A 245,952-nucleotide genomic window follows, 5' to 3' on the forward strand; every position below is an offset into this window, starting at 1 on the left:
AACATTCACCTACAAAAACCTAAGGTTTTTGTCTTAATGTAAGTCTTTATTTCTCTGGGATAAATGCTTGGGATTGCAATTTCTGGATTGTATGGTAGCTGTGTGGTTCATTTTTTCTTTCTTTTTTTTTTTTTGTTTGAGATGGAGTTTTGCTTTTGTCGCCCAATCTGGAGTGTAATGGCACCATCTCGGCTCACTGCAACCTCTGCCACCTGGGTTCAAGCGATTCTCCTGCCTCAGCCTCCTGAGTAGCTGGGATTACAGACTCTCACCAATGCTCCCAGCTAATTTTTGTATTTTCAGTAGAAACAGGGTTTCACCATGTTGGCCAGGCTTGTCTCAAACTTCTGACCTCAAGTAATATACCTGCCTCCACCTCCCAAAGTGCTGGGATTACAGGCATGAGCTACCGTACATAGCCTATGTGGTTCATTTTTTAAGAAACTGACAGGCTGAGTGTGGTGGCTCATGCCTGTAATCCCAGCACTTTGGGAGGCGGAGGCAGGTGTATTGCCTAAGGTCAGGACTTCCAGACCAGACTGGCCAATATGATGAAACCCCGTTTTTACTGAAAATACAAAAATTAGCCAGGCATGGTGATGCATGCCTATAATCCCAGCTACTTGGGAGGCTGAGGCAGGAGAATTACTTGAACCTGGGAAGCAGAGGTTGCAGTGAGCCAAGACTGTGCCACTGCACTCCAGGATGGACAGTAGAGTGAGACCCTGTCTTAAAAAAAACAAAAAAAGGACCAGGTATGGTGGCTCACACTTGTAATCCCAGCACTTTGGGAGGCTGAGGCGGGCAGATCATGAGGTCAGGAGTTTGAGAGCAACCTGGCCAACGCGGTGAAAGCCCGTCTCTACTAAAATACAAAATATTAGCCGAGTATGGTGGCGCACGCCTGTAGTCCCAGCTACTCAGGAGGCTGAGGCAGGAGAATCGCTTGAACCCAGGAGGCAGAGGTTGCAGTGAGCTGAGATTGCACCACTCCACTCTGGCCTGGGTGACAGAGTGAGACTCTGTCTCAAAAAAAAAGAGAGAGAGAGAGAAAGAAAAAAAGAAACTGACAAACTTTTTCAGAGTGCAGGGCCCAGGATTTTAATCACACTATTCTACTGCTTATAAATGAACCTATAAAATTTTTTATTTTTAAAAGGAAATAAAGAAATTTTCTTCCTGTTATGGCTGTGATAAACTTTAGTAAGCATATATTTAAAAGAACAGCAATGTAAGTTTATTTTAAAAACTCTTCACAAGACACTTACACACTGAAATACATACAGCCAAGGACTGCTGAGCTATTGGCCTTTGGGGAAGCTTAAGCAGTTTGTCTTTTCTCCGGCATGTGGTCTTTGTGGGTATGCCAGGATCACTGCACACATGCTCCCTGCTCTCTGAGCTCTTAGGAGGTCCCTATGCTATCCTAGTCTAGGCAGAATTTGCCCTTTCTGAATCAGGTAAGTAACAGAAACCTGCTCAACTTTAAGCTCTTTATAAGATACAGGAAGCGCAGCTGAGCCATGCAAAGGACAGAGGTAGGAAATGGAAAGCTCTGCAGATCCAATCAGCCAGCCCAGGGGGCCAGTCCCATGGTGCAAGTGTAGTTGCAGGCAAACAAAACAGTTAAGATCTCGGGCTCAGGAGTCCAATGACGACATCCTGGTTCTACCACTTACAAGCTGTGTGACGCTAGGTAAGTTACTTAACCCCTCAGACCCCAGTTTCCTTATCTTAAAATAGGGTAATAAGCCTGGGCAATATAGTGAGACTTTGTCACTCAAAAACAATAAAAAAAAAAAATTAGCCAGGTGTGGTGGCACACGCCTATGGTCTCAGCTACTTGGGGGGCTGAGGTGGGAAGATCACTTGAGCCAGGGCGGTTGAGGCTGCAGTGAGCCATGATTGTGCCACTGCGCCCCACCAGGGTAACAGAGCAAGGCCCTGTCTAAAATTTAAAAAAAAAAAAAAAATAGAAAGGGGTAATAATTTTATCTACATTATTAGGTTCATATGGAGAATGAAGATTTATAGAGTAGATGCATATAAAAAATGCTTTAAAATAGGCAGAGTGGCTCATGCCTGTAATTCCAGGTATTTGGAAGGCTGAGGCAGGAGGATCCCTTGAGCCCAGGAATTCAAGCATCAAGTGAGCTATGATTGTGCCACTGCATTCCAGCCTGGATAACAGAGCAAGACCCTTTCTCCTGTCATGTAGCAAGTGCTAGTGTTAGGTATACAGTATTATTATTATTCCAGGATTAAATGAGAAGGCACATACATTGCAGCACCGTACTAGCAAGTGTTCAGTATACATTAGCTACATGTTAGCTTTCAGTATTTTTGAACAGCTTTATTGAGATATAGTTCACATACTTTACAAATGCACATTTCATTGGTTCTTAGAATACTGAGTTGTGCAACTGTCGCCACAATCAATTTTAGAACATTTTGATTACCGCCAAAGTAACCCCCAGACCACTTAGCCATCACTGCCGCAGCCCTTACATTCCTCCAGCCATAGGTAATCACTGATATACTTTCTGTTGCTATAGACCTGCCTATTCTGAACATTTCATATGCCTCATTTCTTTTTATTGTTGAATAATATTCCATGTGTGGATATACCACAAGTATTAATTTTTATAATCAACAATCCATGCTGTGATCATGCCACTGCACACCAGCTGGGGCAACAAAGTGAGACTCTATCTCTAAAAGTACAATAACAGGCCAGGCACGGTGGCTTATGCCTGTAATCCCAGCACTTTGGGAGGTTGAGGCAGGCAGATCAATTGAGGCCAGGAGTTCAAGACCAGACTGGGAAACATGGCAAAATCCCATCTCTACTACAAATACAAAAATTAGTTGGACATGGTGGCACATGCCTGTAATCCCAGCTACTCCAGAGGCTGAGGCACGAGAATTGTTTGAACCCAGGAGGTGGAGGTTGCAGTGAGCCGCAGTTGTGCCACTGCACTGCACTTCAGCCTGGGCAACAAAAGCGGAACTCTGTCTCAAAAAAAAAAAGTAATAATAATAGTAACAATTCAACCACATCCCTTGAATTAGTTTCTTATAGCTATTGCAATAAATTACCACAAATTTAGTGACTTAAAACAGCAGAAATATACTCTATTGCTGTTCTGGAGGCTAGAGTCTGTAATGAGTCTAAAGGGGCTGAAATCAATTCTCAGGGCTGGTTGCTTCTAAACGCTCCAGGGAAGAACTCATGTCTCTTCCAGCGACTGGTGGCTGTTGGATTCCTCAACTTGAGGTTGCATCACTCCAGTCTCTGCTTTCATCATCTCACTGCCTTCTATTCTATAGTCAAATCTTTACCTACTTCCCTCTTTTTTTTTTTCTTTTTTTGAGATGGAGTCTCACTCTGTCACCAGGCTGGAGTGCAGTGGCACAATCTTGGCTCACTGCAATCTCTGTCTCCCAGGTTCAAGCAATTCCCCTGTCTCAGCCTCCTGAGTAGCTGGAACTACAGGCATGCACCACCATACCCGGCTAATTTTTTCTATTTTAGTAGAGATGGGGTTTCACCATGTTGGCCAAAATGTAACCCCCGCCTCGGCCTCCAAAAGTGCTGTGATTACAGGCATGAGCCATCCAGTTCAGCCTCTACTTTCCTCTTATAAGGATATATATGATTACATTTAGGGCCCATCTGGATAATCCAGGATAATCTCCCTATCTCAAGATTCTGAACTGAATCCCTTCTGCAAAGGGATTATGTTATATATAAGGTAAAACTGACAGGTTCCAGGGATTAGGGCTGAACATCTTTGTGAGACATTATTCAGGCTACCACTCTCCTTGATTTAAAATGTCTTTTCTCAGCTGGGCACCATGGCTCATGCCTGTGATCCCAGCACTTTGGGAGGACGAGGTGTTCAGATTACCTGAGGTCCGGAGTTCAAGACCAGCCTGACAACATGGAGAAACACCGTCTCTATTAAAAATACCAAATTAGCCAGCATGGTGACACATATCTGTAATCCCAGCTACAGGAGGCTGAGGCAGGAAAATTGCTTGAACCGGGCAGGCAGAGTTTGCAGTGAGCTGAGATCATACCATTGCACTCCAGCCTGGGCAACAAGAGCAAAACTTTGTCTCAAAAAAAAAAATTGCCTTTTCTAACACTAGAAAATTAATCAAATGATCAACAGGATAACAGTGATAAAACAGGCCTGGTGCTTTTGTCTATGATAGTTGTGCTGGCTGCTTTTTAAGTTAGTAAATTTTTATTCAAGGAATTTCGTGTTGTGATTTTTTTTCCACTGTCCATCAAGATCACTTTAGATCCTCTAAAGAGCTGGAGTCAAAAAAAAATTTTTATTTTGAGACAGTCTTGCTCTGTCACCAAGGGTAGAGTGCAGTGATGCGATCTCAGCTCACTGTAGCCTCCACCTCCCGGGTTCAGGCGATTCTCCCGCTTTAGCTTCCTGAGTAGCTGGGATTACAGGTGTGCACTACCACACCCATCTAATTTCTGTATTTTTAGTAGAGACGGGGTTTCGCTATGTTGGTCAGGCTGGTCTGAGCCACCTCGCCGGCCAGAGTCAAAACTTACCTTCAAGTTAGCCCTTTTTAATGGAACTGATGCTTATTTTAACCCAGTTGTCCTGTCAGCCCATAATTTTTTTATTTTGGCTTCTATCATCTCCTTTTAATATGGATACACTAGCTGGGTGCAGTGGCTCAGGCCTGTAATCCCAACACTTTGGGAGGCCAAGGCAGGTGGATCACCTGAGGTCAGGAGTTCAAGACCAACCTGGCCAACATGGCAAAACCCCGTATCTACTAAAAATATAAAATTAGCTTGGCGTGGTGGCACATGCCTATATTCTCAGCTACTCAGGAGGCAAGGCTAGAGAATTACCTGAATCTGAGAGGCGGAGGTTGCAGTGAACTGAGATTGCACCATTGTACTCCAGCCTGGGTGACAAGAGTAAAACTTCATCTCAAATAAATAAATAAATAAAATGGATATACTGAAGAAGACTTCAAAATTCACCAAGAATCTTTGGGATCTAATTTTTTTTTTTTTTTTTTTAGATGGAGTCTTACTCCACCACCCAGGCTGGAGTGCAGTGGCATGATCTCGGCTCACTGCAACCTCCACCTCCCAGGTTCAAGTGATTCCTCCTGCCTCAGCCTCCCAAGTAGCTGGGATTACAGGCACCTGCCACCGTGCCTGGCTAATTTTTGTATTTTTAGTAGAGATGGGGTTTCACCATGCTGGCCAGGCTGGCCTTGAACTCCTGACATCAGGTGATCCACCTGCCTCAGCCTCCCAAAGTGCTGGGATTACAGGCATGAGCCACCATGCCTGGCCTGGGATCTAATGTCTTTAACCAATTTACTTTAGGGTCATTTTGAGTGTAGGTGGATCTGCCTGGTTCTCAATTTGACACCCTCTCTAAACATGAATTAGTTCAAATCATATTCATTTCTAAGTGATCACACTCAAAAAAAATAAGTACAGACAGCCAGGCGTGGTGGCTCACACCTGTAATTCCAGCACTTTGGGAGGCTGAGGCGGACAGATCATGAGGTCAGGAGTTTGAGACCAGCCTGGCCAACATAGTGAAACCCCGTCTCTACTGAAAATACAAAAATTAGCTGGGTGTGGTGGCACGCACCTATAGTCCCAGCTACTCAGGAGACTGAGTCAGGAGAATGGCTTGAACCCCGGAGGTGGAGGTTGCAGTGAGCCGCTCCAGCCTGGGCAATAGAGTGAGACTCCATCTCAAAAAAAAAAAAAAAAGTAAAAAGAAAGTACAGATGTGTGAAATACGCCAATACCTTTAACTCCAGACATTGTGTTCTCAAGATAAAAGCCTTTAAAACAAAAAGCCATCTTACGTATCAAGTCAACATGAAACTGGAATACAAAATTAATACAGCTGAGGATTTCCCTCATATCCCATGCTTTTTAACTATCTATTCTGCAATCCTATAATCAACCTTTTTTAATTAAGAGACAGGGTCTGTCTTTATTGCCCAGGCTGGAGTACAGTGGGGCCATCAAAGCTCAGCACAGCCTCCAACTCCTGGGCTGAATCCTCCTGCCTCTGCCTCCCTTTCCTGAGCAGCTGCAGCTGCAGCTACAGGCACATGCCCCGATACCCAGCCAATTTTTAAACTTTTGTGGAGATGTGTTACTTTCTTGCCCAGGCTGGTCTTGAACTCCTGGCTTCAAGTGATTCTCCCACCTCAGTCTCCTAAAGTGTGAGGATTGTAGGCATGGGCCACTGTGTCTGGCCTGGAACCAACCTTTATGGTTATCAGTACCTTCATCAGTTAACTGTCTCAGGTATCATAATATCCCTTCTTGTATGTAGCAAAACTCTTACTGGGCTGGGCACAGTGGCTCACATCTGTAATTCCTGCATTTTGAGAGACCAAGGCAGGTGGATCATCTGAGGTCAGTAGTTCGAGGCCAGCCTAGCCAACATGGCAAAACCCCATCTCTACTAAAAATACAAAAATTAGCTGGGTGTGGTCGGGGACACCTGTAATCCGAGTTACTCAGGGGGCTGAGGCAGGAGAATCTCTTGAACCTGGGAGGCAGAGGTTGCAGTGAGCCAAGACTGCACCTCCAGCCTGGGTGACAGAGTGAGACTCCATCTCAAAAAAAAACCAAAAAAACAAAAAAACAAAACCCTCATACAGAAATACATCTGGGTTGCAAAAAAGAATTATTGTTTTTGCACCTATCCATAAAAACATATGTAAGTGCAGTGCTGGTTGCTTTTTGTTGTTGTTGTTAGACCTCAAGACCATTGGGAATGGTTGCTTTTTAACTACTTCTGGGTGAATGAGAAAGTACACTACAATAGCAGGAGGGGCAATTTCCATTTGGAGTGGAGGAAGAGGCAGATCTGGGCTCAGGATTCTAATAACAGTTTGTGAAGAGTTTCTATGTTTCAGGAATTTTACATCTTTTATCTCCAAAAGACAATTTTATCTGGACACAGTGGCTCACACCTGTAATCCCAGCACTTTAGAAGGTGGAGGTAGGAGGATCACTTGAGTCCAAAAGTTTGAGACCAGCTTGGGCAACATAGGGAGATCCCATCTCAATTTTTTTAAAAATTAAAAAATTAGCCAGACATAGTGGCACATGCCTTTGGTCCCAGCTACTCAGGCTGAGGTAGGATGATCGCTTGTGCCTGGGAGGTTGAGGTTGCAGTGACCCAAGATAGTGCCACTGCACTCCAGCCTGAGCAATAAAGCAAGAGCCTTTCTCAAAAAATAAATAAAAATAAAAAGACAATTTTGCAAGGTAGGCATTTTATAGAATAAGGAAGTTCAAACCTGAAAGAGTTAAGCCACTTGCCCAAAGTCTTATAGACAGTGAGCAGCCAGATCCAGGATGTGAACTCAGGTCTGCAGGATGTGGATGCCAAAAGCCCAGGCCCTGGACACCGTGCCAAGCTGCCTCTTGAGAAATAGGGGCTCCCCAGCCTCTAAAACACTTCCCTCTTCCTGACATTGACCCTGGAAGATTGTTAGACCAGAACAACAATGAGGAGATGTTGTATGCAACTTAGGCACCCCAGTTCAGTCATCTGTGATGCCTCAAGGACCAGAGTTCACAGTCTGTGCTTGGCACCCCCGTCAGAGCTTTGACAAGCAATGTGTTTGTTAGACACGATGTCCTTTCGAGGTTCAACCAAACAACTGCAGCCTGCCTGCACTGACCAGAAGAGCAGGCCTCCAGGCTGAGTCACCACCCAGAGTTGTTTCACAACCAACCTGTTTGTGCATTGAGGCAGCAGAGGCAGGAAAGGTCACTGGGTGGCCCGTGTCATCTTGAGCTCCTGGACAGAAAGGTAGTTCCCAGTGATAAGTGCAAGGAGAGCCTGGCTCACCTGTACCCATCCAGTTCTCACCCGAGGTTTCTTTCTCTTCTTGTAGGCTCTCTCTTTAACCTAAGGTACCATCCTGAGTCAAGGGAAGTTTCAATAAACTCCAGTTCCTCATCTGTAAAATGGGAAATACATACATATTTAAATTATTGTGCACCGGCTGGACATGGTGGTTCATGCCTGTAATCCCAGCACTTTGGGAGGCTCATGCTGGCAGATCACGAGGTCAGGAGATCAAGACCATCCTGGCCAACATGGTGAAACCCCATCTCTACTAAAAATACAAAAATTAGCTGGGTATGGTGGTACATGCCTGTAGTCCCAGCTACTTGGGAGGCTGAGGCCAGAGAATCACCTGAAGCAGAGAGTTGGAGGTTGCAGCGAGCCGAGATCGTGCCATTGCACTCCAGCCTGGTGACACAGTGAGACTCTGTCTCAAAAAAATAAAAATTATTGTGCAACCTACTTGCCCTGTATAATTTAATCTTTACAGCAAACCAATCATGTAGATGCTATAATTTCATTTTACAAATGCAAGTACTGAAGATCAGAGATGTTATGTCACTCACCAAAGTCACACAGCTGGTTAGTGCAGGGTCAGGAATCAACCCTAAGTCTGTATGACTAAAGAGTGTGGGTTCAAAAGGAAATGTTCAAGAGAAAAGTCTCGCTATGTTTCAGGGCTTGCTATTCCATGCTGAGTCATTTAGGCAAGTCCCTTCCATTCTGTGGGCCTTGGTTTCCCCATCCGTTCTGTGGGGTCGGGGATAGAAAGCCGGACTAATGAGGCTGAAGGCCTCTTCCACCTTTAAGTCTATGGTTCTAGGATTTTAGGCAGAAGGTCTTTCCCTCAGTCACATCTTGAGCATAGTCTTTGTTTCCTGTACAGCCCACTCTTGAACTTCCTCTGGGGGAAGAGCAGACAGCAGTGATAAGGAGTTCTTCCACCTCAGAGATTTCCTAGCAAGCTGCAGCTCTTGCACATTATAACTTTGTTGTGACTTCCATTGAGCCATGTCCACATCTGTGAACTTGGGATGACCACAGTACCAGCAACCCAGTCAGTACACACCATTGTGCTAGATGCGTCATCTACATTTCCTCTTTACCTTGTGATGACATGGGAGAGGACGTCACTGCTTGAGGTTACCCAGTTTATAGGAAGCGGAGCTGCCATCTCAGCCTAGGCGTGTCTGCCTCTTTGCCCTTCGCCATGCTGCTTCTCTCTCAGCCTTGATGGTGGGAGAATGCGCTGAAATGATGAATGAAAAGCACCTGTGATCTGTAGAGTGCCGTGCACATGTGAGCTATTACAGAATTGTTACTGGCTCTCTTTTTCCTATTATAATGGGAGCTGGAACGTGAGTCTTCAACTGTTTTTGCATCCACAAATAATGCCAATGTGGGCCTTTCTACGGGTTCTTCATACATAATTGCTGACTAATATAATTCTGGCTGGGCTCGGTGGCTCACTCCTGTAATCCTGACACTTTGGGAGGCCCAGGTGGGCGGACTGCCTGAGCTCAGGAGTTCAAAACCAGCCTGGGCAATATGGTGAAACCCCGTCTCTACTAAAAAAATACAAAAAATTAGCCGGGCATGGCGGTGTGTGCCTGTAGTCCCAGCTACTCAGGAAGCTGAGCCAAGAGAATTGCTTGAACCCAGGAGGCAGAGGTTGCAGTGAGCCAAGATCACACCAGAGCGAGACTCCATCTCAAAAAAAAAAAAAAAAAAAGTTGTAATTCTGTTCACTAAGGACAAGCAGGTGGAATTAGTCAACAATACTCTGGCCAAGCAGAAGGACAACAATGTTGAGAATTAGCTCTGTGGTTGGCTTGGTCATTGTCAATCAACTATGCCCACTTTCCCCTCTTTTCTTCCCCCTCCAGAGGTGCTGGGATTACAGGCACCCACCACCACACCCAGCTAATTTTTTGTATTTTTAGTCGAGACCGGGTTTCACCATGTTCGCCCAGCTAGTCTTGAACTCCTGATCTCAATTGATCTGCCCGGCTTGGCCTCCCAAAGTGCTGGGATTACAGGCGTGAGCCACCGCACCTGGCCTTCCCCCTTTATTTATTCTTAGCTTTTCTCTTTCTATTATTTTACTTTATTTTATTATTATTATTTTTTGAGATGGAGTCTTGCTGTTGCTATCTGGGCTGGAGTGCAGTGACACAATCTCGGCTCACTGCAATCTCTGCCTCTTGGGTTCCAGCAATTCTCCTGCCTCAGCCTCCCGAATAGCTGAGATTACAGGCACCCACCACCATGCCTGGCTAATTTTTTGTATTTTTAGTAGAGACCCAGTTTCACCATGTTGGCCAGGCTGGTCTTGAACTGCTGACCTCAGGTGATCCACCTGCCTCGGCCTCCCAAAGTGCTGGGATTACAAGCATGAGCCACTGTGCCTGGCCTATTTTATTTTTTGAGACAGAGTCTTGCTCTGCTGTTCGGGATGGAGTGCAGTGGCACCATTATGGCTCACTGTAGGTTTGACTTCTCAGGTTCAAGCGATCCTCCTGTCTCAACCTCCTGAATAGCTGGGACCACAGGTATATTCCATCATGTCCAGCTAATTTTTGTATTTTTTGTAGAGACAAAGTCTTGCCATGTTGCCCAGGCTGGTCTTGAACTCCTGAACTCAAGCAATCCACCTGTCTCATCCTTCCAAAGTGCTGGGATTATAGGGATGAGGCACCACGCCCAACCATATTCTTAGCTTTCCTCTGCTGTTATGAATTTTGTCATTTTTGTGCTGACACATTCTCACTCCCTTTTGTTTGAGACAGGGTCTTGCTTTGTTGCCCAGCCTTGAGTACAGTGGAGTGATCAAGCTCACTGCAGCCTCTATCTCTCGAGCTCAAGTGATCCTCCCGCCTTAGCCTCCTAAGTAGCTAGGACTATAGGCATATGCCGTCACACCTTGCTAATGTTTATTAATTTTTGGTAGAAATGAGTTATTGTTATGTTGCCCAGGCTGGTCTCAAACTCCTGAGCTCAGCCAGGTATGGTGGCTCACGTCTGTAATCCCAGCACTTTGGGAGGTCAAGGTGGGTGGATCACCTGAGGTCAGAAGGTCAAGACCAACCTGGTCAACATGGCAAAACCCCATCTCTACTAAAAATACAAAAATTAGCTGCTCATGGTGGCATGTGCCTGTAGTCCCAGCTACTGGGGAGGCTGAGGCAGGAGAATCACTTGAACCTGAGAGGCAGAGGTTGCACTGAGCTGAGATCATGCCACTGCACTCCAGCCTGGGTGACAGACTCAAAAAAAAAAGCCTCCTGGCCAGGCGTGGTGGTTCACGCCTGTAATCCCAGCACTTTGGGAGGCCAAGTGAGGTCGGGAGCTTGAGACCTGCCTGACCAACATGGGGAAACCCTGTCTCTACTAAAAATACAAAATTAGCCGGGTGTGGTGCCGCATGCCTATAATCCCACCTACTCAGGAGGCTGAGGCAGGAGAATCGCTTGAACTCAGGAGGCAGAGGTTGCAGTGAGCCAAGATGGCGCCATTGCACTCCAGCCTGGGCAACAAGAGTGAAACTCCATTTCAAAAAAAAAAGGCTCCTGAGCTCAAGCAATCCTTCTGCCTCGGCATCCTGAAGTGCATGAGCCACCATGCTGGCCTCACATTCTCACTCTTTCCCCCAAGGAAATGAGAGAAGAGAACCCTAAGAGTTTTTAGAAAAGCCAAACACTAATTTGTTATCAGTTCACCTGTTTAACCTCTATTCTCATTTCTCACCCATCTGTCAAAGTCACACACCTGTCTGCCACAGCTGACTCTTATCTTCTAGCAGGACTTCAAGATTGCTGTAAAAACCTGGGATTTCTGGGCACTGCAGTCTATTCATTCTTCTCTACTTCCTAAGGGATTAATTATCTCTCTTACTCTGTTATTTTATTTACTAATATTTATTGTATACCAAACCCTGTGCTTAGAATTGTAGTGACTTTCTAATTTCTCAAAATGGAGGAAGTAATTTTTGTGTACATTTTAGAGTTTTCTTCTAAAATATTAGAATTTCTAGTCCTGGCACAGTGGTTTATGCCTGTAATCCCAACACTTTAGGAGGCCAAGGCAGGAAGATCACTTGAGCTTGGGAGTTCGAGACCAGCCTGGGCAACACGGTGAAACTCCATCTCTACCAAAAACACGAAAAGCCAGACATGGTGGCTGGCACCTGCATTCCCAGCTACTTGGTGTTTTGTTTTTGCTTTTGTTTTTGTTTTTTTAGATGGAGTCTCACGGTGTCACCCAGGCTGGAGTGCAGTGGCGCCATCTCGGCTCACTGGAAACTCCGCCTCCCAGTTTCAAGAGATTCTCCTGCCTCAACCTCCCGAGTAGCTGGGATTACAGGCACGTACCACCATGCCCAGCTAATTTTTATACTTTTAGTAGAGACAGGGTTTCACTGTGTTGGCCAGGCTGATGTCAAACGCCTGACCTCAGGTAATCTACCAGCCTCAGCTTCCCAAAATGCTGGGATTACAGGTGTGAGGCACCTCGCTCAACCATTTCCAGCTACTTGGGAGGCTTCAGTGGCAGGATCACTTGAGCCCAGGAGGTGGAGGTTGCAGTGCCCACTGCACTCCAGCCTGGGTGACAGAGTGAGATCCCATCTCAAAATAAATAATTAATAAAATAAAATATTATAATTTCTTACGATGAGCACATAATGCTCTTGTAACCAGAAAAAAACAAGTGTTTTTCATTATTTTAATTAATTTTACTGAGTTACATTTACTTACAATTAAAATATATCTGGTTAGGCTGGGCGTGGTGGTTCCCATCTGTAATCCTAGCACTTTGGAAGGCCAAGGTAGGTGAATCACCTTAGTTCAGGAGTTCAAGACCAGCCTGGGCAAATGGCAAAACCCTGTCTCTACTAAATGCATGTAATCCCAGCTACTTGAGAGACTGAGGCAGGAGAATCACTTGAACCCAGGAAGCGGAGGTTGCAGTGAGCCAAGACTGCACCATTGTACTCCAGCCTGGGCGACAAGAGCGAAACTCCATCTCAAAATAAATAAAATAAAATGTATCTGTTTAAATGTACAGCTTGATGAGTGTTGACAAATATATACACTTGAGCACCTGCCATCACACTCAAAATATAGACTATTTCCATTTTTCCAGAAAGTTCTCTTATGTCCCTTTGCAATCAGTCCTCCCTATTTCCCACTAGGCAAGCACGGATTTTATTTATTTTACTGTAGATTAGTTTTGTCTCTTCTAGAACATCACATAGATGAAAACATGAATTACATATTCTGCTGTGTCTGACTTCTTTCACTTAGAGTATTGTAATTATTTTAGAGGAAGGGTCTTGCTCCATCACCCAGGCTGGAGTGCAGTGTCACAATCATAGCACACTGCAGCCTCAAACCCCTGGGCTCAAGGGATTCTCCTGCCTCAGGCTCCAGAATATCTGGGTCTATGGTTGCATGCCACCACGCCCAGTTTAAATTCATCTATCTTATTATGTACATCAGTAGTTTTTTTTTTTTATTGCTGAGTAGTATTTCATTGTAGAAATAAATCAAATGATTCACAATTTGTTTATCCACTTGTGTGTGGACATTTTTTTTTCATGTTTCTTTTTCTTTTTGAGATGAAGTTTCGCTCTTGTCCAAACTGGAATGCAATGGCGTGATCGTGGCTCACCGCAACCTCCGCCTCCTGGGTTCAAGCAACTGTCCCGCCTCAGCCTCCCACGTAGCTGGGATTACAGGCATGCACCACCATGCCCTGCTAATTTTGTATTTTTAGTAGAGAAGGGGTTTCTTCATGTTGGTCAGGCTTGTCTGGAACTCCCGACCTCAGGTGATCTGCCTGCCTCGGCCTCCCAAAGTGCAGGGATTACAGGCGTGAGCCACTGAGCCCGGATGTTATTTTTCTTTTAAAAGAAAAAAGAGTTATTTTCTTTTACTGTTTTTTTTGTTTGTTTGTTTGTTTGAGACAGATTCTCACCCTGTTGCCTAGGCTGGTGTACAATGGTGCCATCTCGGCTCACTGCAACCTCTGCCTCCTGGGTTCAAGTGATTCTCCTGCCTCAGCCTCCTGAGTAGCTGGGATTACAGGCATGAACCACTATGCCCAGCTAATTTTTTTCACCATGTTGGCCAGGATGGTCTCGAACCCCTGACCTCATGATCTGCCCACCTCGGTCTCCCAAAGTGTTGGGATTACAGGCGTGAGCCACCTTTTTTGTTTTTTCTTTCTTTCTTTTTTTCTGGCAGATAGACTTTCCTCATGTGAGCCACCTTTTTAAGTAACCACATTCATCAAAAATTTGGAAAATAGGCTGGGTGTTGTGGCTCACTCCCAGTTACTTGGAAGGCTGAAGTGGAAGGATCACTGGAGCCTGAGAGGTTGATGCTGCAGTGAGCTATGATCTTGCCACTGCACTCCAGCCTGGGTGACAGAGGAAAAAAACTGAGGCAGGAGAATTGCTTAAACCCAGGAGTCGAAGGTTGCAGTGAGCTGAGATTGCACCACTGCAGTCCAGCCTGGGCAACAGAGTGAGACTCTGTCTCAGAAAAAGAAAAAAAAAGGAAAACAGAGACAAGTGGAGATAAAATGATCTTTGGTTCCATTAAACAAAGGCAATTATTTTTAGTATTTGGGTTTTATGTTTTCTTCCTCTGTATACAGATGTTTTAAGGACTATATAATTCAAATCACACTGTACATTTGTAACTGGCTTGATTGGTTAATATTATATCATAAATATTTTCCACCTTATTTTGTAACAATTTTCAATATTATTTAATATTTTATCACTAGAATGTGGACTCTGTCAGGACAGGGGTTTAGGTTGTTTCATTTATTCTTTATATTCCCAAAGCCCGGGATGGTGCCTCGCCTACAGCAGGCAAATAGTAAGTGCTGACTGAACTGTGTGCCACAATGTGCCTTGTTATGCCCATACGGAGAATGTGCCAACTCTCCTTACAATGTTCTTTTCACTAATTCTTTTTCTTTTTTCTTTTCTTTTTTTTTTTTTGACAGTCTGGTTCTGTCATCCAGGCTAGAGTGCAGCGGCAGCATCTCAGCTCACTATAGCCTTGAACTCCTGGGCTCAAGCGACACTCCCACTTCACCCTCCCAAGTAGCAGGAATTGCAGGCACCGGCTACCATGTCTGGCTAATTTTAAAATTTTTGTAGAGACAGGGTCTCCCTATGTTGCCTGGGCTGGTTTCTAACTACTGTGCTCAAGTGATCCGTCCACCTTGGTCTCCCAAAGTGCTGGAATTACAGGTACGATCCACCGTGTCCAGGACCCATCTTAAGTCCTAAGCAGTAGTGTGTTAACCTCTGCCCTTTTGCTTCTCCATGAAGTCTTTCTGAGCTTTCTTATCTCCTCTGGGTTGTACAAAGAGTCTCCTCCAGAAAACATCTGAGTTGATGGTATAAATAATGGCATAAAACCATTTGACCCAAGGAAGGGGGTAATTGTGAAGAGAGCTTAGGGGACCAGAAACAAACCCTTTTACTTCCAAATATATTATATAGCAGACTTGCAATTCTGGCAGCTATGAGATGGAAAGAATACCACCTGCTTCTGAGAGCTAGTATGAGGAGGAAATGAATTATACAGATTCAGCTGAGCATGGTGGCTCACACCTGTAGTCTCAGCACTTTGGGAGATCGAGGTGGATAGATCACCTAAGGTCAGGAGTTCAAGACCAGACTGGCCAACATGGTGAAACCCCGTCTCTACTAAAAATACAAAAGTTAGCCGAGCACGGTGGTGCACGCTTGTCATCCCAGCTACTTGGGAGGCTGAGGCAGAAGAATTGCTTGAACCTGGTAGGTGGAGGTTGCAATGAGCCGAGATCACGCCACTGCACTTCCACCTGGACAATAGCATGAGACTTTGTCTCAAAAAAAAAATTATACACATTCACAGAAAGTGCTTATCCTAGAGCCTGGTACCCAGTAATCACTCACTAAAGGGGAGCTGTCCAGAAAATTTGAGACCCAGTGAGTTAATTATCTTCAGACTGAAACCAACACTGATTTCCCCAGACAGCCTGGGAGGGGAGAAACCCAAACAGACAGTTACAGTTCAGCTAAAACAGAGCTAATCTTTAATCTTTTATGGATACATGTAATACATTAACTATTATAGCCTATCCCCCTCAGGCACCTCAACACCTGGTCAACCAGAGGCTAGAGCTGGGTTGGCTGGGCTAAGAGGAAGGCAGCAAGTAAACAGGCCAATTACCCTTCTGCAGCAGAATTTCCTAGGGACCCGCCTTGAGAGTAAGAGAATTAAATGGCTAATGCTGCCTGTCATTCAGCCGGTGGGGTGGGGAGGTGAACTTCTTGAGTCAGCACCCAGTGAAGAACACTAGGCACAAAATTACATGAGATGTTTTACCTGTCTCTCAGCAAACTAAACACCTTAAGAATAAGAATGGTGTCATTTCTTATTTGTCATTGGGTGTTTGCTGATGGTAATTATTATTAATGATGCTGTAGTTGTCATAATAGAAAAAAAATCCAAAGGGGTAGAATTACTAAGGCTAAGTATCTATGAAATCATAAAGTTTCCATTACTGCATTTCCTTTTCTTTTTTTTTTTTTTTCTTTTCTTCTTCTTTTTTTTTGAAATGGAGTTTCTCTCTTGCTGCCCAGGCTGGAGGGCAATGGCTCACCCCAACCTCTGCCTCCGGGATTCAAGCAATTCTCCTGCCTCAGCCTCCCAAGTAGCTGGGATTACAGGCATGTGCCAACACACCTGGCTAATTTTGTATTTTTAGTAGAGATGGGGTTTCTTCATGTTGGTCAGGCTGGTCTGGAACTCCCGACTTCAGGTGATCCACCTGCCTCGGCCTCCCAAAGTGCTGGGATTACAGGTATGAGCCACCGTGCCCAGCTGACTACTGCATTTTCTCAACTGTAAGATGCATTTTGTGTCTGTGTTTATCAGGCTTCGATTTATAACGTGTATAGAGTTTATCAATTACCTGAAACTGTTATTAAATAAATACCATGACTTAGAGTGGATAGTGTCTAGGAATCAAGGAAATATGATAGTTCAATCTCCCAGTCTGAGTAAGAATTATTTCTTTTCTTTTTCTTTTTTTTGAGACAGAGTCTCACTCTGTCACCCAGACTGGAGTGCAGTGGCACCATCTCAGCTCACTGCAACCTCTGCCTCCCAGGTTCAAGCGATTCCCCTGCCTCAGCCTATGGAGTAACTGGGATTACAGGCATGTACCACCACGCCCAGCTAATTTTTGTGCTTTTAGTAGAGATGAGGTTTCACCATGTTGGCCAGGCTGGTCTTGAGGTCCTGACCTCAGATGATCTGCCCACCTGGGTTTCCCAAAGTGCTGAGATTGCAGGCGTGAGTTACTGTGCCCGGCCAAGAATTCTTTCTACCACAGTCTCTCCTTGAGTATTTTCACTGGAAGGGAGTCTACTTCGTGTCCAGGCACCCCTTCCATTACTGGACACCACCACTGCAACCAGTTGTTTGTTCCTCATATTATGCTGAAATCTATATCCCTATAATTTTCACCCAACGATTCTAGTCCTGTCCTCTAAAACTAATCAAAAGCAGTCAGGTTTTCTTCGTAGGTTATTATAGATTGAATGTTTGTGTGTCTCCAAAATTCATATGCTGATTCCTGGGAGGAGCAGAAATTTTACCCAGTACTACATAGGCACTGTGAACACCTGGAGGGTCTTTAAAAAAAAAAGAATCCTAACCTCCAATGTGATAGTGAGCCTTTGGGAGACAATTAGGTCATGAGGGTGAAGTCTTCATGAATGAGATTAGTGCCCCTGTAGGAAAAAACAAGAAGTGATTTTTTTCTCAGCCATGTGATGATATGAGAACACAGCTAAGACAATCACAGACACCACATCTATCAGCACCTGGATCTCAGACTTCCCAGCCTCCAGAAATGTGTGAAATCATTTGTGGTCTTGGCCACCCAGTCTATGGTAATTTGTTATAGCAATCCAAACTAACACAGAGCAAAGTCTCAGTACAATAAATCTCTGGAGGCAGACAGATTTGGCTTTTAATCCTGACTCTGACATTTATTAGCAATGTACTTAACTTCTCAGAGCCTATTTCCTCATCTGTTAAGTCGGCTGATGTCCCCATGGTTGTGAGAGTTAAATGAGATAAATGTACACTAACCCTAACCTTACCACCTCCTCTTCATTGTTCCTCAATCCCCACTGGCTTTGTCATATATTCTTATACTGGAAGACAAATGTCATATTCCACTCTTCATAAGTCTTTTCTAATTAAACATTCCCCAGTTCCTAAACCATTCTCCAAACAGTAAATCTGATTCATTGCATACCTACAATATACAGTATATGCCAGGCACTGTCAAAGGCCTAAGAAGTTAAATAAATTGCCTAGACCCACAGAAGCAGTGGCCAGAATTATAGATCTGTCTGGCTGCAAAGCCACACCTTCAAATCTAGATCCTATAGCAGTACTGTCCAACAGAAATATGTAAGTCACATATGTAGTTTTAAATATTCTAGCCCAGGCACGGTGGCTCACACCAACAATCTGGGAGGCCTAGGCGGAAGGGATCACTTGAGGACAAGAGTTCAAGACCAGCCTGGCCAACATGGTGAAATCTCATCAACAGAAAAAAAAAATTGGCCGGGTGCAGTGGCTCATGCCTGTAATCCCAGCATTTTGGGAGGCTGAGGCAGGTAGATCACAAGGTCAGGAGTTTAAGACCAGCCTGGTCAAGATGGTGAAACCTCGTCTCTACTAGAAATACAAAAATTAGTCGGGCGTGGTGGCAGGTGCCTATAATCCCAGCTACTGGAGACACTGAGGCAGAGAACTGCTTGAACCTGGGAGGCGGAGGTTGCAGTGAGCCGAGATCATGCCTGTACTCCAGCCTGTGTGACAGAACAAGACTCCATCTCAAAAAGAAAAAAAAAAATTAGGCGGACATGGTGGCATACACCTGTAGTCCCAGCTACTCAGGAGGCTGAGACACAAGAATTGCTTGAGTCTAGGAAGCAGAGGTTGCAGTGAGCCAAGATCGTGCCATTGCACTCCAGCCTGGGCGACAGAGCAAGACTGTCTCCAAATAAATAAACAAGTAAGTAAATAAATAAATATTCTAGTAACACCTTTTAAGAAGTAAAAATAAGCCAGGCTCGGTGGCTCATGCCTGTAATCCCAGCACTTTGGGAGGCTGAGGTGGGTGGATCACCCGAGGTCAGGAGACCAGCCTGGCCAACATGGTGAAACACTGTCTCTACTAAATAATACAGAAACTGGTGTGGTGGCAGGCACCTGTAGTCCCAGCAACTGGGGAGCCTGAGGAAGGAGAATTGCTTGAACCCGGGAGGGGAATGTTGCAGTGAGTTGAGCTCATGCCACTGCACTCCAGCCTGGGAGACAGAACAAGAGTTCATCTCAAAAACAAAACAAAACAACAATAAAAAAATAAGTAAAAATAAATAAACAAGTTAAATTAAATGTAATTATACGTATATAATTTTTTTTTTGAGACAGAGTTTTGCTCTTGTTGCCCAAGCTGGAGTGCAATAGCACAGTCTCAGCTCACCACAACCTCTGCCTCCTGGGTTCAAGCAATTATCCTGCCTCAGCCTTCCAAGTAGTTGGGATTACAGGCATGCACCACCACACCTGGCTAATTTTGTATTTTTCTCCATGTTGGTCAGGCTGGTCTCAAACTCTCAACCTCAGATGATTCGCCTGCCTCAGCCTCCCAAAGTGCTGGGATTGCAGGCGTGAGCCACTTTACCCAGCCTAAAATATTTTTATTTAACTCCAAATATCCAAAATACTATTATTTCAGCATGTACTCAATATAAAAAATTGACTGGGTGTGGTGGCTCACACCTATAAACCCAGCACTTTGGGAGGACTAGGCAACAGGATTTCTTGAGCCCAGGAGTTGGAAACCAGCCTGGTCAATATAGTGAGACCCTGTCACTACCAAAAAAGTAAAGAGAAAAAAAGAAGCTGAGGCCAGGTGAGGTGGCTTAGGCCTGTAATCCCAGCCCTTTGGGAGGCCGAGGCAGATGGATCACCTGAGGTCAGGGGATCAAGACCAGCTTGGCCAACATGGCGAAACCCATATCTACTAAAAATACAAAAATTAGCCAGGTGTGGTGGCTCACACCTGTAATCTCAGTTACTTGGGAGGCTGAGGCACAAGAGACACTTGAACCTGGGAGGCAAAGGTGGCAGTGAGCTAAGATGGCGCCATTGCACTCCAGCGTGGATGAGAGAGTGAGATTGTATATCAAAAATAAATATATAAAACACACACACACACACATGATTCCTCACTTCAAGATGTTTATAATCTATCCAGGGAGATGAGCTGTGCACACAAGACATTCAAGCATCCAGTGAGTCTCCCGAAAAATGAAAAAAATAATTTTTTTCTGTTTTTTTTTTTTTTGAGACAGAGTCTTGCTCTGTCACCCAGGCTGGAGTGCAGTGGCAAGATCTCTACTCACTGCAACCTCCACCTCCCGGGTTCAAGCAATTCTCTTGCCTCAGCCTCCCAAGTAGCTAATTTTTTTCTTTTTCTTTTTTTTTTTTCTTTTTTTTTTTTGTATTTTTAGTAGAGACAAGGTTTCACCATGTTGCCCAGGGTGATCTGGAACTCCTGAGTTCAGGCAATCCGCCTGCCTTGGCCTCACAGAGTGCTAGGATTACAGTTGTGAGCCACTGCACCCGGCTGAAAAAAAATAATTTTTAAAAAATGAATAAATAGGCCAGACGCGGTGGCTCACGCCTATAATCCCAGCACTTTGGGAGGCCGAGGCGGGTGGATCACGAGGTCAAGAGATCGAGACCATCCTGGTCAACAAGGTGAAACCCCGTCTCTACTAAAAATACAAAAATTAGCTGGGCATGGTGGTGCACGCCTGTAGTCCCAGCTACTCGAGAGGCTGAGGCAGGAGAATTGCTTGAACCCAGGAGGCGGGGGTTGCGGTGAGCCAAGATCGCGCCATTGCACTCCAGCCTGGGTAACAAGAGCGAAACTCCGTCTCAAATAAATAAATAAATAAGAGAGCAAAAACAAAAAAATAAATACACTCATAGAATGTAGCTAGGGTGGGGCATGGTGGCTCACACCTCTAACTCCAGCACTTTGGAAGGCCAAAGTGGGAGAACTGCTTAAACCCAGGAGTTCAAGACCATGTTGGACAACATAGGAAGACCCCCATCTCTACCAAAAAAAAAAGAAAAGAAAAAAGCAGGCACGGTGGCTCATGCCTGTAATCCTAGCACTTTGGAAGGCTGAGGTGAGTGGATTATGAGGTCATCACAAGGTCAGGAGTTTGAGACCAGGCTGGCCAATATGGTGAAACCCTATCTATACTAAAAATACAAAAATTAGCTGGACATGGTGGCCAGTGCCTGTAATCCCAGCTACTCAGAAGGCTGAGGCAGGAGAATTGCTTGAACTTGGGAGGCAAAGGCTGCAGTGAGCCGAGATCATGCCACTGCATCCTAGCCTGGGTGACAGAGCAAGACTCCATCTCAAAATAAATAAATAAAATAAAATTAGCTGGTTATGGTAGTGTGCACCTGTGTCCCAGCTATTTGGGAAGCTGAGATGAGAGGATCACTCGAGCCCAGGAGGTTGAGGCTGCAGAGAGCCGAAATCACACCACTACCAGCCTGGGCGACAGTGAGACCCCATCTCTTAAAAACAAACAAAATGCAGATGAGCACTTTGGGTTAAAATAAATAAATTTTAAGAAGATAGCATATAGCATATGACTCATGTGACTGTTCTAATGAGAGCTATAAAAGAAAATAATAGCTAATAGCTACTACTTAGTAAGTGCCTACAGGCCGGGCACAGTGGCCTGTAATCCCAGCACTTTGGGAGACCGAGATGGGAAGATGGCTTGAGGTCAGGAGTTTGAGACCAGCGTGGGCAACACAGTGAGACCTTTCTCTAAAAAAATAAATAAAATTAAATAAAAATAAAATAAATAAGAAAACAATAAAAATACTAAGTGCTTACAATAAGCCAAGCACTATGTTAAATGCTTATAACCATCTCATTTTATTTTTGTGAACTCCTTCTTTGAAAGTACTATTATTATCTCTATTTTACAAAAAAAGGAAGCTGAGGCTCAGAGAGGGGAAGTGAGTTGCACAGCTGGGTAGTGGCAAAGTACAGGGGTGAGCCTCATCCTAAGCTCTAGGCATCATATCCTTATCAGAGAAACCTTTCCCTATAATCCCTAGGCCTCCTTTAGGTATTATCATATTGTTTACCCATTTTCTATCTCCTCTACCTCTTTAAAAAAATATTTACCCTTCTTCAAAAATACCAGCTAAAATTTGGGTAAATCCTATGGTGCCTCAAATGACCTGTAATTCACTAGACTTTCTATGCTGCAATTAGTGTCTATATAGGAAGAGAGGCCAAAAAAGTTCACGGCCTCGTCTAATCATTACAGCACTGACAGCGGCTCGCTTTGCCCAATCTTGTGAATCACCAGGTTGATCAAGAGGCACATCCTAAACCCTAGGGCATATGCAACTCTAATAACTGCCAGAGTGCTGTGCAAGGCCCAGTCCTTGTCAATGTTCTTTTCTTATTTAGTACACTCTTTCAGGATGATCTCATTCATTGTCACGCCTTTTAGCTACCATATGAGGCTATGGTTTTGAAATCTCTCTCTTCCCTGAACTTTGCCATTTGGGTGTCCCATAGACACCTGATGCTCAATGAACTCATCTGTCCTGTCTCACCCACACTGCTCTGTGTTTTCTAGCTTAGAGAAAAAAAGTGCTGGCTGGGTGCTGTGGCTCATGCCTGTAAATCCCAGCATTTTGGGAGGCCGAGGCAGGTGGATCACAAGGTCAGGAGTTCAAGACCAGTCTGACCAACATGATGAAGCTCCATCTCTACTAAAAATACAAAAATTAGCCAGGTGTGGTAGTGCGTGCTGTAATCCCAATTACTCAGGAGGCTGAGGCAGGAGAATGGCTTGAACCCGGGAGGTGGAGGTTGCAGTGAGCTGAGATGGCGCCAATGCACTCCAGTCTGGGCGACTGAGCGAGACTCCATCTCAAAAAAAAAAAAAAAGTACGGCAATGGCCACTCAAGGTAGAAATCTGGACATTTGTGACTCCATCTCTCTGTCTTTACGTCTGGTTAGTCATTAAATAATTCTTTTACATACATATATATATATATATATTTTTTTTTTTTTTTTTTTTTTTTTTTTTTGAGACAGAGTCTTGCTCTGTTGCCCAGGCTGGGGTGCAGTGGCATGATTTCGGCTCACTGCAAACTTCGCCTCCTGGGTTCAAGTGATTCTTGTGCCTCAGCTACCTGAGTAGCTGGGACTACAGGCGTGTGCCACCACACCCAGCTAATTTCCTCTTTTACATTTTTAAAATCTTTTTCTCACAGTTGTTTCTCAGCCAGAGTTGTACCAAAGCACCTCATTGGTCTTTTTTTCTTTCTTTAATTTTTTTCCAGATAGGGTCTCCCTCTGTTGCACAGGCTGGAGTGCAGTGGCCTATCTCGGCTCACTGCAACCTCTGCCTCCCAGGCTCAAGCAATCCTCCAACCTCAGCCTTCCAAGTAGCTGGGACTACAGGTGCGACCCACTACACTCAGCTAATTTTTGTATATTTTGTAGAGACAGGTTTCCACTATGTTGCTTGGGGTGGTCTTGAATTCCTGAGCTCAAGCCATCTGCCCACCTTACCTCCCAAAGTGCTGGGATTACAGGCCTGAGGCACCTGAGCCTGGCCTGATCTTTTTTCTCCAGGCTCTCCTTTCCCAACCTTTTCTTCACATTGCAACCAGAGTTCCTTTAAAGCTCACATCTATTCTTTTTTTTTTTTTAATTGAGACAGAGTCTCGCTGTGTCACCCAGGCTGGAGTACAGTGGCGCGATCTCAGCTCACTGCAACCTCCGCCTCCTGGGTTCAAATGATTCTCCTGCTTCAGCCTCCTGAGTAGCTGGGATTATAGGCATGCACCACCACACCCGGCAATTTTTTTTTTTTTTGAGACGGAGTTTTGCTCTTGTTACCCAGGCTGGAGTGCAATGGCGCGATCTCGGCTCACTGCAACCTCCACCTCCTGGGTTCAGGCAATTCTCCTGCTTCAGCCTCCTGAGTAGCTGGGATTACAGGCACGCGCCACCATGCCCAGCTAATTTTTTGTATTTTTAGTAGAGACGGGGTTTCACCATGTTGACCAGGGTGGTCTCGATCTCTTGACCTCGTGATCCACCCGCCTCAGCCTCCCAAAGTCCTGGGATTACAGGCGTGAGCCACCGCGCCCAGCCCAATTTTTGTATTTTTAGTAGAGACGGGGTTTCACCATGTTGGTCAGGCTGGTCTTGAACTCCTGACCTTGTGATCCGCCCGCTTCAGCCTCCCAAAGTGCTGAGATTACAGGCGTGAGCCACCGCGCCTGGCCACATCTATTCTTTCTTTAGTTTGGCATGCTGAGTACTCCTGGATCTGGGCCTACACCTTTTCCACTCGCCTGTTCTGCCTATGGGGGTAGCCATTCTTTATTCCTTTACTTTCTTTTTTTCTTTTTCTTTCTTTTTTTTTTGATACAGAGTCTCTCTCTGTCGTCCAGGCTATAGTGCAAGTGGGGCAATGTCGGTTCGCTGCAACCTCCGCTTCCCAGGTTAAAGTGATTCTCCCACCTCAGCCTCCCTAGTTGCTGAAAGTACAGGCATGCGCCACCATGCCCGGCTAACTTTTGTATTTTTAGTGGAGACGGGGTTTCACCATGTTGGCTAGGCTGGTCTTGAACTCCTGACCTCAAGTGACCCGCCCGCCTTGGCCTCCCAAAGTGCTGGGGTTACAGGCATGAGCCGCTGTGCCCGACCCCTCAGTTTTTGTTTTTTTTTTTAAGTTCATGATAATCTCTGTAAGTCTTAACAGTTCCAAGAGACTTTCTTTTTTTTTTTTTTTTTTTTTTTTTTTTTGAGACACAGTTTCACTCTTGTTACCCAGGCTGGAGTGCAATGGCGCGATCTCGGCTCACCGCAACCTCCGCCTCCTGGGTTCAGGCAATTCTCCTGCCTCAGCCTCCCAAGTAGCTGGGATTACAGGCACGCGCCACCATGCCCAGCTAATTTTTGGTATTTCTAGTAGAGACGGGGTTTCACCATGTTGACCAGGATGGTCTCGATCTCTTGACCTCGTGATCCACCCGCCTCGGCCTCCCAAAGTGCTGGGATTACAGGCGTGAGCCACCGCGCCTGGCCCCAAGAGACTTTCTACACAAATACATCTCCAGGTTGTCAAACCTAAAAATTTCCTAGAGGATGGCCTGTGACGTCAAGGCTTCAGGTAGCGCCCGGATGAATGCTCCAAAGGAGGGCGCCATCTTTCTTACAGCAGCCCGGGATTTCGCGCATGCGCTTCTGGTTGTCTGTCCGCAATGAAGCTCTTTGGCCTTCTCGGCACCCTTACGATCCGGAACGGCAGTTTCGAGGTTTGTTAAGACTTCGGCTTCCGACCGGAGGTGAAAAGAGGAGGAAGTTGGCTGGTTGCATCCGTCTGAGGGCTTCCCGGGCTCGGTTAACCGGAGGGCTGGAATCTAATCGTCGCTCAAAGGCTCCTAGGTGCGCGGGTGGTTATAATTCCCGGCTTCTTGAGAAGCTAGAGCCTCACGGAGGTGTGTTTCTAGTGTTTAAATGGACACGTGTTCTGGATGCCGGCTTAGAGGGACCTATATACCATCATCTTAAAATAACTTCCTCTTGGCTGTCTTTAAAAGGCATTTTCAGGCCAGCCGCAGTGGCTCTCCCGCCTGTAGTCTAGCTACTTGGGAGGCAGATCGGGAGGCTGAGGATCGCTTGAGCCCAGGAGTTCAAGGTTATAGTGAACTGGGAACTCCCCATTGTACTCCAGCCTGTGCTGCAGATCGAGATCCTGTCTCCAAAAAAGAAAAGGGGAGAGGGGAAGGCATTTTTAGAGAGATAGAACGCCTAGATTCTAGTTTGGTCCAAACTCTGCCACAACTTGCTGTGTGTATCCTTCTGCACCTCTCCGAGTCTCAGTATCCTCATCTATAAAATTAAGGTCCCTTAAGTCACTTTTCAGTTCTTCTGAATTTTGTTTCCTCTTTATTATGTCATTTGAGCCACATAGCCTCCGGAATTAAAAATCACTGGCCTCGGCTGGGCGCGGTGGCTCATGCCTGTAATCCCAGCTCTTTGGGAGGCCGGATCACCTGAGACTCACCTGAGGCCAAGGAGCTCAAGACCAACCTGGCCAACATGGCAAAACCCCATCTCTACTAAAAATACAGAAAAAGCCGGGCGTGGTGGCGGGTGCCTGTAATCCCAGCTACTCGGGATGCTGAGGCAGGAGAATCGCTTGAATCCTGGAGGCGGAGGGTGCAGTGAACAGAGATCACCCCATTGCACTCCAGCCTGGATGACAAGAGTGAAACTCCATCTCAAAAAAAAAGAAAATTGGCCTTATTTTATAAGGAATACATTGAGTCCCAGCGTGAGGGGTTGTAGGACTTTCTCAAGATTGCACAGGTAACTTGGAAGTTTCAGAACTTGAGACTAGAAGGTTATGGTATAACTGCATGACTAGATCTCCCTTTTATATTTCTGTATTATCAGTTCCTGGAACTGGCCATATAAGGAGATACTCAGACGTTTTGAATGAATGAATCTTTTGATTTGAAGGCCAGTGCCACAACAGATCTGGTCTCTCTCCACCACTCTGATGTATAAACAAGTGAACTCTTTTTCAGGTATATCTCATGCCTTACCTGACTGGGCGTTCTGAGTTGTGTTGTCTTCAACTTAGACACCATGGAGGCACCTCCAGTCACCATGATGCCTGTCACTGGGGGCACCATTAACATGATGGAGTACCTGCTGCAGGGTAAGTGAACCAGGGAACTTGGATTACCTGTTTTCCTCTTCTCTGTTCAGCTTCCCTGAAGATGAGAGACTTAACACAAAAGCAGCCTGCACAGTTTCTGGCAATCAGCTATGTTTTTAATTGTTACTTCCTATTATAGTTTTATATGCATTAAACATATTAAATTTGTCATCATAACATATTTAAGTGTACAGTTCAGTAGTGTGAAGTATATTAACATTGTTAAGCAACAGATCTTTAGAACTCGTGTTTATTCTGAGTAGTTGAAAAAAATACTTAATAGAACTTTTTTTTCTTTCAGAGTCTCGATCTGTCACCTAGGCTGGAATGCAGTGGCACGATATCGGCTCACTGCAACCTCCACTTCCTGGGTTCTAGAGATTCTTATGTCTCAGGCCCCCGAATAGTTGGGATTACAAGTGTGCATCACCATGCCCAGCTAATTTTTGTATTTTTAGTAGAGAGTTGAGGTTTTGTCATGTTGGCCAGGCTGGTCTTGAACTCTTGGACTCAAGTGATCAACTTGCCTTGGCCTCCCAAAGTGCTAGGATTACAGGCATGAGCCACTGTGCCCAGCCTAAAATACTTCAACTCTATACCCATTAAACACTGATTCCTACTCCCCTGTATGCCAAACCCTTAGCAACTATCTTTCTAGGTCCTGTTTCTCTGATTTTTTTTTTTTTTTGAGACGGATTCTTCACTCTTTTGCCCAGGCTGGAGCACAGTGGTGCAATCTCAGCTGACTGCAACCTCCACTTCCCAGGTTCAAGCAATTCTCCTGCCTCGGCCTCCCAAGTAGCTGGGACTACAGGTGTGCACCACCATGCCTGGCTAATTTTTGTATTTTTAGTAGAGATGAGGTTTCACTGTGTTGGCTAGAATGGTCTCTATCTCTTGACCTTGTGACCCGCATTCCTCGGCCTCCCAAAGTGCTGAGATTACAGGCATGAGCCACCACGCCCAGCTAACCATTTCATTTTCATCGCAGGGTCTTAGCTCAGCTGTCATCCCCTTAGAGAGTCCTCTGACCACTCCAACACCTCAGAGTAGTTTCCTCCTCTTTGTCCCCTCCAGTTGCTCTCCATCTCATTCTCTTTTATTTCCTTGTGTTTTCATTTATTTGTTTGTTTATATGGAGACAGAGTCTTGCTCTCTCACCCAGGCTGAAATATAGTGGTGCGATCACAGCACACTGCAGCCTCAACCTCCTAGACTCAAGCAATCCCCCTGCGCCAGCTTCCTGAGTAGCTGGGATTACAGGCCCATGGTACCACGCCCAGCTAATTATTATTTTTTATTTTTAGTAGAGATGAAGTCTCACTATGTTGCCCAGGCTAGTCTCGAACTCCTGAACTCACATGATTCTCCCACCTCAGCATCCCCAGTGTGCTAGAATTGCAGGCATGAGTCACTGCACCCAGCCTTACTTATTTATTTCTTGTTTCCACTACTAAACTGTAATCTCCACAAGGGCAGAGCCTAGCACAGTGCCCCCAGGACAGCATTTAGTAAGCATACATTGAATGAACCAACACTTATAAAGCACCTAAGATGTATGAGGAATGAACATTTCTGAGACTGTCCTGAATGTAGGATGCAATGGTGAGCCATTCCCTGCTCCTAACATTTTCTTTTCATTTTTTTTTGAGATAGGGTTTCACTCTGTCACCCAGGCTGGAGTGCAGTGATGCGATCTTGTCTCACTGCAACCTCAGCCTGCTGGGCTCAAGCAGTCCTCCCACCTCAGCCGCCCTAGTAGTTGGGACCACAGGCACACACCACCATGCCTGGCTATTTTTTTATTTTTGTATTTTTTGTAGGGAAGGGATTCTGCAGTGTTGCCCAGGCAGGTCTTGAACTCTTGGACTCCAGTGATCTGCCCGCCTCGGCCTCTACGATCCTAACATTTTCTGTCCTATGATACTAGGACCTTGTCCATTGCTTTTCTTATAACCCTACCTGTTTTCAAATATTCAGTCATTTGAGTCCCTTTACCAATTTTTGGCATTGTTACAATAATATATCCTTATTTGCTTTAACAGATTTAGTCAACAAGTATTTGGCTTTTTGGTTTTTGTTTTTTGTTTTGAGACAGAATCTCGCTCTGTCACCCAGGCTGGATTGAAGTGGTGTGATCTTGGCTCACTGCAACCACCGCCTCCTGGATTCAAGGGATTCTCATGTCTCAGCCTCCCGAGTAGTTTGGATTACAGGTGCGTGCCACTTTGCCGGGCTAATTTTTTTGTATTTTTAGTAGAGACGAGGTTTTGCCATGTTGGCCAGGCTGGTCTCAAACTCCTGACCTCAGGTGATCCACCCGCCTCGACCTCCCAAAGTGCTGGGATTACAAGCACAAGCCACCTTGCCCAGCCAGATTTTATCAACAAGTATTTGAATATGTTCCTAACATTTGAGTCATAGCCCATGGAGGAAGAAAGATGACTAAAAAAAATCTATGTGTAATTTCAGGCATTTGGGAGGCTAAGGCTGGAGTATTGCTTGAGTTTGGGAATTCAAGATTAGTCTGGTCAACATAGCAAGACTGTCTCTACTAAAAAATTTTTAAAAATTGGCCAGGCATGGTGGCTCACACCTATAATCCCAGCACTTTGGGAGGCCGAGGCAGGCAGATCATGAGGTCAGGAGTTTGAGACCAGCCTGGCCAACACGGCAAAACCCCATCTCTCTTAAAAATGCAAAAAGTTAGCTGGCCGTAGAGGCAGGTGCCAGTAATTCCAGCTACTTGGGAGGCTGAGGCAGGAGAATCACTTGAACCCAGGAGGCGGAGGTTGCAGTGAGCCAAGATCGGGCCATTGCACTCCAGCCTGGGCGACAAGAACAACATTCCATCTTAAAAAAAAAAAAAAAAATTAGCTGGGCATGGTGGTTTGCACCTGTAGTCCAAACTACTTGGGAGGCTGAGGCTGAGGTGGGTGGATCACTTGAGCCCGGGAGATAGAGGCTCTAGAGAGTTATGATCACGCCACTGCCCTATAGCCTGGAGACAGAGTGAAACCTTATCTCAAAAAAAAAAAAAAACTATGTCATCAAAATAAAGCAGGAAAGTGGCTAGAGTTTGGTGGGACACTTACTGTTTTATTAGGGTGATCAGAAAAGGCCTTGATGATAAAGTCACCTTTGAACAGAGACCTGACAAAAGTTATAGGGTACAACATGCAGATGGGAAGAACATCCTCAGCATAGAGAATAGGGGAATGAGCTCTGGCAGGAAGGCCACTCCTGGAGACAATGATCAAGGGGAAGAGTAGAAGGAGATGACGTTGGACAGGTAGCAGAGACCGTAATATCTAGGGGCCTTGTCAACAGTGGTAAAGATGTTGCCTTTTATTCTAAATGACACAGGAAACTACTAGAAAGTTCTGAGTAGAGGAGTGTTATTATCTGCCCAATTATTTATTTATTTATTTTTTTGAGACGGAGTCTCGCTCTGTCACCCAGGATGGAGTGCAGTGGTGCCATCTCCGTTCACTACCACCTCTGCCTCCTGGTTCAAGCGATTCTCCTGCCTCAGCCTCCCAGGTAGCTGGGATTACAGGTGCGTGCCACCATACCCGGCTAATTTTTTTTGTTGTTGTTGTATTTTTTTAGTAGAGATGGGGTTTCACCAAGTTAGCCAGGATGGTCTTGATATCCTGACCTCGTGATCCGCCCACCTTGGCCTCCCAAAATGCTGGGATTATAGGTGTGACCCACTGTGCCCCGCCTTTTTTTTTTTTAGATTGAGTTTTGCTCTTGTTGCCCAGGCTAGAGTGCAATGACATGATCTCAGCTCACTGCAACCTCTGCCTCCCAGGTTGAAGCAATTCTCCTGCCTTAGCCTCCCGAGTAGCTGTGATTATAGGCATGGTCTACCATGCCCAGCTAATTTTGTATGTTTAGTAGGGACAGGGTTTCTCCCTGTTGGTCAGGCTGGCCTCGAACTCCCAACCTCAGATGATCCACCCGCCTAGGCCTCCCAAAGTGCTGGGATTACAGGCAAGAGCCACCGCACCCCGCTTATCTGCCCAATATTTTAAAAGACCATTGGGCTTTCATATGGAGAAGAGAAGAAGACAAAGGCAGAAACAGCTATTACAAAGACCAGGCAACAAATGAAGCTGACTTCATTTGAAGGGACAAGGTTGAAGTGACTAAGGGAGTGAGAAGTGGTTGCATTCTGCATTTATTTCAAAAATACGGATTAAATGTAGGATGTGGGAGAAAGAAAGAAGTCAAAGATGATTTTGGCCTAGGTAACCAACCAGAAGCAGAGAGTTGCCATTTACTGTGATGGCGATGACTGCAGGATGAATAAAATTTTGGAAGAAAAAATCAACAATTTGATATTCAACGTGTTAAGATAAAGATGTCTGTTCAGCATCCAAGTGGAGAAATTGAGTAGTCAGTTAGATGTTTTTTTCTGTAGTTCAGAGATAAAAATGTGGGAGTCTTCAGGCCATAAGTGATATTTAAAACCACGGGACCAAATGTCACTTAGGGACATAATTGCCGGGCGTGGTGGCTCACACCTGTAATCCCAGCACTTTGGGAGGCTGAGGTGGGTGGATCACCTGAGGTTAGGAGTTTGAGACCAGCCTGACCAATATGGTGAAACCCCGTCTTGAAAAAAAAAAGAAGAAGAAAAATATAATTAACTTACTTGCAGTGAGCTGAGATTGTGCCACTGCACTCCAGCCTGGGCGACAGAGCGAGACTCTGTCTCAAAAGAAAAAAGATGACACAAATGTCACATAGGGAGGAAAAGAGTATTGATACAAGAGAGGACCAAGACTGAGTCCTCGTCCTCCAGTGTTTAGGGAAGATGGGAAACACCAAGCAAAGAAGACTTAAAAGGAATGGTCAGCGAGTTAAGTGAAGAAACAAGAGAGTTGTGTCTCAGAGGCCAAGGGAAGAATAGATTTCACAGTGGGTATGATCTACTATAACAACTGTGTCAGATGTTGCCAAGGGGATGAAGATTCTATGAAGCAATTCATTCTCTTCTACTTACATATAGAAGAGGAAAACTTTTCCTGATAAAAAGGAAACTTTAGCTAGGCGCAGTGGCTCACGCCTGTAATCCCAGAATTTTGGGAGGCCGAGGTGGGCAGATCACAAGGTTAAGAGATGGAGACCATCCTGGCCAACATGGTGAAGTCTCATCTCTACTAAAAATACAAAAATTAGCTGGGCATGGTGGTACATGCCTATAATTCCGGCTACTCAGGAGGTTGAGGCGGGAGAATTGTTTGAACCCAAGAGGTGGAGTTGCAGTGAGCTGAGATCATGCCACTGCACTCTAGCCTATGACAGAGTGAGACACCATCTCAGGAAAAAAAAAAGGAAACTTTATATTTCTTCTATAAATGAAGGACTTTTATTTGTTGGAAATTGAAGGCAATTGTTAAAGTATATGACAACAAAATAGTGTTATTGGCTGGGCATGTTGGCTTATGCCTGTAATCCCAACACTTTGGGAGACCAAGGCCAGGAGTTCAAGACCAACCTGGACAACAAGGTAGTGAGACCCCATTTCTACAAAAACAAATAAATAAATACATTGCTAAAACAGTATTGTTACTTTTTTTTTTTTTGAGACGAAGTCTCACTCTATTACCCAGGCTGGAGTGCAGTGGTGCGATCTCTGCTCACCAAAACCTTCACCTCCCGGATTCAAGTGATTCTCCTGCCTCAGCCTCCTGAGTAGCTGGGATTACAGGCACGCGCCACCACACCCAGATAATTTTTGTGTTTTTAGTAGAGATGGGGTTTCACCATTTTGGCCAGGGTAGTCTCGATCTCCTGACCTTAGGATCTGCCCACCTCGGCCTCCCAAAGTGCTGGGATTACAGGCGTGAGCCACCATGCCCAGCCAGTATTATTACATTCTAGATAGACACTGTGGCTGATTAAAGGCTCTAAGTCCAAGGCATGTTGGAAATTAGCACTAGAGAAGGCCTAAAGACTTTGTAGTGCTAAATAAGAAAATTCCAAAAAATTGAAAAGGAAAATAATAACTGTCTCACAATGTTATACAATATCTTGCTAGCGTAACTCCTCTAAAATCTCATGTGTTGGCCTTACGTGTTATGAGATGCTTCACTAAACTGTTTGGATTTTTCATTTTAAGTTTTTTCAATTGTATGCTAATTCCATGACCTAAAAGGAAAGATAGGACTCAGAGGTACTTCTTCCCTTTTCAGGAAGTGTTTTAGATCACAGTTTGGAAAGCCTCATCCACCGCCTTCGTGGTTTATGTGACAACATGGAACCTGAGACTTTTCTTGACCATGAGATGGTATTCCTCCTTAAGGGCCAGCAAGCCAGCCCATTTGTTCTAAGGGCCCGACGCTCTATGGACAGGGCAGGGGCACCCTGGCATCTGCGCTACCTGGGACAACCAGAAATGGGAGACAAGAACCGCCACGCCCTGGTGCGAAACTGCGTGGACATTGCCACGTCTGAGAACCTCACCGACTTCTTGATGGAAATGGGCTTCCGCATGGACCATGAGTTTGTTGCTAAGGGACACTTGTTCCGAAAGGGCATCATGAAGATAATGGTGTACAAGATTTTCCGCATCCTGGTGCCAGGGAACACAGACAGCACTGAGGCCTTGTCACTTTCCTATCTCGTGGAATTAAGTGTAGTTGCACCCGCTGGACAGGACATGGTTTCTGATGACATGAGGAACTTTGCAGAGCAGCTAAAACCTCTGGTTCATCTAGAGAAAATAGACCCCAAGAGGCTCATGTGACTAAGAGAATCTGTCCACATTTGGGGCCTGTCCTTACTTGTTTGAAAAAATATGTTTTAAATGCCCCATTTCACCATTGCCAGGCATTCTTCCTTCAGGGAGGAGGATGCCTCGTGATGATTTCACTTTCATGACAGCCTTTCTACATTAAAGGCTCAGGACATCGCGGAGAATCTATCTAATCCTGCTGTATAAAGAGCAGAAACTGTAGTAAATTAGCTTTTGGAAATAAAAATTTCTTGTTTGGCCATTTGTGTGTAAGGTTTGTAACATTAGAGGCTGTGAGCTTGTGCTATATGGTAATAAAGGCAGTGGCCTAGAATTTTGTTTAGGAAGTCTTTATTTACCCCTAGGTAACACAGAATTTCCTTCTCAGCTTTATAGTTTTAACTTTCACATTTAGATCTTTAATTCATCTAGAGTCCATTTTCTAGGTGGTTTCAAGTAAAAACCCAGGTTTCTTCTCCCGGCAGTGAATTAGTTTTTCTACCACCATCCAAAAAACAATTTTCAGTGCTTTGTGCTGCTACCATTGTCACATATTAGGTTTCCATGTATATATTTTATTTTTAAGTTCTCCATTTTATTTCTTTTTTTTTCTTTGTTTCGGTGCCAGCAACACAATGTTTTTATTATTAAGGCTTTATAGTAGAGCCAGTTCTACCAGAAAGGCAGGTACCCTTACCTTTTTGTCCTCTAAAATAGACTTATAGTGTAGTGTAGTAATATTTCAAAAAATAATAATAAAAGAAAATAGACTTAGTATCCAGGTATGGTGGCTCATGCTTATAAGCCCAGTACTTTGGGAGGCCAGGACAAGATTGCTTGAGGCCAGGAATTCAAGACCAGCCTGGGCAATATAGCAAGACCTTATCTCCACAAAATAAATTTTTTTTTTTATTAGCCAGGTGTGATGGCATGCACCTGTGGTTCCAGCTATTTGGGAGGCTGAAGTAGGAGGATCTCTTGAGCCTGGGAGGTTGAGGCTGCAGTGACTTGTGATCCTACCAATATACTCCATCCTGGGTAACACTGAGACCCTGTCTCAACAACAACAAAAATACAGACTGGGTTTTCATAGGTCTTTATTCTTTCATATTCATTTTAGAGTAAGTTGTAGATTCTCAACATTACTACTGGAATTTGTATTGGAATTTCATTGAATATGTATAGATTAATTTGGGAAAGAGCCAACATATTTTCATGGAACACTCCCTGCCCAGAATTCAGTGTGGCTGGCTTTCTTCACCTTTCAGGTCTCTGCTAAAATGTCAGAGAAGCTTCCTTGACCATCCAGAATTAAGTGGCACACTCATTCTCTGTCATTCTCTACTCTCTATCCCTTTACCTTTTTTTTTTTTTTTTTTTTTTTTGAGATGGAGTCTCATTCTGTTGCTCAGGCTGAGTGCAGTGGCACCACTGCAACTTCCACCTCCTGGGCTCAAGGGATTCTCCTACCTCAGCTTCCCAAGTAGCTGAGATTACAGGCATGCAATACCACACCCAGCTAATTTTTATATTTTAAGTAGAGTTGGGGTTTCACCGTTTTGGCCAGGCTGGTCTCATATTCCTGACCTCAACCAATCCACCTGCCTCAGCCTCCCAAAGTGTTGGGATTAAAGGCGTGAGCCACCATGCCTGATATCTCTTTATTTTTTTCCGTAGTGCTTACAAGCAATCTGCCCTCCTCAGCCTCCCAAAGTGCTGGAATTACAGGTATCAGCCACCCTGCCCTGCCCAATTTTAGTAGTATTAACAAGACTGTATGCTTCCTAAGAAGAGGAACTGTGTTTTGTAGTATAGCCTAATGATTAAGAGCACAAACTTCGGAATCTTTGGTTCAAATCTAAACTGCACTGCATGTTTGTTGTTGAAGCTGGGTAAACCTCTGTAAGTCTTAGTTTGCTTTTTTCCCCCCTTCCACCTTTTTTTTTCGAGACCAAGTCTCACTCTGTCACCCAGGCTGGAGTGCAGTGGCACAATCTCGGCTCACTGCAACCTCCGCCCCCCAGGTTCAAGCGATTCTCCTGCCTCAGCCTCCAGAGTAGTTGGGATTACAAGCATCTGCCACTGCACCTTGCTACTTTTTTTTTTTTTTGAGACGGAGTTTCGCTCTTGTTACCCAGGCTGGAGTGCAATGGCGCGATCTCGGCTCACCGCAACCTCCGCCTCCTGGGTTCAGGCAATTCTCCTGCCTCAGCCTCCTGAGTAGCTGGGATTACAGGCACGCGCCACCATGCCCAGCTAATTTTTTTTTTTGTATTTTAGTAGAGACGGGGTTTCACCATGTTGACCAGTATGGTCTCGATCTCTTGACCCCTTGTGATCCACCCGCCTCGACCTCCCAAAGTGCTGGGATTACAGGCGTGAGCCACCGCGCCCGGCTTTTTTTTTTTTTTTTTTTTTTTTTTTTGTATTTTTAGTAGAGACGGGGTTTCACCATCTTGGCCAGACTGGTCTTGAATGTCCTGACTTCGTTATCCACCCGCATCAGCCTCCCAAAGTGCTGGGATTACAGATGTGAGCCACTGTACCTGGCCAAGCCTTAGTTTTCTTGTCTGCAAAATGTGTTTGATCATAGACTGTTCCTAGAGATTGTTGTAGGGATTAAATGAGATAATCCACTCATTTAGCACAGTGCCTGGCACATAATAACTGATCAATAAATCAATATTTATGCCAGGTACTGTGATAAATGTTTTATTTAGCACTGTTCTAAATACTTTTTATTTATATGAACCCCATAACCCCTACCTAGCTTAGTACTACTCGTATAATGACCTTTCAAATATTTGTTGAGTGAATAAGTGAGGAAATGAGTGTTGAGTGAACTTGTGAATGCTGACTTGGAGACCAGAAGAATCTTGCCCATGTAAGCTGGTTTGTCCCAGGTTAACATTCCTCTTTAATGAGTTGGTATGTACGCCATGAGGCCCAGCATCTGTAGTAAGCTGGAGGAAATTGTGGAAAGGGTAGCTTTTTGACTATGGCTTTCTCTTTTTTTTTTGAGACAGAGTCTCACTCTGTCACCCAGCCTGGAGAGCGTTGGTGCAATCTCGGCTCACTGCAACCTCTGCCTCCCAAGCAATTCTTGTGCCTCAAGTGATTCTCATGCCTCAGCTTCCCAAGTACCTGGGATTATAGGAATGTACCACCATGCTCAGGTAAAATTTTTTATATGTTTAATAGAGACAGGCTGGTCTTGAACGCCTGAGCTCAAGTGATCTGCCCGCTTCAGCCACAGGCATGAACGACCATGCCTGGCCAACTGTGGCTTTTTCACTCTGAAGAAGCCATTCACATTTTAATGCTCTGATTTATTTCTGAGAACTGAAAACATGAATTTTAAAAAGTGGCTCTAGGTAGAAATGTTAAAATTTACAATACTTAAGGTCATGGAGAACATGGAGAAAGGAGTACATTTTTGGAGGAAACGAAAATCAGTAAAAACTCTTCTTAAGCTCCTTTAGCTAAGAAAATAATTAAGAATTTTCACAAAGGTGCCGGGCGCGGTGGCTCACGCCTGTAATCCCAGCACTTTGGGAGGCCGAGGCAGGCGGATCACCTGAGGTCCGGAGTTCGAGACCAGCCTGACCAACATGGAGAAACCCCGTCTCTACTAAAAATACAAAATTAGCTGGGCATGGTGGCAGGTGCCTGTAGTCCCAGCTACTCAGGAGGCTGAGGCAGGAGAATTGTTTGAACCCGGGAGGTGGAGGTTTCAGTGAGCCAAGATTGTACCATTGCACTCCAGCCTAGGCAACAAGAGTGGAACTCCATCTCAAAGAAAAAAAAGAGTTAAAAAAAGAATTTCACAAAGGTTTAGTATAAGCCTGCTTATCTTAGTGATGTGTGTAATTTAGCAAAAAATGGAAATACAGCCAGGCGCGGTGGCTCACACCTGTAATCCCAGCACTTTGGGAGGCCAAGGCAGGTGGATCACAAGGTCAAGAGATTGAGGCCATCCTGGCCAACATGGTGAAACCCCATCTCTACTAAAAATACAAAAAATTGGCTGGGCATGGTGTCGCATGCCTGTAGTTCCAGCTACTCAGGAGGCTGAGGCAGAAGAATCGCTTGAACCCGGGAGGCAGACACTGCAGTGAGCCGAGATCACGCCACTGCACTCCAGCCTGGTGACAGAGCGAGATTCCATCTGAAAAAAAAAAACTTGAAATAATCTTATATTTATTTATTATTTCAAGACAGGGTCTTGCTCTGTCACCCAGGCTAGAATGCAGTGGCTCCAATAAGGCTTACTACAGCCTTGACCTCCTGTGCTTAAGCAACCCTCCCTCCTCAGACTCCCAAAGTGCTGGGGTTATAGGCATGCCCCACCATGCTTTTTGTTTGTTTGTGTGTTTGTTTTTCTTTTTAGACTGAATCTCACTCTGTTGCCCAGGCTAGAGTGCAGTGGCGAGATCTCAGCTCACTGCAACCTACACCTCTCGGGTTCAAGCGATTCTCCTGCCTCAGCCTCCCAAGTAGCTGGGACTACAGGCACCCGCCACCATGCTCCGTTAACTTTTGTATTTTTAGTAGAGACGTGGTTTCACCATGTGGCCAGGATGGTCTTGATGTCTTGACCTCGAGATCCGCCCTCCTCAGCCTCCCAAAGTGTGGAGATTACAGGCATGAGCCACTGAGCCCAGCTGTGCACCACTATGCTTAGTGGAAATAATCTTGATGTCTAATAAATGGAGTGGAATAATTAAATGATACTGCACATCCACACAATAAAATACCTTATAGCTATAGAAAAAGAATTTGGAGAAATGAATTTAATGGAAAAATTTTCTAGATAGTTAACTTATTAACTCTGTGATCTAAGGCAAATTAACTCCTTTGCCTTAGTCTCCTTATCATTAAATGGGATACTAATATTGCCTTCTCTATAGTGTTATCATGAGATTTAAATGAGTTGTTACAGGTAAAAACATTTGGGATAGTACCTGGCCTAGAGTAAACATTAGAAAAATATGAGTTGTAATTATTATAAGAAAAGCTTTAAAATAATATGCTATTTAAAAAACAAAAAACCAAAATAAATAAATAAGAAAAAATAATAATATGCTATTTAAAACATAATATGCTATTTTTTCTAATACACGTACATAGATATAATGGTATGAAAGTAAATACTTCAAAACATTAATAAGTAGCTCACACTTGTAATCCCAGCACTTTGGGAGGCCAAGGAGGGTGGATCACTTGAGGTCAGGAGTTTGAGACCAGCCTGGACAACATGGCAAAACCCTGTCTCCACCAAAATATACAAATATTAGCTGGGCATGGTGGTACACATCTGTAGGCCCAGCCACTCGGGAGGCTGAAGTGGAAGAATCACCTGGGCCCAGTGGGTTGAGGTTGCAGTGAGCCAAGATGTCGTCACTGCACTCCAACCTGGGTAACCGAGTGAGATTCCATCTCAAACAACAACAAACACACACACAAACATAAAGCAAAAACAAAACAGAAAAAGAGTATTTCTTTAGTAGGGGAGTAAGGATGTCTGGGATTTTCTACCCTGCCTGTGCCATGCTTTTTAGCCCCTGTGGCCAGTATATGAGTGTGAAGGAGGAGTCAGTTTTCTCCATGTACTTTGAAAGGTGATCTCCTCTCTTATCAAATGGGAAAGGATCCCCAGGATGCTCATAGGCAATGAATGACAGTCTTTTTTTTTTTTTTTCCTTTTTTGAGAGGGAGTCTCCCTCTGTTACCCGGGCTGGAGTGCAATGGTGTGATCTCGGCTCACTGCAACTTCCACCTCCCAGATTCAAGTGATTCTCCTGCCTCAGCCTCCCTGGTAGCTGGAATTACAGGCACCTGTGCCATTTTTTTGTATTTTTAATAGAGACAGAATTTCACTATGTTGGCCAGGCTGGTCTCAGGCTCCTGACCTTGTGATCCCCTGACCTCAGCCTCCCAAAGTGCTGGGATTACAGGCGTGAGCCACTGCGCCCAGCCGACACTTTCCTAACAGATCAGATGTGGGGCCTAACAATATAGAACCAACATTGAACTCTAGAGGCAGACAGGATGTGAGTCATCACACTGGCCTTTTGTCAAGTTGAGTATAATTGTTTCTGTGTTTTTCTTTGGCAGTATGAATGTGAACTGACCAGACTAATTTAGAAAAACAAACAAATATATCAGAAGATAAACATTTAAATAAGTAGTTTCCTTCAAAGTATTTATTTTGAGAAGTGAAACACTTTACTATTGTTCAAATAATCATTGGATTTTTGAGGTGGGCGGGGGAGAAGTCAAACAAATTGATTTCAAAATCAGTTTACATGAAATATTTTACTAGCTCCTAATTTATTAAATTGTAATACCCAGTACTATTTTCAGTATGGTAAAATGGGTATACTTTTTTTTTCAAGATGGGATCTTGCTAGGTTGGTCAGGCTGATCTTGAACCCCTGGCCTCAACTGATCCTCCCACCTCAGCCTTCAAAAATGCTGGGATTATAGGCATGAGCCACCACACCTGGCCCTAAAATGGATATTTTTTCCTTTTCTTTTTTTTTTTTTTTGAGACGGAGTTTCGCTCTTGTTACCCAGGCTGGAATACAATGGCGCGATCTCGGCTCACCGCAACCTCCGCCTCCTGGGTTCAGGCAATTCTCCTGCCTCAGCCTCCTGAGTAGCTGGGATTACAGGCACACGCCACCATGCCCACCTAATTTTTTTTTGTATTTTAGTAGAGACGGGGTTTCACTATGTTGACCAGGATGGTCTCGATCTCTTGACCTCGTGATCCACCCGCTTCGGCCTCCCAAAGTGCTGGGATTACAGGCGTGAGCCACCGCGTCCGGCTCCTTTTCTTTTTTGAGACGGAGTTTTGCTCTTGTTGCCCCAGGCTGGAGTGCAATGGGGTGATCTCCGCTCACTGCAACCACCGCCTCCTGGGTTCAAGCGATTCTCCTGCCTCAGCCTCCTGAGTAGTTGGGACTATTAGGCACCCACCACCACATCCAGCTAATTTTTGTATTTTTAGTAGAGATGGGGTTTTGCCATGTTGGTCAGACTGGTCTTGAACTCTGGACCTCAGGTGATCTGCCTGCCTCAGCCTCCCAAAATGTCAGGATTACAGGCGTGAGCCACTGTGCCCCGCCACTTATATTTCTTAATAATAAAAATCTTGAAACAACCTAAATGTTCAAAAATGAGAAGCAGTTAAATAAAATTTGGCAAACTCATTTGATGGAATATTATGCAGCCATTAAAATTATTGTTATTGCAACTGAGTATCTCAGCCTTATAATGCATTTTGGTTTTTTTTTCCTCTCCTTTCCTACTTAATCTTTTTTTTCAGACTGAGTTTCACTCTTGTTGCCCAGGTTGGAATGCAGTGGAATGATCTCAGCTCACTGCAACCTCCACCTCCTGGGTTCAAGTGATTCTCCTGCCTCAGCCTCCTGAGTAGCTAGGATTACAGGCACCTGCTACCACGCCTGGCTAATTTTTATATTTTTACTAGAGATGGAGTTTCACCATGTTGGCCAGGCTGGTCTCAAACTCCTGACCTCAGGTGACCCACCCACAGCAGCCTCCGAAGTGCTGGGATTACAGGTGTGAGCCACTGCACCTGGCGTTCCTTCTTAATCTTAAAATGTAGTCTTGACACCTATTTTAGAATTCTCTTTTCTCCTTTTCCCTCTTGACACTCCACTGCATCATGCACACCTATCTAAGTATATGTTCATTTAGAAATTCCAGGGGCTGTCAGGGCGCAGTGGCTCATGCCTGTAATCCCAGCACTTTGAGAGGCTGAGGTGGTCAGGAGTTCAAGACCAGCCTGACCAACATGGTGAAACCCCATTTCTACTAAAAATACAAAAATTAGCCAGCTATAGTGGCATGCACATGTAATCCTAGTTACTCAGGAGGCTAGGGCAGAAGAATCACTTGAACCCAGGAGGCAGAGGTTGCAGTAAGCCAAGATCGCACCATTGCACTCCAGCCTGGGCTACAGAGCAAGACCCCATCTCAAAAAAAAAAGAAAAGAAAAAAAGAAATTCCAGGGCTGATCTTGAAACTAACCAGGCATGGAGACCCAGTGCAAAGTTCTTCCCCACCTAGAGATTACCTCAGCATGGTTAATCAACAGTCCTGCTGCAGCTGAAATGGGGCCAGCCAGCTGGCAGGTCAGGTAGAAAATAACTCAACGTAGTCATTGGAAAGAGACATACAGGCCTGTACCCTGCATCACTCCCGCATGCTCCCCATACCAGTTTCCCTTTTTAAACAACTCTACTTAACCCAAAAATTGGAGATGCTTTCTTTGTGACTTGAGCCCAGCCATCTCTTCAACTTCTAGAATTTAAATTAAAGCTGTTGGCTGGGTGATGTGGCTCATGCCTATAATCCTAGCACTTTGGGAGGCCGAGGCAGGCGGATCACTTCAGGTCAGGAGTTCAAGACCAGCCTGGTCAACACAGTAAAACCCTGTCTCTACCAAAAAATACAAAAATTAGTCTGAAATCGCTTGAACCTGGGAGGTGGAGGTTGCAGTGAGCCAAGATCGTGCCACTGCACTCCAACCTGGGCAACAGAGTGAGACGCCATCTCAAAAATAAATAAAAAAGAAAATTAATTAATTAAAGCTGCAGGCCAGGAGCGGTGGCTCACACCTGTAATCCCAGCACTTTGGTAGGCCAAAGCAGGAGGATAGCTTCAGCGCAGGAATTCAAGGCCAACCTGGACAACATAGCAAGGCTCTATCTGTAAAAAAAAAAAAAAAAAAAAAAAAAAAAAAAGGCCAAATGCAGTGGCTCGTGTCTGTGATCCCACAATTTGAAAGGCTGAGGTGAGTGGATTGCTTGAGCCCAGGAGTTTGAGACCAGCCTGGGCAATATAGCAAAACCCTATCTCTACCCTAAAATTACAAAAATTAGCCAGGCATGAGGGTATGTGCCTGTAGTCCCAGCTACTTGGGAGGCTGAGGTAGGAGGATCACTTGAGCCTGGGAAAAGGTTGCAGTGAGCTGAGATCATGCCACTGCACTTCAGCCTGGATAACAGTGAGACCCTGTCTCAAAAATAAAAAACAAAATAAAATAAAATTAGAAGGAATCAATATATTGATTCAAGTGGGTTCAACTGCCTCCTGGGTTCAAGTGATTCTCCTGCCTCAGCCTCTTCTTTGGCACTTTGGGAGGCCGAGGCAGGCAGATCATGAGGTCAGGAGTTTGAGACCAGCCTGGCCAATATGGTGAAATCCTGTCTCTACTAAAAATACAAAAAAACTAGCCAGGCGTGGTGGTGTGTGCCTGTAATCCCAGCTACTTGGGACGCTGAGGCAGGAGAATTGCTTGAACCCAGGAGGCGGAGGTTGCCATGAGCTGAGATTGCGCCACTGCACTCCAGCCTGGGCAATAGAGGGAGACTCCATCTCAAAAAAAACCCGAAAAAGCAAAAAACCTTGTTTTTTGAGATGGAGCTTCACTTTTGTTGGATCGCACATCTGGTCTAAAAATGTGTTTTTATGGTTTGTTTGAGTCAGGATCCAACAAGAACAACCTCTGCCTCCCAGGTTCAAGCATGTTAATCGGGTTCAAGCAATTCTCTTGCCTCAGCCTCCCAAGTAGCTGGGACTACAGGCATGTGCCACCACACCCGGCTAATTTTTGTGTTTTTAGTAGAGAGAAGGTTTCACCATGTTAGCCAGGCCAGTCTCAAACTCCTGACCTCAGGAGATCCACCTGCCTCGGCCTCCCAAATTGCGAGTATTACAGGCATGAGCCACTGCACCTGGCCTACTACCCATTTTCACCTTGCACTATTGCCCAGTTCTGGGAAAGCCAGAATTTCATCACCACCTGGTCCAGAGAAGCTGAATGCAGGTAAGAATCAGGGTCAGGAGACTGGTACTTTGGGAGGCCAAGGCAAGTGGATCACCTGAGGTCAGGAGTTCAAGACCAGCCTGGCCAACATGGTAAAACCCCTTCTCTACTAAAAGTACAAAAATTAGCCAGGCGTTGTGGCAGGTGACTGTAACCCCAGCTTCTCGGGAGGCTGAGGCAGGAGAATAGCTTGAACCCAGGAAGTGGAGGTTGCAGTGAGCCAAGATCTCACCATTGTACTTCAGCCTGGGGCAACAAGAGTGAAACCCCATCTCAAAAAAAAAAAATCAGAGTCAGGTTTACCAGGGGGCTCTATGTTCTTAGCTTTTTTTTTGCTTTGTCGCCCAGGATGGAGTGCAATGGTGCCATATTGGCTCACTGCAGCCTTGACCTCCCAGGCTCAAATGATCCTCCCACCTCAGCCTTGGGAGTAGCTGAGACTACTGAAGTGTGCCACCATATCTGGCTAATTTTATTTTATTTTATTTTTTGTAAAGATGGGGTCTTACCATGTAGCCCAGGCTGGTCTTAAACTCCTGGGCTCAAGTGATTCTCCTGCCTTGGCCTCCCACAGTGCTGGGATTACAGAAGTGAGCTGAGATTGGGCCATTGCACTCCAGCCTGGGCAACAAGAGCAAAACTGCGTCTCCAAAAAAAAAAAAAAAAGAAGCACGTCGGCCGGGCACAGTGGCTCACACCTGTAATCCCAGCACTTTGGGAGGCCAAGGGGGGCAGATCACAAGGTCAAGAGATCGAGACCAGCCTGGCCAAGATGGTGAAACCCCATCTCTACTAAAAATACAAAAATTAGCTGGGTGTGGTGGCACATACCTGTAATCCCAGCTGTTTGGGAGACTGAGGCAGAATTGCTTTAGCCTGGATGGTGGAGGTTGCAGTGAGCCGAGATTGCGTGAGACAGAGCAAGACTCAGTCTCAAAAAGAAAAAAAAAAGCACATTCACGGTGTTGTTCAGAGTATTAAGAAAAAAAGAAAAAGAATATTTTTGTTTGTTTAATTTTTAAAAGTATTATTATTATTATTTTGAGATGGGATTTCTCCGTGTTTGTCAGGCTGGTCTGGATCTCCTGACCTCAGGTGATCCTCCCATCTCGGCCTCCCAAAGTGATGGGATTACAGGCGTGAGCCACCCCACCCGGCCTAAAATTATTTCTTAAAAATGTTTAGGGCCTGGCGCGGTGGCTCACGCCTGTAATCCCAGCACTTTGGAAGGCCAAGGTGGGCAGATAATGAGGTCAAGAGACCGAGACTATCCTGGCCATGGTGAAACCCTGTCTCTACTGAAAATACAAAAATTAGCTGGGCATGGTGGCACGTGCCTGTGGTCCCAGCTACTCGGGAGACCGAGGCGGAAGAATCACTTGAACCCAGGAGGCGGAGGTTGCAGTGAGCCGAGATTGCACCACTGCACTCCAGCCTGGCAACAGAGCAAGACTCTGTCTAAAAAAAAAAAAAAAAAAAGTTTAGATGGGGTCTCACTCTGTCACCCAGGTTGGAGTACAATGTGGAAATCTCATTCACTGCAACTCCACCTCCCACCTTCCTCAGTCTCCGAGTAGCTGGGACCACAGGCAAGCACCACCATGGCCGGCTAATTTTTTGTATTTTTGGTAGAGACAGGGTTTCACTATGTTGCCCAGGGTGGTCTCAAACTCCTGAGCTCAGGCAATCCGTCTGCTTTGGCCTCCCAAAGTGCTAGGATTACAGGCATAAGCTACTGCAAAGGGCTAAGAATATTAAAAAAAATATATACATACAGTAGTAACAGAGTTCTTTTTCTTTTATTTTACCAATAATAATGTGCTTGAAGGTAGTAGCAGAGTTCTTGATGAAAATGTCCTTCGGTATTTGTCTGTCTCAAGTCTGTCCTCCCCTGTCTGAATAGGTAGCTTCTGGGCCCAGTTTTCTTCCTAAAATTCTCCTTCACTCTCCTTTTTTTTGAGACAGTTTCCCTCTTGTTGCCCAGGCTGGAGTGCCATGGCACGATTTCAGCTCACAGCAACCTTCACCTCACAGCCTTAAGTGATTCTCCTGCCTCAGCCTCCCGATTAGCTGGGATTACAGGCATGCGCCACCATGCCAGGCTAATTTTGTATTCTTAGTAGAGACCAGGTTTCCCCCTGTTGGTCAGGCTGGTCTTGAACTCCTGACCTCAGATGATCCACCCGCCTCGGACTACCAAAGTGCTGGGATTACAGGTGTGAGCCACCGCACCTGGCCATTCTCCTCTTGAGGATTTCCTTTACTTTTCTTCTGTATTGACTTTCTTGTTTCCTGAATTCCAGAACTTTATCTTTGTTGCCCTCTGGTTTTGGTAGACCATATCTGCCAGTGGCTTCTTGTGAAATGATGCATCAGAGGTAAAAAATGTTTAGATCTTGTATATCTGCTTATGTCTTTACCACTTGTTTGAATGACCGTGTTGATGTTTTAACGCAGTACAGAATCCTAGGTTGGAAATCATCACTCTCAGAATTTTTGTTTGTTTGTTTTTTGAGATGGAGTCTCTCTCTGTCGCCAGGCTGGAGTGCAGTGGCGTAATCTCGGCTCACTGCAAACCCTGCCTTCCGGGTGCAAGTGATACTCCTGCCTCAGCCTCCCGAGCAGCTGGGACTACAGGCATGCACCATTATGCCCAGCTAATTTTTTTGTATTTTTAGTAGAGATAGGGTTTCACCATGTTGGTCAGGTTGGTCTCGGTCTCTTGACCTCATGATCTGCCCACCTCGGCCTCCGAAAGTGCTGGGATTACAGGTGTGAGCCACCGCGCCCGGCCCCTTTCAGAATTTTGAAGGCATTCTTCCTTTCTTTTTTACTTCTAGTGTTGCCATTGAGAGGTCTAAAGCCATTCTGATCTCTGACCTGCTATGTGGAACTTATATCTTTTCTGTTTGAAAACTTATAGAATCTCGTCCTTTTTTTTTTTTTTTTTTTTTTTTTTGTGACAGAGTTTCACTCTTGTTGCCCAGGCTGGAGTGCAGTGGCATGATCTCAGCTCACCAAAACCTTCGCCTCAGCCTCCCGAGTTGCTGGGATTACAGGCATGTACCACCACGCCTGGCTAATTTTGTATTTTTAGTAGAGACAGGGTTTCTCCATGTTGGTCAGGCTGGTCTCGAATCTTGTCTTTGTCTGCAGGTCCTGACATGTCACAGTGGTGAGTCATGGTGTAGGTTTATTCTCATTCATTGTGCTAGGTATACAGTGGACCCTTTCAATCTGGAAATTTATGAAAATGTTTTAAATTATTTTATGATATTTCCTCAACTCTTTTTTTTTTTATGGAGTCTTGCTTTATTGCCAGGCTGGAGTGCAGTGGCGCAATCTTGGCTCACTGCAACCTCCACCTTCTGGGTTCAAGCGGTTCTTGTGCCTCAGCCTCCCAAGTAGTTCAGATTACAGGCATGCACCACCACACCCAGTTAATTTTTGTATTTTTTAGTAGAGATGGGGTTTCACCATGTTGACCAGGATGGTCTTGATCCCCTGATCTCGTGATCTGCTCGCCTTGGCCTTCCAAAGTGCTGGGATTACAGGTGTGAGCCATTGTGCCCAGCCTCCTTAACTTTTTTTTTTTTAGATGGAGTCTTGCCCTGACACGCAGTCTGGAGTGCAATGGCGCTATCTTGGCTCACTGCAACCTCTGCCTCCCAGGTTCAAGTGATTCTCCTGCCTCAGCCTCCTGAGTAGCTGGGATTACAGGCACCTACCACTATGCCCAGATAATTTTTGTGTTTTTTTAGTAGAGACGAGGTTTCACCTTGTTGGGCAGGCTGGTCTTGAACTCCTGACCTCAAATGATTATCCTGCCTCAGCCTTCCAAAGTACTAGGATTACAGGCGTAAGCCATTGTACCTGGCTTTTATTTTTTTAGGCAGGGTCTTGCTCTGTCTCAGAGGCTGGAGTGCAGTGGCATAACAGTCATGGCTCACTGCAGCCTGGACCTCCTGGGCTTAAGCAATCCTCCCATCTCAGCCTCCTGAGTAGGCAGGACTGCAGGGACATGCCACCACATTCAGCTCTTTTTTAAATTTTTTGTAGAGACAAAGTCTCACTCTGTTGCTCAGGCTGGTCTCAACTCCTGGACTCAGGGCCTCAGCCTCTCTAAGCGTTGGGATTACAAGCGTGAGCCACCACTTCTGAACACTTTCCCTCTTTTTTTCTTTTTCTGCTTTAGAGACGGTCTCCTTCTGTGGCCCAGGCTGGAGTGTAGTTGCAGGATGATGACTCACTGAGTTCTTTAACTTCTGGGTTCAAGTGATCCTCCTGCCTCAGCCTCCCACTCCCATGTAGTGGGACTACAGGTACATACTACCATGCCTGGCTGATTTTTTTTTTTTTCTTAAGACGGAGTGTCACTCTGTTGCCCAGGCTGGAGTGCAGTGGTGCTATCTGGGCTCACCACAACCTCCACCTCCCAGGCTCAAGTGATCCTCCTGCCTCGGCCTCTGGGGTGGCTGGGACTTCAGATGGGTGCCATCATGCCCAGCTAATTTTCATACTTTTTGTAGAGAAAGGGTTTTGCCATGTCACCGAGACTGGTAATTTTTTAAATTTTTTTGTAGAAACAGAGTCTTGCTATGTTGCCCAGGCTGGTCTTGAACTTCTGAGCTCAAGAGATCCTCCCACCACCTTGGCCTCTCAAAGTTCTGGGATTACAGGCATGAGCCATCATGCCTGACTGTTTCCTCTTTATGGAACTTTTATTCAGCTGTTGCACTAACTCAATTACTTTTCTAATTTTCTTATTTTTTCTCCTATTTTCCATATCTTTGTCTTTTTGTTCTATTTTCTATGACATTTCCTCAACCATATCTTCTAATATTTCTACTGCACTATGACTTCACATTTCTCTTTTTCATATTTAAGAACTTTTTTCTTCTGAATAATCTTTACTATTGTTTCTTGCTGTTGTTCTATATATTCAAGTATCAGTTCTCTTTTTTTTCTTTGAGTATATGCAGTGGTTTTTTTGTTTGTTTTCTGGGTTTTTTTTTTTTTTTTTTTGAGATGGAGTTTTGCTCTTGTTGCCCAGGCTGGAGTGCAATGGCATGATTTCGGCTCACCGCAACCTCCGCCTCCCAGGTTCAAGTGATTCTCCTGCTTCAGCCTCCTGAGTAGCTGGGATTACAGGCATGCACCACCATGCCCAGCTAATTTTGTATTTCTAGTAGAGATGAGATTTCTTCCTATTGGTCAGGCTGGTCTCGAACTCCTGACCTCAGGTGATCCACCCGCCTTGGCCTCCCAAAGTGCTGGGATTACAGGCATGAGCCACTGCGCCCAGCCTAGTATACGCGGTTTTTAAAGTTTTCTTCTTTCAGCTGTGCGTGGTGTCTCCTGTCTGTAATCCTAGCACTTTGAGAGGCTAAGGCAGAAAGATTGCTTGAGCCCAGGCATTTGAGACCAGCGTGGGCAACATAGTGAAAACCCATCTATATTATATTAAATAAATAAATAAATATATACATCTCTTTTTAAAAATCAAATAAATTAAGAAAAAGTTTTTTTCTCTCTGCATTGTCACAATTTCCTACAAGTTTCTTTCTTTTTTTGTTTTGCTAATTGTTTTATAACCACAACAAACTAGTGCAGAGAATGCCTGTACAAAACACAATAAAGTTTCAAAGATCGAGGTGTTCCCTTAGCAAGGCTGAAAATTTCCGTTTCTGGTATTTGGAATTCAGGCTGCAGTTCTTGGTTTTGGATGGATACTCGGTGTGTGGTACAATCCATGCTTTTAACCAGATTTGAACAGAAGAATGGCCACTTGGCCCAGGTAGGAGTAGATGAAGCGTTTGGTTTCATGTGTCACGTAACTACAGAAGTTCCTCCCCACGATGCAGTGCCAGATGGGATTGTACTTCTTGTCAAATTCCTTCTTGATATGAACCGCAGTGTCCTTCTCTATGTTATATTTGTCCAGCGCCTGAGTAGCGCACTCCACCGAGTCCTGTTGCTCCTCTTCCCACATGTCTGCATTTTTTATCACAGCCTTTCGGTCGTACATGGTTACCGTGTGAAGGGGCCTGGCTGACTGCAACGGTCTCCCGGGGGACGTGCTAGCATCGCTGAGCCCGGCTGAAGCCGCAGTCGCTACCGGAGCCCTGGCGCATCTCACAGGTTTCTTTCTTTTGTTTGTTTTGGTCGCTATCTTTTCTCTTAGAGGAAAGCCTTGTGTCTGGTAACCCTTGGCATCCTGCCCATGAATAAACGTAGGGGACTAAAAGCTGATTGGAAGTTCTGTGCGTGAAGATGGGAGCCACTGGCCATGAGGTCATTTGTCTATAAGCCAGTGACCCTTAGGTCATAGATCATGAAGAGCCATTCTGGGAGAGATCCCAGCGCCATTATCTTTAACTCTTTCATATTTGGCTTCATTTTCCCCAAAGAAGAAGACTCATTTGCCCAACATTCTGGGAACAGAGTGTGGGAAAAGCCAAGCAAATCCTAATTCCCCTTTTTTGAAAAAGGGCCATTAACTGTGCCTGCTGACCCTTATTCCAGAGATTGACTGTTTTACTCTCCCAAGAGAATGAATCTCTGTACTTTTGAGCGGCTCCGGTGGGGGAAGGAAACTAGGTCCTGCACCAGTCCTTGTGATTTCAGCTTCACTTCACCCCTACTTCCAGGGTTACCAAAGGTGCTTCTTTACTTTCTCATTTCTGGCCCAGATGCAGCATTCTTGGGCCTGCCAGACTTATTCCCACTCATCTTTTTTTTCTACTTTTTTTCTATTGCATTTACTGCCCCCATCATTGCAAGTACGACTCACTCCAGCCTTGACCTCCTGGGCTCAAGTGATCCTCCCACCTCAGCTTCTCATGTAGCTGGGACCACAGGCACACGCCACCAAACCCAGCAGATGGGGTCTCACTTTGTTACCTAGGCTGGTCCCAAACTCTTGGGCTCAAGCAATCCTCCCACCTCAGGCTCCCAAAGTGTTGGGATTATAGGCATGAACCACTGCGCTGGCCAAAATACTGTTTTTGTTTGTTTTTTGAGACAGAGTTTTGCTTTTGTTGCCTAGGCTGGAGTGCCGTGGTGCAATCTCAGCTCACTGAAATCTTTGCCTCCCGGGTTCAAGTGATTCTCCTGCCTCAGCCTCCCAAGTAGCTGGGATTACAGGCATGTACCACCACGCCTGGCTAATTTTGTATTTTTTAGTAGAGATACAGTTTCTTCATGTTGGTCAGGCTGGTCTCGAACTCCTGACCTCCGGTGATCCGCCCACCTTGGCCTCCCAAAGTGCTGGGATTACAGATGTGAGCCACCACACCAGCTGTTGTTATTTGTTGTTTTTTTTTTTGAGATGGAGTCTCCCTCTGTCGCCCAGACTGGAGTGCGGTGGCACAGTCTCGGTTCACTGCAACCTCTGCCTCCCGGGTTCAAGCTATTCTCCTGCCTCAGCCTCCTGAGTAGCTGGGATTACAGGCGCACACCACCACGCCTGGCTAATTTTTGTATCTTTAGTAGAGATGGGGTTTCACCATGTTGGTCAGGCTGGTCTCAAACTCCTGACCTTGTGATCCACCCACCTCAGCCTCCCAAAGTGCTGGAATTACAGGCGTGAGCCACAACACCTGACTATACTATTATTAACTATAGTTACCATGTTGTACAATAAATCTCTTAAACTTATTCCTCATGTCTAACTGAAATTTTCTGTCCTTTGAGCAATATCTTCCCAATTTCCCCACCCGCAAAATGCAATTTTTGATTTTAAGAGACACACTTTTCCCACTTTTGTCTATGAAATCAAAATGCTTAGCAGAGGTCCAAATATATTATAAGCATTCAATAAACACTACCTTAGGGCCGGGCAAGGTGGCTCTCGCCTATAATCCCAGTACTTTGGGAGGCCAAGACAGGCAGATCACCTGAGGTCAGGAGATCAGCCTGGCCAACATGGCAAAACCCCTTCTCTACCTAAAATATACAAATTAGCTGGACGTGGTGGCACATGTCTGTAATCCCAGTTACTCGGGAGGCTGAAACAGGAGAACCGCTTGAACCTGGGAGGCAGAGTTTGCAGTGAGCTGAGATTGCGCCACTGCACTCCAGCCTGAGTGACAGAGCGAGACTCTTGTCTCAAAAAAAACCACTATGTTTGATTTAGTGAAATATGGTAATACTTGTAACACACTTCGAAGAGTGGCTGGAAGATGTGCAATAAACATTGAAGACATGATTACTATTACGCACACTAAACCATAGTTAACATTCTGAAACCTGCTTATCTAGCCATCCTTCTACATCAGTGTAAGTAGATCTACCTGATTCTCTGTAAAGTTATATGCTTTTTTACAGAATAGATGTACCATTAATCATTCCTCCATTAATGGATTTTTTTATAGTTTTTATTTTCATTTCTTCTTTTTTTTCTTGAGACGGAGTCTCGCACTATCACCTTTGGCTGGAGTGCAGTGGCGCCATCCCGGTTCACTGCAACCTCCACCTCCCGGGTTCAAGCGATTCTCCTGCCTCAGCATCCCGAGTAGCTGGGACCACAGGCACGTGCCACCATGCCCGGCTAATTTTTGTATTTTTATTAGAGACGGGGTTTCACCATGTTGGCCAGAATGGTCTCAATCTCCTGACCTCGTGGTCCACCCGCCTCGGCCTCCCAAAGTGCTGGGATTACAGGTGTGAGCCACCATGCCCGGCCTTTTTTTAAAAAAAATTTTAACAAAGAGAGATGCGGATCTCACTTTGTTGCCCAGGCTAGTCTCAAACTTCTGGGGTCAAGCAATTCTCTGGCCTTGGCCTCCGCCTCCCAAAGTGCTAGTACTACAGGTGTGAGCCACTGCACCTGGCCTTTTTCTCTTTTTAATTAAAAAAAAATACTTTTTCTGAAATATCAATTGTAGACACACTGGTAAAAATATATTATGCTAATATTTCTGCAATATAAAGACCTGGAGGTAGAATCACTCTATTATACTTATATGGAAAATGTCTAATAGAAATTTCCATTATCAAACAGGCATGTGAGTCATTAATCAGGACCCTGATTTGAGCAGGCAATATGAAACTATGGGATCGCTTGACTCCAGGAGTTCAAGACCAGTCTAGGAAACATGGCAAAACCTTGTCTCTACTAAAAATACAAAAGTAACCAAGCATGGTGGCACACACCTGTAATCCCAGCTACTCAGGAGGCTGAGGCATGAGAATTGCTTGAACCCAGGAGACAGAGATTGCAGTGAGCCAAGATCATGCCACTACAGTCCAGTCTGGGCAACAGAGTGAGAATCTGTTTCAACAAATAAAAAGAAGAAGAAGAAGGAAGCCATAAATCCCAGTTATGGCTCTGCCACTTATCTTGGGGGTTATTGTTTGTTTTTCACTCATTTATTCAAACATGTTTATAGAATTATCTATACTCTGTGCCAAGCACAGTGTTAGGGCCTAGAAATATAGAATTAAAGAATACACAGTCCTTGCCCTTAAGAAATTTACAGTCATTGTTGGGGGGACAGACACAAACAGATGCCACTTGCTAACCATGTGACCTTGGAAAGTTGCTTAACATCATATGTATCTGTTTCTTTTTTCTGTAAAATGGGTAATTGTCCTGATATTACGGGGTTGTCATGAGGATTAAGTGAAATAATGGGAAATGTCCTGCACAGTGCCTGGCACATAATATGCACTCAATTAATGGACGCTATCATTCTTGTTTTAGTAATAGTATTTTTGTTATAATAAGTAATATGTTATGGTTGCTGTGATAGAAGTTCTACCTGTCTGAACTCCAGTTTCTACAATATTAAATGAATTGTTGACATAATAATATAACATACTAAGTGGTACTCAATAAGTATTAGTTTCTTTTCCTGCATTTTTATGTTGACACAAAGGACCGATATGCAGATGGAAACACAAACATCCATATGTTTGGACACGACATTGATCTTCCTGGTTCATGTGTCACAGAGCCAATTCTGTGCGCTTCCTTAGCCACACAGATTTCACATGTGGCCATATCTGAACATATGGAACAAGACTGTATACCTCCCTTCTGATAGCCACAAGTAATCACAGAGACAGGATGTCCATATCGCCCAGGGCTGATGGTTGCCTCCTGTGGAATTACTTTTTCCCTCCTTGTTTACAAAGCACAGCAGTGTGGTACAGCTTGTACCACATTCTTAATGGGGTCACTTGTTTGCCTAACACTGATTTTTGCAAAATAGTTTCTTAGCTTTCCTACATGCAAATAAAACAAGAATTAGAGGAAGTATATCTTGATACTAAGGTTTCTAAGCTTTAGTTATTAATTAAATTTAAAGATAATTCTAGAGGCAAATTTTGACAGAATTAAATAAGAGAATGAAGTTCATTACTTTCCTGGAGAGTTTTAAAAGCACCAATATTTATTTTTTTCTTTCTGGATGTGTGCTTAGCTACATAGAATTCCACATTCCCTTGGTTTTTGACTAGCTGACTCTCCTTACAGAGATAGTGTGGTGTAATTGTCTAGAGCTCCGTTTGGAGTCAGGAATATCTGGGTTTGAGCTCTAGTTCTTCTATTTTATTGTCTTTGGGATCTCAGGCAAAAATCTCCAAAGCACAGTTTTCTTACCTGTAAAATAAGATATAATAATATAATTAAACATGAGAGTTAAATGAGATAATAATAAACTGCTTAACACAGAGCTCACAGTAAACACTTTTAATTTTTAGTTACGACCATGAATTTTTTTTTTTTTTTGAGATGGAGTCTCACTCTGTTGCCCAGGCTGGAGTGTAGTGGCATGATCTCAGTTCACTGCAACCTCCGCCTCCTGGGCTCAAGTAATTCTCCTGCCTCAGCCTCCTGAGTAGCTGGAACTACAGGCACGTGCCACCACGCCTGGCTAATTTTTTATTGGTTTCTTTTTGTATTTTTAGTGGAGACAGGGTTTTACCATGTTGGCCAGGCTGGTCTCAAACTCTTGATCTCAGGTAATCTGCCCACCTCAGCCACCCAAAGTGCTGGGATGCCAGGCTTGAGCCACCTCGCCCGGCTGATCATGACCATTTAAATTTTCATTAAGGTACCTCATGCAGTGCTTGGCACATGGTTGATGCTCAAACCTGTAGCTATTACAATAAGTTACATACAGTTTCTAACTGCCAGGGTTATGGCTTTGTTATTTATTTTAAAAAATTTGTTAGTGATTAACACGATCTTTAGCCTAGTACTTAGAACTTGTCCCATCATCTTGGTAACTGACAGTGCCTGTCACCATGCCTGGCATCATGCCTGGCACGTAGTAGGCACTCAATACATAGCTGTTGAATCATATTAAATTGAAATGAACATTCATTCAGACATTAGCACAAGAGCTGTGTCACTAAATAGCTGTCATTGCAAAATTGACAGCCAACAATGACACAGACATGCTTGCATAGTTTGTAAGTCACAATTTCAACTTCCTGCATTGCAGACATCTCAACTAATAATCCCATTCCATTCACATGATCCTTAGAAAGAAAGGGCAAACTAATAGAAACATCTGGTTTAGCAGCTAAAAGAATGAGCTCTAGTCTAGGTAGATACAGGCTTACATCCTGGCTCCAACACCGCCTAGTGGGTCAGTTACTTAATCTTAGTTTGAGTTTCCTTATCTGTGAGAAGGGAATAATAATAGCACCTATTTAATGAAGTTATTATGAGAATAGTGCCTTCCATTTGCTGTTCTTTTTGCATGAAACACTCTTGTTTCATGAAGGGTGAAACCTCATATTAGGATGTGTGTGTGTGCGTGTGTGCGTGCATGCGTGTGTGTGTGTGAGACAGGGTCTCGCTCTGTTGCCCAGGCTGGAGTGAAGTGGCGCAATCTCAGCTCAATGCAATCACTGCTTCCCAAGGGATTCTCCTGCCTCAGCCTCCCAAGTAGCTAGGATTACAGGCATGTGCCACCATGCCCAGGTAATTTTTGAATTCTTATTTATTTTTTGAAATTATCTTTTTTTTTTTTTTTTTTTTTTTAATTTGAGACAGGGTCTCACTCTGTTGCCCAGACTGGAGTGCAATGGCACAATCTTGGCTCATGGCAACCTCCACCTCCTAGGCTCAAGCAGATTCTCCTGTCTTAGCCTCCCAAGTAGCTGGGATTACAGTCGCATGACACTACCACCTGGCTAATTTTTGTATTTCTAGTAGAGACAGGGTTTCACCATGTTGGCCAGTCTGGTCTCAAACTCCTGACCTCAATTGATCCACCTGCCTCAGCTTCCCAAAGTGCTAGAATTATAGGCTTGAGCCACCGTGCCTGGCCTCCATGTTTCACCTTGTTAATTCCCCCTGACTTTTCAGCTTGACTGTCACTTCTTCCAGAATGCCTTCCCTGCCGCCCATGATAGGTTGGTTCACGGTTATACTCTCCCTGTAGCACCTGCCAATTACTTCTTTTTTTTTTTTGAGACAGTCTCGCTCTGTCTCCCAAGCTGGAGTTCAATGGCAAGATTCCAGCTCACTGCAACCTCTGCCTCCTGGGTTCAAGCAATTCTCCTGCCTTAGCCTCCCAAGTAGCTGGGATTACAGACGCCCACCATCACACCCGGCTAACTTTTTTTTGTATTTTTAATAGAAACGAGTTTTCACCATGTTGGCCAGGCTGATCTTGAACTCCTGCCCTCAGGTGATCCACCTGCCTCAGTCTCCCAAAGTGCTGGGATGACAGACATGAGCCACCAGACCCAGTGTATAATTACTTCTTAAACTACTCACTTCCTTTCTGAACTGTGAATTCCCAAAGGATAGGGATAAGTCTGTCTCATTTATTTCTGTCTCCAATATCTAATAGTCTCTTGGTTCACAATATTTTTGGTGGACTGTACTCATTAACTCAGTGAAAAAAATAAGATAATAATGCACATAAATACAGAGTCCAACATTTAGCAAACTATTAATAAGTGAGATTTATTGGTAGTATTAACAACAAAATATTGTACTGAATGTACTTGCCTTGAGAAAACTAATGGGAGGAACAACAAATTAAGATAGGTATTGTGAATCTAGCTCTGTATCTCATTTGCGATACGCCTTTGATGAAATGTCTATTTTTCTAATTTTTCCACTGTTTAAATGAACATAAGATATTCATCCTGGAGTCCCACTTAACTTGGTTCCCGTAAAGTCTGCCCTTTGCCAGACTGCACCTGAGAGGCTGTCCTGCATGCCCACAGTTTCTAGATCCTATACTATCCTTGTGCTTCTCTGCCTTCTCAGCTGATAATTGTTGACCCCTGACCTTTATCGGTTCTGATTTTGTCTAGCTCCTCAGTTTGTTACACCAGTTGGCTACCTCCCAGCATTTAGCCTTGAAATACATTTGTCCTCTTATAAAGACCAAAATCTTTAAGATGTCAACCGAAGCCTCATCTTCTTCCTATTGTCTTGCTCACTGTGCTCCAGCCACCTGGCTACCCTGAAGTTGCGCGGAGGCATGCATCTCCCTGACCAAGGCCTTTGGGTCCAACAGTCCCTACGCTTGGAGCAGTGTCCCCCACCTCTTTATCAGGTTCACCCCCAATCAACTTATGTCTCAGCTTTAGCATCACTTCTTCAGGGAGCATTACTTGGCTTCTTTGGAAGAAATTAGGTTTCTCTGTTATATGCCGCTTTCCGTAGAGATCAGTGTGATACATTGTCAGGACTTCACATTTAATTTTATTTATTTCTTAATTTAAAAAAAATTTTTTTTAGTCTGGACACAGTGGTTTATGCCTGTAATCTCAGTACTTTGGGAGGCCTAGGCAGGTGGATCACTTGAGGTCAGGAGTTTGAGACCAGCCTGACCAACATGGTGAAACCCCATCTCTACAAACAAACAAACAAACAAACAAAAATTAGCCAGGTATGGTGGCGTATACTTGTAATCCCAGCTGGCAGGAGGCGAAGGCAGGAGAGAGTCACTTGAACCCGGGAGGTGGAGGTTGCAGTGAGCAGAGATCCACCATTGCACTCCAGCCTGGGCAACAGAGTCAGACTCCATCTAAAAAAAAAAAAATTTTTTTTTGAGACAGGGCCTCACTCTGGTTGCATAGGCTGGAATGCAGTGATGTGATCTTAGTTCACTGCAGCTTTGACCTCTCAGGTTTCAGATGATTCTCCCACCTCAGCATCCCAAGTAGCTGGGACCACAAACATGTGCCACCACACCCGGTTAATTTTTTGTATTTTAAGTAGAGACAAGGTTTCGCCATGTTAATCCAGGCTGGTCTCAAACTCCTGGACTCAAGCAATCCACCTGTCTCGGCCTCCCAAAATGCTGAGCCACTGCGTCCAGCCCAAGTCTTCATATTTTAAAAGAGAAATTAAGAATTTGGACTTGAATGTAAAATTTCTGGATTTTTCTTTCTTCTTTTTGCTTTATTCAAACACCAACTCAAACCAAAAAAAAATTCTGTTTGTAATGCTGACAAATAATTTTTTAAATGTAAATCACTGTGGGCCAAAACAAAATATCTGTAGGTTAGTGACAGCCTGTGGCCTGCCTATTTGCAACCTGTGCTGTTCAATCTTTAGCTATACTTGGTAACTATTCCTGTGTTAATCATCACTCCATCATCATTCCACTTATTAACTGTCCATTCCATACCAAGCACTGTCTTGGTGCTTTACACAGATGATCTCATGTAATCTCCAAAACCATCTGTGAGGTCAAGTAAGGTTCAGAGAGGTTAAGACACTTGCCCAAAGTCAGTAAGTGGTGGAACCAGATGCTACGTGTCTTTCCCATAGACTTTTGTGTGTCCAAGTACAATTTGTCAGTTTAGAATGGGAGAGCCCTGAATCTTCAATTCAGCTGGAAAAAGAAAGAAAGAAAAGAATGAGAGAGGCTCTGAAGCTCTGCCTGACAATAAAAAATATTAATATTTGTTGCATGCTATGTGCCAGGCATTGTGCTAAGTAATTTATGTGATCTGATTTAATCCTCACTACACCTAGGAGCTACTGTTATCATCCCCATTTTATGATAAGGAAACTGTGGTATAAAATAGGTATCTGATTGCTGGGTGTGGTGGCTCACACCTGTATTTCCAGCACTTTGGAAGGCTGAGGCAGGTGGATCACCTGAGGCCAGGAGTTCAAGACCAGCCTGGCCAACATGGCAAAACCCTGTCTCTAGTAAAAATACCAAAAATTAGCTGGGTATGGGGGTGGGCGCCTGTACTCCCAGCTACTTGGGAGGCTCAGGCAGAATAATTGCTTGAACGCAGGAGGTGGAGGCTTCAGTGAGACAAGATCACACCATTGCACCCCAGCCTGGGCAACAAGAGTGAAACTCCATTTCAAAAAAAAAAAAAAAAGAATAGGTATCTGATTTACCCAAGGTATAGAACAGGTATCTGATTTACTCAAGGTAAAGACAGGATTCAAACTGATACAATTGAATGCCACAGCTACCTGCTTTTAGCAATTTGGGTTTGTGTCAGAGTATGGGATGACGACAGCAAAAAGGGAGAAATTTGTAAATCACTCTTTCTCCAATCCAGAGCCTAACTGAAAGAATCATCCCACCAGGTACTTCCATGAACCTGATATTGAGAGGCATGGCCTGCAGGTGGCAGCAACATTCACAGTTTCTTCTCTCAATTCTGCCGTGTTCAAAGCTATAGTGAGGAAACTATACATTCACACTCATCATTTGCATATTATCTTCTGATTGGCCCAATCCATTCTTTGCCAGTAAATTTGACTTTCAGTTTCTTAGCTCAGTGAGAACTGCCAGGCTTGAGAGAGCCCACAGGATTTGAAGCTGCCATGAAATCAACCAATCCAACAAACATCATGATGATTTTATTTATTTCATTATTATTATTGATTCCTTTTAGATACAGGGTCTCACTCAGTTGCCGAGGCTGAAGTGCAGTGGTATGATCATAGCGCACTGTAACCTCAAATTCCTGGGCTCAAGTGATTCTCCTGCCTCAGCCTCCTGAGTAGCTGAGACTACAGGCGTCCAGTACAATGGCTCATTTTTATTATTTTAATTTTGTAGAGATGGGATTCTTGCTGTGTTGCCCAGGCCAGTCTTGAACTCCTATGCTCAAGAGTGAGCCTTCTGCCTTGGCTTCCCAAAGTGCTGCACCAGGCCCATCATGGTGATTTTTAAACTGTTCAGTGGAACTCAACCCTTTTTGAGTTTGCTTTTTAAAAAAATATTTTGTTGTTTCTAAGGTATAGTGATATATACATTTAAGAAGAAAGGTGGCCGGGTGCGGTAGCTCACATCTGTGATCCCAGCACTTTGGGAGGCCAAGGCAGGCAGATGACCTGAGGTCAAAAGTTCAAGACCAGCCTGGCCAACATGGTGAAACCCTAGTGTGGGGGGCGGGCGCCTGTAATCCCAGCTATTTAGGAAGCTGAGGCAGAAGAATTGCTTGAATCCGGGAGGCAGAGGTTGTAGTAAGCCCAGATCATGAGACTGCACTCCAGCCTGGACGATAAGAGTGAAACTCCTCTCAAAAATAAATAAATAAAATTCAATAGCACAAAAGAGTATACAGTGAAAATTCAATTTTTCTAGCATGCTTACCCTAAGTCCCACTATCTTCCTACCCCAGAAAAAAGCTTGTGTATTCTTCCAGGTTTAGACTGAATAGAAAAGTATATGTATGGGCAGGCACGGGAGATCACGCCTGTAATCACAGCACTTTGGGAGGCTGAGGTGGGCAAATCACTTGACCTCAGGAGTTCAAGACCAGCCTGGGCAACATGGCAAAACACTGTTTCTACAAAAAGTACAAAAAATTAGCTGTGTGCGGTGGTATGTGCCTGTAGTCCCAGCTACTTGGGAGGCTGAGGTGGGAGGATCACCGGAGCCTGGGAGGTCAAGGCTGCAGTGAGCCGTGATTGGCTGCTATACTCAAGCCTTGGTGAGAGAGTGAGACTCTATCTCAAACAAAGAAAAGTATACTCATATATCCTTAAAAAAAATTGATCTAAAAACAAAAAACAGAAAAAACAAAAACAAAAACAAAGTCGATCTAAAAATATACACAGCCAGATACAGTGGCTCACGCCTGTAAGCCCAGTACTTTGGGAGGCAGAGGTGGGTGGATCATCTGAGGTCAGAAGCTTGAGACCAGTCTGACCAACACGGTGAAACCTCATCTCTACCAAAAATACAAAAAAATTAGCTGGGCGTGGTGGTGGCAGCTCATGTCTGTAATCCCAGCTACTTGGGAGGCTGAGGCAGGAGAATCACTTGAACCCAGGAGGCAGAGGTTGCAGTAAGCCAAGATCATGCCATTGCACTCCAGCCTGGGCAACAAGAGCGAAACTCCATCTCAAAAAAATAAAAATAAAACTATACATGTCTAGAATAAAATTTAAGGGGACATGTTTGCGATCTTGGATTAGACGAAAATTTCTTAGATATGACACCATCCATAAGATTAAAAAAATGGAGATATCGAACTTACTCAAAACTTTTAAATTCTGGTCTGTGAAAAATTCTGTAAAGAGAATGAAAAGACAAGCCACAGATTGGGAGTACATATGTGTAAATCACGTATCTGATAAAAATCACCCACAAAATCTCCTCTCATCCTCCTTCTAGACACTGCTCTCTCACCCAAAAGGGTAGCTGCTATCCTGGACTTGAACAGAGTATTTTTGCCTGTTTTGTATTTTATCCATGTGAAATCAAACGTAGTACTATGGTCTGGCTTCTTTCACTTAACAATATTTGTGAGAATCATCTATATGGTTGAGTGTAGTGTGTTATGGGGCACAAAAGGCATACAGGACAACAAACATTTTGCAAAGAATTTTGAGCACCACTGAGTTTTCTGTCAAGATGATAGCTAGCCATTATCTTGAAAACTAGGTGATGGACTGGATCTAATGGAGCGCATGGACAAATCTGAGCACTACAAAGGATGGTCTGGGACGTCTTGTACCTTACCTTTTGTCCTCTCAGCCTTCCCTCAGATTCTAGGCAAAGCTTTTGAAAACAATTCAGTAAGGGCTTCAATTCTCCTTGTATCTTTCTCTCTGTTTTGGAGATTTTCCTAAACCATAAGGTAGGACACTGGTGAGTGCCTACCCAGAAGTGCAAGGGAAGTTGATGCCTCCTGGGGAAATCCAAACCAATGAAGAATATAAACCAAGGGTTAAATGCTTCCCCATTGGTATTCAAGAAGGGAATTACAATAAAAAAAAAAAAAAAAAAGAATAAATTGTTCTCCGGCAGTCTTTCGGAAGACCATGATGAGAGGCATTATAGAAAATACTCAGATGGGGAGTCTCTGAGCCCACTCTGGTTCAAGAGGCTGCCTAATTTAAAAAAAGAAAGAAATAAATAAATTTCTCAGATGGGCTTGGTAGGATCAAGCCCCAGGTGCTTATAGCAGTGAACACCTTGTTAACACATTCTGTATTGGCTTTTTTCCTCTTCCTATTTTATTCTGGACTTTCACTTTAAATCCCTAGGATTACCTTCTAAGTAAATTACCTGCAACTAACACCTGTCTTAGGTTCTACTTTCTGGATGGAATCTTTTTTTTTTTTTTTTTGAGAAGGACTTTTGCTCTTGTTGCCCAGGTTGGAGTGCAGTGGTGTGATCTTGGCTCACTATAACCTCTGCCTCCTGGGTTCAAGCGATTCTCCTGCCTCAACCCCACGAGTAGCTGGGATTACAGGCATGCGCCACCACACCTGGCCAATTACGTATTTTTAGTAGAGACAAGGTTTCTCCATGTTGGTCAGGCTGGTCTTGAACTCCTGACCTGAGGTGATCCGCCCACTTTGGCCTTCCAAAGTGCTGGGATCACAGGCCTGAGCCATTGTGTCCAGCCCTTTTTTTTTTTTTTTTCTGAGACGGTGTTTCCTTCTTGTTGCCCAGGCTGTAGTGCAACGGTGCGATCTTGGCTCACTGCAACCTCTGCCTTCTGGGTTCAAGCAATTACCTCAGCCTCCAAAGTAGCTGGGATTACTGGCGCCTGCCACCATGCCCAGCTAATTTTTTTGTATTTTTTTTTTTAAGTAGAGATGGGGTTTCACCCCATTGACCAGACTGGTCTCGAATTCCTTACCTCAGGTGACCCACACGCCTCAGCCTCCCAAAGTGCTGGTGAGCAACCGAGCCCAGCCTCTGGATGAATCTTTTTGGTTTTTTTTTTGAGATGGAGTCACTCTGTCACCCAGGCTGGAGCTCAGTGGCACGATCTCAGCTCACTGCAACCTCTCTCTCCTGGGTTCAAGCAATTCTCTGCCTCAGCCTCCTGAGTAGATGCCATTACAGGTGTCTACCACCACGCCTGGATAATTTTTTTTGTATTTTTAGTAGAGAAGGGGGTTTCACCATCTTGACCAGGCTGGTCTTGAACTCCTAGCCTCATGATCCACCTGCCTTGGCCTCCCAAAGTGCTCGGACTAGTTCCAGCACTGGAGGCGTGAGCCACCGTGCCTGACCTCTGGATGGAATCTTAATTAAGTTGTATGTAAAATATCTGAAATATTGTAGGTATTCAAGAGAAAATATCAGTTTTATTATTTTATTTTTATGCTACTATTACTGCTACTACTGTTCCCACTGTTATTATTACCTAGGATTTCAAGTTACCATCAATGAGTCCTCTTCCCTGAAACCATTAATGATATTAAAGCTCTACAATAGAGTTTCAGTTTTTTTGTTTGTTTTTTTGTTTTTGAGAAATAAGTGGTGTGAGATCTCAGTTCACGGCAACCTCTGGCTCCCAGGTTCAAGCAATTCTCCTGCCTCAGCCTCCTGAGTAACTGTAATTACAGGCACCTGCCACCACACCAAGCTAATTTTTGTATCTTTAGTAGAGATGAGGTTTCACCATGTTGGTCAGGCTGGTTTTGAACTCCTGACCTCAGGTGATTCACCTGCCTCAGCCTCCCAAAGTGCTGGGATTACAGGCATGAACCACGGTGCCTGGCCTACAATAGAGTTTCTGTGGCAAAATAATTTTGTTTGTTTTTCCTGAGGGTACTGGAAAGCCATTGAAGAATTTTCTTTCTTTTAAACATTTTTTCTACTGTATTATTTTTCAGATTTAGTGAAGTATAATCGATAAGCAATAAACCGCACTTTTTTTTGAGACACAGTCTTGGTCTGTTTCCCAAGCTGGTATGTAGTGGCATGATCTCAACTCATTGCAACCTCCACCTCCCAGGCTCAAGTCATCTTCCCAACTAAGTCTCCTAAGTAGCTGGGACTACAGGCGCCGATCACCATACCTGACTAATTTTTGTATTTTTTTGTAGAGACAGGATTTGCCATATTGTCAGGTTGGTCTTGAACTAGTGAGCTCAAGCAATCCACCTGCCTGGGCCTCCCTAAGTGCTGGGATTACAGGCATGAGCCACTGTGCCCCGCCTTGATGAGGTCTGATATATTTATACACACTTGAAACCATAACCATACACCCTAGAAACCATAACCACAATCAGGATACAAAAAAAAAAAAAGAAGAAGAAAAGAAAAAACCTGTCAAACCAGTTTCCAAAGTGGTTTTATCATTTTAAAATGCTACCATCAGTGTATGAGAATTCTCATTGCTCTACATTCGTTCTAATACTTGGTATTGCCAGTCCTTTTAGCCATTCCAGTGGCGTGTAGTATGATCTCATTGTGTTTACTTTTTATTCCCCCTAACATCTTTCATGTTATTTGCTATCTGTTTAGTTTCTCTTCTTTGGTAAATTATGTGCACTAATCTTTTTTTAAATTGGGTTGTCTTCTTGTTGAGTTGAAATAACTCTTTGTATATTTCCAGATATTGGTTATATGCTTTGCAAAAATTTTACTCTAGTCTGTGGCTTGTCTTCATTTTCTTTTTCTTTCTTTTTTTATTTTGATTTTTTTTGAGACGGAGTTTTGCTGTTGTTGCCCGGGCTGGAGTGCAATGGCGCGATCTCGGCTCAGTGCAACCTTCACTTCCCAGGTTCAAGTGATTCTCCTGCCTCAGGCTCCCAAGTAGCTGGCATTACAGGCATGCACCACCACACCCAGCTAATTTTTTTTGTATTTTTAGTAGAGACGGGGTTTCACCATGTTGGTCAGGCTGGCTCGAACTCCTGCGAACTCCTGACCTCAGCTAATCCACCTACCTTGGCCTCTGAAAATGCTGGGATTACAGGCATGAGTCATTTGCTCCTGGCCACCGGCTTGTCTTCATTTTCATTTTCTTTCTTTTTTTTTGAGATGAAGTCTTGCTCTTGTTGCCCAGGTTGGAGTGCAATGGCACAATCTTGGCTCACTGCAACCTCCAACTCCCAGGTTCAAGCAATTCTCCTGCCTCAGCCTCCTGAGTGGCTGGGATTACAGGCATGCGCCACCACGCCCGGCCAATTTTTGTATTTTTAGTAGAGATGAGGGTTTCTCCATGTTGGTCAGGTTGGTCCTGAACTCTCGACCTCAGGTGATCCACCCACCTTGGCCTCCCAAAGTGTTAGGATTACAGGCGTGAGCCACTGCGCCCAGCCAGTTCTCATTTTTTTTAACAGACAAGTAAAGTTTCAAATTTTGATGATATACCATTTATTAAATTTTTTTCTTTTTCTTTTTTCTTTCCTTTTTTTTTTTTTTGAGATGGAGTCTCACTCTGTCATTTCACCCAGGCTGGAGTGCAATGGTGCAGGCTCGGCTCACTGCAACCTCTGCCTCCCATGTTCAAGCGATTCTCCTGTGTCAGCCTCCCGAGTACCTGGGACTACAGGTGTGTGCGACCACATCCAGCAAATTTTTGTATTTTTTGTAGAAACGGGGGTTTCACTGTGTTGGCCAGGCTGGTCTCGAACTCCTGACCTTGTAATTCACCCACCTCAGCCTCCCAAAGTGCTGGATTAGGCATGAGCCACCAAGCCCAGCAAATTTTTTTCTTTTAAAATTTTTTTTGTTTATTTATATTTCAGAGATGGAGTCTCACTATTTTGCCCAGGCTGGTCTTGAACTCATGGTCTCAACCAGTCCTCCACCCTTTGTTTTCCAGAGTGCTGGAATTACAGGCATGAGTTATCATGTCTAGTCTATTAATTTAAAAAATATTTTTTTAATTTTAATTTTATTTTATTTTATTTTCGAGACTGAGTTTCCCTCTTGTCACCAAGGCTGGAGTGCAATGGCGTGATCTCAGCTCACTGCAACCTCTGCCTCTTGGGTTCAAGCGATTCTCCTGCCTCAGCCTCCTGAGTAGCTGGGATTACAGGCATGGGCCACTACACCCAACAAATTTTTGTATTTTTAATAGAGGTAGGGTTTCACCATGTTGGTCAGGCTGGTGTGAACTCCTGACCTCAGGTGATCCACCTGCCTCATCCTCCCAAAGCGCTGGGATTACATGTGTGAGCCACCGCGCCTGGCAAAAAAAATTTTTATATTAAAAAAAAATTCTTGAGACAAGGTCTCCCTCTGTTGCCCAGGCTGGAGTGCAGTGGTACCATCCTAGCTCACTGCAGTCTGGACCTCCTTGGCTCAAATAATCCTCCCATCTCAGCCTCCTGTGTGGCTGGGACTACAGGCACGTTCCACCATGCCCAGCTCATTTTTAAAATTGTTTTTGTAGAGATGGGATCTCACTCGGTTGCCCAGGCTGGCAGGCTGGTCTCAAACTCCTGGGCTCAAGGGATCCTCCCGCCTTGGCCTCCCAAAGTGCTGGGATGACAGGCATGAGCCACTGCACCTGGCCAATTTTTTTTTCTTCATTTTTCTTTTTCTATTGAGACAGGGTTTTGCTCTGTTGCCCAGGCTGGAGTGCACTGGTGCAATCTCAGCTCACTGCAATCTCGACATCCCAGGCTCAAATGATCCTCTTACCTCAGCCTCCCAAGTAGCTGGGACTACAGGTGTACACCACTAAGCCCTGGCTAATTTTTGTATGTATATTATATACATGTGTGTAAATAAATAAATATATATATATGTATTTTTTTTTTGAGACGGAGTCTTCCTCTTGCTCAGGCTGGAGTGCAATGGCATGATGTCAGCTCACTGCAACCTCAGCCTACCAGGTTCAAGTGATTCTCCTGCCTCAGCCTCCGGAGTAGCAGGGATTACAGGCATGTGCCACCACACCCAGCTAAAGGTTTTCGGAGGGTGATAGCCTAGCGGCCTGAAACTACTGAGACTTGGAGAGAAATGATGGTGGCTTTCACTAGGTGATGGTAGTGAAAGATATAGAAAGGAATTAAAATATTGGGGATGTAGAATGGACTTAAATCACTTGAGGGACGTGTCCAGAATGATTCTTGGGCTTCTTACGCACAACACTGAGGGTAGATAACTTGCTTGTAAATTTTTTTGCACTTCAAATTGGTCAATAAATAGTTTTTCTTTTGGGGTGATTATGATTGAAATTTGGCCAGTCAGGGACACAGTTTTCTCAAACAACACTCTTCTATCAGTTCCTTTTTTGGGTACTGCCTGGAGCCCAATATTGAATCCTATCCTCCCAAGCCCAAAGACCTTTGCCTCCCGCACTACCAGGAAGGGTGCCCAAGTTCTTGAACACACAAGGTGCGGGCAGAGGTCAGCGCATGCCCAGAGAAGCCGTAAGGAGGACGACGGACCGGAGAGAAAGGCCGCAAACTTCCAGCCATTTTGTTCAGCTCGCCGCGCCACCGGCCCGTGCTGGGGACTACAAGTCCCGTGAGCCTCCGCGGCGCACGTCCTACCCCCACACTGTCCAGCCCGCTCCCTTTTTCCCCCTCCCCGGGGGCCGAAGGCTCCGGCTGCTGCCTGGCGGCCAACCGGCCAGGTAGGATTTCCGGGAGAGGCTGCTGTGGAGGCTGAGGCGGCGGCGGCGGCGACCTCGGTGAGTTCAGCGAGCAAGGGAAAGTGAGCAGGACGTACGCAGGGTCGGGCTGCGGGCGCCCCTCAGGCTGCGGCCCCGCTTTTGGCTCTGAGAGGGGGTCCTGATCCGGGCAGAAAGTAACGGCCCGGGTCGCCAACGCTCCGGGCCGGGACGGGGCGGGGCCGCCGCCTCCCTCCTCGGCCCTCCCACAACGGTCCAGCCCGGGCTTCTCCGTCTGTGGCAGGGCCCGCGCAGGCTCGCCCTCTCCGCCCCCCGAGACTTGGCTGGGCCCTTTTGTCTGGGCTGCGTTGCGCCCCCTTTGTGTCCGTACTTGGGGTCTCCGCCACTGGGGAGCCTGCTCGGCCCGTCCCCAACGGGGACTGCTCCCTGGAGATCCGGTTACAGTAACCGGATCGGGTCAAAGTACATTTTTCAAAACCGTCCTGCCTCAGACCTCTGCACCCCGGCTGGGCAGAACGGGGGCTTCGGCACCAGGCGGAGTTTCTGTAGAAACTTGGAGGTTATTATTTAACTTTTAAACGTCAGCCCGGGCGGCTTCAGGGCACGAAACTCCAGACGTTTTTCTTGGTGGAGGGATGAGTTTAAGGAAAAGCGACCCCTCTCCCCCACCCTCTCCAGGAAACCGGGGAGGGATCGAATTTGCTGCGGTATCTGTACAGCTCACATCTGTGATCAGTGGACCAAAAAACCAGTGGTGAATGGTGGAATGGCAGTTCATGCACCTTCCGAATCTCGGAGGAGAGTGACTTACAGAGCATCACTGATTGCTTGCAAAAAAAAACAAAAAAACACGTCAGTGCTTCATTCCGCCACTCAGTTCCCCTTGCTCTCCCTCCAACCTCATCCTTTTCTTTTTCTTTTTAAAACAAAAAGTGGAAGGATTTGCTTTATAGAGGAACCAGAAACCCATTGGCTTGCAGAAGGCACTTACTGTTTCGCTAAATTAAAGGAATGAATTTTGGGCGTGGTGGCGCGCGCCTCTAATCCCAACTACTCTGGAGGCTGAGGCAGGAGAATCGCTTGAGACTAGAATTTCGCGACCAGCCTGGGCAACACAGCGAGACTCTGTCTTAAAAAAAAAAAAAAAAAAGTAATGAATCCAGTTTAGGGGATGAGATGTGGTAGATTCTTACTGCAAACCGCGGAATTGCGTGGATTGTGGTTTTGAAAAAATTTGGCTAGATAGTGGTAACTTTGTGTATGTCCTGTTGGAAGACTGCATTGATATAATCAGCTTAAGGTAAAGTTTGTGTGCTTGTTTCATTTAAGAGACGGAGTCTTGCTTGGTCGTTGAAGCTTGAGTCCAGTGGAGAGCTCCTAGCTCACTGCAGGCTCGAACTTCTTGGCTTAAGCCATCTTCCAGCCCTAGGCTCTCAGGTGCCTGGGATTTAGAGCCCTAAACCACTATACCCGACTATCTAATTTAATTAATTAATTCATTCATTTATTTATTTTGAGACAAAGACTCACTCTGTTGCCCAGGCTGGAGTGCCATGGTACAGTATTGGCTCACTGCAACCTCTACCTCCCAGGTTGAAGCAATGCTCCTGCCTGAGTAGATGGGATTACAGATGTGTGCCACCACACCCAGCTTATTTTTGTATCTTTAGAAGAGAAGAGGTTTCACCATGTTGGCCAGGCTGGTCTTGAACTCCTAACCTCAGGTGATCCCAAAATGCTGGGATTACAGGTGTGAGCCACCACACCTGGCCAATTTTTATGTATTTATTTTTGTTTATTTTATTTTTTAAGATGGAGTTTCGCCCTTGTTGCCCATTCTGGAGTGCAGTGGCATGATATCGGCTCACTGGAACCTCCACCTCCTGGTTCAATCCATTTTCCTGCCTCAGTCTCCCAAGTAGCTGGGACCACAGGCGTGTGCCACCACGCTGGCTAATTTTGTATTTTTAGTAGAGACGGGGTTTCACCATGTTGCCCAGGCTGGTCTCGAACTCCCGACCTCAGGTGATCTGCCCGCTTTGGCCTCCCAAAGTACTAGGATTACAGGCATGAACCATGATGCCTGGCCTGTATTTATTTTTTGAAATAGGGTCTCGCTGGGTTCCCCAGGCTGGGAAGCACTGGGGTGAGCACTGCTCACTGCATCCTGGACCACCTCCTGGGCTCAAGCCGCAACCTTCAGAGTAGCTGGGACTACAGACACAGGCCACCAGCCCAGCTAATTAAAAAAAATTTTTTAACTTCGTAGTGATTGGGGTCCTACTGTGTTGCCCAGGCTGGTCTTGCACTCCTAGGCTCAAGTGATACTCTTGTCTTGGCCTACTAAAGTGCTGGTATTAAACCTTAAAATAGAGAATTATTTTGTTTTTTACGTTTTAGAAGAAATAAAGTTTCAGAAAAGCAAAAAAAAGTAAAAAGTAAAAAGAATTCTATTTTTGTTTTTTGAGATGGAGTCTTGCTCTGTTGCTTAGGCTGGACTGCAGTGGTGTGATCTTGGCTCACTGCAACCTCTGCCTCTTGGTTTCAAGCGATTCTCCTGCCTCAGCCTCCTGAGTAGCTGTGGTTACAGGCATGCACTACCATGCCTGGCTAAATTTTTTTTTTTTTTTTTTTTTTTGTAGAGACGATGTTTCACTGTGTAGGCCAGGCTGGTCTCAAACTCCTGACCTCAAGTGATCCGCCTGCCTCCATCTCCCAAAGTGCTGGGATTACAGGTGTGAACCACTGTGCCCGGCCAATAAAGAATTCTAAAGAAGGTCATTGCAAATAACCCTTTTGAAAAATAGATTAATTTGTGTTTCAAGTCTCTGGGATGAGGACAGCCAGGACTCCTTTATGTGAATCAGGGAAGGTTATTGAAATTAGATAGGTTAATTCCTGCCCTAGCCAAGTAGGCAAATAAAGCCCTTCACACTTTATTACTTTGTTTGATATCTCATAATAGAAATGACTTACTCTTGAAAATCCTAGATTGTATTAGTAATATTGTATAGGGATGGTAGATCCTTAATACAGTTGTTCTTCAATTTTTAATCCAGCAGTGAATGAGGGTCTTTTGTGTTTTCCTCACTATAGTTTGAAGAAGCATCCACAGAATGCTCTAGTTTTAATAATAAACTAAGAAATAGCAGTTGCTATTGACTGTTACTTAAGTGTTCAAACATGACAATTTTCTCAATATTATTTATTTTTATGATTATGATTATTACTGTGTTTAAGACAAGGTCTTGTTCTGTCCCCTGGGCTGGAGTACAGTGCTATGATCATGGCTCACTGTAGCCTCAATCTCCCAGACTCAAGTGATCCTCCCATTTCAGCTTTCTGAGTAGCTGGGACTACAGGTGCACACTACCACAGCTGGCTAATTTTTTTTTTTTCTAGACAGAGTCTTGCTCTGTCACCCAGGCTGGAGTACAGTGGCGCAATCTCTGCTCTCTGCATCCTCTGCCTCCCGGGCTCAAGTGATTCTCCTGCCTCAGCCTCCCCAGTAGCTGGGATTATTACAGGTGTGAGCCACCACGCCTGGCTGCACCTGGCTAATTTTTAAATTATTTTGTGGACACAAGGTCTCCATATGTTGCCCAGGCAGGTCTTGAAATCCTGGACTCAAGCAGTCCTCCTGCCTCAGCCTCCCAGAGTGCTGGGATTATAGTCATGAGTCACTATGTCTGGCATATATATATTATTGGTTTGTTTCTTTTAAACGTAATTTTTTTTTTGAGACAGAGTTTCGCTTTTTGTCCAGGCTGGAGTGCCATGGCACGATCTTGACTCACTATAACCTTTCCCTCCCAGGTTTAAGTGATTCTCCTGCCTCAGCCTCCCAAGTAGCTGGGATTACAGATGCACGCCACCACACCTGGCTAATTTTGTATTTTTAGTAGACACGGGTTTCACCATGTTGGCCAGGCTGGTCTTGAACTCCTGACCTCAGATGATCTGCCCACCTTGGCCTCCCAAAGTGCTGGAATCATGAACCACTGCGCCTGGTCCATAGTTTCATTTTATGATTTTTATAGAGAGAGGTCTCAGCATGTTGCCCATGTTGGTCTCAAATTCCTGGGCTCAGGCGATCCTCTCACCTCAGCCTCCTAAAGTGCTGGGATTACAGGCATGAGCCACCATGCCTGGCCTCCCACTATAATTTTTTAAACAAGTTAATACACATTGTGTCATTTAATCCTCACTACAGTTCTGTGAAATGATTGTTACTCTCATTTTATAGCTGATAAAGCCTAGCCTCTAAAATGTTAAGTGACTTCCTAGGGTTATAGTTAACCCAGATAGGAAATAGCGGAGTAAACTATACTTCAAGTCTAGTCCTCTTTACCTCACACTTACTACAGCTACTCATCTTACCACAGCAGCAGCTATAATTTGCTGAAATCTAAATATTGGGGAAAGTGGAAAATATTTTCCAATTAAGGCAGATTGATTTACAAGGAACTGGAATTTGTGGAACCAGAAACAATGAATCTTTCCCATAAATTATATTGAACATTGGTCCCATTACTTTGTCTTCTGATATGGTGTGATTACCTTGTGCCTAGGCAGAATGGCAATTTTATCCAAAGCTCAAAGGGTGGTGAGTTACTCAGTTTTGGTTTCCACTAATCTTTGCTATAAGGTTTATTAACTTTGTTGGAGAACATAAATACAATAGCTGTTGCTGCTGAAACTAACATTGAAGACAACCGAAGTTAAGATACCATACTTTTTAAGTTAGAGCATCAGGACTTGAGAGAACCCTTTCGCTAGTTTCTGCTTTTAATAAAAACTTTTAATCAGTTTCAAACCTACAGTTAAGTCTTGGATTTATGTCAGTACATGCCATGAATGTGACATCAGAAACAGAAACCTACTTCACCTCCCTTACTTATTAGGTAAAATGTGTAACATGCCAATGGAATTGAGTCAATACAATTATGTAGTCTAGTCTTTCTAACTGGTAGAAGCCTGTTTGAAATCTCTCTTTTATTATTCCATTATAATTGGAAAGAACTTTTTTTCCTTGTGCTTTTGCTGTTGGTTTACTTCATTTCCAAATCCATCGGTCCATTCCGTCAACAAATACTGAAAGGCTGTTATATTCTAGGTACTGTTGTAGACACTGAGGACGAAGTAGTGAAAAGCATTTTCCCTCTTGTGGTTTACCTACTGACTAGGGTTGGCTGGGAAGAGAAAGGAGTCTAACAGTAAATAAGCACTAAATAAATAAAATCCCCTCATATTAACTGCAATCTTGAGCAACTCAACCTGTTTGAGCTTTAGTTTCCTCATCTTTCACATGGATATAATTAATTCCTGCTCTTCCTAGCTTGTGGATTGTTTCCAAGAGGGAGTAGGATAAGTGTTTGGATGTACTATATGCTTCAAATTCCTGTAGTAAGTTATGTTTACTACTGTTAGTAGAGGCCTGGCCAGCACTTTGGGAGGCCAAGGTGGGCAGATTATTTGAGGCCAGGAGTTCGAGACATGGTGAAACCCCATCTCTACTAAAAATACAAACAATTAGCTGGGAGTGGTGGCCAGTGCCTGTAGTCCTAGGTACTTGGGAGGCAGATGCATGAGAATTGCTTGGACCCATGAGGCAGAGGTTGCAGTGAGCAGAGATTGTGCCACTATACTCCAACCTGAGTGGCAGAGCAAGACTCCATCTCAAAAAAAAAAGAAAAGAAAAGAAGACAAGGAGCATTGGAAGAAGATTATTTATAAGGAAAGAGGAGAGAGGCTGGGCACAGTGGTTCATGCCTATAATCCCAGTGCTTCAGAAGGCCAAGGCAGGAGGATCACTTTGTGCCAGGAGTTGCAGACCAGCCTGGGCAACATAGCAAGACTTTGTCTCTACAAAAAAAAAAATTGTTTTTTAATCAGCCAGTCATCATGGGGGACACCTGTAGTCCCAGTTACTCAGGAGGCTGAGATAGGAGGATCACTTGAGCCCTGAGGTTTGAGGCTGCACTGAGCTATGATTGTGCTACCACGTTACAGCTTGGGTGACAGAGCTGGAGACCCTGTTTCAAAAAATAAGTAAATAAGTAAAATCAAATAGGAAGGACAGAAGTGAATGGGTGGATTCTTTATTCTGAGGGAGGTCTAATGTCCTGTTGTAAAACTTTCACAGACTTTAGTCATGTCTTCACAGGGGTACCATAACCAAATTATGTAGACCTTTTTCTTTTCTTTTTTTCATGCCTGTGGTCCCAGCTATTTGGAGGCTGAGGCAAGAGAGTCACTTGAACCCAGGAGGTAGAGGTTGCAGTGAGCCAAGATTGTGCCATTGTACTCCAGCCTGGATGACAGAGTGATTCTTTTTTCTTCTTTTGAGATGGAGTTTCACTCTTGTCACCTGGGCCGGAGTGCAATGGCGTGATCTCAGCTCACTGCAGCCTCCACCTCCTGGTTTCAAGCAATTCTCCAGCCTGTCTCCTGAGTAGCTGGGATTACAGGCGTCTGCCACCATGCCCAGCTAATTTTTGTATTTTTAGTAGAGACAGAGTTTTGCCATGTTGGCCAGACTAGTCCTGAACACCTGACCTCAGGTGATCTGCCCACCTTGGCCTCCCAGAGTGCTAGGATTATAGGCGTGAGCCACCATGCCCAACCTTTTTTTTTTTCTTTTTTTGAGATAGAGTCTCACTCTATTGCCCAGACTGTAGTGCAATGTCGGAATCTTGGCTTACTGCAACCTCCACCTCCCAGGTTCAAGTGATTCTCCTGCCTCAGCCTGCTGAGTAGCTGAGATTGCAGGTATGCACCACCACACCTGGATAATTTTTGTATTTTAGTAGAGGTGGGGTTTCGCTGTGTTGGCCGGGCTGGTCTCGAACTCCTCACCTCATCATGCGCCCACCTTTGCCTTCCAAAGTGCTGGGATTACAGGTGTGAGCCACCACGCCCAGTGCCTTTTTTTTTTTTTGAGATAGAGTCTTGTTCTGTCACCCAGGCTGGAGTGCAGTGGCCTGATCTTGGCACACTGCAACCTTCGCCTCCCATGTTCAAGCAATTCTTCTGCCTCAGCCTCCCTAGTAGCTGGGACTACAGACGTGCACCACCATGCCTAACTAACTTTTTTGTATATTTAGTATTTCACTATGTTGACCAGGCCGGTGTCAAACTCCTAACCTCATGATCTGCCTGTCTCGGCCTCCCAAAGTGTTGGGATTACAGGCGTGAGCCACCACACCCAGCTATGTACACCTTTTTCATAGCATTTACCAAATAAGACTCTTATTTGTTTTATGTTGTCACAGTTAGCCATCTTTTTTCCTTTTTTAAGAGACAAGGTCTTGCTATATTGCCCAGGCTAAATGTGAACTCCTGGGTTAAAGCGATCCCACCTCAGCCCTCCAAGTAGCTGGAACTGCAGGGGTACCACAGCGCCCAGCTCACAGTTAGCTGTCTTAATGGCAGGTATATGGTCTTAGTCTATATTCTTGCTGCTTAGTGCATAGCTCCAGGCATTTCATTGGAACTTTATAAATGCTTGCCAAATAAGTGAAGGATTAACAAGTGGGCAGGTGCAGTTTTGGACAATACCAGAACCAAAGTCGTTCTTTTTTCAACAGATATTTTTGTTTTGCATCCGGTTGCATTCTAGCATCTGGTTTATGTTCTAGTGATACAAGGATGTGCAGGTGTATAGCCTCTGCCTCCAAAAGCTTACTATGTTAATCCACAGTGTGGTGAGTGTTTAAATAGAACTATGTTATAAAATACATGGTGACTGAAAGATTTTGTTTTGGTAATCAGTGATGGAAGGCATTACAGAGGATGTGATTTTGGAGTTTGGTGTTGAGTTATGAATAGAAATTCAGGTAGTCCAGTTACTATCAAGGTTACTCTGGGTAGAGGGAATAACCTTACCTGATAGAAAAATATAGGGTGGTGTGTGTCTAGAGAAGAATGAATAGTCTGGTATGGCTAAGAGTATATTGCAGTTGGTCTTTAACATTTTTTTTATTCATACAGCACCTCTAGAAAATTTGAGAAAAACAATGATGTTCATTCCATAAAACTACACATAAACAAATATTTGCATGCCATTTTAGAAAATTAGGGGCTATTTAGGAATTCCTGGACCCTTGGATTGAGTAGGTGAAGAGTACAGTGGTTGGTGAAGGGAAAAGTTGATGATCTGGTTGCTGAGAAGGATTTAAAATGCTTTGCTGAAGCATTTTAGGCTTTATGATTAGGGAATTGTTAAGCCCTAATTGTTAAGCACAAAGCTTTTTATTTTTATTTTTTATTTTTTGAGATGTGGAATCACTGTCACCCAGGCTGGAGCACAGTGGCGAGATCTAGGATCACTGTAACCTCTGCCTCCCAGGTTCAAGTGATTCTCCTGCCTCAGCTTCCTGAGTAGCTGGGATTACAGGCGTGCACCACTACACCCTGCAGAATTTGTAAAAATACACATACAATTTTTTTTGTATTTTTAGTAGAGATGGGGTTTCACTATGTTGGCCAGGCTGATTTTGAACTTCTGACCCCAAGTGATCTGCCCACCTCAGCCTCCCAAAGTGCTAGGATCACTGGCATAAGCCATCACACCCAGCCCATCAAAGCTTTTTAAACAGGTAAGTGACATAATCTCATCTGTAGGCCAGGTGTGATGGCTCACACCTGTAATCCCACTACTGTGGGAGGCTGAGGCAGGAAGATCATTGGAGGCCATGAGGTGGAATTCAATACTAGCCTGACCAACATGGCAAAACCCCATCTCTACAAAAAATACAAAAAAGTTAGCTGGGCATGGTGGCATGCTCCTGTAGTCACAGCTACTGTGGAAACTGAGGTGGGAGGATTGCCTGAACCTGGGAGGTTGAGGCTGCAGTGAGCCATGATTGCCCCACTACACTCCAGTCCAGGTACAAAAAAAATCTGATCTGTTTAGAAAGATAATTGCTTATTATCTTGAAGGTAGATGAGAGGGTTTAGAGGAGATATTTATTTACTAGTTAAAAATGTTTGGCTGGGCACAGTGGCTCATGCCTGTAATCTAGCACTTTGCGGGGCTGAGGCAGTTGGATCACCTGAGGTCAGGAGTTCAAGACCAGCCTGGCCAACATGATGAAATCCCTGTCTCTACTAAAAATAAAAAATAAAATAAAAAATAAAAATAGCCAGGTGTGGTGGCAAGCACCTGTAATCTCAGCTACTCAGGAGGCTGAGGTAGGAGAATTGTTTGAACCCAGGAGGCAGAGGTTGCAATGAGCCGAGATCATGCCATTGCACTCCAGCCTGGGTGACAGAGTGAGACTCCATCTCAAAAAAAAAAAAAAATTTACCTTTTTTTTGTTTTCTTTTCTTTCTTCCCCCTCCCCTATTTTTTTTTTTTAAAAAAACAATCCAAGGGGAAAAATAGAGGAGATATTTAGAGTGTTTTGTTTTTATTTTAAGGATGGGAGAGGTTTGTCATGTTTGAAGGGAAAGGGAAAGCAGCCAGCAGAGAGGCAGATATTGGAGATCTGCACAGACAAAATGTAGATAATGAAGAAGTGTTAGGAGGAAATAGAATGAAAAGCTCATGAAGCAGTCAACTTTGAAGAGAAAACATGAAGAAATAAAGGGTAGGAGAAGGTATATTTATATTTGGAAGTGGTGGACTTGGAAGGTGAAATAAGAGTAGTTGTTACCAGTTGATTATTCTTTTTATTACCGAGGCACTGATCTAGGTTTATTTTTTTAATTTTTATGTATTTATGTATGTATTTATTTATTTAAGACAGTCTCTCACTTTGTTGCCCAGGCTGGAGTACAGTGGTGCAGTCACGGCTCTCTGCAGCCTCAACCTCCTGGGCTCAAGCAATCTTCCCATCTCAGCCTGCTGAGTAGCTGGGACTACAGGCACACTGCCACGCCTGGCTAATTTTTGTATTTTTTGTAGAGATGGGATTTCGCCATGTTGCCTAGACTGGCCTTGAACTCCTAGGCTTAAGCGATCTTCTTGCCTGGGCCTCTCAAAGTGCTTGGATTACAGGCATGAGCCACCATGGCCAGCCTGTAATTTCTTTCTTTCTTTTTTCTTTTTTTGAAATGCAGTCTCACTCTGTCACCCAGGCTGGAGTGCAGTGGTGTGGCTACAGCTCACTGCAGCCTCTACCTCCCCAGGCTCAGGTAGGTGATCCTTACACCTCAGCCTCCTGGGTAGCTGGGACTACAGGCATGGGCCACCACGCTAGGCTAATTTTAAAAAATTTTTTGTAGAGATGGGATTTTGCCATTTCCCTAGGTTGGTCTTGAACTCCTGGTCTCAAGTGATTTATTCACCTTGGCCTCCCAGAGTGTTAGGATTACAGGTGTGAGACCCTGTGCCTGGCTCTGGCCTGTAATTTTCTTATATTCTGGAATTGTAAAATTATTTCTCCATAAGTAGAGTAAATATTATATTCTCAAAATTATCAATTTTTTTTAACTTTTAGAAAAACGAATTTAGATGTGTGGGATAAAAATGTTATTCTGTGTGTTTTTTTTATTTAACTTTTATGTTCAGAGATATATGTGCAACGTTTGTTATGTAGGTAAACTTGTATCATGGAAGTTTGTTGTGCAGATTAATTTGTCACCCAGGTATTAAGCCTAGTGCTCATTAGTTATTTTTCCTCCCATTCTCCACTCTCCAATAGGCAACAGTGTGTGTTGTTCCCTTCTGTGTGTCCATGTGTTCTTATCATGTGATATTTGGAACATGTGATATTTTTCTGTTTCTGCATTAGTTTGCTAAAGATAGTGGCCTCCAGCTCCACCTGTATTCCTGCAAAGGACATGATCTTGTTTTTTTTTTATGGTGGCATGGTATTGCATAGTGTATATGTACCACATTTTCTTTATCCAGTCTACTTTTGATGGACATTTTGGTTGATTCCATGTCTTTGCTGTTGTGAATAGTGCTGCAGTGAACATATGTGTGCATATGTCTTTCTAATAGAATGATTTATATTCCTTTGGGTATATACCCAGTAATGGGATTTCTGGGTTGAATGGTATTTCTGTTTTAAGTCTTTGAGGAATTGCCACACTGTCTTCCACAATAGTTGAACTGATTTACACTCCCACCAACAATGTATAAGCATTTTTTTTCTCCACAACCTTGCCACCATCTATTATTTTTTTAATCCTCCTTCCCCACCGAGATGGAGTCTTGCCCTGTCACCCAGGCTGGAGTGCAGTGGCAGGATCTCAGCTCACTGCAGTCTCCACCTCCCGGGTTCAAGCAATGCTCCTCTCAGCCTTTCAGGTAGCTGGGCTTACAGGCCCACACCACCATGCCCAACTAATTTTTGTATTTTTAGTAAAGATGGGGTTTCACCATGTTGGCCAGTCTGGTCTCGAACTCCTGACCTTGTGATCTGCCTGCCTCGGCCTCCCAAAGTACTGGGTATATGGGCATGAGCCACCGCGCATGGCCTATTTTTGACTTTTTAATACTAGTCATCCTGATAGGTATAAGATGGTATCTCATTGTGGTTTTGATTTGCATTTCTTTAATGGTTGGTGATGTTGAGCTTTTTTTCACGATTGTTGGCTGCATGTATGTCTTCTTTTGAAAAGTGTCTGTTCATGTCCTTTTCCTACTTTTTTTCTTTTTTCTTTTTGAGACAGAGTCTTGCTCTGTCGCCCAGGTTGGAGTGCAGTGGGACAATCTTGGCTCGTGGAAACCTCTGCCTCTTGGGTTCAAATAATTCTTGTGCATCAGGCTCCCAAGTAGCTGGGACCACACCACCACATCTTGCTAATTTTTGTATTTTTAGTAGAGACAGGGTTTCACCATGTTGGCCAGGCTGGTCTTGAACTCCTGGCCTCAAGTGATCCATTTGCCTCGGCCTCCCAAAGTGCTAGGATTACATGCCTGAGCGCCCAGCTCTTTGCCTACTCTTTAATGGGGTTGTTTAGTTTTTTTCTTATAAATTTGTTTTAGTTTCTTATAGATGCTGGATAGTAGACCTTTGTCAGATGCATAGTTTGCAAACATTTTCTCCCATTCTGTAGGTTGTCTGTTTACCCTGTTGATAGTTTCCTTTGCTGTGCAAGAGCTCTTTAATTAGATCCCATATGTCAATTTTTGCTTTTGTAATTGCTTTTGGTGTCTTCATCATGAAATTTTTGCCCCTTCCTATGTCCAGAATGGTATTGCCTAGGTTATCTTCCAGGGTTTTGTAGTTTCAGGTTTTACATTTAAATCTTTAATCCGTCTAAAGTTAATTTTTGTAATATGGGGTAAGGAAAGGATTCACTTTCAACCTTCTGCATATAGCTAGCCAATTATCTCAGCACCCTTTATTTATTTATTTATTTAGACTGAGTCTCGCCCTGTCACAATGGCATGATCTCGGCTCACTGCAGTGGCATGATCTCGGCTCACTGCAACCTCTGCTTTCTGGGTTCAAGTGATTCTCCCTATTCAGCCTATCGAGTAGCTGGGACCACAGGCATCCGCCACCATGTCTGGCTAATTTTTGTATTTTTAGTAGAGATGGGGTTTTACCATGTTGGTCATGCTAGTCTTGAACTCCTGACCTCAAGTGATCCACCCACATCGGCTTCCCAAAGTGTTGGGATTCAGGAGGTGAAGGTTGCAGTGAGCCGAGATCATGCCTCTGCACTCCAGCCTGGGCAAGAGAGCAAGACTTCGTCTCAAAACAAAAAACAAACCAATAACAAAGTGTTGGGATTACAGGTGTGAGCCACCGTGCCTGGCCTCCTGCACCATTTATTGAATGGGGAATTCCTCATTACCTATTTTTGTCTGGTTTGTCAAAGATCAGATAGTTTTAGGTGTGTGGCCTTATTTCTGAGTTCTCTATTCTGTTCCATTGGTCTATGTGTCTTTTTTTGTACCAGTACCATGTGGTTTTGTTTACTGTAGCACTGTAATATAGTTTGATGCTGGATAGCATGATGCCTCCAGCTTTATTCTTTTTGCTTAGGATTTCCTTGGCTATTTGGGCTCTTTTTTGATTCCATATGAATTTAAAAAATTTTTTTTCTAGTTTTGTGAAGATGTCAATAGTAGTTTAATAGGATAGCACGGAATCTCTAAATTTGTTTGGGCAGTATGACCATTTTAACAATACTGATTTTTCCTATCCATAGGCATGGAACGTTTTTCCATTTGTTTGTGTCATCTCTGATTTCTCTGAGCAGTGTTTTACAGTTCTCCTTGTAGAGATCTTTCACCTCGCTGGTTAGCCATATTCCTAGGTATTTGTGTGTGTGTAGCAATTGTGAATGGGTTTGTGTTCCTGATTTGGTGCTCAGCTTGACTGTTATTGACGTATAGGGATGTTAGTGATTTTTCACATTGATTTTGTATCCTGAGATTTTGCTGAAGTTGTTTATCAGCTTAAGGAGCTTTTGTGCTGAGACTATGGGGTTTTCTGGATATCAGATCGTGCTGGCTACAAACAAAGATAGTTTGACTTCCTCTCTTCTTATTTGGATGCCCTTAAATACTTTATTGAATTTTTAACATTAAGTGGTATTGAATTTTATCAAAAGCCTTTTCTGCATCTATTGAGATAATCATATTTTTTTTTGTCTTTAGTTCTGTTTATGTGATGAATTATATTTATTAATTTGCATATGTTAAACCAGTCTTACATCCCAGGGATAACTGCGCCTGGCCGGTTTTTCAGTGTCTCAATCTCCTTCAGTTCAGCTCTGATACTGGTTATTTCTTCTCTTTTCCTAGCTTTGTGATTGGTTTGCTCTTCATTATCTAGTTCTTTTAGTTATGATGTTATGTTGTTAAATTGAGGTCTTTGTAACTTTTTTATATGGGTATTTAGTGCCGTAAATATCCCTTTTAACAATGCCTTAGCTGTGTCCCAGAGATTCTGGTATGATACATCTTTGTTTTCATTAGTCACAAAGAACTTCTTGATTTCTGCCTTAATTTCATTATTTACTCAAACGTCATTCAGGGCCAGGCACAGTGGCTCACACTTAGAATATCAGTACTTTGGTAGGCTGAGGCAGGTGGATCACCTGAGGTTTGAGACCAGCCTGGCCAACATGGTGAAACCCCATCTCTACTAAAATTCAAAAATTAGTCGGTCATGGTGGCGAATGCCTATAGTTCCAGCTTCTTGGGAGGCTGAGACCAGTGAATTGTTTGAACCTGGAAGCAGAGGTTGCAGTGAGCCAAGATGATGCCACTGCACTCCAGCCTGGGCAACAGAGCAAGACCATGTCTCAAAAAAAAAAAAAAGTCATTCAGGAGCATGTTATTCAGTTTCCATGTAATCGTATGGCTTCAAGTGAATTTCTTTCTTTCTTTCTTTCTTTTTGGGAGATGGCTCACTCAGGCTGGAGGGCAGTGGTACGTTTCCAGCTCACTGCAGCTTCCACCTCCCGGATTCAAGCAATTCTCTTGCCTCAGCCTCCCGAGTAGCTGGAACTACAGGCACACACCACCACCCTTGGCTAATTTTTTGTATTTCAGTAGAGAAAGGGTTTAGCCATGTTGCCCAGGCTGGTCTCAAACTCCTGAGCTCAGGCATTCTGTCCACCTTGGCCTCCCAAAGTGCTGGGATTACAGGTGTGAGCCACAGCGCCCAACTGGTTTTAAGTGAATTTCTTAGTCTTGATTTCTAGTTTGACATGGGCTTATAGTCTCAGCTGTTTGGGACCCTAAGGCAGAAAGATCACCTGAGCCGGGAGACTGAGGATCCAGTAAGCTGCAATGGTTCCATTGTACTGCAGCCTGGGCAATAGAGTGAGACTCTGTCTCAAAAAGAAAAGAAAAAAAAAGATGTGGCATAATTTTTTTTTTCTTTTCTTTTCCTTTCTTCTTCTTCTTTTTTTTTTTTTTGAGTTGGAATCTTACTCTGTCACCTAGGCTGAAGTGCAGTGGCGCAATCTCAGCTCACTGCAACCTCTGCCTCCTGGGTTTAAGCAATTCTCCACCTTAACCTGGGATTACAGGCACATGCCACCATGCCTGGCTAATTTTTTGTATTTTTAGTAGAGACGGGGTTTCACCATCTTGGCCAGGTTGGTCTTGAACTCCTGACCTCATGATCCACCCACCCCGGCCTCCCAAAGTGCTGGGATTACAGGCGTGCATCACCATGCCCAGCCAATGTCACATAATCCTAAAATTCATATGGAACCACAAAAAAACCCTGAATAGTCAAAGCAATTGTGAGCAAAAAGAATAAGCTGGAGGCATCATACTGCCTTATTTCAAAATATACTGCAAAACTATAGTAGAACAGCATGGATCTGCCATGAAAACAGAGACATAGACCAATTGAATAGACTAGGGAATCCAGAAATAAATCCATGTAGGGTATGGTCAATTGATTTTTGACAAAGATGCCAAGAACATTCAACGGGGAAAGGAGGACAATCAGTCTCTTCAGTAAATGGTGTTGGGAAAACTGGATATCCACATGCAGAAGAATGAAATTAGACTCATTTCTCTCACCATCTTAAAAAATCAACTCAAATGGATTAAGGACTTAAATGTAAGACCTGAAACTGTAAAACTACTAGAAGAAAACATAAGAGAAAGCTTCCATGACATTGGTCTGGGCAATGATTTTTTGGTTATGACCCCAAAAGCACAGGCAACAAAAGCAAAAATAGTCAAAGGGGATTACATCAAACTAAAAAGCTTCCCACAGCAAAGGAAACAAAAGAGTGAAGAGACAGTGCACAGAATGGGAGAAAATATTTGTAAACTATACGTATAATTAGAGGTTAATATGTAAAGTTATAAGGAACTTGAACAACAGCAAGGAAACAATCCCATTTTACAATAAGCAAAGGATCTGAATAGACATTTCTCAAAAGAAGACCTATAATAGGTATATGAAAAAGTGTTCAGTATCACTAATCCTCTGGAAAATCCAAATTAAAACCACAATGAAATATTGCCTCATACCTGTTAGAATGGCATTTATTGGAAAAATGAAAGATCTGTGGGGATACCATATTGGTGAAGAAAAAAACGTCAAATAAAAGAAAAAAAAACACAATAACAAATGTAACAGATGTTGGCGAGGATGTGGAGAAAAGGGAATTCTCATGCACTGTTGGTGGAAATGTAAATTTGTATGCTACTTTTTTTTTTTTTTTTTTTTAATACACAGTCTCACTCCGTCACCAGGCTGGAGTGCAGTGGCGTGATCTCAGCTCCCTGCAACCTCCGCCTCCTGGGTTCAAGTGATTCTCCTGCCTCTGCCTCCCAAGTAGCTGGGACTACAGGCGCACACCACCACACCCAGCTAATTTTTGTATATTTAGTAGAGATGCCATTTCACCATGTTGGTCAGGATGGTCTCGATCTCTTGACCTCGTGATCCGCCCACCTTGGCCTCCCAAAGTGCTAGGATTACAAGTGTGAGCCACCCTACCTGGCCTGTACACTACTGTTCTGTGGAAAATAGTATGGAGATTCCTTAAAAAAATTGAAAATAGGATTATCATATGATTCAGCAATCACACTACTGGGTATATATTCAAAGGAAATGAAATCAGTATGTTGAAGAGGTATCTGTACTCTCATGTTCATTGCAGCATTATTCACAGGAGCCAAAATACAGAATCAGTGTAAGTGTCCATCCGTGGATGAATGGATAAAGAAAATGTGGTATGTATGTACAGTGAAATACTATTCAGCCTTGAAAAAGAAAGAGAATCTTGTCATTTGGGACAACATGGATGAACTTAGAAGGTATTATGTTTAGTGAAGTCAGCCAGGCACAGACAGACAAATACTGCATATTCTTATTTTATTGTTCCAGACAGGGTCTTTCGCTGCTGTGTTGCCCAGGCTGGAGCACAGTGGCTCTTCCCAGGTACAATCATAGCACACTATAACCATGAAGTCCCTCCTGGCATCAAGTGATCTTCCTGCCTTAGCCTTCTGAGTAGGTGGGACTACAGGCGGTGCTACCATGTCTGGCTGCATGCTTTTACTTATATATGGAATCTAAAAGAGTCAAACTCAATTTTACAATTCTTATATACCTGTGTTAATGCCACCAAGGCCGTGGCTATCATTAGCAACCACAGCATTAAATATCTGTTGGGTAAACTGTAGACCAAGGCTTTTAGTATTACAGAATATAATTCTAATAAAAATTCCAGGCTGGGGCTGGGCATGGTGGCTCATGTCTATAATCCAGCCACTTTGGGAGGCTGGTAGATCACCTGAGGTCAGGAGTTTGAGACCAGCCTGGCCAACATAGTGAAACGCTGTCTCTACTGAAAATACAAAAGCATTAGCTGGACATGGTGGCGCATGCCTGTAATCCCAGCTACTCAGGAGGCTGAAGCAGGAGAATCACTTGAACCTAGGAGGTGGAAGTTGCAATGAGCCAAGATCATACCACTGCACTCCAGGCTAGGTGACAGAGACTCCATCTCAAATAAAAAAAAATTCCAGGCTGGGTGCAAGTGGCTCAAGCCTGTAACACAGCACTTTGGTAGGACAAGCCAGGCAGATTGCTTGAGCCCAGGAGTTTGAGACCGTCCTGGGCATCATGGTGAAACCCCATCTCTACAAAAAATACAAAGATTAGCCGGGTGTGGTGGTATGCACCTGTAGTCCCAGTTACTTGGGAGGCTGAGGTGGGAAGATCTCACCTGAGCCCAGGGAGGTTGAGGCTGTAGTGAGTCATAATTGTGCCACTGCTTTTCAGCCCGGGCAACATGAGACCCTGTCTAAAAAATAAAATAAAATAGGACAGGCACAGTGGTTCATGCCTGTAATCCCAGCACTTTGGGAGGCTGGGGCCAGTGGATCACGATTTCAGGAGTTTAAGACCAGCCTGGCCACGATGGTGAAACCCGTCTCTATTAAAAATATAAAAATCAGTCGAGTGTGGTGGCGGGTGCCTGTAATTCCAGCTACTCGGGAGGCTGAGGCAGGAGAATCGCTTGAACCCTGGAGGCTGAGGTTGCAGTGAGCTGAGACCCTGCCATTGCACTCAACAAGAGCAAAGCTTAGCTTAAAAAAAAAAAGAAAGAAAGAAAAAAGGCCAGACGTGGTGGCTCATGCCTATAATCCCAGCATTTTGAGAGGCCAAGGCAGGCAGATCACAAGGTCAGATTTAGACCGTCCTGGCTAACAGTGAAAATACTAAAAATATAAAAAATTACCCAGGCTTGGTGGCACCTATAATCCTGCCCACTCTGGAGGGTGAGGCAGGAGAATCACTTGAAACTGGGAGGTGGATGTTGCAGTGAGCTGAGATCAAGCCACTGCACTTCAGCTTGGGGGACAAAGTGAGACTCCGTCTCAAAAAAAAAAAATTAGTCGGGCGTGGTGACACACGCCTGTAGTTCCAGCTACTTGGGAGGCTGAGGTGGGAGAATCTTTTGAACCCAGGAGGCGGAGGTTGCAGTGAGCTGAGATTGCACCACTACACTCCAGCCTGGGCAACAGAGCAAGACTCCATCTCAATAAGAAAAAAAATAAATGAATAAATAAAAATAATAAAATAAAAAAGTCAAACTCATAGAAGCAGAGAATAGAATAGTGGTTACCAGGAGCTTGGGTGGGGGAGGAGATTGGGGAGGCGTTGGTCAAAGGATATAAAATTTCTGTTAGACAGAAAGAAAAATACAAGAAATCTGTTGTACAACATGGCCACCTTAGTTAATAAAAATGTATTCTATACTTGAAAATTGCTGAGAGATTTTAAGTGTTCTCACCCAAAAAACTTAAGTATGTGATATGTTAATTAGTTTGATTTAGCCATTCCACAGTCTACACATACAGTAGTTCCCCTATTATCTACAGTTTTGCTTTCTGTGGTTTTATTTACCCAAGATCAGCCATGGTCTGAAGACCTGAAAAAGAAATTCCAGCAACAGACAATTCATAGTTTTAAATAGCGTGCCATTCTGAATAGTGTGGTGAACTCTTTCTTGCCATCCTGCTTATTTTGTGAAATAAGCACAAAATAAGCAGTGTGAAGACACTTTGCTCAGTGTCTCCACACTGAATACACTACATGAATACTCTACACTGAATATGCTATGTGCCCTTTAGTAGCAGACTTGGTCATCAGATTGACTCAGACTATTGCAGTGTTCATGTTCATGTTACCCTTATTTTACTTAATAATGGTCCCAAAGTACAAGAGTAATGATGCTGGCAATTTGGATATACCAAGGAGAATTTATTTATTTATTTTTGAGACAGACCCTTGCTTTGTTGCCCAAACTGGAGTTCAGGGGCCCTATCATGGCTCACTGCAACCTCTACCTCCTGGGCTCAAACAATCCTTGCACCACAGCCTCCAGAGGAGCTGGGATTACAGGTGTGCATCACCATGCCTGGCTAATTTTTGTATTTTTTTGTGAAGATGGGATTTTGCCATGTTGCCCAGGCTGATCTCGAACTCCTGGGCTCAAGTAATCCACTCTACCTTGGCCTTCTAAAGTGCTAGGATTACAAGTGTGAGCCATCATGTCCAGCCGAGAAACTATTAAGTGCATCTTTTAAGGAAAAAGATGAAAGTTCTAGGCTTACTAAGGAAAAAAGAAACTTATGCCAGGATTGCTAAAATCTATAGTAAAAATGAATTTTCTTTTTTTGTTGTTTTTTATGAACCCTGCATATGACATTCGAAAGAATTAATTTTCTATCTATATCTATATCTATATCTATCTTTATCTATAATAAAAAGAAGAAGAAAAAAGAAAATCATGCTAGTTTTGCTGTTGTATTCCACATTGCAGAAGTTACAATCACAGTTACAATCATGATAAGTTCCTAGTGAAGATGGAAAAGACACTAAATGTGTGGGTGGGAGACATAAACAAAAACATGCTTTGATTGAGTGCAGTTGGATTCAATACTGTCCATTGAATTATCCACAGGGGGAGTTGGAATGTATCCCCCAAAGATAAGAGGGGGCTACTGTATTTCAAAATGTCATTTTATACACCATAACTATATACAAGTTTTATTTGTGAGTTAAAAACCAAAATATGGCACAATCTCTTTTAACCCATTGGTGATACCAATAAGATTGGGAATTTTACTAACAATCTTTTATACACTTTACCTTCTTAAATAAAATTAGGTAAGAGATAAGACTTCTGGGACAACATCTGTATATACTTGGGAGAGAGGTTCATCCTTCCACTATGGCAACACTAATTTCTTGGTAAATGCAGACCACTATAGTTGGCTCATTCCATTAAATGAATGTACTGTATAATAACACTTCCATCAATGTTGGACTTCATATATGATGGTGGTCTTGTAAGATTAAAATGGAGCTGAAAAATTCCTATTGCTGGTGACATAGCCATCATGATGTCATACACAATGCATTACGTTTGTGATAATGCTGTAGTAAACAAACCTGTGCTGGCAGTCATAAAACTGTAACACATACAGTTATGTATAGTAGGTGGGGCACGGTGGCTCATGCCTGTAATCCCAGCATTTTGGGAGGCTGAGGCAGGTGGATCACAGGTTCGGAGATAAAGATCATCCTGGCTAACATGGTGAAACCCCGTCTCTACTAAAAATATAAAAATTAGCTGGATGTGGTGGCGTGCGCCTGTAGTCGCAGCTACTTGGGAGCCTGAGGCAGGAGAATCGCTTAAACCCAGGAAGCACAGGTTGCACTGAGCTGAGATCATGCCATTGCAGTCCAGCCTAGGCGACAGAGCAAGACTCCATCTCAAAAAATATAGTTTATTATTTATGTATGGTATATAATACTTGATAATAAATGATTATATTACTATACTTTTTTTTTTTTTTTTAAGTAGAGATGGGGTTTCACCATGTTGGTCAGACTGGTCTCAATCTCCTGACCTCATGAACTGCCTGCCTAGGCCTCCGAAAGTGCTGGGATTACAGGCATGAGCCACCACGCCCAGCCTTTACTATACTTTTAATTTTTATTTATTTATTTTTTTGAGACAGAGTCTTACTCTGTCACCCAGGCTGGAGTGCAGTGGTGTAATCTCAGTCTCCCAAGTAACCGGGATTACAGGCGCACGCCACCATGCCAGCTTATTTTTGTATTTTTAGTAGAGACAGGGTTTCACCATATTGGCCAGGCTGGTCTCAAACTCCTGACCTCATGATCCTTCTGCCTTGGCCTCCCAAAGTGCTGGGATTACAGGCGTGAGCCACCGCATCCGGCTACTATACTTTTTGTTTGTGTATATTCCTTCTACACACACACACACACAATTTTATTTTATTTTTTATTTTTGAGACAGGGTCTCACTCTGTTGCCCAGGCTGGAGTGCAATGGCACGATCAGGGCTCACTGCAGCCTTGACCCCCAAGGCTCAGGTGATCCTCCCACCTCAGCCTTCCAAGTAGCTGGGACTACGGGCATGCACCACCACACTAGCTAATTTTTTCTCTCCCCCTAAGAGACAGGCTTTTGCCATGTTGTCCAGGCTGGTTCTGAACTCCTTGGCTAAAGCATTTGCTTACCTTGGCCTCCCAAAGTGCTGTGATTACAGGTGTGAGCCACCTCACCGAGCCTTATTTTTTTTTTAAGTTAACTATAAAACAGCCTCTGGCAGGTCTTTCAGGAGGTATTCCAGAAGAAGTCACTGTGAGATGACAGCTCCATGCCTGTTATTACCCCTGAGGATCTTTCAACAGGGTAAGATGTAGAGATGGAAGACAGTGATATTCATGATCCTCTCACTGTAGAAGCCTAGGCTAATGTGTTAAGTGTCTTAGTTTTTGACAAAAAGGTTTAAAAAGTTAAAAAAAGAAAAAAAAGAAGAAAAGGAAGGAAGGAAGAAAGGAAGGGGTAAGGAAATACGATTATGTATAGTATATAATACTTGATAATGATAATAAATGACTATATTACTGGTTTATGAATTTACTATACTTTTTAATTGTTAGTGTGTATTTCTAACAGGAAGGAAGGAAGGGAGGGAGAAAGGGAGGGAAGGAAAGACAAAGAAGGAAAGAGAAGGAAGGAAGGAGGGAGGGAGGGAGGGAAGGGGAAGGAATCCTCTTGCCTTATCCTGAGTAGCTGGGACAACTGATGTGCCCTAATTAAAAAAGAATTATTTTTATAGAGATGGGATCTTGGCCTAGGCTGGTCTCAAGCTCCTGGCCTCAAGTGATCTTCTTGCCTTGACCTCCAAAAGCTCTAGGGTTACAGGTGTGATCTACCTAACCTGGCTTTTTTTTTTTCTTTTTTGAGACAGAGGTTCATTCTTGTTGCCCAGGCTAGAGTGCAATGGCAAGATCTTGGCTCACCGCAACCTCTGTCTCCTGGATTCAAGCAGTTCTCCTGCCCCAGCCTCCCAAGTAGCTAGGATTGCAGGCACGCCTGGCTAATTTTGTATTTTTAGTAGTCACGAGGTTTCTCCATGTTGGTCAGGCTGGTCTCGAACTCCCGACCTCAGGTGATCCACCCACCTCGGCCTCCAAAAGTGCTGGGATTATAGGCATGAGTCACTGTGCCCGAACCTGGCCATCTTTTAAAACTGTTTTGTGTTTGGGATTTCCTCAAAATGTGAACATACAGTGCCAGAAATAAATACAGCTTCTTTTTTGTGGTTATTGATTTTGTCATGATCAGTGATGGTGATGAATTGCCGTTTCTGAGCTTATGCATGTTTTCTGAAAGTAATGTTCTTTATAACTCACTAGTGTTATTTTCTGAGATAATTTGTATTAGCACTCAATGGTTTTGCTTATCAATAAGCCACACCTCTGTTTTAAAGAGCTGATTCATGCTTCTTAATGGTAACAGAAGTACTATCTTTAACAAAGAGGAGGAAGACAGTTTTTCTTCAAAGGAGAAATTAATTTCATTTTTATGTCTTTACCCTTCAGTAGTATGTTAGATGTTGAATATTTGTGCTTAAAAACAAACTTTTCTTAAGCATAACTTTTTCTTTTGGACAGGCTTTTCCATTTGTAAAACTCCATCCTTACTAAGAACATGATTGTAAATCTCTGTATACTGTTTCATTTTCTTTGTGATAGGCAAAAACAATTGAAGGTCTTTATTAACTGCTTTTATGTGTAGCTACTAAATTTCTTTGCTAAGTAGTAACAAAAATAGTTTAGAAATAGCAAAGGAAGTTATTTTAGGGAAATGTAGAGATTTTCTATGCTTCCAGATTTCCAGAGAAAAGGGTGAATTGGTGACAGATAATAAAGATGCATGTAGATTACAGTATTTACTCCTTATCTTAACTTAGTAGCATCTGAAGGTCATTCTAGAAGAATAGATGATACCTCATTACTTTCTTAAATTTTCTCTAGTGATGTGCTTTTTTTTTTTTTTTTTTAGACAGTTTTGTACTTGCTGTCAAGGCTGGAGTGTGCAATGGCACAATCTCAGCTCACTGCAACCTCCACCTCCTGGGTTCAAGTGATTCTCCTGCCTCAGCCTCCTGAGTAGCTGAAATTACAGGCGTGTGCCACCACACCCAGCTAATTTTTTTTTTTTTAATAGAGACAGGGTTTCACCATGTTGGCCAGGCTGGTCTCAAACTCCTGACCTCAGGTAATTCACCCACCTTGGCCTCCCAAAGTGCTGGGATTACAGGTGTGAGCCACCGCGCCTGGCCATGATGTGCTTTTATTTATTTATTTATTTTTTTATTTTTTTGAGACAGAGTTTCGCTCTTGTTACCCAGGTTGGAGTGCAGTGGCGCAATCTCGGCTCACCGCAACCTCCGTCTCCTGGGCTCAAGCAATTCTCATGCCTCAGCCTCCCGAGTAGCTGGGACTGCAGGCGTGCGCCACCATGCCCAGCTAATTTTTGTATTTTTAGTAGAGATGGGGTTTCATCATGTTGACCAGGATGGTCTTGATCTCTTGACCTCGTGATCCACCCGTCTCGGCCTCCCAAAGTGCTGGGATTATAGGCGTGAGCCACCGCGCCCGGCCCCATGATGTGCTTTTAAATCAAGTCCAAGGAAATGTGGAAATAACACTTTAGTTGTTCTTTCTCTGCCCATATAAATTTAGGTTTCATTATTGTGATGGTGTTTTTAGACATTGCGTATTTTGATCAGACTTAGAATCATGATAGAATCAAAATCTGCCTTTTTTGTTTTAGAACTGAAATTGAGGAATAGGGTGAGCTTTAAGCATGCCCTGCCCACTATATGCCAGGCACAGCCCATTTCTTACTGTTTTATTTTATAACAAATGCCATTTCATGAGATTATCATTGAAGATGAGTATTATTAATTCCACTTGAATCCACAAAGACAAGAAGATTAAATTATTCTGCAATATTATCTTTTGTGACCAAAATCAGTAACTAGTTTGTGTGTGATTAATATTTGAAACTAACTTGTGCTGATTTGTCCAATGAAAGATCATGTAAGTTCTCTTAACCAGTAAACTTTTATTTCTGATTTTTGCCTGACTTGTTAAGCTTTCTCAGGAGGGAGAAGGTTATTTTGAAGAACACGGATCTAGCGTTACAGCAATTGCCCAGAAAGGAATAGAAAAGGCAGAAAATTATTTCATACTTGATGGTTTCCATCTTAGTAAATTCATTTATATCTGTTTGTACAACCTGAGACTATCCTGGACATTCAAAATGAAACAAGGAATGAAGCTATTATTAGGGTAGTTGAGAAAAAAATAATTTTTGCTTTTAATATCAAGTTTCTACCATATATAGTACATGCTTCTGTGTTGCTTTCACTAATTTGATCTAGCCACAGTTACCAAGTTGAGGAATTGATACATTTGAAGAGTTGTGTTAAAGCTGGGAAGAGGATAGTATATTTTAGAATTCTCATATACCTATGTTGACACCACTAAGGCTGTGGCTACCATTAGCAACCATTAGCAGCATTAAATATCTTTTGGTTAAACCCCAGATCAAAGCTTCTAGTATTACAGAATATAATTCTAATAAAAATTCCAGGCTGAACACAGTGGCACAAGCCTATAACCCAGCACTTTAAGAGACCAAGACAGGCAGATTGCTTGAGCCCAGGATTTTGAGAACAGCCTGGGCAACATGGTAAAACCCCGTCTCTACAAAAAATACAAAAATTAGCCAGGTTTGGTGGTGTGCTCCTATAGTTCCAGCTGCTTAGGAGGCTAAGATGGGAAGATCACCTGAGCCTCACTTGAGGTTGAGGCTGTAGTGAGCCACGATTGTGCCACTGCACTCCAGCCCGGGTGACAGAGTAGACCCTGTCTCAAAAAATAAAATAGACCAGGCACAGTGGCTCTTGCCTGTAATCCCAGCACTTTAGGAGGCTGAGGCAGGCAGATCACTTGAGGTCAGGAGTTCGAGACCAGACTGGCCAACATGGTGAAACCCCGTCCCTACTAAAAATACAAACCTTAGCTGGGCATGGTGGCATACACCTGTAGTCCCAGCTACTCTGGGGGCTAAGTTGGAAAAATTGCTTGAACCCAGGAGGCGGAGACAGGGTCCGCGCCACTGCACTCCAGCTTGAGTGACAGAGCAAGACCGAGTCTCAAAAAAAAATAATAATTAATTTAATTTAGTACTGATTTTCAAAAAGAAGCACTTTTGAGGCAGTAGTTTTATAAGATCTCAAGTATGTATGTTTCGTATCAATCCTACTGGTTCTGTTTCTGAGAAGAACCCTGACTAATACAGAAGGTATTCTGGAAGACATGTTAGCCAAGCTTGAGATTTAAAGGAATTAGCTATGTAAAGAGGTAGAAAAAAAGAGTTTGTTTTTGTTTGTTTGTTTGAGACAGAGTCTGCCTCTGTTGCCCAGGCTGGAGTACAGTGGCACAATCTCAGCTCACTGCAACCTCCACCTCCCTGCTTCAGGCAATTACCCTGCCTCAGCCTCCCGAGTAACTGGGACTACACATGCTCACACCACCACACCCAGCTAATTTTTTTGTATTTTTAGTAGAGATGGGGTTTCACTATGTTGGCCAGACTGGTCTCGAACTCCTGGCCTCAGGTGATCTGCTTGCCTTGACCTCCCAAAGTGCTGGGATTACAGGCGTGAGCCATCCAGCCTGGCCGGAAAGAGAGTTTTTAAAGGTAGAGGGAACAGCATGTGCAAAGGCTTAGGTGAGAAGGAATATGATTCATTTAGGAGATGGGACATCATTTGGTTTGGGTAACATAATAGGCAACGTAGAAAACTGGCAGGGGATGAGGTCAGGAAGGTAAACAGGCTGGATCACACAGGATTCTATAAATCAAGTTAGGACTTTGAATTTTATCTTGGGCAACTTTGTCTTGGGCAATGAAAGATTACATAGAGAGCAGGGGGATGTTGTGATGAGGTTTTTGCTCTAGAACACGGTTTCTTAATCCAAGTAATGCTTTTTAAAGGAAAATTTTTATTGTTAATCCTCAGTATTGGCTTCAAATATTTTTATTATACTGTTAATATTACAAACATAAATATAGGTATAAACTGGTTGAGTGTGCTGACTGATTCCTATAATCCCAGCACTTCGGGAGGCCTAGGTAGGTGGATTGCTTGAGATCAGCCTGGGCAATATGACAAAACTCTATCTTTACAAAAAAATAGAAAAATTAGCTGGGTGTGGTGGCATGCACCTATAGTCTATAGTCCCAGCTACTTGGGAGGCTGAAAGGTGGGAGGATCACTGGAACCCAGGAAGTGGAGGTTGCAGTGAGCTGTGATCATGGCACTGTACTCTCGCCTGGCAACAGAGCCAGACCCTTTCTCAAAAAAAAAAAAAAATGTAGGTATAAACTCAGCTCTTGACTATAAAACTAACAAGGATTCAAATTTTAATATAACAATTATAAAGTGTTAAAATTACTATTAATATGACAAATAGGCCAGGCACAGTGGCTCATGCCTGTAATCCCAGAACTTTGGGAGGCCAAGGCAGGTGGATCACCAGAGGTCAGGAGTTCAACACCAGTCTGGCCAACATGGTAAAACTCAGTCTCTGCTAAAAATACAAAAATTAGCCAGGCATGGTGATGGGTGCCTGTAATCCCAGCTACTTGGGAGGCTGAGGCAGGAGAATCACTTGAACCTGGGAGATGGAGGTTGCAGTGAGTCAAGATTGCACCACTGCACTCCAGCCTGGGCAACAGCGCAAGACTGCATCCCAAAAAAAAAAAAAAAGATGAATAATTTTGTGTTGAAATGAAATTTCTGCTGTATAGAATTCCTTTTTGAGTTTAGTATGTCTCTACTATTAAGTGATATGGGATGATTTCTTTCTTTTACCACTTTTCAATATTCACATGCTGGGAAACTTGTTCCTTTGAGGTTATTTTGTTTTCTCATGGTTCAAATATATCATGGATACTTACCTAATTCCATTCTTCTTAATTTCTCGTTGGTCTCGGATGATGTAGTACTGTTCGGTGCTAGTGTTCATTTATTTATTCAGTAAGTATTTTTTTAATACCTAGTGTATGAAAATTCCAAATGCAGGGATATAGTGGTGAGCAGAACAGATAAAAGTATCTAATGATACTTTCTAGATTGGGAGTGACACAATAAGAAATTAGGTAAGCATATCTATAGATAAACTACAGATAGTATACCATCAGATAGTGATACGTTAAAAATAAAAATAAAACAGGGTAAATGGATAGAATGTGATGAAAAGGGATGTGCTGTTTTAGACAGGGTTGCCAAGGAAAGGCTCCTCTGAGGCAGTCACGTTTGAGTGACTTGAAATAATGGAGCAAATCATGCAGTTTCTGGGAAAAGAGTGTTCCAGGCTGACTGAACATCAACTGCAAACCTGAGGGAAAGAATGTGCTTGTTATATTACAGAAACAATAGTATGCTCCATATGGCTGTAACAGAGTGAGCAAGAGAAGTAGGAAATGTGAAGTTAGTGGAGTAGACAGGCACCAGGACATGTAGGATCTTATAGGCCATGGTAAGAAATCTGGAATTGCCTGGTGTGATGGCTCACACCTGTAATCCCAGCACTTTGGAAGGCTGAGGTGGGCCAATCACTTGAGGTCAGGAGTTTGCGACCAGTCTGGCCAACATGGTGAAACCCCATCTCTTCTAAAAATAGAAAAATTAGCCAGGCGTCTTGGCGCGTGCCAGTATGTAATCCCAGCTGCTCGGGAGGCTGAGGCAGGAGAATTGCTTGAATCCAGGAGTCAGAGGTTGCAGTGAGCTGAGATTGTGCCACTACACTCCAGCCTGGGTGACAGAGCAAGCCTCTATCTCAATTTAAAAAAAAGAAAGAGAAATCTAGAGTTAATTTCAAATGTAATAGTGTAGCCAGCTTAAGTCTGGCTGCTTGCCACTCAGAGGCCGAAGAAAAGAGAAGCCAGGTGCGGTTTAAGGAAAGCAGTTTTATTAATCAAATGCTAGCAGTTGGGGAATAGCCAGGCTCATGCCTTCAAAAGACAATTCCAACTTTTTGGGCTGAGTGAAGAGTTTTTTTTTTTTTGAGATGGCATCTCATTCTGTCTCCCAGGCTGGAATGCAGTGGTGTGATCTCAGCTCACTGTAACCTCCACCTCCCAGGTTCAAGTGATTCTCCTGCCTCAGCCTCCCAAGTAGCTAGGACTGCAGGTGGGTGCCACCACACTCTGCTAATTTTTGTAGTTTTAGTAGAGACGGGGGTTTCCCCATGTTGGCCAGTCTGGTTTCGAACTCCTGACCTCAGGTGATCACCCACCTCATCCTCCCACAGTGTTGGGATTACAGGCATCAGCCACTGCACCCAGCCTGAGTAAAGGGTTTTAAGAAGGCAAAGATGTGGGAAATACGTGATAGTGGTGCAGGAGTGGTAGGCCTTCAAATCTTGTTCCCATAGCTGTCTTGAGTAATTGCCTGTCTGGAGTTCTGGTTTGCATCATCCTTTGGCCCAGTAGTGGTTGGCCAACTGTTCATAACTCCTCTTAGGTGGGAGGATTCTGCTACTGGCTCTCTCTGCCTGGTTTGTTTCAAAATTGGCCCCTGGAATTTCTAAGCAAGAACATAATTAAATAAGTGAGCATTGTTCATGGAAGTACCTGGTAGGAAAGGGAAACAAAGAGTTTCAAAGTTATATTTCAAAGACTAAAAGCAAGAAAGGAAAAAAAGTTTTAAAATGCATTTTGAGGTTGGGATACTTGATTACAATAGGGATATATGACCTCTTTTAGTTTTTTTATTCTTTTTTTTTTTAGTTGGATTCTTTGTTGCCCAGGCTGGAGTGCAACAGAGTAAAGTGCAACAGAGTGGGGTGATCTTGGCTCACTGCAACCTCCACCTCCTGGATTGAAGCCATTTTCCTACCTCAGCCTCCCAAGTAGCTGGGATTACAGGTAGCCGCCACCACGCCTGGCTAAGTTTTGTATTTGTAGTAGACGGGGTTTCACCATGTTGGCCAGGCTGGTTTTGAACTCTGGACCTCAGTTGATCTGCCCGTCTTGGCCTCCCAAAGTGCTGAGATTACAGGTGTGAGCCACCCCACCCATTTTTGTTTTGTTTTGTTTTAAATAGTGACAAGGTCTTGCTTTGTTGCCCATGCTGTAGTGCCATGGTGCAACCATAGCTCATTGTAACCTCGAACTTCTGGGCTCAAGCTGTCCTCCCACCTCAGAGTAGCTAGGACTACAGGCACTTATCACTGTGCCCATCTAATTTTTAATATTTTTTTTTTTTTTTTTTTTTGTAGAGACAGGGATTTTACTATGTTGCCCAGGCTGGTCTTGAACTCTTCGCCTCAAGTGATCCTCCCACCTCAGTATCCCAAAGCACTGGGATTATAGCCATCAGCCACTGTATCTGACCCTACTTTACTTTTTGAAAAGATCACCCAGGCCAGTCTGAGGATAACAATATAGGAGTCTGAGTAGAAGGGAGGTTGTTTAGGGGATGATTATACTATTCTAGCAAGAGATGATGATGACTTGGACTAGGGTGAAAAGTGGTTAAATTATGGATATATTTTGGAAGTGGAGGCAGTAAGATTTGGTAATGATTTAATTGTAGCTGTGAGGGAGAGAAGAGTCAAGGATGATACCTTGTTCAGCAACTAGAAAACTTAAACTTTAGCCGTTTTACTGAAGTAATGATATAAAATAGCAGCTAAAGCAGATGCCAGCTGTTTTTCAAAGTGCTTTACATCTATTGCCCTACTCATGATTTGGGAATACTGGGGGAGGAACAATTTGGGAGTAGGAAATCAAGAGTTTGTTCTTTAAAACAGTATGTTTGTGAAACTTGCTAGATTTCCAAATAGAGTATTGAGTATGTTGTAGATATATCAGTCTCATGAAGTTCAGGGGAGAGGTTCAGCCTGGAAATAAGAATTTGTTTATATCATCAGTGTATATAGTGGGTATTAAAAATGGTAGAACTAGACTGGGCATATTGGCCTATGTATGTAATCTCAACACTTTGGAAGGTCAAGATGGGAGGTCAGGAATTTGAGACCAGCCTAGACAACATATTGAGACCCTGTCTCACAAAAATTTTTTAAAATTTAGGCTGGGCACAGTGGCTCACACCTGTAATCGCAGCACTTTGTAAGGCCGAGGCGGGCAGATTGCCTGAGGTCAGGAATTCAAGACCTGCCTGGCCAACATAGTGAAACACTGTCTCTAGTAAAAATACAAAAATTAGCTGGGCATGGTAGTGGGCACCTGTAATCCCAGCTACTCAGGGGGCTGAGGCAGGAGAATCGCTTGAACCCGGGAGGCGGAGGTTACAGTGAGCCAAGATCACACCATTGCACTCCAACCTGGGCAACAAGAGTAAAACTTCACCTCAAGAAAAATGAAATTAAAAATTTTAAAAATTAGAGTGGGTGGTGTGTGCCTGTAGTCCTAGCTACTCAGGGGGCTGAGGTGGGAGGATCAGTTGAGCTCAGTAGTTAACAGCTGCAGCGAGCTTTGATTGTGCTGCTGCACTCCAGCCTGGGTGACAGAGTGAGACCCTGTCCCCCCCCAAAAAAAAAAATTGTAGGACTGGATGAACTGACTAGTCAGGGTTCATTTCGAGGGGGAGGGGTTGATTACTGCTTCTCTAGGAGGGTTTTAGAAAGTTAGCAGGCTAATTTTGGACATCCTAATTACTGGGGAGGTTGTGGGCATTTAATGGGCTGGAGTGAGGGTTACTAAGTAAGGGTTGCTAAATGTCCTGCAGTGTATGGGACAAAACACAATAAAAGAGCTATTTCTTCCACATGCCCATTATATTCTAGGTGTAAAGATAGCAAGTAGAAGAGATTTAAGGACCATATCCTGGGGCTCTGCAACACATAGAGGTCAGGAAGAGGAGATTTCTGCCAAAGAGACTACCTTAGTTGACATAGGAAAACAAAGACCGGGAGGTTCATAGATCCCAGTTTAGTGAACACTTAACAGTTACTGGGCCTGTGAAACATAGATTAGAGGGGAACAGTTCAGAGGAAGTGAGAATATTTTGGATTCTATTGTGTCTTTAGGCAATGAAGATGAAGACAAGGATCTAAGATATGTTTTGGAAATCACTCATGGAATATAGGTTGAGACTTCTCATTTGGTCAGTTAGGTGGATGGTGAAAGCTGCAGGAAGAGGAAGGAGTAAGGTTAAGTAGAAGGTAGATAATGAGTTGTGCATGTTGAACATAGGTTTGTAGATACCTAAGTGGAGATGTCGAGTGAGTTGGACATGTGAATTTAGATCTCATGCATTGAAAAAATAGTTACTGAGCACTTGCTATTTTATAGGAACTCCTATTTTAAGTGTTGGAGATACAGCAGTGGATGAAAACAGCCAAAATGCCTGTCCTGAAAGAGCTTATATTTTAGTGAGAAGAGATGATAAAATTAAAAAGTAAATATGTAGTATATTAGAATAAGTGCTTTGAGAAATAGAAACCTGGAAAAAGAGATAAAGCCGGGGTGAAGTGGTCTTGGTGATTGCAGTTTAAAGTAGGGTGATGAGGAAGGCTTAACTGAGAAGGTAACATTTGAGCAAAGACCTAAAAGAATTGAGAAATGAATATGGGGGGGAAGGATATTCCAGTGCAGAGGGCCTCAGCATGCCTGGCACATCGAAGGAGCAGCAAGGAGGTTCATCTGCCTGGAGTTTAGTGAGGAAAGAGGAGAGTACTTGAACATGATGGGAGTATGTGACCTTTGTCTTAGGGCATTAGAAGCTGTTGAAAGGACTTTGGCTTTTACCTTGAGCTTCTGAGAGCGATCTGGATTGAAAATATGTATACGTTTGAGCATCATCTGTTTACTGGTGGTTACAGAGGCCATAGGAATATTTCTGTCTTGCACAGGCATCCAGTTAGTAGAGATACAAAGTAGGCTTCTCCTCTGCAAAAACTACACAGGATTTTTCTAGCAAGACATCCTTCTGTTTGTGATTCTGTAAGAACAGGGGTATTTTGTTAATGGAAACTTTCCATCACAAACGTAGGATCATCCCCTAGGATTGATATTATAAGAACATTAATAAAAAAAAGTAAATGAATACTGTGGGTTTTGAAGAGTTCAGTGTAATCTAATAGAGAAATTAGAGGTTTATAAGAGTCCCTTGGAACATGTCAGAGGACCATGTGGTATTGGAAAATTGTGATCTGTGATTTAGATAGCTTAATATTATAATGGGAAAGTATCAGATGTCTGGCAAACTGTTAGCAAAGTCCTATGCTTAAAGGGGTACTGTCCTAGATTGGGTTCTCTTTGAGGCAGACTCTGATAGTTCAGCCTGAAGAATGTTTATTAGGAAGTGCTCTTGGGATCAACACCCATGGAAGGAAGGGGACAGGAGCATCAGTATTTGGGCAGAGGGAGAAGTCAAGCAGCAATAGAGATCCAACAGGAGCCTTAGTGGACCCTACAGGGGCTCTGGAGCTAAAATGACCTATTAGAGTTGTCTTATGTGTGCTGTAACGGCTGGGGTTACACCCTGGTCTTGATTGGATGTGGAGCCCTGAGAAGGAGTCAGGGCTCCTTCTTGAGTCAGCTCTTCATATCTGAGGCAATTCCTGAAGGGATTGACAGTTGTAGGCTGTCTGCCAGCAGCAGTCCCATTATTCCTTAATGGGGGATCCAGCCAGTACAACAGCATGCTACCACAGTATATACCCTGGTGTTGCTCAGATCTACTACTTTAAAAAAAAAAGTATTTTTGAGATATAATTTAAACTCTATGCAATTTACAGTTACTTTACAGTTTAAAGTACACAACTCAATGGCTTTTAATATATTTGCAAGTTGTACAACCATCACTCTAACCAATTTTAGAACACTTTACCCCCAAGAAAACTCTGTTCCCCTTAGCTGTCACTCTCTAATCTCCTCCCCATGCACCCCTGACATAGGCTACTGCAACTTTCTGTCTCTATAGACTTACCTATTATGGACATTTCATGTAAGTGGAATCATACACTGTGTGGCCCTTTGTGATTAGCCTCTTTCATTTAGTGTGTTTTAAACATTTATCCATGTTATAACATGTGTCAATACTTCATTTCTTTTTATTGCTGAATGTTCCATTGTATTCATTTTGTTTATCCAGTGATCAGTGGATAAACATTGGTTTTCGCTTTTTAGCTATTATGAATAATGCTGCTGTGAACATTTGTGTACAAGTTTTTCATTTGTTTGTTTTTGAGACTGAGTCTTACTCTGTCCCCAGGCTGAAGTACAGTGGTGCCGTCTTGGATCACTGCAACCTCTGCCTCCTGGGTTCAAGTGATTTTCCTGCCTCAGCCTCCTGAGTAGGTAGGATTACAGGCGCGTGCCACCACGCCTGAGCAATTTTTGTATTTTTTGTAGAGATGGGGTTTCACCATGTTGGATAGGCTGGTCTTGAACTCCTGACCTCAAGTGATCTACCCGCCTTGGCCTCCCAAAGTGCTGGGATTACAGGCATGAGCCACTGCGCCGGGTTTGTGTACAAGGTTTTGTATGGACGTATGTTTTTATTTCTCTTGGATATATACCTAGGAGTAGATCATATGGTAAACTCTATGTTTTACTGTTTGGAGAACTGTTACTCTTCCTCTGCTACATCATTTTACATTCTCACCAGCAGTGTATTAAGGCTCCAGTTTCTCTACATCTTGCCTAATACTCGTTATTTATTTATTTAACTTTTATTGTAGGTTCAGGAGTATACATCCAGGTTTGTTATATAGGTAAACTGTGTGTCACAGGGGTTTGGTGTACAGATAATTTAGTCACCCCAGTAATAACCATAGTACCTGATAGGTATTTTTTCTGATCCTCTCACCCTCCATCATCAAGCAGGCCCCAGTGTCTGTTGTTCCCCTCCTAGTATCCATGTGTTTTTGGTTTAGCTCTCAACACTTGTTATTATCTATCTTATTTATTATAGCCATCATAATGGATGTGAAGTGTTATCTCCTTATGAAATTGATTTGCATTTCCCACAGGGCTAAAGATGTTGAAGATCTTTTAATGTGCCTATTGACTGTACATCTTCTATTATGAAATGTTTGTATGCATCCTTTGCCCATTTTTAAGTTGGGTTATCTTTTTGTTGAGTTAGTGTTCTTTATATATTCTAGATATAGTTTCCTTATCAGATAGATGATTTGCAAAAATTTCCTCCCATTCTGTGGGTTGCCTTATCACTTTTTTGATGGTTTTTTTTTTGTTTTTTTTTTTTAAGACCAAGTCTTACTCTGTTGCCCAGGCTGTAGCTCAGTGGCATGGTCTCGGCTCACTGCAACCTCCACCTCCCAGGTTCAAGCGATTCTCATACCTGAGCTTCCTGAATAGCTGGGACTACAGGTGCAGGCCACCATGTCCAGCTAATTTTTGTATTTTTGGTAGAGATAGGGATTCACCATGTTGCCCAGGCTGATCTCAAACTCCTGACCTCAGGTGATCCATTCACCTCGGCCTCCCAAAGTGCTGGGATTACAGGCATGAACCACCTCACTCGGCCCCAAGAATGTCTATTTCTTTTTTTTTTTTTTCTTTGTTTTTTAAGAATGTCTATTTCAATTTAACATTCAGTGACCAGGGAATGACCACCAGGAGGGTCCACAAACTTAGGAAATCCACTATGAGCTGGATCTTGGCCAGGATCCCATTTATTTCATGATCCTTATAAGCCCATGATGACACTTCAGACTCCAGTATCAGTGCCAAGTTGTCTGTCCTCAAAACATGAAAGTGTTCCCCTTTCCTTAGTTTATAGTTACCTGAGTAAATAGCCATAGGAAGAGCAACTACATAATTTGCATGCTCACTACACCTGGATTGGGAGTGGGCAAGAGGTCCCTTTGGAATTGCCCACCAAAGCACTGTGGCACTGCTAACCCACAAAGGGAAGGAATGGGGCCAGAGGGTGTGCAGTGGTTGGCCAAGAGCCCTTCCTGGGGAGATAGCAGAAGTCAGACCTTATGTGGGCTGAGGCACCAGCCCCCAAACACATGCTTCATTTTCCCATCAGACTTACAGAATTTATAGATATAAGAATTTCAAGATGGTGACTGCAGAGTGTTAAACTCCAGGTGCAGAGACATTCTAAGCACCAGAATCCCTGAGACTTATAATGTTTAAGTCTCTCAGTCCCACAGATTTGTCAGGGAATTGTTATACTTTGGTGTTGCAGGTTCCTTTCCCCTAAGTACCTGGCCTCCTTCAATCAATGGGTTTAGGATATGAAGTAGACTGAAGTATAGAAACTGGACATGGAATCTTGATTTTTTTATTGGCATGACTGCCCTCAGAATCCTGATCTTTTAACTTTCATTTATTTTGATGTTACAAATAGAGTAGTGCTCTTATAGGCTGCTCATCTGTTTTGCCTCCAGTGACATCATGTTCTATTAGCTCTCTCCATAAATCTGTGAGTCATGTTTCTTTGATTGCCAGTCTGATTTTGGTGATCCTTATGGTAACTGTATCCACCTGAAGTACCATGACTTGGTCTCCTTTCAGGGTCCTGTGATGGCTATTGTATTGCTATCAGTGAGCCTAGATTTTTTTTTTTTTTTTAGATAGTCTCACTTTGTTGCCCAGGCTACAGGACAGTGGCATGATCTTGGCTCACTGCAACCTCTGCCTCCCAGGTTCAAGTGATTCTCATGCCTCGGCCACCCAACTAGCTGGGATTGCAGTCGTGCACCACCACACCTGGTTAATTTTTGTATTTTCGGTAAAGACAGGGTTTCACCATGATGGCCAGGCTGGTCTTGAATTCTTGGCCTCATGTGATCCGCCTGCTTTGGCCTCCCAAAATGCTGGGATTACAGGTGTGAGCCACCAAGCCTGGCCTGAGCTTAGTTTTATAACAACCTTTCCTGTGAAGGAAAACAACTAGTGAACTTCTTAATGATGCCAGTACCCCCTCACCAGCACATTCCTTATGGCACCCTCCCATCCTGTCCAAGGAACGTAATCATTTGATGGGTTTTATGCCCAGATGTAATGCATCATTGTCAGCATGCCTACTTCACTAAGCCTTTTAATCCCTTCCTCCTCTGTCTGCCACTGCAGTCTTATACTGCAACTTTACTTAGCATGGGACATTGTACACTTCCAGCATCTAGAAACCATCCCAGTAGTAAGTTCACACCATATCCTGGGTTTTTTGGCAGGGTGTTGAATCCTCTATCTCTAAAGAGGGTTGATAACCTCTCCCTTCTCGATCTTATATTCTGTTCAAGTGCTTATTTGTTCAAGGACCCTCAGAATTTGGTCACATGTGTACTTCTCTGGATGTTTCCAGTACATGCTGGATAGGTCTTGCAGTTACAGTTCCTTTCTGACCTTCCAGGCCCAGCACATCTGTACTGGTTTGTGCTGTGACCCACTTACTGCAAGTTAAAGGCCTGCTAAGAGGAGTGGTCATTAGATAGGAGGCAATGGTGGCTGATCCTGAGGGGGCATTGTTTTTTGGGGAGTAGGATGAGGAGGCCTCTGCATTATCATTCTGCAAGAGAAGGGCATTAGTTCTTAAAGGGTGAGTGGGCTCCTTTTGCAGTCTTGGGGTTAAACAGTATCTGGGCATTTGAGATTTTTGGAGGGGCATCAACTCAGATGTCTTCATCCCATGTATTAGGCCCTGAAATTGATATAATATACCTCCCTTGGCTGCATCAACTTTCTTTGGAGTTGAGCTACTATGATGATTACCTCCTGGGCCTAGTCTTCAACTGTTTTGTCCTCTTGCTGCAAGAGGAAAGAGCCTCCTTATAAGTTACCAATGAGGCCCTGTGACATTCACCATTGGCTGTTAGTCTCTCTCTTTTTCTAGGGCACCAATTGAATTTAGCAATAGCCATTCAACCCCATTGTCATTATAGTTCTCTCCTTACTATTTGTCTTAGTCCATTTTGTGTTACTATAACAATACTATAGACTGGGTAATTTATAAAGAAAATAAATGTATTTCTTACAGTTTTAAAGGCTAAGAAGTCTAAGGTCTATGGGTCCTCCATGTGGCAAGGGCCTTCTTGCAGTGTCAACCAATGGCAGAAGGGCAAGAGAGCTCAAGAGAACAAGGGGATGCTGAACTTGCTTTTATAACAGGCCCACTGTCCTGATAATTTAATCCACTCATGAGGGTAGAGCCTAATCACTTGTTAATAGTCCCATCTCCCTCTCCCCCACTGCCCCCCAGGGATTTGGTCTGTCACCCAGGCTGGAGTGCAGTAGTACAATCATGGCTCACTGTGGCCTCAAACTTCTGGGCTCAAGAGATTCTCCTGCCTCAGGCTCCCAAGCAGCTAGAACTACAGGCATGTGCCACCACTCCTGGCTTCTTTAAAAAAGTTTTTGTAGGGATGGAATCTTGTTATGTTGCCCAGGCTGGTCTCAAACTCCTGGGCTCAAACAATCCTCCTGCCTCAGCAGTCCCATCTCTTAATACCATCACCATGGCAATTCAATTTCGGCACAAGACTGGGCATGATGGCTCACACCTGTAATCCCAGCACATTGGGAGGCCAAGGCAGGAGGATTGCTTGAGCTCAGGAATTCAAGACCAGCTGGGCAACATAGTGAGATACCATCCCTACGACAAATTTTTTTAAATTAGCCGGCTGTGGTTTCATGCACCTGTAGTTCCAGCTTCTCAAGAGATTGAGGTTGGAGGATCACTTGACTCCAGGAGGTTGAGACTGCAGGGAGCCATGATTGTGCCACTGTGCTCCAGCCTGGGTAACAGAGTGAGACCCTGTCTGGAAAAAAAAAATTCAACGTGAGTTTTGGAGGGACATTCAAACCATAGCACTCTTCAAGTACCTGACACATCTAATCAACTAGATAGATAGCATGGAAGTTTAAGAACTGGACCAGGACCTTATGCCAGAAATTATCCATGTTACACCTACCACCAGCAGTAGGATCCTCATTGCTCTCTAGTATGCTAGTGATTCAACTCTGTAACCACATCTTGCTCCCAAGTTTCTCTAGTCATTCCTGGCACCAACTGCCAGTATGTTGTGATCTATAAAAGCAGGCTCTGAATTGGAGTTTAGTATTTAGACTGTTAGGGAATGACGTTAGGATAAAAACCATGAGAGGAGTAGGAAGCTGGATAGGGCAGATTTGACACTTGTCTTGATTAGGAGTGCAGGAGGTTGTGTATTATACTTACTCAACTTTCTTTTGAAATATTTTTTGTTTTATTTTTATACTTAAGTGGATAAACTTACAGCTTACTGAACCATTTTCCTGTGTCTAAAATAACTTCCATTTTCCTTAGGCAAAAACCAATTCCCTTCTTCAAAGATGTTCTTCATGCCCTTTCTCAGGTGTTCTATTTTTCTTACAAAAAAACTTACCTTTTTTCTTACACTCTAGTAAATTCAAAATGAGGATTGGAAAGGGAACTTATTTGAGGAAACTGAGAATAATTTATTTTAAGACAAAAATTAGTTTAAAAATATTTAAAGTTTTATGATGGTTTAGTATTGGCATCTGTATCTCAATTCCCTTAAAATAACTCCCAGCCCAGTGCAGTGGCAGGCACTTGTAATCCTCAGAGGCTGACATGGGAGGATCACTTGAACCCAAGAGTTAAAATCCAGTCAGGGCAACAAAGGGAGATCCTGTATCAAAAAAAAAAAATCTGTCATTTAATAAGTTGTACATTTCCATAATGTTCCACTTTTAAACTGTAATCAATGTTACTGAATTAGGATTTTTTTTTTAAGTATAAAAGGTGATGGACTACATGTATTAAGTGTATCATTTACCTTTTTCTCTTTTTAGAAACAATATCTCACCACCCTAAACTGGTTAATAGTGGCATGGAAGATCCATTTGGTGAGTATCACCTGCATTTTCCTTAGTAAATGACATTTCTGTTCTTTCCTCACCTCCATTAAAGCGTTGAGAGTAAATTGGTTTTTTTTTTCATGTTCAGTATGCTACTCTCTAGAATAATGAGTCTCAAACTTTTTGCTTCTATAAGGATCCAGTTGCATACTTAATGATAGTTAGAGTGCCAATGGCCTTTCGTTTATATGACATCTATTGATATTTACTGCATTATAAATTAAACCTCAGAAACTTTAAAAATATTAATTTGTTTAAAAATGACATTGATAAATTCATTATATATTGCACAAATAACATTTTTAATGAAGAATAATCAAGAATCTTAAAATTACCAGTAAAAAAAAGAAAGAAAAAAAGAGAAAACTCAAGAATCATCTGACAAGTTAAAATGAGAAATTTAAATTTCTTTATCTTGGCTGGCACAGTGGCTCAAGCCTGTAATCCGAGCACTTTGGGAGCTGAGGCAGGTGGATCACTTGAGGCGAGGAGTTCGAGACCAGCCTGGCCAACATGACAAAACCCCATCTCTACTAAAAATAGAAAAATTTAGCTGGGCGTGGTGGCACACACCTGTAATCCCAGTTACTCCGGAGGCTAAGGCATGAAAAATGCTTGAACTCCGGAAGTAGAAGTTGCAGTGAGCTGAGATTGCACCCTGCACTCCAGCCTGGGCAACAGAGCAAGACTCTGTCTCAAAAAAAGAAAAATAAATCACTCAGTAACTTACGTATACTTCTCTTTGGTGGGAAATGTAGTTCTGCTAATATTTCAGAAACAAGTGTTCTTTGTAGTGCTTCATTAGTACTTGGCCAATGAAAGATAACATGGAAGTGCTCAGGTGCGGTGGCTCACACCTGTAATCCCAGCGCTTTGGGAGGCCAACGGGCGGATCACTTGAGGTCAAGAATTCGAGACCAGCCTGGCCGACATGGTGAAACCCTGTCTCTACGAAAAATACAAAAATTAGCTGGGCGTGTTGGGAGGCACCTGTAATCCCAGCTACTCGGGAGGCTGAGGCAGGAGAATCACTTAAACCCGGAAGGCGGAGGTTGCACTGAGCCAGGATCATGCCACTGCACTCCAGCCTCAGTGACACAGAGAGACTCCATCTCAAAAAGACAAAAAAGGGATAACATGGAAGTAATCATAATAGCAGGCATGTGTAATATATATATGTATGTGTAATGTGTGTGTGTGTGTGTACATATATATATATATATATATATTTTTTTTTTTTTTTTTTTTTTTGAGATAGTGTCTCACTGTGTCACCCAGGCTGGAGTGTAGTGACACAATCACAGCTCACTGCAGCCTTGACCTCCTGGGCTCAGGCAGTCCTATCAACTGAGCCTCTTGAGTAGCAGGGACTACAGGTGTGTGCCCATATGCCCGACTGATTTTTTTTTTTTTTTTTTGGTAAAGAGGACTTTGCCTTGTTGAGCAGGCTGGTCTGGAGTTCCTAGGCTCAAGGGATCCACCTGCCTTGGTCTCCCAAAGTGTTGGAATTACAGGCATGAGCCACTGCACCCAGCCTAGTATTTCTAGATAAGTTTTTCATTGCCTATATTTCATCTAGCAACATGAGTAAGGGAATATAAGTCTAGATATAAAAAGGTTTAATATCTACCTTTTTGGCGATAAAGTCATTTACTGTGTGTTGAACCCCCCCTTTTTTTTTAAGACTGGGTGTCACTATGTCACCCAGGCTGGAGTTCAATGGCTATTCACAGACACAATTATAGCATGCTGCATCCTTGAACTCCTGGGCTCAAGCAATCTTCCTGCTTTAGCCTCCCACATAGCTAGGACTACAGGCATACTTCACCACTCCTGGCCCTATTTTTTACTGATGCTCATTTCAAAGTGAGGGATATGTCTAAGATATCAGATTTTTTGAAACTATAACATTGACTAGGAAGACTAATTAGTAAGTACTTTTCCTTTTAAAATACACATCAGCAAAAAAGAAAAAAAAGGAATCAGAGGCAGTTTTACTTCTTTGATTTCAGCATGCTGGAGGAACCATTCGATTTAAGCATTTTCTAATCCTTCATCACACAGAAAGAAGTCTGAATCCCTTTATATGTCAATGCAGCCTGAGGAAGTATAGTAAAAATATTGCTATATAATACAAACTGAGGTTAGGCTCTTTGGGCTACTGGTACTAGCAATCATCTGGCTCGGATTAAGAGCTTTTGTCTTGCTTTGAGAAGACTGTTCTTTATTTCCTTGTAAGATCAGGATTTTTCTGCTTTTAATGACCTTAGATAATTTCTTTAGGACCTTGGCTTTTGTTTCCCCATGAAGAGGAGTTTTGAGGATTACACCTAGTTCATCAATTAGATCCTTCCTTAGTTTGAACACAAAAGGGCAGTCTGTACTTTATTCATAAATTTTGTATCTTCATTACCAAGTTAATTCTTGAAGAATTTGGTAAATTGAGTTTATAGTAGTAGCCTGGTGACAAATTCTAAAGAACGTGACCACATGATAAACTAGAATAATGTATGACGACTCCATAGGTTTTTACTGGAAACCTAAGTTTTCATTCTGACTGACCTCCTTGCTTCACTTAAGTAAACATAATCTAAATTTTAATATAATCTTATCAGGCCGGGCGCGGTGGCTCACACCTGTAATCCTAGCACTTTGGGAGGCCAAGGCAGGCGGATCACGAGGTCAAGAGATCGAGACCATCCTGGCCGTGGTGAAACCCCGTCTCTACTAAAAATACAAAAAATTAGCTGGGCATGGTGGCACACGCCTGTGGTCCCAGCTACTCGGGAGGCTTAGGCTGAAGAATTGCTTGAACCCAGGAGGTGGAGGTTACAGTGAGCCGAGACTGCGCCACTGCACTCCAGCCTGGCAACAGAGCAAGACTCCATCTCAAAAAAAAAAAAAAAAAATATATATATATATATATATAATCCTATCAATCAGGTTTATTATTAAACAATTAAATTCAACTGAAATTAACCTTAAATGTAACTTAAATTTACTAGATAATATCAAACTGAGGGTTGCTGTAGAAGTTATGGTTGACCAGTAGTCAATTGAGGCATAAAGTGAAATGTGCTTTTGATTTGTTTACTAAGATAGGTAGAAATTTGGGTTCTGTGCCAGTGAAATTATTTTTTTTCTTTTTCTTTTCTTTCTTTCTTTCTTCACTCTTGTCGCCCAGACTGGAGTGCAGTGGCGCAATCTCGGCTCACTGCAACCTCCACCTCCCGAGTTCAAGTGATTCTCCTGCCTCAGCCTCCCGAGTAGCTGAGATTACAGGCACCTGTCACCATGCCCAGCTAATTTTTGTATTTTTAGTAGAAACAAGGTTTCGCCAAATCTTCCAGGCTGGTCTTGAACTTCTGACCCCAGGTGATCCTCCTGCCTCAGCCTCCCAAAGTGCTCAGATTACAGGCATGAGCTACCACATCCAGCCTGAGGTTATTTTTTTCTAAATACTTATTTAAATCTTGGAATTTGTAAATTAACATTCATTCAATCATAATATGAATTTTAGAGAAAAATAGAAATGATTCATAGTTATAGTTAACAACCAGTTTCCTCTGTCTCCATTTTTCCTTCCAAATGTTATACTGATTTTTTTTTTAGTTGTTTACTATACATTTACACACATATACATATGATAAGAATTTAGTGTATTCGGTGTCATTTGACAAAAGAATTGAGGATGTAAAATGAGTTTGTTTCTTTTGGTGGAGTAAGAATTTTGTTGTAATCAAGTTAGCTAACAATTATGTAGAAATATTGAAAAAGAGAGAGAGAGAATACACATTGGGTACAGTATATACTCCTTGGGTGATGGGTGCACCAGAATCTCAGAAATCACCAATAAAGAACTTAGGCATGTAACCAAACACTACCCATTCCTCAAAAACCTATTGAAGCAAAAAATAAAATAAAAAATAAAACAATTTACAGAAACTGCCCCTAAAAAAAAAAAAGGAAAGAAAGAAAAATAATTATTTGTGATATTCTAGAAATAAGAGTAGTGAGGGAATTTTTTATTTATTTATTTATTTTTTTTTTTGAGACAGTCTCACTCTGTCGCCAGGCACCAGGCTGGAGTGCAGTGGCATGATCTTGGCTCACTGCAACCTCCGCCTCCCGGGTTCAAGCAATTCTCCTGCCTCAGCCTCCCAAGTAGCTGATACTACAGGCGCTCACCACCACACCCAGCTAATTTTTGTATTTTAGTAGAGACGGGGTTTCACCATGTTGGCCAGAATGGTCTCAATCTCTTGATCCGCCTGCCTCAGCCTCCTAAAGTACTGGGATTACAGGCATGAGCCACTGTGCCCAGCCGTAGTGAGAGATTTTTAAGAATAAAGTACCAGAGGGATAGACCTAAGGTCTCTAGGACCTTTTCTACATGGACAGATGCTTACACATTTCATTATATAATATTTAAATATCATGTTTGTTAATATCACTATTGGTCTCATTAAAAAAATGTTAAATGTTGGGAAGCTGTCAGGTTCACTCTGGATATAAGTTTTCCAAAATTTTAATTTCACTTGCAAGCTTGAATTCTATCACTGGCAACAAATACTGTCAATTTTCTTTATTAGTGACGGGCTTACTTTTGAGAAAATGCCTGTCAAATAGCTAACCTTGATTAACATAATTTGTTTTTCAGTCTTTCAAGTAAAAATAGTATTCCATGAAGAAAACTGTCTAGTTCAGTTTGCAACTCAATCACACAAATGCCTTTCCTGGAGTTAACCATCATACTTAGTATACAAATGTGCTTTATACATAACTTCTGTTTCATCATACACAGTAATAAAAAGATATGTACTAAAGGGATGATATTTATTAAAACTAATATTTTTATTACTTTATCAAGGATATTCTTAAATTTGAATTTATTTTTAACTGTAACTGTGCAGTTGTGAAGAATACAATGATTTCTGCTACAGTTTGGTGCTGCTGCCTTGATTTGTCTTAAGGTACTAACAGTTTTGCTCACCATTGCTTTTGCACTGTCAGTGCAAGTGTCAACACAGTGGAAAAGGGAAATAATTTTTTTGCATTCTTATGTATTTAGTTTTACTTCTTTGGACTCCTGAAAGGATCTCAGGGATCCCCAGAGATCAGTGGATTATACTTGCTTCATTTTCCTGAGGTTCTTAGAGTTCCTTCTATGGAAGTCATGAGTTAAATTAAGACTTAATCCTGAAAACTGTATTGGGCAAGGTTAGATCTTGGACATTTTACAGAAATATGGTCAGAGGGAGTGAGTAGCTCTGTGGTTTCTCCTAAGCAGGAGTAGCCCTCACTGCTACTCCCGGGCTGTAGGAGGTGAGCAGTGGGCCAGTGAGCATTACAGTCTGAGCTCCACCTCCTGTGAGATCAGCAATTAGGTAGAACAGTTTCATCCCAAACCACCCCGAATCCCGTCTGTAGAAAAATTGTCTTCCATTAACCCGGTCCCTGGTGCCAAAAAGGTTGGGGACCGCTGGGTTAAAGAAACTTCTGTGGGGTGAAATGAGTGTCTGGAGCTCATTAGGCAACCAAGTATGTTCAAAGAAGAAATCCATAAGCATTTAATCAAGACAGACTGAGGGCCAGGCTCACCTGGGTACTTTGTTCTTAGCTTTAAAAAGGATAAATGGCAGCAGAGATCTTGGTGATTACAACCTCAATATGTCTCTTGAGTCGCATTGCTCCAGTCTGTACAGGTGACCTTGCAGTCTGTAGAGGTGTCATGAAACTGTCATCCTGGGTTATCCAGTCTCCATTTTCCTGGCAACCCTGCTTCTTTCCTGTGTTAGCTCCTTTGTTTCCTAAACCTTCATGTCTTCCTCTGTCGTGGTTGCCAGTAGCTTCTTGATGTTCAACCTCCTGGAATAATTCTCTAATTTTCATTTCTTTTTCCTTTAGATCTATTTCCTACAAGATTTATTCAACTTTACCTTCTACTCATATTAAATTTTTCTTTTCTACTATTAGTTTTTAATCTCCAGGAGGTCTTTTTTAAATCTCTGAATGTTTCTTTTTATAATATCCTTTCATTCTTTCCACAGATTTTCCTTGCTTTGCATAGTCTCTTTTTTCCTAACATTGTTTTTAAACATTTATTTGGTTTCTTTTATGTTTGAGTTTTTCTCTGATGTCAAGTAATAATTAGCTGTCTGCTGAGGATTAAAAGTAAGGGACTGAATAGCCAGTTAGAAGCTTTAAATGCATAGGCAGGTTGCCTTTGGGTGAGCTTCTTGGCTTCATTGTTGATGAACATTCTCATATCAGTATCATGGTCTCAGGGGTACAGTCTTCCCACTGTGTTTGCATGGTAAGGGATGAGGAAAACTGAGTAAAGAGGCTGCTGCATTCAGCATTAATTATGCATATTTTCACTTAATTCCCTTCCATTTTTCTTTTTTTTTTTTTTTTTTTTGAGATGGAGTCTCGCTCTGTCACCCAGGCTGGAGTGCAGTGGTGCCATCTCAGCTCACTGCAACCTCTGCCTCTCGGGTTAAAGCAGTTCTCCCTGCCTCAGCCTCCTGAGTAGCTGGGATTACAAGTACCTGCCACCATGCCTGGCTAATTTTTGTAGTTTAAGTAGAGACAGGGTTTCACCATGTTGGCCAGGCTGGTCTCAAACTCCTGACCTTCAGTGATGCACCTGCCTCACCCTCCCTAAGTGCTGGAATTACAGGCACGAGCCTCTGCATCTGCCCTTATTTTATTTTTCATTTTATTTTTATTTTTTTGAGACAGAGTCTTCCTTTGACTCAAAAAACAAAAAAATAGCACTGCAACCTCAACCTCCTGAGCTCAAGCAATACTCCCAAGTCAGCTTCCCAGGTAGCTGGGACTATAGGCACATACCACCATACGTGACTGATTTTTTTACTTTTTGTAAAGGTAGGGTATGTTGCCCAGGGTGGTCTTGAACTCCTGGGTTCAAGTGATCCTCCCACCTTGGCCTCCCAAAAAATTGGGATTACAGGCGTGAGCCATTGTGCCCAACCCCTTCCATTTTTTGTACCATATACCTACCATCAAGTGCCTTTTGTGACCCCATTCCAGAGACCATTTGCTTTACACTTTCTTGGAAAACAGACTCCAAAATTCTGCAAAGGTTAGTGTGGGACAGACATTGAAGATCATGGAGTAGGGAAAGTGATAGAGGAATCAAACAACTTTTGCCTTGCTTCTCCTGATTTTAGATCACCTCCTTTTAATCTCATTACAAAGACCTGAATAAAATACAATGAAAGTATTACTTGTTAACTTATATTGGTGTACACTACCAGTTAAAAGAAAAAATTAGGCCGGGCATGGTAGCTCACGCCTGTAAACCTAGCACTTTGGGAGGCCGAGGTGGGTGGATTGCCTGAGCTCAGGAGTTCAAGACCAGCCTGGGTAACATGGTGAAACCCTATCTCTACAAAAATACAAAAAATTAGCCGGGTATGGTGGTGTGTGCATGTAGTCCCAGCTGCTCGGGAGGCTGAGGCAGGATAATTGCTTGAACTCAGGAGGTGGAGGTTGCAGTGAGCCGAGATCGTGCCACTGCACTTCAGCCTGGGTGACAGAGCAAAACTCTATCTCTTAAAAGAAAAAAAAAAAGAAAAAGAAAAAACTAATGGCTACACTATACATATGTGCTGAGTGAAGGAAGGATCCAGAGAGGATGTGCATAGAATTTGTGCTACTATGATGCTCCACACCCCACTACTTTCAAAAATAGCTAATTCCTGCTTCTGCTTTCTTCCTCCCTTTTCAACTATTTATAGGGTTAACAGTCAGTATCCCAACAGCATGCCAGAAGGAAAGGGACTGAACCCTGGCATATCATTTATTTAAAAGTACTGAGTTGTGACTTACTTCTGAAGATTTTTGAGGTAGAGGAGGATCTACATATGAATTGCCTTCCCAAAATGTTTTAAATCATCTGAATACTTCATTAAGTTTCTGTATACCCTCCCTTCTATAAATATGAACATGACTTGTTGAAAATATTTTTAGGTGTGTGTTTGATTATTTAATGAGATATATCAGTTTGCATTCTGAATTTAAAGCTAGTTGCAAAGGCTTTATTCATATGCATAGCATTCTGGAAACAGATTTATAAGATCGTACCTCCTTTTGATTAGAATTCGCATCATATAGGAAATATGAGAAGCACTTTGTTAAGGTAGCAAATAGAATTTATTATTTCCTAAACAAAGTCAATTATTTTTTTCTTATTCTGTATCTGAACTTATAAATTATTATGATGTTGTTATAAAGGAGTTTTTTTCCTAGCTGTTTAAGAACATTTGCCGAGGAGCCATACTCAAGACATAATGCACTTCAAAGTTCATGGGAAAACATTTTGTGATGTTATGTTGTTACCATTTGAAGCTCAAAATATGCCAATAACATAGTCCTTTCCTCCCTCCTCTTTAAGAATGAAGAACAAAATACAAGCTTAATTAGTTTTGAGATCCTCAGGGTGTGGGAGATAAATTCCTCCATTATTACATGATGCCAGAAATGATGCTAGTTCCATTTTTTCTCCTAGTGATCTTGATGAGATTATTATAAATATATATTAAATATCCTCTGTTGTCTTATTTCCTAAAGGAGTATAAACTTATGGAGGTCAATGTCTTTTTACTGTTGAATCCTACCCACTGCCCAGTAGTAAACACACAATACATATCTATATGTGTTTCTTCCGGCGGTTTTAATTTTTTTGCATAAGGTATAATTATCAATCTTAAGGAAAATAGAGTACACAGACACCAGATTCTGTGCACTTGAATAACAGATGTTATGTAATTATTTCTTCTGTCAGTAGAAAAAGATGAGCCATAGTTGTAGTAGTAGTACAAGCCTGGAAAGGTAGCAATGCTGACATTCTGGACTATTGCCTATGACCTCTCACCACTTTTCATCGTTTCTGACTACTCCTTACTCCTAGAAAATCATAGCAAGTGGAATAGGTTGACTAAATGCATAGAACTTATCTAGTCATCTGAATTTATTGCTGCAAACTGAGCCCTTATCAATGTGTCATGTACCTTGCATAAGCAATGATATATATTTCCTTTCCTTTTTTTTTTTTTTTTTTTGAGCCGGAGTTTCACTGCTGTTGTCCAGGCTGCATTGCATGCAATGCTACCATCTCAGCTCACTACAATCTCTGCCTCTGGGATTCATGTGATTCTCCTGCCTCAGCTTCCCTGGTAGCTGGGATTATAGGTACCTGCCACTATGCCCAACTAATTTTTTGTATTTTTAGTTGAGACAGGGTTTCACTATGTTGGCTAGGCTGGTCTCGAATTCCTGACTCCAGGCTATCCACCTGCCTCCCACTCCCAAAGTGCTGGGATTACAGTCGTGAGCCACCGCGCCCGGCTCAGCAATGATAGATGTCATACAAATGTTTTCTCCCAGCCTATGGCTTGTCTATTTGTTTTCAGAGCTTTTAAATTAATGAAATCCAATTTAATCAATTTTCTCTTTTATGCTTCATAATTTATGTGTTTTCTTTAAGAAATCTTTGTTTAACCCAAGATCACAAAGTTTTTCCTCAAATTTTTTTCTTTATGATGTTTATAGTTTTGGGTTTTATTTTAAGTCGTTGATTTCTTTTTTTTTTTTTTTTTTTTTGAGATGGAGTCTTGCTCTGTTGCCAGGCTGGAGTGCAGTGGTGCAATCTTGGCTCACTGCAGCCTCCGCCTCGCAGGCTCAAGCAATTCTCCTGCCTCAGCCTCCTGAGTAGCTGGGATTACAGGTGCCCCCCACCACACCCAGCTAATTTTTGTATTTTTAGTAGAGATGGGGTTTCACCATGTTGGCCAGGATGGTCTTGATCTCTTGACCTCATGATCCACCCACCTCAGCCTCCCAAAGTGCTGGGATTACAAGCGTGAGCCACCATGCTTGGCAATTCTTTTTTAGATATGGTACAAAATTGGAAATTTTTTTTTTTGTCCACTGAATTACCTTGACACCCTTGTTGAATTCCTGATGAAATGGGTATTTTTTTTTTTGGCTGGTCCCCTGCTTTCCTTCCCCCCAAAATGGGTAATTTTCTTTTTTTTTTTTTAATAGGTGGAGTCTTGCTCTGTCGCCTAGGCTGGAGTACAGTGGTGCAATCTTGGCTCACTGCAACCTCTGCCTTGAAGGTTCAAGCAATTCTCCTGCCTCAGCCTCCCGAATAGCTGGGATTACAGGCGTCTGCCACCACGCCCAGCTAATTTTTGCATTTTTAGTGGAGACACGGTTTCACCATGTTGGCCAGGATGGTTTCATTCTCCTGACCTTCTGATCCACCCGCCTTGGCCTCCCAAAATGCTGGGACTACAGGCATGAGTCACCAAACCTGGCCTAAAATGGGTAATTTTCTAGGAAAATATAATTTGCCGAAGTGACTCAAGAAATGAAAATCCTATGTAGACTAGTGTTCAAATGTGATTAGGCCAAGGGTATTATGGACAATTTAAGTCATATTGATGAAACAGATGATTGTAGTAGTCCCTCCTTATCTACAGGGCATATACCAAGACGAAGACTGTCAGAGGATCCTTGAGATCATGGATAATACTGAACACCAGTATATACTGTTTTTTCCTGTACATGCATACATACCTGTGATAAAGTTTGGATTATAAATTAGACACAATAAGAATTTAACAACAATAACAATAAAATAGAACAAATAAGTAAAATAAGGATTACTTGCACACAAGCACTTCAATACCACCACAGTTGATATGGCAACCAAGATGGCTGCTAAGAGATTAACAGGCAGTGAACATATATATGGTGTGGATATACTGCTGGATGAGGAGATGGATGATTCACAACCTGGGCAGGACAGAGCAGGATGGCATGAGATTTAATCAAGATACTCAGAGTGGCACATGATTTAAAACTTACAAGTTATTTATTTCTAGAAATTTTCCATATTATATCTTTGGACTACAGTCAACCACAAGTAACTGAAACCCACAGAAAGTGAAACTGCAGGTAAGAGGGGACAGCTCTATAATGCTTTATCAATCAGTATAGCAGAGAAAAAGAAAGTATACCTGTTTATTTTAGAAAGTTAGCAAAATCTTCATAACTAAAAGTTGACAAGCTGGGCACAGTGGCTCATGCCTCTAATGTCAGTCCTTTGGGAGGCCCATACAGGAGGATTGCTTGAGCCCAGGAGTTCAAGACCAGCCTAGGCAACATAGGGAGACCCTGTTTCTACAAAAAAAAAAAAAAAAAGCCAGGCACGGTGGTTCACAGCTGTAATCCCAGCACTTTGGGAGGCTGAGGTGGGTGGATCATGAAGTCAGAAGTTCAAGACCAGCCTGGCCAAGATGGTGAAACCCCGTCTCTACTAAAAATACAAAAAAAATTAGCCAGGCGTGGTGTGAGACACCTGTAATCCCAGCTACTTGGGAGGCTGAGGCAGAGACTTGCTTGAACCCGGGAGGCGGAGGTTGCAGTGAGCCGAGATTGCACCATTGCACTCCAGCCTGGGTGACAGAGCAAGACTCTCATCAAAAACAAACAAACAAGAATCTTTAAAAAAGTTAGCCAGGTATGGTGGCAAACATCTATAGTCCCAGCTACTTGGGAGGTTCAGGTGGGAAGATTGCTTGAGCCCAAGAGGTCGAGGCTGCAGTGAAATGAGATTGTGCCACTGCCCTCCAACCTGGAGGACAGAGCAAGACCCTATCTCAAATAATAATAATAATAATAATAAAAGCTGACAAAGATGGTATAAAAATACATTTGTCCAGCTGGGTGCAGTGGCTCACACCTTATACCAACACTTTGGGAAGCCGAGGCAGGCAGATCACCTGAGGTCAGGAGGTCGAGACCACCCTCACTAACATGGCAAAACCCTGTCTCTACTAAATATACAAAAAAAATTAGCTGGGCATGGTGGTGGGCATCTGTAATTCCAGCTACTCAGGAGGCTGAGGCAGGAGAATCGTCTGAACCCTGGGAGGCAGGGGTTGCAGTAAGCCAAGGTTGCATCACTGCACTCTAGCCTGGGTGACAGAGCAAGACTCCATCTCAAAAACAAAACAAACAAAAAAATGCATTTGTTCTATTCCACTTAATTCAGTTATAGAAAGTCTATATAAATTATATGTAGATTAAATCCAACAAATCATTATTTTTTTCTGATTACACAGACAATCTGTATTTATTTAAGAACATACAGCATAAAGGAGAACGTTTTAAGGCCAGGCTCAGTGGCTTACACCTGTAATCCCAGGACTTTGGGAGCCCAAGGTGGTGGATCACGTGAGGTCAGGAGTTCGAGGCCAGCCTGCCCAACATGGTGAAATCCCGTCTCTACTAAAAATATAAAAATTAGTGGGGCATGATGGCTTGCGTCTCTGGCCCCAGCTACTTGGGAGACTGAAATAGGAGAATTGCTCGAACCCTGGAGATGAAGGTTACAGTGAGCCAAGATTGGGCCACTGCACTCCAGCCTGGGCAACAGAGTGAGACTCCATCTCAAAAAATTAAAAAATTTTTAAAAAGAGAAAAATTGGCCAGGCACGGTGGCTCACGCCTGTAATCCCAGCACTTTTGGAAGGTTGAGGCAGGCAGATCACGAGGTCAGGAGTTGGAGACCATCCTGACCAACATGGTGCAACCTGTTTCTACTAAAAATACAAAAATTAGCCGGGCATGGTGGCACGTGGCTGTAATCCTGGCTACTCAGGAGGCTGAGGCAGGAGAATTGCTTGAACCCAGGAGGTGGAGGTTGCAGTGAGCCGAGATCACATCATCACACTCCAGCCTGGTGACAGAGCGAGACTCCATCTTTAAAAAAAAAAAAGGAGAAAAATTTAAATCATTTGACCTTTCTACCCATCAGTAATCACTAATAACATTTTGATATATCTACTTTTATGATTTTTTTCTAGGGAAGTTATCTATATCAGTAGTTACATTTTTTTAACATGTTGATTTATAGCTGTTTTTTGCTTGTTTGTTTGTTTGGAGCCTGCCACCATGCCCAGCTAATTTTTTTGTATTTTTAGTAGAGACAGAGTTTTACCATGTTGACCAGGCTGGTCTCGAACTCTTGACCTCAGGTGATCCACCCACCTTAGCCTCCCAAAGTGCTGGGATTACAGGCGTGAGCCACCGTGGCCAGCCTGTTTTTTTTCCCATTTGTTAGGTCAAATCTATAAATACATTGAAAGAGTATGACCCAAGAGGATTTCTTGCAGTATCTAAGAATTATAAAATCACTTTATATATACATATTTACACTTTATGTGTGTGTGTATAGTGTGTGTGTGTATACATATACCTTTTTTTTTTTTTTGAGATGAAGTCTCACTCTGTCGCCCAGGTGGGAGTACGGGTGACAGAGGAGGGCATACTCGATGTCGGTTCACTCAAACCTGTGTTTCAAGCAATTCTTCTGCCTCAGCCTCCCAAATAGCCAGGCGAGCGGTCACATGCCTAGCTAATCTATAAATTGTTACAAATTATTACCTTGATAGATCAAAAACAAGAACGAAAGCGATACGCTTGCTTATCTTTGTAGATGAGAAAATTCAGCTATTTCAATTAAAAGCTTTAGTTAACCTAAGAATAGGATAATTTATTTTTATTCTTAAATATTTAAATAATAATGATGCCTGCATTTCTACCCAATTGATTTAAAAATTGATAACATTAAAACACATTTTATAAAGTAAAGCTTGTTAGGTAAAGTCTCCTTTGGCCACCTCTGTCTAGTGACAACCCATACATACCATGAAGTTTGTGTATATTCTTCTAGTTCTTTTTTTTTTTTTTTTACAGAGATGGGGTTTCACCATGTTGGCCAGGCTGGTCTCGAGCTCCTGACCTCAGGTGATCCGCCCACCTCGGCCTCCCAAAGTGCTGGAATTACAGGCATGAGCCACCACGCCCAGCCCTTTGTAGTTCATTTTTTTTCTGTTACAACATTGCTTGCATACTTTAATATGATCAAGACGCGTTCTCTGGGCCAGGTGCAGCAGCTCACACCTGTAATCCCAGTGCTTTGGGAGGCTGAGGTGGGCAAATCGTTTGAGCACAGCCTGAGCAATATTATGAGACTCCATCTCTATAAAAAATTAAAAAATGAACTGGGAGTAGTTTTGCACTCCTGTGGTCCCAGCTACTCAGGAGGCTGAGGTGGGAGGATCATTTGTGCTTGGGAGATTGAGGCTGTAGTGAGCCATTGATATGGTTAGACTTTGTCTTCCCACCCAAATCTCATCTTGAATTATAAACCCCATAATTTCCATTATCCCCACGTGTCAGGATAGAGACCAGGTGAAGGTAATTGAATCATGGGGGCAGATTCCTCCATGCTGTTCTCCTGTTAGTGAGTTCTCAGGAGATCTGATGGTTTTATAAGGGGCCCTTCCCCCTTCACTCAGCCCTTCTCCTTCCTGCTGCCTTGTGAAGAAGATGCTTTGCTTCTCCTTCACTTTCTACCATTATTGTAAGTTTCCTTAAGCCTCCCCAGCCATGCTGAACTGTGAGTCAATTATACTTCTTTCCTTTATACATTTTTTTTTTTGAGGTGGAGTCTCACTCTGTTGCCAGGCTGGAGTGCAGTGGCGTGATCTCAGCTCACTGCAACCTCCACTTCCTGAATTCAAGCTATTCTCCTTCCTCAGCCTCCCTTGTAGCTGGGATTACAGGCGCCTGCCTCCACACCCAGCTAATTTTTGTATTTTCAGTAAAGACGGAATTTCACTGTGTTGGCCAGGATGGTCTTGATCTCTTGACCTAAGGTGATCCATCCGCTTCAGCCTCCCAAAGTGCTGGGATTACAGGTGTGAGCCATCATGCCTGGCCTCCTTTATAAATTATCCAGTCTTGGGCAGTTCTTTATAGCAGCTGAGAACAAACTAATACAAGCCATGATTGTACTACCGCACTGCAGCCTGGGTGACAGGATAAGACCCTGTCTCAAAAAAAAAAAAGGGATTGTTACCTATAGAAAATTTAAAGGAGTTGAGTAATTCACAATAACAACCCAAATTATAAAATACCTAGGAGTGATCTTAACAACATAGCCTATATAAAACTTGAAATGTGCTGTAGATAAGTAAATAGATGTATTTATGTCAAGTAATGGGAAAAACTAGAAAAATTATTGGTGTTATTTAGTCCTAAATTTATCATATAGGTTTAATACAACATTAATAGTTGAAGAGAACTTACATTTGCTTTTGATATTTCCAGTTCTACGATGTGTTTATTACTACAGTCAAAACAACCTCACTGGCTGACTTCTGCATGTCCCATCATGTTAAAAATGACTTTTCCTGATCAGAGTTTTGAGTTGACTGAAAGGCAGGGTAGTTTTTACAAGGTTACTGTTTGAAACATCAATGAAATCCAGAGCACATGGGCATGTGCACATATACACATACACACTCACATGCTATAATCGAGACTTCCATTGAATGAAGATAATGGTAGTATAATGGACAATTTTATAGATAGTGCTGATGGATGGCCTCTAATTACTCATTGAAGATTCGTGGGTTTTTGAATTCATCAAACCAGTGTTTATCTTGTGGTAGCTAGAGTTACATCATATCAGATTGTAATCTATAGCTATAGCTTTCCTTTTTTCTATTGCATAAAAAGATTGATATTATATCTGACCTATTTAAGCATTGTAAATTTCTTATTTAGGTTTCCTTTGGTGCTTCTATATTCTTTGTTTCTCTTAATTTATTTCCCAAAATAATTTAGATGTTCTAAAAGGTAGGCCTGGCTGCTTTATTTTGTCCATTTCCTCTCACAGGGTGAGTCAGTCTTTTTCTCACTTCAGTTTAGAGCTCGGTAATCAAAGGGCACAAATAGCAAGAAGGTTTAAGAATTATATCTTAAATAGTACAAACAAAAATGGCACCAAAGAAAGGACATTCCTGCTAGGTTGGGGAGCTTGGCTTAATGCTAAAGGTATGTATTTGTTTAGTTCTGGATATAATCTCATAATGCATCCAGGGTAGAGGGCTTAATGTTGGTTTCAATAAAGGCCAGTTACTATCCTAACCCCATCTCAAAGGTGAATGATGGATGGATGTATGATCAGTGGACTGAATGACTTATTAATTCATTTTTGTGGGTGCATTAATTTCATTTTTATTAATAAATTTTTGTTGGCTTACCGCCCTAACTGCCATGAAGGAAAACAATGAGTAAGTTACATTTTCAGCTCTCAAAGAGGAGATTGAGAACTTTTAATGTAAGACAGAGGGAAGCGATTTTATACAGATAAAAATACTTGTGTTATTGGGATTTCCTGCCATGTTATTCAGCATGATTTGTACTTAAGGAAATTATTAAAACTTAATTGTATAGCATCTATATAGTCAGCCCTCTGTGTCCGAGGGTTTCACATCCATGGATTTAACCAACCACAGATTGAAAATACTTGGAAAAAAGAATAATTATACAATAATAAATGATAATACAATTTTTTAAATATGATATAAAAACTTTACATCACATTTACACTGTGTTAGGTATTATAAATAATCCAGAGAAGACTTAAAATATTCAGGAGGGTGTGTATAGGTTATATGCAAACACTTTACCACTTTATATAAGAGACTTAAGCATCCATGGATTTTGGTGTCCAAGGAGAGTCCTAGAACCAATCCCCCTTGGGTACTGAAGGATGACTGTATTTCCCTTCTTTTCCTTTACCTTTTATTTTTAAGGCTAGTCAAATGAAGCAGTGGGAGTGGAGAAGGAACAAAGAAATCTGTAAATGGTTGTGATCAATTAATTGTAAATCCCACTGCACTCTGACCAGCCTGTATTTCTTTTTCTATATCTGTGTTCTTTGAACAGTTTCGTGGCAGTGTCTTTAGGGTAAGTTTTTTGTTTTATTGTGTTTGTTTTGTATCTAAAAAGAGAATTTGGTGAACATGGGGAAATAGGAAAAAATGGAGACTTTTTTTTTTTTGAGATGGAATCTCACTCTGTCACTAGGCTAGAGTGCAGTGGCATGATCTTGGCTCAGCTGCAACCTCCACCTCCCAGATTCAAGCGATTTTCCTGCCTCAGCCTCCCTAGTAGCTGGGACTACAGGTGTGTGCTACCACGCCCAGCTAAATTTTTTTGTATTTTTAGTAGAAACAGGGTTTCACCATGTTGGCCAGGATGGTCTCGATCTCTTGACCCCATGATCCGCCTGCCTCAGCCTCCCGAAGTCCTGGGATTACAGGTGCAAGGCACCGTACCCAGCCTAAAACTAGAGACTTTTTTTTTCTTTGAGACAGAGTTTCGCTCTTGTTGCCCTGGCTGGAATGCAATGGCGGGATCATGGCTCACCACAACCTCCGCCTCCGAGGTTCAAGCAATTCTCCTGCCTCAGCCTCCCGAGTAGCTGGGATCACAGGCATGTACCACGACACCCGGCTAATTTTGTATTTTTAGTCAAGATGAGGTTTCTCTATGTTGGTCAGGCTGGTCTCTAACTCCCAACCTTAGGTGATCCTCCCACCTCAGCCTCCCAAAGTAATGGGATTACAGGTGTGAGCCACTTTGCCCAGCCTAAAACTAGAGACTTCTTAACTACCTTAGAGAATTAGAAGCATGGCAGCTCATGCTTCTAATCCCAGCACTCTGGGAGGTGGGAGGATCCCTTGAGCCCAAGAGTTCAAGACCATCCAGGGGCAACATAGCAGGACCTCATCTGAACAAAAAATAAAATAAGCTAGGTGTGGTGGCACACGCCTATAGTCCCAGCTACTCAAGAGGCTGAGATGGAAGGACTGTTTGAGCCGGGGAGGTTGAGTCTGCAGTGAGCCGTGATCGTGCCGCTACATTCCAGCCTGGGTGGCAGAGCAAGATCCTGCCTCAGATAAATAAATAAATATCATGCATACTCATAAAACATACTTGTACATGGCTAATAATAATGCTTCAAGTAGCGTAAATATGGTTAAAAGGTTACGTAAACCTATGCTTCAGTAATTTTGGGTTTCTCATGAAAGACTACAGCTAGAGTGTTTTTTGTTGTATATCTAGGTTTAGAGAATTGGGAGACAGAATACTTGGGAACTTGAATTTAGTTTATTTTCTAAGTTTTAACTTTCTTCAAATCTTTTGTTAAGAGTTATTCACACATAACAGAGTAGAGATAAATTTGAACTCAACATTGTTTTATTTATCTTCTAATTTTTCAGATGGCAGTTCTTACCACTTAGGGAAATGATCAGAAACCAGGAAACATAAATCAAGGAGAGAAGAAATAGAGACCAAAAATCAGCTTTGAATGATTAAAAATTGGTAGTGCTGCAGTTTTGTCCTTCTAAATGTTTCTCATAGGAACTAGAAAAGCAGAGCTATTTTTATTTATTTATTTATTTTTATTTTTGAGGCAGAGTCTCGCTTTGTTGCCCAGGTTGGAGTAAAATGGTATGAATGTAGCTCACTGCAGCCTTGACCGTCTAGGCTCAAGCGACCCTCCTGCCTCAGCCTCCTGTGTAGCTGGGACCACAGGCATATGCCAGCACTCCCAACTTTGTTGCGCAGGCTGGTCTCCACCTCCTGAGCTCAAGCGATCTTCCCACCTCCGCCTCCCGAAGTGCTAAGATTATAGGTATGAGCCACCACAGCCAGCTGAAGAGCTATTTTTATTTTATTTTATTTATTTTATTTTTTCAAGATGGAGTCTCACTCTGTTGCCCAGGCTGGAGTGCAGTGGCGCGATCTCGGCTCACTGCAACCTCTGCCTCCAGGGTTCAAGCAATTCTCCCTGCCTCAGCCTCCTGAGTAGCTGGGATTACAGGTGCCCACCACCACACCCGGCAAATTTTTGTATTTTTTTAGTAGAGACGGGGTTTCACCATGTTGACCAGGCTTGTCTCAAACTTCTGACCTCAGGTGATTGACCCACCTCGGCTTCCCAAAGTGCTGGGATTACAGGTGTGAGCCACCACGCCCAGCTTTATTATTATTTTATTTATTTATCTTTTGAGATAGAGTTTCACTCTTGTTGCCCAGTCTGGAGTGCAATGGCATGATCTCAGCTCACTGCAACCTCTGCCTCCCCATTTCAAGCAGTTCTCCTACCTCAGCCTCCCGAGTAGTTGGGATTACAGGCATGCACCACCACACCCAGCTAATTTTTTTTCTTTTCTTCTTTTTTAGTAGAGATGGGGTTTCACTATGTTGGCCAGGCTGGTCTTGAACTCCTGACCTCGATCCTCCCACCTCAGTCTCCCAAAGTGCTGGGATTACAGGCATGAGCCACCGCACCCAGCCCCAGCTGATTTTTATATTTTTAGTAGAGACAGGGTTTTACCGTGTTGGTCAGGCTGGTCTCAAACTCCTGACCCCAGGTGATCCTGCCTTGGCCTCCCAAAGTTCTGGGATTACAGGCATAAGCCACCACACCCAGCCTTAGTTTTTAAATTTTTATTTATTTATTTTGAGACAGAGTCTCACTCTGTCGCCCAGGCTGTAGTACACTGGCACAGTCTTCAGTTCACTGCAGCCTCCACCTCCCAGGATCAAGCAGTTCTCCTGCCTCAGCGTCCTCAGTAGCTGGGACTACAGGCATGCAGCACCACACACAGCTAATTTTTGTATTTTTAGTAGAGAAAGGGTTTCACCATGTTGGCCAGGCTGGTCTCAAACTCTTGACCTCAGGTCATCTGCCTGCCTTGGCCTCCCAAAGTTTTGGGATTACAGGGGTGAGCCACCAAGCCTGACAACAAAGTGCTTTTGAATTACTGGCTTGAGCAGGTTTTATAGAAACACTAGTCATCCTAGTTCTTCTACAGGAATTTTTATTGAGTCATAGTATAACTAGGTGTTCATTACTCAGAATTTTTATTTAGTAGAGGATGAAGGCTATATTGTCCTGTACATATACTGGAAAACAATACTGTTTAAGGAGATTTCTTGTTAGGAATTTCTGCATAAGTTTTATAAATGTTAGAGCCAGCTATCATCAGACACATACTGTGTTCCCACTGGATATCTAGTGTGGGTAATACTCAGATTTTTTTTTTACTCACTTAAAGTGAATTTGAGGGCCAGCTGAGTTAGGAAGAGTTGTGAAAAAGGGAGAAGGAAGATTAAGTGGCAGTGGCTAATAGTAATCTCTTTGAGTCACTAGTCAGTCACATGTTTCACAACTGTGATGTGGGCTCCTTGATTTCTGACTAGTTTCTACACATTATTGATACCTCTTAGTTCCTTAATAGATGTCAACTGGACTTCGTTTTTATGAATATTATGTGATTTTATAAAGCACTCCTTCAGAGCCATAAAATAATAATAATAATAATAATGTCCTTTGCATCAACATGGATACAGCTGGAGACCATTATCCTAAGCAAATTAATACAGAAACAGAAAACCGGATACAGCATATTCTCACTTGAAGTTAAACATTGGGTACACATGGACACAAAGATGGGAACAATAAACACTGGAGATTTCAAAATTGAGAGGGAGGGAGTAGGGGAAGGGTTGAAAAGCTACCTGTCCAGTACTTAGTACTTCATTAACTACTTGGGTGATGGGACAATTAGAAGCCCAAACCTCAGCATCACACAGTATATCCATGCAACAAACATGTACATGTATCCTTTAAATCTAAAATAGAAAAAAAAGTAATAATAAAGCACTTTTTGAAAAAACGATTAAGGCTCCTTAATCACTTTTATTGTAACTTCATAAAATCTACCTTCAGCTCATGAAAAAGTACCATTTGGAGTAGAAAGAATGGATGGCCAGTAAGATGGAAGTTGATTTTCAACTGGTAACAAATTAATATACTCTCAATAGGTCTTAAGATGAAATAAAAACCATTCCTGGGTTTCTTAGACTTTATTATTATTAATGCAAGGTGTGGTGGTGTCTGCCTGTAATCCCACCTACTTGGAAGGCTGAGGCAGGAAGATCACTTGAGCCCAGGAGTTCAAGTTCAGCTTGGGCAACATAGCGAGATCCTGCTTCTAAAAAAAATTAAATTTTTAAATTGTTATTAATACTCATAGCATTTAACTGAGCGTTATTAGAAAAGTTGTAGTATTCACTTTTTAAAGAATGAGTATCAAAGATTGTGAATATGGCCGGACAGTGTCTCATGCCTGTAATCCTAGCACTTTGGGAGGCTGAGGCGGGTGGATCACTTCAGGTCAGGAATTTGAGACCCACCTAGCCAACATGGCAAAAAAATATATATATATACAAAAATTAGTCCAGGTGAGGTGGCTCATGCCTGTAATCCCAGCACTTTGGGAGGCCAAGACGGGCGGATCACAGGGTCAGGAGTTCGAGACCAACCTGGCCAATATGGTGAAACCCTGTCTCTACTAAAAATACAAAAATGAGCCAGACATTGTGGCACATGTCTGTAGTCCCAGCTACTCGGGAGGCTGAGGCAGGAGAATTGCTTGAACCCAGGAGGTGGCGGTTACAGTGGGCTGAGATTGCACCACTGCACTCCAGCCTGGGCAACAGAGGGAGACTCCATCTCAAAAAACAAAAAACAAAAAACAAAAATTAGCCAGGCGTGGTGGCGCACGCCTGTAATCCCAGCTACTCGGGAGGCTGAGGCAGGAGAATTACTTGAACCCAGTAGGGGGAGGTTGCAGTGAGCTGAGACCGTACCATTGCACTCCAGCCTGGGTGACAGAGTGAGACTCCATCTGAAAAAAAAAGAAGTGAGATCTCAGCAGAACTTTTTATTTACTCTCCCAGCAAACTCAGGATAACCTAGCCATCCTTGGCAATTCATCATTCCCCCAATTTCCCATGAGTCTGTTACCTCTACGCCACTGCATTCCAGCCTGGGTGACAGAACAAGACTCCTTCTCAAAAAAAAAAAAAAAAAAAAAAAAAAAAAGATTGTGAATATAAATAGTCCAGTAGTTTGAATCTAAATAAAATGAAACTTTTGTTTAGCTGCGCAGATTTCTTCAGAGTATACTACCAATAGTATTTGGCATTATGAAAAACAAATACCACATGCTGATAAAACCTGGAATTGGTTCTTTAGGATGCTCTTTTATTACTGGAAGACTTTTTTTTTTTTTTTTAAATAAAGACCCCCCGCTGGTCTCAAACTCCTGGGCTCAAGCAGTCCTCCCACCTTGGCCTCCCAAAGTACTGGAGCTACATTAATGAGCCTGGACTGCACCTGGCCTGGAAGACTGCGGAGTGGACTTTAAAAATCCTTTAACTGGCCAGGCTTGGTGGCTCACGCCTGTAATCCTAGCACTTTGGGAGGCCAAGGCGTGTGGATCACCTCAGATCAGGAGTTTGAGACCAGCCTGACCAACATAGTGAAACCTGTCTCTACTAAAAATACAAAATTAGCTAGGTGTGGTGGCCCATGCCTGTAATCCCAGCTACTTGGAAGGCTGAAGCAGGAGAATCGCTTGAACCCAGGAGGCGGAGGTTGCAGCAAGCTGAGATCAAGCCATTACACTGGGCTACAAGAATAAACCAGTATTATTTGGGGTAAGTGGCATGAGTATCTGGTGATTCCAGTGGCCCTGCCTTAACTTTAACTTGCTGTCTCTTTCAGCCTGTTCTTCAGGCTAGTTCACATGAAGTACAACCACTTTCTTCTAAGGATCTTAAGCCTCACAGTTGTGATTAAATGAGGGAGTATGTGAAGGTTCATATGACAAATGTATCTCCTTTGTCACTACTTGCAAAGCAGTATGTTCTCAAAAAGCATCATGAACATACTGTTTTTTCCCCACAAAAGTAAGAGTTTGACAGCAGCTCCCAGGATTGTGTGGAATGATAGAATAGTCCATGGTCTTGACATTTTTTCTGGCTCCGTGAGAAAAGTTTCACTGTTGGAGACCAGAAGAAATGTAGAGACCATGGACTTTTCTATCCATGGTAGAACAGTGGATTAATAGTCTACCTTGGATAAATATAGTGGATGAATAATCTACCATGGTGGAATAGGATCTCTAAGAAAAGCTTAAAGAATGCTGTTTCTTCCCTTATACTCAAGATTAATAAATACTCGTTGCATGTATACTATACACCAAGTGTCCTAAGCATTGAGAGTTTAAGGATAAATACATCATGGGCCCTGCCCACAAGGAGTTTCTAGCTTAATTGAGAAGTCTGAAGATTACTGCAGTTCAGAGTGGTATGCTTTATAACAGAGTATGAGTACTTAGGCTCTATGCAAACACATATTGGTGGGTGTAAGTGTGTCTAGCTTGGTCCTGAGGTCAGAGAAAAAAATTTTTTGGTGATATGTCCAGAAAAACCATAGTTATGATCAATTCTTTTTTTTTTTTTTTTTTTTTTTTTTGAGATGGAGTCTCGCTCTTATCGCCTAGACTAGAGTACAGTGGCATGATCTTGACTCACTGCAACCTCCGTCTTCCGGGTTCAAGCAATTCTGTCTCACCCTCCCGAGTAGCTGGGACTACAGGCGCCTGCCACCATGCCCAGCTAATTTTTGGGTTTTTTTATAGCAGAAACAAGGTTTCACCTTGTTGGTCAGGCTGGTCTTGAACTCCTGACCTCAGGTGATCCATGGCCTCCCAAAGTGCTGGGATTACAGGCGTGAGCCACCACACCTGGCCGTGATCAGCTCTTTACCTCTCTAGTATTATCTCTTGATGCTTGTACCTTTTTCTCACTTCTGTCATCCCTCCTATGACTGATTCTTTCAGATCTTAGATGTTACTACATTTGAGATATTTTCTCTTGCCAGGAACTGTAGTTCACACCTGTAATCCCAGCACTTTGGGAGGCTGAAGCAGGAGGATTGCTTGAAGCTAGGAGTTATAGATTAGCATGGACGACATAGAGAGACTCTGACTCTACAAAAAAAAATTTTTTTAAGCCATGAGTGGTGGTGTGCACCTGTAGTCTTAGCTACTTGGGAGGCCGAGGCAGGAGGATTGCTTAGCCCAGGACTTTGAAACTGCAGTGAGCCGTGATCACACCCTGCATTCCAGCCCAGACAACAGAGCAAAACTCTGGCTAAAAATAAAATCAAAATTTCCCAAGCCGGGCGCGGTGGCTCATGCCTGTAATCCCAGCACTTTGGGAGGCTGAGGCGGGTGGACACGAGGTCAAGAGATCGAGACCATCCTAGTCAACATGGTGAAACCCCGTCTCTACTAAAAATACAGAAAATTAGCTGGGCATGGTGGCGCGTGCCTGTAATCCCAGCTACTCGGGAGGCTGAGGCAGGAGAATTGCCTGAACCCAGGAGGTGGAGTTGCGGTGAGCCGCGATCGTGCCATTGCACTCCAGCCTGGGTAACAAGAGCGAAACTCCGCCTCAAAAAAAAAAAAAAAATTTCCCTGAACTCAGGACAAAGCTAGACACACACCCACCAATGTGTGTTTACATAGTGTCTGAGTATTCATACTCTGTTATAAATCCTGTTTTCTTTTTTTTTTTTTTGAAACAATTTCACTCTGTCCTGCCCAGGCTGGAGTACAGTGGCTCAATCTTGGCTCACTGCAACCTCTGCCTCCCAAGTAGCTGGGATTACAGGCATGCACTGCCTGGATGATTTTTGTATTCTTAATAGAGACAAGGTTTTGCCATGTTGTCCAGGCTGGTCTCAAACTCCTGACCTCAAGTGATCCACCTGCCTTAGCTTCCCAAAGTGCTGGGATTACAGATGCGAGCCACCACGCCTAGCCTACATCCTGTTTTCTTGAGCTGTAAGCACCTTATGGGCAAAAATTGTTGTTTTTAGCACCATCATAGTGCTGGGCACACAATTAGTGTTCAGCGAATCTTTAGGAGAATTCTGCTTGAGTGATTAAGGAAAGACCCATACAGAGGTGGTAACATTTGAACCAGTTCATTTTTTTGTGTGTATAAATTTTTTCTTTTTTGATATTGGGTCTCACTGTCTCCCAGGATGGAGTTCAGTGGCCCAGTCACAGCTGACTGCAGCCTCAACTTCAGCCAGTTCTTAATGGATGGGTAGAATTTCCCAAATGGATCTGGGAAAGAAATTCCTGGCCAAGGGAGCAATTTGTATAAGTAGATGAGACGATGAAGAGTTTGCAGTTGACTAGCAAGGCTTTCTAATTTCCACATGTAGTTTGAGGCACGTGTTATCAATTGTAGGATGTTACCTCCCATGACTATCCAGTGCCAGCCAACCTAGAGTAGCTCATAGGGTAAAGAAAAGAAAGCTACTCTTTCCCCAAATTATATATTTGGAAGTTGAAGATTAGTCTTTGATGTGAATTTGTATTCATGTGATTTGTTAGTAATTTCTGTTGGTCATCCTATCCTAGAGGAAAGTGACTTCTTCCTAACCTCACTGGAGTTTACGTCCCTGAGACATCTCAGGTCATAAGAAAGAAGTATGCTGAATTAAGCTGAGGGAGCTGTAATTAAAATAGTCAAGAGCTTATTTTCCTGGGTAATCCAATTTGTATTCAGACTTCAGCATAAAAGTACATTTAATTTAAAGCTTTATACTCTTGGGATTGATCTTATAAACTTTATTAAACATATAAACATGGGTCCAGGCACAGTGGCTTACCACTGTAATCCCAGCACTTTAGGATGCTGAGGTGGGTGGATCACCTGAGGTCAGGAGTTTGAGACCAGCCTGGCCAACATGGTGAAACCCTGTCTCTAATACAGAATTAGCTGAGCCTGGTGGCAGGTGCTTTTAATTCCAGCTACTTGGGAGGCCGAGGCAGGAGAATTGCTTGAACCCAGGAGGTAGAGGTTGCAGTGAGCCAAGATCGCACCATTGTACTTGAGCCTGTGTGACAAGAACAAAACTCTGTCTCAAATAATAATAATAAAATTTCAACCAGCAAGAGAAGGAATTAGATACACTTACATATCATGGTTTTCAAATGAAAATACATATTCTCACTACAAGTTAATTCACTATAATACAATTTTTATGGTGAATTTAAAACACCAAGCACATTCCAAAAGAACTCTGGCTCAGACACGAACCGTGAAAGCCTACTGTGATCTCAGTCTGTCTTTGGTAATGAAGCCCAATGACTAACGTATAAGAAGACAATTCAAACTATAGTTTGTTCAGAAAAAGGAGGCTAAAGTCTTCCTCATCTTCTGGATGGAACCTAGGAAAAATATTCTACAATGTCTTACTGCTTATAAACAATTTTTAACAAATTAGCATTAGCTTAATGGAGGGAAGGAACAATTCATGGCTTGCTGATGAGAAAGAAATTCAATTCAGATTTATGCGGCCTGCTTTGGAGCAACTTGTGCTGTTAGCTGATGATCTTAAGTTTCTCTGTTGAGCATTACCTGTGGAACTGTCCAAATCTAGGCGTTTAGGAAAAGAATATCTTTGGTATGCCCAGCAATGTATAAGTGATACATGGTAATTAGAAACAGTTCTTCAAAAAAACAAGAAAGACTTGGGTCGGGTGCAGTGGATCATGCCTGTAATCCCAGCATCTTGGGAAGCTGAGGCTAAAGGATCTCCCTTTATTTATTTATTTATTTATTTATTTATTTATTTATTTAAGTACAACTTTAAATTTTTCTCCCACTAGGTCTTCCCAGGTCTTGAGGCCAGGAGTTTGTGACCAGCCTGGGCAACATAGTGTGACCCAATCTCTACAAAAAAATTTGAGAATTAGCTGGGTGGGTGGCACATGCCTGAAGTTCTAGCTACACAGGAGGCTGAGGTGGGAAGATTGCTTGAGGCCAGGAGTTACAGTGAGCTATGATTGCACCATTGCACTCCAGCCTAAGTGACCAAAGCAAGACTCTGTCTCTAAAAAAAAATAAAAATAAAAAAAGGCTCTCGTTAGAGGGCTTTAAGTGCCGTCTAAATCTCAATGGTAGCTTCAATTCCTTTGTCTATTAAATCTTATTTTTCTAACATGTTAATTTTTTTTGAGGCAGGGTCTCACTGTGTCATCCATGCTGGAGTACAATGGCATCATCTCAGCTCACTGCAACCTCTGCTTCCTGGGCTCAAACAATCCTTCTGCCTCAGCCTCCCAAGTAGCTGGGACTACTAGCATGTGCCGCCATGCCTGGCTAATTTTTGTTTTTTGGTTTTTTTTAGAGTCAGGGTTTCACAATGTTGCCCAGGCTGGTCTTGAACTCCTGGATTCAAGTGATTTGCCCCACTTGGCCTCCCAAAGTCCTGGGACTAGAGGTGTGAGCCACTGCACCCGACCTAAGGTTTCTTGACCTTTCCCTAAATAAAACAGGAAAAGAATCACAAATTTTAATTCTACTACTTCCCCCTGAGGCACTAAGCTGTGAAGAAAAAGTACTCTAAAAAGGGAGTTATCTTATTAGCTAACAAATAACAAGAGATAGCTGTCTACTTCTTACAGAGTTAAAGTCAGACTTCCTTTTACGTTTCTAAAACATAATGCATGGAAAATTAAAGTGAACTCAAGGCTTTATTGTTTATTTTAATGCCATTAGTGTGCCAGTATCATCCTACTTTTCTGCTTGTCTGCTTACCAATTAGCACAGAGTAAATACTGATTGTTAGAAGAAAAATGAAACATGATGGTCAGGCAACATGTAGTGTTTTGGCAGATAAGTAATAGACTTAGCATTTCTTTCCTTCTTTTTTTGTTTGAGGCAGAAATTCGCCCTGTTGCCCAGGCTGAAGTGCAGTGGCGCAATCTTGGCTCACTGCAACCTCTGCCTTCCAGGTTCAAGCAATTCTCCTGCCTCAGCCTCCTGAGTAGCTGGTATTACAGGTGCCAGCCACCACACCCGGCTAATTTTTGTATTTTTAGTAGAGACGGGGTTTCACCACATTGGCCAGGGTCTCAAACTCCTGACCTCAGGTGATCTGCCTGCCTCAGCCTCCCAAAGTGCTGGGATTACAGGAGTGAGCCATTGTGCCAGGCTGGAATGCAGTGGCGTGATCTCTCTGCTCACCACAACCTCCACCTCTCAGGTTCAAGCGATTCTCCTGCCTCAGCCTCCTGAGTAGCTGGGACTGGGATTACAGGCACCTGCCACCACGCCTAGCTAACTTTGTATTTTTAGTAGAGACAGGGTTTCACCATGTTGGTCAGGCTGGTCTCGAACTCCTGACCTCAGGTGATCTGCCCACCTTGGCCCCCTAAAGTGCTGGGATTACAGGCGTGAGCCACCTCGCCCAAACTTGCACTAGTAATTATTGTTGTATACCTTTATAACATTAGAAAACTGAGACTTAGAGAGGTGAAGTAACTTGCCTAGTGTTAACACTTAATGAGTGGTAGAGCTGGAATTAAAATTTCAATCTGACTCCAAAGCTCATGCTCTTAAGCAATATGCTGTATTGGCTCCATGATGACGATGATGGTGATAACAATTTTGTTAATTACAGTATGTTGAGCACCTCCTGAGTGCCAAGCAATACATTTGCCACCTTTTGTATTCTCATTTTACAACAGTGGAAACTGCTTATGCTCGTGGTCTGCTTTTAGGCTAATATATATAAGTACCTAGGTTCCCAAGTATTGGGCATTATTAATTGAATTGCAGTTTCAGTGCATTTTTCCTTTTACTCTTTCCTATATGGTCAATATCTTAATGTTTTTCTAATTACTTCCAATTAATATTGGTAGTAACTTAATGTTGTCTGAATGTTTCTGTACTTTTTTCCCTTACTGATGCCTTAGCATTGACGTTTTCTTATTTGTTACCTTTGCTTTTTTTTTTCCCCCTCTATCAAAAGCAGATAATGGGGCTAAGATAATAAGAGAGAAGAGAATGTACCAAGGACAGGCTAAGTAAGAGAAAGTTCAGATGCTAGAAATCTTTCTGGGATCTCAGTTTGGAGAACAAAGATTTAAATGAAAATTTCTATTTTTTGTAGCTGTCTTTTTAAAAAAAATTATTTTAATTTTTTTCTTTTTTTTTAGAGACAGGGCTCACTATGTTGCCAAGGCTGGACTCAAACTCTTGGGGTCCAGTGATCTTCCCAACCTCAGCCTCCTGAGTAGCTGAGACTACAGGTGCACGCCACTGCACCCAGGGGTAGCTGTCTTTCATTGAAGGAATATTAGGGCTTTGGTACTTACAGGTTTGGTGATATAAGACACAAGATTTGACCTTACTATCCCTAGTTTTCTTATCTGAAAATAGGGTAAATAAATATACCTCCAATGCGTGGTTAGTTGTGGTGATGATTAAATGCAATAACTAATATAAAACTCCTTAGTACAGTAATCAAAATTATTAGCTTCCTCTTTTACCTTTAGATGTTAGTGGAATAATCCAGGTTATGTGGAGGATATGTTAAGGTTGTATTATGTGTGGGTTTTTTTTTACATTTAGAAAATTTATGGTAGTATACCAAATAAAAATTTATCAAGCTATATCCTTAATATTTATGTACTTGGCTGTATGTAAGTTAGTTATGGATAAAAAAGGAAAAATCAGTGTGCAAATTGGACCTTCATTTGCTGCATGTGATTAGATGATATTTCCATGTATTATGCCCAGCATGTAGGGCTACTCCCTGTATTTTTTTATTCCCCGAGATCATATGGAGATTATTGAGTTTTAGCAGGAAGAGAACTATTATATAATACCTTCCAAATATTTATTTCAAGCTTATTGTTTTAATAAACAGATTTTCAGAAATATTTGTTTGTATTCTCAGAAAAGGTATATTCAATCCTAAAATATTGTTTCTAATGTTATTAATTCCCAGTACATAGATCGCACCGTGCTCTGGGCATGCCCACCTACAGGTAGGAAATAAAATTTTAGAATAAGCAGTGTGTCTTAGTCTATTCAGGCTACTATAACAGAATACTAGAGACTGTGGGGCTTAAACAACAAACATTTCTTTCTTTCTTTTATTTATTTTGAGACAGGGTCTTGCATTCTTGCCTAGGCTGGAGTGCAGTGGTGTAATCACGGCTCACAACTCACCTCCTGTGCTCAAGCAGTCCTCCCACCTCACCTCCCCTCCCTCCATTAGCTGGGACTACTGGCACATGCCACCTTGCCTGTCTTATTTTTAAATTTATTGTAGAGACAGAGTCTCATTATGTTGTCCATGCTGATCTTGAACTCCTGGACTTAAGTAATCCTTCAGCCTCGACCTCCAAAGTGCTAGGATTACAGGCAAGAGCCACCACGCCCAGCCACAGACATTTATTTCTAACAGTTCTGGATACTGGGAAGTCCAAGATCAAGGTGCCAGGAGATTGGGTATCTGTGAGGGCCTTCTTCCTGGTTTTCAAACAGTTGTCTTGCGTGCCCTCACATGATGGAAAGAGAGCGCTCTCTGGGTCCTTTTTGATAAGGTACTAATCCTATTAGTGAGGGCTTTACCCTCAATGACCTAATTATCTCCCAAAGAACCCACTTCCTATCACTATCACATTGGGGGTTAGAATTTCAATATGTAAATTGTAAAGGGACACAAACATTCAGTCCATAATACCATAACACAGTGAAATCTGATACTTTTGAGGTAAACTTGTGTCTAAAACATACCTTTGAATGGACTACTGGTCCTATTAGCCTTTTACTCATAACCATCCTGTTAATTACATTTGTAAATTATTTGGCATGCTCTTGAGCAGGCTCCCTTTCTCTGTGACTCAGAACTTGGAGAGTTCCAACCAAACTCAAAGTCAGGAACAGGGGGTGTGGACTTTTGAGCTATGCCAGTCAGCAGCTAGAATGTTGTTGGCAGTCTCCTCCCCTTCCTGCACATCAGCTCTACACAGTGTGCATTCTGGAATGACAGGCATTTCTGTGTGAAGAGAGCCAGTGTGAAGACAGTTTTGTAAGAACTACAAGTGCCCAGGCTGTATGGGAAGCAGAAACTTCAGCAGATGAACTGACTTCATGCCCTTTCCTGATGTTTGGCAGTGACACTGAGAGAGGATCGCATGTCCCCTCTTTATGTGGATTTATCTTTTAAGAAAAGTTTGCTTTTGTCCGGGACAGTTTGTTGTTGTGAGATACATCAGACAATATAATCATGGGGCAAGCTGATGTCTCCAGACCGGTAAATCCAGATGCAGTTGGTGAGTAATAGAAGGCAGAGAAACAGAAAATCTTGACAGATGCAAGACAGATTTACAGGTGAACTTGAGTATTTATGCGAAGTTAAACACGAGAATGTTGATGATCCTAACTTTGGAATGTTTATGTTTCTGAGGAATGAATGAAGTCATACAGAGCATGTCGAGAAACTTTTAAAGAATTAAGTTTTTTAAAACTAAAAACTTAAATTCAGTTTATTAACTTATCACTCACAGTTTTGTTTTACTTGATCTCTTTGAAGTGTTTTATATCATATTGCTAAGGAATTATCTGTTAATTTCTTGCCATTACTGAAGTGCTGCAGAAACTTATTTAGAATTCAGAGATATTTTACTAGTATTTTACACAACTTGGAAAATAGAATTGTTGACTTCTATAAACAGAACCACTTTTAAGAATTGACTTAAGTTTTTAGACTTGGTTATACATTTTCCAAATATGTCTCAGGCATTTTCCATTGTGCTGGTGTTTCCGTTTCTCATAAGTCAACACTTTGATATAAACTTTTCTGAAGTTGATACTTTACATTTGAAATGTTACTATCTAAGGGATAGAGACCAAGCTAATTGTGAGTATAGCTCAGAGTTTCAAATCTTCTATATGAAGATTTGACTATTTGACAAGTAGTCACTTATCACTGCAAGCTCATTTTCCTAATCTTGTAGGGTTTTATGTAAGATGACAATCATAAATTGGGAAAAATAGTTTTAAGTAATGTTCATTAAAGGGTCGCTTAAATAGAAGCAAAACTAGGGAAAGCCTGTGAATCATTTCTGGACATTATAATATTTGCAAAAGATTTATACCTTCACTTTGATTTACGGAGCAACAGAAAACATGTTCAGTCCTAGGCTGCAGTTTTGTTTTTTGGGTTTTTTTTTTGTTTTGTTTTGTTTCAGAAACAAAAAATGTGGGTGACTTTTTTTAAAAAGCACAAAAGTATGGAAACAGGTAACAGTCCCAAATATTTCATAATGTAATCAGATTGTGTTTCTAAAGGTAGTGTTTTCACCTGAGAACTTCCTAGATGAAATATCGTCAGCATTTTTTTTTCACTTATTACTGAAATGGAGGCACATGGATCACAAAGAGTCATTCAGCAACAGATTTTCAGAACTGAAGTCAGGATTTGACTCACTTTACTTTGATCACTAGGGCTGTGTCTTTATCAATTCATTAACTCACTTAAAAAAGTGAAATGCTTGGCCGGGCGCGGTGGCTCAAGCCTGTAATCCCAGCACTTTGGGAGGCCGAGGCAGGTGGATCACGAGGTCAAGAGATCGAGACCATCCTGGTCAACATGGTGAAACCCCGTCTCTACTAACACAAAAAATTAGCTGGGCATGGTGGCGCATGCCTGTAATCCCAGCTACTCAGGAGGCTGAGGCAGGAGAATTGCCTGAACCCAGGAGGCGGAGGTTGCGGTGAGCCGAGATCACGCCATTGCACTCCAGCCTGGGTAACGAGCGAAACTCCGTCTCAAAAAAAAAAAAAAAAAAAAAAAAAGTGAAATGCTTTATAAATAGAAAAAGATATAAAGAAAAATATAAAGAATCGTCTGGGACCACTACCCTGCCTAACAGATGAAATTTAGAATGTAAAGATAAACTTCACCCTATCCTTCTCTTTATGTCTGCATTCCCTTCTGATGACATTGTGCTTCTTTGTTCCCATAATTAAACACTCTCCTATATTTGATAAATAACTCACTTTTGGGGGCTGTAAATTCTCCTGTGCTTTCTACGCCAAACCTTAGTTCTTTGTTAGCAAGCGTAGTAAGGACTCAATGCTAGGCATTTATCTATGAGATGAAAATGAAAGGGCTTTGAAAAATAGTAAATTGTAAAGCAAGTACAATTTAGTGGTGAGTGATGGTATTTATGAAGAATGCCCATCTAACATCTTTATACTGTATTTAAAAAGTTCATCTGAGTAAAGTTTGGTTTGTTTTTTGTTCTTTTTTTGAGATGGAGTTTCGCTCTTGTTGCCCAGGCTGGAGTGCAATGGCGCGATCTCGGCTCACCGCAACCTCTGCCTCTCGGGTTCAAGTGATTCTCCTGCCTCAGCCTCCCAAGTAGCTGGGATTACAGGCATGCACCACCACACCTGGCTAATTTTTATATTTTTAGTAGAGGTAGGGTTTCTCTGTTGGTTAGACTGGTCTCAAACTCCCAACCTCAGGTGATCCACCTGCCTTGGCCTCTCAAAGTGCTGGGATTACAGGTGTGAGCCACCGAGCCTGGCCAAAGTTAGGTATTTTTATGCTTCTAAAAAAAATAAGCATCAAATTCATCAATTCTTTTCCTACCAGCAGCCCTAATAAAAGGCATTTGAGAAAGAAATAGAAATCACTCAGGAGCCTAACTAAGGTTTTTATGTTTTCTCTGGATTTAATGTTGGGGTTTTACTTCCTATTATCTAGATAATAAGTAGTTGACTATCAGCAATTTTCATGGACTGACTCCATTATTATGCTATTTATAATTTAGGATGTATTCTGTATGAGCAGATCAGGATGAGGCTATGAAGGTTTAACATTGAAAACCTTGAAGACCATACCAATTCTATTAAAGGTTTTCACCAAACAACAATTTCTTAATTTAATTTTAAAAAGCTTTATGTGGGTAGCTCTTTGGAAAATCTTACCAGATTATTTGGAAGGATACAAAGTAAATTAAAACCTAAACTATTTGTTTACTATTCTAGGCCTATAATAAAGCACTTAGTTTTGAGCTTTGGAATTAATAGTACTAGGTTTGGCAAGTCAACCGATGCAAAACACATGAATGAGTATATTAAATTGACTTATTATTACTTTCAGGTACTATGACTAACGTAGAGGCCCCTATGTAGATATTACTCATGTCTATGCCCTCAAGAAGTTTGTTTTCTAGTTGAGAATTTAAAATATGAAAAAAGGTATCCACAATATTTGTAAAAATTTTTTTAATATTAAGGCATACTTCTTTTTTTAATTTGATTTTTTTTTTTTAACTTAAAAAATTTTTTTTTTGTAGAAATGGGGTCTCACTGTTTTGACCAGGCTGGTCTCCGGCTCCACCCTCAATTGATCCTCCCACCTCAGGCTCCCAAAGTGCTAGGATTATAGGTGTGACCCACCAAGCCCGACCCATTCCTTTTTTTTGATTAATTGATTCCCTTGACTTATAATGAAAGCCCAGAGCTATTTACCAGAGTCTGCTTTCAAATAAATTACCTTTGCATGAGGACTCATATGCAAATTTGTGAGATATTATCATCATATCCAACCAGAGTTTCTACCATAGAATCTTTCTAACAACTGGTAAACTGAGTATTTGAATGTAGATTGGGAATCTATGCTGTGGTATCCATTCAAGGAAATAAGCAGTTGCTCTCATCAGTTAATTTTAAAAAATTATCCTTAAATAAAGTACATTCATAAGAAGCATGTAGATTTAACTAGATAAACATTGAAATCAGGGCAGAGTGCATTGCTTCATGTCTATAATCCCAGCACTTTGGGAGGCTGACGCAGGGGAATCACTTGAGTCCAGGAGTTTGGGACCAGCCTGGGCGACAGAGGGAGACAATGCTTCTACAAAAATAAAAATTTAGCGGAGTGTGGCGGTACTCATCTGTAGTCCCAGCTACTTAGGAGGCTTAGTTGGGAGGATTGCTTGAGCCTGGTAGGTTGAGGCTGCAGTGACTCATGATTGCATCTCTGCACTCCAGCCTAGGTGTCAGAGGGAGACACTATCTCAAGAAAAAGAAACACAAACTTTCAAATCCTATTTTGTAGTTCTTAATAAACATAAAAATTGTTCACCAAAATCCTTTACTATGTGTCATATTAAAACAACTAGCTAATTATCACATATCCTTAAATTAGGCACAAGACCAAAGAATTTTTTCAATTTATTTTTTATTTTAAAAAATATTTGTTTGTTTATTTGCTTATTTGTATATTTGTTTATTTTTGAGAAGGAGTCTTGCTCTGTCGCCCAGGCCGAAGTGCAGTGGCACCATCTCAGCTTACTGCAACCTCTGCTTCCCAGGTTCAAGTGATTCTCCTGTCTCAGCCTCCCGGGGAGCTGAGACTACAGATGCCTGCCATCAAGCCTGGCTAATTTTTGTATTTTTAGTAGAGACAGGGTTTTGTGATGTTGGCCAGGTTGCTCTCAAACTCCTGACCTCAAGTGACCTGCCCACCTTGGCTTCCCAAAGTGCTGGGATTACAGGTGTGAGCCACTTCGCCTGGCCAATTTAATTTTTTTTTAATTGATAATAATTGTATCTGTTCATGGGATATATAGTGGATATTTTAATATGTATGATGTGATCAGATTAGGGTAATTAGCATATTCATCGTCTCCAACATTTATTATTTATTTGTATTGGGAACATTGAGATCCTCCTCAGCTATTTGAAATTACATATTATTGTTAAATATAGTCATCCTGCAGTGGCATAGAACACCAGAATTTTTTCCTCCTATGTAGCTGTAATTTTATATCCTTTAACAAATCTTTCTCTATCCCTCGCTTCCCATTATCCCTCCCAGCCTCTAATACCTCTGTTGTACTTTTTACTCCTATAGGATCAACTTTTTATAGCTTCTATGTATGAGTGAAAACATGTGGTGTTTAACTTCCTGTTCCTAGCTTCCTGTTCCTAGCTTATTTCACTGCACCCTCACCAGCACTGGCTACTTTTTGTCTTTTTGATAATAGCCTCCTAACTGGGGTGAGATGATACCTCACTGTGGTTTTGATTTGCATTTCCCTGATGATTGGTTATGTTAAGCATTTAAAAAATGTATTTGACCAGGCAGAGCGTGGTGACTCACGCCTCTAATCCAAGCCCTTTGGAGGCCAAGGAGGTCGGGAGTTCAAGACCAGTCTGACCAACGTGGTGAAACCCCATCTTAAAAAAATTAATTAATTAATTTTATTTTATATATATTTGACCATTTTTATGTCTTCTTTTGAGAAATGTCTCTTCAGTCCTTAGTTCCATCCATGTTGCTGAGAATGATAGGATATTATTCTTTTTCTTTCTTTCTTTCTTGAGACAGGGTCTTGCTCTGTCACCCAGGCTGGAATATAGTGACACAATCACAGCTCACTGAAGTCTCAACCTCCTAGGTTCAAGTGATCATCCCACCTCAGCCTCCCAAATAGTTGGGACTGTAGGCACATGCCACCACACCTGGCTAATTTTTTTATTTTTTGAAGAAACCAGGCCTCACTGTATTGTCCTTAGTGATCTCAAACTCCTAGACCTGGACTCAAGTGATTCTCCTGCCTCAGCCTCCCAAAGTTCTGGGATGACAGTTGTAAGCTAGTATATCTGCCTCGTTCTTTTTTGTGGCTAAATAGTATTCCATTTTGTATATATACCACAATTTCTTTATCCATTCACCTGTTGTTCAGCACCTAGGTTGATTCCATATCTTGGCTGTTGTGAGTAGTGCTTCAGTAAACATGGAAGTGCAGATATCTCTTTGATATAATGATTGCCTTTCCTTTGGATATATTCCCAGTAATGGTATTACTTGATGACATGGTAGTTCTATTTGTAGGTTTTTTTTTTTTTTTTTTTTGAGGAACCTCCATACTGTTCCCCATAGTGGCTATACTAGTTTACATTCTCACCAACAGTGTATAGTGTTCCCTTTACTCTGCACCCTCACCAGCACTGGCTACTTTTTGTCTTTTTGATAATAGCCTCCTAACTGGGGTGAGATGATACCTCATTGTGGTTTTGATTTGCATTTCCCTGATGAATAGTTATGCTGAGCATTTAAAATATATGTTTGACCACTTTTATGTCTTCTTTTGAGAAATATCTCTTCAGATCATTTGGTCTTTCCCATTTTTATATTATTTAATTATTATTTTTTAAGACAGTCTCTCTATGTTGCCCAGACTGATCTTGAACTTCTGGGCTCACGCAATCCTCCCAAAGTGCTGGGATTACAAGCATAAGTCACTGTACCCAGCCCTTACTAATTTTAATCAGAAGGACCAAATAATTTTAATAAACCATTTGGTTTAGAACTTTCCTTCTCTGCCTTTCCATTTACCCTCTCTAGCTCTTTTTTCTTTTTTGCTTCCTCATTTACCTTAATTCACTGATAACTTTTTTCCCCCACTTTTCTTTTGCTTAGTAACATATTGCTATAAAAGATACTGTACATTCTCTTTCTTACATTCCTTTTCTATCACCATTTGATTTATTTTCTCTGAAATTTAAGAGTCATTGGTTCTGACCCTCATGATAATGGAAGTAGTTTTTCGGAACATGATTTGGAAATATATTATCCCCCATCTCTACAAAATGTTTAAAACTTACCCAGTTGTGGTGTTGCACACCTATAGTCCCAGTTATTCAGGAAGCTAAGATGGGGGAATCACTTGAGTCCAGGAGGTTGAGGCTTCAGTGAGCCATGATCATGCCACTGCACTGCAGCCTGGACAACAGAGTGAGACTGTGTCTGAAAAACAAAAAGAAAGGAAAAGAAGTATATTATCACTTAGAGGCACATACTAAGGAGATTGGTGAATGAATAAAATTTAACGTAGCTACATAACAACAATAAAACAGGAGTAAATAATAGGTTAATTTAAAATAAAGTACTTCATGGGATTTTGGAGAAAAAGACTTAGTAGTATTTGGTTATCGGAATTATAAAACCATTTCTGATACCTTTCTACTGTTTATCTAACAGTAAATGCTTTCTTTTGAGAAAGAAGAAACAGGCATTCTTTTCTCAAGTAATCCAGTATTCAGGAGGTGGTGGCAATATAGGGGTCTGTCATAAACTTCTTAAAGGATTCTCTATTATTATCAAATTTGGAATACCAACCAAAAATTATTGATCCATCTCTCTGCTCAATGGATTTTCTAAATAGGCTATTGATAAGGTTTGGATCTAGGTCCCCAACCAAATCTCATGTTGAATTGTAATCCCCAATGTTGGAAGTGGGACCTGGTGGGAGGTGATGGGATCATGGGGGTAGATTTCTCACAAATGGTTTAGCACCATCCACTTAGTATTCTCCTGATGATAGTAAGTTCTCCTGAAATCTGGTCATTTAAAAGTGTGTGACACCTGCCCCCTTGCTCTCTTGCTCCTGTTCTGGGCCATGTGATGTGTCTACTCCCCGCTGCAGCCAGGCAGATACTAGCATCATTCTTCCTATGCAGAATGCAGAACCATCAGCCAATTAAACCTCTTCTCTTTATAAATTACCCAGTCTCAGGTATTTCTTTTTATTTATTTATTTAGACAGAATCTCACTCTGTTGCCCAGGCTGAAGTACAGTGGCATGATCTCGGCTCACTGCAGCCTCTACCTCCTGGGTCCAAGTGATTCTCCTCCTATAGGTACCTGCCACCATGCCCAGCTAATTTTTGTATTTTTAGTAGAGGTGGGGTTTCACCATATTGTCCAGACTGGTCTCAAACTCCTGACCTCAGGTGATCCTCCTACCTCTGCCTCCCAAAGTGCTGGGATTACAGCGAGACTGGACTAATACACCTATTATCACAACCTATATATGTATTTCCTCTTTCCTTTATTTTTTTATTTTTATTTTATTTTATTTTTTTGAGGCAGAGTATCACTCTGTCACCCAGGCTGGAGTACAGTGGCACGATCTTGGCTTACTGCAACCTCTGCCTCCTGGGTTCAGGCAATTCTCTTGCCTCAGCCTCTTAAGTAGCTGGGACTACAGACACACACCACCACACTCAGCTATGTATTTCCTCTTTCCACTTGCAAGTAAACTTTGGAAAGTTTGAAGATTTTATTCAAAGTGAATAGCTTATATTCTGGCCTTTCACTATAAAAACATACCCCCAACCTGAAATTTTCATATCAGAAAAGTGTGCACATTAAGTTGCTAGTGGTAAAGTAACATCACTTCTTGATATAATTATGGGCAGAAAACTTTTTCCAGAGGTAGAATCTCAGACATAACTGTACCTGCAAGTTCAGAGAGAGACCTTCCACCTGATTATTTTCTCCTGAGTGCTTTACCCAATTCTTCCTAATTCCCAAGGGTCAGAGCTATGCAATATTTCCACAGGAAGTTGTGGGCCTTCTCTAGACAAAGCCTGCTTTGTTCATTAGTGGCAGGTTTACTTTCTGTAATTTTGCCAAAGTTTTCTGAAACAGTTCTTTAAATCCTTTAAATAATAATCCTTTAACAATAATCCTCTTTTAGAAGGCCAAAATGAATAAATACAGTAGTGTAAATACCATAAATGAACGTTCTACATTTACAATGCTCTGATACACTGTGAAAAAGTTGTTTATAGCAAATCTGTTTCCAGCTAGGTGGGCTTAAAATACGTTAAACAGACTAAACCATTATGAAGCTATTTGGTACTTCTTCATAGTTAAGTATATATACCTTGTTGAATTAAATCATACATCTTAAAATTTTAGACAAATAGGCTGGGCAGGTGGCTCATTCCCGTAATCCCAACAGTTTGGGAGGCCAAAGCGGGCAGATCACCACTGGCCAGGCTGGCTGGAACTCCTGACCTCAGGTGATCATGGCACTGCACTCCAGCCTGGGTGGTGACAGAGTAAGACTCTGTCTCAAAAAAAAAAGAAAAGAAAACCTGATAAGGTGTAAAACATAGAGATAGAGTTCATACAGATTCAATAACTTTTGTTACTTGTTACCAACTCAATTAAAGGAGGGGAAAGTAAAGGGTATGTTGAAAACTGTTTTCTGTGGATTCCAATTGCCTGTGCATTACCTTGCCATCCAACGTGGATGATTAAGAGGCCAGGCATGATAGCTCATGCACTTTGGGAGGCTGAGGCAGGAGGATTGCTTGAGGCCAGGAGTTCAAGACCAGCCTGGGCAACATAGCAAAACCTGATCTCTACTCAAAAAAATTAGCCAGATAAGGTGGTATGTGCCTGTAGTCCTAGATTCTCAGAGGCTGAGGCAGGAGGATTGCTTGAGTCCAGGAGTTCAAGGTTGCAGTGAGTTATGATCATGCCATTGCACTCCAGCCTAGGTGAAAGAGTGAGACACTGTCTTAAAATAAACAAAAAAAAAAACTGGCTGTGCCGGGTGCAGTGGTGCACCCCTAGAGTCCCAGTGACCTGGGAGGCTGAAGCAGGAGGATTGCTTGAGGCCAGGAGTTTGAGGGTGCAGTATAATATGTATCTGTAGCAAATAGTTAATGAATACTTTGTCTGAAGATGAAAAGTGCTAAGTGGTTTTTATAAATATAATACATTTATTTAAAAATCGTGGCCTGTGACCAGGCGTGGTGGCTCACACCTGCAATTTGGGAGGCTGAGGTGGGTAGATCACCTGAGGTCAGGAGTTCAAGACCAGCCTGGCCAACTTGGTGAAACTCTGTCTCTACTAAAAATACAAAAAATTAGCTCAGCATGATGGCAGGTGCCTGTAATCCGTTACTGTTACCTGGGAGGCTGAGGCAGGAGAATCCCATGAACCCGGGAGACAGAAGTTGCAGTAAGCTGAGATCACACCATTGCACTCCAGCCAGGGCAACAAGAGCGAAACTCTGTCTCAAAAATAAATAAATAAATAATAAATCACTGCCAGGTGCAGTGGCTCATGCCTGTAGGCTGGGCGCATTGGCTGATGCCTGTAATCCCAGCACTTTGAGGTCGGGAATTCAAGACCAGCCTGGCCAACCTGGTGAAACCCCATCTCTACTAAAAATTTTAAAAAATTAGCCAGGCATAGTGGTGGACACCTGTAATCCCAGCTACTCGAGAGGCTGAGGCAGGAGAATCACTTGAACCCAGGAGGCAGAGGTTGCAGTGAGCTGAGATCACACCATTGCACTCCAGCCTGGATGACAGAGCAAGCCTCCATCCCTCCCCCAAAAAAATCACCCCTGAAATTTATATGGAACAACTAAACTTGGACTTAAAAACTTGAATTAAATATTGACTAGGAAAAATATGGTGGTTGAGAGAGACATCCAAGATGGCTGATCACTAGCAGCTCAGGATTGTAGCTCCCAGAGAAAGCGCATGGAACGAGAGGACGCCACACTTTCAGACGAATTTTTGTTACCCACGGACCGGAAGATTCCCAGCGGAGGAGCCCCACGGGTCGCCAGGGTGACTCTTGTGGCCAGCATCGCGGTTTTGCCAGCGCCCCGGCACAGCAGTTCTTGGTGCAGAGTAGACGGGACTGGGTCCCCTTTTGATCGACGTTTGGAGCTCCAGGAAGGTGGAGTTGCCCATTTACCTGATTGGAGAGGGGACTCAAGGGAAGCCAGACCAGAGATTCCCGGGCAGAAAAGCACCACAAATCTTAATGCTGCTGTTTTGGCCTGCGCAGTGGGTTGCTCAGATTTCGGCGCCAGGAATCAACAAGTTGGACATCCACTCAGAGACCTAATTTGAAAGTAGGCAATTACAAAGACGACAGGTGGATGAACTCACAATGAAGGAAAGAAACCAGCGTAAAAAGGCTGAGAATACCCAAGATCAGAATGCCTCTCCTTCTACTGTGATGACCTAATCACAGTTCCTCATCAACAAGAGAACAAGGCCTGATGGAGAACGAGTGTGTTCCAATAACAGATTTAGGCTTCAGAAAGTGGATAATAAGGAACTTTAGTGAGCTAAAAGAACATATTCTAGCTCAATGTAAAGAAACTAAGAACTTTGAAAAAAGGTTTGATGAAATGCTAACGAGAATTGACAACTTAGAGAGGAATATAAGTGAATTAATGGAACTGAAGAACACGATACGAGAACTTTGCGAAGTATGCATAGGTTTTAACAGTCGAATTGATCAAGCAGAAGAAAGGATATCAGAGGTCGAAGACCAACTTAATGAAATGAAACGAGAAGACAAGATTAGAGAAGAAAGAGTAAAAAGGAATGAGCAAAGTCTCCAAGAAATATGGGACTATGTGAAAAGACCTAATTTACGATTGATAGGTGTACCTGAATGTCATGAAGAGAATGAATCCAAGTTGGAAAATATTCTTCAGGATATTATTCAGGAAAACTTTCCTAATCTAGTAAGGCAGAACAATACTCAACTCCAGCTAATCCAGAGAACACCACAAAGATATTCCTCAAGTAGAGCAACTCCAAGACACATAATCACTAGATTCACTAGGGTTGAAATAAAGGAGAAAATTCTAAGGGCAGCTAGAGAGAAAGGTCACGTTACCCATAAAGGGAAGCCTATCAGACTCACAGAAGACCTCTCACCAGAAACCCTACAAACTAGAAGAGAGTGGGGGTCAGTATTCAATATCCTCAAAGAAAAGAATTTTCAACCCAGAATCTCATATCCCACCAAACTAAGCTTCATACACGAAGGAAAAAGAAAATTTTTTGTGAACAAGCAAGCACTCAGAGATTTCACCACCACCAGGCCTGCTTTACAAGAGCTTCTGAAAGAAGCACTACAAACAGAAAGGAACAACCAGTATCAGTCATCCCAAAAACTTACCAAAACATAAAGAGTATCTCTATAATGAAGAATCTACATCAACTAATGGGCAAAATAGCCAGCTAGCATCAAATGACAATATTGAACTCACAAATATTAATATTAATTCTAAATTTAAAAGGGTTAAATGCCCCAATCAAAGACACAGACAGGTAAATTGAATAAAAAGTCAAAACCCATTGGTACACTGTATCCAGATCTATTTCACAAGCAACGACATACAAAGACTCAAAGTAAAGGGATGGAGGAAGATTCACCAATTAAATGGAGAGAAAAACAAAACAAAACAGGAGTTGTAACTTTCATCTCTCACAAAATAGACTTTAATAGTAACAGACTAAAAGAAACAAAGGACATTACATAATGGTAAAAGGATCAATGCAACAACAGGAGTTAATGATTATAAATATATATGCAGCCAATACAGGAGCACCCAGATACATAAGACAAGTTCTTAATGACTTATAAAGAGACCTGGACTCCCGCACAATAATAGCGGGAGATTTTGACACCACATTGTTAATTCGACGGATCAACGACATAGAGAATTAATAGGCACATCTATGATTTGAACTTAGACCTGGAATAAGTAAACTTAGTGAATATTTATAGAATTCTCCACCCCAGGTCCACAGAACATACATTTTTCTCAGTATCATATTACACCTATTTTGAAAGTGACTACATAATTGGAAGTAAATCACTCTTCAGCATTTGCATAGCATTTCACAGACTTAAATGAAATATTGATTGGCTGTTTGTTTGTTATTTTCTTCCCTTATTCCTTCCTGTCTCCGTTGTTAAGCACAATTATCAGCATAAAAGAGGTTTTTAATACCTATTTTTAGATTGCATTCCAGCCTGGGCAATAGAGCAAGAATCCTGTTCTCTCTCCCCACTTTTCTTTCTCTTTCTTTCTTTCTCTCATAAAAAATATAAAAATAAAAATAAAAATCTGGAGACAACAGATGTTGGAGAGGATGTGGAGAAATAGGAAGGCTTTTACACAAAAAAAAAAGAAAGAAAAATATGGTGGCTGAAAAAATCACTAGAACTCTGCATAATTCTTGATATAAAAGACAAGCCTATGATATTTGAGGTAGTACAACTTGAATGAGGGAGTAAGTAGTTTAAATACCAGGGCTGGTTTCAGGGTACTTCTCAAACAGGAAACTCCAAACTGTAATTTGGTTATCTTCCTCTCCCAGCCTCCGCCCCCTCCAAAAAACACCAAGACTCCCAACTCTGTGACATGCCTTCCTAATGGGCTGTAGCTGCATGACTCAAAGAAAAAGGTGTTTTCTTTGGAACACACAGTTCTAAAAGTATAGCCAGCATCCTACACCCTGATTTCTGGCAAAGGGAAACTACCTTTTTTTTTTTTTTTTTTGTGCTTATAGAAAACAGAATGGGGCCATAGTCCATTTAAAATGCCATAACTAGTTTAAACAGAAACAACGGGATATCCAAATGTGACTGCATGCCTATATTTTCTCTGTCAAATTGGAAATTAGAGTGAGCATTTTATAAAATCAGAGATGCTGAGAACAAAGATTTATGTGTAAATTGGCATATGAACAGTTTCAAGCTCACCTTTCTTAGTCCTTTATCAGTACAGAACAAATTTGGGTGTACTTACATCATTTTTAAAAAAAAAAACAGTGATGATTTCTGGATACCTGAATATATTTTTTTGGTTTGTTTTGTTTTTTGAGGCAGGGTCTCCCTCTGTCACCCAGGTTGGAGTACAGTGGTATGATCACACCTCACTGTAGCCTCAATTACCTGAGCTTAAGCAGTTCCCCCACCTTAACCTCCTGAGTAGCTGGGACTACAGGTGCATGCCACCATGCCCAGCTAATTGTTGTGTTGGTTTTTTTGTTTGTTTGTTTGTTTGTTTTCGAGAGGGAGTCTCACTCTGTGGCCCAGGCTGGAGTGCAGTAGAGTGGTCTCAGCTCACTGCAGCCTCTGCCTCCCGGGTTCAAGAGATTCTCATGCCTCAGCCTCCCAGATAGCTGGGACTACAGGCATGCATCACCACACCCAGCTAATTTTTTGTTTGTTTGTTTTTTGTATTTTTAGTAGAAACAGGGTTTCACCATGTTGACCAGGCTGGTCTCGAACTCCTGACCTGAAATGACCTGCCCACCTCAGCCTCCCAAAGTGCTGGGATTATAGGCACCAGCCATTGCACCCAGCCTAATTTTTGTGGAGATGTTGTCTCAGTATGTTGCCCAGACTGGTCTTGAACTCCTGGATTTAAGCAGTCTGTCTGCCTTGGCCTTCCATTATGTTGGGATTACAAGCTTCAGCCACCATGCCCAGCCTATTCTTTGTTCTGTAATGTATTCATCTGTCAGTTTCTCTTTGTTTCCATTACAGTTTCTAAGCAATGCAATTGAATCTTCTTGTCAAACAGAAATTCATACTAAGAAGCTTGAACTATTGTAGTAGGTTTTTGTTTTTGTTTTTGTTTTTAAGATGCAGGGTTTTGCTGTGTTGCCCAAGCTGGAGTGCCATGGCTATTCACAGGTGCAATTATTCATATCATAATACAACCTCAACTCGTAGACTCAAGCAATCCTCCTGCCTCAACCTCCTGAGTAACTGGGACAACAGGTGCATATCACTGTGCCCAGTGTTATTGTAGCAGTTTTAGAGATAAATGGCTTAATTAGATTTAGTCAGCCAATGCTATGAAGGACTTATGCATTACTTTTTTTTTTTTTTTTTTTTTGAGACGGACTCATTTGTTGCCCAGGCTAAAGTACAGTGGCATGGTCACAACTCACTACAGCCTCAACCTGCTAGGATCAAAGCATCCTACTGCCCCAGCCTCCCAAGTAACTAAGACTATAGGGAAGCACCACATCTGGCTATGTTTTTATACCTGGCTATTTTTGTTGTTGTTGTTGTTGTTGTTGTTGTTTGTTTGTTTTTGGTTTTTGTGGGGGTTTTTTTTTTGATGGAGTCTCACTCTGTCATCCAGTCTGGAGTGCCTTGGCATGATCTTGGTTCACTGTAACCTCCACCCCACCCAGTTCTAGCAATTCTCCTACCTCAGCCTCCCAAGTAGCTGGGATTGCAGGCACCTGCCACTGCACCCAGCTAATTTTTGTATTTTTAGTAGAAACAGGATTCACCATCTTGGCCAGGCTGGTCTTGAACTCTTGACCTCGTGATCCACCCACCTCAGCCTCCCGAAGTGCTGGGATTATAGGTGTGAGCCACTGTGCCCAACTATTGTTTTACTATTTTTGTAAAATATATAACACAGGGTCTCCCTATGTTGCTCAGGCTGATCTTGAACTCCTGGGCTCAAGAGATCCACACCACCTCAGCCTCTCAGAGGGCTAAGATTAAAAGCATGAGTCATCATGTTTGGCAAATGTATGCATTCTTTAAAACTCCATCAGCCGGGCATGGTGGCTCACACCTGTAATCCCAGCACTTTCAGAGGCCGAGGTGGGAGGATCACGAGGTCAGGAGTTCGAGACCAGCCTGACCAACATGGTGAAACCCCGTCTCTACTAAAAATACAAAAATTAGCTGGGGTGATGGCACATGCCTGTAACCCCAGCTACTTAGGAGGCTGAGGCAGGAGAATCACTCGAACCCAGGAGGCACAGGTTGCAGTGAGCCGAGATCACACCACTGCATTCCAGCCTGGGTGACATACTAAGACCCCGTCTCAAAAAAAAAAAAAAAAAAAAAAAAAACTCTTCATTATACAGCTAAAACACTTTTACCTGGTATATATAGATCATTAAATTTGGTTTCTAGCTCCTTTAGCACAGTATTATACTCGTGGCAAACTAAGAGAATATACTTAAAAGAATGCTTAGAATCCAGATTACAGTTGACTTTTAAACAACACAGGTTCCAACTGCATGGGTTCGCTTATGTGTGGATGCTTTTCAATAAATGTATTGCCAAATTGTTTGGAGATTTACAACAATTTGAAAAAAACTCACAGACAGGTCAGATGTGATTTTTTTTCTGTAATCCCAGTACTTTGGTAATCTGAGGCAAGAGGATTACTTGAAGCCAGGAGTTCAAGGTCGACTCTGGCAACACAGTGAGACCTCATCCCTACATAAAATTTAAAAATTAGCCAGGTGTGGTGGTACATGCCTGTTGTCCCAGCTACTCGGACAGCTGAAGCTGGGAGGATCGCTTGATCCCCCCAGGAATTGGAAGCTACAGTTAGCTCTGATCTTGCCACTGCATTCCAGCCTGGGCAAGAGTGAGATGCTGTCTCAAAAATTTACAAAAGAGGCTGGATGTTGGCTCATGCCTGTAATTCCAGCACTCTGGGAGGCCAAGGTGGGTGGATCACTTGAGGTCAAGAGTTCGAGACCAGCCTGGCCAACTGTCAAAACCCCATCTCTGCTAAAATTAGCTGGGTGTAGTGGTGCACACCTATAGTCCCAACTACTCAGAAGGCTGAGGCAGGAGAATCACTTGAACCCAGGAGGTGGAGGTTGCAGTGAACCAATATTGTGCCACTGGACTCCAGCCTGGGCAACAGAGCCAGACTTCATCTCAAAAAAAATTGTTTTAAAAGAAAGGGAAAAAAATCTCTCAGACAAACCATGTAACCTAGAAATACTGAAAAAACTACAAGAAGATATGTCATGAATCCATAAAACATAGGTAGATATTAGTCTATTTTATCATTTACTATTATAAAATATTCACAACTCTATTATAAAAAGTTAAAATTTATGAAAACATATACACACAGCTACTTTCAGACCATACATGGCCCCATTTGCAATCAAGAAAAAAAGTAAACAAATAAAAAGTTGCTCTATTAAATCATAACTGCCTAAAATGAATAGGCCAGGCACGGTGGCTGATGCCTGTAATCCCAGTACTTTGGGAGGCCAAGGCCGGAGGATTACATGAACCAGGAGTTTGAGACCAGCCTGGGTAACTAGAGACACCTTGTCTCTACAAAAAGTAAAAATTAGCCAAATGTAGTGCTATGCGCCTATGGTCCCAGTACTCAGGAGACTGAAAAGGGATGATCTCTTGAGCCTGGGAGTTCATCTGCAGTGATCCAAGATCATACCACGGTACTACAGCCTAGGGGACAAAGCTAGATTCTGTCTCAAAAATAAAGGCCAGGCGTGGTGGCTCATACCTGTAATCCCGGCACTTTGGGAGGCTGAGGCGGGTGGATCACCTGAGGTCAGGAATTCAAGACCAGCCTGGCCAGTATGGTGAAACCCTGTCTCTACTAAAAATACAAAAATTAGCTGGGCATGGTGGTGGGTGCCTGTACTTCCAGCTACTCGGGAGGCTGAGGCAGGAGAATCACTTGAACCTGGGAGGCGGAGGTTGTAGTGAGAAGAGATTGTGCCACTGCACTCCAGCCAGGGAGACAGAGTGAGACTCCATCTCAAAAAATAAATACAGGCCAGGTATGGTAACTCACGCCCTGTAATCCCAGCACTTCGGGAGGCCGAGGCGGGCAGATCGTGAGGTCAGGACATAGAAACCATCCTGGCTAACACAGTGAAACTCCATCTCTACCAAAAATACAAAAAATTAGCCGGGCTGCTGGGCACGGTGGCTCACGCCTGTAATCCCAGCACCTTGAGAGGCCGAGGCGGGCAGATCACGAGGTCAGGAGATCGAGACCATCCTGGCCAACATGGTGAAACCCCATCTCTACTAAAATATTAAAAAATAGCTGGGCGTGATGGCTCGTGCCTGTGGTCCCAGCTACTCAGGAGGCTGAGGCAGGGGAATCGCTTGAACCCCAGAGGCAAAGGTTGCAATGAGCTGAGATCGCACCACTGCATTCCACTGGTGACAGAGCAAGACTCCATCTCAAAAAAAAAAAAAGTTAGCTGGGCATGGTGGCACGCACCTGTAGTCCCAGCTACTCAGGAGGCTAAGGCAGGAGAATTGCCTGAACCTTGGAGGCGGAGGTTGCAGTGAGCAGAGATCATGCCTCTCCACTCTAGCATGGCCAACAGAGCAAGACTCTGTCTCAATAAATAAATTAATTAAATTAAAAATACAAATAAATATAAATAAAATAAGTCCAGGCTCAGTGGCTCACACCTGTAATTCCAGCACTTTGGGATGCCAAGGTGGGCAGATCACCTGACAGGAGTTTGAGACCAGCCTGGCCAACATGGCGAAACTGTGACTACTAAAAATACAAAAATTAGCCAGGTGTGGTGGTATGCGCCTGTAATCCCAGCTACTTGGGAGGCTGAAGCAGGAGAATCACTTGAACCTGGGAGGCAGAGGTTGCAGTGAGCCGAGACTGTGCCATTGCACTCTAGCCTGGACAACAAGAGTGAAACTCCATCTCAAATAAATAAATAAATATAAATAAATTAACTGTAGTATATACCTTTGCTGTAATTTCATAGCCACCTCCTATTACTATTGAAGTGAGCTCAAGTGTTGCAAGTATCCACCTAAAATGCTGTCTGATGCTAATCTTCTAGTGAGCAGTTCTTCATAGCTTAGTGCAATATCGTAAATCTTGAATAACACCATCGGTCCTACACCACGTGTCACTAGTGTTACTGGAATTGCTTTTAAGAAGCAGAGAAGAGTCATGACATTATAAGAAAAAGCTGAAAAAAAAAAAAAGTTGAATTGCTTGATGTGTATCATAGATTGAGGTCTGTAGCTGCAGTTGCCTGCCATTATTTTAAGAATATAGTATATAGGTGGTGGCTGGGTCAGGGAAATGGCGGCTTCAGGAGAAAGCGGGACTTCATGCTGTGGAGGCACCACAGAGGAAGCATTTATGACTTTCTACAGTGAAGTGAAACAAATAGAGAAGAGGACTAGGTTCTAACATCCAAAAATCAGATTGAAAGATTCACCTGTCCTGATTCCTCTTACTTCAGTTTGAACCCACTTGAGGTTCTTCAAATAGATTCTGAAGTTACAGATGAAGAAATTTTAAAAAGGTTTCGGCAGTTATCTATATTGGTGCATCCTGACAAAGATGATGCTGATAGAGCACAAAAGGCTTTTGAGGCTGTGGACAAAGCTTACAAGTTGCTACTGGATCAGGAGCAAAAGAAGAGGGCCCAGGATGTAATTCGGGCAGGAAAAGAATATGTGGAATACCACTGAGTGCAGTGGCTCACGCCTGTAATCCCAGCACTTTGGTAAGCAGAGGCAGGCGGATCACCTGAGATCAGGAAGTCAAGACCAGCCTAGCCAACATGGGGAAACCCTGTCTCTACTAAAAATACACAAAACTTAACTGGGTGTGGTGGCGGGAGCTTGTAATTCCAGCTACTCGGGAGGCTGAGGCAGAAAGATCGCTTGAAGCTGGGAGGCAGAGGTTGCAGTGAGCTGAGGTTGCGCCACTGCACTCCAACCTGGGCAACAAGAGCTAAACTCCATCTCAAAAAAAAATAAAAGTCCGAGGCGGGTGGATCACGAGGTCAAGAGATCAAGACCATCCTGGTCAACATGGTGAAACCCCGTCTCTACTAATACAAAAAATTAGCTGGGCATGGTGGCGCGTGCCTGTAATCCCAGCTACTCAGGAGGCTGAGGCAGGAGAATTGCCTGAACCCAGGAGGCGGAGCTTGCAGTGAGCCGAGATCGCGCCATTGCACTCCAGCCTGGGTAACAAGAGCGAAACTCCGTCTCAAAAAAAAAAAAAAAAAAAAAAAGTACTAAATTAACAAGTTTGTAATAAGTCAAGGATGCACAGAATAAATGAGACAAATAGAAAGTGGATAACAAAATAGTAGACTTAAATTCAACTATGCCAGTAAAAGCATTAAATATAAAAGGCATAAATACTCCAGTTATCCTAGTACGTTGGGAGACTGAGGCCAAAGGATCACTTGAACCCAGGAGTTTTGAGACCAGCCTGGGCAACATGGTGAGACCCTGTCTCCACAAAAAATTTAAAAATCAGCAGAGCATGGTGATATATGCCTGTAGTCCCAGCTACTGAAGAGGCTGAGGTGATTGCTTGAACCTGGGAAGTTGAGGCTGCAGGAGCTGAGATCACACCACTGCATTCCACCCTGGGTGACACAGCAAGACCTTGTCTTAAAAAAAAAAAAAAAAAAAAAAAAAACTCCCCAGGTTCAAAAATCATATGATTCCTTAAATCTGGGAAGTTGAGGCTGCAGGAGCTGAGATCACACCACTGCATTCGAGCCTCGGTGACACAGCAAACCTTGTTTCAAAAAAAAAAAAAATTCCAATTAGATAATTATCAAGCCAGGCCAATTCCAGCACTTTGGAAGGCCAAGGTGGGAGAATCCCTTGAGCTTAGGAGTTCGAGACCAGCCTGGGCAATATAGCAAAACCCTGTCTCTACTAAAAATTATTTTTCAGTTAGACAGGTATGGTGGCTTACTCTCTTAATCCCAGCTATTCTGTAGACTGAGACCAGAGGATTGATTGAACCCAGGAGGTCAGGACTGCAGTGAATCGTGCTTGTGCCACTGCACACTCCAGACTGGGCAACAGAGTGAGACCCTGTCTCAAAAAGAATAATAAGAAGAAGATAATCATCAAACTAGAAAGAAAAACAAAATCAAGGCAAAAATGTTTCTAGAACAATAGAGGGAATTTCACAAAGATAGAAGAGTCCATTCAAAAGGAAGATAATCACTCTAAATTGATATATACCTCATAACAGCTTCAAAGTGTATAAAGCAAAAATTGGCCGAGTGCGGTGGCTCACCCCAGTAATTCCCAGCACTTTGGAAGGCCGAGGCAGGCAGATCACAAGGTCAGGAGATCGAGACCATCCTGGCCAACATGGTGAAACCCCGTCTCTGCTGGCGCACACCTGTAGTCCCAGCTACTCGGGAGACTGAGGCAAGAGAATTGCTTGAACTCAGGAGGCGGAGAGTGCAGTGAGCTGAGATCGCGCCACTGCACTGCAGCCTGGGCGACAGTGCGAGACTCCGTCTCAAAAAAAAAATAAACAAAGTATATAAAGCAAAAATTATTAGAACTAAGAGAAATCACTTTCATAATTGGAGATGTTAACATACCTCGCTCAGTTACTGATAGGGCAAGCAGACAGCAAATCAGAAGGGATCTTAATGATTTGTATATGATTAACCACCTTGACCTAATTGGCATATTTAGGACACTATACCCCAAAATTGCACAATATACTTTCCATTACACATACTTGGAGATAATGTATTATAAATTTGGAAAGAAATAACTGTAAACTTCTATTGTTTATTTGTAATTTGGACCATATTTGAGATATATAGGAAACAGAAAGAAGACCCTCTCAGTTCCTCTGTAGGAATACCTTGCTGAGTAGGAAACATTGGAATAATGCCATAATTTTCTAGTTCATTTTTCTTTTCCTTTTCTTTTTTTTTGAGATGGAGTTTTGTTCTTGTTGCCCATGCTGGAATGCAATGGCGCAGTCTCGGCTCACTGCAACCTCTGCTTTCTGGGTTCAAGTGATTCTCTTGCCTTGGCCTCCCAAGTAGCTGGGATTACAGGTGCCCACCACCATGGCCGGCTAATTTTTTAATATTTTTAATAGAGACAGGGTTTCACCATATTGGCCAGGCTGGTTTTGAACTCCTGACCTCAGGTGATCAGCCCGCCTCTGCCTCCCACAGTGCTGGGATTACAGGTTTGAGCCACCACGCCCGGCCTCTTTTTTTTTTTTTTTTTTTTTTGAGATGGAGTTTTGCTGTCACCCAGGCTGGAGTGCAATGACGTGATCTTGGCTCACTGCAACCTCCACCTCCCAGGTTCAAGATTCTCCTGCCTCACCCTCATGAGTAGCTGGGATTATAGGTGTGCACCACCACACCCAGCAATTTTTTGTATTTTTAGTAGAGATGAGGTTTCATGATGTTTGCCAGGCTGGTCTCAAACTCCTGACCTCAGGTGATCCGCCTCAACCTCCCAAAGTGCTGAGATTACAGGAATGAGCCACCATGCCTGGCTCCTAGTTCATTTTTCTTCAACAAAGAAGCAGCCTATAGCCAGAGAATGTCTGCCTCTGTCTCTTTTAACTTCCATGAGGTTTCTGGATAATAATCTGGTATTGGGTTTAACACACCTGGCTGACCTTAGGACCCTAGGCTGACCTGGAGAGATTTTTTTTTAAAACAGATTCTCAAGTCCTACCTCCTGGAGATTCTGTATTTTGAAAAGGCAATTGGGTGGATTCCAAGTATTTGGACATATTTCGGAGTCTTAGAAATAATGTACTGTTTGTCTTGGAGAGTAGGGAGAAGAAGGGGAAGAAAGGAGGGAGAATATGAGGATATAAATATTAATGTGTAAATTTGAGATAACTGAGGCAGGGCCTGGTGTGGCTCAACTCCAACCTTGGAGGCAAGAGGAAAGACATCCTCTTCTAAAAGTTTTGTAAACATGAATAAGAAGCAAAGAAAATGTTGTCTTTGTTTTTTGTATTCAGTGGCTTTTTCTTTTTTTATACATTTTCTGTTTATGTATCAACCACTTTTTTTTTTTTTTTGAGACAAGGTCCCTATATTAAGCCATTCTTGCATTGCTGTAAAGAAATACCTGAGGCTAGACGCAGTGGCTCGTGCCTGTAATCCCAGCACTTTGGGAGCCTGAGGCGGATGGATCACGATGTCAGGAGTTCAAGACCAGCCTGACCAAGATGGTGAAACCCCATCTCTACTAAAAATACAAAAATTAGCCAGGCACAGTGGTGGGTGCCTATAATCCCAGCTACTCAGTAGGCTGAGATAGAGAACTGCTTGAACCCAGGAGGCAGAGGTTGCAGTGAGCCGAGATCCCGCCACTGTACTTTAGCCTGGGCAACAAGAGCGAAACTCCGTCTCAAAAAAAAAAAAAAGAAAGAAAGAAAGAAATACCTGAGACTGGGTAATTTATAAAGAAAAGAGCTGCCGGGCACGGTGGCGCGTACCTGTAGTCCCAGATACTCGGGAGGCTGAGGCTGGAGGATCACTTGAGCCCAGGAGTTCTGGACTGTAGTGCACTATACCCATCGGGTGTCCGCACTAAGTTCAGCATCAATATGGTGACCTCCTGGGAGCGGGGGACCACCAGATTGCCTAAGGAGGGGTGAACCAGCCCAGGTCGGAAATGGAGCAGGTCAAAACTCCCGTGCTGATCAGTAGTGGAATCGCGCCTGTGAATAGCCACTGCACTCCAGCCTGGGCAACAAAGCGAGACCTGGTCTCTTAAAATAAAATAAAAAAGAGCTTTATTTGGCTTGCAGTTCTATTGGCTGTACAGGAAGCATGTTGCTTGACCTGCCCTGCTTCTGGGAGGTCTCAGGAAACTTACAATCATGACAGAAGACCAACCAGGAACAAGCATGTCACGTGACCAGAGCAGGCCAAGAGGGAGATGCAACATACCTTTTTTTTTTTTTTTTTTAAAGACGGGGTTTCACCATGTTGGTCGGGCTGATCTTGAACTCCTGACCTCAGGTGATCCGCCCGCCTTGGCCTCCAAAGTGCTTGGATTACAGGCATGAGCCACCACGCCCGGCCTCGACATACTTTTAAAGGACCAGATCTCATGAGAACTCATTCACTATTGCTAAGGCAGCACCAAATGGATGGTGCTAAACCATTCATGAGAAACCCACTCCCATGATCGAATCACCTCCAACCACTTCCAATACTGAAAATTACAATTCAACCTGAGATTTGAATGGGGACACATATCTAAACTATAGCAGTATGGCTCTGTCACCCAGGCTGGAGTACAGTGGTACAATCACAACTTAATGAAGCCTGGACCTCCTGAGTTCAAGCAATCTTGTAGCTGGGACTGTAGGCACATCCCACCATGCCCAACTAATTTTTTTTTTTTTTAAAGAGACAGGGTTTCTTCATATTCCCCAGCTGGTCTTTCTTTACTTAAAAATGAAGAGGAGCCAGGTGCTGTAGCCAGTGCCTGTAATCTGAGACACTCTCTTATAATTTCAACTATTTGCCTGTAATCTCAGCTACTCAGGAGGCTATGGAAGAGGATTGCTTGAGTCCTGGAGTTGAAGGCTGCAGTGAGCTCTGATCGTGCCACTGCACTCCACACTTGGCAACAGAACAAAACCCTGTCTCTAAAATAACTAGATAGATAGATAGATAGATAGATAGATAGATAGATAGATAGATAGAAATAATTATCAGATTTTAGTGCATTTCATTTTAAAGTGTTAAAGTAATTGAGACCCAGAATGTCCTTGAATAAATCATGCAACTAGGAAGAGTCACTGTCCTCTTGTGATTTCAATCTTTTACACTTTAGTAATGAGGACACTACTTTGCCTAAGTCTTCTGGGCATAGCAAATGAATGCATCAGTAGTCATCGTTGCATTTACTGTGATAATTACGATTGTATAATTCTAACGTTTATTGAAAAACTTCCCTATACTTCCATCAGTCAACTAAAAAAAGATTTAATTTTGCAGTTGTTTCTTTAAAAAATTAAATGCGGCCAGGCACAGTGGCTCACACCTGTAATCCTAGCACTTTGGGAGGCCAAGGCGGTCGAATCACAAGGTCAGGAGTTCGAGACCAGCCTGACCAACATGATGAAACCTCATCTCTACTAAAAATACAAAAATTAACTGGGCGTGGTGGCACGATCTCTGCCTCCTGGGTTCAAGGGATTCTCCTGTCTCAGCCTCCTGAGCATATAATCCCAGCTACTCAGGAGGCTGAGGCAAGAGAATAGCTTGAACCCAGGAGGCAGAGATCATGCCATTGCACTCCAGCCTGGGCAATAGGAGGAAGACTCCATCTCAATAAATAAATAAAGTAATGCTGTTGGTTGTATATTTTCTCTTTTGAAAATATCTAGTTTTAAAAGAGAGGCCAGGTGTGGTGGTACACACCTTTAATCCCAGTGCTTTGGGAGGCCAAACAGGGAGGATCTCTTGAGACCAGGCATTTGAAACCACCCTGAGCAATTTAGTGAGACCCTATCTCTACCAAAAAAAAAAAAAAGGAAAAAAAAAATTGTAATTAGTCAGGCGTGATGGTACATACGTGTAGTCCTGGCTACTCAGAAGGCTGAGGCAGGAGGGTCATCTGAGACCAGAAATTTGAGGCTGCAGTGAGCTATGATTACACCACTGCACTTCAGCCTGGGCAACAGAGACCCTGTTTCTAATAAATAAATAAATACTTTGTAGTGTTTATGATGACCTTTTCGCCTTCCTCCAAAAGTGTCATTTGCTTCAGATCTGAAATTATTTACAGTCAACATGTTAACTTGTCATATGCTGTTCCTTGATGTATTTCTACAAAGCAGGGGTTCCACTTTAATTTCAGGTTGGTTATTCCACATGACTCTTTTTTTCTTCCTCTCTAGACTTCTCCAGAGAACCTTGGAACAGTAGGTGGAGTGCAAAGCTGCATTGTATTACCTTCCTGCTTTTTTTTTGTTGCCTTCCTGCTGTTTTTCTGTTGTTGTTTTTTTTTAATTCTTGGCCCCTCCTTGGCTTTCCTTTCTCTGCCATTAAAGCTAACTAACTAAACCCTGCATGTGTGGTCATTATGAGGGATTCATGACCTTTTATTTCAATCCTGCACATGTATTCTGTCAGTTATGTTTTGTGTCAAATCCTTAATGTTATGATCTTTTTTTTTTTTTTTTTTTGAGACAGGCTCTCACTCTGTTGCCCATGCTGGAGTGCAGTGGCATAGTCATAGCCCACTGCAGTGTTGACCTCCCGCACTCAAGCCATCCTCCCATATCAGCCTCCTGAGTAGTTGGGACTACATTACCACAATGCCCGGCTAATTTTTGTTTTTGCATTTTTTGTAGAGACAGGGTTTCACCTTACTGCCCAGGCTGGTTTCAAGTTCCTGAGCTCAAGCAGGCTACCTGCCCCAGCCTCCCAGAGTGCTGGGATTACAGGAATGAGCCACTGTGCCCAGCCTGTGATTGTCTCTAAAGCACTGCTATGGTAGACAAATTGGAATCTCACCTCCACTTTCTGAAAACATTTCCCTCCAATTTAATGCACCCCACCCTGAGCACCTTCCAGTACCTAGGATCCTTTTTGTGAAGGGAGAAAATAATGTGATGAGCAGACATAAGTAAGGTATTAACAATTAATATATTACCTCTCCCTGAAGTATTTATATCCTGAAAAGGGCAGGGAAAGGGCAACGTTTAATAGAGAAAATGACTCACTCACTAATGGTGGAATTCCCTGCTTCAGTAAGGCAAGATCTCATGCATTTGGTAAGATATCCACATTTTGTATACATGTGCCTTTAAAAGATTTTGAGCTGGCTCTGATCATTTCACCAGATTTTGTCCTAAAATTATGTCAGCTTGGTTTGGTTCCTTTTCCTCCTTAGTAATTTATCTGTTACGGATTTTGATGTTTGGTGTCCATGTGATGTCCAAGAGTCTCCCTGTCTGCATGATTGTTTATCATTGCTCCCATCCTTTCCAACTGCCACAGGAAGAGAGGGGAAGGGACATTTTAGAGATTATGCTGAAATAATAAATTTGCTCCCTTCCCTCTCTTTTCTTCATGTAACAGAGGAAGCAGACCAGCCCGCTACAGAGCCAGGCATGGTCATGGACAGTGTGGAAGCAGGAGATACAACACCTCCTACCAAAAGGAAGAGCAAGTTCTCAGGCTTTGGCAAGATCTTCAAACCCTGGAAATGGAGAAAAAAAAAAAGTAGTGATAAATTTAAAGAGACTTCAGAAGGTGAGATATTAAAGTTTAAATGTGTGTTCTTAGAGTTCTTTATGTTAGAAGTATCTAATTTTTCCTTATCTTCCCAAGTTTCTGTAGTCCTCTATTTGAAGAGGGTATTTAATCTTTTCTTTCTTTCTTTTTTTTTTTTGGTGAGACAGGATCTTGCTCTGTTGCCCAGGCTGGAGTACAGTGGCGCAATCACAGCTTACTGTAGATTCAACATCCTGGGCTCTTGCAGTCCTCAGCCTGCTGAGTAGCTGGAACTACAAGCATGAGCTGTTGTGCCTATTTAATTTTTAAATTTTTTGTAGAGACGGGGTATCCCCATGTTTTCTAGGCTGGTCTTGAACACTTGGGCTCAAGCGATCCTCCCACCTCAGCCTCCCAAAGTGCCAGGATTATAAGCATGAGCCACTGCATCTGACCAGAATTTAATCTTTTAGAATTAAACATCAAAATGGTCATTTACTAAACCTTATATTGTATACTCTCATTCCCTGGTTTGTGTTTTGATGGGATAGAAGTATCTATTAAGTGGTGAATGGAGTTCTTGAACTATAACAAATCTAATATGCTTCTTTCCATCAGGACTTTGTGAAGAAAATGACTGAATTAATTAATACATACATATATAAAATGCTTATTTTTTTCTACTCTGCCCATCCACACAAAGTTCATCCATAAATTACTTACTAATGAAATTTTCTATTATGCTACAATTATGTGAGGCTAGTTTTTTGAAAATGATGCTTTCCTAATAGCACAGGTTATAAAAGAAATTTAAGATTTTTAATTTGAAGTTAGTCTGCTAGTTATTTTCTTTCCGAGAATATAAACTTAAACCACTTTATTCTTTTACCTGTGGAATTAGAATGCTAAGTGTAAGGTTGACTTTCAACTGTCACATTTCTGAGTGCCATTTTCCAACTTAATGTTAGTTTTAGAACGGAAAATATCTATGCGAAAACCAAGAGAAGAGCTGGTTAAAAGAGGGGTTCTGTTGGAAGACCCTGAGCAAGGTAAGTTTACAAGTGATAACATATGCCTGTCTCTGTGCACTTGGTCTTTGATTGGGTCTGACTAGGTATTTGAATTTTCTTTCTTTTGTATTGATGTTTTTGGGTTGGAGGGTGACCATTAAAAAAATAACGTTCACCCTTCCTTCCTTGGGGCAAACATTCCTTTCTTGTGTGTGTACATCCTCAACTTTGTTGTCTGTCTTTTTTTTTTTTTTTCCTCCTTAGACAGAGTCTCGTTCTTTTGCCCAGGCTTGAGTTCAGTGATGCAATCCTGGCTTGCTGCAACCTCTGCCTCCCAGATTCAAGCAATTCTCATGGCTCAGCCTCCCAAGTATCTGGGATTACAGGCACCTGCCACCACGCCCAGCCAACTTTGGTCTTCAGTAGAGATGGGGTTTCACCATGTTGGCCAGGCTGGTCTCGAACTCCTAACCTCAAGTGATCCACCCACCTCGGCCTCCCAAAGTGCTGGGATTACAGGCGTGAGCCACCATGCCCGGCTCCCTATAACCATTTCTTATGTGAATCTCTTCTCCTGCCAGGCCAAACTAGTCGCCAGTGCCCCAAACATATTGAATAACTTCACACCTTTGTACATGTTATTCCTTCTTCCAAACAGACTATCTTTATTCAGTGTGGTGGGCTCCTACTCCTTCAAGATCCAGTTCAAAGCAAGGCATGGTGGTGTGTGCCGTAGTCCCATCTACTAGGGAGGCTGGGGAAGGAGGATTGCTTGAGCCCAGGAGTTCAAGGCCAGCCTGGTAACATAGCACGACCATCTCAACTCCAGCTCAGATACTTTCTGTTATGCCTTCCTAACTCTATTCTCACCCCAGGAGAATGATTTCTTCTTCATTCCTACCACAGCACTTCACTCATTAGAGCTCTTGACATTTAACATTGTAGTTACTTATATATAATCAGTTTGCCCTTTTTTTTTTTTGAGATGGAGTTTTTGCTCTGTTGCCCAGGCTGGAGTGCAATGACGCTATCTCAGCTTACTGCAACCTCTGCCTCCTGGGTTCAAGCAATTCTCCTGCCTCAGCCTCCCAAGTAGCTGGAATTACAGGCACCTGCCACCACACTCGGCTAATTTTTGTATTTTTATTAGAGATGGGTTTTCACCATGTTGGCCAGGCTGGAGTTCAATGATGCTATTTCAGCTTACTGCAACCTCTGCCTCCTGGGTTCAAGCGATTCTCCTGCCTCAGCCTCCCAAGTAGCTGGGATTACAGGTGCCTGCCACCACACCCGGCTAATTTTTGTATTTTTAGTAGAGATGGGTTTTCACCATATTGACCAGGCTGGTCTCAAACTCCTGACCTCAGGTAATCTCCCTGGCTTGGCCTCCCAAAGTGCTGAGATTACAGGAATGAGCCCCTGCACCTGGCCTTTATTTGTCTTATTCATATAACAACGTACTTGGCATATAATAGGCTATCAAATGTGTACTGGAAAAAGAAATTACTTATTTCTGTTTAAGCATCCAGGTAATCTAGATCTCAGTAATAAACTAAAACAGGAAGACAGGGGAAAGAAGGTAAGGAAGGTTAGAAATCACCAACTCTGGGCCATGTGCTGTGGCTCACAACTGTAATCTCAGCACTTTTGGAGGCCAAGGCGGGTGGATTGCTTGAACCCAGGAGTTTGAGACTAGCCTAGGCAACATAGTGAGACCCCATCTCTCTCAAAAATACAAAAAATTAGGTGGGTGTGGTGGCACACGCCTGTGGTCCCAGCTACTTAGGAGGCTGAGGCAGGAGGATCAGCCTGGGAGGCAGAGGCTGCAGTGAGCCAAGATCATGCCACTGCACTCCAGCCTGGTCTGTGAGACCCCGTCTCAAATCACCAACACTGGCCAGGCACAGTGGTTCATGCCATTCATCCTAGCACTTTGGGATGCTGAGGCAGGCAGATTGCTTGAGCCAAGGAGTTTAAGACCAGCCTGGGCAACATAGCAAGACCCTGTCTCAATTTAAAAAAGAGAGAGAGAAAGAAAAATTTGCTAACTCTTCTCTCTATCTGTTCATGCCAATTTCGTCACTTTGTACTCTTCTTTCACCTTGCAGGTGATGAGGATCTAGGAAAGCCAAGCCATGCCATGTTAAAGAATGGCCATACCACCCCCATAGGGAATGCCAGATCATCTGGTCCAGTCCAAGTAGAGGAAGAGCCAGTAAGATTAGCAAGTCTTAGGAAACCTATTCCAGAAGAGGACTTAAAGAAACGACTAGGTAAGAAGCTCTGGATTTTTTAGTTTAAGAGCCATGGACCGTTATTCTCCTTTACATAAGGGGTTTACAAGAGAACAGGGAAAAGTAAAATCCAGAGAGAATTACATTCTCCTTTAGCAATACTTTAGCAACTTCAAGGGGAATTTCCTCCCCCGCCCCCCTTTTATTCACAAAATACCTAAATTTGTGATCCTCAAGAAGGGAAGAGGATGTTAAGTATCAGATACCTATAGGATTTTTTCCAGCTGCACATTCTACTTCTTTCACCCAAGGAATTTTGTTGTGCCTCTCCTCCAGCAGCCTGGCTCTTGTGTGAAGAATCACACAATGAGCATCTCTTACTGAGCCTTTCTTACTGACATTTTTTAAGAATGGGGAGATTGGGAGGCACTGAGAACTGTAACCTGTAATCTAATCTATAAATTAAATAATTGATGGAATTGCCCATAAATTCATAGATGTGTTAGCTTTTTCAATCTCTCTTGTTACTCTCTCTTCCCTTTTTATATATGTTATTACACAGGCTCAACTGGAAGCCAGCCTAATTCTGAAGCAGAGTCTATTCCTGAGAATGTACCCAAACAGCCTTTACTTCCTCCCAAAAGACCCTTGTCCGCTTCTCATGAAGCAAATGAAGGGCAAGCAAAGGATTCCACTTCCTCTGGCAGCACGGCAAGGTTCATCATCTCCACCTCCATCACCACAGCACCCGCTGCCACCACTGCTGCCACAAGCCTTGCAAAGACTGTTAATCTCTCTGCCACCCCTTCCCCTGCACCAAGGACTCTGCCTGCTGCTCCTGCCAACACTAACACTACTGCTACCCCAAGCCTCACTCATACGATCCCTGCCAAGCAGCCCCCTATCCCTCCCCCTAAACCAGCTCACAGAAATAGCAACCCTGTCATTGGTAAGTAAGTCTTTAGGCTTCTGGTGTTTTGGGTTTGGTTTGATGTTGGATGGTTATTTTATTGGATAACTGGTACAATATTGATTTGTTCTGTGAGAATTTTCCATATCTTCTCCCTTTGAATGACCTCAACATAGAGAAAAGTCTTCGGTTAAAAAAAGTAGGCCAGGCGTGGTGGCTCACGCCTGTAATCCCAGCACTTTGGGAGGCTGAGACAGGTGGATCACCTGAGGTCAGGAGTTAAAGACCAGCCTGGCCAACCTCCGGGAGGCGGAGGTTGCAGTGAGCCAAGAACAGGACACCACTCCAGCCTGGGCAAGGCAGAGTGAGACTCTGTATATATATATAGTGTTTTGGAATCATTGTTTTAGAAAAATGGATTAAAACCCCCCAAACTTAAATATATATAAATATATATATATATATATATATATATATGTCTTCATATAGCCAGTCCATATCCAACCAGAAGACATATATATATATATGTCTTCATATATAGTTGGACTGGCTATATGAAGACATAACAGATTCCACCTGCATGGAGTTATCTGTGTCACTTGCTGAAAAATTAGAGTAATGTCTTAGCTTACAAGGGGCAAGGCAAATTTTTCAAATGAAAATTTTTTAGTCTACTTAAAACTACATATTCCCTCCATAAGCATAAATGAGTCTAGTAGATAAAAGGATGATTCTGTAGATGCCATTGAAACTTGGAATTCAGTTTAGTTATCTTCTGAATAGTTATCTTCATAGGGAACTGCAGAAGATATTAATTAAATTGTTCTGATAAAATCATGTTTTATCTTGGGAGAGTTAAGAATGCTACTCTTATATTAAAATAAGAGGTGGTAGAGAAAGCAGGGAAGATAATCAGTAAATTTGTATGAGTTTAGTAAATTTTTTGCATTTACCCAAAGTTCTATTTAAGTCTACTTTCTTTATATAAATGCACAGTTTCTTAGAAGAATTTTCAAGAAAGGGAGAGGAAAGCTAATGAGTGCTTCAAAGGTAATAAAAATATAGTTTTTCAGGAAAAATGATACTAGGCTTAGTACTGCTTAAAGTTTTTATTCAGGATTGAATGAATAAAAAGTACACTTATTAAATATTTAATATCACCAAGTTGGGTGGAGTGATTCAAACCTTGAAAAACAGGCTTAGAATATTTTATGAATATGACAGGTTGGAGTAGCTTGATGAAAACAGGATGAAGTTGTTATTATCACCACTTTGGATGGATAGTGTCATGTTGACTTATCTGTGAGGAACTTGGGGAACTTTCACATACTTATTTTCAAAACTACCTTGTGCGGCAGGAAACTGATTTTATCTGTTCTACAGGTAGGGCAATTAGAGCATGAAGACATTGTGACTCATTTAAGGTTGTAGGCTGGGCGCTGTGGCTCACGCCTATAATCCCAGCAGTTTAGGAGGCTGAGGCGGGTGGATCATCTGAGGTCAGGAGTTCGAGACCAACCTGGTCAACATGGTGCAACCCCATCTCCACTAAAAATACAAAAAATTAGCCAGGCATGGTAGTGGGCACCTGTAATCCCAGCTATTTAGGAGGCTGAGGCAGGAGAATCACTTGAACCCGGTAGGAAGAGTTTGCAGTGAGCTGAGATTGCTGAGATTGCACCATCACACTCCAGCCTGGGCAACAAGAGCAAAACTCTGTCTCAAAAAAAGTGAAAGATAGAAACTGAACATAGGCTCTTCAACCCTCAGATCCAGATCTCTCTTCCCTGTAGTAGTGTTCTCAAACTGGTGTTCTCATCAGGATCACCTGGAAGGCTTATGACAACAGACTGCTGGACACTAGCCCTAGAGTTTCTAATCTTAATAAGTCTGGGATGGGCTTGAGAATTTGCCTTTCTAATAGGTTCCCCAGATGATACTGATGCTGCTGTTCAAGGAGCACACATTGAGAGCCTCTGCTCTAGACCAGTGGCACACCACTCTCTTCAAGTTAAGGCAACATGTAAAATGATAATTTGTGTATGATACCCTGGACTAAACTACAGAGCCCATTCTTGGCTTGAGGTAAATAGCCCAAAACAATAGACCTTATGACTGAGGAATCAGTATTAGTCCATGGGGGATTCTCAGCAGAAGAAGAAAAATAGGACAATTCACAGAACATTTGTTAGAGCTAAATAGATTTAAAGGACTCTCCTTTATTCTGAAATGATAACCTTCCTAATCCTTTGGTGTTAAAATGCCATTTCTTTCACAAAAGGATTATGATCATAAATGTTTTACTTAATATCAAGTCTTATTTGGAAATCTTAGAAAATGACAACCTCAAAAAAAACTAGAAAAAAAAAATCTGAGGTTGACCAAGTTTTTTTAAATTCTTTTGGTCATTGAAATCTAAAAGTTTGGAAACCATTGCTTCAGAAGTACTACTGTCTTCTCATAGGCATAACATGGAGTATTAGGACTAAGGGAGGACCACTAGCAATAGCTGAACAGATGAAAGGGAATTGTTACCCATCCCAGGAACACTCTGGAATTTTTCCACAGAACTACAGCCAGATGCTATTGTCAGGGTATATGTACCAGAATTTACTTGCTTAATGTATATGCCTTCCTTAAATTACCAAATGTAATTTCTTATTAATTCAAAAATAAAAACATTCATTTATGGTCTCACCAGGAATGAGTTTTTGTTGTAGATAGAATAGCTAACCACTATTTTCAGAGAATCAGCAAAAATCTAATCTACCCATATCTATTTCACTGTTCCTAAAATTCACATTTTTAGAATCTTTTTCTGTGTGTATGCAGTGTTTTTCTAGAAACCCCTTTTCAAAGTTTAGTTATGGGGCCAGGCATGGTGGCTCACACCTGTAATCCTAGCACTTTGGGAGGCTGAGGTGGGCAGATTGCTTGAGGCCCAGAGTAGGAGATCAGCCTGGGAAACATGACGAAAACCTGTCTCTCCTAAAAATGCAAAAAATTATCTGGGCATGGTGGTGCATGCCTGTAATCCCAGCTACTCGGGAGGCTGAGGCAGGAGAATCACTTGAACCTGGGATGTGGAGGTTGCAGTGAGCCAAAATTGCACCACTGTCCTCCAACAGAGTGAGACTCTGTCTCAAAAAAACAAAACAAAAAAAATTTACTTACGATGAGTGACATTAAAACGTTACAAAATTAGGCCAGGCACAGTGGCTTATGCCTATAATTTCAGCATTTAGGGAGACAGAGGTGGGAAGATCACTTGAGGCCAGGAGTTCAAGACCAACCTGAGCAATGTAGCAAGACCCCATCTCTATAAAAAATTTAAAAATTAGCTAGGCACAATGGCTCACGCCTATAATCCCAGCACTTTGGGAGGCTGAGGTGGGTGGATCACCTGAGATTGGGAGTTTGAGACCAGCCTGACCAACATGGCAAAAAATTAGCCGGGCATGGTGGTGCATGCGTGTAATCCCAGCTGCTCAAGAAGCTGAGGCAGGAGAATCACTTGAACCTGGGAGGCTGAGGTTGCGGTGAGCCAAGATTGTGCCATTTAACTCCAGCCTGGGCACCAATAGTGAAACTCCCTCTCAGAAACTATTTTTTTTTTAATTAGCTGAGTATGGTGACATGTGCCTGTAATTCTAGCTACTCGGGAGATTGAGGTAAAAGGATTGCGTAAGCACAGGAGTTCAAGGCTCCCAGTGAGTTATGATTGCGCCACTGCACTCCAGGGTAACAGAGCGACATCCTGTCTCTGAAAAAAAAAAAAGGCTGGGCACAGTGTCTCACATCTCTAGTACCAGCACTTTGGGAGGCTGAGGCAGGTATATTACTTGAGCCCAGGAGTTTGAGACCAGCCTAGGCAACCTGGAGAAACTCATCTCTACAAAAAATACCCGCAAAAAATTAGACAAGCATGGTGGCACATGCCTGTGGTCCCCGCTACTTGGGAGGCTGAGGTGGGAGGATCACCTGAGCCCAGGGAAGTCAAAACTGCAGTGAGCCGTGACTGCATGACTGCACTCCAGCAACACAATGAGACTCTGTCTAAAATAAATAAGTTTAACTTAATTTAAAAATAAAAATAAATTGGCTGGGCATGGTGGCTCATGCCTGTAATCCCAGCACTTAGGGAGGCCAAGGCAGGTGCATCACCTGAGGTCAGGCTTTCAAGACCAGCCTGGCCAACATGGTGAAACCCTGTCTCTACTAAAAATACAAATACTAGCCAGGCATGGTGGCATGCACCTGTAGTTCCAGCTACTTGGGAGGCTGAAGAATCTCTTGAACCTGGGAGGCAGAGGTTGCAGTGAGCTGAGATTGCACCACTGCACTCCAGTCTGTGTGACAGAGCAAGACTCCATCTCAAAAAATAAATAAATAAGTAAATAAAAACTAACTAAATAATAAATTTAAAAAGAAAAGAGGCCAGGTGTGGTGTCTCACATCCGTTTTCCTAGCACTTTGGGAAGCTGAGGTGGAAGTATCACTAGAGCCCAGAAGCTCAAGACCAGCCTGGGCAGCATAGCGAGACCTTATCTCTACTAAAAATAAAAAAAATATTAGCTAGGCATGGTGGCATGGACCTGTCGTCCTACCTACTTGGAAGGCTGAGGCAGGAGGATCACTTGAACCCAGGAGATTAAGGCTGCAGTGAGCTATTGTTCATACCCCTGCACTCCAGCCTGGCAACAGAGGGAGCCCTTGTCGCAAAAGAAAAAAAAAAATTATAAAATTAACTAGGCTTTTACTTTGAATGTGTCCAATATAGTGGGATTTAGGACAAATACAGTTTTATTTCAGGGAAGTTTTTGAGACCATTTGAGAATACTGAGTGGGATGAAAATAAAGGGTTTGAGTAGAAGGTTAGAGATTGGTGATCAAAAGAACTACTATAATTATTTTGGAAGTTTTGTTTCTGTGTGATCTGATCCACTTTTTACAGGTCATATGGAGCCCTCCAAAGGGACTTTGCTGAGTCATTGGGGGCTTTGGTGAAACCATAGGAATATATACTGTCATGTACAGGGTGAGGGATTCTCATCTAATAAACATATTGAGGGTCCACTAGATGCTAGGTACTGTGCACATCTCTGTGGTTATGTTGATGGAGGCAAAGTTGCCCTGCCATCAAGGAGCCCATCATTTAGTGGAGAGTGGACATGGTGAGGTGAGGTGCAAAGGGAACATAAGAGGTGTGCATACTAATAAATACTAGAGACAGTAGGATGCAGTCAAATAGTCAGAGACCTGGATGCTAGCTGAGTCCATGCAGGTTTGTAGTATGATCTTGGCCAAAGTCACCTAACTTCCATGGCCTCACTTTTTCCTTCTGGGAAATGGTAAAGATGCTATCCTGTTTCCCCTGTCACCCCAGGTGGTATAAAGAGAATATGACTTCAAGGACAGAAAACACTTTGATTTCTTCAAAGGCCTTTGCAATTGCTATAATAATTCAAGATGTCAGAATTGATAGTTATAACACAGAGCTGAGATATCTAGATATTGTTATTTATCAGGATATGGTAGCAATACCCACTACTATTTATTTTTTATGCTATCTGAATGTTAAAATTTTTTAATGGAGTACTGTTTTTTTTTTTTTTTTTTTTTTTTTTTTTTTTTTTTGAGGCGGAGTTTCGCTCTTGTTACCCAGGCTGGAGTGCAATGGCACGATCTCAGCTCACCGCAACCTCCGCCTCCTGGGTTCAGGCAATTCTCCTGCCTCAGCCTCCTGAGTAGCTGGGATTACAGGCACGCGCCACCATGCCCAGCTAATTTTTTGTATTAGCAGAGACGGGGTTTCACCATGTTGACCAGGATGGTCTCGATCTCTTGACCTTGTGATCCACCCGCCTCGGCCTCCCAAAGTGCTGGGATTACAGGCTTGAGCCACCGTGCCCGGCCTGGAGTACTGTTATACAAAAGTAACTTTATTTTTTTGTCAGTCTTTCGCTGTCCAGGCTGGAGTGCAGTGGCATGATCTTGGCTCACTGCAACCTCTGCCTCCAAGGTTCAAGAGATTCTCCTGCCTCAACCTCTCCTGAGTAGCTGGGATTACAGGTGCCTGCCACCACATCTGGCTAATTTTGGGGTTTTTTTTGTTGTTGTTTTTTATTTTCGTTTTAGTAGAGACGGGGTTTCACCATGTTGGCCAGATTGGTCTTGAACTCCTGACCTCAAGTAATATGCCCATCTCAGCCTCCCAAAGTGTTGGGATTAAAGGCGTGAGCCACCGTGCCTGGCCACGAAATAACTTTTTATCAGATTTTTTTGTCTCTATTCATATTAACTACACCAAGATCAAGTTATAAAAAGTTGTCAGTGGGGACTGGTGGCTAACGCCTGTAATCCCAGCACTTTGGGAGGCCAGGGTAGGTGGATCATTTGAGGTCAGGAGTTCAAGATCAGCCTGGCCAACATGGTGAAACCCAATCTCTATGAAAAATACAAAAATTAGCCAGGTTGTAGTGGCGTGCACCTATAATCTCAGCTACTTGAGAGGCTGAGACAGGAGAATCGCTTGAGCCTAGGAGGTGGAGGTTGTAGAAAGCCAAGATTGCACCACTGCACTCCAGTCTGGACAAGAGAGTGAGACCCTGTCTCAATAAAAAAAAAAAATTGTCATATCTGTTGCCATAGCAATGAAGCTAGCTACTCATTAGTCTTCCTACACCTCTATACATTTATTTGAATAAATAAAAATTTTGCTTTAGGCCGGGTGCGGTGGCTCACGCCTGTAATCCTAGCACTTTGGGAGGCTGAGGTGGGTGGATCACCTGAGGTCAGGAGTTCAAGTCCAGCCTGGCCATCATGGTGAAACCCCATCTTAAAAAAAAAAAAAAAAAAAAATTGTTTTAGGATAAAAATATGTAGGGAATGGCAAAACTATGAAATTATATAACTTGCTAGAAAGATTAAAACTGAACTCAACATTAATTCTAGGCCCTGGGCTGGTCCCTCAAAGCATTGGAAAGTCATGTGAAATTGATGTGTTGCTCTCTCTTTTCCAGCTGAACTGTCCCAAGCAATAAACAGTGGTACATTGTTATCAAAACCGTCCCCACCATTACCACCCAAGAGAGGCATTCCATCCACCTCAGTACCCACCTTGGAGTCTGCTGCTGCCATCACCACAAAAACACCAAGTGATCAAAGAGAGAAAAGCATGTGTTCTATGGGCTCTGAACTGCTGCCAGTGATCCCACCTTGCTCTCCATCCCCACCATTGCCTACTCATATACCTCCAGAGCCTCCACGCTCCCCTCCATTCCCTGCTGCGACTTTTCAAGTTGTACCAGAAATTGAGTTTCCACCATCTTTAGATCTACCCCAGGAGATTCTCCAGCAGGAAGATCAGAGAAAGGAAGTCCCCAAGAGGATATTGGACCAGAACTTTGGGGAACCCCATATACCTTCCAGGCTGCCTCCACTCCCACTGCATATTCGAATCCAGCAGGCCCTCACTAGCCCACTTCCCATGACTCCTCCTCTGGAGGGCTCCCACAGAGCTCATTCGTTGCTCTTTGAAAACAGTGACAGCTTTTCTGAGGACAGCAGTACACTGGGTCGGACCAGGTCTCTTCCCATCACTATTGAAATGCTGAAAGTGTAAGTGCCTCTAAAGCTTGCCTCTTGTTTCTCCTTTACTCTAGATAGCCCTGCTTAGAAAAAATTACTTATAAAAAGAAAATGTGGGCCACACATGGTGACCCACACCTGTAATCCCAGCACTTTGGGAGGCCAAGATGAATGAATCACCTGAGGTCAGGAGTTCAAGAACAGCCTGGCCAATGCAGTGAAACCCCATCTCTATAAAAATACAAAAACTAGCCAGGTGTTACTCATGCCTGTAATCCCAACACTTTGGGAGGCTGAGGTGGGTGGATCACCTGAGGTCGAGAGTATGAGACCAGCCTGATCAACATGGAGAAACCCCATCTATGCCTATAATCCCAGCACTTTGGGAGACTGAAGTGACTGGATCACCTGAGGTCAGGAGTATGAGACTAGCCTAACCAACATGGAGAAACCCCGTCTGTAGTAAAAATACAAAATTAGCTGGGCATGGTGGCACATGCCTGTAATCCCAGCTACTCGGGAGGCTGAGGCAGGAGAATCGCTTGAATCCAGGAGGTAGAGGTTGCAGTGAACCCAGATTGCACCATTGCACTCCAGACTGGGCAACAAGAGCAAAACTCCATCTCCATGAATAAATAAACAAACAAAAATTAGCCGGGCGTGGCGGCGCATACCTGTAATCCAGCTACTTGGGAGGCTGAGGCAGGAGAATTGCTTTAACCTGGGAGGCAGTGGTTGCCATGAGCCAACATTGTGCCACTGTACTCCAGCCTGGGCAACAGAGTGAGACTCCATCTCAAAAGAAAAGAAAAGAAAATGTGGATAAATTTTATTTTTTTTGAGATGGCGTCTCCCTCTATTGCCCAGTCTGGAATGCAGTGGCATGATCTTGGCTCACTACAACCTCTGCTGCCAAGGTTCAAGTGATTCTCTTGCCTCAGCCTTCCAAGTAGCTGAGATTATAGGCAAGTACCACCATACCTGGCTGATTTTTATATTTTTAGTGGAGATGGGGTTTCACCATGTTGGTCAGGCTGGTCTCATACTCTTGACCTCAGGTGATCCACCCACCTCAGCCTCCCAAAGTGTTAGAATTACAGGCATGAGCCACCATGCCTGGCAGTGTGAATAAATTTAAAGTACAAAGAATACTCTGCCAAATGAATTTGGACTTTTTTTTTAAATCTTATTTTAAAACTTTATTTTATTTTTGATATGGTGTCTCGCACTATCACCTTGGCTTGAGTGCAATGGTGCGATCTCTTCATTGCAGCCTCCACCTCCCGGGTTCAAGTGATTCTCCTGCCTCAGCCTCCTAAGTAGTTGGGACTACAGGCGTCTGCCACCACACCTGGCTAATTTTTTGTATTTTTAGGAGAGGCTGGGTTTCACTGTGTTGGCCAGGATGGTCTCAAACTCCTGACCTCGTGATCTGCCTGCCTCGGCCTCCCAAAGTCTGGGATTACAGGTGTGAGCCACCGCGCCCAGCTTATTTATTTATTTTTTTGAGACAGGTTCTCACTCTCACCCAGGCTGGAGTGCAGTGGTGCAGTGTTAACTCACTGCAACCTCCACCTCCTGGGCTCAAGCAATTCTCCCAACTTAGCCTCCTGAGTAACTGTGACTACAGGCACATGCCATCACACTCAGCTAATCTTTGTATTTTTTGTTAAAGACAGGGTTTCACCATGTTTCCCAGGCTGGTCCTGAACTCCTGGGCTCAAGCATTCGGGATCATGGGTGTGAGCCACTGCGCCTGGCCAAATTTGGACTTTTTACTCTTGTGACTTTTTTTTTATTGAGATTTTTGTACAGATGCAACATTTACAAAATTATTTACATGAAACATTACAACTACTAGTTTTATATACTGCAGGGAAGGCATTGTATAACGTGGTGCTTAAGAGCATTCACCTTGGAGTGAGATAACCCTAGGTTCAAATTCCAGCACTACCACTCTTAGCTTATAGTAGTGTTAAGTTACTTAAGCTTTCTGCTCTTAGTTATATCGTCTCTATATGGGAATAATATCTACTCTGTAGGCTTGAGAGAATGACATTAGACAAATTCTGGAAAGCACCAGTGCCTAATAAGTTGTAAAGCTAGAATTGGAACCCTTAGATTAATAACCTACTAAAAAGTTTCTTAGCAAGATTGTTAAAGGTAAGGGAGAGAATTATAAGCTACTTCATTCCTGGATTTTTTTATAGTTATTTCAGTCCGATGTCTTTGTGTTATTGTTGGGATGGAGTCTCGCTCTTGTCACCCAGGCTGGAGTGCAGTGGTGCAATCTCGGCTCACCTCTGCCTCCTGGGTTCAAGCGATTCTCCTGCCTCAGCCTCCCAAGTAGCTGGGATTACAGGCGCTCGCCACCACGCCTGGCTAATTTTTATATTTTTAGTAGAGACAGGCTTTTACCATGTTGATCAGGCTGGTCTCAAACTCCTGACCTCAGGTGAATCCACCTACCTCGGCCTCCCAGAGTGCTGGGATTACAGGCATGAGCCACCGCTCCCAGCCTTTATTTCAGTCTTTTGTCTTAAGAGTCAGTTATCCTCTTTGTTTCTAAATATATATACATATAATTATGTTAATTTGTTAGTCCAGACGATGAAGAAGAGGAGGAGCAAACCTGTCCATCCACATTCAGTGAAGACATGACATCTACCTCAGTCATTCCTAAACTACCACGGTGTCTACAGGAGGAAGAAGAGAAGGAGAGTGACTCTGATTCAGAAGGTCCCATTCAGTACCGAGATGAAGAGGATGAAGATGAAAGTCATCAGAGTAAGAAACAGAGGGAAAAGCAAAAGGGAGAATTATTTTCCAGATAAAGCTATTTGCTGATCTTAGCAAGTGTCAAAAGAAATATGGAAACAGGTACCTTCTCCCATTAAGTCATCTGGCTAACTGATATTGGAAGCCACCGTGAAGGACTCCTTATCTCTACTACCATCCCTCTGTTAAAACAAGCCAAGACAGAGATCCAAGTAGATTGAGTCACTCAGGTTTTAGGTTTTTTGGGGTTTTTTTGTTTTAATTTTTTTTTTTTTTTTGACAAGGTTTTGCTGTGTCACCCAGCTGGAGTACAGTGGTGCAATCATAGCTCACTGCAGCCTTGAACTCCTGGGCTCAGGTGATCCTTCCACCTCAACCTCCCAAATAGCTAGCACTACAGATGTGTGCCACATCTGGTTAGGTTTCTTTGATTTTTTGTTTTGTGGAGACAGGGTCTCACTATGTTGCCCAGGCTATTCTTGAGCTTCTGACCTTATGTGATCCCCCTGCCTCGACCATTCAAAGTTCTAGGATTACAGGCATGAGCTACCATGCCTAGCCTATTTTAAATTTTTATAGACACATAATAGTAGTACACATTTATGGGATACATGAGGTATTTTGATATAAGCGTGTATATGGGTAATTAGGCTATCCATCACCTCAAGCATTTATCATTTCTTTGTGTTGGGAATATTCCAAATCTACCTTTCTAGTTATTGTGAAATATGTAATAAATTATTGTTGACTGTGGTCACCCTAGTGCCACCAAACACTAGACCTTATTTCTTTTTCTTTTTTTGCGGGGGGGGTCTGGAGTGCAGTGGCACAATTTCAGCTCACTGGAACCTCCACTTCCTGTCTCAAGCAACGCTTCAGCTTCAGACCCCAAGTAGCTGGGAAGACAGGCGTGAGCCACCATGCCCAGCTCATTTTCATATTTTTTTGTAGAGACAGGGTTTCATCATGTTGCCCAGGCTGGTCTCGATCTGAGCTCAAAGTCATCTGCCTACCTCAGCTCCCAAAATGCTTTGATTACAGGCATGAGCCACCTCTCCTGGCCTAGATCTTATTTCCTTCTGTATAGTTCTGTTTTTATACCTGTTAACCAACCTGTCTATCCCGCATCCCCTCTACCCTTCCCAGCCTCTGCTAACAACCATTTTCTTTACTGCCTCCATGAGATCAACTTTTTCAGCTCCCACATAAGAGTGAGAACATGCAACATGTATCTTTCTGCACCTGGCTTATTTCACTTAACGTAATGTCCTCCAGTTCCATCCATTTTGTTACAAATGACAAGATTTCTTTCTTTTTCTTGGCAGAATAATATTCAATTGTGTATATACACCACTTTTTCTTTTCTTTTTTTTTTTTTTAAAGACAGGGTTTCACCATGTTGGTCAGGCTGGTCTTGAACTCCCGACCTCAGGTGATCCCCCCGCCTTGGCCTCCAAAGTGCTTGGATTATAGGCGTGAGCCACCACGCCCGGCCACACCACTTTTTCTTATCCCTTCATTCACTGATGGACACTTAATCTGATTCCTTATCTTGGGGATTATAAGTAGTACTGTAATAAACATGATTGATTGATTTGCTGATTTCCTTTCTTTTGGATATGTACCCAACAGTGGGATTGCTGGATCATATGGTAGTTCTATTTTTGTTTTTTCACGAGTGCAGGTGACTTGATACTTTGAAGGGTAGTTCTATTTTTAAGGGCGTTTTGTTTGTTTTGTTTTGTTTTGTTTTGTTTTTTAAATAGAGACGGAGTCTTGCTCTGTTGCCCAGATTGGTCTCAAACTCCTAGCCTCAAGCCATCCTCCTTCCTCGGCCTCCCAGTGTGCTGCATTACAGGCATGAGCCACCTCACTTGGCCTATTTTCAGTTTTTTGAGGAACCTCCATACTGTTTTCCATAATGGCTGTACTAAATTCAGATTTTTGTTTGCCTCCAATTTAAAAACTATTCACCTTAATGATATTAAAGAATATAGGGCCGGGCACAGTGGCTTATGCCTCTAATCCCAGCACTTTGGGAGGCCAAGGCAAGTGGATCACCTGAGGTCAGGAGTTTGAGGCCAGCCTGGCCAGCATGGTGAAACCCCATCTCTTCTAAAAATACAAAAAAAATTAGCCAGGCATGGGGGTGGGCGCCTGTAACCCCAGCTACTCGGAAGCCTGAGGCAGGAGAATCGCTGGAGCCTGGGAGGCAGAGGTTGCAGGGAGCCGAGATCATACCATTGCACTGCAGCCTGGGCGACAGAGGGAGACTCCATCTCAAAAAATAAAAAATGTGGAGTAGAGGAAAGGTGGCACATGGGCTAAGGTGAAAAGGTAAAAGTTATATTTTTCCTTTGGTCTAATGATGGTTTTCCTTTCTCTGCCATAGGGCAGAGAAAATTAAACATGTTCATGCCCACACGTCTTTGCAAATAATTGAGTCCTGGTTAATTAAAGTAGAAAGGCAACTTTAAAAACAGACAGAATATGAGGTGTTAGTATGAAAGCTTTCATGTTTTAATTCAGAGGACTGTCCCATGCTTAGATTCTCTCTACTGTAGCAACTCTTACCAAGGAGGAAAAATGTAGAGGATTGATAGAAAAGAGAAGATACCTTTTAACCATCTGAGTCCATCTGGCTAAAAAGATTTTTAGGTGTCTTTAGCTTTACCCCCATCCAGTGTTTGGCTGGATCGTTTGAGGCCAGGTGAGAACTGGAAGTTAAGTATTGTATTTGTTCAGACTCTTGCCTAGCTCCGGGTAAGGTTGAACCTTTGGCTTCAAGCCTCAAGTTCTAAATTTCTTTCTTCCCCATGTGCAAAGGTGCTCTGGCCAACAAAGTGAAGAGGAAAGACACACTGGCAATGAAGTTGAACCACAGACCCAGTGAACCAGAGTTGAACCTGAATTCTTGGCCTTGTAAAAGCAAAGAAGAGTGGAATGAAATACGGCACCAGATTGGAAACACACTGATCCGGTAGGCCTTTGCTTAGATTGGCTTGATTGACTTGGTATGCCAGTATTTGTGTTAGATATTGTTAAATGTGGGTTTTTTTGTTTTTTTTTTTTTTGAGACAGTCTTACCCTGTCACTCAGGCTGGAGTGCAGTGGCGCAATCTCGGCTCACTGCACCCTCCACCTCCCAGGTTCAAGCAATTCTTGTGCCTCAGTCTTCTGAGTAGCTGGGTTTACAGGGGCCTGTGACCATGCCAGGCCAATTTTTGTATTTTTAGCAGAGACAGGGTTTCTCCATGTTGGCTAGGCTGGTCTCAAACTGCTGACCTCAAGTGATCAGCCACCTTGGCCTCCCAAAGTGCTGGGATTACAGGCATGAGCCACTATACCCAGCCTAGATGTTTACTTTGTGGTGGAGCATTCATTTATCTTTTTTAGTATAATTTTTTTTTTTCAGAGAGGGTCTTGCTCTGTCATCCAGGCTGGAGTACAGTAGTTCAATCATGGCTTACTGCCTCTAGCTTTTGGGTTCAAGGCATTCTCCTGCCTCAGCTTCTTGAGTAACTGGGTCCTTAGGCATGTGCCATCATGCCCTGCTAATTTTTGTAATTTTTTATAGAAACAGGGTCTCCCTATGTTTCCCAGGCCAGTCTCGAACTCATGGCCTCAAACATTCCTCCCGCCTTGGCCTCTGAAAGTGCTGGGATTACAGGTGTGAGCCACCACACCCATCACTTTGCGTATAATTTTTTAAATTTATTTATTTATTTGTTTTAAGACAGAGTCTCGCTCTGTCGCCCAGGCTAGAATGCGATCCTGGCTCACTGCAACCTCCACCTTCCAGGTTCAAGTGATTCTCCTGCTTCAACCTCCTGAGTAGCTGGGATTACAGGTGTGTGCCACCACGCCCGACTTATTTTTGTATTTTTTTTAGTAGAGACGGGGTTTCACCATGTTGGCCAGCCTGGTCCTGAACTCCTGACCTTGTGATCTGCCCACCTCAGCCTCCCAAAAGTGCTGGGATTATAGGCATGAGCCACTGCGCCTGGCCACTTTGAGTATAATTTTTAAAAATACATATTGGGTTTTGTATGAAAGGAGAGAAGGTTAGCACTCCTCTTGACAAGGATGGAAGAGGCCCTTTGGGCCTGACAACACACAAAAAAGAAAAGAAACAAAAAAAAAACCGTATTGAACACAGTTGGGTATCCTCTAAGAATCTGGAAATTTAGAATGTAGCTGCCTGTGAGAGCTGTAATTTATTTTTATTTTTTTTATTTTTTTATTTTTGAGACAGAGTTTCGCTTTTTGGCTGGAGTGCGATGGCACAATCTTGGCTCACCACAACCTCCGCCTTTGGGGTTCAAGCAGTTCTCTTGCCTCAGCCTCCCGAGTAGCTGGAATTACAGGTGTGCACTACCACGCCCAGCTATTTTTGTATTTTTAATAGAGACGGAGTTTCTCCATGTTGGTCAGGCTGGTCTAGAACTCCCGACCTCAGGTGATTCACCCGCCTCAGCCTTCCAAAGTACTGCGATTACAGGCATGAGCCACCACACCCAGCCATGAGATAGACATGTGGTTTTGCAAAAGTTTCTACAGAAATCAGAATGGTTCCCAGAGCAGAAAGGCTCCTCTGTCACTTTTTTAATCTGGTTGCTCAACCATAAGATGCCAACCCAATTAACAGTCACACCCATATTTGCATTATATCTGTTTCATATGTTTCATATGTTCCATGTAACTGCCTCCTTTTTTTTTTTAAAGACGGAGTCTCACTCTCACTCTGGAGTGCAGTGGCAAGATCTCGGCTCATGCAACCTCTGCCTCTCGGGTTAAAGTGATTCCCCTGCTTCAGCCTCCTGAGTAGCTGGGACTACATGCGCCACCATGCCCGGCTAATTTTTTTGTATTTTAGTAGAAGCAGGGTTTCACCATGTTAGCCAGGATAAGTAAAATAAACTAGTCACAGAACAATAAATAATGCACGATTCCACTTCTGTGAGGTATCTGAAATTGTCACATTCATAGAAGCAGAGAGTAGAGTGGTAGTTGTCAGGGGCTGGGGGATTGGAGGCTGGGGTGATAGGGAGTTGCTAATAAATAAGTATAAAGTTTTAGTTATGCATGATGAGTGAGTTCTAGAGATCTGCTGTACAACATCGTGTTTATAGTTAATACTGTAGACCCAGTGCAGTGGCTCACACTTGTAATCCCAGCACTTTGGGATAGGCCGAGGCAGATGGATCACAAGATCAGGAGTTTGAGACCAGCCTGACCAACATGGTGAAACCCCATCTCTACTAAGAATACAAAAATTAGCCAGGCTTGGTGGAGGGTACCTGTAATCCCAGCTAGTAAGGAGGCTGAGGCAGGAGAATTGCTTCCAGTCTGGGCAACAGAGTGAGACTCTGTGTGTGTGTGTGTGTGTGTGTGTGTGTGTGTGTGTGTCTATACATAAATAAGTAAATAGCTAATACTGTATTGTACACTTAAAATTTTGTTCAGAGGTAGATCTCCATAGCAAGTGTTGTTGTCACTATAAAATAAGATTGAAATTTAAAAACAGACACTCATAATGAGATACCACCACAAGTCCACTAGGATGGCTAAAGTTATGCAATTTAAAATACTGATGGCCGGGAGCAGTGGCTCACACCTGTAATCCCAGTACTTTGGGAGGCCGAGGTGGGTGGATCACGAGGTCAAGAGATCGAGACTATCCTGGCCAACGTAGTGAAACCTCATCTCTACTAAAATACAAAAATTAGCTGGGCATGGTGGAGCGCACCTGTAGTCCCAGCTACTCAGGAGGCTGAGGCAGGAGAATTGCTTGAACCCAGGAGGCAGAGGTTGCAGTGAGCCGAGATGGTGCCAGTACACTCAGCCTGGGTGACAGAGTGAGACTCCGTCTCAAAAAAAAAAAAAAAAGGAAGGAAGATCTAGCTGGGTGTGGTGGCTCACAACCTCCAATCCCAGCCCTTTGTAAGGCTGAGCTGAGTAGATAGATCACTTGAGCCCAGGAATTTGAGACCAGCCTGGGCAATATGGCAAAACCCCATCTCTACCAAAAGTACAAAAATTAGCCAGCCCAGTCTCAAAATAAATAAATATTTTTAAAAAAATAAAATGGAAGGTCCTTGAGGTGGGAGGATCATTTGAGCCCAGGAGGTAGAGCTGCAGTGAGCTGTGATTGCACCACTGCATTCTAGCCTGGGTGACAGAGTGAGACCCTGACTCAAAAAAAAAGGAAGGTCTTGTTGAGAAAGAAGAAAAATTGTATATAGAATGGGACTGGAAGTTCTTTATGCAAGCAACAAAAGAGTTGAAAACTTAGCAAGTACTAGCTAATTAGTAAATACTGTCTTAGAAGTATAAATTAAAAGTAAGAAATGAGTAACTTTCTGATTCCAGAAATGACAAATTGTGGTTTTTTGTTGTTGTTTTTTGAGACAGAGTCTCACTCTGTTGCCCAGGCTGGAGTGTAGTAGCACAAGCTTCAGCTCACTGCAGTCTTCATCTCGCAGGTTTAAGCATTCTCCTGCCTCAGCTTCCCAAGTAGCTGAGACTATAGCAGCAAGCCACCACACCCAACTAATTATTATATTTTTTAATAGAGACGGGGTTTCACCATGTTGGCCAGGCTGATTTCGAATTCCTGACCACAGGTGATCCACCGGCTTCAGCCCACCAAAGTGCTGGGATTACAGGCATGAGCCACTGCACCTGGCAGACAAATTGTTATTGGTGAATTAACATCTCAGAATTGTGATCAGTTGTGATAACTTTATCAAATACTTCACAGAAAAGACTGAAACTTAAATCACAGAATTATAGAATATCACCAGAAAGAGACAAACTTAAATTCCAGTGGTTCCTAAATCACTGATTTAAAAACCTAGTTGAGCACAATGTCTTGTGCCTGTAATCCCAGCAGTTTGGGAGGCCAAGGTGGGAAGATGGCTTGAGCTCAGGGGTTCAAGACTACCCTGGACAACATAGTGATACCCCATCTGTATTTTTTAAAATGTTTAAACAAAAGAAATCTAAAGAGGGACTTCTGAGTCATAGGAGAAGTTTTGTGTAAAAAAAAAATACATATAGATAGATATATTTTTCATCCTGATTTTCTGAATCCGAATTTCTGTTAACGTTCCTTGGGAATCTGTGTTTTCTAAAAAGTCTCTAATGCTTCTGAAGGAGCAAATTTGTTTGGGAGCCACCAGTTCGGTACAAACTTTCGCTTCCCAGATGAGGACACTCAAGGTCTAACTGAGCTTTTTTGTGCTAATAGCTCTTGTCAAGGTCTAGAACTAGAATCCTGGCCACTTGGTTGCATATACAGTTCCTTTTTATAATGGTATGTCTGTGTTAACACTTTTAATGTGGAGTTGTTTTATAAACAATCATAAATGAAATATATCATTTTGAAAATTTGTTGATTTCTTACTTGAGTAGGGGCTAATATATACTATGGCCACTTTATAAACAAGATTGGGAGGTTTAACATAAGCATTATCCTTATTTCTCTCATTTTTAGACGACTGAGTCAAAGACCAACACCAGAAGAACTAGAACAACGCAATATATTGCAACGTGAGTCCAGTTATGGAAATAAAGTTGTATAGATTTTCGTTGTATGTTTCTGACTTTAATATACATAAAAAAGAAAAGAAGCATTTGCTACAAGGGCTGTGGGAGAGTGTTCCAGCCAGGCAAGGACTATTTATTTTCCCATGAAGGAACAGAGCTCCCCAAGCTTCCTTTGGAAGATGCTATTATGATATTGTTTAGTGTGCTGTGATACTCTAGAAAACTTTGTTTCAGTGTTCTCCCATGTTCTGAAACTGCCTTGGGCATTTGGGAGGATTTGACAGTATGTGGGAGATGTACCCAGTTTTTCTGTGTTCAGGGAGCTACGGAGGTAGTTGTGCATGTGGAGACCTTCCTATTCCTAGCATCTGAGGGCTGAGGCCCAAAGCAAGTCCCAAATGCAACAGTCTTCCTCTTGCATTAATCCCGTAAGACTTTCTTACCTCTGGCAGGGCATGGTGGCTCACGCCTGTAATCCCAACACTTTGGGAGGCCAAGGCGGGTGGATCACAAGGCCAAGAGATCGAGACCATCCTGGCCAACATGGTGAAACCCCGTCTCTACTAAAAATACAAAAATTAGCTGGGCGTGGTGGCATGCATCTGTAGTCCCAGCTACTTGGGAGGCTGAGGCAGAAGAATTGCGTGAACCCAGGAGGCAGAGGTTGCAGTGAGCCAAGATCACGTCCCTGCACTCCAGCCTGGTGACAGAGTAAGACTCTGTCTCAATAATAATAATAATAAATAAAAATGTAAAGACTATTCTTAGCTCATGGGCAGTAAAAATACAGGCAAATGGTGAGAAATGGTGCCATGGTTTGCTGATTTTTGCTCTTAAGTATTTTTATCATTGACAAGAAAATTATCTTGTTTAGCCATCCCCAAAGTTAGTATTTTATTCTGATTTGGGCCTATAAGAAATATCTGTAATGTAATTACTAAAACGTTTGATACGCAAATTGTCATTTGTGAGTAATATTCTTTCCTTCTGATTGTCAACTGTAGCTAAAAATGAAGCTGATCGTCAGGCAGAAAAACGAGAGATTAAACGTCGGCTCACTAGAAAGGTACTACTGCCTATGTGTTCAGTTAACTGTATGTGTTATATTTGGATGACCTATTTGATTGGAAAGAAATGAATTCGCAGCTGGGCACAGTGGCTCACTCCTGTAATCCCAGCACTTTGGGAGGCCGTGGCAGGAGGATTGCTTGAGCCCAGGAGTTCAAGACCAGCCTGGGGAAAACAGTGAGACTTTGTCTCTGCATTTGAAAACAAATTTTAAAAAAAGAAAAGAAAATGAATTTGCAGCCTGGGCAACATGGCAAGACCCAATCTCTACAAAAATAAAAATAAAGATTAGCCGGGCATGGTGGTGTGCACCTATAATATCAGCTACTCAGGAGGCTGAGGTAGGAGGATCGCTTGAGCTCAGAAGGTTGAGGCTACAGTGAGCTGTGATTGTGCCACTGCACTCCAGCCTGGGCGACAGGGCAAGACGCTGTCTCAAAAAAAAAAAAAAAAAAACCACCTGATAACCAAAATCTCTGGGGGTGGGATCTCCAGGTATCAGTAGTGTTTAAAGCTCCCCCAGGTGATTCCAGTGAAGGTTTGAAGTACTGAGTTAGAGGCAATTTGAATGCATGATTGATGCCTAATTCTTGGCTTAGTGAACTAAGAGGCTCCATTTCCTTCAGCTCAGTCAAAGACCAACTGTGGCTGAACTCCTTGCCAGGAAAATTCTGAGGTTTAATGAATATGTAGAGGTAACAGATGCTCAAGATTATGACCGGCGAGCCGACAAACCTTGGACCAAACTGACCCCTGCTGACAAGGTACCTGAAAAGCACTCTCTTGCTCTTTTTCTCATTTTCTCTTTATTTGAATGATGCAAGATACTAAGTAGAAGGGAGAACCATAAACAAACCTTCTAGTTTTAATATAATACTAAATTTCAAATCAAGATACAAAATGCCAAGTTATACAAGTCAAAATGTTATACTAACTCAGTATAATGTTTTGGTAACTTCACCACCAATACTGAAAGAAAGAAAAATCCCTGCTATATCACAGAATAAAAATACTGGAAGAAATAAATACATTTTAACCAGTGGTTGTTTGGTTAGAGGGAGTTTGGGCTACATATTTTAGTAATTACCCATATTTCATTTTTATAATGCTGTGAAGAACTATAAAAGCAGGCCAGGCGTGGTGGCTTATACCTATAATCCCAGCACTTTGGGAGGCCAAGCCAGAGGGATCACTTGACGTAAGGAGTTCAAGACCAGCCTGGCCAACATGGTGAAACCCTGTCTCTACTAAAAATACAAAAATTAGCTGGGTGTGATGGCATGCACCTGTAATCCCACCTACTCAGGAGGCTGAAGCAGGAAAATTGCTTGAACCCAGGAGGTGGAGGTTGCAGTGAGCCAAGATCATGCCATTGCATTCCAGCCTGGGCAGCAAAGTGAGACTCCGTCTCAAAAAAAAATAAAAAATTAGGGGTGGGCACAGTGGCTCATGCCTATAATCCCAGCACTTTGGGAGGCCAAAGTGGGTGGATCATGAGATCAGGAGTTCAAGACTAGCCTGACCAAGATGGTGAAATACTAAAAATACAAAAAAATATTAAAAATACAAAAAAAATTAGCTAGGCGTGGTGGCAGGTGCCTGTAATCCCAGCTACTCAGGAGGCTGAGGCAGAGAATTGCTTGAACCCGGGAGGCAGAGGTTGCAGTGAGTGGAGATCAAATGACTGCACTCCAGCCTGTGCAACACAGTGAGTCTCCATCTCAAAAAAAAAAAACTGGCTGGGCGCAGTGGCTCAAGCCTGTAATCCCAGCACTTAGGGAGGCCGAGGCGGGTGGATCACGAGGTCGAGAGATCGAGACCATCCTGGTCAGCATGGTGAAACCCTGTCTCCACTAATACAAAAAATTAGCTGGGCATGGTGGCGCGTGCCTGTAATCCTAGCTACTCAGGAGGCTGAGGCAGGAGAATTGCCTGAACCCAGGAGGCGGAGGTTGCGGTGAGCCGAGATCGCGCCATTGCACTCCAGCCTGGGTAACGAGCGAAACTCCGTCTCAAAAAAAAAAAAAAAAAACTGGCCAGGTACAGTGGCTCACGCCTGTAATCCCTGCACTTTGGGAGCCCAAAGTGGGTGGATCTCTTGGGGTCAAGGTTCAAGACCAACTTGGCCAACATGGTGAAACCCGTCTCTACTAAAAATACAAAAATTAGCCAAGCATGGTGGCATGCACCTGTAATCCCAGTTACTCAGGAGGCTGAGGTAAGAGAATTGTTTGAACCCAGGAGGCAGAGGTTGCAATGAACTGAGATTGTGCCACTGCACTTCAGCCTGGGTGACAGAGCAAGACTCTGTCTTTAAAAAAAAAAAAAAAAAAGGCCGGGCGCGGTGGCTCACGCCTGTAATCCCAGCACTTTGGGAGGCCGAGGCGGGTGGATCACGAGGTCAAGAGATCGAGACCATCCTGGTCAACATGGTGAAACCCCGTCTCTACTAAAAACACAAAAAATTAGCTGGGCATGGTGGCACATGCCTGTAATCCCAGCTACTCAGGAGGCTGAGGCAGGAGAATTGCCTGAACCCAGGAGGCGGAGGTTGCGGTGAGCCGAGATCGCGCCATTGCACTCCAGCCTGGGTAACAAGAGCGAAACTCCATCTAAAAAAAAAAAAAAAAAAAAACTATGAAAACTACAATATCTCTTTCAGATTTTCAAGTATTTTGATTAAACTCAAAATTTTAGGTTTATTATGAGACAAATGGTATCATAGTGTTGACCTGGTGTCTGGGTTGCTGGTGAGGGGTTGGAGTGACTTAGAAAGTTAAACACAGTCGAGAAAAATGGCAAGTTACACTGCTGTACAAAGCAGGCAGAAGAAACTGAAACATTTTTGTTTCTACTCCACAGGCTGCCATAAGAAAAGAATTAAATGAATTTAAAAGCTCCGAGATGGAGGTTCATGAAGAAAGCAAACATTTTACACGGTAAGACCCAAAAGACCCGATCATCTATGTGCTGGGTGGAGTTTTCCAAAAAAATGTTGTTCAGATATGAAGGACTCTAAGGACGTCAGTAAAAAAGGAAAACAATGTTGACTGCAAGACTACATTTAAAGGGACGAAATAAGAAGCAACAGTAAATGCCTAGGCCAGGTGTGGTGGCTCATGCCTATAATCCCAGCACTTTGGGAGGCCGAGGCGGGTGAATCAGAAGGTCAGGAGTTCAAGACCAGCCTGACCAATGTGGTGAAACCCCATCTCTACCAAAAATACAAAAATTAGCCAGGCGTGGTGGCACACACCTGTAATCCCAGCTACTTGGGAGGCTGAGGCAGGAGAATCACTTGAACCCAGGGGCAGAGGTTGCAGTGAGCCGACATTGTACCACTGCACTGCAACCTGGGTGACAGAGTGAGACTTCATCTCAAAAACAAAACAAAACAAAACAAAAATACAAAAATTAGCTTGGCATGGTCGCAGGTGCCTGTAATCCCAGCTACTTGGGAGACTGAGGCAGGAGAATCACTTGAACCAGGGAGGGGGAGGTTGCAGTGAGCTGAGATTTTACCATTGCACTCCAGCCTGGGCGACAAGAGCAAAATTCCATCTCAAAACATAAAAATAGTAAATGCTGGCTGGGTGCGGTGGCTCACGCCTGTAATCCCAACACTTTGGAAGGCCGAGGACGGCGGATCACGAGGTCAGGAGATCGAGACCATCCTGGCCAACAAGGTGAAACTCCATCTCTGCTAAAAATACAAAAATTAGCTAGGCATGGTGGCGCACGCCTGTAGTCCCAGCTACTTGGGAGGCTGAGGCAGGAGAATTGCTTGAACCCGGGAGGCGGAGGTTGCAGTGAGTTGAGATCGTGCCACTGCACTCCAGCCTGGAACCTGGCAACAGAGCAAAACTCTGTCTCAAAAAAAAAAAAAATAGTAAATGCCTATGCTGATTGTGGCGTTTTATGTATATTACCTTATTTAATTCTTGCAATAAACATGCAAGATATGATAACATCCCCATTTTATCAGTGAGGAAGTGGAGACTCACAGTGGTTAAGTAACTTGCTTGACTTGCTAGTAAATTGCAGAACCAGGATTTAGAGAAAGAAATCAATGACTTCAAGGATATGGGGTGCTCTCTTCCTTGTACCTTACTCTCTCAGATTATAGAGGAGATTGCGCTAAGTTAGACAAGATCTTGCCCTCTCTGGTTTCAGTTCTGTCTAGCACAGTTGATCTTACCAACTTAGTGTATAAACAACATTTTAATTAGCTGTCCTCATGAAACAAGCCAAGAAATCCAACAAAGTATTTTGATTTGGAATTACTGTTGTGATTAAGGACCCACTCATATCCAAAGAATCAGCTAGCCACCAATGGAATCAGTGAAGTATCTTTACATGGTTCTTAGAATATTTATTTTAAAAGACGCCAAATAAGGCTAAGTGCAGTGGTTCATGCCTGTAATCCCGATACTTTGAGTGGCCGAGGTGGGAAGATCGCTTGAGCACAGGAGTTTGAGACCAGCCTGAGCAACATAAAAGACTCCATCTCTGCAAAAAATATATATATATTTTTTAAATGAATATATATATATTTTTTTTAAAAAATGAATATATATATATATATATATTTTTTTTTTTTTTAATTAGTCAGGGGCCTGGTGCAGTGGTGCATACCTGTAATCTTAGCACTTTGGGAGGCGGAGGTGGGAGGATTACTTGATCCCAGGAGTTTGAGACCGGCCTGGGAAACATAGTGAGCCCCATCTCTTTTTTTTTTTTTTTTTTTTTTTTTTTATTCACCTGGGTACAGGTGGGCTAAGGCCAAAAAGGGCATTAGTCAAGCCCCATCTCTACAAAAAATAAATTTTAAAAAAGTTAGCCAGGTGCAGTGGCACACTCCTGTAGTCCAGCTTCCTGGAAGGCTGAGGTGGGAAATTCCCTTGAGCCTGGGGGATTGGGGCAGCAGTGAGCTATGGTCACATCACTACACTGAAGCCTGGGCAACAAAGTAAAATGCCATTGCTAAAAAGAACAGTTTTTGCTAAACGAAACAGTTATAGAGAATGTGACATTTATGCTAAATCTTAAGGTATATAAAAAAATTAATCTGAACAAAAAGGAAGGAAAGAATCTTGTAAGCAGAAGGACCAGTATAGATCAGGCACAGTGGCTCACACCTGTAATCCCCACTCTTTGGGAGGCTGAGGTGGGTGGATCACTTAAGGCAGTTGGAGACCAGCCTGACCAACATGGTGAAACCCTGTCTCTACTAAAAATACAAAAATTTGCTGGGCATGGTGGCATGCCTGTAGCCCCAGCTACTTAAGAGACTGAGGCAGGAGAATCGCTTGAACCCAGGAAGCAGAGGTTGCGGTGAGCCAAGATTGTGCAACTGCACTCCAACCTAGGTGACAGAGCGAGATTGTGTCTCAAAAAAAAAAAGAAGGACCAGCTTAAGCAAGACAATGGGAAAGAGGAAAACACATGGTGTAATTGGAGCAGAGGATGTATGGGGCAGTGTGGTAAAAATAAGCTAGAAAATGGGTTGCAGTGCTTCCTTGAAATGCTTTGACTGTTATGCTAGGATGTTGGAACCATTGGCAGTTTAGAAACAGGAAATTCTGTGTATTTCAGAACAACCTCTGATGCAAAGAAGGAAGATGATATGGAAGGATGAAGAGACTATAGCAGCAAGGAAAACAGGAAGTGACTGAAATAAACATCGTGAGCATAGTGGTAGCTCAGACCAGGGAAGCCACAGTGAGAATGCAAAGGAGATATATTTGAAAGACATTTCAACCATAGAATCAACAAGATGTAGCAATCTGTTGGATTCCAGAGATGAAATAAAGGAGTAGTCAAAATGACTCTGATATTTCTAACTTGTATTTTTTGAGGTCTGTGAAGGTGATAAGGAGTTTAGTTGAACACTTATTCAACAAATATTGAGCACCTACCACATGATAAGTATAGTGCTAGGTCCTTGGGATACAGCAGGAAATAAGGTATCAAGTCTCTGTCCTCAATGAGGCTTTGAGGCTTTATTCTTTTTTTTTTTTTTTTTTTTTAATAGAGATAGGGTCTCGCTATGTTTCCCAGGTTGGTCTTGAATTCCTGGCCTCAAGTGATCCTCCCATCTTGGCCTCCCAAAGTGTTGGGATTACAAGTATGAGGCACTATGCCTGTCCCAGCTTTTATTCTAAAAGAAGAAAGCAAACAACGAACAAGCTAGAAAATAAATTGCATGTGTTGAGTTTGATGAATCTATGACACATGGAGCTGCCTAGAAGACCTTTAGATATGCAGCTTGGAATCCAGAAAGAAAGCAAAGTCTAAAGATACGAATGAGAGAAGATAGTGGACCTCTAGGGGGGAATTTTTTTTTTTTTTTTTGGAGACAAGGTCTCACTCTGTCACCCAGGCTGGAATGCAGTGGTGTGATCATGGCTCACTGCAGCCTCAACCTCTCAGGTTCAAAACATTCTCCCACCTCAGCCTCCTCAGTAACTGGAACTACAGGCATAGGCCACCACACCTGGCTAATTTTTGATCATTTGTAGAGACAGAGTCTCCCTATGTTGCCCAGGCTGCTCTCAAACTTCTGGGCTCAAATGATCCTCTAACCTTGGCCTCCCAAAGCGCTGGGATTACAGACATGAGCCACCATGCCCAGCCAAGGAAGTTGGGATTTTTTTTGTTTTTGTTTTCTTTTTCTTTTTTTTTTTTTTTTTTTTTTTGAGATAGAGTCTCACTCTTTTGCCAGGCTGGAGTGCAGTGCTGTGATCTCGGCTCACTGTAACCTCCGCCTCCTGGGTTCAAGGGATTCTCCTGCCTCAGCCTCCCAAGTAACTGGGACTACAGGCGTGCGCCACCATGCCCAGCTAATTTTTGTATTTTTAGTAGAGATGGGGTTTCACCATGTTGGCCAGGATGTTCTCGATCTCTTGACTTCGTGATCTGCCCACCTTGGCCTCCCAAAGTGCTAGGATTACAGGCGTGAACCACCTAGCACAAAGTGCTAGGATTACAGGCGCCTGGCCAGGAAGTTGTTTTTTATTTAAAGGGTGGACAGAGGAAAATGAACCAGGACAGCATACAGAGGAAGATCAATTGAAGAAGAAAGAAAACTATGGCAGAAGCCAAGAGTTTTAAGAAAGAAAGAAGCAGTTGAGGAGTATCAGATGCAACAGAAAGGTCAGGTGGAATTTGAGCAGAAGAGAGGCAGTATTAATTAGGATATAACATTTCATTACTACTGATATATTAATAGGAAGCAATGTACATCATGTGGTAACTTGTCTCTTTTTTTTTTTCCTCTTTTAGCTACCATCGTCCATGATGCCAAAGGTTGAGAGAGGAACTCAACATGGCTGCTTTGCTGCTCCTTCTCCAGAGTGACATATGGAGGGAACTTTAGCACTTCCCAGCACAGCCAGAATTGCATCCTCTGGGATCTTCTGGGGTGGACAGCACTTCTTTGAATGTAGCATTTCACTGGAACAGATTCTGATGGGCTACACCTGGGGCAAAACAACACTTTCTCAGTGCTTTTGAACTTTTCGATATTGTAGCATACTTGAGGGGTTTTTTTCCTTACTGGCCACCAAAGTTCTGGACTGCTTGCAGGTTCCAGGTTTTACTGGCTGTACCACACCCCTTCCCCTAGGTGACTTCCTATGCTGAGGCACAGTTTGCACCATTAGCCTTACCTGCCCTACCCTGATGGTGAGACCCAAATGCGTAAACTCTAAATTCCAGCTATCAAATCCAATTCCTGGTGGGGAAAACCTTCTGGAGGCCCCCAACCTTCTGGTAAAAGAGTCCCTACCTCCAGGGGAAGCCTTTTTACCACACCGGCATATCAGATGAAAGCACTGCACTGTACCTCTCGTAACACAGCAATACAGTCCTCTTGAGGCACTCAAGCCTGAGAGGAAGCTCAGGATCTGACATGTTCTTCCTTTTCCTCACAAGTCATTGTGATTTTTATTTTAAAATAATCTGGAAGTAATGGGAACTTATGTTTTCCTGAACTGCAACAAGAATCCAAATTGGTTAGATGAGGCAGGGCATGGTGGCTCATGCCTGTAATCCCAGCACTTTGGGAGGCCAGGTTGTGCGGATCACCTGAGGTCAGGAGTTCGAGACCAGCCTGGCCGACATGGTGAAACCCCATCTCTACTAAAAATACAAAAATTAGCCAGGCATGGTAGCACCTGGCTGAGGCATGAAAATCGCTTGAACCCAGAAGATGGAAGGTGCAGTGAGCCAAGATCATGCCACTGCACTCCAGCCTGGACAACAAAGTGAGACTCTGACTTAAAAAAAAAAAAAATTTGGTTAGATGAGAAAGCATGTGTATTTTCTATATACAAAAACAAGAAAGGCCTTTGAGCTCATGTGCTCAGGCCCACTCACACTGTGGAGTGTACTTTCATTTTCAATAAATCCCTTTATTCCTTCCTTGCAAAAAAAAAAAAAAAACTCAGGTGCAGTGGTGCTCACACCTATAATCACAAAACTTTGGGAGGCTGAGGAGGGTGGATCACCAGAGGTCTGGAGTTCAAGAGCAGCCTGGCCAACATGGTGAAACCCTGTCTCTACTAAAAAATACAAAAAATTTGCCGGGCATAGTGGCTTGTGCCTGTAGTCCCAGCTACTGGGGCTGCTGAGGCAGGAGAATTGCTTGAACCTGGAAGTGGAGGTTGCAGTGAGCCGATCATGCCACTGCACTCCAGCCTGGGTGACAGAGCAAGACTCTGTCTCAAAAAAAGAAAAAGCCTTAATGCCAATGTGGCAGAAAACTGTGGCTTACATTTTTAGGCTATTGTAGTTTCATTTACCAAATGTTATTCTCTAAATTGCTTTGACCAATAAATGTATTCTCCTCCTTAAAGCAGAGTTGTATCAACTCTGTGAGAGCATTTATGAGCTGTTGGCCTCCAAGCTTCCAGCCAGAATCACAGTAAGGTCCGGCTGGGTATGGGGTGCTGCATAGGAAAGGGTGTCTGGAGAAGCCAGGAGGGCATGATCACGGCCCACTGCGTCCCTCTTCTCAGTGCTGTTTGCCCTCTCCTCCTGCACACTTCCTCTTCACTCCACAGCTGATCCTCCTGCTGACTATCTCTGGCAGCTTCCACCTCACCCACCCCTCCTCTTCCACACTGTAGAGGTATCATTGGTGCTGGGGCATTGACTCAGGCCCCCTGCTTTCTGTATTTGTAATAGATATTAATATGATTTCCTAAAACAAGATTTTGTTGCTTTCTTTGAATTTGTTTTGAAAATATATAGTCTCATTATTTCACTTTAATTCCTATCCACACTATAAATGGAAGAAAAAAATATTAATAGTTTCTGTTTAATCTGATGAATATGGCTTTTTTTCCTTCACTTTAATGTTCAAGAAGTTGTGGCCATTTCATAGATTTCTTCTGATTTATTCTCTGGGTCCCTGTTATTTGTTCTTTATGTAATCTCTTTCAGTAGATTTTCATCCTTTCATACCCACATAAGAAGATTTGCTGAAGAATCAGAGTATCAGTTCAAAACAGAACCTAGGCCGGGCACGGTGGCTCATGCCTGTAATCCCAGCACTTTGGGAGGCCAAGGCAGGCGGATCACCTGAGGTCAGGAGTTCGAGACCAGCCTGACCAACATGGTGAAACCCCGTCGCTACTAAAAATATAAAAATTAGCCGGGCATGGTGACACATGCCTGTAATCCCAGCTACTCAAGAGGCTGAGGCAGAAGAATCACTTGAACCCGGGAGATATAGGTTGCAGTGAGCTGAGATTGCCCCACTGCACTCCAGCCTGGGTGACAGAGCAAGATTCCATCTCAAAAAACAAAAAGAAAAGAAAAGAAATAATACTGGGTCCCCATCTCCTTGAAGTTTTTTGATATGTTTTGTTTTGTTTTTGGAGATAGGGTCTCTGTCACCCATGCTGGAGTGCGGTGGCACAATCCTGGCTCACAGTAACCTCTGCCTACTGGACTCAAGCGATCCTCCCACTTCAGTCTAAGTAGCTAAGACTACAGCATGTGCCACCACGCCCAGCTAATTTTTGTATTTTTTTAAAAAACAAGGTTTTCCCATATTGTCCAGGCTGGTCTTGAACTCCTGGGCTTAAGGGATCTGTCTGTCTTTGCTTCCCAAAGTTCTGAGATTACAAGTGTGAGCCATTGTGCCCAGCCTTCTTGAAGTTTACTAACACTTGGGATGGAAAATAAGTGACAATTCCACTCAGTCTGTTAGAGGTCTGGGTATAAGGTAGCCACACAATAACTGCTAACTTGACTTCTAACCATTCTATCTTATTGGTTTGGAGACTGTCTTCTGCCAGCATTTTTTGTGGCTTGAGATGACATTTTCAAACCCTTCTTTCACTACCTTTCTTACCCTTGATGTGCCAAGCTTGAAACAGGATTTGATATCCTGAGCTACTTGTTCGTCGCCTTCCATGTGTCACCAAGTAATCTGGTTCATCTTTCATCTCATTCATGTTCTTTTCAAATGAAACAAGACATTTTGGGGGTCAAGTCCGTTTGGGTGTTTGTTTTGTTTTTATGTATATAAAAATGGATTTTGTGTTCCATTTCCATGTACCAACTTACATGGAAACTCACAATCATAATGTAAAGAAGAAATGAAAGCCTGGTGTGTTGTACTTCAAGATGCCTCCCTGATGTACAGAATCTTATAAATAATTGCATTGTATATCAGTCTTCCCATCAATATTAATTATTAAATATTTTAGAATTTTTAAATACCAAACTATACTATTCTGGTGTGAGGTATTTTCTTTTACATTACACTCTATCCAAAAACATTAAATCCAGCTTAAAAAATGATATGTAAATTATTGCTAATGTCCCAATATGAGAAATAGATGAGAGAGAGAAAAGTAATAGCGAGGACATAAAATGTAGCCAGGAGTGAGGGTCATTCATGTTTGTTTCTGTCAGTGTACAAATAGAATAGGCTGCAGATTGGAGCTGACTGTGAACCCCGTATATAGTAGACACTTGATCCTATTTAGCCCACGCCAGCCTGTTAGATAAGTGATAATATAGTCATTTCACCAATTAAGAAACTGGGATGAAACTGCTTCTATCATCAAAAGGTCGGAATGTAAGGCCGATTGCCTCACCGGGAGCTCGGACGCACACTGCCCCCCCTTTTTTCCCGAAAGCTCGGACAAGCTCGGGCATGTTACCTTCTCCCCTTCTCGCACAGCCTGGCTTTCCCTTAAAGAACATAGTATGCAAGCGGGGTCTTGTGATTTTAGCCAATAGCAGCTGAGTCTTTCTAGCCAATAGCAGCCGAGTAATTCTAACCAATAGCAGCCAAGTCCTGTATGCAAACAAAGGCTTGTAACCTTACCCGATAGTAATCCTGCTCTCCCACAACCAATCGAGCTCTTCCACTCACTATAAAACCCCACGTCTGAGAGGAGGCTGTGCGACTTCTCCGGCCCCTCCTGTCGGACCGCAGAACCTCGCCCAGGAGCCTGAATGAAGTCCTTCATATTGGAGCTTCTTGTGTTGGCCTCAGTTTCTTCTTTTTAAACTTGGCAAGAACCCAAGAACAAACCTTACAGTAATCTTTGAATATATTTAAGGATAAGCATTTGCATGCCAATCAATTGCCCCTACAAGAATTTATATTAACCACATATGGTTGGACCCCTCAAGATGACATCACAGGACACTTGGTACTTCCCCTCCTGCCCCCCCGAGAGGGAGTCTTGCTCTGTCACCCAGGCTGGAATGCAGTGGCCTGATCTTGGCTCACTGCAACCTCTGCCTCCTAGGTTCAAGCGATTCTCCTGCGTCAGCCTCCCAAGTAGCTGGGATTACAGGCATGAGCCACCACGCCCAGCTAATTTTTGTATTCTTTGTCGAGATGGGATTTCACCGTGTTGGCCAGGCTGATCTCAAACTCCTGACCTCGTGATCGGCCTCCCAAAGTGCTGGGATTACAGGTGTGAGCCACCGCGCCTGGCCCAGGACACTTAGTACTTTATATTATCTTTTCTGGTAAGCAGCCCAGTTTCAGTCCAGGTGGCCTCAGCAATGACTCATTTCTATTTGTCACTTCAGAGACTGGCCTTGTTTAGTGCACCACCCTTTACCAAGAGTTAAAAGAAACCATGAGTCAGAATTCCTTGTGCCACTGGATTCTACCTGCTCCCAGACTGTCCTTCTACTAGCCCTCCAAAGAAGTCTCAAATTGCTGTTGCCCTTTTGGGGTTAAATTGTCTCCAGAAAGCTGTTTTGAAGATGCAGATTTTCCAGTGTTTGCCAAAACAAGGAATGAATTTTGGGTCTCTGTGGATTTATATAACTACACCCCAGGAAAAGGCAGGTCCAGCTGGGTGCAGTGGTGCACACCTATAGTCCCAGCTACTTCGAAGGTTGATGTGAAAGGATCACTTGAGCCCAGGAGTTCAATACCAACCTGGGCAATATAGACCCTGTCTCTTGAAAAAAGAGGAGGGGCAGGTCCAATGGACACTGAATAGGCAGAGGTTGAAATAGTACAAAAAGATGACAATGTACACCAAAGAAAATCCTAGCCCCGAAGCCAAAACACAGCACCACTGTTTCAACCTTCTATTCCATTTCAGCCCTAAGAGGCATGAAGGGAAAACCAGGAATCACCAGCAACCCAAACCTCTTGCTCCATCTGTCGTTTTGTGTGGGTATTGTTAATTTCTTCCCCAACGAATGTTGCCTCCTATGTAGCGCATAGAGGTCAGCTGACGGGAACAAATAGCTTTAATGTCCCTCCATTTGGCACTGAGGACACAAAATCCTTAGTGAAGATTATGAGGGAGAGCATTAATATTATTTAATGCTTACCTCCTCATACCCTCCCCCACAACAGACAATCTTCCCGTGACCACACTTTCTCTTCAATCTATTACCCTCTCTCCTGCTTTTCCTATACCTCCTTCACAAAATCTATTCCAATGTTAAACAACCCAAATTCCCATGCCAGGCAGCTGAGCTAAATGACTGACAGAGGAAAAAGTAGTGATGGAGATGGAAACTGAACAGGCTTCTTGACCTTGCTTTATAACCTCTGGTCTGTGAATCTCACTTTCCCTATCTAAGGCCATATTCACTCAGCTCATTAAAATCGAAATGAAATCCAAACCAATATGGCTTTGCTGTGGTCACCAGTGATTTCTCAGTTAACTGCTACTTCCAAAAGCCTTCAGTCATTGCATATGGCTGCTTTGCAACATTTGGTGCTTTGGGAAATGTCCTTGGCTTCTGAGGCACCACGGTCTACTGGTTCTCCTTCTCTGGTTGATCTTTCTCTGTGCTGCTGGCTTCTTCCCTGAACACCATTTTTTTCCTAATTCTTTTTAATTTTTTTTTTTTTTTTTTTTTGAGACACTGTTTTGCTCTTGTTGCCCAGGCTGGAGTGCAATGGCACAATCTCAGCTCACCACAACCTCTGCCTCCCGGGTTCAAGCAAGTCTCCTGCCTCAGCCTCCCAAGTAGTTGGGATTACAGGCATGCACCACCACGCCTGGCTAATTTTGTATTTTTAGTAGAGACGGAGTTTCTCCATGTTGGTCAGGCTGATCTCAAACTCCCGATCTCAGGTGATCCACCCACCTCGGCCTCCCAAAGTGCTGGGATTACAGGCGTGAGCCACCGTGCTTGACTGAACACCATTCCGCTGGGTGCAGTGGCTCACACTGGTAATCCCAGCACTTTGGGAGGCTGAGTGGGTGGATCACCTGAGGTCAGTTCAAGACCAACCTGGCCAACATAGTGAAAACTCATCTTTACTAAAAATAAAAAAAAATCAGCTGGGAGTAGTGGTACACACCTGTTATCCCAGCTAATTCGAAGGCTGAGACAGAATTGCTTGAACCTGGGAGGCGGAGGTTGCAGTGAGATGAGATTGTGCCACTGCACTCTAGCCTGGGTGACAGAGCAAGACTCTGTAGCAAAAAAAAAAAAAAAAAAAAAAAAAAAAGCCGGGCCTGATGGCAGGCTCCAGTAATCCCAGCTACTTGGGAGCCTGAGGCAAGAGAATCACTTGAACCCGGGAGGCAGAGGTTGCAGTGAGCCGAGGTCATGCCATTGCACTCCAGCCTGGGCAACAAGAGTGAAACTCCATCTCAAAAAATAAATAGGCCAGGCGTGGTGGCTCACGCCTGTAATCCCAGCATTTTGGGAGGCCAAGGTGGGTGGCTCACCTGAGGTCAGGAGTTCAAGACCAGCCTGGCCGATGCTGTGAAACCCCGTCTCTACTAAAAATACAAAAAATTAGCTGGGCATGGTGGCACATGCCTGTAATCCCTGCTACTTGGGAGGCTGAGGCAGGAGAATCGCTTGAACCCACGAGGCAGAGGCTGCAGTGAGCCAAGATTACACCAGTGCACTCCAGCCTGGGCAACAAGAGCAAAACTCTGTCTCAAAAAAAATAAATAAATAAAACAATTGGCCGAGCCTGGTGGCTCACGCCTGTACTTCCAGGACTTTGGGAGATTGAAGCAGGTGGATCACAAGATCAGGAATTCAAGACCAGCCTGACCAAGATGGTGAAACCCCATCTCTACTGAAAACACAAAAATTAGCTGGGTATAGTGGTGGGCGCCTGTAATCTCAGCTATTCAGGAGGCTGAGGCAGGAGAATCACATGAACCTGGGAGGCAGAGGTTGCAGTGAGCCAAGACTGCACCACTGTAATCCAGCCTGGGTGACAAAGCTAGACTCCATCTCAAAAAATAATAATAATAATCCCATTACAAGATTACATTAATATTTTTAATTTTTTGTTGTTTTTTACCAATTTCTCTAGGAGCTGGAATTAATATCTATTAATTGTTAATTTATTAATATATAATCATATATATATATATTTTTCGAGACAAGAGTCTTGCTCTGTTGCCCAGGCTGGAGTGCAATGGCACAATTTGGCTCACTGCAACTTCGCCTCCTGGGTTCAAGCAATTCTCCTGCTTCGGCCTCCCAAGTAGCTGGAATTACAGGCATGTGCCACCATGCTTGGCTAATTTTGTATTTTTAGTAAAGATCAGGTTTCACTATGTTGGCCAGGCTGGTCTTGAACTCTTGATCTCAGATGATCCACCTGCCTTGGCCTCCCAATGTGCTGGGATTACAGGTGTGAGCCACCACACCCAGCCGGAATTAATATATTTTTATGGAAAGAAAGTTTTCCAAAAATAACTAGTGAGAAGAGTGGCACTGTTTTACTTTTTTTTTTTTAGATGGATTCTTGCTCCATCGCCCAGGCTGTAGTGCCATAGTGTGATCTCGGCTCACTGCAACCTCCGCCTCCTGGGTTCAAGCTACTCTCCTGCCTCAACATCCTGAGTAGCTGGGATTACAGGCACATGCCACCACGCCTGGCTAATGTTTTATATTTTTAGTAGAGATGGGGTTTCACCATGGTAGCCAGGATGGTCTCAATCTCCTGACCTCATGATCCGCCCTCCTTGGCCTCCCAAAGTGCTGGGATTACAGGCGTAAGCCACCACGCCTGTCCACTTTTTTACAATTCTCTAATGTCTGGTTTAATAGACTCCAGTTCAATTCTCATATCTGCACCTACATTCTATCTATTATTATGTGTTGTTTCGGTTTGAGTATAGTTAGAATATATGACTTTGGTTTAAGCCAGGCGCAGTGGCGCACACCAGTTGTCCCAGCTCCTCAGGAGACTGAAACAGGATTGCTTGAGACTAGGACTTCCAGGACGCGTGAGGTATAATTGTAGCAGTGTAGTCTAACCTAGGTGACAAAATGAGACCCTGTCTCTAAAAAACAATAATAATAAAACTTTGGTTTAAGTCTCACACAGATATGTAGTTGGAAAAGTTGTCAGCCATTCTTTCAAGTGAAATGTTATTCCACAAAAAATGTGGCTCTTTCAGTTTACAACTCATATAAGTTCCTAGAGAAAACCACTGTGCTGGATGCAGCAAAGTACTTTATGTGTACTTCTCACTTTATCATGCAGAGTGTTAAAGACACAGATATTCAAAGATTGAGAAATAATAAAAATGATTTGTATTTCCCCATCAAGAATTTTTTTTTTTAGGAGGCCGGAGTCTTGCTCTGTCACCCAGGCTGGTGTGCAGTTGTGTGATCTCAGTTCACTGCAACCTCCGCCTCTCGAGTTCAAGCAATTTCTCCTGCCTCAGCCTCCCAAGTAGTTGGGATTACAGGTGCCCACCACCACGCCTGGCTATTTTTGTATTTTTAGTAGAGACTGGGTTTTGCCATGTTGGTCAGGCTGGTCTCAAACTCCTGACCTCAGGTGATCCACTCGCCTCGGCCTCCCAAAGAGCTGGGATTACAGTCATGAGCCACCACGCCTGGCCCCCATCAAAAATATTCTTAACTTTTTAAATGATTTTGTGATTTTTTTAAACTGATTTTAAGATTTTGTGATGATGATTTCCAGTACACGTTGGTGACAGCCCCTTGATTTGTTCTGGGCACAAGCAATTTTACCCACTGTTGCTTTTTTAAAATTAATTACTTAATTCGTTTATTTTTAAAACTGGGCCTCACTATGTTGTCCAAACTGTTGAGCTTCGGAGCTCAAGCAATCCTCCCACCTCGGTCTCCTGAATAGCTAGGATTGCAGGCCCATGCAACCATGCCTGGCACCACTGACTTTTTTACATCATTTTTACAATGATTTTTCACATCATTTTTTGTCAACAGAGCAAAAAAGGCAAATAAAGTCTGAGTATTATTAACAAAACCTCCCAAAAGGTCTCAGGAACCCTGTGGTCTGCTGATTGATCACACTTTAAGAACCACTGCTTGCCAGGCGCAGTGGCTAACGCCTGTAATCCCAACACTTTGGGAGGCCAAGGCAGACAGATCACTTGAAGTCAGGAGTTCCATACCAGCCTGGTCAACATAGTGAAACCCCATCTCTACTAAAAATACAAAAATTAGCTGGGCGTGGTGGCGCGTGCCTGTAGTCTCAGCTATTCTGGAGGCTGAGGCAGGAGAACTGCTTGAACGCGGGAGGCGGAGGTTGCAGTGAGCCGAGATCCCGCCATTGCACCCACTCCAGCCTGGGTGGACAGAGCAAGACTCCATCTCAAAAAAAAAAAAAAAAAAAGTATAAGGCAGTGCTTTTAAGTACATTCACACTGTTGTGCAAAAGAGGTTTTTGTTTTCTTTGTTTGGAGACGGAGTCTCGCTCTGTCATCCAGGCTGGAGTGCAGTGGTGCGATCCCGGCTCACTGCAATCTCCCGGGTTCAAGCGATTCTCCTGCCTCAGCCTCCTGAGTAGCTAGGCTACAGGCGCGCGCCACCACGCCCAGCTAATTTTTGTACTTCTGGTAGAGAAGGGGTTTCACTATGTTGGCCAGGCTGGTCTCGAACTTCTGACCTTGTGATTTCCCCTCCACCCCCACCGCCGCCTCGGCCCCAAAAGTACTGGGATTACAGGCGTGAGCCACCGCGCCCAGCCAGGAGTTTTTATCTGATTCGTCTAGGGTCACTTACATCTTTTTTTTTTTTTTTTTTTTTTTTTTTTTTTTTTTTTTTTTTTTGAGACGGAGTCTCGCTCTTGTTACCCAGGCTGGAGTGCAATGGCGCGATCTCGGCTCACCGCAACCTCCGCCTCCTGGGTTCAGGCAATTCTCCTGCCTCAGCCTCCTGAGTAGCTGGGATTACAGGCACGCGCCACCGTGCCCAGCTAATTTTTTTTGTATTAATAGAGACGGGGTTTCACAATGTTGACCAGGATGGTCTCGATCTCTCGACCTCGTGATCCACCCGCCTCGGCCTCCCAAAGTGCTGGGATTACAGGCTTGAGCCACCGCGCCCGGCCACTTACATCTTATTTACCTTCACATTTATCAGATTATTTCTTTCACAGGTGACAGGGCAGATTCAATTCCTTTTGAGACTCCTTATTTCTCTAGATGTTTTTTTTTTTTTTTTTTTTTTTTTCCGAGACGGAGTTTCGCTCTTGTTACCCAGGCTGGAGTGCAATGGCGCGATCTCGGCTCACCGCAACCTCCGCCTCCTGGGTTCAGGCAATTCTCCTGACTTTCACAGCCTCCTGAGTAGCTGGGATTACAGGCACGCGCCACCATGCCCAGCTAATTTTTTGTATTTTTAGTAGAGATGGGGTTTCACCATGTTGACCAGGATGGTCTCGGTCTCTTGACCTCGTGATCCACCCGCCTCGGCCTCCCAAAGTGCTGGGATTACAGGCGTGAGCCACCGCGCCCCGCTCTCTAGATGTATTTTTACATTTTGCATTCTTATTATTCCAACGTTAAATTTATTTATTTGGAGATAGAGTTATTTATTTATTTACTTAGAGACAGAGTCTCTCTGTCGACCCGGCTGGAACGCACTTGCGCGATCTCGGTTCACTGCAACCACCGTCTCCTGCGTTCAAGCGATTCTCATGCCTCAGCCTCCTGAGCAGCTGGCACAAGAGGCGCGCGGTACCACCCCCGGCGAATGTTTGTATTTTTTGTAGAGACGGGATTTCGCCGTGCTGCCCATACCGGTCTCGAACTCCTGGCCCCAAGCCATCTGCCCCCACCTCGGCCTTCAGAAGTGCTGGAATCAGGCGTGAGCCACCACGTTAGGCTACCTCAAAAATATTTTGGCCAGTTTATCTAAGGGTATGCCCTACAGACTGTGCGCGGTGATTGCACAGAAGTAAACATCCTCCGCAGCTACGTATATACAAACCTATTTCTGTAATGTACATTCCCCAGCAAGGTCCCGCGCGAAGGTTCCACTACCGCGAGAGACCTCCGAGACAGGCAAGGGTGAGGCTCAATCTGCAATAGATTCCCAGAAGCCTCAGCGAGTTTCCAATTCTATAACTGCGCATGTTCTTGCGCACGCGCAATAGACATTCCGTGACTTCCGGGCACTTCGTAACGTTTAAATAAGGATGCTTTGCGCTAGTTCGGCCTCTTGGAGACAAAGTCGCAACCCTCGGTTGCTCGCCTCGGTGAGTATTATCAGATGCCTGTTAGCTGAGCTGCACTTCTAGGACCTTGGGTCAGTAACCAGGCTTCCCTATGAAAATCATGTTGTTTTTTGTTCTTTTTTTTTTTTTTTTGAGACAGAGTCTGGTTTTGTCACCCAGTCTGGAGTGCAGTGACATGATCTCAGCTTACCACAACCTCCGTCTCATGGGTTTAAGCGATTCTCCTGCCTCAGCCTTCCGAGTAGCTGCGATTACAGGCATGCGCCACCACGCCCGGCTTGCTTTGTATATTTAGTAGAGACGGAGTTTCTCCATGTTGAATTTTGGTTTTTTTTGAGACAATTTCGCATTGTCCAGGCTGCAGTGCAGTGGCGCGAACTTGGCTCACTGCAACCTCCGCCTCCCGGGTTCAAGCAATTCTCATGGTTCAGCGTATTGTGTAGCTGATACTATAGGCGCCCACCAACACACCCAGCTGATTTTTTTTTATATCTTGCCCAAGCTGGTCTCGAACTTCTGAGCTTAGACCATCTGTCTGTCTTGGCCTCCCAAAGTGCTAAGATTAAAGGCGTGAGCCACCGTGCCTGGCCGGTTTGGGGGTAGTTTAACAAGTCCACGTGTTTGATTTGAATATAGGATAGCTAAGCCTAATTGTCTCTGCTGCTGCTGCACCATCCGCATAGTACTAACTGCCTTTTGAAAAGTAATCAGAATGGCTGAATACATCATGTTATCGGTCTATAAGCCAATTTTTTTTTTTAACACGCCACCTGTGGACGGGATGGAAACTCGTTTGCGCTCTGAAGATGTGTAGTAACATGGATTTCTCCGGGAAGCCTGTAACAGCTAGATGAAACTGTTTCCTATTAGGTTTTGTAAATTTCATTCGTTACACATTATCCAACGTGGATACACCCGGGAGGTCACTCTCCCCGGGCTCTGTCCAAGTGGCACAGGGGAGCATAGGGCTCTGCCCCATGATGTACAGTCCCTTTCCACAACGTTGGAGATGAAGCTGGGCCTTGAGTCTGCGCCTGCATATTCCTACAGCTTCCCAGAGTCCTCTGGACAATGACTGGGGAGACAAACCATGCAGGAAACAGCCTTCTAGAGCATCGAATCTGGATTGAAGTCTTAACGTGTTTCAGAAAAATTGACTAAAAAGTAGCCAGGCATGACGGTAGGTAGCTGGAGTCGCAGCTACTGGGGAAGCTGAGCCCAGGAGTTGCAGGCTGCAGTGACCTATGATTGTGCCCTCCAACCCTGGGCAACAGCGATAGGCCCCTCTTTAAAAAAAATTAGTGCTTTACTGTACTAATAGATTAATACCTTCTTTTGCAGGATTCATTAAGTATTTCAAGTAACACTTGGTAAGTAAATCTTTGAATTCTTTTGGCTTGTCAGCTCTTTGTCAGTGATTTCTGTAATGGAAGTAGGATTGAAGAGACCTTTTATTCTATTTGGTCAGGATTTACCTCAGGCATTTCCTCATTCTCAGAGGAATACTTTTGTTTGATATATCCAAATATAAACTTTGCCACATTTTTGTAGGTATTTGACATCTTCATAGGTTCTGTGTATTCTATAAAAATTGCTTTTTTTAGTCAGTTCATTAAGAGGGTACAAGGTAGTAAAAGCTACCCTAATGAACTGTAGGAACGTTTAATGAGCTTTATCTACATGTGTAGCCTGACCTGAGAAAAAGGTTCTAGCTCTTGAAAATGTGGATGGTTAGCAACATTGGATTTCTCAGTTACTCCAACTCCTCACTAAGGAGCAATCCAACGTGGATACCCTGGGAGGTCACTCTCCCCAGGCTCTGTCCAAGTGGCGCAGGGGAGCATAGGGCTCTGCCCCGTGATGTGCAGTCCCTTTCCACAACGTTGGAGATGAAGCTGGGCCTCGTGTCTGCGCCTGCATATTCCTACAGCTTCCCAGAGTCCTGTGGACAATGACTGGGGAGACAAACCATGCAGGAGACATGTCTAGGGCACCAGATTTTAAGCTGAAGTAGGATTTCAGGAGTTTAATCATTATTTCTTTTCCTTTAGGAAAGAAGAGGATCTGCACTTCACATTGGGCATTGACATTTAATTTTTGGGTCCTTTATATAGAAGGGAGAGTAGGTAAACTGATTTTTTTTTAACAGGGAGGGTTTCACAGTCTTTGGCAGACTGGGAGGAAAAGATTGGGGTACATTTCATACCTCTTGTAAAAGTTGCCCTCTAAACAGAAGTTTGTTTTGTATTAAAGACTTTGGAATTTGGCAATTGGTTAAAAATGCACATCATTTTCACCTCATTCACACCTTAAGAACCAGAGAAGTGTTGCTTGACCTTACAGCCAATTTTGGCAGGTGTGTTAAAGTCCTTGAGTATTTTGCTTCTGTATAATTTCTAACGTATTTGTAATTTACCTAAGAAATCGCCTATGTTAATGTATTTATGAAATAAAAGATGACTGTACATGTTTGTGGATCATTTTTATGTGGAAATGCCTGTGGTGACATCAGCCGAAAATCTGTATGAATGCTGCTGCTTAAGGAAACTAGCATGATAGCTTCCCTTCTAAAGACCCTAAGGCCTCGTCTTAGGTGGGTCCACCTTGGGTTCAGGTTTTTGTCGTTTTTTTTTTCTTACTCTGACTTTTGATAACAGCTAAGTGGTGTCACTTGTTTTACATTTCATCATTTTCCCTGTGTAGTGGGGGTTTTTTGGAGACTGCATTTCACTTTTGTTGCCCAGGCTGTAGTGCAATGGCATGATCTCGGCTCACTGCGACCCCAGCCCCCGAGTAGCTGTGATTATAGGCATGCACAGCCACGCTCAGCTAATTTTTGTATTTTCAGTAAAGATGGGGGTTTCTTTGTTCGGCTGGTCTCAAACTCCTGACCTCAGGTGATCCACCCACCTCAGCCTCCCAAAGTTGCTGGGATTACGGGTGTGAGCCATTGCACCCAGCCTGGATTCAGTTTATATTGGCAGTTTATTGGAAAAATGGATGCTACATCCTGACCAATATGACCATAAGTCAGGGTTGAGTGCAAGATTAGGTTTTAGACCAATCCTTTAGCATCCCACAATGTAGTGGAGGAGAATCTGTTAGTAACAGGAAGGTTGTTGTATCACTAGCTGATGAGCTGGTTAGGCCTTTGCTACCTGTACCTAAGTGGTGTGGCCTGAAACTTGCCAGAATTGCTGGCCTCATGATATGAGTCATAATGGAACCTTTGTCAAGACCCCTGCACTGGCTGCCAATATAAGAAATGTTCAGTAACCTGAAGGATAGGGCCTAGTGGGCAGATCACGAGGTCAAGAGATTGAGACTATCCTGGGCAAGGTAGTGAAACCCCATCTCTACCAAAAATAAAAAATTAGCTGGAGCTGTTTTTTTTTAAGACAGAGGCTTGCTCTGTCGCCCAGGCTGGAGTGCAGTGGCACGATCTCTGCTCACTGCAACTTCTGCCTCTTAGGTTCAAGTGATTCTCCTGCCTCAGATTCCCGAGTAGCTGGGACTACAGGCAGGCAACACCATGCCCTGCTAATTTTTGTATTTTTAGTAGACAGGCTTTCACCTTGTTGGCCAGGATGGTCTTGATCTCTTGTCCTCATGATCCACCTGGCTCAGCCTCCCAAGGTGCTGGGATTATAGGGGTGAGCCACTGCAGCTGGCAAGTTGGGTTTTAATACGGCATATTCCCATGGGAACAGAAAGACTAATTGGCCAAGTCCACAACTAGAAGTGGCACCTCTGCAGAAACACATTCCCTGCTCAAGAAGCCAGATGAGTCAGCCCCATTCATATGTGTATGCCCAGTCCCATCCGTGTCCTGCTCTAACTACATAGCTCTCTCCTGAGTGAAATGTTTTTTTATCTGAACCAATGGGTTTAGTATGTTTTCAATTCATATTCTCAGGGTGGGGTTGGGTAACTGCAGTGCTGGGCAGGAAGTGAATGCATTTCTATCCACCTTCAAGGTAGAGCTGAAGCAGAGCTGTCAGTTGGTGTTCAGGTTCCACTAAACTTCAGCTTGCAACACCCCTTTAAACTGTCAAAACAGGCACTTCTGGCCTTGGTCTTTGTGTAGGCAGACAGTATTGGTTGCCTGACTTAGGAGTTCTAGACTGCCTGGGTTTGAATCCTGATACCAACACTTATTGTTCATGAGAGCTTGGGTGAGTTACTTAGCCCCTCTACCTCAATTTCATGTCACAAAATGACTGTCTCCAGGCTGGAATACAGTGGAGCCATCTACCTCCCAGTTTCAAGCGACTCTCTTGCCTCAGCCGCCGGAGTAGCTGGGACCACCACGCCCGGCTAATTTTTGTTTTTTTATTTTTTTATAAAATGGGGTTTCACCATGATAGCCAGGCTGGTCTTGAACTCCTGACCTCAGGTGATTTGCCCGCCTCGGCCTCCCAAAGTGCTGGGATCATAGGCGTGAGCCATGGCGCATGGCTTTCCTTGCTAGTTTTATTCCTACTTTGCTCTATCGTTTATTGAGAGAAGGGTATTGAGATCTCCAACTATAATTGTGGATTTTTATATTCCCTCTAGCAGTTCTATCCGTTTCTGCTTCATATATCTTGCAGTTCTGTTATTAGTTGTATACATGTTTTAGATTGTGTCTCTTGATTAACTGACTCCTTTAAATACTCTGCTGAGAAATCTTTGTCTGCCACTCCAGCTTTTTATCTTCACAAAATCGTAAGGTAGGATTTATTTCTATTTTTTTATAATAAACTGAAATTCTGAAAACAGCAATTTGCTCATAACTGCATAACTCTATCTTTTTTTTTCTTTTTTTCTTTTTTTTTTTTTTTTTTTAGACAGAGTTTCACTCTGTTGCCAAGGCCAGAGTGCAGTGGCACAATCTCAGCTCACTGCAACCTCTGCCTCAGGAATAGCTGGAATTACAGTCATGCACTATGGGGATCACTCCACCAGCGGAGAGACCCCTCTGTGTCTCCGCCATTATGGAGTTAGAGCCCGGACATATTCTCCCCCCACTGAGGGTAGTCGAGCTGAGGAAAAAAGAAGGAAATGATAGAAGCCTGAGTTTGCAGAAGCCTGTTCTTGATCCACTGAGCTAATGGCACGTCTGGGTGAGGCCTGCGTGACCATTTACGCGACTATTGTCTCCCTTGAAGTTCCCGTTCTGGGCTGGTTTTATGACTCTGTTTACCTGCATTCACTAAATCCTGTGACCGCTCACATGTTACTAGAAAATTGCTACCCCTCAAATTATCGCTTGCCTTGATGTTACTTACTGTAACTGTAGTTATTGATAAGAGGATAAGAATCTTTATAGGATAAGAATCTTTTGTTTGTTTGGGGTTCAGCGACCTTTAGATAAACCTGTATGCTACCCCCTCCCCTGCTTACTTTGTAATTTTCTGTTCCCTCCTGATAAAACTTTTGTAATGGGATCTACGTCAGTCACTGTATGAAAAAACATATATAAACTCTTGTGCAGGAGAATAAACTGCTGTCTTGGGCCTGGCCTGATACAGCCCTCCAGACCTCATTCTTTTCTGTCATTCTTTTCTTCCGCACACTCTCTCTTCCAGGTATTGGGACCCTCTTGCTGGTCAAGAGACCCCCAGCAGACGTGCCGATCTCACGGACCACATCAATGCACCACCACGCCCAGCTACTTTTTTATATTTTTAGTAGAGATGAAGTTTCACCATGTTGGCCAAGCTGGTCTCAAACCCCAGACTTTAAGTAATCTGCCCACCATGGCCTCCCGAACTGCTGGGTTCACAGGCGTGAGCCACCTCGCCTGGCCACCAGCTTTCTTTTGACTAGTGTTACAACAGTAGCCTGGGTAACATGGCAAAACACTGTCTATCCAAAAAATACAAAAATTAGCCAGGAGTGGTGCTGTGTGCCTGTGGTCCCGGCAACTGGGGAGGCTGAGATGGCTCACGAGCCCTAGAGGTGGAGGCTGCAGTGAGCTATGATTACACCACTGCATTCTAGCCTGGGCAACAGAGCGATCTGTGACTCAAAAACAAAACAAAAAAAAGTGTATCTTTTTTTTTTTGAGATAGAGTCTCGCTCTGTCACCCAGGCTAGAGTGCAGTGGTGCAATCTTGGCTCACTGCGACATCCGCCTCCCGGGTTCAAGTGATTCTCCTGCCTTAGCCTCCTGAATAGCTGGGATTACAGGCATGCACCACCATGCCCAGCTAATTTTTGTTTTAGTAGAGATGGGGTTTTACCATGTTGCCCAGACTGGTTTCAAACTCCTGACCTCAAGTGATCCACCTGCCTCGGCCTCCCAAATTGCTGGGATTACAGGCGTGAGCCACCGAGGCAGCCCTGAACTTTATTTTGGACTCAGTTTAAGGTGTTGAGTCTTCCTGGTAGAGATGTAGAGCTGCAACTTGGGGTAGAGGTCAGAACCAGTCCAGATGGGCTGACCTGTCAATTAAAAGGTGACAATCAGCCGGGCGTGGTGGCTCACGCCTATAATCCCAGCACTTTGGGAGGCCGAGGCGGGTGGATCACGAGGTCAAGAGATCCAGACCATCCTGGTCAACAAGGTGAAACCCCGTCTCTACTAAAAATACAAAAATTAGCTGGGCATGGTGGCGCATGCCTGTAATCCCAGCTACTCAGGAGGCTGAGGCAGGAGAATTGCCTGAAGCCAGGAGGCGGAGGTTGCAGTGAGCCGAGATTGCGCCATTGCACTCCAGTCTGGGTAACAACAGCGAAACTCAAAAAAAAAAAAAAAGTGACGATCAAACCCTGAACAAGAGTTCAGGTCTCGATGGGTGTCGTGGCTCATGCCTGTCATCCCAGCACTTTGGGAAGCTGAGGCAGGCGGATCACTAGGTCAGGAGTTCGAGACCAGCCTGGCCAACATGGTGAAACCATGTCTCTTACTAAAAATACAAAAATTAGCCGGGCGTGGTGGTGCTCGCCTGTAATCCCAGCTACTCAGGAGGCTGAGGCAGGAGAATTGCTTGAACCTGGGAGGTGGAGGTTGCAATGAGCGGAGATCGGGCCACTGCACTCCAGTATGGGTGACACAAGACTCCGTCTCAAAAAAAAAAAAAAAAAAAAAACCAGTTCAGGTCTCCTTCCACCATTTGCGTGATGACCCCAGAAAACTTGCTTTACCTCTTTAAACGTCAGTTTTCTGGGCCGGGCGCGGTGGCCCAAGCCTGTAATTCCAGCACTTTGGGAGGCCGAGGCGGGTGGATCACAAAGTCAAGAGATCGAGACCATCCTGGTCAACATGGTGAAACCCCCGTCTCTACTGAAAATACAAAAATTAGCTGGGCATGGTGGCGCGTGCCTGTAATCCCAGCTACTCGGGAGGCTGAGGCAGGAGAATTGCCTGAACCCAGGAGGCGGAGGTTGCGGTGAGCCGAGATCGCGCCATTGCACTCCAGCCTGGGTAACAAGAGCGAAACTCCGTCTCAAAAAAAAAAAAAAAAAGTCGGTTTTCTTATCTTCCAACTGCCATGAGGTTTTTGTGAACAAGTGAGCTAACTGACATAGATGTGTTTCTGTAGTTAACAAAATAAAGGGTCTTAGCCGGGTGCGCTGGCTCATGCCTGTAATCCCAGCACTTTGGGAGGCTGAGGCAGGTGGATCAGGAGGTCAGGGGTTCGAGACCAGCCTGACAAACATGGTGAAACCCTTTCTCTACTTAAAAATACAAAAATTAGCTGGGCGTGGTGACGCTCACCTGTAATCCCAGCTACTTGGGAGGCTGAGGCATGAGAATTGCTTGAACCCAGGAGGTGGAGGTTGCGGTGAGCCAAGAGCGTGCCATTGCACTCCAGCCTGGGCCACAGAGCAAGCCTGTCTCAAAAAAAATAAATAAATAAAATAAAGGGTCTTACAAAATAGGGAATAGTAATAGTAATCACATTATTATTACATGAAGCTACATGAATGCGGAAAATATTGGAGGAAGACAGCAGAGAGAGATTAAAGATTCCAGGGTTAAAAGTTGGAGAAATTTCACTGTACATCATCCAAAAAAGGAGTCCATGATGGAGGCAGACACACTTGGAGAGGTAAGATACCCTGACGACATGGGGAGTGCTTTGTGGCGGGCTCTGAATAGAAGAAATTCAGCCTGGCCAACAAGGCGAAACCCTGTCTCTACTAAAAATACAAAAATTGGCGGGGCATGGTGGAGCGCACCTGTAGTCCCAGCTACTCGGGAGACTGAGGCAGGAGAATCGCTTGGACCTGGGAGGTGGAGGTTGCAGTGAGCCAAAATCGCTGCCACTGCACTCCAGCCTGGGCGACACAGGGAGACTCCGTCTCAAAAAAAAAAAAAAAAAAAAAAATGACTGGGTGTTCATACACATGTGAGATGTGCCTCCCTCAAACCTTGTTAAGACATGGGCACATACCCATCTGATGTGAACTCACGGGGAAAAATATCTGGTCATGCCATTCCCGTGCCCAAATCCCCGTATTTCCCCACGACCTCAGGATAGAGGCTGGACCCCTTAGACACACAAGCCCTCCTAGACTTAACTTGGAAAGCCGTTTTTAAGCCCCAGGCTGAGTCACATGCCCCTGTGGGTATCCCTGTCACAGCGCTGTGTGGTTGTTGATAGATTTCTCATCCTTTTCCATGGACACCCTCTTGAGTGTAGGGAAGATGAGTATCTTTTTTCTCCGTACAGACCCTACCGCACCAGATTTTCCTAAACAAACACGAATTCAAGGAGTTTTTTTGGTTGTTACCCCACTTGTCCCAAAATACACACCCACTGGAACCCGGGCCAGGGGAGCCAGCCTGCCCAAGAGCTCCCCGAGCCCGGGAGGGCGCCACATGCAGATCGCGGGATGGCCGCCAGGGGCCGCCGGGCTCTTTGTTTTCCTTTCTCGCCCGGGTCGGGGCCAGAGGCCTGCAGAGCGCATGCTCTGGGGCAGTTCGGGCCGGGCGGGGAGCGTCGGAGTTCCTTGGGGCCGACGTGCAACGAGGTAGGTCTCGCTCGGGACCTGCGGAGGGTCCGGGCGGAGGGCGGCGCGTGGGGCGGCCACAGGCGAAACACGGGCTGGTTCACGCGGGCCTAGGTCGCTACCCGCTCTAGCCTGTGTCGCGGGGCGCCGGCCCCACGTGAAGCTCGGCGGCTGGAAGGCGCGGTGCGGGCTCACGATTCCTCGGCCCCGCGGGGCGCTCCGGCGGCCGCTGGGCCCCGCATCGCGGAGCCAGGACCGCACTGTTCCTCCGCCGCCGCGCTTTTCCTCCGCCGCCGCGCTTCTCACGCCCGCGCCGCTGCGCCCGCGCAGGCGGGAGATTCAAACGGCGCGAGCGCGGTGGGCCGGGTGCGCGCGGCCGTCCGGACGGGGGCTGCGTCTCTTCCGCAAGGAGGGTGGTTTTGTCTGGCGTGCGCTTGGAGAAGGCGGTTTGCAGAGCGGGGAGGGCGCCCTGCCCGGGAGAGGGTGGGCCTTAGGAGCTCGAGGGTGGGTGGTGCTGCGGCGAGAGAAGCCCCAGCGTCGGCGGGCACCGCTGTGGACCCTTGGGAGCCGTGTGTCTCGAACTCTGCAGCAGCTCAGTCTGTCAGCAAAGTATTTCTTGGCCTCAAATTATTCTGTGCTGCTCTTGCGGGGCTGGGGGACAGTAGTGACAAGGGCGGGCTCGTGTCGCCCTCCTTACCGAGCTCTGAGGCTCCTTGGAGAGACCTCATGTGGGTCCAAAGTTAAGATCCAGTGTGATCAGCGAACTATGCCCTTGAGCCCGGGCGACGGACGCTACTGGGGAGTCATTCATTCATCAGGTATTGACTGAACTCCTCCGACCACGTGTGACTTGTGTGCCCTAGCAGAAGTTGAGTGTGTGGGATGTTACGGTAACCCTCAGGGGAAAGCCCACCCTGTCAGGGAGGCTCAGGGCGACCACGTGTGACTTGTGTGCCCTAGCAGAAGTTGAGTGTGTGGGATGTTACGGTAACCCTCAGGGGAAAGCCCACCCTGTCAGGGAGGCTCAGGGCTTTCCAGGTGAAGTGACTCTTGAACGGGGTTTTGAAGGAATAGGTTTTTCAGGCAGCTTGAGGATAGTGGGATTAGGGTGATTCGGGCAGAGGCACAACACATGCATAGGCATGAAGGTATAGGTATTGTGGTCAGGGATACCACAGGTCTTGAGGTGACCGGAGGAGGAGAGTAGCAAGATGATACAGCAGGAGCTAGGTCATAAAGGGTCTTGTGTGCAAGGCTAAGGAACACTGCGGGGGTGGAGGAGGCAGGAAGGTTCCCCCAAAAAAGGGCATCAGAGTGAAACCTGGACAGATGAATTTTTTTTTTTTTTTTTTTTTTTTGGCAGTTTTAAGTTTATTAAGTACATACCTTTACTTCAGGAATTAAACTCCTTATGATAAATAACAGAATTAAATCAGATTTAAAAAAAAATACAGATGAGGGTCTCGCTATGTTGCATAGGCTGGTCTCAAACTCCTGGCCTCAAGCAATCTTCCCACCTTGGCCTCCCAAAGTGCTAGGATTACAGGCATGCCCGCACCTAGCCCTAAATCAGAATTTTTTAAAAAAAATTTACTTAAAAGAAAAATGGAAAAAGAAAGGCTTCAACACTAGAGTGCCGCCCTGTTAAGAATGTCTAATGTGCAATCAAAGTATTGGAAAGCAGGCATTTTTACCAAAGAGCAATGTCACTGTAACATATGAACTGTAATTATGAACAGAAAGTTCTGAAATATAAGGGTACTCATGGAAACCAGTGAAGAGAAGAAAGACTGGCAAATGTTTGACACAGAACAGTGAACAGGTACTCTGGGAGTAAGGCTCTGAGAAATGGAGGACACTGGGCCCAGATCTGCAGTGGATGTCTGGCCAACCGTCTTGGCTCCAAGGGGGAAGAATGCAACTGGCAGGATTTAAGGAGAGGGCACTTCTGCAGCCCCCAAACAAGTCTCTAGTTTTCACTCCAATGTGGATGTGCTTTCCAGGCTTCAGCAAGGCCTCCTCAGGAGGATTTACTTTCCGATGTGTAGTAGCGGTACAGGAAACCTAAGAGAACAGCACCTACGATGGGTAAAATCCAATATGCCCAGCAACTTTTGCATGTATCATTTTTTGAAGGGTCCTTGCCACCATTTTCAGGTTTAAGGTCATTCGGATGGATATCACCAATATAGTACTGCTTTAGCATTTCTCTGACATCAGAGGAGTATCCTCCATCTTCAAAGCTCTCACTTGCATCTACACCAGCTTGTTCCAGCAGAACCTCTTCTCCTCCAGGGTGCTCATTGAGGAAGCTCCTGTTTCAAAGACATTCCCAAAGCACTGTTCACCTTTACAACTTTCTCATCAGGTGCCCCTGGGCAATCCACCCAGACCCCCTGAGCACTGGTTTCCTTATCTGTAAAGTGATGGGGGGGGGGCGCATGTGGTGAGGATGCCTAATATTTTATAATTGTTTTTTTCTGATACAGAATCTCCCTCTATTGCCCAGGCTGGAGTGCAGCGTTGTGCTCTCGGTCACTACAGCCTCCGCCTCCTGGGTTCAAGCAATTCTACTGCCTCAGCCTCCCAAGTGGTAACTTTCATAAAGTAGTGATTCCAACAACTAGTGGAAGTTGTGGCTCCCTTCCCCCAGGAAAAATAAACACATAGGCCCAGGCACAGCTTGTATACAACAAGGATCCCTGGTGAGAAACTCCTAGTGTGAAATATGCCAGCTCTGTGCCTGGCATAACAGCACCTCAGCAAATGTATGTTGTTGACACATCAGCCCCCTCCTCCTTCTCTCCTGGAGACCTTTCACACAAAGAGATTTTTCAGCCTGAGTCTGGCAGGCAAGTTCTACCCCCTGGTATGGGGGACAGAGGGCACAGCTGCAGTGCTGGGAGGGCTCTGTCTTCTTTTATAGAAATGAGGCTGTGGTGAGGTCACTGGAGGTCAGGGCAGGAGCACAAGGCTCCGGGTAGACTGTCTAGACTGGCGTGCCTACCTGCTTTCTTCAACAAATAAGGAAAGTGAGGTGGAGGAGGGCGGCTCTGGCCCTGGTGGAGTGTGATCATGAGACTGGGATTTCATTCCAGGTAACCCCCCGGGGTCTTATCTTCCCTGAGCCTCGTCTTCCCCTTAGCTGTAAAACTAGGATGAGTCCGCTCACCTCAAGGGCAGCTGTGGGCATTCTGAAGTACCTGTGGTGGAAGCTGATTCTATAGCCAACTTATCGGTGACTGTATCACTCTTTTCCCAGAGCATACACTCCTTGAAGATGGAAGCTGTGTTGGGTGGGGCTGGGTGGGGAAGCATGACAGCAAAAGCCAACTCCTTATTCCCAGCCCAGACACTCACTGCCTGGTTAAGAAAACAGCCAGCCGGGCACAGTGGCTCACGCCTGTGATCCCAGCACTTTGGAAGGCCGAGGTGGGTGGATCACGAGGTCAAGAGATCGAGACCATCCTGGTCAACATGGTGAAACCCCGTCTCTACTAAAAATACAAAAAATTAGCTGGGCATGGTGGTGCGTGCCTGTAATCCCAGCTACTCAGGAGGCTGAGGCAGGAGAATTGCCTGAACCCAGGAGGCGGAGGTTGCGGTGAGCCGAGATCACGCCATTGCACTCCAGCCTGGGTAACAAGAGCAAAACTCCGTCTCAAAAAAAAAAAAAAGAAGAAGAAAGAAAACACAGCCAGAGAGGCCAGGTTCGGTGGCTTACACCTGTAATCCCAGCAATTTGGGAGTCTGAGGTGGGCAGATCACGAGGTCAAGAGACCATTCTGGCCAACGTGGTGAAACCTTGTCTCTACTAAAAATACAAAGATTAGCCGGGTGTGGTGGTGTGCCACCTGTAGTCCCAGCTACTCGGGAGGCTGAGACAGGAGAATCACTTGAACCCGGGAGGCAGAGATTGCAGTGAGCCGAGATCACCCCACTACATTCCAGCCTGGGAACAGAGCGAGACTCCATTTCCAAAAAGCAAAAACAAAACAAAAACAGCCTGGAATGGTGGCACGTACCTGTAGTTCCAGCACTAGGGAGGCTGAGGCAGGAGAATCTTTTGAACCTCTGAGGCAGAGGTTGCAGTGAGCTGAGATTGTGCTACTGAACACGAGCCTGGGCAACAGAGCGAAGCACTATCTCAAAAAAAAAAAAAGAGAGAGAGAGAAAACACCCCCAGAGCAGTGAGAGAAATCTATACAAAAGACCCATTTGTACCAGGTGCGGTGGCTCACAACTGTAATCCCAGCACTTTGGGAGGCCGAGGCAGGTAGATCATGAGATCAGGAGTTCAAGACCAGCGTGGCCAACATGGTGAAACCCCATGTCTACTAAAAATAGAAAAATTGGCCACCTGTAATCCTAGCTACTTGGGAGGCTGCGGCAGGAGAATTGCTTGAACCCAGGAGTCAGAGAGTGCGGTGAGCCTAGATCGTACCACTGCACTCCAGCTTGGGAGACAGAGCAAGATTCTGTCTCAAAAAAACAACAACAACAACAACAACAAAAGACCCATTTGTGCAGTAGCATCTGTGCAGGCAGGTACAGGGAACAGGGCTCCATCTTTTAGAAGGCGGCCCTCCATCCCCTACCCTCGCTGGCTATTGATCACTCACAGCAACCCAGTCCAGGGCCTCAGGTCTAACATATTGGAGAGGAAGTGTCTAGGACTCAGTGAGCACTCAGATGCTGTCTCCACCACAGCAGGGAGTTGTTGCCACTGTCCTTCCCCACATCGGTCAGTGGATCTGTCACCACCTGGCCCACCTTCCCTCAGGTGCCAGCTGCCTCTGTCTCCTCTCCCTCTCAGCTGGCTTCTGCTCTCTGCTTCTTGGACTTGGCCAGACACACAGGGGATCCTGGGAAGGCCTTAGAATCAGTGAGATAGAACCTGGATTGTTTTTCTAGGCTCCCCTTGACTTGCTGTGTGAACATAGGCCAATAAAATTACCTCTCTGAGCCTCAGTTCCTTACCTGTGAAATAGTAGTGACAGTGCTACCTTTTTCAGCTTCCTGTGAGAAGTAAAAGTGTTTTGCATACGAAGATACAGTGCATTGGCTGGTGCCCCCAGGGGCTTATATTTTAGGAAGTTGATTAGTATGGTGGACAGGCATGTTTAAATTAAAGTGATTGTGATCCCAAAGTCTGTCCCAGTTTCTCAGAGAAAATGCCTAGTTCTGGATGGAGGAGGGATCAGAGGAGGTGAATTTGAGACACCAGTAGATGTTCTTCCAGTGGGATAAGGGATGGGAAGGCATTCCAGGTAAAGAGATGCAAATGGTATGGAGAGGACAGTTAGCAGTCTGGCTTGGTGGGTCTGACAAGGAGATTGTGTGGGAAAAGAAGGGAGGATGTGATAGACAGGAGATGAAAACAGAGGTTCTGTCAGTCCCCGATGCTGGAGGCCTCTAATACCAGGCTAAGAAATGTGGGCTTTATCTTCCAGGCAAATGGAACCACTAAGGAGTCCAAACAGGCAAGCAGCTTGTTTCAGGTCTGAGGTTTGGAAAGATGAATGAGGCCCAGAGCAGCGCCTCACACCTATAATCCCAGCCCTTTGGGAGGTCGAGGTAGGAGGATCACTTGAGCCCAGGAGTTTGAGACCAGCCTCAGCAACATAGTGAGACGTTGTCTCTACAAAAATAATAATAGTAATTACACAAATTAGCCAAGCATGGTGCTGCATGCCTGTAGTCCCAGCTACTCTGGAGGCTGAAAGGAGGATCGCTTGAGCCTAGGAGGTGGAGGTTGCAGTGAGTGGAGATTGGGCCACTCTATTGCCTCCAGTCTAGGCAATAGAGTGAGACCCTGTCTCACAATATATATATATGTACACACATTTATTTATCATGAATGACTTGGAGAATGAGATGAGAGTGGGGACAGGAAAACCAGCGATAAGTTGCTGTCTTTCCTAGGGGAAGGAGGAGGAGAGACAGTTCCCAGCAAGCTGAGAGATTAGGGAGCATGGAGAAGAAGGAGGCAGAAGAAATTTCTTCTAACACTGAAGGGCACCAGCTCTGGAGTCTGACTGACTTGGTTCAGATCTTGGCCTCCTCTTCTAATCTTCAGTGCGATACTTCACCATTCTGAGCCTAAGTGTTTTGTTTTGAGGCGAAGTCTCGCTCTGTTGCCCAGGCTGGAGTGCAGTGGCACGACCTCAGCTCACTACAACCTCCACCTCCTGGGTTCAAGGGATTCTCCTGCCTCAGTGTCCTGAGTAGCTGGGACTACAGGCGCCCACCACCACGCCCAGCTAATTTTTTTTTTTTTTTTTTTTTTTTTTTTTTTTTTTGAGAAGGAGTTTCACTCTTGTTACCCAGGCTGGAGTGCAATGGCACGATCTCGGCTCACTGCAACCTCCGCCTCCTGGGTTCAGGCAGTTCTCCTGCCTCAGCCTCTGGAGTAGCTGGGATTACAGGCACGCGCCACTATGCCCAGCTAATTTTTTGTATTTTTAGTAGAGACGGGGTTTCACCATATTGACCAGGATGGTCTCGATCTCTTGACCTCATGATCCACCCGCCTCGGCCTCCCAAAGTGCTGGGATTACAGGCTTGAGCCACCACGCCCGGCCTTAATTTTTGTATTTTTTAGTAGAGACAGAGTTACCATGTTGGCCAGGCTGTTCTCAAACTACTGACCTTGTGATCTGCCCGCCCGCCTTGGCCTCCCAAAGTGCTGGGATCAGGCATGAGCCACCGCGCCCGGCCAGGCCTCAGTATTCTCTGTAGAGGGGAATCATTGTGTCTAGCTTATAGTGAAACACTCCAGAATATTAGCCAAACACAGATAACTAAGGAGATGTTGACTGGGTTGGTTCCATCCACGATAACAGATTTTTTGGTTAATGCCCCGTGACACCAACACCTCATATAGCCCTTATGTGTCTGACTCCATTCCAGGCTGTGCTCATGGCAGCCCAGCATCAGCACCAACTGTGCTGACATAATTGTTTCCTGTTTTTTCCTCCTGACTTCTTGTTCTGAGTACTTTTTCATGCTAATACAGCTCCCTTCCAGGCACAGCAGACTGCTACAGATTATTCTGATGAACTGATGGGGTATTTGCCTTGGGATACAACTGTCTATCTAAAACAAGGGTACCTCTTATATCCCACCCCCTACCCCATCTAACTTTGCCTGCCTAACATCCTTTCTGGGATGGCTCCCAAGAACTTCAGATTTAATGCAAACACCTAGCAACATGGAGCTCTAGGTCTCTCCTCTCCTGTTTGTTCGACAATGTTCTCTATCTCACTGCATGGAAGTACCAAGCCGGGGAGTCTGTGTTTGGCCAGGCTCATAGAGGGATCCTGGACAAGCCTGCCAAGAATCCCCTGGATTTTTTTTAGGATGAACAAATCAAGCCAAGTGCTGTGGCGCGTACTCATGATCCCAGTCTCTTGGGAAGCTGAAGTGGAAGGATCACTTGAACCCATGAGTTAGAGGCTGCAGTGAGCTAATTGCACCACTGAACTCCAGCCTAGGTGGCAGAGCGAGACCCCCTCTCTTAAAAGAATAAAATAAAAGGCCGGGCATGGTGACTTACACCTATAATCCCAGGACTTTGGGAGTCCAAGGCTAGAGAATTGCTTGAGCCCAGGAGTTGAGGACTAGCCTGGGCAACGTGGCAAGACCCTGTTTCTACAAAATATACAAAAATTAGCCAGGCGTGGTGGTACACGCCTGTAGTCTCAGCTACGCAGGATGGCTTAAGCCCAGTTGGTTGAGGCTGCAGTGAGCCATGACCGTGCCGCTGCCCTCCAGTCTGAGCTGGACCCTGTCTCAAAAATAAATAAAAAGGATAAACAAATTATAAGAGTAAAAAAGGGTTAGTCTGTTAGTCTCCTTTTCCCTTGCTACACCTCCTGGCCCAAAGCAAAGCAGTGGTAGTAAGCACTATAAATTTTCTTTTTTTTTGAGACAGAGTTCTCACTCTTGTTGCCCTGGCTGGGGTGCAATGACACAATCTCAGCTCACTGCAGCCTCTGCCTTCCGGGGTCAAGCGATTCTCCTGCCTCAGCCTCCCAAGTAGCTGGGATTACAGGCACCTGCCACCACCCCTGGCTAATTTTTTGTGTTTAGTAGAGACAGGGTTTTACCACGTTGGTCAGGCTGATCTCGAACTCCTGACCTCAGGTTATCTACCCATCTGGGCTTTCCAAAGTGCTGGGATTACAGGCATGAGCCACTGCGCCGAGCCAGCACTGTAAATATTTGTGGATTTACAACCATTTCATTCAGTCTTGATGACAGCCCTGAGAAGTAGTCATTGCATCCCCTTTCATAGATGAGGATACAGTTCAGAGAGGTTAAGGCCACTGGCCAGTCACAAGCTCTGGAAGTTGAATCCAGTTCCCTCTAATCCCAAAGAATGTGCATTTTTAGTGTGGGACAAGGGGTCTCAAAAGACAGGGAGGAGTCCCAGCCCCGGGAGAATAAAAGTTGGGTGAAGTTCAGAACTGCCACCTCATCAGTCAGAACTGGCCCAGTGACATCCTGCAGAAGCTCAGCCTGTTCAGGCTTGTCAGGATTCTAGGCCCTTGGTTACTTTCCCATCTTTAGTATTTTGTGCTTCTTCCCCAGAATAATCAGCAGAAAAGTGCCTGGCCTTGTATTCTTGCACCCCAGAGGGAGAGCTAGAGAGGCTGGGCTCTCAGGACCCACTAGAAGGAAGAGGGGTGCTGGTTAGTTCCACAGCTGACACTGAGAAGGTCTCTTGGAGTTCTCCTTCCCTTTGTAACATTAGGTGTAGAGTCTTAGACGATCTGATTGTTTTTCATGACCTTAAAGACTATGGCTCCGGCCGGGCATGGTGGCTCACACTTGTTGTAATCCTAGCACTTTGGGAGGCTGAGGTGGGTAGATCCCTTGAGCCCAGGAGTTCTAGACCAGCCTGGGCAACATGGCAAAACCCTGCCTCTACAAAATATACAAAAATTAGCTGGGCATGGTGGCACAGACCTGTAGTCCCAGCTACCCTGGAGGCTGAGGTGGAAGGATCACCTGAGCTCAAGCGGTCAAGCCTGCAATGAGCCATGATTGTGCCACTGCGCTTGAGCCTGGGCGACAGAGTGAGACTCTGTCTCAAAAAAAGAAAAAAAAAATAGGGCTCAATAAAAATGTATTTCCAGAGCTGCATATGTAGAGTAAAAAAAGACATTGGACACAATTTGGACTGGATTGGAATTAGAGAGCTGGGGTGAATGTCTGTGTTCCCAGCAGCCTGGAGATGACATGGAAGTTTTGGGAAGCAGCAGCAGCAGTTAAAAGACGGGAGTGTGGAGGAGCTGCGGCTTTCAGCTGCCCTGGGTCTTCCTACTGCTGCCCTTCCTTATCACCCACAGGTGGCTTCCTTTCCTCATTTATGTCATACATGGTGTTTGTAAGTGTGACTGCACATATAGCTTTGATCTCTTCTTAAACAGTTTAGAAAAGCCAGGCTCCTCCCAGATGTGGCACTTCTGTTTTTTGTTTTTTTGTTTTTTGTTTTGAGACAGAGTCTTGCTGTTGTCACCCAGGCTAGAGTGCAGTGGTGCAATTTCAGCTCACTGCAACCTCCGCCTCCCGCGTTCCAGCGATTCTCCTGCCTCAGTCTCCTGAGTAGCTGAGATTACAGGCGCCCGCCACCACGCCTGGCTAATTTTTGTATCTTTAGTAGAGATGGGGTTTCCCATGTTAGCCAGGCTGGTCTTGAACTCCTAACCTCAGGTGATCCGCCCACCTCAGCCTCCCAAAGTGCTGGGATTACAAGCATAAGCCACTGTACCTGGCCTTATTTTAAAATTTTTGTCTGTTTTAAAAAATAAAACATTGGGCCGGGCGCGGTGGCTCAAGCCTGTAATCCCAGCACTTTGGGAGGCCGAGGCGGGTGGATCACGAGGTCAAGAGATCGAGACCATCCTGGTCAACATTGTGAAACCCCGTCTCTACTAATACAAAAAAATTAGCTGGGCATGGTGGCGCATGCCTGTAATCCCAGCTACTCAGGAAGCTGAGGTAGGAGAATCGCCTGAACCCAGGAGGCGGAGGTTGCGGTGAGCCGAGATCGTGCCATTGCACTCCAGCCTGGGTAACGAGAGTGAAACTCCGTCTCAAAAAAAAAAAAATAAAAAAAAAAAAAAAATAAAACATTGATGAACAACATTAAGTGAAATCTCCTCTCAAAACTCCCTTCAACCTTGAGATAAGTACCAGTAACTTCAGTGACATGTTATTGTTATGCGTCAGCGGGGATAAATAGCTTGGTATAATGGTGTACTCCTATAGTTCCAGCCGCTTGGGAGGCTGAGGCAGGAAGAATGCTTGACCCCAGGAGGTTGAGGCTGCAGTGAGCCTATGATTATATCAGTGCACTCCAGCCTGGGGAACAGAATGAGACCTTGACTCAAAAAAAGCAGTGAGGGTGGGCAGGGCAGGGTATAAATGGTCTGGATTGGTTTTATTTAATGAAAATAGCTTTTTTTAATTTTTATTTTAAAATGTTTATTTGTATTACATGTTTTTTACACTGAACACTTCAGCAAAGAAAATAATTATAATAATTTCAAAATGCAATCCCTGGATTCAATAAATATCCTTGATAATCAATTACACTAATTAATATCTAGAAATATATGTAGGCAAAGTTAGCTAATAAATAAAATAAGTAAAATGACTACGTAAACTATAAATTTCAGGGATGAGGGATCATACGTGATCAGTTAAGTCAGTCACTCTGCCACTTTTTTTTTTTTTTTTTTTTGAGCCAGAGTCTTGCTCTGTCGCCAGGCCCCAGGCTGGAGTGCAGTGGCGCAACCTTGGCTCACTGCAATCTCCGCCTCCTGGGTTCAAGCAGTTCTCCTGCCTCAGCCTCCCTAGTAGCTAAGACTACAGGTGCACACCACCACGCCCAGCTAATTTTTGTATTTTTCAGTAGACGGGGTTTCACCATGTTGGCCAGGATGGTCTTGATCTCTTGACCTCGTGATCCACCCACCTCAGCCTCCCAAAATGCTGGGATTACAGGCGTGAGCCACCACGCCTGGCCACTCTGCCACTTTTTTAAACAATATGATTCACATTTGCTTCAGTCACATAAACATTCATTGAAGGAGTTAAATTAGACTGCTGATAACTGAAAACTGTGATCTTTATTAGCTTAAAAGAAAATTCAGTTTAATACAAAGACATTCAAGATGAAAATTTCAGGACCCATGATCAGAAGCTTTCAATGCTTGATGCTCTACTTTGTTGTAGGCAAGATTCAAGTAAGGCCAAGACAGAAGAGTGTTTCCATTCAAGACATGATCTAAGAACCGCCTTCTATAGAGGTGAATTATGTTCTGTAGAAAGTAGCTACCTAGCCACCAAGATGTTACCAATAAGGATTCTTTTTTTTTTTGGAGACGGAGTTTCGCTCTTGTTACCCAGGCTGGAGTGCAATGGCACGATCTTGGCTCACCGCAACCTCCGCCTCCTGGGTTCAGGCAATTCTCCTGCCTCAGCCTCCTGAGTAGCTGGGATTACAGGCACGCAGCACCATGCCCAGCTAATTTTTTGTATTTTTAGTAGAGACGGAGTTTCACCATGTTGACCGGGATGGTCTCGATCTCTTGACCTTGTGATCCACCCGCCTCGGCCTCCCAAAGTGCTGGGATTACAGGCGTGAGCCACCGTGCCCGGCCTTTTTTTTTTTTTTTTTTGAGACAGAGCCTGGCTTTGTTGCCAGGTGCCAGGCTGGAATGCAGTAGCGCGATCTCGGCTCACTGCAACCTCTGCCTCCTGGGTTCGAGCAATTCTCCTGCCTCGGCCTCCCGAGTAGCTAGGATTACAGGCATGTGCCACCACACCCGGCAACTTTTGAATTTTTATAGAGGCAGGGTTTCTCCATGTTGGCCAGGCTGGTCATGAACTCACGACCTCAGGTGATCTGCCCACCTAAGCCTCCCAAAGTGCTGGGATTACAGGCATGAACCACCATGACTATTTACAGATAGTCATCTTTAAAATGATAAAAGCAGGTTTCAAATGTGGTTCTTCTCTACGGTGAGAAGGTAAAGATACACGTGGGTGATCTACTGATTTACCTTCTGAAAGTACTCTTTGGAAGCAGCTGAGTTTGGTTTGATTGTAGGAGAATCCGGTGTGTCCAGTTCACTGGGCAGACCTCTACATGGGTTTTTACATACTGGAAGGCCTTCACCAAGAGGAGGATTTCAGCCCAGTGGGAGGTTATTGACATTCAAGTCCTTGATGACTCCACTGGGGTCAATTCTGAAGACACCTCTTAGTGCAAGGCCAGGACCTTCTAACAGCACACCATAGTGTCGGGAAATTTGCGTAGTTAACTCTGGTAAGAGTGCGATGTTCATGTGGCCCAAACCGCCATTCTTTCTTTCTTTTTTTTTTTTTTTGAGATGGAATCTCGCTCTGTTGCCAGCCTGGAGTGCAGTGGCTGGATACTCTGCTCACTGCAAACTCAGATTCCCGAGTAGCTGGGACTACAGGCGCACACCACCACGCCCAGCTATTTTTGTATTTTTAGTAGAGACGGGGTTTCACCATGTTGGCCAGGATGGTCTCAATCTCTTGACTTCATGATCTGCCCACCTCAGCCTTCCAAAGTGCTGGGATTATAGGTGTGAGCCACCGCTCCCGGCCCGCCATTCTTTCTTGGTGTATTTATCCAGGCACGCTGGCTAAAGTGGGAATCCACTGAGGGTGCAACAACTTCACAGTTCACATCATGAAATTCCTTAGCGATGAGTGAGCCGAGATCGTGCCACTGGACTCCAGCCTGGGCAACAAAGCGACACTCTGTCTCAAAAAAAAAATAAATCCAAAGGATAGAAGAAAAGCACCAAATATTTCTCCTTAAAGTCATCAAGGCTTAGGTCTTTGAACTCTCCATTAACAATGGCTGTACCCCTAAAATAGGGTGCATGGTGGGTGATATCAGGTGCATGGTATGAGGAACTGGTGCTAGAGAATTTTGCTTGACCGGAACCAGACCACAATATATTTGTCAAGCTCGTTCTTCCAGAAGCAGCAGTCCTGAGGGCTGCAATGGCAGAAATGCCCCAAGGACTGGCAGTCATATGTCAGACAGCTGACACTCAGAGCAACCTTCCCACAGCAGCTGCCATTTTCAGTGCACGTGTTTTATTTTTTTGAGACAGGGTCTCACTCTGTCACCCAGGCTGAAGTGCAGTGGCACAACCTCAGGTCACTGCAGCCTCAACCTTCCAGGCTCAAGTCATCCTCCCACCTCAGCCTCCTGAGTAGCTGGGACTATAGGTGTGTACCACCATGCCCAGCTAATTTTTTAATATTTTGGATAGAGATGAGTTTTGCCATGTTGCCCAGGCTGGTCTTGAATTCCTGGGCTCAAGTGATCCTCTTGCCTCAACCTCCCAAAGTGCTAGGATTACAGGTGTGGGGGCACATTATCTCTAAAAATCAGTTAAATAAGAAAGTGAATAGTTTTTCTCTCCCTCTGATTATAACCGTAACATATTACCAAAGTTACTGGTGCTTTCGTGAGGTTGAATGGAGTTAGGATGGGTAGTTCACTTAATATTGTTCTTCAGTGTTTTAATTTTTTTTTTTTTGAGACAGAGTTTTGCTTGTTGCCCAGGTTGGAATGCAGTGGCGCGATCTTGGCTCACTGCAACCTCTGCCTCCCAGCTTCAAGCGATTCTCCTGCCTCCTGAGTAGCTTGGATTACAGGCATGTACCACCATGCCTGGCTAATTTTGGATTTTTAGTAGAGATGGGGTTTCTCAATGTTGGTCAGACTGATCTCCAATTCCAACCTCAGGTAATCCACCCGCCTCAGCCTCCCAAAGTGCTGGGATTACAGGTGTGAGCCACCATGCCCAGCCCAATGTTTTAATTTTTTACAACAGACTTAAAAGTTTTTTAAATACATGTAATTGGCCGGATGCAGTGGCTCACACCTGTAATCCTATCACTTCAGGAGGCCAAGGTGGGTGTATCACTTGAGATCAGGAGTTTGAGACCAGCCTGGCCAATATGGTGAAACCCAGTCTCTACTAAAAAGACAAAAATTAGCAGGGCATGGTGGTGCACGGCTGTAATCCCAGCTACTCGAAAGGCTGAGGCACAAGAAAATATAGGAAGGTACAAAGAAACAAGTCATGATTATCTATAATACCATTTTCCAGAGGTTACCATTGTTAATATGGGATATATCTTCTTCCACTCATCTTTCTCACATATTTTTATCTACGTATGCATTTTTTTTTCCCAAAAAATCGGATGATAGGCTGTTTTTTTTCTGTTTTTTTTTTTGAGACGGAGTTTCACTCTGTCACCCAGGCTGGAGTGCAGAATACAATGGCGTGATCTTGGCTCACTACAACCTCCGCCTCTCAGATTCAAGCAATTCTCCTGACTCAGCCTCCCAAGTAGCTGGTATTACAGGCGCACACCACCATGCCCAGCTAATTTATATTTATATATATATATATATTATTTTTAGTGGAGACGGGGTTTCACCATGTTGGCCAGACTGGTCTTGAACCTGGTGTCAAGTGATCCACCCACCTTGGCCTCCCAAAGTGCTGGGATTACAGGCGCGAGCTACCACGCCAGACCTTTTTTTTTTTTTTGAGACAGAGTCTTGCTTTGTTGCCCAGGCTGGTGCACAATGGCGCCATCTCAGCTCACTGCAACCTCCCGCTGCAACTTCCATCTCCTGGGTTCAAGCAACTCTCTTGCCTCAGCATCTCGAGTAGCTGGAATTACAGGTACCCACCACTGTGCCAGCTAATTTTTGTATTTTTAATAGAGATGTGGTTTCACCATGTTGGCCAGACTGGTTTTGAACTCCTGACCTCAGGTGGTCCGCCAGTGTCGGCCTATCAAAGTGCTGAGATTACAGGCGTGAGCCACCGTGCCCAGCTGGCTGTTTTTCTTTTTTTTTTTCTTCTTCTTCTCTTTACCTGAGAACCAGCTGGCTGTCTTTCAATCTGCTTGTTTCACTTGGCAATGGGGAACATCTTAGAATTCAATAGATTAATCTCTGAAAACATCACTTTTGATGGCTTCATACTGTTCTATCATGAATATACCACATATTTAACTAGTTCGCTATTATTGAACACCTGGATTGTCCTGTTTTTGTTTTTACAATGTTATGAAGAATATCGTAGAGAATATTTGTGTAACAGTCTCTGGGTGCATCCATTATTCTGTTCTTGGGATACGTTTTGAGAAGTGGAATTGTTGGGCAATTCCTTTTACCTATTTCTAGGGTTTTTGATAAATATTATCTAATTGGCACAGGAAAATGTTTGCTATTTCTGATGTATAGTATTTGACTGACTTTGTCAAAACAGGAAGATGCCACCCAAGCGCATAGCTAAAAGAAGGTCACCCCCAGAAGATGCTGTCCCCAAAAACAAGAAGGTGAAGGGTAAGTTGGCCTTGGCCTTTGTGGGTACAGATGGCCCCTTGAAACCATAAGAACCCGGGACTGGGCTCCTTCCTTCCTGACCCTTGAAGCTGAAGGGTATGGATGTGCAGAGACCCCACCCAGCTGGAAGGTTTCTTATAGCAAATTCAATCCCACCCTCTGGGAATCACAAAGTGGGCAGAAACTCCTCTCAAGGTACTCAGGCAGTACTGGCGAAAAAACTAGACTGTAGGGCTTCACCCCAGGCAGTGATGCATTATGATGATTAGGACCACTGGCTCTTCGACATGGGGTTCAAGTCCTGGCTCTGCCAACTTTCTAGCTGTGTAACCATGGGCAAGTCACTTAACCTTGCAGTTTGAATTATCCACTTCATAAAATGGAGGTGTCCAGAGCAGTGCCAGCCTCTCTGGGCTGTGTGAGGATGAGATGAGATAATGGCCTGGCAGCATTTGAGGGAGGTGGCTGTGGTTTCCTCTGTCCTGGGACCCCGGAGGGGGACAGGGAGGAGAGAAAAGCTACCACCAATCTGGGAGGGGGAGTGTGGAATCACGCTCAGACAGTGTCTGTCTTTTGCAGCCTCCCGCTGCATTCCCGGAGCCCACTCCTGCCAAGGTGCCTGCGGGCCGAGCCCTCCTGACCACAAAACCCGACCAGGTGGCTCTGCGCCCAGCTAGCCCTCTGTGGTGCCGCCGAGGGCCAGGCAGCTGTGGCCACACCCCCGGGGGAGGGGCTGGGTGCCATTGGCTGCCCAGGGCTGCAGGCGGCCGCCATTGGCCCACAGAGAGTCCCGGGTCCCCCACTGGTTGGCGTGTACCTCCCTCAAATGCCACTGTCCACTCTTCCTCCTGCCCCTCCTGCCTCTCTGCTGGTTGGCAGAGGGAGGGCTCCGTTTCCGCAGTGGATTTGCCCAGGAACTGAACTTACTCACTGGTGGATGCCCTGGGCTCGGAGGAGAGCTAGGATGGAGATGGGGAACTGCTCTGACCCACGTAGTCTCCGTTGCTTTCAGTGCAGACCCTCCTATTATAGTAATTAGCTTTTCTTTTGAGAAGGAGTCTCGCTCTGTCGCCCAGGCTGGAGGGCAGTGGCGCGATCTCCGCTCACTGCAACCTCCACCTCCCGGATTCTCCTGCCTCAGCCTTTGGAGTAGCTGGGATTACAGGCATACGTCACCATGTCCAGCTAATTTTTGTATTTTTAGTAGTGATGGGGTTTCACTGTGTTGGCCAGGCTGGTCTCGAACTCTTGACCTTGTGATCTGCCCACCTTGGCCTCTCAGAGTGCTGGGATTACAGGCGTGAGCCACTATGCTGGCCCGTAATAATTAGCTTTTTGATTTTGGGACAGTTACTGAACTTCTCAAAGGCTCTGTTCCTTTTTCTACAAAATAGGATCCTAAATATGGACCTTGATTTTGGAGAACTACAAAACAATTCAGAATTAGAATAAGCAGTCAGCAAAGGGTAGACATTATTATCTGAGTCCTGATTTTTAACACCATGGCTCCAGAGGAATGCTGTCTGGTGTCCTCACAGTTTTCTTTCCCGCTCTCTTTTTTTTTTTTTTTTTCTTTTTTTGAGATGGCATCTCACTCTGTCTCCCAGGCTGGAGTGCAGTGGCATGATCTCAGCTCACTGCAACCTCCATCTCCTCGGTCCAAGCGATTCTTCTGCCTCAGACTGAGTAACTGGGACTATGGGTGTGCACCACTATACCTGGCTAATTTTGTATTTTTAGTAGAGACAGGTTTTCACCATGTTGGCCAGGCTGATCTTGAACACACTCCTGGCCTCAAGGAATCTGCCTGCCTCGGCCTTCCAAAGTGCTGGGATTACAGATGTGAGCCACCACATCTGGCCCCTCTCTCTCTCTTCACCAAGATTCATTTCACAGTATCCAATGTCTCCTTGTTTCCATTTCTCTCCTTTTGTATGAATAATATGCTGAGTTTTTAATCTTCACAAAAACCCTGTGACAGAGGTACTTTTGTTGTCCCCATTTCACAGATGACAAAACATAGGCTCAGAAAGTTCACACTAATGGTCTGTGGCAGAGCAGGGGCGTCCGCCCAGGTTTGTGTGATCCCAGAGCCTATGACCTCTCCTCGCTGTCGTCATCTTATGCACTCAGGGGCTATCTTCTTCACCCTTCAGTCTCACACAGGTCCCACAGCACAGAACCCGGCTTGGTGCTGACACTGGGCCAGGGCGATGTGGGCCAGCTGGGGCTGGGTGAGAATGTGATGGAGAGGAAGAAACCGGCCCTGGTATCCATTCCAGAGGATGTTGTGCAGGCCGAGGCTGGGGGCATGCATACCGTGTGTCTAAGCAAAAGTGGCCAGGTAGGTGTTGGGAGCCGGCACAACATTGGACAAGGCCTGGGGTTGGGTGGCTTGGGGCAGGGCTTTTGAACCACACATATTCACTGTGGAAATGGAGCTGGCTAGTCAAGCGGGGAGTGGCCTACATGAGAATAGACTGGGAGGCCAGACTTTGTATTAATGAGGGCATCCTGGGCACAGGTCTACTCCTTCGGCTGCAATGATGAGGGTGCCCTGGGAAGGGACACATCAGTGGAGGGCTCGGAGATGGTCCCTGGGAAAGTGGAGCTGCAAGAGAAGGTGGTACAGGTGTCAGCAGGAGACAGTCACACAGCAGCCCTCACCGAGGATGGCCGTGTCTTCCTCTGGGGCTCCTTCCGGGTAAGGCTGGGTCTGGAAATCTGCATGGGGCCTGAAAGGCAGAATTAATTTGTGGGGTCCCAAAGATAATCCATTTCCATACTCCCATGGTACTTACTGGTGGAGAGATGAAAGCCGACAGATAGAGCTGAGGTCCACACCCAGGATGATAGCTTCTTCATGTGGGCCTGTCCACACCACTGGCTGCTTCCTTGAATCTGATGTCATCAAGTGTATGTCCTGGGAAGAGAGTAGGTCAAGGATACCCTTGGGTTGAGGCTGATCCAGGAAGCCTACTGTCTTCACCCATCTCCCTGCCTTCTGTCTCCCCGTCACCTTGCCAGCACTGCCTCTTCCATACTTCCCAGAGGCTTGGATGGGGCAAGGAGGTGTGGAGGCAGGGATTGTCACATCTCAGAGTTTCCAAGGCAAAGAGGAATGTAGTTTAAAAAACAGATTCTGTTTGTTTGTTTGTTTTTGTTTTTTGAGACAGAATCTTGCTCTGTCTCCAGGCACCAGACTGTAGTGCAGTGGTGCGATCTCAGCTCACTGCATCCTCCGCCTCCCAGGTTCAAGCAATTCTCCTGTCTCAGCCTCCTGAGTAGCTGGGATTACAGGCTCATGCCACCATGCCCAGCTAATTTTTGTATTTTTAGTAGAGACGGGGTTTCATCATGTTGGCCAGGATGGTCTCAATCTCTTGACCTCATGATCCATCCTCCTCAGCCTCCCAAAGTGCTGGGATTACAGGCTGAGCCACTGCGCCTGGCCTGGTTTTTTTTTGTTTTTTTAAGATGAAGTTTCGGTCTTGTTACCCAGGCTGGAGTGCAATGGCACGATCTCAGCTCACCACAACCTCCACCTCCCAGGTTCAAGTGATTCTCCTGCCTCAGCCTCCCAAGTAGCTGGGATTACAGGCATGCACCACCACACTCTGCTACTTTTGTATTTTTAGTAGAGACAGGATTTCTCCACGTTGGTCAGGCTGGTCTTGAACTCCCAATCTGAGGTGATCCTCCCACCTTGGCCTCCTAAAGTGCTGGGATTACAGGTGTGAGCCAGCGTGCCTGGCTGTATTAAAATTGTTTCAGGGCCAGGTGTGGTGGCTCACGCCTGTAATCCAAGCACTTTGGAGGCCAAGGTGGGCGGATCACCCAAGGTCGAGAGTTCAAGACCAGCCTGACCAACATGAGTCTTTTTTTTTTAATTGTTTTAGTACTTTGATATTTAATTTTTTTGAAATGTCAGAAATAAAGGAATCTGATGAGTGTTTTCTTTCTTTCTTTCTTTCTTTCTTTCTTTCTTTCTTTCTTTTTTTGAGATGGAGTCTCGCTCCATCTCCCACGCTGGAAGGGCAGTGGTGCAATCTCACTGCAACCTCCACCTTCCAGCTTCAAGTGATTCCTCTGCCTCGGCCTCCCAAGTAGCTGGGACTAAAGGCACACACCACCACACCTGGCTAATTTTTGTATTTTGGTAGAGATGGAGTTTCACCATGTTGGCCAGCCTTGTCTTGAACTCCTGACCTCAAGCGATCTACCCTCCTCAGCCTCCCAAAGTGCTGGGATTACAGGCATGAACCACTGCACTTGACCAAATGGGTGTTTTTCTATCACGTCTTTTTAATTTTTTTTTTTTTTTTTTAGCAAATCTCTCCACTAGAATATTTTGAATTTTTTATGGAGAATTTCAAACAGATGAAAGTAATCAGAATTATATTTTTTTCTTTTCTTTTTTAATTAGAGATGAGGTCTTGCTCTGTCACCCAGGCTGGAGTGCAATGGCATCATCATAGCTCATTGCAGCCTCAACTTCCTGGGCTCAGGTGATTTTTTCTACCTCAGCCTCGAAAGTACCTGGGACTATAGGCTCGTGCCACCACGCCCAGTTAATTTTTGTATTTCTTTTGTACGGACAGGGTTTCATCATGTTGCCCAAGCTGGTCTTGAGCTCAAGCGATCTGCCCACCTGGGCCTACCAAAACGCTGGGATTACTGGCATGAACTACATGCCTGTAATTACATGCCTGGGCCAGAATAATATATTGAACTCCCATATACTTGCCACACAGTTTCAGTAATTATCAACTTGTAGCCAGACTTGTTTATCTCTATTCGCATTCACTCTCTGACTCCTTGATTATTTTAATGCAAGTCACAGACCATAAATGATTTTAGTCATAAGTATTTGACTGTGTGGCCTGGCTCCTGCCCACTTCTCCATCCCCATCTGCTACCACTGCCCTTTTCTGGATTTCACTGGTATGGGGCAGGCAGGACTGGCTGATAAGTGCCCTGTCCCTCCCTTCCAGGACAATAACGGTGTGATCGGACTGTTGGAGCCCATGAAGAAGAGCATGGTGCCCGTACAGGTCCAGCTGGATGTCCCTGTGGTGAAGGTCGCCTCAGGTGGGTCTGGGGGTACTTGCTTGGGGCAGGATTTGGAAAACCTTGGTACTGGGGCTGGCCCAGCCTTCAGCCTTACAGATGTGGCCTGCATCCCTTAACTTCTCATCCTCAGGAAACGACCACTTGGTGATGCTGACAGCTGATGGTGACCTCTACACCTTGGGCTGCGGGGAACAGGGCCAGCTAGGCCGTGTGCCTGAGTTATTTGCCAACCGTGGTGGCCGGCAAGGCCTTGGTAAGTGGCCTTGGTACCTCCAGCCAGGCAAACTGGCAAGCCACTCCCACAGTGAAGGCCAAAGGCAGGAAGGATTCTCTATGATCAGGCTTGCATCAGAGTGACTTGCAATGTTAAGAACCTCAGACTTTGGAGACAGACTGCTCTGGTAGTTTTGCCACCTAATGGCTATGGGGCCCTGAACATAGTTTCTTCATTTCTAAGCCTACCTACCTGTATACCTACTTCATTAGTTTGCTGTGAAATTAAATGAGTTAATGAGAATAATCAGGCACATGGTAAGTTCCATGTAAATAATACCTCTAATAACTGTGGGATTCCAAGCAAGGCACTTGTATTCTCTTGATCTCAGTTTCCTTTTCTATAAAATAGGGATAAGAGTCTCTACCTAGCCTCCCAAGGGCTTTTATAATGGAGGAGAATTAAACTTGGGGTAGAGATAAGAGAAGCCACGTATGTCTGTCTGTCACTGACTGTGGCTTTCTCTCTGCCTACAAGAACGACTCCTCGTCCCCAAGTGTGTGATGCTGAAATCCAGGGGAAGCCGGGGCCACGTGAAATTCCAGGATACCTTCTGTGGCGCCTATTTCACCTTTGCCATCTCTCGCGAGGGCCACGTGTACGGCTTTGGCCTCTCCAACTACCATCAGCTTGGTAAGCCCAGTATCAGGCATGACCCAGTGGCCTACGTTCCTGCCCTGGCTCTACCACTCGTTCATTGTGCATCCTTTGTGGGGTCATCTAACCCCTCCAAGCCAAGCCACAGTTTTGTCATCTGTAAAGTGAGAATGTCCATATCCTGATGGGAGACGGCCTCACTGGGAGGGATTGAGAAGGGCAGCTCTTCACGGCCGGGCGCGGTGGCTCACCTATAATCCCAGCACTTTGGGAGGCCGAGGCGGGTGGATCACGAGGTCAAGAGATCGAGACCATCCTGGTCAACAAGGTGAAACCCTGTCTCTACTAAAAGTACAAAAATTAGCTGGGCATGATGGTGCGCGCCTGTAGTCCCAGCTACTCGGGAGGCTGAGGCGGGAGAATTGCATAAACCCAGGAGGCGGAGGTTGCGGTGAGCCAAGATCGTGCCATTGCACTCCAGCCTGGGTAACAAGTGAAACTCCTTCTCAAAAAAAAAAATAATAAAATAAGGATAGCTCTCAAAACACCTTCACCCCTGATGCCTCTGACTTTCCCCCGCAGGAACTCCGGGCACAGAATCTTGCTTCATACCCCAGAACCTAACATCCTTCAAGAATTCCACCAAGTCCTGGGTGGGTTTCTCTGGTGGCCAGCACCATACAGTCTGCATGGATTCAGAAGGTAGGGCCTTTAGGTCCTTCTCTAGTTTGGGGGCGGAGTGAATGTACCCTGGCCTAGGCCTAGCCAGATTCCTGAGACCATGGTCCTTGGAGCCTGGGTCTTTTCCATGGGTATGCCACATGTGGGTCCATGAGAGTCACTCTCATCCTCCTAGAGTCCTGGTGCTCTTCCAAGTATAAGTTCAATAGTGGCCTATGTAGAGATTCTCCTAGGCCTCCTCCAGAAATGGGAAGATCTGATCCTGGGAGCAGGGCCACACTCCCATGGACGTGGGGACTCACCTAACCTACCACCTGTTTTTCCTGTAGCACATCCTCTGCTATTGTTCATCTCTCTTCCTCCTCCCACAGGAAAAGCATACAGCCTGGGCCGGGCTGAATATGGGCGGCTGGGCCTTGGGGAGGGTGCAGAGGAGAAGAGCATACCCACCCTCATCTCCAGGCTGCCTGCCGTCTCCTCAGTGGCTTGTGGGGCCTCTGTGGGGTATGCTGTGACCAAGGATGGTGAGTGGGGCTGACTATACTCTATCTAGTTGGGACCTGGGAGTCATGATTCTTACCCAATTCCCCAGTAGGCTGTATGTTCACTCTCAGGTGGAGCCAAGATGCAGAGAGCAGTGTTTGTGATGGCACTTTGTTCCTGCTTCTCAGAAGCTCTGGCATTGATGAATATGAAATGAGTAAACAAATTATTTTAGTAAAGGTGACTTATGCAGAGGAGAGAAATAGCAAAGCATGAGATATCACTGAGGCCCACGAAGGCAATGGGACTAGAACCCACATCTCCAGACTCCTAACCCAGCTGTTCTCTCCATCAGGGTAATCCCTTCGTATACCATCTTGTATGTGCCCGCTTCCCAGGGACTTGTATTTAGAATCTAAATCAGGGGAAAAAGGGCTTAGTAGTTAGAGTTGTAGCAAGTATAGCAGAGGAGGGTGTGAACAAGTGACCAGCAAAACCTGAGTGGGTAAGGGGACAGCCATGGAGATCCTGTAGAAGTCTGGAGCTGGCAAAGGTGCTTGACCTGAGATTATCTGGAAAGACATTCTGAGGAAGTGGAGCTTGCAGTGTACCTTGAAGTTTCCATGTTTTGTGAAAAGCAAAGAATGCCGTTCCAGGCAGAGGAACATCAGGGCAGTTTCAAAGGTGGCTGGTCCTGGGAACACAGGGTGGGGTAGGACCTTGAATGCCAAGCCTAGGAAGAGGGAGAAGCTTTTGGCAATGTATACGGACTGTGGTGTCTGGTTTATAGAGTTCTTTTTTATCCATCATCTCCTTGGGTTCTCCCAACTTCCTGAACTCCCAGAGGCTGGGACCTTGCCAGGGTACTATTGGCCAAGGCCACAATCCACCCCAATTTCCCAGGTTCCTCCTGCTGCGGAAAGGTGGGCTGGGGATCCTGAAGACAGCTGGACCCGTTTTTCTCCCTTGCAGGTCGTGTTTTCGCCTGGGGCATGGGCACCAACTACCAGCTGGGCACAGGGCAGGATGAAGATGCCTGGAGCCCTGTGGAGATGACAGGCAAACAGCTGGAGAACCGTGTGGTCTTATCTGTGTCCAGCGGGGGCCAACATACAGTCTTATTAGTCAAGGACAAGGAACAGAGCTGATGAAGCCTCTGAGGGCCTGGCTTCTGGCCTGCACGAACTCCCTCACAGAACCGGGAAGCAGTGACAGCTGCAGATCACAGCAGGCCTCTCCCCAGCCCTGAGCACTGTGTCATCTCCTGCCTTTTCCCATCAGCAGAACAGAATCATTTTCCTCTTTTTCTTCCTCCTCTTTGGAATTCTCTTGGGACCTACAGAATGAAGTGGGGGGAATGGACGGGGCTTTTCAGAAGAAACATGGCTCACTCCACAGCTATATGGTTGGATGTTTCTCCCCTTTTCCCCACCTTCCATAGTCCTGGCTGGCCCTGCTTTGCCTACTAGAAAACCAAAACTTCCTCCCCTCGGGTTTGGTGCCTACTCTCTGAGCAGTTGGGACTCCATCAAGCCCCATCCTAGTCATGTGCCCCTTTCCTGTCCCTAACAATCCACAAGCAAACAAATGGTACAGTCATAAGACCCATCTGTCGTGGACTCACGCCCAGAGGAATGTGCAGAAAAAGCAGAGCTGCATGGCTGTGGGCAACTCTGAGCCAAATATTTGGCTCATAACAGGTGTTCATAGGACAAAAAAAAGTGACCAAGAAAAAGGTGGTTCTCCCAGAAGCACAAAGCATACTCTCGCCCCTCGGGCACTGCCTGTGTACATCCCACCCATCCATTCGGCTTCACCTGCAGCCAAGGGCCTGGAATCGCAAAGAGTAGTCACGCTGGGCAGAGCAGGGCATGGGGTGGGGAGAGAGGGTGGAGGGTTTTATAGACAAACTTAGAGTAATATTGAAAGAGGAGGGATCGAGGGAAGGGCAGAGTGTTCGAGGGGCAGAGACTAGTCCTGAGATGGAAACAGTAATTTGTACAGTGGCTGAGAAAACAGAACATAGTTTTTGATTTTTTTTTAATTGTAAAATATTTTGGAGGGGAGAGCGAAATCTTTTAACACTTTTAATAAATTTAAGAGTTTTATAAAATAGGCCGCTCGTTTTCTACACACTCCCTGCTTTTTATGGGAGCACATGCTATGTGCCAGGCAGTGCTGGGAAAAGCCGAATAAACTATAAACCTGGTGTCAAGGCTGCAACCTAAGTGATGTCAGGATTCCCTGAGGTGCCATCCAGCTGTCAATGTGGCTGTTACAAAGGCTTCAAATCTGTCAAGAAGGAAGAAAAAGGTTGAGTCTTGTTTGGGTATTTCTGATTTGGAAGTCACTGGATTATTTTTAAATGCTGCATAGTGGCTGGGCACAGTGGCTCACACCTATAATCCCAGCACTTTGAGGCCGAGGCGAGTGGATCACAAGGTCAGGAGTTGGAGACCAGCCTGGCCAATATAGTGAAACCCTATCTATACTGAAAATACAAAAAATTAGCCCAGTGTAGTGGTGCATGCCTGTAATCCCAGCTAATGGGGAGGCTGAGACAGAAGAATCACTTGAACCTGGGAGGTGGAGCTTGCATTGAGCTGAGATGACACCATTGCACTCCAGCCTGGGCAACGAGCAAAACTCTATTGCAAAATAAAATATGCTGCATAGTACAATAGAGGTGGGGTGGATGTTTTAACCTAATGCCAAACCAAGGTTTGGTTTGGTTTGGTTTTGAGATGGATTTTTGCTCTTGCCCAAGCTGGGATGCAATGATGCAATTTCGGCTCACGGCAACCTCCGCCTCCCAGGTTCAAGCGATTCTCCTGCCTCAGCCTCCCAAGTAGCCAGGATTACAGGCATGTGCCACCATGCCCAGCTAATTTTTGTATTTTTAGTAGAGATGAGGTTTCTTCATGTTGGGAGTTTCTTCATGTTGAACTCCTGACCTCAGGTGATCCACCTACCTCAGCCTCCCAAAGTGCTGGGACTACAGGCATGAGCTACCGTGCCCGGCTAATTTCTGTATTTTTAGTAGAGATGGGGTTTCACCATGTTGGCCAGGATAGTCTTGATCTGATCTCTTGACCTCATGATCTGCCTGCCTCAGCCTCCCAAAGTGTTGGGATTACAGGCGTGAACCACTGTGTCCAGCCCGATATTTATTTATTTATTTATTTATTTATTTTTTAAGAGGAAGTCTCATTCTTGTCGCCCAGGCTGGAGTGTTCTTCCAGGTTCAAGTAATTCTCCCTGAGTCTTCTGAGTAGCTGGGATTATAGGTGCCTGCCACCATGCCCGGTTAATTTTTCTTTTGTATTTTTAGTAGAGTTGGCTTTCACTATTTTGGCCAGGCTGGTCTTGAACTCCTGACCTCAGGTGATCCAGCTGCCTCGGCATCCCAAAGTGCTGGGATTACAGGCATTAGCCACCACACCTAGCCAAACCAAGATTTTTTAATACAGTACATCTCTAGAAATGCTTACTGAGGTCAGAGAATTGCTTGAACCTAGAAGGCAGAGGCAGGAGAATTGTTTGAACCTGGGAGGCAGAGGTTGCAGTGAGTCAGGATCACACCACTGCACTCCAGCCTGGGCGAAGAAATGAGACTCCATCCCCAAAAAAATAAAATTGCTTACTGAGCCACTTATGTACTGTTTTCAGCAACTGATGTACTTATTCAAACATCATTAATTGTGTAATAATAAAAAGGAGGGCATGCACCTGGCACTTTTTTTTTTGAGACAGAGTCTCACTGTCGCCCAGGCTAGAGTGCAATGAGTGGCTGGATCTAGGCTCCCTGCAGCCTCCACCCCCTGGGTTCAAGCGATTCTTGTGTCTCTACCTGAGTAGCTGGGATTACAGGTGTGTGCCACGATGCCTGGTTGATTTTTGGATCTTTAGTAGAGATGAGGTTTCACCATGTTGGCCCGGCTGGTTTCAAACTCCTGATCTCAAGTGATCACACTCCTTGGCCTTGGCCTCGGCCTCCCAAAGTAATAGCATTACAGGCAGGAGACACCGCACCCACCTTGCACAATAACTACAATTACAATTACATATATTACTGTAGATTTTTCTTTTTCTTTTTCCTTTTTTTTTTTTTTTTTTTTTTGAGACAGAGTTACAGTCTTGTTTGTTGCCCAGGCTGGAGTGCAATGGCGCAATCTCAGCTCACTGCAACCTCTGCTTCCTGGGTTGAAGTGATTCTCCTGTCTCAGCCTCCTGAGTAGCTGGTATTACAGGCATGTACCACCACACCCAGCTAACTTTTGTATTTTTAGTAGAGACAAAGGTTTATGCATGTTAGTCAGGCTGGTCTCAAACTCCTGACCTCTGGTGATCTTCCCACCTCGGCCTCCCAAAGTGCTGGGATTACAAGTGTGAGCCACTGCGCCCGGCATTACTGTGGATTTTCACAAACATTTGACCCACAAAAATACAGAGCTGACCTGTGCAATACAGTGGTCACTAGCCACATGTGGCTACTTACATTGAAATCAAAATGTATTTTTTTTCAAAATGTATTTTTATTTATTTATTTATTTCAAAATGTGTTATTTATTTATTTATTTATTTTTAATAGAGATGGGGTTTCACCATATTGGCCAAGCTGGTCCCGAACTCCTGACCTTGTGATCCGCCTGCCTCAGCCTCCCAAAGTGCTGGAATTACAGGTGTGAGCCACCTCACCTGGCCAATTAAAATATTTTTAAAGCCGGGCGCAGTGGCTCACACCTGTAATCCCAGCACTTTGGGAGGCTGAGGCAGGCGGATCACCTGAGGTCAGGAGTTCAAGACCAGCCTGACCAATATGGTGAAACCCCATCTAAAAATATATATATATATTTTTTAAACAAATTCAGTTGTACAAGCCACATTTCAAGTAGTCAGTAGTGACAAGCTAGTACTTGTGGTATGGGACTGCACAAATACAGGACATTTCTCATTGCAGAAAGTTACAATGGATAGTGCTGATACAAGAATCTGTACGTGGTAACAGGAAAGTTTTATTAGCACCAGGAGGATTCTTGGATGTCAGAGACTTGGAAAAATGAATATGATGTAAAAAAAAAAAAAATGTAACACTGGCTCATGCCTGTAATCCTAGCACTTTGTAAGGCCGAGGCGGGCAGCTCACTTGAAATCAGGAGTTTGAAACCAGCTTGGCCAAGCCGGGCGTGGTGGCTCACGCCTGTAATCCCAGCACTTTGGGAGGCTGAGGCAGGCAGATCACCTGAGGTCGGGAGTTCAAGAGCAGCCTGACCAACATGGTAAAACCCTGTCTCTTTAAAAGTAAAAAAGTTTATTAAAAAAAAAAAACAGCTTGGCCATCATAGTGATGGCCGTCTTTACTAAAAATACACAAAATTAGCTGGGCATGGTGGTGCACACCTGTAATCCCAGCTACTTGGGAAACTGAGGCAGGAGAATTGCTTGAACCCGGGAGGCAGAGGTTTCCATGAGCTGAGATCATGCCACTGCACTCCAGCCTGAGTGACAGAGGGAGACTCCATCTCATTTGTATCTTTCTTCTTGAACTTTTTGTTTTGATGCAGGCACTATATTTTAATATTTTCTTTGTGAAAAGTACTTGTATGTCTGCTACTCAACCCTCTCTGTGCCAAATCCCTTGGGATTGTATTTATTGGAGATCTCTTACTCAGCAATATAATATGGCAGGGTGAAAGTACCTCTTATTTATTTATTTTTTTGAGACAGGATCTTACTCGGTTGCCCAGGCTGGAATGCAGTGACATGATCACCACTCACTGTAGTCCACCTCCCCAGGTTCAGGTGATCCTCCCACCTCAGCCTCCCAAGTAGCTGGGACTACAGGTGTGTGTAACCACACTTGGGCTAATTTTTGTATATTTCTGTAGTGACAGGGTTTTGCCACGACGTCAAGGCTGTTGTCGAACTCCTGGATCTAAGTGATCTGCCTGCCTCGGACTCCCAAAATTCTGGGATTACAAGCGTGAGCCACCGTACAAAAATACCTTATTGGCCAGGTGCTGTGGCTCCTGCCTGTAATCCCAGCACTTTGGGAGACCAAGGCAGGCGGATCACCTGAGGTCAGGTGTTTGAGACCAGCCTGGCCAACATGACGAAACTCTGACTCAACTAAAAATGTAAAAAATGAGTCGGGCATGGTGGCATGTGCCTGTAGTCTCAGCTACTTGGGAGGTTTGTTAGGTGCACTCTGAATGAAGAGACCACCTAAACTGGCTTTGCGTGAGCGACAAGGCTGTTTATTCACTCAGGTGCGGGTGGGCTGAGTCCCAAAAGAGAGTCAGCAGAGGGCGGTGGGATAGGAGTTAGTTTTATAGGTTTGGAGTAGGCAGTGAAAAGTTACAGAAGTTACAGTTCAGGGCAGTTTTTGCAAACTGGGGGAGTGTCGCTGGTAGGGGCAGTCACAAGGTCCAAGGTCCAGTGTCAAAAGGTTGGCTTATCAATTGAGGCAGAACAATGGTGGAATGTCACAAGGTCAGTTAATCAGGCACTGCAGGAGCTAGCTATTCTTCTCCTTTTGCAGTTTTCTTGTTACGTCAGACTTTCTGGCTCCAGGAGGCCATCTAGAGGTGTACATGCGGGTCACAGGGGTCACCATGGTGTAGTCCATGGTGCAGTCAGTTCAAAGAAACTTGCAAGGCTGAGGCACGAGAATTGCTTGAACCCAGGAGGCAGAGGTTGCAGTGAGCCAAAATTGTGCCACTGCACTGCAACCTGGGTGACAGAGTGAGACTGTATCTCAAAAAAAAAAAAAAGATACCTCATTATTTATTTAACTTTTATTTTCAGTATCGCTTTTTTTTTTCCAGAGACAGAGAGTCTTGCTCTGTCACCCAGCCTGTACAGTGCAATGGCACAATTTTAGCTCACTGCAACCTCTGCCTCATGGGTTCAAGCAATTCTTCTGCCTCAGCCTCCCAAGTAGTTGGGATTACAGGTGTGTGCCACCATGCCTGGGTAATTTTTATTTTATTTTATTTTATTTTTATTTTTAGTAGAGACAGGGTTTCACCATGTTACCCAGGCTGGTCTCGAACTCCTGACCTCAGGTGATCTGCCCACCTTGGTCTCCCAAAGTGTTAGGATTACAGGCGTCAGCCCTGCACTGGCCAGTATCTCATTCTTAATAGCTCACATGCATTGGGACCTTAAGTACGTTAGGCATTGTATTGAGCACCATACATGCAATAGCTTGTTTAATCCTCACATCAGCTCTAGCATCTCTACTATCCTTCAGGAAACAGTCCCTGAGAGTTGAAGTGACTTCCTTGAGGTCAGGAGGCTACTAAGTGCATAGAGTAGGCACCTGAGCCCAGAACCTCAGTATTTTTTCCTCATATTGTACCTAAGAGTTATAAAGTTCCCTAGATGTTTTATGTATATTAGAACAGTGCTAGCCACATAATAAATGCTCTACAATTCTGTACTATTATAATTATTTTACATTTATATTCCCTGTAGTTAATAATTGCCTTGTTTTTCATGTACTTTGTTTTGTTTGTATAAGTATCATTAATTCAGTTCCAATATATCAGAAGTATAAATCTTTTGGGTGTTCAAACACATCACCTACTTTCAATTTTATCTTTTCCTCCATCCTCTTCCAACCTGGATTAGTTACCCCAAAATAAATGTAATATAACATATGGCTCAGCTATAAATAATATTTACAGAGTCATAATATGGATGTTCAACAGTGCTTTAACAAAATATAATCAGGAAGGCTGAGCACAGTGGCTCACACCTGTAATCCCAGCACTTTGGGAAGCCAAGGTGGGAGGATTCCATGAAGCCAGGAGTTTGAGACCAGCCTGGACAACATAGTGAGACACCCCCCCACACCCCCATTCTCTTTTTTTTTTGAGACAGAGTCTCACTCTGTCCCCCAGGCTGGAGTGCAATGGCGCGATCTCAACTCACCGCAACCTCCGCCTCCCAGGTTCAAGCAATTCTCCTGCCTCAGCCTCCCAAGTACCTGGGATTACAGGTGCGCACCACAATGCCCGGCTAATTTTTGTATTTTTAAGTAGAGATGGGGTTTCACCATGTTGGTCAGGCAGGTCTTGAACCCCTTACCTCGTGATCCGCCCACCTCAGCCTCCCAAAGTGCTGGGATTACAGGCATGAGCCACCACATCCGGCTTCCCATTCTCTATTTAAAAAAAAAAAAGTGCTGGATGTGGTGGTGCACACCTGTAGTGCCAGCTATTGAAGGCAGGGAGGCTGAGGTGGGAGGACTGCTTGAACCCAGGATATCCAAGCTGCAGTGAGCTGTGATTATAACACTGTACAGCAGCCTGGGTGACAGCAAAACCCTGTTTTAAAAAAAGGCCGGGCACAGTGGCTCAGCACTTTGGGAGGCCAAGGAGGGTGGATCACCTGAGGTCAGGAGTTCAAGACCAGCCTTGCCAACATGGTGAACCCCTGTCTCTACTAAAAATACAAAATTAGCTGGGCATAGTGGCTCATGCCTATAATCCCAGCTACTTGGGAGGCTGAGGCAGAAGAATCACTTGAACCCGGGAGGCAGAAGTTGCAGTGAGCCAACATCACGCCATTGCACTCCAGCCTGGGCAACAAGAGCAAAACTCCGTCTCAAAACAAAACAAAACAAAACATAAGAAATGGAGAGAGAAGTGTGTATGTATGTGGTGAGGGGGCAGCCACTAAAATACCTGAAGCTGAAAGTGAGAAAATAGTGTAGTAGAAAGTATGTTATTTTATTTATTTGTTTGTTTGTTTGTTTGTTTATTTTTGAGACAGTCTCATTCTGTCACCCAGGCTGGAGTGCAGTGTTGTGATCTCGGCTGACCAAAACCTCTGCCTCCCGGGCTCAAACAGTTCTCCTGCCTCAGCCTCCCAAGTAGCTGGGATTACAGGTGCACGCCACCACACCCGGCTAATTTTTGTATTTTTTAGTAGAGATGGGGTTTCACCATGTTGATCAGGCTGATCTCGA

The 245,952-nt window shown here is 43.8% G+C and overlaps 4 protein-coding genes, 1 long non-coding RNA gene, 3 other non-coding genes and 2 pseudogenes across 17 annotated transcripts; 8 read left to right on the forward strand and 2 right to left on the reverse strand.

Moving 5' to 3' along the window:
- The first annotated feature begins 25,391 nt into the window (after nt 1-25,391).
- MED18 (mediator complex subunit 18) lies at nt 25,392-33,873 on the forward strand. Of its 2 annotated transcripts, none has more exons than XM_012440248.3 (3): nt 25,392-25,562; nt 26,658-26,791; nt 32,998-33,873. In XM_012440248.3, exons 2-3 carry the CDS (start codon nt 26,719-26,721, stop codon nt 33,549-33,551), a joined length of 627 nt encoding a protein of 208 aa, XP_012295671.1. In that variant the 5' UTR covers nt 25,392-25,562; nt 26,658-26,718; the 3' UTR covers nt 33,552-33,873. The 2 variants fall into 2 exon arrangements, with proteins under 2 accessions (XP_012295671.1, XP_012295672.1); XM_012440249.3 differs by having other exon boundaries at nt 25,400-25,509.
- A 15,286-nt stretch (nt 33,874-49,159) lies between these two features.
- LOC105708410 (dynein light chain 1, cytoplasmic-like) lies at nt 49,160-49,429 on the reverse strand. Its single transcript, XM_012439769.2, has one exon. The coding sequence runs from the start codon at nt 49,427-49,429 to the stop codon at nt 49,160-49,162; it is 270 nt and encodes an 89-aa protein (XP_012295192.1).
- A 17,685-nt stretch (nt 49,430-67,114) lies between these two features.
- PHACTR4 (phosphatase and actin regulator 4) lies at nt 67,115-197,297 on the forward strand. Of its 7 annotated transcripts, none has more exons than XM_064363563.1 (15): nt 67,115-67,203; nt 106,248-106,301; nt 162,093-162,120; nt 163,279-163,452; nt 164,382-164,462; nt 166,532-166,696; nt 167,220-167,606; nt 174,590-175,187; nt 177,760-177,944; nt 180,762-180,915; nt 185,434-185,489; nt 186,491-186,552; nt 187,181-187,318; nt 189,417-189,493; nt 193,839-197,297. In XM_064363563.1, exons 4-15 carry the CDS (start codon nt 163,311-163,313, stop codon nt 193,852-193,854), a joined length of 2,061 nt encoding a protein of 686 aa, XP_064219633.1. In that variant the 5' UTR covers nt 67,115-67,203; nt 106,248-106,301; nt 162,093-162,120; nt 163,279-163,310; the 3' UTR covers nt 193,855-197,297. The 7 variants fall into 7 exon arrangements, with proteins under 7 accessions (XP_064219633.1, XP_064219630.1, XP_064219631.1 ...); XM_064363560.1 differs by having other exon boundaries at nt 67,117-67,203; nt 162,093-162,116; XM_064363561.1 differs by lacking the exon at nt 162,093-162,120 and having other exon boundaries at nt 67,117-67,203.
- Nucleotides 181,978-182,115, forward strand: LOC135269569 (U6atac minor spliceosomal RNA; annotated as a pseudogene).
- Nucleotides 197,298-205,434: 8,137 nt separating the features above from the next.
- Nucleotides 205,435-207,959, forward strand: LOC105708459 (uncharacterized). Its single transcript, XR_010337759.1, has 3 exons — nt 205,435-205,515; nt 206,836-206,864; nt 207,546-207,959. It is a non-coding gene; the product is annotated as an uncharacterized LOC105708459 (long non-coding RNA).
- On the forward strand, nt 206,395-206,599 carry LOC135269541 (small nucleolar RNA SNORA73 family). The gene has a single exon (XR_010337802.1). It is a non-coding gene; the product is annotated as a small nucleolar RNA SNORA73 family (small nucleolar RNA).
- LOC135269540 (small nucleolar RNA SNORA73 family) lies at nt 207,276-207,479 on the forward strand. The gene has a single exon (XR_010337801.1). It is a non-coding gene; the product is annotated as a small nucleolar RNA SNORA73 family (small nucleolar RNA).
- A 5,386-nt stretch (nt 207,960-213,345) lies between the features above and the next one.
- RCC1 (regulator of chromosome condensation 1) lies at nt 213,346-239,639 on the forward strand. Of its 3 annotated transcripts, none has more exons than XM_064363565.1 (10): nt 213,346-213,533; nt 229,791-229,867; nt 232,024-232,211; nt 232,392-232,571; nt 234,862-234,958; nt 235,071-235,193; nt 235,692-235,847; nt 236,394-236,513; nt 236,864-237,016; nt 237,948-239,639. In XM_064363565.1, the coding sequence occupies exons 2-10, from the start codon at nt 229,795-229,797 to the stop codon at nt 238,121-238,123; spliced, it is 1,266 nt and encodes a 421-aa protein (XP_064219635.1). In that variant the 5' UTR covers nt 213,346-213,533; nt 229,791-229,794; the 3' UTR covers nt 238,124-239,639. The 3 variants fall into 3 exon arrangements, with proteins under 3 accessions (XP_064219635.1, XP_021523959.1, XP_064219636.1); XM_021668284.2 differs by lacking the exon at nt 213,346-213,533 and adding an exon at nt 214,403-214,458; XM_064363566.1 differs by lacking the exons at nt 213,346-213,533; nt 232,392-232,571 and adding an exon at nt 214,403-214,458.
- LOC135269579 (small nucleolar RNA U13) lies at nt 213,781-213,888 on the forward strand. Its single transcript, XR_010337834.1, has one exon. It is a non-coding gene; the product is annotated as a small nucleolar RNA U13 (small nucleolar RNA).
- LOC110567783 (thioredoxin-dependent peroxide reductase, mitochondrial-like) lies at nt 226,464-227,573 on the reverse strand (annotated as a pseudogene).
- Nucleotides 239,640-245,952: the final 6,313 nt, after the last annotated feature.

The sequence above is a fragment of the Aotus nancymaae genome, unplaced genomic scaffold (assembly GCF_030222135.1).
Source record: "Aotus nancymaae isolate 86718 unplaced genomic scaffold, 86718_ANA_hifiasm-v0.15.2.pri h1tg000053l, whole genome shotgun sequence".
NCBI lineage: Eukaryota > Metazoa > Chordata > Mammalia > Primates > Aotidae > Aotus > Aotus nancymaae.

Excerpts from the sequence above, each read along its gene's own strand:
- PHACTR4 (XM_064363557.1), top strand. The coding sequence starts at position 137,242 with ATGGGGCAAGCTGATGTCTCCAGACCGGTAAATCCAGATGCAGTTG. Across the intron at positions 180,916-185,433 it reads ATTGGAAACACACTGATCCG|ACGACTGAGTCAAAGACCAA; the intron begins GTAGGCCTTTGC and ends TCTCATTTTTAG. Across the intron at positions 185,490-186,490 it reads ACAACGCAATATATTGCAAC|CTAAAAATGAAGCTGATCGT; the intron begins GTGAGTCCAGTT and ends TGTCAACTGTAG.
- LOC105708410 (XM_012439769.2), bottom strand. The coding sequence starts at position 49,429 with ATGTACGACCGAAAGGCTGTGATAAAAAATGCAGACATGTGGGAAGAG.
- RCC1 (XM_064363565.1), top strand. The coding sequence starts at position 229,795 with ATGCCACCCAAGCGCATAGCTAAAAGAAGGTCACCCCCAGAAGATGCT. Across the intron at positions 229,868-232,023 it reads CAAAAACAAGAAGGTGAAGG|TCTCACACAGGTCCCACAGC; the intron begins GTAAGTTGGCCT and ends TTCACCCTTCAG. Across the intron at positions 236,514-236,863 it reads AGTCTGCATGGATTCAGAAG|GAAAAGCATACAGCCTGGGC; the intron begins GTAGGGCCTTTA and ends CTCCTCCCACAG.
- MED18 (XM_012440248.3), top strand. The coding sequence starts at position 26,719 with ATGGAGGCACCTCCAGTCACCATGATGCCTGTCACTGGGGGCACCATT. Across the intron at positions 26,792-32,997 it reads GATGGAGTACCTGCTGCAGG|GAAGTGTTTTAGATCACAGT; the intron begins GTAAGTGAACCA and ends TTCCCTTTTCAG.